The following is a 288,358-nucleotide window of genomic DNA, read 5'->3' as shown; positions in this document are numbered from 1 at the left end:
AAATACTACTGGGGTATTATTGAAATAAGAGGGCTTTTTTACTCTTTCTGGCCTTTCAGTGAAGTCACCAAAGGACCATATAGAAGTGGATTTAAGCACATTTTAAATCGAAAGATTGTCTAGGTAGGAGAGAGAGATGTTTGTGATCCAATGTGAGAGGAGGATCAATACTATAATCTGTGTGTTTCTAAATACGTTTCACTACTTATTATCAGTAATGATTTATAAAGGGCTGGGGACGGAATGAGCCACAAGTCAGTGATTATCTATTACACTGTTTCTTATGACACGTTAAAATTTCAAGAACACAGGTGATGGACAGCAGATTAAAAACTGAGTTTGGGAATTACGTTCTTTCGGATAGCGGTGAGCTAGTCAGAAGTAATTCCCTGTGCCTTATTGCATGAGTGCATGGGCTCTTCTACTTCTGTTTTAATGCTAAATTAATCTAGCATAACGCCGTGAAAATATTACGTGTAAGTTAAACTCATCTAGAATCTGTTTTGTTTTCACTGTCTTATGTTCCTTGAGTACTCTGTAGAGTATAGGCACCGTAAAAAAAAAAAAAAAAAAAAATCTGGTAAATAGCCTTGTGTTACAATTTAAATAACGTAAAATGCACTTTACTCAGAAACATTTATAATGATGATGAAAATAGATGGATTGACATGGTTGTGTAATTTGCAACATTCAACAGTGATTGAATAGGCTCTGAAGCCTTTTTAACACTGATATTTTAAGTTAAGATTAACATATATCATCAATGTTTTATTTATGGAAGCAGAATCAGTGAATTTTATTTATTTTATCTGGTATATCAGAATAATTCTCACTGTAAGGTGCTTTTGAATGTTGTCTTAGGCCAACCTGCTGATGAGAGCAAGGCTAACCTCAAAGTTAGAACTGGGTTGGTCAGAACTTTTTCAGGCGATCAAGTAGATCAAACTTTTATAATGGAAACAGATGTCATAGACATGGATATACTGCACTACACAACTCAGATGCAGATGATAAAAGTATGTTGCTAAGGAGAGTAAAGTCAGTATTTGGAGTAATTGTTCTGTTCATGAAATTCTGTTCTTATTGGTTGTTTCTACTGCGTGTTGTCTTATTTGAAGTCTGTGTGTTAGACGCTATCTTTCGAGCGCTGCTGTAGTGTCAAGTTCGGTTATCTTCCAGCTGAGTATGTGCTAACTGTGTGGCAACTGGCTAGTAGACTTTTTTTGGCAAAGATTATCCATCAAGCAGTGAGTCTTTCCAAAAGCGTATTTCCATGTGAAATCTCTTGTGAACTCCCCTTCTTTCTGGACAAGTTAGAAAGATATGTAACAGAAGGGATAGGATCTATTCAATTAGTAAAGTTTGAGAAATTAAAATAATTGTATAATTTAAAAAGGATTAGGCCAAATGTGCAGGGAGAGCACTGAAGTCTCTGTGTGCTCCTAGGAAATACTGGAAGCATCAGCAGGCTGAAGCTGTTTTAATGCAGCACCATGGGTAATTAGGAGGGGAGCAAGGAGCACCTGTAGCTCATTTTGGGCCAGTCAGCATAAATTCATGAAGACCATTCATGCAGTGTTGGCTTAGACAATGCTTTTATTGAGAGGAGAAACTGTAATACACAATGACACCAGACAAGATTATATAGTGATATAACGAAGTTTGCGATGTCAAAAGATAGGATGATTAAATACCATATGCTAGGCACACAGCCTTCCCACAGCTCCATCTTACGTTTCTGTGTTTCAATGAAAAATAAATTCCTTGAAAAAGTAAAAAGGAAGGGGAAGCTTAGCTGTAATTCTCATATTGGTGTCAGAGGAGAATTGATAAATATGCATGTATTCTAGCCTTCACGTTCTGCTCCTCTTCCTTCTGAGAATCACTACTTAAATCAGCACCTCTCTCATGTCATGTTGCAGACTTCGGTGGTCTTGTACCAGTTTATTCTGTCCTCCTTCTCTGATTTCCTCACATAGGTCCTTCTCTCGTTCCTTGGTGTTTTTCTCAATGGATTGAGCTACTCTACTTATTAGGACTTTTCCTCCATATTTCTTGTTCTCATTCCTTTGCATGTAGGTTAGTAATTGGATATTAGAGAAGATACTATCCACATTATCTCCTGTGTCACTTATTTCAGGTGTTGCGCCTCTGAGTATTGCTTAATTTACTCAGATGCTCTCTGTAATTCAACAGTCCCATCCTTTGTGTTAAATGGATCTAGGAAGACCCATGTGTTTTTTGGCTATTCCTAGCTCTACGTCCTTGCCTTGACTTACTCAACACTGTCCTAGATTACAAATAGTTACAAAGAGAAGCTGTCGTCCCTCTTGCTTTTGTGGACATCTAAGAACAGTAAGAGGGGTCTGTACCCAGTAACCACTCCAGGTTAGGAGGTAGAGTAGCCTTTATGGGACACCTACCGAGCCCACAGGAGTGTGCGGGAAGAGCTTTGAAGGGAACTCAGATAATTCAGCTGAAACAATTGTGTGGCATTAAAGGACCTTAGCAGGAGAATGAAACATGCTGACACAAGTCCTCTATGGCAGAAGGAAACAGAGACACAAGTCAAGTTCTGTTTTGTTTTTTCCACCTTGGACACTGAAGGCATGCAAGGTGTTATAGAACACTGTAATCTTGCGTGATGCTGAGTTTTCAAATTCAGCTGCTTTGAAATGATGAGTCAGTGATTCCTAAAGCTGACATATAAAAGAATCACACTAAAAAGGTGAAGTTTGTGTTTTTGTAGGGTGTTAGTGTGGTCATTAGCAATAATGAATTATAAGTAGGAAGGCGGCCCACCAGAGATGCCAGTATGAAACAATTTCATATACAAATTTGCTTTGCCACATTTGTGACTTAGTAGATAATGTTGCCCGTCCTGCCAGGGCATTCTTTTTTGTCTTTTGTAGAGGAAACCACGTCCTCAGTTTCTCCAGCTGTGCTGACTTTAGTGTCTGACTGGCAGAACAGTAGGAAAAGGTCAATCCGATCTGGAGTAAAACATTCTTTGTAGTTGATTTGCCCAGCGTCTTGATAGTAAAAGTTCAAGGATTTCTAGTTTGGTTTGTTTGATACAGATTCGCAGATTTCAGAGGCAGAATAAACCCATACAAACAGTGTAGGAAAAATTATTGCCTATTATTACAAAAAAGGTGAGGAGGAGTTGGATGCAATTATGTGCAAGACATGTTCTGTGGTGTTGAAGACATCAACACAAATAAATGTCTTCATTATATTGTGAAATACAGCGCAAATTACTTTTTCAAAAGCTATTGTTCCCTGGAATGCCTTCTGTGCCCAGCTACAACACCTTAAATATATTGTACCACATCTTGGCTGAATTACAAGATGAAAGGTCTCTGTGTTTTTCACCTTTGTGGCCTTGACTGTTAGAAAGGCTCTGTTAATTTTTTTTATCTCTCTTTTTGAAAAAAAAAAAAAAAAAAAAAAAGAGTTAGTAAGGAAGGATACTGCAATGAATTAATTTATATTTTAAAAATAAAAACAACTTGAAGGCTATTAGTTGTGGTAAAAATATCTAAGATAGTAGTGAAACTCTAGAGCTAGAATTATCTGCTGAGTGGAAGAATCCCTCCGAAAGAGCTGATGCAGAAGTTTGCTTTCAGGCATACTTTGGTAGCAAAGGTTTTCAGTGCAACTATCAAGTTGAGTCTAGTAGAACATAACCAGAAAACAGCAAGTGTAGCATCTAATTTCAAACCTGTGACCCAAAACCACTAGCCTGACTGCAGCAGTTTGCAAAAGTTTAGAACAAATCTTGAAGAAAGGGAAGTTGTGTAGTAAAATGTCTATGGGTTTGCTTTTTTTCATAGAAGAATGCATTAGATTAGTCAGAATTGAGTTAATGGGGAGCTGAGGATATAAAACATTGGCTAACTCAGCAGAGCCCACCTGCAAGGAGACCGCGTCATTCCCGAAGGCCCTGTTACCCTAGACCAGAGTCACGTCAGACCAGCAGATGCTGCTGCCTCCTCCTTGCTGGAGGGAGAAGAGATCTAAGTAAACCAAGAGAAAATGTTAGCACAAGAACAAGTGGGACTTGTTATGAACGCATTTAGCACAGAGGAATATGAATTCACCGTGAATACATTTAGTACAGATATTAGGCGAAGACTCCATGCTGGTGGAGCCCTATATGTATGATACAGCAATTGTTAGGTCAGCTCTTGTGCAAAGGGCCTAAATGTCTCTCTGGATTCTCTCAATTTCATGACTGAACTGCATATATCTACTGGAGTTACAGGAGTGAATTTTTTTATTTTTTTTTTTTTTAAGTGACCGTTAGAAATGTAGAAAATGAGAACTCATGACCTGCTCTGGAGACTTTGCTTTAAACAGGAAGTTTACATTTAAAGATCTTGAACTCCAAAGGCCTGGTTTTGCTTTAGCATAGCATGTACAATAACATGAAAGATGGAAGCATGGGTGAATAAACGTCAGCTTGCTGATGACCCGTAGATAAATAGCTCTGAAGATGCACATTTCTGCAAATACCCAGGGCAGGGGTCAGAGAGGGGAATGGGCTGGGGGTGAGAATGGTCCCTCAGCTGGCTACTGAGATGGATTATGGGTAGGAACGTGGTGGTGGCAGAAGTGTCTTGTACGGCAGAGCTGTGTGTCACCACTCGTACAGGCAGCACGCCAGGCACAGGGGACGAAGTGTAGGGGTAGGAGAGACACAAGTAGCTATCTCACATTCACAGAGACGGCTAGAAAAATGGCTCTGGGTTTGTACTTAAAGGGTTTCAATACCTACGTGCCTTCAGTTTTCTGTATAACAACACAACGTGATTTGCCATTTTGAATGTGAGAATTGTGTTGGTAGATGGAACTTCCACCCCAGTTCCCCCCTAGTATTTTTTGCCTTGATGAGTCATTACTGGATGTAATGATTGGTTTAAATAGCCAAAATATAACGTACTGGTTTGGCAGTGTGTCACTGCTGATAGTTACTTACCCAAACTCCTTCAGTATTGTCAGCAGGATTTTCAAACCTAAAGGCTTGAGGGAACAAGGAAACAAAGATTTCCAGCTACTTATGACTCCTGTTTTGTTGCCTAATTATCATTCATTTATCCTGCTATAAAAGTCGTTCTTTACCTGCTTTCTGATTGCTTTATGGCTGCTTTTACAGCCTTTGGGAATAAATTGAAATATATGTTCTGCATGTGCTATATCCTTAAAATAACTAATCCAGTCAACAATCTGTGTTTTATTACCCAAATGATCTAACAACCCCTGTATCATAAATGAAAAAATGGTTAAGTTAGAGAGTTCAACTATGCTTGCTGAACTCAGCAAAATACCACTTCTGCCTTCCTTTTTGCAGATTCCCTTGCAGTTTGAGACGTCCCTCCTTCTGAAGACGACTGGGAATTATTCATAGCTGATTTAAATACAAATACATAAATACGAAAATACAAAAAAAATACAAATGCAAAATATCAACAACTAAAATGAGTTTATTATGCTGTTGGTCTAATTTTTTTTTTTCCGTACTGCGCTTCCCAGTAATGCAGCTTTGTTTGTTTTTCCTACTAGCCACAAGTTTTGAATAGCAGGGACTGATGCTGTGGGTTGCCCTTTACTGTCTCTGACACTGATCTTTGGTGCATCTGGCAGTCAGTCCAAGGCGTGCTCCAATTTATAAAACTCCAGTAATGCAATAAAAGCTTGAGAACTGAGGGACTTGTTGCAAGTGTGGCTTAATATAAAGCAGGGTCTTTTGAGATTTGTCACGCAATAGATTGAGTTAATTTTAAAGACAGCTCAAGCCTTAACACTCGTATTTCTGAGAAAGTCTGTGATAAACTTTTGATGGTTCAAAGTTGGAACTGAAGTTACAAAGAATAAGCAGAAAACCAAAAATGCACATACTTAGAATATATCTGACTATTTCTCCTGTGCTGTGTAGGATTTCTTGGAGCCCTGGTTATAGAATTGAGAAGACTGTTCATTTTAATTCCCAGGCCTCCCAGAAGCAGTCTTTAAAGTTAACCAGCCTTGACGTGCCAGGCAGGTTGGCTCTCCCTCCATCCCTTCTCCGTCTTTTGTCCCTTTCCTGCCTCAGTTTCTTCAAAATTTATCCTCCCACAAAATGCAGTCTAAATAAACAGAACTTCTGTAGCATATGTAGCTGCTCACGGTCGCATTTCCCCTTCCTTGTTTGTCATATCTTGTTTCTTCCTTCTCCCCATTTAATGCAAGTGAATTGTGCTTTATGTGCCACTAAGAGCTATTCCTTGCAAAATAAACATTCGGGGGCTTACCTAGGAATGTAAGGAAGGCATTTTAATGTTTGGAGGCTTATGGTGCTGTATAAATTGTCTTTTATAAAGCATTCTGAATCCTTATGTGCTATAAGACCCACATTGTAGTTTGTTTTCAACTCATTAGAGATCACACTGGATTTAATAACAACATTGATGATGGGCTTCACATCTGAAGTATGTTTTCCCAAATCAGTCCCTACTGCCTCTTCCTACCAATTCCTAATTAGTCATGACAAATTTAATAAGCAACCCTAAGCATGTATTGAACCATGTGTAGTTTATGACGAGCTATGACAATACTGCTTCTTTAGTACGTGTTAAGAACGCTCTCCGGGTTTTCTAAATCTGGGTTGATCCTGAACCCAGACTCTCTTTTTAAAAGTGCCTGGTGGGCTAGGCAAGAGCCTGCAGTGTCTTTCCTTGTTTTGCTGGCATAGATGAAATTATTTTAAGACTTTGTAGAGCGTGGCCTCACAAATACAAGGTAGTCTGAAGCATCTCTTAGCTCTTTATATAGCTGCTGACACTATTATTTCTTGACATCTTCCTGTTCTAGTGGCATTTTGCCATCTGTTTCTAAGATGACATTATAATGCAAAGTAAAAATTTTAGTATATTCTTCTAAAGACTTTGCTTCTCTCGCTGCGCCATTCTAATTCTGTACAGTCCCTGTTGATGTATTCCTATTTATCTTGTCTGATAGCTGTTTTATTTTCCTATTATGTGCTCCTATTCAGCTTGCATAGAAAACATCAAGATGCCTTCTCAATTTAAATACTTGTCTTTTCTTCATTAATAGCAATGCCTCAGCTGCTACCCAGTCCTACGGGTTTTCTTTCACATTTTAGGTTTATAATTTGGTGAAGCCTGCAAAATCAGGAGATCTATTTACAACCTACTCTGTATAATTTTCCCTAGGATTGATTGCATATACAGGAAGGAGTGTGTGCAGACTGTCTTCTGTAAAAATAATTGATTTAGCTAGTTAAGTGTGTTTTGGTAATGAACCCACCGAAATAACCACACTGATCTGTCTTACAGGCCCGTACTGACTCGAATCTAGGTTTGCGTGCTGGCATATAAAGCCGAATTTCAGCTTTTCATTTTATAGTTTGAGCGGTTCTGTGTCCTTTTGCAGTACATCCTGACATTTAGGAAAAGACTTTGTAATTTTAAAAGAATAGGATAGAAGGGAGTATTCCTATTACAAATGTATGCAATTCATGGCTAGCCCTCATGCTGATTACTGTTTTGCATGAAAGAATCCACAGTTTGTTAAATTTATCACTGGCCCTAGTATAGTTAAAAAAAAAAAGCCAAATTAATGGAATAATTTTAAAAGTACACAGGCTTTTTTTTTCCCCCCTACTAAGGCTCATTTTTATTGGTATAATGTATACATGTTGTTTCATTTCCACACCAAGTTCCATAACTGAATGTTTTAAAATTTAAAGAGTTTTAATCTTGTTTTTCTTCAGTAAAAGACGCAGAGATGCATTAGCTTCAGTCTTGATTGGATTCTCCACGTATGGTTATATTATTTTTAATCTGATGTTACATTTATCAAAATTTGCCAGAGCAGACAAGCATTTCCATACTATAACAATAACTGTAATAGGATAGTGTCTTGGTATAGTACGCAGGCTGTGATGGCACAAAACTAATAGACATGGAATATCAGAGCTATCGCCTGAATTAAATGCCATCTTCTCAAACCTGAAGGCGGCAAAAAGTGAGACGAAACACGACCATCTGGGAAAATTGTTATCACCATCAATGACATCTGGCTTGGCATTTTGTGGTCTCCATATTATTAAATGCTTTGCTGTATCATGCATAGGATTCATTAGTCCAAATTAGGTTCTGTTCACATTACAGTAGGTAATCAATTATATTGGATACGAAATGTCTTCTCATAAATCTGAATTACGCTTTTCTTGAAGCGCGGTCCGGCGTTTGAGCTGGTGCAGACTGTCAAGACTTCAGGAGAGCTGAGAGGAGGCTGTCGTTTGGCACCAGGGGACAAGTTAGCCCTTCCTTCCCCCTGTGCGGGTTGTGCCAGGTGTATATCGGGTGCAGAATTAACTATAACAGTGCAGCCTTTGGCCACTGAGGGCTGGGAAGTTGACAGCAGTTACCCCAATAACAGCAGGAGTTTAGAAGTGACCCAGTTTGGGGATCTGGCTGGAATCTCTGCTTTATTCCAGGCTCTGATTGTCCTGTCGGTTGGTTGTTGCTTCACTGTTAACCAGAGGAGGTGACACAGGGACAGGGCTGTAAATCGCGTGGCAGACTGTATGGCGTGAGCTGTTCTGTGTCAGTGGCAGGCAGCAATGGACGTCATTAATAGTTGCATATATCTAGCTAAATGTAACCTGTTAGGCAGTTGGTGATCATTCTATCAGATAAATTGGAGTGAATGAACCTAAAATTTCCGTGTATTCATTCATTCTTTATGTGTGGAAACTTCTGAATTGAATCGAGTCAGGTTGAACTAATTGTGCCATAAGAAGTCAGGTGCTGCGGTTGAACTAGGTAGTCCTAATTTACCATAAATACAAACTTTTACCAAAAGTTTTATAAATTAGCAACTTTGTTGATAGGCCGAGCAAGGAAGCTAAGAAACGGGTTGCAGGGAATCTCTGATCCAGCACCTGGAGCACCTTCTCCCCCTTCTTCTTCCCTGCCCTTGGTGTCTGCAGAGTTGCTACTCCCAGGTATTCTCACTGCTCTCTCCAGCTGCAATTAGTGTTGCCCAGTTGGTTTTTTTCCCCACTTCTTAACTGTGTTATCCCAGAGGTGCTGCCACTGTTGCTGATGGGCTCGGCCTTGGCCAGTGGCAGGTCCCTCTTGGAGCCAGCTGGCATTGGCTCTATGGGACATGGGGGGAGCTTCTAGCAGCTTCTCAACAAAGCCACCCCACTACAAGAGCTTGTCATGCAAACCCAGTTAAGGGTTTGTTAAGAGTTGGGACTTTGGGCACTGGTAATTATTTGTGGGTTTCAACATTCTATTTTTTTTTTAACCTGCTCATAATTACTTTTAATTTCCTGTAGTTAATAAATGCTTCACCAGAAAGCACCATTTCTAATTAAAAATCCAGCATTACCTTATCATGATATATATAGATGGTACTGCTGCTATAAATATTTTAAAGCTTCTGTGCATTTTCTGCTCCGGTCTTTATGCTTGCATTGCATCTAGAGTACAGAGTATAATTACTTGCAGTGCAGTTCTGGGGAAACAATGCTTATGATAATTTGGTCTCGGTACCACACACTTTTTTAAAAGCCACTCCACAAACACTGATTTCGATGCCCAGCAGTTGGCGACGCTGCAGCTAATGGCAAGCTTCAGGTTATTTTTGACTCAGCCTTCAAGCTTCATGTACCTGAAGTCTCTGAGGTTTCTCATTACCATCTGAGACACAGAGCTTCTAAGTTGCAGCTTTAGTTCTGTCTCCTGCTGATCCTCAAGTTCCAATTCAAGTCTTTTTCCTTTCTGGGATTGATGACTGCAATTCTCTCTTTCCTTGCTTACCCATTTCTATTAGAAATAGACCTGAACTGGTGAGGAGACACGCTACAAAAGTGATTTCCAAACTTGAGTTTGTCAGCACGTTGCTCCTGCGTTTGCAGTGCTACAATGGCTTTGAGCTAACGGCTGTATTGATCTTAAGGTTTTGTTGCATCAGAAGTTTTTTTACAGTTGCATATCTGAATAGGTTGGTAAGATTTAGGAAATGGAGGTCATAAGGATTAGTTTATCCTAATGAATGTGTACCCATTTATTGACATTAATTACATGTTATTACAAATCTGGCATATTTGTTCATAGCAGACCTCATTATTGTATCTCGCTGCTTACTCGCATCTGTCCACAATATATTTTGAGGGACAAAAAGTAGTAAAATTTTGCTATAATTGAGAAATCTTCAAAAAGTGTGTTTATCTGTAGGGTAGAAGCTATCTCAACAGTTTCTTAGAATTATCCTATCAGTCCTTTATTTTTCCAAAATCTTCAATGAAACTTTGACATTAGAGGGCAGATATCAATCTCTCTTTTGAGTAAAGCTTTAGCAGCAGGTGCAGTTGACTTCCATATCAGATGGTGTCACTAAAATGGTGTTATTAAAAATGAATTCATAAAACCAACCTCATATACTCAACATATATATCCTAAAAGTACCAGCTTCTTTACATAGACTGAAGTGTACAAATACAATTTCACTGTTTGGGCCATCATCGAAAGGACAATTAATATGCCATTTCAGTTTTGCTATGAGTTGTCCGTAAATCAAGAGCTTAGATCACCTGTAGCTGTTTCAATTTTGCAGATAAAGAAGTTCAAAATAACGCTTTTTTTTTTTCTTCCTTTGTTTTCCTATAAATAAAATCTGTGATAGTTATTTAGACTTTTTTTTTTTCATCTGCAGTCAGGTTTTCATAGTCAGATGCTATCAAGCCAAACCAAGTATGAATGCAACGGGACAAACCATTTGTAGAAATAATTAAGGCTGGAAAACACTGGTAATGAGATATTGAACGTTTCTTCTGTAATGTGCGGTTTTGAGTCCAGACCAGCATGGCAACAGTCAAAAGTCCTTAAAAGTGTATAAAAAAAGTAGCAGTAAGTATGCTAGAGTAGGTTAAAGTATATTTCTTATAATAACTGTCCCTTTAATAAATAAAATAAAATACAATACCCCTATAATACTGGAGTTACGAGTTTAGAAAAAAATCTTACCTTGAGGAATTAATCCCTTTCATTTAAAATAAATATTTCAAGGTTTCCAAGTCTGTTCTATGAATCTTATTTACATTTTTATTAAGTGAAATATATTTACATAGCTCTTCCTGTAACGTTTCTTCTTATGCCTTCTTAAAAGAGGACAATATATAAGTCACTAGAACCTTGAATTTTTGAAATTACTTTTTAATGTGGTGGTCACAGGCATGAAAAACCTTGGCGAGCTATTTTTAAATACAGGTGGTATGTGATACTTTGAAAGGCAGCCTAGTCTTGCAGGCCTTCATTTGGAAGTGGTACGATGAAGATGAGAAGGGGTTTCCTCTAAGAAGGGAAATGTGCCCCATTTTGGGGCACAGGGCTCTGGGTTTAACTCCTGCCTCTGAAGCAGAACTGCCAGGGCATCGTGGGGAATGTATCCATCAATCCACTCATCACGGAATGGTTCAGGTTGGAAGGGACCTTGAAGATCATCTAGTTCTACCCCTCCTGCCCTGGGCAGACACACCTAGACCGGGCTGCCCAAAGCCCCGTCCAACCTGGCCTTGGACACCTCAGCTGGGACTGCAGCTTTGACCTTGCAGTTAGATGGGATGTGTACGATCTGGACACCAGCAGTCTGGAGGGGAAATTGTAGAGTTCCAAATGTTGTGCTGATCATGGCTTGTGCTTCTCTGAACTCCTGCTCCAACACCTGGTGTCCTTTTGCTCAACTGCTTCCAGCTAGGAAGTCTCTGGACCTAGTTTCAAGATCTTTTTAGAAAGGAATTGGCTGGAACCAGTCCTTGTTCATCTATATACAATAAAAGAAAAACAGTGCTTTGGTTATCACTTCACTTAAGGAATGGAGAGGGGGAAGAAGAGAGGAGTGTTTATGCTGCATTAAATATTTTCATCATGCATCAGATGTTGGGAAATTTCTGGTAGGCCTGAAGCATCTCTGGCATAACCAGTTGGAAAACAAACAAACCGAAAGCCATGTAGCACATGGCAAGCAGTGTGGTTTGTTTTCAGACTTAGAACTATATTTTGAATTGTGTATGAGATGCAACATAAATTTATCAGAGCTTTGGCACTGATCGATGCTCACAGGCACAACTGAGATTTAGGTAGCACTTGACTTCTAAAGGAAGCATATTAATTATTTTGTCATTTAGGCCTTCAAAAGTCTCTCTTACATAATTGAATGGTGTGAGCAGACAATGTTGGGCTTCGACAATATGGATGTGGACTCAGGGATTTTTCTTGTTGTTAACCTGTTGCGTTCAGAGTAATGTCGGTGGGTTTTGGGGTGGGTTTTTGTCTTTGTTTGGTGGGGTTTTTTTAATACAGTCATTTGAATTAGATGGTTAGCCACCCAACTTAGGGAAACAGCTGGAGATTTCCTATGCGTAAGTGTTATGTGTGAAGCTGTGGATGTTAAAAGGAGATGCTGTTTCTGAGACCCAACCTAAAGTTTGTCTTTGCAATGCTGAACCATCTTCTTACCATTTTTTTGGCTAATAGTGTGGAAAGTGCCAGCAATCTAAGTGGATTAAATTTTGCTTTCGTTATTACCTTATTTGATGACTGTCAAACCTGAGAATCTCCAAGTGCTTGGTCTGTATTTATCAGCCTGTCATAGGCTCATGTGGAATGCTGTAAATCTGCAAGGTAGATACTGACAAGCCTATAAACTTTAATTGCTACCTTAATTTTGCAGCATTCAGTTCTTACTCAAGGCTTTCTTCATCAAAGCTTCTTTCAGCTGCAGTGTTCTAATATTACAAGATCAACCCAAACAGCGTATTCATGTATTTGATGTCGTGGAATTGAGACTTCAGCAAAGCAATTTGATTTCAGTGTACATTTAGAGTTGAGTCATTCCTCTTCTAAACAGATGTGCAAGGGGAAGAGGAATCATAGGAGGCATGGTGCCATGGGTGAGCTCGCCGTAAGCCTATTATCTCTGTGAGGCACTCAGGGAAGGCTGGTGGTACCTGCTGCAGAATGCTCTTGGGAAGGGTGGAATGAGGGATGGTTTGTTTATTATCAGAGTTGTTCCCATGTCAAAGGTAAAACCAGTTAAATTTGGTTATTATTTTTCACATGTATGCTAAAATCGGTGACTTTGTTGGCTTCACTTTTTAAAGGACATAGCACCAGGAATCACCCAGGCCAGACTGTAGCATTCACAGTGGGGTGTTGGACTCAATGGTGGCTTCTCACAAAGTTTTGAAGCATTGGGAAGTTATCCTATCCCAGCACTTCTTTACCTTGTAAATTAGGGTAGGAGGAAGACAAATGTTATTGATGTTCAAATACGTAGTCTCCTTGAAGCACTCAACACATGCAAATTATATAAAGAACAATTCTGAATTCTTGCTACTGTCACAAATCTCCAAGCTTAGAATCACAGAATCTTCATGGTTGGAAAGGACCTTTGAGATCATCAAGTCCAACCAAACAACCTACAATCTCTGTCACTAGAGCGTGCCCTGAAGTGCCACATCTAGACGTTTCTTAAACACCTCCAGGGATGGTGACTCAACCACCTCCCTGGGCAGGCTGTTCCAGTGCCTGACCACTCTTTCAGTAAAGTAATTCTTCCTAATATCTAATCTAAACCTCCCCTGCCGCAACTTCAGACCATTTCCTCTGGTCCTGTCATTATTCGCCTGGGAGAAGAGGCCAACCCCCACCTCTCTACACCCTCCTTTCAGGTAGTTGTAGAGGGCAGGGAGGTCTCCCCTCAGCCTCCTCCTCTCCAAGCTAAACATGCCCAGCTCCCTCAGCCTCTCCTCATATGACCTGGTCTCCAGACCCCTCCCCAGCCTGGTAGCTCTCCTCTGGACACGCTCCAGCACTTCAATGTCCCTCTTGTACAGCGGGGCCCAGAACTGAACACAGTACTCGAGGTGAGGCCTCACCAGTGCCGAGTACAGAGGCACGATCACTTCCCTGCTCCTGCTGGCCATGCTATTCCCGATACAAGCCAGAATGCTGTTGGCCTTCTTGGCCACCTGGGCACACTGCTGGCTCCTGTTAAGCTGGCCATCCACCAGCACCCCCAGGTCCTTTTCTGCCGGGCAGCTTTCCAGCCACTCTTCCCCAAGCCTGTAGTGTTGCTTGGGGTTGTTGTGACCAAAATGCAGGACCTGGCGCTTGGCCTTATTAAACCTCATACAGTTGGCCTTGGCCCATCGATCCAGCCTGTCCAGGTCCCTCTGTAGAGCCTTCCTACCCTCAAGCAGATCAACACTCCCACCTAGTTTGGTGTCATCTGCAAACTTACTGAGGGTGCACTCAATCCCCTCATCCAGATCACTGATAAAGATATTAAACAAAACTGGCCTTAGAACTGATCCCTGAGGGACGCCACTGGTGACCGGCCGCCAAGAGGATTTCACCCCATTAATCACAACTCTCTGGGCACAGCCATCCAGCCAGTTTTTTACCCAGTGAAGAGTACACTTGTCGATGCCGTGATTCACCAGCTTCTCCAGGAGAATGCTATGGGGGACGGTGTCAAAGGCCTTACCAAAGTCCAGATAGACAATGTCCACAGCCTTCCCCGCATCCAGAAGGTGGGGTCACATGGTCATAGAAAGAGATCAGGTTGGTTAAGCAGGACCTCCCTTTCCTAAACCCATGGTGGCTGGCCCTGATGCCTTGGCTGCCCTGCACTTGCCGTGAGAGCTCACTCAAGATGATCCTCTCCATGATCTTTCCTGTTACTGAGGTCAGGCTGACAGGCCTGTGGTTTCCCGGATCCTCCTTCTGACCCTTCTTGTAGATGGGTGTCACATTAGCCACCCTCCAGTCATCTGGTAGCCAGTCTTCAGTCATCTGGTAAATATATAGATGTTGTTGTCACATTAGATGGGTTAAATGACTAATGATGGAAGTGTGTTCTTATTCATGCAAGCAGCTGCTGAAAAGTGTGTTGTCCTAAAATATACCTTCCTGTCTGTAGAGCTGACAACCATGAAATGATGGAATCAAGTTCCTGTCCTTCAGTGTTGCTTACAGTGAAAACTGTCACCCAGGCTTTAGAAAAGCCTGTCAAAGACAGAGCCATAGGTCTGATAGAACGTGGACAGCACACGCTTTGAAATGTCTTGTATTGTGGACAGTGCTAAATGCTGCTGCACCTTGGCACACTTTTACTTCCCTTTTCATTTTCCACCCTTCTTGATTATTTTTTTAACCTCTTGGCCATTAGAGGGCAATTTAAAAATAAATATTAATAATAAAAAAGTAATCAGTAAGCCCAGATGTTACAGTAATCTCTTTACTATCTTGCCCGTAGAATAAGCCCAAGGGTTAGAAAGAATTTTTTTTTTCTATTTTCCTTTTAAATAAAGTTGAAGTTTGGCAACTTTGTCAAGCTTGCCATCATGTGTATTTTGACCCTTCAACTTTATCTGTATTGTTTACATGAAGAGGCTGTGATGATATAAATTTCTGTCCTTGAGTACTGAACTTCAAGAGAAGTGTGTGAATGGCGAATGTGGCTAGACTGTAAAACTGGATTCCAGAAATAAAACAATACCTCTTACTGTGCTCCTGTCTTTACCCATGCAGCTCTTTTTCTCCTATACAACATGTTTATTTAAGAATTGATCCAGCAAAATATCTCTGGACTCCCTCTTGTGCTGATGCACTGCTTTGTCAAATACATTAAAAGTGAGTTGTGCAATGCTATTTAGAAACTATAGTTTTCTGAAAATATTGACATTATGCTGAGAACTGCTAACATAGCTGATGAGATAGTCTCTGTCCTGGTGAGTTTCCAATCTAGAGCTGACGTAGGTATAATGAGCCAATACCTAATTAAGGTAGCAGATAAAGAGGTTTTTTTAGCTGTATTCCATGTGTTGCAAACACAGAATTTAGTGATGAGAGGGGAAAAATAAACCAGTAAGAGTGTTCAATAATTTAATCATGGTTCATTGGAAGTATGTTAAAATAGCAGTGAGTAACAGCTACCAACGCATGGATGGGAGAGTTGGAAGAGACCTTAAACCTCATCCAGTGCCACCTCCTGCCCTGGACAGGGACACCTCCACCGTCCAACCTGGCCTTGAACACCTCCAGGGATGGGGCAGCCACAGCTTCTCTGGGCAACCTGGGCCAGGGGCTCACCACCCTCACAGCAAACAATTTCTTCCTAATATCTCATCTAAATCTCCCCTCTTTCAGTTTGAACTGTTATCCCTTGCCTAGTGCTGGTAGAGACAGAGGTGAAGGAAGTGTAGAGAACCTCTGCCTTTTCAGCATTGTTGGTGACTAATTCACCTCTCCCGTCTAACGGTGGGCTGGTATTTTCTTTCTGTTTCTGCTTGTTGTTTACATACCTGAAGAACCCTTTCTTGTAGTTTTTGACACCTCCGGCCAATTTCAATTTGCGTTGAGCTTTTGCTTGTCTAACTGCATCTCTGCACGCCCTGTCAATGCCCTTGTAGTTCTCACCAGGTATTCATCTGCTTTTCCATCTCTGATACGCTTCTCTTTTGGTTTTGAGCAGACTCAGAAGCTCGCTGTTAAGCCAAGGGGGTCTCTTGCTCCACCTACTTTCCTTATCTTTAAAGCGGATGAACTGGTTTTGTGCTTCCAGGAGAGCGTTCTTGAAAAACTCTCTAACTCCTTTATCCTTCATGGAAGCTTCCCATGGAATCCCTCCCAACTGAGCTCTGAGCGAGCTGAAGTTTGCTCTTCTGAAATCTAAAACGTTTGTCTTTGTGCTAACCTTCAGCGTGCTCAGCAGGATCCCAAATTCATAAATTACCATCTCAGAATGTATCTTTATAGCAAGCAAAGAAATGACAAAGGAATGTTTTTTCTTCCGCAGTGAAGATTTAACAGCACGGAGCAGAAAAGTAGAAATTTCGAAAGCAGCTTTTGCAATCTTTTGCTGTGCTGGGAAGGTTCCTTTGTGTAACTTGGAGCTCTCTGGTGGGGAGGAGGAACAGGAGTGGGACCTGAAAAATGGAGCCTTGTTAAAATGCAAAGTGCCAGGAGTTCCTGGACACCGAGGATTCCCCTGACATCAGCAGCCCTGGAAATGTGGCCCCCGTGTCTGTTCATTTTGCGGAATATCAGTTCAGTGCTTCAGCAGAGTTAACGCGTTTTGAAAGGTCACAGGCAAGACGTTCTGAGTTTGCACCTGCACAGGCAACGTACCAAACCGAATGAAAGACCTTTTAAACTCAACGCGCTCAGAAGTAGGATCTGAGAGCAATTAGCTAAAATTTGTGTTTGTACAGCACGTTAAAAAATGATAAAACAATAAAACCTTAATCTGGTTGCTTTCAAGTTGGCCCTGTGTCTATTACTAATAAATAACATGCAATCGTTTAATGTGTAATTGATTATGAATTTATCTTAAACAAATATCTGGATATTTATTTAGTTTATAAGTCAGATTTATGAAGCTATATTTATTTAGCTTCAGAGATGCCAGAAATTAGGTTACTCAATTAATTGGATTACTTAACAAATATTGATTAGCATTTTTTAGCAATTAACATTATAGACATGTAATATGGCACTGTCTTTTAAATTTCTAATCAACTGTTTAAACATTTCTTGGAATTTTGAAGTTGTTGAGATTATAATTACATTATTGCCTATGCAGTTTTGAGTTAATTATACTGCATTTCTATAGACTTGATAAACTGCAAAATGTATCCCCTTAACAATCAATTGATATTAAATTACTTTCAATTAGTTTTTATTAAAACCAAATTAGAGTCTCATTTCAGGCACAGTTAAAAGCAGTACAAAAGTCTCAGAGTTCAACCACGATTTCTGCCACACTTTATCGATTTCCGGATGTCTAGCGGGTCAGTTGCTGGATGACATGGTTTTAAAATTAACATAAGCCTGAGAAACATCAAAGCCATTTAGAGTGCTGGTCTTCAGAGACGCCGTGCCTGATACTGGTTCCGTATCTGTGTGGGTGATGGGGATAAGGCCCGAGCCTGGGATCCTTGGGTGTAAAGTGTTATAGTCCCGTTAATTGCAACAGCTTCCTACTCTGTAGTTGTGGGCGTTTCTCTAAACCCAAAGGCAGTTTTTGTATTTTATAGTGGTACAATATGGTGGTTGATGAGAATATACACTTGTTTACTCCACTGGAGTCAAAATTAATCTTGTAGGCTCAGGGCTTTAAAGAAGCTTTCTTTCAGCTAGTGATTCCCAGATTAGTTAGGGTTTAGATACTTAAAAGCTCTCATATTTGATAATAAAGTACATTTAATCTGGCATCAGAAAATACAACACACTGCTTTCTGTAGCATCTTTTTGCAATTTATGACCCTTTTTGTTTATCGTGTAGTCTTTACATTTTTTTAATTTTGCTTTCCAGCTCAACCTTCTTTAATTTTGTGTGTACTCTATTTCCTTTTCAGTGTTAGAGTAGATGTACTTCATATGCTGTCAAGTTTTATAAAATTGTATATTGAGTTTACTTAGACTTGTAGTAGTAGCACAATAATAACCCCCAAAAGAAGTCTTAAAAATGTAAACAAACCCTGCAAATAAAGTGATGATTAGCACACTAGGATGCTTGCTGGAGACCGTGGGATAGGATGAAGCAAGGGAGTGCCGTCTCATAGCGTTCAAACCACAGGTTCCTCTTCCCCCCCCCCCCAAAAACTTAAACTTGTTTGCTCAGGGAATACAAAGGTTTTGTTTAATTTAAATACTAGCAAAAGGACTCAGAACTCTAGAAAGCCAGGATTTGGTACAAAATATTTGTGGACTTGAGCAAAGATATTTTTACCGGAGCTGGCCGTAGCAGCTACTGTGAAGCGTGTGCCATCCGGAGAGAATGCCAGACTTTATGCATGTCCGTCAGGATTAATGAAAGCGGCAACTGAAGTGGGTAAATGGGGAAAGACAGCTGGAGACCGCTAAAGCCACCCTCCAAGATGGCTTTTGTAGGTGATGCTTCGTGTGGGCCACTGTGTCTGACCAAGAACTAAAATATCAGAGGACGCTTGGCAGAAAGAGAGGTAACTGGCTGAGAAGGTGGCTCTTGAAATTTGGATGCCATTAGGCATTTAGTTGTTTCTACTTGTATGTATAATCCTTGTAAGAAGCTAATGTCTGCGCCGGCAGCCTACAATGTGAATAACCGGCTTCGGCTCTCACGTATATTGGCCAGTGGCTCAGAACAAGGGACAGGAATAACACCCAAGGAGGGGGCCAGTCTCCTAAGGCTCTATTTAAGTTTCTGAATGTCCACTTTTAACTGGTGTTTACCAAAGTCCTGAGCAACCATCGATTCCATGAAAATTTATAGTGAAGGGACTTTTAGTGCTAGTCACATACACAAGATGGAAATAGGTGGAAGGTGGGATTTATTTTGGGTGCCGAGGCATTGGGCAGGTACCTGTCTAGATTGGAAATCAATTTGGCTTAGTGCCAGCCTCCTTTAAACACTCCCTTATGCCCCCGAGCACATCTCTGCATCCGTTGGCTCTAAAGTGCCTTTGAAAAAGTAAGCATGGCCAGTTAATTTGAAAAATCAAACCATTGGGGTGCAAGGGACACGTCTGCCTCTCGGTGAGCGGGTTCAGGGAGAACAAGCCCTGCAAAGAAGGGTGAGAGGCTGGGCTGGGCTGATGGCGGGACCGGGGCGGCTCCTTTGGTGACTGCTAGAAAGCTCTAATTGCGTTGGGAAACCAGACCTGTGGTTGATACCCTGAGGTGAGAGGTGTTTTCCTTGCGTTGCTTTGAAAGTGTAGAAAAATAACTGTATTTGTCCTTGCCTGTTTGTTTACCCTGAGGGGTGTGTGGGTATATATATATATATATGTATATATACACAGAGGCATCATAGTTGTTGAGGATTTCACTGCCTTCAGCACTGACCAAAATGGAAGTTCCTGTCTTTGTGCGGTTTAAAGTCTGGGTAACTTTTGTTAGAGTCTTCCTTTTATATTTGACGTGCTGGTTAGCATAGCAATGGACAAATCACATAATCTCTCCTTTACCTGAGTTTTGTGGCAATTACCTGCTTCACGAGATGTGAAATTTAATTTGCTACTTTTTCTTATCGTCTTTTGTCACAGGCATCGTAAAGTGGATTGTTTTATTGCTGCACTAAAACAATTCAAGGAACTAAATGTGTATTGTACAAATGGCTGGTGTTCTTTGTGTTTGTATTTGAAGGGATCTAACATTCCGCAGGTGACCGAGACTACATATTTAAAAATTAAAATCTGGTGACTCTGCAAAGATAACTTTAGTCTACAAGTTGTCTTCAAGAAGTATTAATAATGACAACGTTACATTGTAAGAGAGAGTAAACTAAAATGCCCCTATGGACACATTTCACTTCAGTCATTAAGAGGAAAATGACTATACTCTTTATTTAGAATAATGAGAGCTGATATTGGTTGTCATTAGAGTATGCTACAATAAAATGTTAATAAGAAGCAGCTTGAGAATACCACATGAATGCAACACGCTTTTAATCAAATTTTTGGAATTGATTGCCTATGGCAAAAGAAGCAAAATCTTTAATATGATATAATGATTTTTTATACCATCTCCAGGGAAAGATGTTAGTTCTGTCAACTTCATAACCTCTTCTTCAGATGCAAAGCACAACATATATTTTGTCACAATCATTAGAAGATTGTCTGCTGAACAGATACAGCCCTATGAAAAGTTTATTCGTATATATAGTCTATGATATTTTTCAAGCTAGAAAATTTGAGTAACTGTATGCTACTTTCTAAAATGTAACTGTAGTGATTAGTACTAATCTTAATTCTAAGATACAGTGAAAGAAAGATTATTTTCAGGTGTTGCCATGCATATTTATTCTGGGATTTCACACAGCGGTATCTGACACATACCATGTTATTCTCTTCTAATCAGAATATAAAACATAAATCCCACCTAGAAACAAATAAATATGGAAAAATTAATTTTGGGAGATGCACACAAGTTTCTCCTTTTACCTTTAGTTCCAGCTCCGAGACTGTTCATCAGTTTAATACTGCGCAGGAGGAATATTCATTGTAGCTCCTGGTTTTGATCTTACCTAAGTGCGTGTATGGGTGCAAAGATACAGATTCCTCTCATTTAACATTTATGCTTGCGAGGAAATATGAGTGTGAAATGAATTTTGTCTTTTTCACCAGCAGGAACACAAAACAGAATGGAAAGGAAGAAAAAACTCATTTCAATATGTACAGAGAGAGCATTTCTTATTTCTGCTGATGGCTGCCACATCTTTTCAGTGGGAACAGCTGGTATCTAAATGGCTTCCTCAGCTAAAACAATGTCTCTCTCGCTTTAAAATTTCAGCAGGAAGCTGCTGTTTCATCATTTAGTCGTGTCACATATTTATAGTGTTATCTTTGTGTGTAGTGTTTGAGAAACAAAAATGAAAGAAAATTGATGCACTGTATATCTTGACGCCAGTGAATATAAAGTTATGGTTAGTCATAAAACCCATAATCTATTGCAAAGGGGGGGAACCAAATTCTCAGTGCTGTGGTAAAACTTTTAGAAATAGAACAATTAAAAAGTCTAAAAGGAAATATGGCCCCTGCTCAGCAGTACCTTCCCGTTCATGCCTAAGTGTGAACATATTGGCCATCCTGTTGCAATCCTGCAACTTCTTTCCTAGTTAAGCACCCGCTCGAGTACGGGTGGCCTGATGTAGCCTAGGTGAGGACATGTGCTTCTCATCAACTCTCATTTAGCTGGCAAATTGTTTTTTCTTCCAGATTTCAATATAAAAATCAAATGTGGAAAATGGAAACAAAATGAGTTCTAAGAAAAGGATTAAAAATATATATACAAAATGAAGAATAAATCAAAAAAAGTGTCAATGTTTACCGACTATATGAATTCAACTGAGTTTCTTCAGTGCTCATTTTTCCTTGCCATAGTGTTTACGCCAGAGAAGCCAATAATATTGTTGAATAAGAGACAGTTCTCTGCTTTTGAAATGGAAAATAATTAAATAAATCTATTAATTCAGTCTGTGTAAAAGCTACAGTTTACCAAAATGGTGTGTAGTTTTCTCCATCAAAGCTTCACGTTCTTGTTACCATGGCATTAGTTGTACACATCTCATATGTTGTTTGGGCACACTAAGTTCAAAAAAGCTCTTACAGTAAACTAGGATTGGGAGACAGGGCAGGAGAAATACTGTTCTCTGCAATTCATTGAGTTGCTGCGTTATCTGTGCAACAGTATTCTTTACAGATCAATTAGGGATTCGGATTATTGCACACAGAAGTGAATCTATTTAAAAATAATAATTGTGCATACAAAACAAGGACAACAACAAGATGCCTAGAAAAGACATTCTGTGAAGGACAGATCATCCAGTCTGGTGACGTCCATTTCTTCTACCTTATTGTAAGTAGTAAACATTGGAGGAATGACCTGTGTAACCACATAATATAAAAAAGGAACAAACAAAAAACAACCAAAAAAACCCCAAACCTCTCAAAGTTTGTGATGTTGACAGGAATTAAGAAAGTGTCTGGTTTCCCAAAGTCCCCTCTTAGATGACCATTCTAAAATTATGAATAATGAGGTTTCCTCACCAGAGAAGCAGATGGTGTTTGCTGGCAGATGGAAAATTTCATGGCACCCAAACCAGGCAGAAGTTAGTGTCAAAGGTCCTTCCTGGCTTAGGCATATTGGTTTGTGCAAAACCTTGATATTGTACCTTCAGTATGTTGTATCCAAAGTGGAAGATACCAGCACCTCTGCTGCAGCAGGGGCATGTGATCTCCATCAGTTGTGAGAGGTTGCACCAGTTTGCTGCAAATCGTGGTTGAAATTACCAGTGCCTACATACTCACTGACCTTGCGAGCTCCGTTTTCCCTTTCCCAGCTGATCCTGACCTTTCTACGGTGACTTCTTCTGTCTAGAATTGCTTAAAAGTTGTATTTCACGGTCCAAGAGACTAAAATGTCCTGGGCCTCCTGGGAAAGACTCCTTAGAAGCAATCTTAACTTTTTGTTTTCTGTTCAAAAATATTTACTTAATTTTTTTTTAAACCAAACATGGAATCTCACTATAAAATCCTTGTTGGGGACAAAGGATAAATGTCTAGAGTTAACGAGTGCGGATCAGGCCCATTCCCTACTTTTCCTCTTTTCCTAAACAGGAGCTACTTTTACAGGATAAAAGCTGCAGTGGGAAAACACAACCTTTTTTGCGCTCGGGCTTCAGGGGTGGAGGAACAGGGAAAATTTAAGGGCTGCATTTGTAAATGACAAGGAACGTTGACTGAGCATCTGACAAGCATAAGGCAGCTCTTTAAAGCTGTTTTAGATTATTGTTGTTTCTTCATACCCATCAATGCCCCTGGTGAATTAAGGATGTGGCTTCAGCTGCAACTCAGGAATTGTGTGTCTGTGAGGAGCTAACCCAGTGTAATTACCGCATAGTTTGTGGTTTAGTTGTACGGAGGCATGGCTGGGAAGTTGGAGAGGACAGTAGATTGGTTTTGGTTTTAAGTCCTTTTATGATCTTGCCAGCCAGAGGTGGTTTCAGCGGCTGATGGAAGGGGGAGAGGTAATCTGGGAACTGCCACATCGAGAGGGAGGAAAACTTTCCTGTAGCGGAGAGCTGCAATTTCAAAGATTTTGCTGGCATCTAATTGTGAAAAAGTTCCTCTTTCGATCCAGAGCCAGAGAATATAGGCAGCCTAGGCACGTAACTGGTGGGACAGGGTGTCATCTCACAGGTCTTCTTTGGAGCACAGCATGAACAGGAACCAGAATGAATTTCTTTTCAGGTAGAATATTTTTCCAGAAAACTCTTTCAAAATATTTTTAACAGCATAAATGGATGGTCACTATTAATTTTAGGCATCTGATCATGGCAGTAACACTGTAAAATCCCAGTGATATTAACTAATCATACTTAGCTACCAATTGTACGTCCCCGATAAAGATGGTTCAAAGGTGACCTGGCAAGATGATGAGGGGGATGATGTGGAGGAGGTCGTTGTGTAGGAAGATGAATTCAGAAGTACAGCACTTGGCTCGATGCGCGTACATATGATGGTGATTATTTCTGAATATAAAGTCCAACTTAATAAATCTTTTTCCTCCTGCCTTTTCACTTCTTTGCTCGGTGAACTGGATAGAAACATTCTGCTTGGCCATTTTCACGAACCATTTGATTAAAAGTATTTCAGTCTGATACCTACTTAATGGCTAATGTGCAAGAAAAGAGTGACTTGCTAATTGAATAACCAGTGTATCAAATTTTGACATCAAGTAAAAATCATATATGTATTTTTGGAAGCACGTGAGGGGTGAGGAACCTAAAAACAATAGTAAGATTCCTACATAACTATTAGATTGTAGATTATTTGAATCTGGGAGACCCTGAAATGGAAAGGCTGTATTAAGCCTGAGATATTAAGTCTGAGGCTGTATTTTAAAAAAGTATTTTGGTTCTGCCTATGTCTGCCAGGAGGTTTTTAAACACGTCAACATTCTGGCAATATCTCCAACTAGGAATATGTGCAATGGTCTAGCTTTGAGAGGAGTTCCACAGAATGGAGCTGTGAGATCTCCCAGGTATAATTGGATCCAATTAACACCCCAGTGTCTTCTCTGTATAAGCTCTCGGAGGAGCTGAGATGCCATTGTATCCTCTTTCTCCTTCGTTATCCTTCAGGAACCACTGGCACATGGGATATATAAAGCAAGCTGCTAGTATTTCCGAGGAGACAGAGAATTATCTACATTTACTGACATTTGCATTTATTTAGGATATTGAACAAATACATGGATATTTATCGCACTGTTTGGAAAAAAGACTTGGCCTCAGGCTGCTGTTTGTCTACCTATCTACAGACATCTTGGAATTGCTAAGTTAAGCACTGTGTTCCCTTTTATCATAACCTGTTCTTATCAAGATTAATCTTATCTTCTCTCTCATGATTTGCCTGCTTGGCAGACTACTTGCTTCATCTTCTTTTACAAAAATTAGGTTTCGGTGGTAAACTTTTTAAGGAGGGAAATCATTTGTTAGGATGTGACTTCGTGTCCGGTAAATAGTGATTTTAATAACTGTAAGGTGATGATAAATTTTGATTATCCCAACACTGATGATAGCAAGGATGCGTTGGGAATTAGTGGCGTGCTCCAGGCCTCGTGAGCAATTTGAGTTCTGCCCGAGGAGGTCCCCAGTGGTAACTGCCTGGGAGTAGGTGGGTGTAGCTGGCAGCCTGTCAGATTCCGGTTAACCAAAATAAAGCTTAGATTTCTGTATTTAATCTACATCTTTGTTTTGTTGTCTGTGTGTGGGAGCAGTATGGAGTTCTTCACGTTGTCAAATACAAGTCCAGAGCCAGAAGCATGAAGTAGTTCAGCATTGAAGTCTTTGGGGGGAAAAATACATCCTGTTACTTTGTTGTGTGTTTCAAGATAGTTGGTGGCCAGTTATATATGCATAAATCACTTCTTGTTCCTGTCTAAAATCACACCAAAAACATAAACTTGGGATGTTGTAATAGTGACTATAGTTTTCCTCACTACAAATAATGACATAATGAATATTTAAACAAAAAAATAATTAAAATAGAGTTACTAACTACCATTAAGTAGCACCATGTGAGATTGTTATTCATATTAAACCAAGCTCGTTATTACTATAGTTAGTTATAGTTAACAGACTATAAATCATTTTAAAGTCTTTTTTATGAATAATTTCTATACTTGGGATAAACTAGTGGGTTAAGGCAGTGTGAACCACAGTGTTCATCTGACATTTTGCGCAAGGAAGGAGCCCCGGGATACACTGCCTGTTTTGCTTGACTGTTGTAATCAAGTTCTGAGCTATTTAACGCTGGAAATGTTTGAAGTACACTCAGCACCAGCTAGAAATCTGCTATTCCTGCGCATTTGTCAAACAGAAATGGTTTTGTTCCTTGATTAACTTTTTCTGATGAACTTAAGCAGGGGGAAAGTATTTTAATGAGATGGAGATTACCTTTTGGGAATGTATGTTTTTAATTTTACAGTTCTAGAATATTTTATGTTTGATTAGTATTTTTTTTCATGGTTATTCCATTTTGCTGGAACGGTTGACCACTCTTCATGATCGTTTCTATGTGGAAGAAAGACTGATAATGGCGCTTTCCTGATGAACCTTCATTTTCTTGTGTACGCTGTCCTGTTGCCTAAATTTGCATGCGCTGCTGCAGTCACTTCCTTCGGACTCCTCGTGGATGTGCTGCACAAATACATGCATATAGTGATTTCTGGGCTGTGACTGTTACAGGAGTCAGGGATGTTTGAAGGACATGGTCTGGTTGCATGAGCAGTAATATGCTATTACCATCCTTGTTAGAAACCCAAACTGCCTTGCTTCTGCGGTAACACAAGACTGCCATTTCCAAATGTCATTGATTCCTACAAAGCAGTAGAATCCCATAACAAGGACAAATTCAACACTGTGCGCAAAAATTACACTCTGCACAGTGCTGGACGTGAGGTCAGCTCCTGCCACCATTGTAATAACCAACAAAATCAATTTCCGACCCTTCTCAGTGCTCAAGGTGAGCTCTGCTGCTCTTGGTACAGTCGCGCTCCAGCAACACAGCAAAACCTGATCAGCAAAAAGAATGTGCAAAGTAGAACTGTTATTAGGGTAAATTGCTGCCCAAGGAATGATTTCCTGGTGGATATTATTTTCTGAGAACAACTGGGAGCAGGTGATATCCACACGAGATAAACAAAATCCTCAAACTGTGATGAACACTGTAAGGTTCTGAGGAGCTGGAGCTCAGGAAATTTCAAGACATCTTTATTTTAGCTCGAAGGTATCGAATAGCACAGAGTCGTATACACCTACTATTAACTCTGTAGTAGGCCAGGGTAACAGTTAATCTCCATTTCAAATCAGTGCAGTTCCCTACACTGTCTTCCGAACTTCTTCAGTCTTTCAGGGGAGGAGGTAAAGGCAGCATTAGAAATCCAGGGTGATATATAAATGGACTCCATCCTTTTTGTTGTTGTTGTTATCTGGTGTTCTCTTCTGGCTCAAGTTATGAACGGGGGAGTGTGGACCCATTTACGTGCAGACTGTGGTTTAGTTGTTACCTCTGCTATTTTGCTTCTATGGACACAATAGTTTAGAAGGGCCTTCAGCGTGAGTAATATTTGCTGTTCCTGAAAGAAGAGGAGAAAATTGCCTTTATTGCTGAAGGGATAGAATGGGTAGAAGTTTAATTGTAAACGGCGGTTGTTTTACCGTAGTCCATAGACCCTGAAAAATTCTTCCTGATGAGTGAGGTAGATAGTTTCTGAGAGCAGGTAACTAGTAACACGCGTGGGGAATCAACAGTTCATTAAAACCGTCTTTACTTTGTAATAAATAATGAAAATGTTCGTAGACTCTCTGCATTTCAACTTAACTTATAAATTACACTAATAATAAAACAGTAACTGTAGTAGATTACATTGTAATGCATGTGCAATTTTTTTGTTTTAATAGGAGTTTTATTAAGTTTGTTGTAGCTAAGATCGAAGAAAATCAATGAGAAAATTTTGGGAGGCAGTCGAAGATGACAATGATTTTAGTAAAAGATTGAACTAGCTTTTGTTATTCATAGTGACACTTTTTCGTTTTATCATTGAATGAAAACTCTGTTCCTCGTGCAATTTGAGCGATTATGATATTACACCTGCAAAGACAAAGCAACTTGCAACCTAAATTTTATTGTGGGAAATGGAGCTAGAGCATAGCACTGTGTATTCTTCCCGCATATCGCGGTTCTTTGCAGGGGGAATGCAGCTGTGTTTGAAGCCTGTGGTCTAGTGGACCGAGTATGGGAATTTTTGGCACTGGGATGTAGTTGAAACTCCTTCTTTTCAGACTGACATTTATGAAAGGTTAACAGATATAAGACCTGATGAAAGAACTAGCAGCATCAGGGGCCCAGCTTAATAGCTTATCTTCCCTACTGTTTATTTTCCAGTGAGATTTCCTTGAACGAGAAGCAAGAAGTGTTGCAATACTTGTCACGTTTAGGCCAAAGGTTTGAAAACTTTCAGACTTCCTTGGCTTCTGAAAACAGGCTAGATGCTACAGTTCACATGGTAACTCTCAGTAAATGTTATTGTGACAACTACTTTCTAACATGCTGTTTTGTTCAAAAATTATTTGTAAATTAGTCCACAAATGAATTTTTTCTCCAACTTTGCATCTCAATAATTTTTAAGCCCATCTTTGAAAGTAAATTAAAAGAAAAATCCAGCTAAATACCACATATTCCTTGAGTTAAATAAATTCAGAATCAATAATTTAGTACTCCTTGATGTTTCTAAACGTAACTGCTGATACAGCCTATACAATGGATTCTCAAAGTATTGCTTACGCTGCTCAAATTCAAGATAACTATTTTGGAAGGTCTGTGGATGTTTTAAAGGACCAACTTGAAAGGCAGAATTTAAATCATAAGTATCTAAAATAGGATCTGGCTATACTATCGCTCCTAGTTTACCTAGAAATTTTATTGCTTCTGTGTTTGAAGTTACAAAAGCGAGGGGCCTCTGGGGGCTGTTTGTAGCACATTTACAGCAGAACAGAGATTTCTGAGTCAGCTTGAAATTGGCTAACTTGGATATTGGTCATAGTCTAGTTGACCCAGCATGGAGATTAGCTTAGTTTAATTTGCTCAGTTCTTTTTGCAGCTTTCTTGATTGCACAGCACAGTTTTCTCTTTTAGGTATCTATGGCCAAATTACAAATCCTGAGCAGTTCTTTCCCTTGTGTGCCCTTTCAGCTGCTTTCTGAAGGAGTCTGTGGTTTTTTGCCAAGAAAGTTGTCTAGGTGTAAAAGCTCCGCTACTGTTCCTACCCAGCACTTCCAAAGTGTTGACAGAGTGACACGTAAGTGCCCAAGCCCCATTCAGAACCGCAAAATGAGCATCCCCTTGATTATCTGGTCTAGCAAACTTTCTCAGATTCTACTTAATGGATTGTTCCCACAGAAGATAGTGAGGACATATTTTTCTCTATTCCTGTGTGATGCCTTCGGCATCAGAAAAAAAAAAATAATCCCTGAAATAGCCTTGAAGTCATTGGAGAGCATAGCTGAGGATGCATTTGTTTCCTTGAGATTTACTGTTGCTATATTTACTGTGTCTGCAGAGGTATAATGAATGGCTTCTGCGGATTTCATTCTTAGATGCCTGTCTCCCTGTTGTTTGTGCAGCAGCCTCGCCATCTACCCAGATGCTGTGGAGTCGTTGGAGAATTGGGTGATGTAGTGCTTCGCGTTGTGATATTCCCTCTGAGGATGGAGCTCTTAATGCATTATGGCAGGTACATCGATTTCAGATACATAACACACAAAATTATGACAAGTTGCAAGTATAATTAAAAGAAGTTTATCTGGTGTATCCAGAACCATTCTTGAAGCCTTTACCTGACAGTGGTTTGTGATTTTGGTAGCCTTTCTTTTTTAAATAATGTGAAGTTATGTGCGTCTCTGCATGACTCATGTCATCATTGTCCCTTTTGGATGCAATGCGTAATTCACACAGGTGTTGCCTTCTCAGAGTGCAATTGGTGGCACTGAACACACCTAACGCTTCTAGAATATGGTAGAGGGAAAATACACTTCGGTCTATTAGAGAATGCATTTAATTATTCCAAATATCCATATACCTTTACTACTTATTTTCTTGCGAGAGCATGCCTAGAAGTCAGATGTGGCAAGTCCCGAAATTTTAAGCTGTTTCACGTCCAGTGTGTGTTTCTGCCCTTTTCCATTCAGTGACCTGTTGGGTCATTTGCATTTGCCATGTCCCCGTAGCCACTGGGGCCAAGAACCTCCCGCTCCAGCTTCACCAGGCGCATTATGGGTGCAGTGGTCACATTGCCCACGTGCCTCTTCCTCTGCGCCTGCACGGAACAGACAGAGCTGTTCAGGCACCCATGGTTTAACTGTGGTGACAACAGGCCTTTCCTTCCTCCAAAATATCACTGTCTAAAAAAAAAGAGAACTTCTACGCTGTCTTAAACATTTTGATTTATTTAGCTGAGGCAATGGAATTGTCAATGAGCGATTTGACTAGTTAAATTTATGTCAAGTCATACGATTTGACTGTTGGTAATTGAATGGGATGAGAGGAAATACAGGAAAATAACATAACCCAGCTCTTGCAAAGACTTTATTATACAGTACAATGAAAGGAGCTGAATAAACATACAGGCAGGGAAAAGTTAATCAAGGTGATGAAACATCTTAACATGGTCAAATCAAACAGCTATGTGCCATGAGCTGTAAGCTCAGTGACAGGGTTGTAGGCAGCTGTCCCCAAATTTAAGAAAATTACAAAATTACTGTAGTTCCAGCTGCTCTTAAAGTACTTGGGAAACACTGCAATCCTATGAAATCAGGTTCCATATGCCGACTGCGGTCGAGAGTTATTATCACCTGGCATTTCATGTAGATCAACCCTTAAGCATTCCTGACACACAGTCCCATTTGTAGATTGCTATCCTAATGTCCTTCAAGTGCTTCAGTCCTTCTCGGGAATATACAGCATACATCAAACTGCTGATAACTATATCTATTGCTGTAGGATTCAATGTGACATTTTTAATATATTCTGAGCTTACATTCCTGAAAGAAGCTTTTCATTTTTGAAATAAAGGAAGAACATTGGGGGAAATACTTTTTTTTTTTTTTTTTTTTTTAAAGAACAACTGCACACTTCTGGCAGAATAGAAAGGAGCAGGCACAAGAAGAATTCTGACATACCAAGTGCAAAGAGATCTATAGTTTATTCAGACTGATACTTACTAGCATTAATCAGCATGTGCTCACACAAAACCAAGTTTTCTGTGGCTACACTTGAATATGTGGATGTTAAAAGCCTGAACTTATTTTCTGACAGGTGTTGAGCAAGTGTATATGGAGCTTAGAAAAGTGATGCCTCAAAAACAGACAGCTTAGCAGTAATGCACAGAATCACCTTGAGATTTGTTATCACCAGTAAGAAAATACATTTTGTTCACCTTTCAGAGTTGCTTTATATTGAAAACTTTCATTTTACTATGCAAAATGCAATATCTTAAAGTAACATTAAATGAGAACTAATTTGGAAGTAGAAACATCCCTAAATAAATTCTGCTATTTCATCCATGTAGGAGATTTTCATTAGGGATAACATTCACCTCCATGTATAAGGACAGGGAAAAAGGCGTGAAGTAGCTGAGAACTAAGAGGGTCTGCTGTCAGAGCACAGCTCCCCTGCTGATCTCTGCAGGAGTTGAACCACCGTTGAAACATGTCTGGGTGTCTCTGGAGACAGTCGAGCTGCACGGTGGAGGCAGGCTCTCTCGAGTGCAGCTGTAATGTAGAAATATTGCTGCTGCAGCCCAGGGCAGCAACGGGGACCTGGCCAAGGAGCTGTTGCCACTTGCTCAACTGTAACCCATATGATGGGGCCCTGAATGCCCTTGGGATGGGTCCTCAGCGTATTGAGCTGGGACTACTACTCTGTCGTGTTTCTTCAGTGCCCTGTACCCTCTTGGTAATGGCAGATCATGGAGTGGTTTGGGTTGGAAGGGACCTTAAAGACTATCTAATTCCACCCCCTGCCCTGGGCAGGGACACCTCCCACCAGCCCAGGTTGCTCCAAGCCCCGTCCAACCCGGCCTTGAACACCTCCAGGGATGGGGCAGACACAACTAGGTTTTGGGAGCTTCTTGTCTTCAGATTTTCTATAAGCAGATCTGGTTTATGTAGAATTCATGAAGGGTGCAAGGATACGAGGTAAATTCATGCTCCAATCAAAATTGTACTGTTGATTTCCATTGGGCCATCAGTTCACTGCTGGCTCCTAATGAGTATACAACTGCTCTAATTCATCATCAGGCATATTTTTTTCTAATTAACAGATGAAAGGAATTTGTGTAACTACCTCTTCCTTGTATAGTACAGCTTAATTCATGATACCTCTCCTCTGAGCACAGCTTGAATGTCTCCTGAGTTTTCATAGAGGCTTGTCCAATAGCAGGATCTTCATTTTTGTAGTTGGAATGAAAATGAAAGCTGCAATGTAAGGCTCTTGTTCAATTTACAGAAAAAGATGAGACAGGGTAGTAGAGCATAAATTACAGAACAAAAGGTTAAAATGAATGGTTAAAAGCAGAGTGATTTTGTTGTGAGGTTTGAGAGCCCAATGAAAACATCACAGAGGTTGAAGACGAATAGTCTGGGACACTGAGTAGTATATATTGGTAAAGGAGATATTATTATATTAGAAATATTTTCTATTGAAAGTTTTTAGAAAGAGAACAGATTCTTTTGTTATGACTGTAACGGTAATGCATTAAATGCTTAAAGCTCCAATCTCTTTTTAAAGGATATTTTATATTCTATTAGCACGGAGTTGAATTATTAGAATGGAGAAAAAACACACTTGCAAAAAGTAGTTTAGGGGTTTTAGGGAGTGGGTTTTTTTTTTGGTTTAAAAAATCAAACCCAGAGGTAAGTGCAGATAAGGAGAAACACTCAGAACATTTAATCCATATGCGTCTCCCTCGTGCTTGCTGACCGTATTGATTTGTTATGAGGAACACCGCTGATTGACACGTCAGGGCTATAGTCTGGATCAGATTTAAGAATCTGATTCAAGGTTTGCTGGGTTCACTGTGCAGCCTCTTCCTTCATTCAGCAATATCCATAACTTGGTCGTCCTCCAAACAGGAAAAAAAGGTTTGCTGCCACGTAAGCAGAATTAGTCCTTCAGCCCTGCATGAGTTGATGTATGTGTATCAAACTTGTAGTGATTTGCATATACTCCTAATTATCTCCTCATCACTGAACTTTATTATGTATAATGAAAGCAGTGTATTTTTTTATGTTTCAATGCTTCAGGAGCTAAAATCAAGTTAATTCATCCATTTTTTTATTTATAAATATATATATTCTGATGTTTAGGAATATCTTATGCATGAAAATAATGAATCTGAAATAAAATGCAATTTTTTTAGTGTATTTCAAGTGTATATATTCTTGCTTTTGAGAACGTAAGATGAAATATGCATAGGTTTTCTGATATCGTAGAATATTAAAATAAGAGGAGAACTTTTGAAATCTAAACGTAGAATGAAATGGGTAACTTATATGTGAGAGGGCTTTTATCCATAGTAGCGATCAGGTGAGACCTCATGCTGCAGGCAAAGTGAGGTCCACAGTATTCCTGAATCCAAAGAATTCCTTTGGAAGATTATGAAGTAAATGGGTGTGTGTGGTTTTGTTTGTTTTTTTTTTTTTTTTTTTTTTCCATTTAAGTGAAAATTAATTCCTGCTTCTATTTTTTTGATTATTTTAGTTTAGGAGTATTAAAAATGGATAAAGAAGGGCTGAAGTCCTTCCATAAGGTATGTTTCACCTGAACTGTGCGATTGGAGAGTTCAAGAGACTGGCATGTTGTCTCTTGAAAGAAAACAACAAAAAGTCAAGTCCCCATTTCTCTTTTATTACAATGTGAATCAATATGTTTGGCTTGTGAAATGTTTTCCAGGATAAAGCAAAACGTCTCAGAAGCAGAATTTTTTTTCAGTACATCATAATCTAGGACTCAGCCAAGCATACGAGATCAATAGTACTGTGTCTTGTTAGGTAATCATGAAGCCGGAGGAATATATTAAGGGAGGATACCAGAAAATGAGCTTTTTAGGGAACTATTTCTTTGGGGGGTTTTAAAAGAAAAAGTAATTATTGTAAACCATAAAAAGCCATTATCAATTAATATATCAATATTCCTATGAATAGAAACTCTGAATTCATCGGACTTTTCCTGCATAGTTTCTTTGAGTGTGTGTATGTATTTTGTATATACTCGTGTCTGTGTGTGTATATGTGTATCAGTCAAATTATTCTTTATGACAACAGTTATCTTTATTTTCTGACTGTGACAAGACTGAAAGCTCTTGCTGCCCTTGCAATACAGTAAAAACTTCTGTAGCTTTGAAACAGCACTAAATGGAGCTGAAACATGTATATTGATTCCGTTTTGGACAATATTCACATCTGGTCATCACACATTTATAATAATTTTTAAATGGAAATAAAACTATTGGTAAAAGTTTTCAGTGAGGAGCAAAAACATAAGGTGGAATAAAAGTGATCTTTGTAGACCTGTTTTGAAATATATATATAATATTTTTTTTAGAATTGTCTTAAAATATTTTTATTCCACTGGCTGTCGTATTGTGCCCAGAATTCAGTTCTGGCATAACTTGCAAATTTGGCAAGTCATTTGGTAGAAATCACACAGTTCAGATTTCTTGGGAAGTTTTTTTGTATGCGATGCCTTGATCTGTGTGTCAGGTGAAGGTTTGGGGGAATGTAACTATCGGTTCCGACGCCCTCAGCTCCAAATTAAAATGGATCTATGTCAGCAATTGAGGTGAATAATTGAAAAAGTTACTTAAAATTGATGTTGGTGTTGGACAATATTGAGACTGACAAATTGCTCGTCTTCTGCTGATCATTAGAGCTTGGCAAAGAAAGCGTTCAGAACAGACCAAGTCATAGCCCAGTGGAAGCAACTGGATGGCTTGCAATACTCAACACCAGTCTGGGTTGGTTGTTTTTTGGGGTTTTGTTTTTGGTTGTTGGGTTTTTTTGACTGCTTTAGTTGCTCATAGACAGGACGCTGCCTGCACAGACCTTGTTTCATGATGCTCGATTGTGTATCTGCTGCATGACAAAGGCATCCTAAACACAGCACCCAAAGCCACCCGATTGCTTCAGTGAAACCCATCTAGTGAAACTCTAGCTGGCTGTTCCCAATTCAGCTGAATTCCCCACAATTTGCCAGTGCTGTCTCCCAGAATCCCTGCTCTGCTGCTGTCTCTGGGAGACATCCCCGAGCTCATCGAGCTGTGTGGCAGCTCAGGTGAGAGACCCTTGGAAGGAGATGAATGTGTCCCGAAATGGATTTGTTTTCTCTACCAATTTGGTTTGTCTGCTGGGCTCACGGCGATGCTTGGCTGCGGCTGTGCACTCCCTGAAATAAATGAGAATTGTAGTTCTGAGACAGAAAGCAGATTTCAGTCCTTTCTCTCTGCTCTGAAGCTGTTAACGGTTTAATTTAATGATTGTTTTATGTTTCCGTGATGAAAAATACTTTTGTAAAGCTAATCTGTTCTGAAGTGCTGTATGTTCCACTATGTTGCCATTTCCTGGCTCTTGGTGTTGTCATCTTTGGCAAATTCATGAGCAAAAGCTGTTTTGGGACGGAACATGCTATAAATAGTTTGAGAATATCCAGTTAGAATAAAAGGGTTATTTAAAAGCTCATTTTATTTCTTAAGGCTCAATCTGATGAAGAATAAATGTGGGATATCTTATAAATATCGTGTGTGTACGCATGGATATGTGTATGTATGTATTTCCATTTATATCTAAATGTAGACTTGCATCTCATGAACTCCACAGTTTTTTTTCAAAGAATCAGACAGCATTTTAAAATCTTTTTGTGTTATTTATTACAAATGTCCTAGATCATCTTGATCGTTAATTCCTTTCATAATTTAAGCATTCGTTTGCAAAATGGAGTAGAGAAACAAAATCTGCAGGACAGCTTTAACTCTCGGGACAACACAATGTGCAGCTAGCAAGGGAGCAACTTATGTTGGGATATAAACATATTAGTTTGGGGACTACTGCTTTCAAAGTAAGTATTAAGTTGTCAGAAGTTGAGGTATATATTAAGCGGCATCATTATTAGAATTTGGTTACTATTTGAGATCCATAAATCCGTCTGTTTTAATTTTTAAAAAGCAGAAGCACATGATTAATAAAACTTTTCAGTTCAGCAGAGCAATACGCAAAGTAAACATTAGCATCTTAGGCCCAATTTGAAACAGGGAATAGGTTTGAGTTGCAATGGAATTATTTTTTTAATGGAACATTTTATTTTCATATTTTTGTAATGCTTCTTTCATTTCCTAGCCTGAGGCTGATACGCTTGCTTTATCTTCTAAAAGTCTGAATAAATGGAGCTTGCTTGGCCACGTGGGAAAGTTAGGTCTAGGCGAAGATTCAGGCTTCCCAATTTATGTCTCAGGAAAAAGTAAAAAGGTCGTGGAGATTGTGTATGTCGGCTTAGGGGTCATGGAATTCCTAATGACCTGTTCAAAGAGCAGCACCAAAGCAGCCATGAAAGCGGAGCCGTTTGCTGGCCACGCTGGCGGGGGAGCAAATACTGAACTGGCATCTCGCGCTGCTGGGAGCTGCCTGACATCCTTTGTTTGAGGAGGCCACCAGTGGAGACTCTGGTCCCCTTCTCAGAAATCCATTAGAATTTGAGAAAAGGAAAAAAAAAAAAAAAAGAGGGAAAAGGAGGGAAAAAAAAAAGAAATAAAAAGGAAAAAGAGCAGCAACGATTTGAAAATGAGGCACTAAGTGATATATTTTACAGAGCACTCTCTCTTCCTCCACATTTTCAGGGGGTTGAAAGAGGCTAAACAAATTCTTTCCACCTAATTATGATTTCCTGGTTGGCTCCAAGTGGTACACCAAGGTCAGCGAGAGAGGACTGTCTGCTTCATGCAAAGGCAATAAAAGTTACCCTTTCTTATTAGTACAGCCACAGTCTTGGTTTATATATATCTTATTATCAAGTCCCGTGGTTTTCATCCAAAAGTCACATGCTTTTACCTCAGAAGAAACAATTACAAATAAAATATTTTTGACTAAAGAAGTGCTTTGAATTCGATGTGTGGTCTTCAGCGTGTTGGAGACTTCTGGAGACTTTAGTGGTGCCCAGCAACAGGACAAAGGGCAACAGGCACAAACTGGAACATGGGAAATTCTGTCTCAACACGAAGAAAAACTTGATTACTTTGAGGGTGGCAGAGCCCTGGCACAGACTGCCCAGAGAGGTGGTGGAGTCTCCTGCTCTGGAGACATTCCAAACCCGCCTGGACGCGTTCCTGTGCAACCTGCTCTGGGTGACCCTGCTCTGGCAGGGGGTTGGTGGAGATGATCTCCAGAGGTCCCTTCCAACCCCCACCATTCTGTGATTTGTGCCGGTGCCCCAGGGCTGAATATTTGAAGAACATGCAGAGTCAGCCAGAGAGGGCATCGCAGAGACACAAAGCGTAGGTGGCCGAGCAATAGCAGGAGTTCAGCTGCTGATCTAGTTGAATATTTGGAATAGTGGTCCTGACTCCCACCTTGGGTCCATGGGTCTCGCTCTCCTCCTGGGTGCTGTACGTCATCGGGGTGGGTGGATGCGTGGCTCTGTGCGCCCAGGCTCCCCTGGCACAGCTGGAGGGATTCCTGCAGAGCCTGGATTTGTATTTGAGTGTTGATGCTGATGACAAGGGGACAAGGGTGAGTGATGGTGCTGTTGAGTTGCAGGGTCCTTGAATCAACAATCGGGGCTGTAGCACAGGCTGAAAAAAAGCTGTAAGTAAGGTGGACTGATTTCAGACTCTGCTGATTTTTTTTTTTTCCCAGATCCACAAAACTAGTACCTCTTATTTAAGAACGCAGGAGACAAAGTCATTCTGAAAAACAAATAGACCTCAGGCGCATCTGTGTGTCTGAAAGTACATTACTAAACCCAAAAGAAAACAAATATTACTAGCAGGATTAACTTCCCTTTGAAAACCAGCAATATCCCTTAGAAATCCCTGCGACCATATTAGTAATTGTCCTAAGAAATAATTTTATTTTAAATTCTTTACCTTTTATGACCATTTCATTTCTCTGGCCATTAGAATGGTGCAGGTCATTAAGGCTTGTCATTGTGAATAATCAATAGAGAACACTAGTCTGCTACAGAATGCTTGCGATATGAAATCCAGTAAAGTGATCTATATGAGTCTTTACTTATCTAGTGCTGGGAATGTGATTTATGCTGTAAAGAAAACATTTATAAGGAGTGCAGTAGAAGGGGAAATTAATACTATAAACCTGTCATGAGGTATTTTAGTCAGAAATGGAACCAAGGCAAAGCTGAGCTCTTTGTGATGGCAAAATGAAGTTTTGGGGAAGTTGTAGCTATGAAACCTTGTACCTAACCTTCAACCTCTCAAGGGTGTAAAAAATGCCAGAACTTTGCTTGCTGTTTGCTGTAATAACATAATTGATTTTGAGGCTGCAGACTTGTACGGAGAAAAGAATTAGGGGTGGTTTGTTTTTTTCTTTTGTGATAGCATGAGTGTGTCTTTGTGGTCAGTGCTACAGAAAATACTGACTTTGATGTACTTGCACTATTGGATAGTTTAATTTGGCCTCATATACCCTCTGTCCCCATCCGTCCAAAGGGTGAACAGTCACTATTCACTGCTTAAACAGTCTGTTTTACAATACACTTATTTGTGTACTGTTTTTTAGGGCTATGCCCTTTTCTAATAAATTTGAATTAATCTGTATCCTTTGTTGGAGAGTTTGCTTAACCAGCTAATGCAGTATTCTCTGTCTGGTTGTACTCGTGTTCAGATGCATTAGGAAAGGTGTTGGTAAGCCTGTGTGTCTTTCAAATACACAATGATGTGCCTGGAGACGTCATGAGAGTCAGCTGAGGGCTATGCTCCATGTGATAACGCTGGTTAGCAAGAATATACTCCAAATATTACCTGTCTATACTTTATTATAATTAAATTCTTATGCTCAAATTATCTAAAGTTTCAAAAATCATACAATTTTCTGATATAGTATCAGTGTATATTTCATAAAGAAAACCTAACCAAGCTCCTTGATCGTTCAGCGGGCCGTTCCTTTGTAAAGAGAGATGGCTGAGTTTATGCATGTCTGAAATATACTGAAGGCTTGGAAAGTCACATTTATGCAAGGATGATGAGCTGCTGCCTAAGGAGAAGAACCACACATAATTTTTATTGAGTGAACCACCTTGTCCTTAAAAATATTCCAATACCCCATCGGGATTAAATCCTTAATCTGTTAGATCTGTTGCAGTTTTTTTCTCATAGCAAATAGGAAATGGAAGAATTGTGTAACTTCTAACGCTTTGCCATCCTAGAATGAAGTACTAAGATACAGGAAAAAAACCAAGACTTTCCCCCACCCCTTACAAACCTTAGAAACTACCATCTGGAGTCTGTGCTATTTCTTAATACTAAATAAATTAAAAGCTAATTAATTCCTTTATGTCAGGTTTTTCTCATTAGGGTAATAATAACCTTTCAAAGTTTGTCATTCACCAGTCAGCAATGTACCATATGCTTGATGTCACATGATAAAAAGTATTTTCAATTTGCCATGCTATAGAGTGCCTTATTGCTACTTAGCATATAATTTTTTTCTTCGGTGATGTCTCACTGACATATGCCACCAGATACATTAATTGTTTGCTAATACGTCCTCAACTGCATTATTGCATACTTTTGCCAGCAATAGGACTCTCATAAAAATATTTCTTCTTGCCTTCTTTCTCCACGAGCTCTATTTCCCACTTGATATTTATGCCTAAATCCCACAGGTGCCTTTTGGAGGAAGGTGCGTTAGGCCTGGTGACACTTAGAGGATGTTAATGTGGCTGGGATTGTTTTGTCCAGCCCTGTAGTTATGCTCAGATTCTTAAGAATCATATTTTATCTGTGTCAAAATGCATTAATAAGGATTTACATGTGCAAAATTAAATTATAATTTCTCAAACTCTGTATATCAGCATTTTAAAAAAACAACTTTGTGGTCATTCGTGTAACAGGTTAAAACTTCAGTGTCTGCAATGTGGGCAGGACTACAGTAAATACAAGGGCAGCTTCATCTTAAACATAAAAAAGATTTGGGAGTTCTTAATTCACATTGTACTGAAAAACAAATGCATAACAATTTCAAAACTGAAGATCAAAAGCTGAGCTGGTTCAGTTGATGTGGAGCTAGTTCAGCTGCCGTACTAACAGCATATTCGTAGAATCATGGAATGGTTTGGGTTGGAAGGGACCTTAAAGCCCATCCAGTGCCACCCCCTGCCCCGGGCAGGGACACCTCCCACCAGCCCAGGTTGCTCTAAGCCCCGTCCAACCTGGCCTTGAACACTTCCAGGGATGGGGCAGCCACAGCTTCTCTGGGCATCATAGGCCAGGGGCTCACCACCCTCACAGGAAAAGAATTTCTCCCTGATATTTCATCTAAATCTCCCCTCTTCCAGTTTAAAGCCATTCCCCCTCGTCCCATGGCTCCCCTCCCTGATCCAGAGTCCCTCCCCAGCTTTCCTGGAGCCCCTTTAGGGACTGGAAGAGGCTCTAAGGTCTCCGCGGAGCCTTCTCTTCACTGAATCTACTAAGAAAGTTCCCATTAAGTACTTTGCTTATGTTATTTTCTGGTATTGTAATTAGGTTATGTAAAATTAGTCATATCCTAAAGAGCTTTGTATTTAATTGCTCTGTCTTTATTCTCTTCAAACCAGTTCAGCTCTTTATTTTCTATTGCTCCATTCTATACAAGATCATTCACACTTAGCCACTTACTGTTATAACTCAACCATTTTGTGTTTTGATTCCTAATAGTGGAGCTGTGAATACACTGTCATGGCCGCTGTCCTGTGGGATAAGGTCTCATGATCTTGGGTCATGATTTGGATTGATGTAGAATAAGTTGTGAGCAGCAACTGTTGCCTTCATACTGTTTTCTTTGGTCCTACTTTCCTGAATGCCCTGAGATCAATGCCCTGTAACCTCCCGAGAGGAACTCACGGTAGTATATTCATAACCCTGCCCGGCAGAATTAAAATTGCAAGGGCAGGCTGTCGTTGAAAGTCTTAAAAGGCATAGCTTGCTTGCCGTAAAAGCCATGCAGTAATGGGCAGTCAGACCGGAGGGACGATATCCATATCAAAGCACCACCTTGTTCGCAGGGTTTCTTTTTATTACTAATATACCTTCAGAAATGACGAAACAAAATCCTGCCTGGCTATTTCTTACATACTACGGCCATCTCCACAGTGTTGCTTAAGTTTCAGTGTACTGAAATGTAGCATTCCCAAATTAAGAAGTGAGGTTGTTTCCACTGTGATTATCAAGAGTGGATTAAGACTTTATGGTCCTCCCGTTTTTGTTTAATTTCTGTTGCGTAAAGAATAAAACAAATGAAAAGAACTTTCATGAAGGTCACGTTTTCAGGTGGTTCAGAAAAATCAATGGTAACTTCTAAATGCTATGCAGTCTGCCATGCATTTCAGTCATTAGTTTTCAAATTTTTGATCAAAAATCCCCACAATGTGGCAAAAAAAGTGTTTCAGAAATTAGGTCAAACTAGAGGTTAATTCCTAGGAGTCAAAGTGGTTAACAGCAAAATGTTTGTTTGATGCAAGAACCGTTATTAAAAAAAAAATCTCAGGTTCCCATTTGTAGCATTGGGAATAAAGTGGGATCTTGCCAGCTCTCAGCCTTTTAGTCTCTGCCCTGCCGAGTGTTGGAGAGAAGAGAGGAGTGTTTTAAGTCTTCACGCATTGAAGTGAATCTGCAGTGCAGCAAAACTACACCAGCACAGCATATTGCTGTTGCACTCCTCTTCTCTCTCCTTCCCCTCCCACCTTCTTTTCCCAGTTTTTTTGTAGGCTTTGGCTCTGCGAAAGGAGCTGAAATCCCTTTGGATTGCGGCACTTCTCACGTAGCTGCGAAGAAACAAATTCTGCAGCTCGAGGGAGCTGCTGGAGTGCAAGTTCCCTCTGAAGCCTTGTCTGTACCACAGGCGTTTTGTCACGTGTTTCCCAATGTTCATCTTCCCTCTCCTTGACATATGTCCCTTCTATACGCACTGTATGCTAGATGGCCCTGAAGTAGCTGCACTGGCATAGCGATACGTTTCAAAAAGGAAAAATCATGTGGTTTGTCAATAAAAAGGTGAGAAGACTTGCTTGTTGCTTGTTTAGTGTTTAGGCTGGAAGATGGCAGATAGACAGTAATTTTTTCATAATAAAAGTGAATGAACTTCATTGCTCTGCATGTATCTGTCTTCTGAGTGCATGGCTAACTGTACTGTACGTGGGCTACCTCAGGCCGGAGAAGCAGTTTTGACCCAGCAGGATATCTGCCTGGGATAAGTTCTTAAGAAGGAATCCTTGGCCATCAGTGAATACCATGTCTGCTCAGACAAGTGCTGGATGGCTGCTGGTGAGGCTGATGGAGCCAGGTCTGAAACATGGCATAGACACGTATGGTCCTGATGGAGTTTCCTTACTGGCCCATGGACACATTGATTAGGTGTACAGTGGCCAATTTTAGGTCAATTGGTCAGGTATTTCTTGGGTGAGAGCCAATGGTAGGGCAAGAATAAACTGTCTAGTTGCAAAAGAAAAGCTGCGTACTCTGCTGCCAGTTTGAGGGGTATCATGAATGAAAAATGGTTCCCAAGGGTAGAGTGCTGAGAACAAATTTTATTCAACATCTTCATCAATGACGAGAAGGGACGTGTACCATCTGTGTCAAATCTTCACCTACAAAATACTAAGCTCTTTCAGGTAGTTAAATGTTATGCTGATGGTGAGGAACTCCAGGAAGATCTTGTAAAACTAACAGTGTCATGAACAAAAGTGTGGCGAAGAAGCTTTAGTGTAGGTGACCGTGCTATAGGGAAGAGTAATCCAAACTAGGATAATGTGAGGCTGAATTAGTAACCGACACTTACAGTTCAAGAAAGTGATCTTGGAGCCATTGGCAGTTTCCTTAAATCCTCAATTCAGTCTGCAGCAGTAGCCGAAAAAAGCCAACAAAACGTCGAACATCCTGAGAAAGGGAACTGTAAGAGCAAGACAGAGGGCATTATTTTTGTAGCATATAAGACTTTGGTGCACTCCCATTCCAAGTGCTCTGTGCTGTTCTAATCTCCACATCTTCAGAAGGATATAGTAGAGTTAGAGAAGGATAGAAAGCTTTTGCTATACACAGAGATGCTGGGAAGACTGGGGCTTCTCAGTTTCGAGGGAAGAAGGCTGAGGAGGGAAGAGTATGACTGAACTTCGTGAAGTCCCGAAAGCAGAAGTTAAGTTGAATAAAGAGCAGCTTCCACTGTAAGAGATCTGGGAGTACTTCAGGAAGCCATAGGAGGGAGATGATGATCTCCAAAGGTCCCTTCCAACCTCTACCATTCTGTGATTAACAGTAACATCAGTTTCAGAAAGAGATCAGGCAAACTCATGGACAAGATTCAAAGTGTAGATACTATCAGGAAGGAGCAGAATTGTTCCCCCCGACACCTTCATCCAGAGCTTGTGGGTGCTGGGGGAGTATGACCAAGTAACGGCCAAGTTTCTGTGCTCTCCCTAAACACCATTTCCCGTATCACTGGTGAAGACAGATTACTGGGCTGTATCGACTGTTGGCTTTGCACAGTGGGATATTTCTCGTTAGGTATGCAAAGCTGTATAATTACTGAAATGCATGCAAATATGTTAATTAGAAAAGGAATTAAAAATGCCACATTCAGCTTAGGTTACAGCTAGTAATTAGCGTAGGTAAAAGGCCACAGAGCCAGCTCCTAACAGCAGAGGAGACGGGAATATCGCTGTGTCTGTCCGAGGAAAGTTGACATGATGAGGTCTGGAAAGGTGTTTTCCCCTCTTTTTTTTGGAGAAAAGAGGTTATGGGAGGGCTGAAAAGCTAAACTGAATCCTACGGCTATTGTCAGTGCAATATAGTGTAAGCCATATATTAGATCTATTTGAAAAACAACGTGATACAGGAGCTTAGTGTATTGGGAACTTTTTAATTTCTGTATCTATTGTGAAGTTCAATACTGATAGCATTCAGTTATCTAAACTAGGGACTTCAGTGCAGGGTTAAGGGTTTAAATGCCCAATTGTATATAAACAAGCTCGTTCATGGCTGAATATAGGACAATCATCTGGAAAACCTTTTGGAATTTTGCTGAAAAAATGGATCTTGTGACAAATTCTAGTCACTTTTGCATTTAAAAGTGTAGCGTTATTTGGTAGGATTTTCTGGAAGTAGATCCCTCCTTACTTTTTTTTTTACATAGAAAACGCCCTTCAATTTTAATGTTATTTACACAAAGATGAATAAAGGAGCTTCGTATAAACAAATAAATATGGACTATAATTGATAGCAATATCATAGCAGTCTCTCTGAGTTTTCTCTGTGTACAGACTACAAAGCCCAAAATGGAATTCCATAGGATGAGCGAAGTTTTGAACCACAGGGCTTAAATGTTAAAAGGGAAGCTGTCAAAATATTATTGTTCATTTCTAAGCCAACCTTAATTTTGTTCTCTGCTTTTATTGTTCCTGGTTTGCAGGTTACAATTAGTTGATGCCATTTTGAGGTGTAAATGAATCTAGTTTTTCTACTGGGCTTATTTAAATCTCCTGGAGTTGAAAATATCTCTACGTTAGAAGTCTTCCAGCTGGACTAGTTTGGCTGTGCCATGAACAAAGGTTACAAGAGGGGATGCTGGGAGGATCCAGCGGTTAAAGGCAGTATTCTTAATGCTACTTCCACTTCTGCAGGACTGTTCACATCAAAAATTCATTACGTTATCTTTTACAGAGTTGGGTACCGTGGGAGCCTCCAGTGATACAGACCTGACAGCAGTCCTGATTAAAGGCCCATTTTGGCCTTGTCTACTCCAGCAGGTTTTTACTTGTTATTAGTAATGGCTGGAGATGCATCGGTGTTAACAATTGCTACGGTCTCTGCCAGCTAGAGGGATTTCACTGCCGTGTCATCAAACTCCTCTTTGAGTGGGGCTTTTAACACGGTGCAGGGAAGTCGTGACTCTGGTTTGTGCTGCGGTTCTCATTGTTGCAAACAGCAGTAGAACCACGCTTGTAGATAATGAGTAGTACGAGAATCTGCAAAAAACTTACTGGGCTGTGCAGCGCTGGCTTTTTTTTTTTTTCCTGTTGAGAATGAAGGCTCAGCACAAAGGACTAGATTTTCAATTGGTTGAGATGACTGTAGTTCTACTGAAGTCAACCAAGCTAAGCTGATTTACGCTAGCGGAGAGTCTGTCCAGAGGCTCTCTCAACTGATGGCATTTTAAAGCAGTGACATTTAAAATGAATCACTGCCACTGTGATGGCATTGCTCTCCATCAAGTCACTAGTACAACGGCTTCTCCTGGAAGGCCAGATTCTGATAAACCTCTTCCCGTTGAATCTTATATTATCTGGTGAATAGTTTTTTTTCTAATACAGAGTCAGTTTCTCAGCAAGTACTTATGCCAGTAGCCATAGATAATAATAATTAAATAAAAAAAAAAAGTTTGACCTTTTATGAGAATAGCTGTAAACTTTCATAATAAAAATATTGATTTTAGTGTATTTGAACAAAAAGGTTTTCAGAATCCGCCCTTAGTGTGAGAGAGAGAAGGCCAGAAGCTCAGACACAAACATTTGTAGGCAAAACCTGTGTACTTCAAGTGTTCTGAATTACTGTTCTGAATTACAGAAATATTTCCAAATATGGTTTTGAAACAAAAGATCAGCTGAGCGCAACTTAATTAATGTGGTTTTTAAGACATTCCAGAATGTTGAGGTTGTGGATTATAAAATATGAGCCGCCACTGAATAGCCAGGCAGTGGGGAGAGCAAAGCTGACCAACCTTGGGCCTGCCGCTGTTGGTGGAAGCACGTGTGTCTCCGGTTCCCGAGAGTGCTGAGTTCATAAAAGCTCTGGGAAGAGATGCTGAGGGAGAAGATGAAGGGTATCAGCTGAGTCCTGAAATCTGTTACACAACTGCAAGTGAAATCTACTGATACCACAAACATACTGGCTTACTCTAGGTCCTGAGCGGTAACAGTAAAAGGTAACTTTTATTTTAATAGAAATTTAATTCTCTGCAGCACAAGACTGAAACTTTAAAAGATATCAGCTAGATATGCGTGAACCTGCAAGTAATTTCCTATAAAATAAAGTTTCAGAGCTGTGGCTAGAGATCAGTATTGTTTTGCCTCCCCCCTCCCCCTTCTTTTTTTAATTCATGCTAACTAGTCTGCCCAGTACGTATCAGTAGTTTTTCCTGCCTTTTAACTTACAAGATATCTTTATCTGTGACAGTTTTGCATGGGTGCTTCTGTGTATGTAATCAAATAATTATCTCTTACATCTTCAGTAGATAAGGGAAGGAAAAATTAAATTAAAATGAAACAGTAACAGTTCTTCTAAAGATCAAAGTGTAATGATAACTACAAATTTTAACATGCAAAATTATGCGGTGTTGCATAAACAGTATGGATTTCATGTAGCTTTCCTGTGGTCCCATTGAGTATTTTGTATATGTCTTCATTTTGATTTATTTCCAGTGTAAAATGCCCAAAACTTTGGCAAGTGGAGAAAGTATATACAAGTGTAAGGGCTAATCCAGAGTGGCACTTATGCATTTGCATTAGTGTTTTGATTCATCAAGATAACACAGTTAACACATGAGCTAAAAAGATTTCAATCCACTGATAATTTGGTTGCCTAAAATCTAGTAAGGCAGTACTGTGACTAGGAGAGAGAAGGCTTATGTAGTAATCATTGCAGGAGGAAATGGGTGGTCAATAGAGAAAACATCTATCTTGGGATGCAGTTGGTTCTCTTGGCACATGACCGAAAAAATCACTGCTGCCATCAGTTGGAAGTTCAGTTTGAAACCAATATTGTTTATCGAAGGATAATGATCCAATTCTGGGTACCGTGCCTGTGTGTGTGTAGTGTTCCTCTATGCGAGACCTCCAATATTAAAACAAAGATGTCTCCAGTATATTGAAGTTTCAAGAATATTTGTCACCTTTACATATTTTTAAACTTCAGTTATGATAAGCGTAGCATTCGGCCTCAGTTCCTTTCTTCCACAGAAAGCCATTCAAATTTGGGTCGTGTACCAGAGATACGGCAGCTTTGTTATACCAGTCCTAAGTGTCTGCGAACATTATTAAACCTGATAAAGTCTTTGGCCTTTTAAGGGAAATTGAGTCTGTCTCGGGTGTGATTAATCATCAGCCCAGCACTGACATCATATCTGGCCAAGTTTCATGTGGCATCTCCAAGGCTGATCCCAATGTTCCTCCTATGTCCAACAGCTAACTTAATGGTTCTGGATGCACATCTGAAAGACAGAAGGAGATTCCTGCTGGTCTTTTTGGTGTATGGGAGAAAAAGACCCCTTTTTCCCCCTTTTTCTTGAACTACGGTATAGTTTTAAGTCTTGTCAAATGCATTCTTACAGGAATGTAAACTTGTAGGACTTTGACAAATCCACAAAGGGAGACAGGATTGCTATGTGAAAGAAGCAAAGGAGGTCTGAGTGCGTCTGCAGCGCTTTAGAGGGTCCTTTCCAGAGTGTTTGTTTAAAACAGACTCACTTGAAATTCTGCAGGAGAGGTATTGTTCTCTGCGTTGCCTAGTGATGCTTTTCTGATGAATGTGTGAAATTCAAAATCAAGCACGTTTTTCATATCAGAAAATGAGGATCTTGATGAAGATCCTTTTTTTTTCCTGATATATGTATTGCATACAGTAACAGCCATGACATTCTTACCTGCGATGTGTCTGCATTTAGTCTGCGATACAAACCTAGGAGTAAAGGAGCTGGACACTTTACTAGACTGTTACAAGATTTGGGGTTGACTTATGCAGCGCATCACAGAGATACTGAATAAATACCAGGGATTTTCTTGCAGAAGTTTAGCCCAAGTGCATAATAAGACATCTTCCTCACTGCTCAAGAACTACTGGGCAGAGACTAATTCCCTTCTTTTAACCTTTTGTTTTGTAACTCTGGAAGGCGGCAGCGTTTGCACAGTAGACTGTGCAATATTGAATAAAATATTCTCTCAGAAGCACGTACTCTGAGGCAGTTATTGTACCAACTGATTTTATCTTAACGCCAGGGCACTTCATCTGGCCCCTTTCTCTTTCTGTGCGAAGGTATTCTCTTTTGTAAAACTAAAGATGAAATTAAGGTCCTGATAACCTTTTGGAGGAGTGATAGCAAGGTCTCCTTTCTGAAAGATGGTGTCACAGAAAGATCTTCAAGGGAGCAATTCTTGTTTGATTGAATGATCAGATTTACAGCTGTCACTGTCCGACTCCTGTCTATTGTAAAGTTTTGCCCTTTCTAAAAAAAAAATAAAATCTATTATGCATTATGAATTAAGATAATCAGCTAGAATGGCATGTTTTGGAACTCACGTATCTTTCTACTGTACGAAACAAGAGGGTGTGCATAGAGGCAAAAATATGCAACGGACTTAGCTGAATATAATGGGCTTCTTTGCCTTTCCAATGGTCTTAAAGCTCAAAATGCAACCATCGCAAGCTGTGCCTACGTCAGGATTGTAGCTCACACCAGAAGTGTGATTTTTGAAGGAATCCCCTGAGAGTCATTTTTGAGATACTTCGGTTCACATAGTGGAGTCTAAGTGTCAAAGCTGGATACTTAGCACCAACTGATTTATTTCCTTGAGACATCTGCTCCCTTTGAGTCATACCACATCCTACTGCAGGCATGGCTTTCGGGAGGCTTTCAAGTTGGCTTCAACTGCTCATACCTTGAAATTGTAGGCAACTGTAGGAGTTGTCTTGCAATCCAGTTTCCTTTAGCTGTAAACTCATCCAAAGAAAAATAGTTAGTAGTGTTCAGAGGAGCACAGGTCAGTTCAGGGACAAGCTTTAACTTTTTTTCTTACTTATTCGGAGCTTGGAAAATCTTTGACATTGCTGTCTATTGCTTGAAGCATTGTGTTCTTTGATCTTTATGTTGTCTCATCTTTATCCTCTCTGTTACAATTTCTTTTGCTTTTATAGCTTCTGTATTTTTCCTTATGTTAAGTTTTGTAGCATTATAAAATGTCTTCAAGAATTACTTTATTGTTTCAAGCCCTCAAGACATTTGTCTTTATTCCACAATCTGTTATTACCTTCGGTATTATCCTGCCTCCTTTGCTGTCTCTTTTGCAATCTCTGTTGTTCTCTGTATTTCTACATTGTGGCTCCTCTCTCGCCCACACTGACAAATTAATTTTTAGTCCTTCCCTCTTTATATTTTCTTATTCATTACTTTCTTGCCTCCTTCATCCTAGTGTTCTTAGGCTAAAATGTGGAAAACCAGAGTCAGCTTCCCTGGAAAGAAACCACATTGTTGTTCCTACCTTGGATGGACTACTATGCTGGTATCTGAAACAAATTTTTTTAGAATTTTCTGAAGTTTTTCTCCACTGCCCTGCAGGATGCAATATGATCATCTATTAAATGAGATCAAGGTTTTGGTTCTTTTCAAGAGGCTGGACTAGCCGTGAGTGGTTAACATACAAAGCAATTCAACATCGAATTAATGAGCATGAATTGAAACCAACAACAGCGCTTTTGTCAGAGAAATGCTGAGTACAGCTTGTGCATGTTTTTCGCGCAGCGTCGTGCCAGGAGTTGTTAAATTATTCAGATTTTAGCAAGGTATATTGTGTGTTGAGGTGTATTTGGTGATGAAGGAAACGAAGGCAATCTGTGTCTGCGTCAGAGGGGTGACAGGAGAGGTGCTGGTGCTGTGTCTGTGTTGGTATGGAGAGGAGGAGGTGCCGTTTCAGCAGACAGTTGCAAACAGGCTCCGAAGGAATATTGCTCCGCTCGGCTAATAAAGGAATGCAGCGCTGTTTTTGCTGCTACAAACAGTAATCAGTTTTACTTGTTTGTGAATAGCAGATTTGTTTCAAGACCTGTCAGTAATACTCAAAATGCTGGTTAACATATGGGTATGGTGAACTAGAGCCCAGATTTTTCTAGAGATGAATTAATAGACTCCTAGATTTTAAGAGTTCAATATATCCCCTTTCAAAAGTGTATGACATCAGTATGCTGCGAATGCAGAGTGGATTTAAATCTTTATTTAGCTGGATCTTCTGGTTTGTTCAGGGGATTCTACAATGAAATATGTTGAATTTTTTCCATTAGTGTTTTGCAGATTGAAACACAGATGCTAGCTGTATACTGTGATCTAAATCTCTATCAGATGGTCTAATCTGGCTCTATACTTCACATAGACTTTCAAAAAACCCTTTAGCACTTACATTCTGATTGGGCCGCTTTAAGATTTGTTAAATAGGTTACAAAGCTCATGTACCCGGTTCTCACTTTTTTCGGATTAAAAGAGTAACCAATGGGGAAAAAAGCCACAGTTGTGTGCTGAATGGGGAGCAGGGAAGGAAAGTTTGAGACAGTCATAGCCAATGTGGTGGAAAAATCATAGCTATATCCTTACCTTGGCTGTAGCACCGGCTCAGCAAATAGCACTGCAGTTTTTCTGCACCACTGATATTGCAACTCTTTCTTGACAAATCCCTTTATATTCTGTATTGAAAACAGATTCAGAAATACGGCTCTTTTATGGGGAATGCAATATATTTCGTATAAGTCCCACTAAGTTATTAAAAATATTTGGGAGGTGTATACCAAGAATATTATTATTGTGCTGTAAATCTAGCATACCTTTTGATGAAAATTCTGGTATCTTCTTTAGAAAGGAAAATAAAAATAAATGTTAGTAGAGCAAACAAACTGTGGAATAGCATTAGGTTTATCATGTATGCTATTGCTGTTTCTGCAGATCTGACAGTGTGATAATTTTGGATGAGTGTTTCGTTAAGACCGAGAGTCTGAATATACTGTTCATTTATATTTAGGAATTGATTTGATATATTTTAAAAATAGACATGGTTAATATTCTGAAATAACAAAAAAGATGTAGAGTTCAAAGTATTCTGAACTGCAATTCAACGAGGATGCCTCTCTGAAAATTAGGGAGGATCAATGTGTGCATGTACTTTGTTATGTTAATGGCTGCTTATTGCCATACCACAAATTATTGGATGTCTAGCAGACTCTTGGGATTGCTTTGAGTATTTTCAATACTCTTCATCAATCTGTTCAGTTATTCCTCTCGGTTTCTGAGGGCAGCTTTCAATACTGCAAATTAGATATCCCGTTTTAAAAGGAATCATGCGTTTAAAAAGATAAAAATAAACCCAAAAACTCCTGACACAGATTTAAGATTAGTTTTTTCCTTCCTTTGCATTCCATCCTTGTCATTATTCTAACCTGCATCTGGGAATGCTGCTACAGATTTTTCAGCTTGGGGTATTGCTTGTTCTCATTCAGATGATGTATCTTTGGCTTGTACAGTGCTTTTATCTTTGAGTCACGCACGCTATAGACTCACGATTACACTAAAAAGCTGAGATTAATTCATCCGGTGCAGTAATCGTGGTATTTAAAGGCACTGTGCACCTTAATGATAAGCTATGATAAACGTAATTTTAATTAAATGTTAGCCAGAATTTTGTTCTGTGACATTGTTTAAACACTTCTCATATCTGTTGGCATGTTAGTTTAGACAAAGGAGGGAAGAGTGAGAAGAACAACATAAGATGTTCAATGATATGTGGCAGTGGTCTTACCAACTTTGAGTTTGGGCCAAAGACTGGGATGGCACATATTGCTGTCTCGACAGATTGCATTATTAGGTCACCTTGCAGAAAAGTAATTTGACTTGCTAATTAGTTGTAAGATGTTTCAGTCATCCTGGCGTATGGAAGCCTGGAGTCTGCCTGTTAACGTGTCTCCGCATTTGCTATTGCAACTTGAATTACCCAGAAGCAAGACGGACTTTTTGATGGTTTAAGACACTGTTGTAAAGGATTTATTTGTTTGGTAATTGGTCCCTTACCAACGAAGAGCAGAACAGAGGGGAGCACAATGGTGCAATCAGGGAGCCCGCTAGTGCTCAGCGCTGACAGTAATGATTTCCGTGGAGCTACTCTTTTAAGACACAGCAACGCCAAAGTTACAAGGCAAGGCTCCAGCACGTTGCTCAGGCCTGCAGAGGCATCAGCTGTTGTTTTAGGGCTTCCCTTGATCAAGGGTTATTGTGAAAAGCAAGGCAATGGACTGTAGTGACAACAGACCTTTAACTGGTATTCTACCAGAACATGTTATTTGTCATAAAAGCACCACTGCAGCACGGTAAACTTCCAGTGCAATGTGACGCAATACAAGTAACTGGATAAAGAAGTCTGTGAGTGATCTGTTTGTAGCTATAAATTAATTGATTTCACATGAACGTAGAGCTAACTACTTCAGTCGTCTCCCACAGCCCGTGTTGCCTGGAGAGAGCCGTACTGATACTCTGTCATGAGTAGCCTTTCAACAGCTACAAGACTATTTAAACCAGATATGTACTGGGTGCGTATGCTTTATCCTGGTGAAAACTGTTTAACTGCAGCACTCTAAGATCACTCAGGTCTGCATCATATTTATTCCAAATGCTCAGCAGTTATGCTCATTAAGGGGACAGGCTGCTTTCTGAACTGTCTATATATGTGTCTATATATCGCCTGTATATTATACATAGACTCAAAAGAATACATGCCGGTGTGCTCCTCGTTGCTCGATAGGAAGGAATGTAGAAAAGCGAGATCAATACGAAGAAATGAAGCAGTGAGCCTAAAATCAGGTTAGGCTTAGAACTAAATTAGGGCTTTGGAAAAATTGAATGGGAATGGGATGAAGCAGTGGCAGAACCAGTCTGGGTTTTCAGAAAAGGTAGTAGTAGTAGTTTCAGCGGTGTAGAACAGTAACCTCTGCCTTTACCTCTCAAGAAAATGAGATTAAAGAGCCCTCTTGGAACCTGTGTGATAATACTGTACAACAGTGCAGCTTTGGGCAAGATGGCCCAAGCCCTTGTGAATTCATAATAATGTAGCAGAATTGTACCGTTGCCAGTTTCTGTGAGTCTCTGAAGATGCTGATTTACATCTGTATGTCGTTGATACACTCTTAAAGGGCACAGTATGTAAGGGCAATGATGCTGAAATGGGTAAGAAGGCACCCAGCACCTCATATAAGAATGTTGTCCAACCCCTTCAGATAAAGTACTATTTTAGTAGTACTAAAATGATCTGTGCTACTTTTTCTTTTCTCCTTCTGAAGTTTGGATGGTGGATGATCTTTCTTGGTTTAATTCTTCACTTTTATTACCTATTTTGCAGAGTATCATTCTGTTCTGACAAATGATCTTCAGTAAAAGGAAACTCCTGCTTGTCATAAAGAGTCAGTTCCTGGGAAGGATGTGCCAAAGAGCTGAAGTTGAGTGGAGTGTTTATTTCCAAAAAGTGAAGCTTGAGGGGATGCTTTCAGTTACTCAGTTGGGATATGGGAAAGGTGTTTTTGAACACAAATTGATATGACAAAGGGATTTCTAGAACAATTTTGAGAAAGATATTTAACAGAATGTCTGGACAGTCACTGAACTTTAAAGATATGCTATATGCGTAATCTTTTAAAAGTAGTATTTGAGAGAGGAAGAGACAGAAAAGAGCAAATCTAGCATATGGTTGGGTGGTTAGCACTTCCTTAGTGCAAGGCGGTTTTTACTGTAATGTTCCTTACTGCAAGACTCCAAAATCTTAAGAGTAGTGAGGACTTTCTTAGAGCCTTTGAGGGCTATACACAGTCCATATGAAAGAAGTGGGAAGACAGCAAACTTTCTTGTTTTCACATAGCAATTAGAACCAATCAGTCTCTGGCAGGAATTTGTGCTGAATTTATTGTGTCATTGGCTGTGCTGTTCTTCCTTTCTTTACCCTACCTGAACCTGATCCAAACTATACTAAGGTCAAGGAGACGCTCGTTCCAAGGCCAGTGCTTTTCATCTGAGTTTGCCAGAACCTCAGTCTCACCCTCTCCGTTGTAGAGGGCCCACACTTGTTGTTCTGCCTGTGTGGAAACCCTCCCATGTAGCTGCTGAGCATGGGAAACAGGAGATTTCTATGATATTAAATCAGACAGGGATGAATTCTTCCTGCTTTTGACATTACTTTGGTTCACCTGTGATGCAGAGTGAAATGAAGGTATGTCACTTCTTGGTTCAGTAGTGTGACCATATTTCTTTATCTTGAGTGAATTAATGCAATTCAGAAACTCTCTTAGGGGTTGGTTGGTTGGGTTTATTTCCCCTGGTTTACATTAACGTACTGGAGGATGTAGTTTGCCCTATAGTCTAGCAGTTTTTCTTTGCTTCCAAAAAATGCTAAGTAGAGATCATTAGGTACCTTGGGTCTTCTGTGGTTGAGAACAATTATGAAAGAAAAAAATGACAGTTTCATGTAGCTGCTTCATTAAAGATAAGGAATCTTGTTGGGTAAGAAATGCGAGCAATAGACACACAGAACATGTATGACCTTAGCAGCAGCAAGCATTAAAGTGATGTCTCATTAAAACAGTATTTGTTAAATCATCTAACCTACCTGTTAACATTTTCGAAGAGTAAGGAATGGAACATAATCCGTCTGATCTCCTTATTGAAAATATTTCCAAAGGAAATATTCTGATCTTGCTGTCTTTTAAATTAATTTGTATCCGACTCAAAGTATGCTCCAAAACATGACCATGTTCTTGCCATTACACTTTAGATTAAAAGAAGCATGCTTGGTTTTAGTTTAGTGGTTACAATGGTGGGTGCTTATCCCTTTTGCAAGTCCCACAGATGTTGTCATATTGTACTGCAAAAACCATTAACGGTTCCTTTTTTTTTTCTCTGGGATGTACGCAGGCAATCTCACACATCTCTCCGACATGGTTTTCTGGCATTCGTCAGTCAGTTTAAGAGTAAAATTAAAGGACTTTGCCATTCTGAAAGAATTTTTTATTTGAGAAACAAGTGACGCTGAAGATTAGCCCAATTTTCAAAAAAGTAAAATGCCCAAGTGCATCTAATCTGTTTAAGTCTTTTAAGTAGGAAGGATATTTTTCTGTTAAGACAATATCTTTTTCCATTTTTAGATGTAATTGGTATTTTTAAAGCATTCCTGTACTAAATAGCTCATCTGTATATTTTTGATGACCTAAACTTAAGCATCCAGTTTTATTCTCAGATAGCTTGGATAAATTCTTCATCTGAATACTTTGAGCACATCTATTTATACTCTGATCCCACTGGATCACTTGGTGTGCAAATTCTGATGCTATACCGGTAACAATTTCAGTATGATTTTTACGTATACAAGCTGTGAAGGAGAAGTATGTATCCAGCGTATCACAGTTAAAAACAAGGAAATATGTATGATTAAGAATCTTGGAATTGATCTTAGAAAGGCAGGAGCGGGTATTGCTGCCGTTACGCTGGAACAGTCACTCAGGGAGTTCCCACCGTGCGTACAGGAGTGCTGTCTTTGAAAATTATTTGCCTGAAATCAGACATCTAGTTCCATCTCTTCTGCAGTTTTTGAAAAAAAAACAAAAAACAAAACAAACTACTGCAAAACTCGGAAGTGCAGAGATCAAATAGTTCTCCAGGCCTTTCGAAGACTGAGAGCAAAGAAAAACACTAAAACCCTGTTTGATTCCATGAGAACACATCTCTTGTTTCACTATTAAAACATACTCCTGTTTCCTACAGCAAAATGTGCTGTCACATGCTGGGGGAAAAAAAAAAAAGAAAAAAAAAAAAGAAAAATTATAGTCTTTGGGGAGGGAGGGGAAGACTGTAGAGCACATTTTTGAGATATCTTTGCAACCAAAACAGCCCTGCTTGGGGATAACAGAAACAGAAAGATACATTGCACTGTGTGAAATAAATACTGTCCCGTATTGCTAAATGTCCTGTAACTAGCCTGATATCGTTTGTACTAATCACATTATCGTGTCTGCTTGGAAGAGATGAATGTCTGAATGCAATGAATTAAACCAGTGATAAATTAATTTTGAATTGGGGTTTTTTTTTTGTTGTTGTGTTGTTCCTAACTGAGAGCACTTTCTCTGTCACTGGTTGTGAGCAAAAGTGATGGTTTTAGTGGGAACAAAAGACAACCAGCTTCCAAGTACGCACTCCTCTTTCCCCTGTTTCTACAGTTCTTGGGTTAGTTTGTGCTGCAGTACAACAGAAGAGGGTGCAGGAATGCGATGAAAGCATGGGAGAGCTGCTCGCATGCAATCCTCTCCTAAGTAGGAAAGTTGTGGGTTCCTCCATCTTCCTACAGACTTATACAAGGGACCTATTTTGGATTTTGTGTTGGAAAATGTTCCTTTCCTTTTCATTCTCTAACTGTTATTATTTGGTAGGACGTGGCATATGAAGGAATCTTGTCCTTTCCTTTATATTTAACACTTGTGAGTACAGTTTAAAATTTTTTTAGTATTTCCAAGATTAATTGCTGTGTCTTTGCTGCAGCCAGTTCAGAGACAGCGAGGAGGCCTTCACTGCAGGAAGTATTCTTACTTACTCATGGTATCTAATAGATAGCAAATACTCAGGTAAACGATTAAACTTTAAAAAGATAATTATCATTAATCATTATGAAAAGCAGCCTTATTAGGAATTTATACACTCAGAATAAATCTGTTCCAGTGACAATCCAAATTTTTCAATGTAACCAGTTCTCTGAGTGTTAGTGAGTTGATAGCAGGGAATGGCTTGAGAGCAGCCCTGAGGAGAAGGACTTGGGGGTGTCAGTGGATGAGAAGCTCAACATGAGCCAGCAACGTGCGCTGGCAGCCCAGAAACCCCCCACACCCTGGGCTGCATCCCCAGCAGCGTGGGAGCAGGGCCAGGGGGGGATTCTGCTCCGCTCTGGGGAGACCCCACCTGGAGGACTGTGTGCAGCGCTGGGGCCACCAACAGCAGAAGGACACGGACCTGCTGGAGCGGGGCCAGAGGAGAGCCGTGGAGATGCTGGGAGGGCTGGAGCCCCTCTGCTGTGAGGACAGGCTGAGAGAGCTGGGGGGGTTCAGCCTGGAGAAGAGAAGGCTCCAGGGAGACCTTAGAGCCTCTTCCAGTCCCTAAAGGGGCTCCAGGAAAGCTGGGGAGGGACTCTGGATCAGGGAGGGGAGCCATGGGATGAGGGGGAATGGCTTTAAACTGGAAGAGGGGAGATTTAGATGAAATATCAGGGAGAAATTCTTTTCCTGTGAGGGTGGTGAGACACTGGCCCAGGTTGCCCAGAGAAGCTGTGGCTGCCCCATCCCTGGAGGTGTTTAAGGCCAGGTTGGACGGGGCTTGGAGCAACCTGGGCTGGTGGGAGGTGTCCCTGCCCAGGGCAGGGGGTGGAACTAACTGATCTTCAAGGTCCCTTCCAACTCTAAGCATTCTATGACTCTATGAATTATTTTCCGAAGAATTAAAATTTTTTTCACACAAAATGTTGTATCTGGTTTTGTAACTAATTTACCAATAAGTTTGCTTACCAAAGGAATAATCACCCAGCATTATTTTATCAATATGTTATGTTTTATTGTAATGAAGAGAAAGATAAATCAAGTCCATTTAGTTTGGTTTTATGAAGTTTTAAAAATTAATACATAAATAAAAATTCCCTTGCAAGAAAGGAATAATAAAACATCCTTGCAAGATGTACTGGTATTGCATTTTCATTGGAGATGATCTCTGAAACGAGGGAGCTGCTGCTAACAAGTACCCGACTCGCATCGTGCATTCTTTGTGTGCTTCACAAAGCTGGGCGAGATCTGTACCGGCGCGCTCTTTGCACGCTGGCTGGAACGAGCATCCCCACGCTGCCAGCCCTGGGCCACTTTACCCAGTGCCCCCTCTCTTCAAGGGAGATGGATTAGGTTTGATGGTGGCTGCGAGAGCAAATATGAAGCAGACATTAGAGCTGAGCAAAATCCCAGCTTGCCAGCCTGTTTTAAAATATGTATATCAAATATAGCACTCTCATCAAGAAACAAGACACTGATTTTAAAGAAGCTGCTGAGATAACGAGCTGTATTTGAGGCTGTTGAGTGCAAAATGTTGGTGACTTGTCAACGGGCTGTGGGGTGGCTGGGCAGCGGCCCTGCTGCCGGCCCTGCGAGGATGTGCTGGGCAATTTCTCATCTGCGACAAAGTCCTCTCTCGGCAGGTCTCTGCGCTCCCTTGCTCTCTTTCTCTGTTGGTTTAGGCATTTAGAGGGCATGCTGTCATACGTTCTAATTGACTTTCCTGTTGGGAGGCTGCTAGAAGTGGTAGTAGGAGGTTCGGGCCTCTGTTGTCATCCACGTGCTGATGGTAGGCTTTGGAAAAGGATCCAATACCTTTTAGTTTTTTCTTTTTTTTTTATTTATTTTAAGTTCCTAGATTAAAACATTAATGTGCTGTAGCTACTGTTGCAGTCAGAGACTGGATATCATCAGGAACTAAAAGACAACATAAACACTTTTGCTGTTTCAACAAGGGAGCTATTTTATTACTGATAATCCAGAAATAATCCAGACTGGATATTTCCAGTTGTAATCAAAACCTCACGATGAACTTTCTATGGGCCTGGAGGAGTTCTTGTTTTTATGCTTACAGTGCTGTAAATATTTGTGGCACGCACATGCTGAATGATTAGCTGGACTTAAAATAACCAAAGATCTCCATATGAGAACTGTAAATTTCAAAGTGTTTAAGAATATAAAGAAAAGCATTTGCAGGAACTACTGCAGTGTCGGAACAAGTGGTAGGGAGCATCTAGAAGGACTTTCTCTTTGAACAAAAAGCTGAACAACGGCTTCCCTTCCTGCTAAATCAGATGCCCTTTTTACAAGTCTAAAAGCACACCTTGCATTTATTTAACCTCACCCTCCCCACGCCACCCCCCCAAAAAAACCCAAACCGGCAAACGTATGACCGTTTGACCATACGTATGTTGCGCGTATGAGAGACAACTTCTTTTTGCTTTTACTCTTGGTTCCCTAAATCACCTGCCTAAGTGTGTTTGAACCTAAGCTACGTGTTGGCACCTCAGCTGTATATTGTTCAGATCTGTAGTCCCACAGTAGAGTTATTTGGGTTGTAAAACTTCTCTAAGACGTTTTGAGTTTTCTAATTATCATACATTTTATAGTGTGAATTTCACAATCTCATTATCTGCTAGTAGCTAAATCTATCCAGACATTCACCATTTGGTGTTGTTTTCTCCCTTTCTCCCATTCATAATTTTAGCAAAATTTTTCCTTTCCTAAAGTGTATGTATGAAATACGTATCTACTCCATCCTTGTATCCTTCAGGTTGCTGAACTATGCGGACTGTTTTTTTTCAAGTACCTGTGAAATGGCATCATATTCAAATTTAGGGTTGCATTTTAAAAATGCAAAAGCAAAACCGCAACTCAAACCCCTTCGAATCCTCACCCACCTTTCAGTGCATAATTACTAGTGTAAAGTCTGCACCCAGCTGCGTGTCTAATTTGCACACGCAATTATTTCAACTGCCCAACAAGAAGCGGGTAACTGCACAAGCAGGTGAACGTAATTAGTCGTTTGCATTCGTAATTACCTCATTTGCACATGCAGTCATAGCAGCTCTGCATTCTAATTAGTTCTGAAATGTCTGGTGTAATGCTATTCCCTCGCTTTGTGCATTCAGATGACACTTCTGTGTGCTATAGTGATAAGAGAGCTTTGGAGAGCTGGCTGGTGGGTAGTGGGTCAGGGACAGGACGGTCCCGAATTGCATGATACCCGGGGAAGGAAGCAGGATCTCCTCTGAGGGAGATGTTTTCATAGAGTCATAGAATGGTTTGGGTTGGAAGGGGCCTTAAAGCTCATCTAGTCCCACCCCCCTGCCCTGGGCAGGGGCACCTCCCACCAGACCACGCTGCTCCAAGCCCCGTCCAACCTGGCCTTGAACACCTCCAGGGATGGGGCAGCCACAGCTTCTCTGGGCAACCTGGGCCAGGGGCTCACCACCCTCACAGCAAGAATTTCTCCCTGATATCTCATCTAAATCTCCCCTCTTCCAGTTTAAAGCCATTCCCCCTCGTCCCATGGCTCCCCTCCCTGATCCAGAGTCCCTCCCCAGCTTTCCTTGGAGCCCCTTTAGGGACTGGAAGAGGCTCTAAGGTCTCCCCGGAGTGTTCTCTTCTCCAGGCTGAACCCCCCCAGCTCTCTCAGCCTGTCCTCACAGCAGAGGGGCTCCAGCCCTCCCAGCATCTCCACGGCTCTCCTCTGGCCCCGCTCCAGCAGGTCCGTGTCCTTCTGCTGTTGGTGGCCCCAGCGCTGCACGCAGTACTCCAGGTGGGGTCTCCCCAGAGCAGAGCAGACGGGTAGAACCCCCTCCTGCGACCTGCTGCCCACACTTTTTCTCCTTGTTGAGGCTCCGAGGTGTTCCCAGCCTGTTGTGTGGCGGCTGCACAGGTTGTGCTCCTGTTGTGGAGGTGTGTTTGTGGTGAGCAGCAGCTCGGAGGCAGCACACGAGGGGTGGTATGATAATCTGTGTGCTGGTTCTTATCACACCTAGAACGTGCTCCCCTCACTGGGGGAGCCAGAGCACCTTCAGAGAATGGGCTGGTTTTCAGCCTGCTGTGGAGAGATGGGCCATCAGCTTAGCAAGGGTTCCTATTTCCTAAATATCAAATGTAGCGTTGCGGTTCCTGCTCGTTGTCACGGGCTGTCAGGGTTGGAAATCTTACCAGTTTCTGTCAGAGTGAAATAATCCAAAATCTAGGTCAAGTTCATTCTCTGTAAGTCTCTCGAGTGTTGTTTTTCTACAGGTTGAAATTATATTTGGGCTTTTCTACGTTAGGAAAATAGCATGATTAATGGGAATTTAAAATGCAAAATAGTAGCTTTACTAAATTTTCTAGGTCTTTCTCTGCGTATTATTGTCTGGAATCCCAAATCTTGCAGATAAAATACAATATAGTTTCAGAGATAGTAAATCAGCCAAGGGAAGGTGATCATTAAATACATTAAAATGCATGAAAATTACCTAAATGGAAACCATTAGATTAAATGAAGCAGCTACACTATAATATCCTGATGATCCTAGAAACTTTATTTAGATCATAACTGTACTGATGTTGTGCAAATCCCATGATTAAAGAGAACGTAACGTATCTTTCCTCCTTCTCCCTCTGCCTCCCTTTCTTTTAAGAATTTCCAATTTCAATTCCTCTACGGCTTAATAAACAGTTACCTCAGTAAAAGGCACTTTCCGACATTCTGCACCAATCTGCATTTTGATGTGGTACAGCATGAAACCTTATCTCAGTGTGGCATGTTTGCAGAAATAACAATGTTTAAATAATGACTGAAATGAAGCATAAAAATCTTTTGTAACTAAAATGGACATACTGAGAAATCTTAAGCCTCAGCTCCCATTACTACTTTGGTATTTCTTTTCTGAGGCTGACACTCATACATCTTACCCATCACAAAGCCGCGTTCCCAAAGCCCATGCATATTTTGAATTAGTTCTCTGTTTTATATTTCTTTTATCGTTCCACTGAATGGCAGTTTTTGGTCTTAATGCCAAGCTGTTTCATGAAGTTTCATTAAAAATATATATCATTCTATTTCTGTTGAAACCTCCTGGTGAATTATCATTTTCCTTCTCATGTCAGTGGCATCATATTTGCTGTATAATCTTGGGATTTTGAATGTCGTTGTGCTTCTTGTGCAGTCTATAGATTGTTCGCACAATTTTCTCAGAGAATTAAAAGGTCAAGTTTCCTGCACAAATTACTTGATCTTTCTTTTTATTGTAATGGATTGCTTCATTTGGGACTTTGCAGCCGTGTACCTCCTGATACTACTGAAAGAAGAATTTCAATTTTTGATTTTTCGCATTGCAAGCTACTGTCCATAAACACAGATGCCCATCATTGTATGTTAATTTAGTGTTTCTTCTGACTGCTGCTCTTTCGCATAGCCTTGCCCTATCTGCACGCGTACAGACACTGTATTAGGGCTTTTAGGGAATTAGAATGCAACAACGGCATGCAGTAATAGCTTCCTAATGGAGTAACTAATGGCTGTTATTCCATAACTCATCAGAATTTGGAAGGCTAATTCTGATTGATATTAAAATAATTAAATAATAATGGCCGGTCTTTTACCAATCCTTTTACCAATATTTGTAATTTATCATTACAATGTCACAATTTGTAATGGACAAGTGTTTAAAAAAACAAATTTTGCCAATTGGCATATGTAATCTGAATAACATTTCCATACGGACTTAGTGTGCCCTAAATGTGGAATGCACTGTGCAATTTGAGAAGGAAGATAGTACGGGAGGAAGAAGATTAGAGATCAGTGGCCCAAGGGTGCTTTTAGTTGTAGTGGACTAAATTGACTGCAAACTTGCAATTCCAGTTGACGTCAGTGGAAGCTGCTGGTGTCTAAGAAGTTCTCATCAGCTTAGCAGTGTTCATCTGAAGGCAAAATTAGAAATGTATTCCACATAGTGCCCTGGTGCGATCTGTGCTTTGCTGTGAGAGGAAGCGGATGTGGGAAATTCAGGAAGAGTTCAGAGAAACAAGATGTAAACCTTTTACAGAAACTTAAAGAGAATAGTCAAGAGGGCTTGGACCTACTGAGGCGCACAAATAAAAAGAGGCCGGAGGTTTCTCTGGAAAGAAAAGGGTTATCCTAACTCCTTTCATATGACACCACAGAATTAGCATTGTCCACTCTGATTTTGAATTAATAGATCTTTTATGGAGAAAGCAAGCTGACAGTCGTGGCCATTTGCTGAGCTACGTGAGAGCTTGGAGAATGCCATTAGCCAAGGACAAAAGCTTTAAAAATGTTTTATTTTCCCTGCCAGTCTGCAGGGAAAAGAGGCTGCACGTGACAAACCGTGCTCTTCCAGCAGGTCCGTGGGAAGGAGTAGGGTGGGCTTTGACACACAACAGAGTAGTAGAGAACCTGGTGTAATACCCACACACTGATCGGGCCCCTGATCTAATCCTTTGTCAGGGTCCTCTCCGATGCTGGCTGCTGGTGCTGAACAATTATACACTAACTCTTCATGCCCAAAAGTGGCTGTTAATGAAGTTTGGTATTTTTATCACTGATGAATGTCCAACCACGTTTCCACCAGCGTATAGAGACCATGCAGTACCATTGTGGATTTGCTTATCCCCTTCCGGCCCCACTTAGAAAAAAGTTAATTTCTTGTCTGTACAGTAAGTATGCCTAATAACTTCTATATTTGTTTATACTTTAGAATCACACCCATTAAACAATGCTGACAGAATAATTAAAGTCTCTTCTTATTAGGAGATGCTTATTTTTAGTGTTTTCTTTGCTGACATGGAGAAGACGTGGCATTGTGGCTGTTGGGGCGCTGCGAGCCCATCCTTGCCCCACGCAGCCACCGGCCCGGGGCACCCCCGGCCAGCACATGGGCATCCCTGGCCAACCTGCACCCAGCTTGTCACCTTCCTCATGTGGGACCTGCCCCGGGCTGCCAGGGGGACTGTTGCCCTCACGGGGCTGTTGGTACAGGTCTGGCCAGGCTGGGTCCTGCACAAAGGGAGGTGGAAGGATGAAGCTTTGACCTTTGGGGTCTGTCGGGGGGCAGAGGCAAGAAGATCAGCTTGTTTCACAGAAATGCAAATATTCCACCATTTCCACAGGTGGGATAAGCATACAGAAGCAAGTGGAAGTCTCTTCAGTAGAAAGAAATAGCTAAATCAAAGCTGAAAGCAGAAATTGCTGCTGCATTTGTTAGAAGAAACACAAAGATAACAGAAAGGCAGGGAAACTTTGACAGCACGGCCACTAGGTCTGCGCGGGATTTTGCTGACAGCACAGGAGAAGGTCTATGAGTCTCAGAAGAGCAACTTTTAGGGGACTTTTCAAGGAACTCAAAACTTCAGTTATGCTTCATCTGATTACTCCACCTAAAATCTGATGAAAAATTTTAGAAGCTCGATATTTTCTTCCCTATGGTTGGGAGAAACAAGTTGGATGCTGGCTGGTAAGGCTATCATTTTGATACCTAAAGAGTTGGTTCTGCAATGCCTGCTTCAGTTTAGTCTTTGGGAAGATGCGGACTGGGAGACAAGGGATTGTTTTCTTTTGCCTTTTTTTTGTTGTTGTTCTCTGACAGCTAAAGTTGGAAAACTTGCAGTAACACGCCAGCAGTCACACTGAAATTAATTTCTCGTTGCGCTGTATTTTAGACTTATACAAGAAGTATGTAAAGCGTAGTTTTTAGGGTTGTACTAGAAGTATGTAAAGCATTGTCACTCTGATTTGATTACTGCTGTAAATGGGCAAACTGGTGGAGGACGGAGGGGCCGGGCTTGGCCTGGGAGCGGTGCTGGCACAGAGCTGCCGGCTCCCAGCCCTTCCAGGGGATTAGAATAGATACTCAGCATCCTGCCGTCCCAGGCTGGACAAAGATCCCAGATGACTCTCGTGTTCAGCCTTATCTTACAATGCATAATGCACATTAAAGAGGATGTTTGTATAGTCTGAAAGGTTTTTAATATAGTTGGTGTTTGGATCCTTACAGAAAGGCGCCGGCTCCCTTCTTATTTCTGAGTGCGACAAGCAGCATCCCCCGGTGCATGCGGTAGCTACAGACTCTGCATTCCCAGCACATTGTTCAGGGATTTTTATTTCATACATCATTTCTTAGTCACAGCTGTATAATCATATATCACGTCTATAGAGCATAGCATGGCATTGAGGATGTATTCTGAATACACACTAAATATTGAAAAATCAACGCAGAGAAGACTATTTTTTACTGCAGCTTGCCAAAGCCAATTTCTCAATTCCTTACAAATCAACATGCTTTTCTAACAACTGCAGACCATTTGTCAAGCAAAAAATCTACCCGTATAGATTCAGTGTAGATTGGGTTTTCTTAGGCAATGATGTAGTATTGGGAGCTAATAAATAAATAGATAACCAGAAAAAAAGATTTCTGTAAACTATATAGAGAAATGTTACTGACACTGTAATGGTCCTTAGTTGGGGCAGTCGTATCTGGAACATCTCCTGTCATAGTGAGTAGTTTCATGCCTATGTGAAAATCCCTGTCATAAATCATTAGCAGGAGAAGAACGTAAGGCATGTAGGAACAAAAGCATGCATCTCAGCTACAACCACCTGAACAAGCAGCGCTATTTCTGATATCGATAGCAGTAATGGTTTTTTATCCTTTCTTTGCATAGGCTTCCAGAGAGAGAGATGGCATTTAACCAGCCGGTTACAAATGCCCTGGTTTTAGTGACTATGAGGTCTGCAATAATGCTGCTGATCTAATTATCATTTGAGCTTCAGCCAGCCTTATCTATTGTTCATTGGAATGGGTTCTTCTCGCAGGCCGGCAGCCGAAGCTGAGGTGCAGCACTGCCTTTCTGGTGGTCTTTCCCTGGGGACGAGCTCCCGCCGCGCTGTGCTCCATCACAGCAGCTCTTCCCTGGGCAGCTGCAAACGGGCTCGCTGGTGATGGCAGGAAAACCTACAAAACCTGCAGAACTGGTATGGGGAAGTCCAGGGCAGAACTTTAGGCGTGACTACTAATTTTCTCTGTAGGATTGCTTGTTGGCTTTATCCCTGAACGTGAGATTTTTTTATTCCAGGCCATTAGCCACAAAGACAGAGATAGGAGATTTGAAGTAATCTATAAGCAAGTGACATAGGTCATGACGTGTTTGGAGCGGGCAGCCTCAACCATCTGTATTATTTATCTCCTTCCTTTTTTTTAATCAGCTCTGGCTTTTTTGGCATTTGTGTGTATTTTTAAGTTGCAGAGTGTTCCTCAGAAAGAAGGGCCGGTCCCTATCCTGAAGAACTAAATGGGAATAAAAAGGTTTCTATGTAATTGTTCCATGGGTGGTAGGAGATTACACTTGCTTACTCAGGAAACCCCCTCTAGTCCTGTATTTCTTTCTATTTTGAAAAAGATAAATAAGGGAAAGACCATACAGTATAGCTACAGGAATGAGAAACAATTAAAGCAACAGGAATCGGCCCAATCCTACCTGTCCCAAGAAGCTTGCTCTGCATTTTGCAGTATATATAATCATGAATTAATTCAAAGACTTACGGACTTCTCTGGAGCTCTTCTGGTCATTTCACAAACTTTTGGATCTGATTCTGTGAGAACAGACAGGCGCAGCTTTTAGCGAAAGATTAGCCGGAGCTTGGGCAGTGTTAGTGCTTGCTTTCCCCCGTGCGCTTGCTGCGCTGTCGGTAAGACGCGGTATGCTGTAACGATACATGTGCAGTGTCAGCGCTCGGGGATCAAGACTGTGGATTAATGGGCTGCCCGGTGCGAAGGCAGCCAGCCGGTACTGCAGGGTGTCCCAAAACAAGCCAGATTAACCCCATTCCTGTGGTATGTGATGTGGTATTTGACTTTCCTGGCCTAGGCTGGCACTAGCTGGAGCATCTCTGTTCTGTGCAGTCAACAGGACCTTTCCTTTCCTGTTACACTCAGATGTTCTCATGCTGCATTCTCTTAAACTAATATACATCCTAATTTACATATGTTTTGTATTACTCATGCTTTTCTTTATCTGGTTATCCCATTCCCCTGGCTACTTTGAAATTTTACTGGACAGTATGCAATTCTAATGCCGTGCATTAAAAAATATTACATTGGTAATATCCCCAGCTCTTCGATGCTTCTGAGTTCAGCTGTAGAAAACCAGTGTCTCCGTAGCACAACACATCCTCCTTGCCTCCCGCATCATGCCCAGGAACGCTGCCCTGGAGACAACGCTCTGCACTTGTACATTAGCTCCCATCAAAACGAAATCACAACAGTTTTAATCTGATCAGTCTCAAATAGTGGCAGAAGTCTGTGCAAACGCTAGTCCTCGCTGTCTGACAATGTCAGTGAGGAAACACAGTTCATCCTCATCCAAGCTATCAGTTGTCACAGGGAGCTGACAGCACACAAAGGGCTGCAGCGCGTAGTGCCATCTCTACAGCTGGAGATGTTCCCTAACAGACCTTCTCCCCACACCCCCTCCCGGGAAAAAACAACCTTTACTTCAGGACGGTGAGGAAAAAAACAGTCCAAAACCTTATTCTGTACAAAGCATCTAAGAAACTCCCAACGTCCATTTAAAAATACGCCAAAATTGTGTTTTGCTGCTTATTTCTGTTTAGTACCTTTTTAAATTATGATATATATGTTAAACATTATTGTACGTACAAACTCTCTCCAAAGCTTGGGGGCAGACTGTTAGGATTTTTCCTAAAAATGGATATTTTAAGTATTTTAAGCATAGCTTCAGTTATCTCTCCTCTTGCACTACTTTGACCACTTCAAGGTCCGTTATTTGGGGTACTCAAAAATTAATCAGAAATAAAGTTTTTCTTAGATCCCAGTGACTTAGAGTGGTTATGGAGGTTCATGCTTGTGTGATGCTGATCAGTGACAAGGAACAGAACTGTTTATGCATCCCTGGAAGCAACCACTTTAAAAAAATACCTTTAAACCCCAATGAAAAAAAAGTCATTAAAACTTTATGCTCAGATGTGCTTTAAAACATGTGCTTTTAGGTGAAGTATAAGCTAAGCCAGGTTCTTCAAGCAAGGTAGCTATCCGGTTACCGTGACTGCATGCACAAATTGGGCATTTGTAAGTGGAAGTGGCCAATTCCCTTAATTGCCACATGCCGTTTTCAAACCAGGCATGCAAATGTGCTCATACTTCTTAGAGACAAGTGAGTGCTAAATCTGTTTGAAATCCAAAATGATGGGATATGGGATACTTTGTCCTCTTTTCTTACCAAGAGAGCCAAAGGGCTGATTCTGAGATCATCCCTCAAGAACCAGAATGGGAGGCTGAGTCAAACCAAGAGCACAAATGAACCAGAACCCCGTTTAAAAGAGTTATCTGCCCGAGGTCTGGCGTGACCTCTGACCTGGGAAAATCAGCCTGTTCAGATTTCACCCACAGTCAAAATTAGCTGTGCAGTTCCATAGCATAAAAAAAGAAAAAAAGGATGTGACTAATGGGCATAGCTTAACTGGAAGGGTTGTGAATCACAGATAAAGTTGTGTTATTTTGAACTGACCAATCTTCTTCCATCAGCAGAGCTACAAATGTCCATATTCTTTAAAAAAGAGCAATAACTTTGTAACTAGGATAATTTTTAGATTAAAAAGTCTTCACGTTGAAAGAAAAAGGAGAGCTGCTTGGATTTGTCCTAAAAAAATCTTAAAAGTAGCACAATGTCCAGTTAGGTACTTTAGAACTTTACCAAGAGCTTTTGATTTTTTTTTTTAGTACCTTCTTGTCTGGTATTTTTGAGAATAGGAGATCAGAACACAAGAGCTGGAATGCGACGAGGTGGAGCTGAAAGACGAGAAACAGGAACAACAGGGAACTGCAGGGACTGAGGAAGGGAGGATAAATGAAACAGCATGGAGATGAGAAAAACAAGAGCCAGGGAGGGGGTGGAGGTATCGGAGAGAGCTGAAGGGAACAGAAGAACAAGAAGAAACTTTAGCCTTTCTGATCTAGAAGACTATCTGTATTTTGCATTTGCTGTTAAATATAGATGGCAACACACATTCTTCAAGAGGGAAAATTGAAGGAGGCCAGAAAAAATAAATGCTGTGAATAAGGTTATTCTGAAAAGCATAAAAGACTTTCAAGTTACTGGTCTTTTGATTTATTATGATGTTACCAGGATGGAACGGCGTCTGTGCAGCTCTACATTTCAGATTTATGAATCTATGCAGTAAACATGATTTCAATTATCTTTGACGAACATTTTGATTTTATTCATAGGGAAGCCTGCTTTCATAAGGAGGGCGATATTTGCCCCGCTGTCCTAGTTAGTGTGACCTGCTTACCTGATCCTTGCCCCTCTGGTGGAATTTGTCTCCTCTCCCCTTTATTCTTCCTCATCTGGCAAAGCTGCCCTGCGCCGCGTCGGGACCGGCTGCATTGGGTTGTCAGACAAAATGTTTCCTGGGTGGAGATTGCTTGTGGGGTGTAGGATCTTTAGTTTAGATGCTAATTAAATCTAATGTACTAGCGCTTTTATTGCTATTAATGTGAGGATTTCTGCCCAGCTCCAATTAATGTTAATGTGAGGAAAAAGGGAGAAAAAGGCATTTTTGACAAGCCTAAAGAAAATTCTGTTCAAATGTCTTTGTGTTTCCTCTACTCATTATGTGTTGATATAAATGTAAATGTCTATGAGAAATGTGGAAAGGAAAATGTAAGGCAATACACACTTATTTTTGGCTGGGAATAGCAGTACTTATGAGTCAATTTAGGCTTTCTAGCCAAAAAGACTTGGCAACTATGTTACTGACAGCATTTGCACATGCTTTTATACATTTGCTGTTAGGGCTTGATCCTGCAGAATCCTGTAGTCTCAATTTACAGTAAAGTAAATCTAATGTAAGATTGAATGGAAGGCAATAAACTCACAGAAAGCAGGCAGCATGACCTGTTGCTTGATAGCTTTCTCACAGATGCGGACACCTGATTGCAATACGTCTCTGCTCCTCTACTAGGCATTCTGGTTTTGGCAGTCAGTTACACAGGTTGCAGTCAAGAATTGATGAAGAAAAAAAAATAAAATCTGAATTTCTCATTTTCTAATTTCACTTTTTTAAATTGGCTTTCAGATTGATAATTTCAGCCTATACAGAGGAAGGAAGATCTGTTACTTCAGAGTGTGCACCCTCAATGAATGTGGGTAGACTTTGTGTTCTCATAATTTTCCAAAATAGTTAGTACCGAAAGCTGATATTGCTGAAACAGAAAAGAATGACTGAAAGTGAAATATATGCTCTCTTTAAGAGCACAGCCCTAAATTAAAGCAGCCTAATTAAACTCAACCATTGTCTTTGCCAATGTAACACAGGTGGGGTTATGTGAAATCCACACTTAGGACTTTATGGCATTTTTGTAATAAAATAGGGCTTTCAACTAGACAGAGAATATTTTGGTGGCCGGGGTAGATGTCCATGTTACTGCACATCAGCCCACCAGAGAAAAATATGTTGTGGTGATGCTGGAGGAGAGGGAAGATAGGAGTTTCTTGAAAATAGCTAAGTAAAAACTAACCAGGTGCTCCGAGTTAGCACAAGGTTGGGGCATTTACAGCAGACTCAGTATCCAATCTCTTTCTTTTTCTCAGGACTGGTCCCTCTTTTCTGAGAGCAATCCGTGTGCTCTCAGAACATGCTGTAGGCTGCATTTTAGCTTGAGGCAATTATGAGTTCGTGATGGTCCAGTAATCCTTCCTTCCTTCCTTCTGTGTCTGGAGCTTCCTTTAATTTTCTCACCTTTCGGCCCAGTACCTTCCAATTCTGTTGAGAGTGTGGTTCTAGCTAGCGAAAGCGATCAGCCTTCTGGCTTAGCCCTTACCTTTTTCACTCCTGATTGTTATTAGCAGGGAATAAAATAACCCCAATATTGACATTCTAGTCCATGCAGCCACAGGTAGGGTTTTTGAGTGAACATGCCATTTTTGCAAAGAGTTTGGAGTCTGGTTCCCTGGCCAGGGCTCCATCACATGAACGGCAGCAGGTTTGCTCTTGGCCAGACTTTTGGTAACTCAGATCCCTGCCAGAGGGAAGGAAAAAGTATGTGCTGAGGTTTAAGTGTGTCCTGCCTAGAAAGACATGGCTTTGAGAAGTGTTCTACCCAGGGAGGGCTTCCTCAGCACTTCCCCTTGGCATTTGAAGGCATCTCATTTGCTTTTGGGCCCAAAGATTCTGGTGAACAATTTGGTCAAGAACTACGTACACCCTTGCAAATAGGCAGCAGTTCCGCAGTGTATACAGTAATACCTTTTAAACACTGGTTTGTGCAGTACACTGTGTACAGATCTGCAATGCTTCTCACTCTGACTCCAAGTGCTTAGTTCCATGAGAGTGTTTCTTCTGTGCTAGCTCTTGATAAAGGTCAGATTAATTGAAAAAATGAAATGCTTTCTCTTGGGTATTACAAGGTGAACGTAATTCACAGTGGGAATATATTTGCAATTGCAGAATGGTCTTTTGACTTTATTTTTCCCTAAAAGAAAACTCACCCAACTGTCATGTAACCTCTAGGGGTGAATATTCATCAGCTGTAAAATATAAATTGCTATTTTCCTGTATCACTGGCAAAATATTCCTTCCTCCTACTTCTGTTCCCAGTAAACATTCTGGCTGGCAATATAAATAAAATACAAATGATTCTTGCTTTGGAAATGATGTTCTATGCTAGCAGAGTGGAATTTAGTCAGCTTTTTGCTTTGCGTTGTCAGACTTTGAACCCCTTTCACACATTACCACAGTATGTGGAGTGGTGAAGCTCCAAATGAGTGATCAGCCCATAACCCAAAGATGAAGTACCTCAATGGTACGGATGATACTGGATGGCTGGTTCAAGTTTCCCTGAGAGCTGAAGGGGCAGTGGAGAACAGTCAGAAAGCTAAAGCAAGAATGGAAATAGTGTAAAATGAGTTACTGTTTTTTATAAATGGGAGGAACTGGGCACACTGCACGGTGCAATAGCAGCCAAGACCCTCAAAGAAAAACAGCAGAAGGCAAATGATAAACGCCAGATCCACCTGCATCGTCTCATTACTTTTCTTTCTCGCTTTATCTGTTTTCTGGTTTTCCGTATCTTTGTCATAGTGAATACATTTGTAATAGCTTAATGCTTCTGGGTACAGGGTGGTGATTGCCAGAGTTCCAAGATGAGCGATTCCTAAAGTTTGTTGTATTTTTTTCACTATTACTATGTCCAAGGCAAATGCATTACTTTGAAATGATCACATTACCTAGAAGAGACACCCAGTTGATACTGAAAGCCTGGGAGAAAATAGACGGGAGATGTTTAGGTTGGTCTTTAGATTGTAGTTAATATGTTATACCCAGGCTACCTACCTCATTGGTTTAAAAAAGTGTCGCAGCTTAAATATAGCAGCGGTTACTTAAAAAAATAAACGCAGCTGACCAGTCTTTATTCACACCACTTTCAGGATTATGAAAAGCCCATGAAGATTAAAAAGAGGCTGTTTTCAACTGGCAAATTAAAGCTCTGGGAGGTGGAAAGGCGGTTGGACCTTAGTATCATGCTCAGACATCACAGGTGTAGTTTGCCAGTATTAACTCGATTCCCATGCAAAGTGGAAACACAGATTAGCCCAGGCTTTATCCTTGCTCCAGCATTCTCGGAGACAGTGTGCTGGACTTCCAGAGACCAGCAACAGGGTTGGCATGTTGCTGGTTTATTTTCCCTATTGCTGGAATTGTGAGGTTAGTAATATTTTAATTATTGCAGATGGAATCAAATATTGAAAAAAAAAATCCAGTTCCTCATGCCATTTGAAGGCTGAAAGGGGGAAAGCTAGCTCCTCTTTGCTTTGAAGTACGTTAGGACAGGAGCTGCAGGCAGAGTTACTGCAGAGCAGCTGATGTCCTGCACTCTCGTACTGTTACTTCGTCTTAATGCGAGCAGGAGGCTGGTTTTGCGATCGCTTCCCTGACGAATACCCACTTCTCTGTGACCAGCTTTGATGTTTTGCTGATGCTGCCAAAATCAAAGGTATAACCAGTCACTAAGAGGAAAGCAAATGACTTCATTCAGCTGGATTTGGGTATTTTTAAATGGCTGGACTAGTAAGTGGAAAGTCCTGTTCAGTGTTTAAGGGAGACAAATGTGAAATAATCGATGTGTAGGCAATGAACCGAAGTAAGGAGTGTATATACAACGGAGCAGCTATGCAGCATAATGACAAGGAAAGGATTTAAAGGTTATTATAAAGAAATCCTTGAAGATATTAGCATGGCTATGTGCATGGAAAAAAAGCCAACATGAAATGGGGCTGCACAAATGAGCAGAATGCAAATGAAAACAAGAAATATTGATAGGGTACGAGGCTGGTTTATTGCTTTATTTGAAATAGTACAGTGAGTTCCATTTTTAAAAGTTGAGTATCGTGGTTATAAACCTGCTTTGTGGCTGAACAGTCATATTGGCATTTGGATTTCTAAAATGGGATTCTCATTTTTAAACCCTGGTTGCACAATATTTGCTCCTATAATTTCTATTAACTATCTGTATTTTAGAGAGCTTCTTCAGTGTACACATCACAGTAATTGTATGTACAAAAGACCAATTACATATTTAGTTGGCTTCTTGAGGGTACATTTACATTAAGTGGACCCACACAACTGGAATAATTGTTTATTCAAGTAATGGTTGAACACGCTTATGGAAATCTGGGACTTTTTTTCCTAAAGCCTGCTGCGGTGCTTTGGCATGGGCTTAATATACAATCTGTGAACGGTTTTCCTGTCTTTGCTTTTTTAGTTCAGAATTTGGTACCTCAGACGGTGAATTGTGGTTGAATGTTTCCATCCCGCATGCGGCACTGCCCCGCGGGAGCCAGCTTCACAAGTGAAGGAAAATGTTGACTAATCCTTTAGGCCGAACTAGTGTCACTATTGAATAAAACCTAGTATTTTCACAGCAGGTTTTTGGCTTATTAGAAAGTAATAGGTAGCGGGCATTTGTGATAGATGTTAGGACACGCACAGAGTGAGTTCCTTATGATGTGACAAATCAACAGCACTTTTCTGGTTGCCATAATGTCCTCGGAATCCTTTGGTTTGTGTGCAGGGTTCCTTTACTTAGCTCTTCCAATAGAGCATCTGACCAAGAGAGGAAGCAACTTTATTTAAACCCGGCATAACTGTACAGTGCATTAGGTCAGGTATCCACATTAAATCTGAGTCTGCCCTATAAGGGATAGTTGAAGAACTGCATCATTTTAATAGCTGCTGGGATCTTTTTCTCCACAGATAAAATTTAAGCGTTTATTAGTAGGCAGCCTATTCCTTTATTTTCTGCATGTGGGCATGTTGTCTTTGATACAAAGGTCTTAAAAACAACAGTTTTATTTTCTTAAACTATTTCTTTTAATGGCTATAGTCACAAAAATATCTCTGCCTGTGCAGCATATGCTTAATTTTTCATGTGCCCCATATGCAGTCTGGTCGACGCATTTAAGTCTTTTTTTTTTCTTTTCTTTTTTTTACTTCACCCTCTGCTACAGATGGTATCATATGATTTGCATAATTTTGTAGTACTGCCTTCATATGGATTTTACAGTGTCCTAGGATCAATATATCTGAACTGTAGCTGATTATGTCAAAATTAATAACGTATGTTGAATCCAATAATCTGATGGATATTGTGGCTTTTTTTTAATCAAATTCCTGAAGTAACACTGAGAGCATCTTCTTTGTAGAAAAAAATATTGCTAGTTAATCAAATTTAATTTTTAATTTAACAACCTAGTGTAAGATGAGAAAGTCTAAATAAACAGGTTTCTCCTTCATCTCAACGTGTCTGTGTAGCATGCTGAAGGCTGAAGAAATTGTAAGACCAAAGACGGCTGGACCGTCTATGACAGTTTGTATATGGCAGAAGTCCTGAATTTGAGCTGGAGGTCACAATTTGAGACATGCTGGTTTTGAATCTTTTTTTTTTTTTTCTGGTGACACACTATGGCTCTTGGTGAATTGTTCCAGTGGTTAACTACACATCCGTGATAAGTCATGTCTATTTCTTAATTTTAATTTCAAATGTTCTCACTACATACTTGCTGGAAGAACTGTCCTTTAGGCGTCTGCTGTTTTTCATGTGTGTGTGCTTATAGCTTCTGAGTAAATAGGGCTTTAGCTTTCCCTTTACAGTGTGTGCTCCTGGGTCATTTACAATAACTTATCTTTTAGCCATTTTCGCGCCTCTCCTCCTATGCCTCGTCATTTTCCTTAACGAGTTGCGGTTAGCAGAACTGGGCACCACGTATAAGCACCAAGGCGCCCCTAGTGAACATGATGAGCTAACCATGGAGCCATTTGCCCTGGCCTTGGCCTCAGTCAGACTTTTGGGGACAGCTGCTTTATTTCTGCAACTAAATTAAACACGACTTTGAACCTTTTATGTACACCTGCAAATGCTTACTGACATTGCCTGTAATAGCCTGGAAGAGCAGCCTCTACCTCTCGATCCCTCAAAATGAAGCAAGATAATCTGATTCAAGGAGGTAGATATGTGGTAGTTTCACGAGAAAATGTGAATAACTCAATAGCACTTGAAGAAGTAGCTTTTGTTTCTACAGCTTCTACCCCAGGAAGTGTTCACCCTTTTGCGGGTAAGTGAAGGAAGGAGATCGTTCTCCAGGGCTGAAAGCAAATACTCATTTGCTATAGTTTTAGTTAGAAAATATGTATTTTTGTTTTCAACCTCTAAAACTACATTATCTATGTACGTTAAATATAGCGTGTGCTAGCTTTGTTAATTTTCACACAAGAAAGAAAGATCAAGAACAGTAAATCACCCTGATATCTTTTAGCTGTACATTGAAAGAACCTATATTCTGAGAAGCTCAGCGCAATCTGAGCTTTTGCTCTCTTACATGCTGAGATAATTTTCATGTGTCTTTAAGATCACAGCGATTTGGGAGATTAGCATTTTTAAGTCCAATTAACACCAAATGTTATCAAAAACCTTTTGCAAATTGCAATTTGCTATTGCAAAGAGCAAGGAGGAAACTCAGCGCTTGGCTTCCTATTTGCAGCTATATTTCAGGGACAAAAAAAATATGGGTTTTGTGCTTTGCAGAAACTTTATCTCCAAAAACATACGGGAATGGATAAGCACAGGGGATTGGGTGAAACCACACCGATTTATAGTAATCACAAGCTTTCTTTCATTTTAGCTTCTAATTGGTTCTCTGTCTTTCATTCTTCATCAGAGAAAGTGTAGATACAGGTGTGATCCTGTTTCTGCCATCAGTTCATTTTCAGTGGTCTTCAACCAGTGATTTTCAACCAGAAAGGGTGAATTGCATGTCTGACAGGTTACTATTTAGTTGGCCTCATTCCTACCTGAAAGATAGCCTTTTCATTATTTTCTCCTAATGGAGTGATTTTCAAGGTGTTTAGATCATTTTAGGTCAGTGGGGAATTGAAGGAATTTTGCACTAAAAGCACTTTTTTTGTGTTGTCACCTATTTTATTGGGGTTTTTTTTTTTGATTACAAATGTACCTAGACATTCCTGAAAATTCCATGCAGAGGACAATTTTCTAAAATCCAAAATTGATTTAGGAATGTCCTTGAAACTGAAACTTGGCCAGTCGTAGGCCTCTCTTTTTTTTTTGGCTAAGTTGCATAAAGATTTTGGGCCAGAACTTGATGGCATCAAGTGTTGTACGGTGTCTTGGTAGTCCCAACACCAGAGAGTTCGTAGCCATAGCTGCTTTGAAAAGCCAATGGTGCCACGCAAGATGGAGATTCAAGGGCAGGTGATGGAATGCCAGTAAATGGAGAGACACCAAATCGCATAAGAAATGGTGATCTCTCAGGAGCAATCAGCTCCTTCCAAACCTGACGACTGTAAAGTAGGGAGTTGCATAAGGATGTTATCTTTAAAAGGGCAAAATAGGAGAAAACAAAAAAAGTATAACTGGAAATTTAGCGAAGGTTGGAAGGGGCTGGGCACAAGATGACAATCGGGGACATAGATTTCAATACCAGCTCAAAAACTATTTAGTAAGTCTGTTGTGCTGAATGGTCTGCTGTGAAAAGGGCATATATCAAGTCCAAAGATAAGGATAGTGTTGATGTGGGGAAGAGAGGTAGGGAATGGAGTGAATAACCCTATTTTCTGGTGGTTCTCTGACTGTAGCAAAGCTAAAAAAAAAGAAAAGGAAAAAAAAGTGTGTCTCACTATTTTTGGCCAGGGCTGAAATAAGTATCATAGATTCCAAATATCAGAATTTCAAGGAGGGAGAAAAAGGTGGGAAAGGGGTAAGGAAAGAAAAGAAGAAAAAGAAGAGGCAGACCACGACAGCTTACAGGAGTTCAGGTCTACCCCACCAGGAATTTTTGGATGATGATACATACAGTCTCCTGCCACTGTCCAGTTTAAACCATAATTTGTGATGGTGACAACCGTTATATACTCAGACAAGCAGAAATCAAAAGAAGTATGAAAATTTCTTAAGATGAAACTTTCAAAACACAGAGATTGAAATAACCTGCTTTTTCAGGCTGTTCTGAATCCATAGGACCTAACTTAGCTTATTTTTCAATCATCTTCCCACCTTTCACTTTAAGGTACCTTTATGCTAGTAAAAACTAATACCTAAATAGCCATAATCTCTTGAAGGATGCAATTTCAAACACTGATTTTTCCACATCAGCTACAGTTCAAAATAATTTCCCCGTGCATCAATCTCAAGAGTTTATTTTTAGAGGCTCCTCGGAGAATGAGGGGAGATCATTTAAACATGCTGTGGGATGCTTACCACGAATCAGTCTGCTCCTTCTAGTGGGATGAGGCGCTTGGCTCCCCAAAGGGCAGAGTCCCATGAAGGGACTGCAGAGGAGCCCATGTTTGAAATGGCGGAGAGAATGTCTCTGCAACCTGGGATCCCACCGTACGAAGAGTTGTACTGAGCGAGAACGTCTCAGGAGCAGGGGGATTACTCCTGAGATGGAAGTTCGCTCATGTGAATAAGGGGTTGTGAGAGACAATGCAATGTTGATAATTTTCAATAGGCAAGGCATGACCAGTTGAGATGTCAGCCAAGGTGATTAGTCTGAAATTCCTTTCTTGCAAATGTCCCCTGACTATCCTGTCTCCAGGGAGATCACAAAACCACTCTCGGTTCTTGGATCATCATCTCGCTCTGTCCTTCTGTCGTCTCTGTGCCCCTTTGAGGTTGCTGGCCTCCTTGTGCTGTAGTATTGCCCTGGTGTTCACTCGGCGAATGCAGTCCCGTCGTGGATATCTCTAAGTATTGGTCGGAAACGTCTTAAACCCAGAGAGAGAAGTGTTAGAACCTTGATAATGAATATCTTAATTTGCTGTTTCTCCTCCTTGCCATGGTTCTCAGCGATCTTTTTTTAGTATGTTCTAAAAGAAGTGTCACATAGTATGTGATATGAATTTTGTAGACCCATATAGCCTATAGTAGTGAGCTGAAAGTGTGCAAATTGAGGACCTGTAGGGAGTGATAAAGATTTCCATGTTGTGGATATTTTTTTCTCGTTTTCTTGCTCTTGCCTCCTCTTTTCTTTTCCCTGTGGTCTGTTTCTTGCCTAGTCTACAGAAATCTGGAAGTAACACTATTCTCAAGTGCCAGCTAGTGTTTCTCACCTCCTTTTAAAACATATGCAAAAATAAGGGTGCCACTTAATGAAGCTTTCATCCTATATCTACTGATAGCCATGTTCATTAAATAATTAATAGCTGTGTTGTGTTTTCTATTCAGAGCTATTTAATAAGGCTTGAAAACGGGCAGTACATGTCATCCAAAAGAGCGGTTGCTGAGCACCTTGCAGAATCTGACCCCAGGAAAGGACAGGAAAAGGGGAAATGGGGTCGTTTGAGTATTCAGCAGTTATTTCTGCCTTTCTCTCTGCATCATAGGACATTTCCTAATTCCCTTATCTGTGCACCTTTCAAGTAAAAATAAGCAGCAGCCCAGACCCTGCTGAATTTTCTTAATGGCGTCTCTTAGTTTTGAGTGCAAATGCTCTAGATAGATTTTTCTGATTTTATTTCTTTTAAATATTTTTGTTGTTGGGGACTGTTGTCTGTCCCTTAATATTTAAACTATGCACGTAAAAAAACCCAACATGAATCTCACTGTATTTTGAAGCTCAGAGCTGTTTGAAACAGCCATGTTACAACTTTTCTTCTAAAAGAATTGGCAGTAGATGCTTAATTGTACTCTTGCAATAGTTACAGTAACGATCTATTTAAACATATGCTATTAAGTATTTTAAATTTGTTTGTCGGCACTGCGTCAAGGTCATGCTGTTAGGAGCCAAAAGCAAACCCCATGAGAAAAAAAAATGTCAAAGATCATTTTGGTGCGTGCCAGATAACTGGGCGTGTTATAAATGACAACGAGCTTATATCTAAATCACACAGACCAAAGGCAAGGCAAACATGTGCAGGGAGCTCCGGGGAATTCAATGTCACCATCTAGGACATGATAAAGGAACTTCCTGCACTCGAACATATTAAGTAAACAACTGCATTATGTCTTTTCTTGCTTTGCCTTTCAGTTCAACTTAGACTTCAAATATACGTGAGGGGAAAGTGGTTCACTTGTCCTGGATAGTCCCTGGGGGGCTTTGGAATCAGACCCGGCTGAATCGGAATTTTGAGTGCGCAGGTTGTTCCCTGGCAGGAGTGTAGAGCTGTCCAAGAGAGAGTGTCCAAGATCTTCATGAAGTTGTAAAGGATGATAGGGGAGTGTTACACCCTTGTCACTGCATAATTAGGTTATAGAAAAAGAAGATATGTAAACTGCAGGTTGGGGCAGAGACTTGCGAGGTGCCTGAGGTGCTCAGAGGAACAAAGTTCCTCACTCCCATGTTATAACAATAAGGCCACGTTAACTCTTGGGTCGACCTGTGCTAAAATCCACTCTCTACTATGAGCATAAAAGGTGGGAGACAGCGAACACGGAGGCATCGCCAGCCCTTGTGTTGTCTGGTATTAACCAGTATCCCATCCAGTGGCCCTAGACGTAAGTCATGGGGAGCCTGAAAGCCCTGGCTAAATTACTGTTATCTGGCTTCCATGTGGGCAACCCCCCATTCCTGTTGAATTCTCCCCAGCTGAAGTTCCTGGGCCTAAAATAACATTCTTTATCTTCCCCATCACATCCAAAACTCATTTTGCTGTAAGCCACCCTCGCAGCCTGGCCCCGGAGTGATTGATGGAGTGATCTGCCAAAATCCCTCCCCACCCCCACCCCCCATCCTGGCTTCTTTAAATTCCCTGTTCCACTGAAGGGATGTAGAAATATTGAATAAAAGTCATGCTGCAGTAGGTAATTCAGCCCTGTGCCGTCGGCACGGGGGAACTGAAAACAACCTAATTGAGGAATGTAAAATCACCTGAGGTAATGTCTCCTGATAGTAGAATAAAAATGCGGTGATAAAATTGCTCTTCGTAAAGAAGAATAATATTAATAATTTTAAAGACTTCTACATCCAGTTTAAACTTAAATGAGCCCATTATTGCTCTCCTGCAAAGCGCAAGGCAAGGAGCACGCTCACTTCCAATAAACTCAGTGGTTTTAAAAAAGAGTGAATTTAGTCATGGACCTTTCATTATCGTTCCTGCAGTGAAAACGTGGAGGTAAGCAAAAGTGATTTTTTAATTTATTTACTTTTATTTAGAGCAACATACCTAGGTTAAAAATAGCCTTAGAACCATCACCTTTTTCTACTGAAAACCTCATATTCTCAATTATAAAAATACAGTGGAAAGGAGCCTGCTCTGTGTTAGGTAATTAGCGCGTATAGTAAAATGCAAGTGCTTCCTGAGAAGCCTGTAGCACTCCTCCAACCTTAGCCGAGCCCGAGCAGTCTGAAGCTGGCCATTTACTGTCTCCCTGTAAGCATTTGCTTGTAGAGGCAGCTCTGGTCTACATCAAAGGGCAGGAACTTCGGAATGTGCTAATAAATAAATAAATCAGCCCAAATGAGCGCTGATGGTGACTGGCTGGGATCCCCTTCTCTTGCCCCACAGTAGTTTAAGCAAAGCCATGGCTGTGGAGTCGGTGACAACACGCAGGAGCAGAAAAGGCTGCATCAACCTCACTTTTCCTTTCCCACTAAGGTTCGGAAACCCGATGTTTACTTTTGTTCTCCTCTTCCCGTTCTTTTCCTCCCATTTTTGTCACATGATATCAATGTTTTATTTTCACAGAGAACAGTTTTTCCTCTTTCTTGTAAAACTCATGTTTGATGATGATTATCCTTACATTAAAAGGCAATTTGGGGAATTTTTTTGGTTGGATTTTTTTTCCCCCTTAAAGAGAGTATTTTTTAATTTTGGTTAAAGTACTTCTCTCGGAGTAAGCTGCGTCCATCTGGTGTTTTGCGGGTTGGACGGCTGATTCCCGAGGAGAGTGTCTATCAAAGTGCCAAATTATTTTGGAGGTTTTCTTGGTAGACAATATGTACCCAACAACCAAACAGCAGAAGCTGCTGCTGTGTCCGTGGCATTCTAGAAATTGGATTGGCATGGGATCGTGGCTCTATACTAGGTCAAAATTAAAATCCTGACACCTTGGATATCAATTTAAAAAAAAACTTAATTAGCTTAACATGAGCCATGACTTCACTTTCTGTTGTTACAACCTGGTTACACTGTTCTTTTTCACCAAACCTGGGAAAAAAAAACAAACCTCTTCTCAGACATAGCTATGTGGTAAATCTTGGTGAATATTTATTATGTGCAGTAATGGAATTTGTCACTAGCAGAAATAAAATTGCTCATTTTTTCTAAAACTCTTCATTTTTAAAAGCACTGAAGAACACTGGATGCAATAAGTTTAGCGCTGTGAAGCTCAATTTGAAGGTAGGAAACCTGAGGAGAAAATTTTGATAAATAACTTACCAAGGAGGCATGGAAAATTCATGGTAAGAGAGGGATCACCACTTCTCGTGTCCAGGTCCTGAATGTAGCATTTGTTCCAGCAGAACACAGCCCCTGTAGCTCTGCCACAACCAGAAAAGACAATAAACTGGCCCTGTTGTAGCTTCCAGAGCACTCTGGGAGAAAAATAAAATAAAAATCATTCTTTAAATAAATGCCTCTAGCTCCTTATTGCTTGTCTCAACGTTCTAACAAAGAGACCGATAGTTCCAACTTTAAAAAGAAATCATAATAAACAAAACCTAACATAATGTCAGTTCACGGTGTTCCATACGACATGTCGTGCAGGCAGGATGATTGGTTGCTCTGATACCTAGACGGTTGTAAGGTCTTTAATCAAGACATTCTTCCAACTCATAATTCAACACCGCAGAATGAAATACAGTAGGTAATTGAAACTGATTGATAAAATATGGATTTCCACCCCTTAGAAAAAAGTTAAGCGTACTTAAGGGGAAAAAACCCAGAGCATTAGTAGTTCAAATGAAAAATATGCTGACATATTTCTTGCAGGAAAAAATAAATAAAGATAAAAGCTACAGGAAAGAGTAGGTGACAATAATTAGTTTGTTGTTTTAAATTAGGAGGTCTCTTGGGCCAGATGTTAGTTGTCAGGGAGTGATGCCCCCTCCTGAGACATGTAATGAAACCGAGATAGCCGGCGGCCTCGGAAAAAAAAACGGCTCTGTGCTTGGAGATGTCACTTTATTGCAGAGCTCTTGCCTTTTGCCTGGAGCGTCTTGTGACTGAGGAGGGGAGGAAAAGGGGAGAGAGAGCGCGCGAGCGGGGATTGATAGGAGGGATGTAGGCAGCATTTGTATTCACTCGCGGTCTGGTCAGCAGAGCATGCATGCTTCTCATTAGCATAAGGAGGAAGGCGAGAAACCTGCCTGTGCCACCAGGGACCCGGCAGCCAGGCGCCGTCCCCGGGCTGTCCGGGAGAGCTGCCACGGGTCTCTGCAGCTCGTTGCCATGCAGGTGACAGAATTTAGAGAAAGATATCAGCAGAATCAGCCTTATTTTCTCTGCCATTCCCTGTCTGCTCTTATTAAGCAAACAAAGTGTCACAGGTGCTTTCTGGGGTTCAGAGCACAACCTCTGCGAGCTCCAGCCCCACAAAACGCCCTCCGTGCCACGGTTTCCCCAGGCAGAGCATTCCAGCCGCGGGGCCATCGAGACCGGCCACCTCGGCAACCAGGACGCTGCTCAGGGCAGAGAGGGACGTTCATTTGAGGTTCCAAGGTGGCAGCTTCGCCTTCCTGGTGCCGGGGGGGACTCGGTGGCCCTGGGCGCCCTGGGAAAGCTGAGCGGGCTCCTGCGGGTCCCAGGTGCCCAACAGGGCAAACTGGTGGGAACAGCGCGTGGCCCAGCACGCTGCGGGGGCCAGACTCAGGCTGCCCTCTCCATCCATCGCCTGTTTGAAGGACATTCGTTATATTCTACGTGTTCTGGATCAACGTTCGACACTAATCCAGGTCAATGAGTACAAACAGCACTACAAAATTTGCTTCAAAGGTGACAGATTAGTTCGTGCTTTGTTACTTAGCTCCTACGGTACACACCAGCATAACTAAAATAGCCTAGATAAAACCATTTCAATTGCAGTAGATCAAAGCTTTAATTTTTGTCACCAGCCACACTTACACCATTTACATTTCGCTTTTATTCATGTCTCTGCGTTTTATTTCTGCAATAGAATAAGGACAAATATTAACCTGATTTCGAATGAGGAATAATGCATTTCCTAGCATCTGCGTGTAGTTGTGCTAGCCTATTAAAAATATTTTTATGCCTTGTGAGCTACAAATGTAAAGGCATATGATGGCTATAGAAAAATACAGAAGTTTTTCAAAAGTTCTGTCATTCAAAATTATTTTCCCAGACTTAAGTATTTCAGAGCCAATTAACTTGGAAACAGCATTTGCATTTACTTCATCTCAGTGGGGTGAAAGACTGAATTGTTTTTGATTTATTCTTGTTTATCGAATGATTGAAAAATAAATCTTTTTAAAAATGACTCATTTAAGGTGCCCACATGATGCGTATTTTAGTATCTGCTCTAAAAGGTGTGCCAGCAGCATTCTGCATTTTAACAGCTTCTAACTGGTTTAATAAAGTGCAGTTTACATTCCTGGCTTCCCAGCGTGAGCACTGTATTGTATCAGATGATGCAGCTGCTTACTTTTAATCAAATGACAATTTAAAAGACATAAAGACATACCTCCGTCTCATTCCCCGGTTAGAATTTCATCACGCAGGAGTTAAAGAAGGAATGTTACAGCAGATTATGGCACTTGTAATCTCTCAACTGGCTTCTGGTGGTGTTATGAGATCCTTTTCATAAACCCACCTGCTGTCCAAAAAGTCAAAGGATTTTTCCATTAATTATGTAAAATTACTTCAAATTTACCTAATGGTCTTCTGGGACTCTATCCTGACTACACTCAGAGTAGAAGATGCCTGGCGCTTTGCAGGTTTAATCCCTGGGTTTGCAGATTTCAAAGAATCAGAGAAGTTAATTAACTATTGCTCTTCCTATTTATTTGAAGGTAATACTTAAATATGAGGAGTCGGGGATTACCTTCCAGATATATTCCACGTAGTCAAGCCTCCCAGCTTGCAGTTCGCTAGGAGTATTCGGCAATGTTGATAACTGCTTTAATCTCTCAAACACACAGCTAATTGAATAAACTAAACCCGGGTTGTCATTTTGCGGGGGTGAGCCTATGGGCATTTTGGGGTTTTATTTAAGGTGAAGTTTATTTAGAGAATTTTTATGGAGAATTTAAAGTCAGAGTAATGTTTTAGGAAGTGCTCGCGTGATTGAAAAGCCTGTGTGTTGTTCTAAAAATGGACTTTGACGCTCCTAGAACTCCTTGAAAATCCAGACGATTTTGAAAGCATATATATATATATTAAATATATGTGGGAAATAAAAAGCTGTAGAATCCCTTTCAGCTGAAAGTTGTCAAGCAAGATGCAATCCATTAGAACAGATTGAAAAGCACAGTGACAAGCAGGACCGGGGTATTTTAAGCATTACCACATATTTTTTAGTACAGTATGTCACACAGGTTTAAGCAGGAGGTACGGCCTCAGACTTAACTATATAGTCCATTATCTTCTTCTAACGGTAGGAGCATCCCCCTAATTCCGTGGACCAGATTCATTGCCACTGTGGCAGCACTGCAGCAAAACATGGCTAAAGGCAGTGATGCCATGCCTTTTTCTTTTTTTTTTTTTTACTGTTTAATTTACATCTGGGAATGAAGAGTTTCTGCAGACATTCCTCTGGTTTTGGTGGTAGTACCGGTAGTGTCTGGAGGCTTTGATCTGCTCAGATACTGTGATAAGATGGGTACGCTCCTTCAGATAAATGAACTGTCTCCTTTTCGTCTTTCTCAATAGGAAATGTGTTAATTCCCCTGAAGACTGTAGTATGGGAGAACATACAGCTAATAGGAGCTGTTAGATATTCCCTTATGCAACACTGGGATTTTCCTGGTTAGCTTTTCTGTTGCGTACATTGTAAATATATAAAAGGCAATTAGGGTTTTTACATTTCTTGTACAGGAATGTCTCATCTCAGTCATGGTCTAATTGTTCTGCAATTTTTTTTTTCTTTTCTTTTTTGTTTCCCCACTTCTCCCTTCAGTGTTTATATCCAGACGAAAATCCTGTCTCATTATTCTGCTGCGATTTGACTTCATGCCCACACCACATCCGTCTCTTGCAGGGCTCGGTTCGCAGGCTGAAGTCAGCCTTCTTTCTCGGTTTGACTTCCGTTTTCCTCCTTTTATTTGCTCGCTCTCGACATGTGTCAGAGCAGAAGACAGACTGGAAGTTCTGGTTTATAGTTACAAGCAAATGCACACCATAAAATGCATGTTTATTCTTACTTGTTTTGTTTTACTGTGCTGTATTTTGTGAAAGTGCACCCTGCCTGATGAAACTTTTACATTCTTTTCAAGAGTTTGGGATTTTTAGCTGACTCTTCCTGTCCCTGTTCACTGAGCTGCAGTTGTTCTCAGCTTTTGCTTTTTTTTTTTTTTCCTTTTTGGTGTACTCCAAACCCTTTGGCTTAAATATCCCACCCCACCCACACAGACGGCAGCAGCCTCTGCAAATTCTTGAATGGCTTTCATGTAGACTCTGCCTATTCAGTCCTGATCCTGGCTTTATATACACATGATATTAAAAGGAGGAACAATGTTTATGTTTGAGGGAGCAGGATCAGCCTTTCCCAAAATCCAGAGCGACCAAAGGACATGGAGTTATGGTGCGTTTAGATGCAGTGCTGTAAATAAGCTACTGCTACGAGATGTTTTCCTTTACGCAGTTGAAAATGAGGGTCAGAGGTCTTTCAAAACTGCCTGGAATTCCTTATTCTCGTTTCCTTTTGGTGGGAGTTAGGTCCTTAGACCCTTCAAAGACCTGTCCCTCTGAGTGCTCTTTCCTTCTTTGCTGTTTCACGTCCTTATTTTTGGTCGGAGTTTGCTGATAACTGATCTAAACATTGTTATGCCATTTCTCGTGATGGATTCTCCGTGCTTCCGCTTGTACTGGAAGTGATAGAAGATTTGTTGGATAAAGGAGAGGGACTGTCTATGGGAAAGCAGGAATAAAATAAGGCAAAGAGGGAGAACAGCCTGCTGAGCCCACCTCAGTGGGCCCATTGGTTCTGGACCTCTTCAGAGGTCGCCAGAGACCTAACCAGCTCAGCACATCTCATGCAGCCTCTACCTAAAAACCTGCTCTTTGTGCGGTACCATGTGTCTCGTCCTTTCCCCTTGCTTTCCCCACTGTTCCACTCAAGTACTTGGTGCAGGGGAACCTCTCTGGGTGCCTCTTTACTCCTCAGCAGTTTGGTGTCTGCGTGAAAGTTTGTGACCAGTTACACCTACATTCAGGCCAGGTAGAAATAACGTTGGTATCTCGGGGAATGTCAAAAATCCTAGCGCCCTTTGAAAATACAGAGTGGGCCCACAGATGATACTGCATTGACGGGATTGTAGCTTTTTGGAATTCTGTTGCTAGATCCGTAATTAATACAAATCTGATGGAAATGGCTAGGAGCCATCCTGTCCGTTACAGATGTGGTCACAGTAAAACACAGCTTAACGGAGCTGTAGGCTGTACCACCTGGAGTGAATTTACCTGGGCATAAACTGTAAAGATCTAAAGAGGCTCAAAACTGGTTTGGTGACGTTCTCCCGAGCGGCTCAGCTTGGTGGGCACAGCACCCCGGTGCTTCGCTCAGGTGGCTCTCGGTGCCATCCTGCAGCCTCAGTCGTGCTGCAGATATCGCAGGCTATTCCAGGGGCTGCTTTCCGGCAGTGAGATGTACATCACCGTTCTGTTTTCTGATTGAAACAGGCCTCGGGGGGAGGGTGTGATACAGGGAGAAAGGCTCAGGGCCACCTTGTCCAGTACATGCGTGCTGGCACAGACCCAAGTGCAGGCTCACACCAGAGAGTTTGCGTTTGACAGTCGTTTGAAGGCTGTGTTTGAAAACCATTTGTACAGACTACCTATTTTGGTGTATTTGTCTCACAGTTCTTATGTTCCTTTGCCAGGAATATAAAAATGTTAACTAATTTTATTATTTTTTTTTTAACTTTGCAGAAGAACTTTTGTTCTATAGACCTAGTGAGAGCCATTATTCCACATGGATCTTATCTCCAGGCGCAGTACCCAATTCAGGAAACATACATCCCAGTGCACAGTATATTTTTTAAAGAGAAGTACCTTATTAAGTTGTTTCCTGAGGAGGGATGGAGTTAGGAATGTTTATAATTGCCTTTCTGAACCGGTGCCATAGAGCTTGGCGGGTGTACCACATTCCATAGTAAACCCTCCCATTTCTCAGCATCTCACTGCTTCACCCCCACCCTGTCTCATCGCCTTCTCCAGTTAGCTTTTTCTGACACAGGGCTTGGAAGGAGGAAAGAGAGGGAAGGAAAGGAAGCTATTTTTTTCATCTGCTGATTTTTGGGGACTGAGGGCCCTTGGCTCCCTGCAGCTCTTATTTTAGTGTTGACTCAAGAGGAAAATTGTTGACAGGTGGAAAGTTGTAGCAAAGGATAAAAATATGTGTCTGATACTGAAAATGCTGCCCCGTCTCCTTTCTTTGCTCTGATGGTGTTGTGATGACCATATTGATTGTTTCTAGGCTACAGAAGTCTAAAGCCTGATTTTTGCCTAGGATTCAAGCCATGTTCACGAGATGGAGGGGTGATGTGGCTACAGCCTGATTGCAGAGAAGCAGAACAGAGCTGAAAAAGCACTTGGACATGCTTGGCCTTGGCAAAGTGGGCACCAAGTTGAGAATCGGGGCTGCCGTAACTGTTCTCTGATAGCATTTAAAAGTTAGCAGTAAGGTGATCTTTTAAGCAGTAGGAAAGCATTTCGCACAGTGCAAAATAAAATAATAATAAAAAAAACCAAACAACAACCAACCAAACCTTTCTCATAAGTAGCTTGCCAAGAATTCACAGAGGATAAAAGCAACAGGTCAGACTGTAAATGTCTTTATTTGCTGAGCAGTCCCACTGGAAATTTCCCTACAGGTGGACTCTGATGCTATGAAGTATTTTCCTGTTTTTTGGAATAGCATGTAACTGTATAGAACAAAGCAGTGCAGTCCCTAGGTCAGCATCTGCATGTGTTCTGGAGTGGAAGGAGGAGGTTGAAATGAAGAGTTGTTTTTTATTCTGTCTTGTCTTTAATCCTGTGATTCAGATTGTCATTCTCTCTTGTGGCAGAATGGGACACTAGGAAATGCTCCAATAACCCAAAACATCACTAATTACCATGTGAGAAGTGAAGTGTGGAGAAACATTGTAGATTTAAGGAGAGAGTTTCCTCTTTGGTATATGCTTGCTTTGATGTTAAAATAGTATTCGCTTGCAGGCTGTAATGTCCAGGGTCTATTTAGCACAGATGTTATGATTTTGGAAACGTCAGCCCTCCCCATATTCTCTTAATCACGAGATGCTATAGTGTTCGTTCTGAAATTGTAATGCTGTTTTCCTGTGCTCAGGGACCAAATGCACCTCCCACATGGTGGGTACCAGGAAGGACATGGAGAAGTGGAAATCTACAAGCGGGACTTTAATGTTTGCAACTGCTCAAATTCCAGGACATTGCATTGATGCCGTGTCATTGTCTCATGAGATGTGGAGAAAAAAGATATTCTTACTTTTTCAGTGGTACAGTAGAGTGAAGAAAATGCTTACATCTCGGAGATAAGCATTAAAACGCAGAGCATGAAGGGCAGATCGTGCTCATCTGTAGGCTAGAGGTAGCTCGTCGAGCTCACTGGGCTGCAGCCTTTCCCATGCAGATCTCTCTCTCTGGTACCATGTGCTAGGAGCTGATGTTTGATGGTGCAGATCATGTCCCAGAACTGCATTTGTCCAAATGGAGAGCCTTCCAGAAGGTTTTCCTGATGGAGTGAAGTATACAGAGATCAGGCTGATTATACAGTACTCGTATTTTGTACTTCTTGTACCACTTGGAGCAAAAGAACACAAAGGATATAGGAGCAGAGAAGCAACACGCGTTTCAGAGTGGGCTCGTCCTACAACTTGTGATGAACGTCAGTGGAAACTTGATTTAGGATAGGATGAAGCGTGCAGGGAAGGATCAAGACGATAGAGTCAGGACCGAAATGTTCTGCATCTGTTCGTTGGTTCACTCGCCGTAAATTTGCCATCTCACATCCTCACCAGACCCTAATGAATATCACTTTGTGGGCTGATTGCAAGTGTTGTTAAAAAAGGGGGAGCAATGAGTATGTGGCAACAGGGAAGAATTGGTAAAGGGGTATTTCACATCAGAGTCGGACTGCACTAGAAATCATCTGCAATATTTATTTCCCAAGTATAAAGATTATCTCAGTGAAAATCATTTTCCAGTTTGACAATTTCATTTTAGTGTTACTTGATCTACTTTTTAGACACTTGGGAAATCAGTGTAACGTTTTACCTCTCCCCATGCCAAAATGTGAGCTTTTAGATGACTAATTTGCTCGGCATGCTTTTGAAGATGGGTTATGCTTAGTGCTTATTTAGAGTAGAATTTCTGCGTCACACAGTGGCCAAATCCTCTTTAATGCAGGTACCGGGATAATGCAAAGGAGGTATCTAGTGGAGGTTCTCAGTAATCACCTGCAATCTTTTTTCTGTGTTTTCATATCAGTGAGACTTTATTGTACCAAGTGAATATCTGTGATTCCATCTTAAAAGAAACAGAAAAGTGAACTTGTAAAACTCGTTTTCCAAAAATCAATATTCAGAAAGGCTCCGACACTGCTTATGACGTGACAGATTTTCACCTAAGTAGAATCAAGTGTGTTCTACTCTAGGGCAAAGTGGTGTCAGTAAAGACTTGCACTGACAGCACAAAGAGCAGCAAAAACCCCTGCACCCGCAAAATTCTTTTTGTAACATTCTCCAGGCTCATGACCTGATAAGTGATTAATTAAAGTCTCTAGAGATCATTAAAGGAAATAAAGTTTTGCAGGTGTGCCTTGATGGACTGTATGAAAAAACTTTTTATGGGATTTCTGGTTTGGGGGGTTTTCTTTGGGGGGAACGGGTGGTCCCTAGAGCCCCTAGCGTTTATTTAGCAGCCTAACTTGCAGCACACAAGGAAGCAGGAAAACCTTGAAAGCCGAGGATTACAATGAAATTACTAAGGAGCGCGTTCCCGGAGTTGTGATATTTAGGAGTATTGTAGTGCAAAAGGCTGCCCAGGGTGCTGCTGCAGTGAAGTGAATGAAGGGTCAGACAGATTTGGTCTGAGGCTGATGCTTTCAAGCTCAATAAATATGTTGGTTGGAGACCTCCCGATTATTGTTAAGCCCCAAAGTGCAGCTTTTTAAAGGGTTTACATCTAAACTGACACCTTAGCATTGATCAGAGCTGATCGACCAACACTGTGATGGACTTAGAGGAAAATGTAAATAAATAAAGGAAATACATTGCTGTTTCCCTCACCAAGGGGAGTGCTTGTGTGCTTATCACCCGGCAGTCATTTAAGTAACCTGCTGGACTTGGAACATGAATCAGGATGTAGAAGTGATGTGAGACTGGTTGAGGATCCCATCTCTAGTGATACAGCCGTATTTAACAGTCTTCAGCCCCGTGGTATTTTTTGCCTGTGAGAAGGATATTGCCACAAGCCTTGCTCCGTGGGGAAATTAAAAAAGAGGGTTTTCTAAACAAGGAGTTGGGTTAGAGTGGAATAAATAAAAGTTGTGTTTGTGCTGCTTTCATCTTTTGAAGTAGCACAACTGTACCCAGTTAAGCGTATTAGATAAACAGGTGGTTTTGCGGATATTGGCGCTGATGGTCACTTCTGGAGAAAAGATGGGAAAGGTAACAACTGCAGCGTGGGGCGGTTAAAGGGCTAAAGGCGTCGATAATAGTGAGCAAATGCTGGAATCTTTATCAAGAGACTAGGCTTTGCTTTACTACCATTGACTGCCGGCTGCAATGACTTCTTTTGAAATTTAATAGAACTCTTAATTCTCTCTAAAGACATAGAAAGTTAAATGCTTGCGATGGTATGTGTGCTATTAATTTGGCCTCATTCAGTATTGAGATCTACAGTTTCAAACCATATAGAGTTGTTTGACTTCTGTTTGTACTTCGTTCATTTAAAAAAACTAGGAAAAAATATTCAGGTATCCAAGTAGTAAACTGTTTCTACTGGACTTTAATAAGGAAAGTGCAGGTTACTGGAATTAAGAATCTTGTAATAATGTGTACAAACTGGAACCCGATTTAAAACCCAATTTTTGAAACAGATAAATATGTATGAGGCTGTATCTCTTTCCCCTAAAGTAGCTGTCAATGTCAGTTGTCAATGAGATGAAGATCCAACTCGTGTCCTTCTGCTGGTTTATTTCAGCATAGGAGAAACCACGTTAGTAATCTTTAAGTTTACAGAAGAACTTCCTTTTGTCTCTACTGGATATTTTCTCAGAGCATTTTCAAGCTCTGTCTCAAGTCCTCCCCGTGCCAGTATTGTTCCAGTCCTGACCTTCCCTTCCACGTTCTACGGGCTGTGCCCGCCCTTTTCTCCCAAACCTTTCTTTCCCTGGAACCGATTTCTTTGAAACACCTTTTCTCAGTAACCTCTCAACTCCCGCTTTTACCTCAATCTTGTTTATCTTTCTTCTGGCAGATAATGTATATTTCTTTGTGGTTTCTTAAAGAATTCGTAAAATTACAGCAGTGCGACACTGTTCAACAGCCGATGCTAATCGCACTGTTGCTGCCCCCCTTGCCACTGAGTTTTTCCCTCTTTATAGCTCTGAAGCTAGTAAGATTTTGTTTTTTAATTAAAATCAGGGCTTATATAAAAGCTCATTCATATGCATAAGTGTTTCACAATCAAATCATTACTGTTACTGCTTGACAAATAAGGGGGGGAAATTAGATTATAAGGTTTACTTTTAGGTGCTTACATAGGGATTGTGTATCCAGCCATGTGAAATGCTGGCCTCATTTAGGGGTTTCGTACTTCTGCTTGTTTTTAAAGTTGAGATTGTCGTGAGCATGTTGGATGATAAAGGAAGGTTAGTAACAAAATTGCAGAGGGAAAAATCAAAACACCATGGAAACTCTGTGTTCAAAGGTCTCTGGAAACTAATCAAGCATTCTAGATTTAGTCTCGGCTATATTTTGCCGCTGTAGCTGTTGTGCCCATAACCTTTGTTACCGGGCTAGTGAAAATCTGTACAAAAAGCGAGCATCTTAAGGAAAAGCAGTATCACAGCTAGTTAGGGACCATGATTCACATCTTGCCTTGTATTCAGCTGACAGGAGAGCAGCGATGATGAGAACAGGGAGGGTTCATACCACAGATCAAAGGGGTTTTGCCGTTCTCTGATCTGAACTCTGGGACCTTCCATAAAAGCGCTCCGTTTCTTTTTCATTAAATGTTTTTTTACTACTTCTGTTAGGACCTGGAGAGCATAGGAAGAGTAATTTAGTAGTAAGTTATGTGGGCTATTTGGAATGCAAATATTACAGAAATCTACACTTCTGCAGAAGCAGTTCCCCCTCCCCACGGCGTTGCTGCAGAGAGCTGCTCCCTTCCCTTCTATGCCGGTATGAACTTGATCGCAAATAGCAGCAGATCACTGCCGTATGTAAAAAAAACTCATTAGATCATCTCACAGACACACTTTCTGAAAAACTCATTGTGTTTTTTACCGTTGTTCTTGGAGGCATAAATGGATCGTTAGCGGAGATGGGGTGTACGATGCTGTACACAGCTTAAATTGCATCAGTTTTTGTTACATTGCTAGAATTCAGAGTCTTCACTCCCTGCTTTATGGTTTCTGACAAGAAAAATACCATGATACTGGTTCATACTTCGGCAGAGTCTAGTTGTCCTAATCCCTCCAGTAGCTGCAGTTCAGCTGTGTTTCTACTACTGTATTTTAACTTTCTTTCCTCTGGAAGCAATCCACTCTCTTTTCCCCCAGCTATGGTGGGGGCACTAAAGTGTTTCTTCTTTTCTGACAGGTTTTGGCAGTTTGTGGGAAATTCACTCTATGTGTAATGAGGATTACACTTGGACCTAGTTCTGACTGTCAAACCAGAAGGCAGGTTATGCCACCCCATTGCAAAGGGCTCTCAAAAACTGAGGAAATTTTACGCTCCTGTTTTCCTTACGGATGCGTGTTCTTAGGGATGTGCTAGACCTCAAATCAGAACTTGGCAGAACTTTTTCTATCTCAGATGTGTAGTTTTCATCACTGACAGCTGAGAGTCTGGTAAGTTTTTATTGTACATCTCCTTCCTACAGTATCCCTGAAAAATTGAAAAGGACTTTTACTCCCATTTTATAGCTATATTTTTGAAATGCAGAGGTAGTAAGTGCCATAGCCAAATTCAGCGAGGATGCCTGTGGACAAAGGATAGAACGGAGGTCTGGTCTCCCAAGTGTTACGTGACTCCCTGACATCAACCACATCACCAACGAGGAATGACAGCAGGACGCTGCGCCTGGCCCTTTTTAAAATACATCAGGTTTATCTTGAAAGTTGTTGTCAGTCTTGAGTTGACTTGAAATTATCTAAGAAAACTCAGATTTTATTCCCTTTATGTCAGGGAGAATACATTTCCATAATGAAAAATTAAAATATGACAATAAATTTCTTGGGATGTAAGAAGATTCCAATTGACTTGTGGTTAAATCTATCAGAGGAAGTTAGTTTTCTCAGCTCTGCTTGTACAGTATCCAAACACTTCAGTAACCAGAGCTCGCTTTCATTATTCCTTGCAAGACCACTGAAGAAAAAAGTCCTTGCTTTGTGCTAAATGCATGGAATATTCAGTTAAATCTGGGAAATTTCACTGGCTCTCATTCATCTTCCTGACTCGTCAGAACATAAGGTGCGCCAACGACGGAGTACTTGGTATTTTACCACTGTGTTCTTTCTGTCTCTTTTTTTGCCTTGGAAAACAATGGAAAGAAGGTGAGGATGAAGGACCATAAAGCTATTGAGAACTTTATATGTAATTTTTATGGAGTTAGTAGTCAGGTTTCACCCACAGACTCAGCCTGTGCCTTGATGGAAACAGTGAAAAGCTTTGCTGACACCGAAACCCTATGCTAGTCCTTTTAAATGCCTGGAATTCTGTACCTGTTGCATATGAAAACTGTATTACATGGCAGATAGTTGGTTAAAGCAAAATCAGGAACAGAAAGTGCAAAGAAATAGAACTTCATAATTACTTCCCATTGTTACCTTCCCGTCCTTCCTTTCCGAGCTGAGCACGCCCAACTGCTTTTTTCAGCGCTGTTGCAACAGAACACATTTTGCAATTCGAGGTGAATTTTCAGGTTTTGATGTTTTTGAATACTCACCTGCACAATGGTTAATCCCTACGGTCAAAATAATCCATCTGTCTCTTTCATTTCAAGCAGAAAAACGAAGTCGTTCTCAGAACATACGGCTCCATCAGGCCCTTCCGCCCAGTTGGCATCTCTGTATCCATCACATATGTTATACTCCTGCTGCACCAACCATTTCCCAACTCCTTATTCCGGTCCACCCATAAATTACTCTTTTTTTTTTTTTTTCTTTGCAGTCTATGAGCAGAAATCTCAGATAAAACCACGTTTCAGTGTCCTGTATGAATTACAAGTCACTAGAATAGATATTAGATGCTGGGACCCCTTTGGATAATTTATTTTTTAGAGGCCACGCTTGACAAAAATCAGACCTGCCTGATGCTTCCAACTGTAACTGAGGCCTTGACTTTGAGTCAATCATGTTTAGTGGAATATTAGACAACAAATTGGGAGCACGTGTTCAGATGTAAATGTGGTGGATTCACGTAGAGAAAATAGAAGGTAGCTGCTCTATTTCAGTTGTGACAATCCTAAAGAGATAATTCTGTGCCACAAAGGCAAATGGTACCTGATTTTAGTTGTGAACTATGCTATTGGGTATAACCAAACAGTTGCCTTCTCTATTCAGGTCTCATACTAGAAAAAGTTACTTGTGAACATTTGAAAAGAAACACTGATTTGATCCTCCTCATTTTCTACTTTGCACCCGTAGCTACTACAGCTGTTTAATTTTTTTGTTATGCAGTTAAAAAAGAGGAAACATCATCACTTTCCTTGTCATATCCTTTTTCCTTTTTTTTTGCTGCTTTGCGTAAAGCCTTTTTGATTTAACAGCACTTGTCTGTGCACTTTCATGTTATTTCTTTAGAATCACTCCCTGCAGTGTGAATAAATGTTATTTGTGTCAGCAGCTAATCTTACTCTAAAGCTCGTATTGTTATTAATATGTTTATTCAATACTGTTTATTCAAGCCCGAACTTACGTATTTTCTAGTCCTTTATTTATGTGTAGCCGGTGCCCATCAATTCTAGCCCTCCGTTGGGATTAGAAGGATGAAGGATTACCCGGGCAAAACATCTGTCACTGTGACTGCTGGAAGAGTTGCCTGACTGGGGACGGAGAGGGCCAGAGCCTGGATTAGCAGCTGAACCAAAGCTCGGTTCTTCTTCTCGCTGTGCTCATTACATATGCAGGGCTGCTCTGCACATTTTCACCACTACTTTTTCATGCTGGAACACATGACAAGCGTCTGTGTTCAGCACCGCTGCAGTCAATGAGAACCCTCCATACAGTGCCTCCAGTCGTTGTTTAAATAGGTAAAAATGCACAAAAAGTGATATTAAGTTGAGTGTAAAATGCTAATGGTTTAATGAGGGAGCTGGGGGCGTTCAGCCTGGAGAAAAGGAGGCTGAGGGGAGACCTTCTTGCTCTCTGCAACTCCCTGAAAGGAGGGGGTAGCCGGGGGGGTCGATCTCTTCTCCCAAGGAACAGGCGATGGGACAAGAGGAAATGGCCTCAGGTTGCACCAGGAAGGTTTAGTTTGGATATTAGGAAAAATCTCTTCACCAAAAGGGTTGTCAAACATTGGAAAAGGCTGCGCAAGGAAGTGGTAGAGTCACCATCCCTGGAGGTATTTTAAAGACAGGCAGACATGGTGCTGAGGGATGTGGTTTAGTGGTGGTTTTGGCAGCGTTGGGTTAATGATTGGATTCAATCATAGAAACATAGCGTTGCCTAGGTTGGAAGGGACCTTTCAGATCATCGAGCCCAACCATCAACTGAACACTGACATAAACCATCACTAAACCATATCACCGTTGATCTTAGAGAGGTCTCTTCCAACCTAGACCATTCTATGATTCTGTGAGCAAGTAACTTTGAATAATTATATTAATTTATTTCTAATATCATCTACGTTTAGAAAAGCATTTAATCCCCGGAGAATCTTTGCTTTGTGCCCCAGGGTGCAATTTCATAAAATTTGAATACACTGGAAAGGAAACAAGTGGCATTTCAAAGAGCTCACACTGAGCTCTGGGCAGCCCACCTGCAGGGCTGGAGGTTGGGATGTAGCCATCGAGCCACTTAAAAATCCTGCTTGCTGGTGTTGTGGTGACGCCTCGGAGTTTGTGGGAGAACAAATGGAAATTTTCCTTTTTACAAACCTTCATTCAAACTTCAAGTTAAGAAGCCTAAACCTGAACTCTTGATATTTGTTCCACATCAGATCTAAAACTGGACGAGGTACTTTTTTCCAGATCTTTGGTAGGCAGGCTTAAGACCTCGGAGCATCGACTTCTCCTGGAGCGTCAGCTTGTGACGTCAAAACTGACACCATGAGACTATTTAGCAGCATTTACTCCTTCTGCAGTGGAAGGTGGTAGAAAACTCGTCTTCCAGAGTTTTCTACAATTTGCCTGAAAGCTTCTGTAGGAAAGCCTGCGAGAAGCAGTGTTGTTACTTCTAAATCTTATGTGTGAATTAGCACAAACCTAATTTGGAATTGCACAGAGAATAATTTCTGGTTGTACTATTGTTATTATTTTAGAAATTTCTTCTCTTGGTTTTTGTGTTGTCTAGCTGTCACTGAAGTCAAAGCAATTCACATACATGGCACATAATTTAGCTAGTAAATATTACAGAGCACGTGTCATAATTTGGCTAGTTAAATATTACTTAGCTGCTTTATTTCTAAAGTCACTCGCTTCTCATGCTTGAGCTCCAGGTGTCTCAAAATGGACACTTGAAATTAAAGAGGTTTTCAAAAGTCTGGTTTGAATATCTGTTTTACGACAATTATGAAGCCTACTTGAGGCAACAAATAATAGCATGTATGTCCTCTGTAGTACGTGGAGAAATCCTAAACAGTAATTCATAAGTTATGTTTCTTTCCTTTCATTTGCCTCCCAGTTGTCACTGGCAGAGCTGTTCTAAACTTTTTGATTGGTGCATAATTAAGGAGGTATATGGGACAATAGCTTCCTATTTTAAAAAGCCATAAAGGTTTAATGAGAACATGGCTTCAGGGCCTTCCTCAATGAGAAGGGGAAAAAAAAAAAAGAAAAGAAAAAAGAGGAAGGCACATGTACTCTTGTTCCTAGAGAACCCTGCTGTAGTACAATGAGGTATTTCCAGACTGCTGAGGAACTGAAATACAAGCATCTTTTGAAGAGGCAGCTAACAACAGGAAGAGAAAAGGACGTAGACGATCAGAAAAAAGAGCGTGCTTTGCAAGGAAAAGGATGCAGGCAAAGCCAGGCCGGTGCTGGCCAAGTGCCTTTTGCCGATGGGCGAACCTTGATCTGTGAGATCTGCTGCCGCCCTTGTGCGTCACATCTGGCCGGTCTGGTTTATATTGTCACCACTCTATTGTAGAAACAGACCTTTGCTTTCTTGGTCTTTTTGTCTGCCTAATTATTTCTAATTTGTCTGTCACAACAGCATTTCTCTTTTAATTTTCAGTCTGGAAGTGTTTTCCTTTCTTTGCTGCTTTGTTCCCTAAGCACTGTTCTCACATCCCCCCTCTGTAGCCCTTTTAATGTATCTGAGAGGAAGGCAAACTGACGCATCGTCTAAAGCTTCTCTCTGTGCCACTCATCAGAGTGACTGTGAGATGAATTTGGAGGAGCGGAGGGATGAATACCTTCCAAAGGAAAAGTATAAAAACTTGATGGTGCTGAAGACAAAAGGTTCCAAGTTCGAACAACGCTGTCTTTTTAGATCCACTGGGGAGGGGAATGGAATTCTTAAGATCTTTAGCTGGCCCTTTGCAGCATAAAAGTGCCCTTTGTTTTACATGATCCTATAATGTAGAAAATTCCTTTCTGACAAAGTGCCCTACAGTAGCATTCGTCATCATATGGAAATACTGATGTTTTGGTAGGATGATGTGGAAAGAGGAAGCAGTATTTATAGAGCAGATGCTAAATTAATTGAACGCATTAACATGAAAGAGAGGACATATTTCCAACAACATCATTTGAAGTTGTTATATTTATTTATATTTAAGCAGGATGGAGTACATCTTGAAAGGTGCTATGGACTGTCAGTCCGTAGTGGCGGTTGACTGACTGACTTTTCAAAGGAGAGCAAGGCTCTTCCCGCCCCTGCGTAAGTGACAGCACGGCGGAAAGATATCGGATAACTACTAGGGGAATCATGATCAGAAGGGAGCCAAAACCGCAGAGTAAATGTGGAACCTAAACAGAAACAGATGGTGTCACCTTTTGCCCCAGGGTGTACAGCAAGAAAAAATAAATACAATAGCCTGGCACCTTCCGGGCAGGTTCTGTAGAGGAGGAGCGGAGCAGAGTGGGGCTGTACGTCGCGCTCTCTTTCACGCTGTTCTTCACTGGCCTCTAGCTATCCAAATATAGATGCCTGAATCTAGATTCATCTGATGCAACCCATTTCTGACCCTTTGAAAGTTCCGAATTTTTGCAAAGCTCATCCAGAGCTGCTGTAATCAGCGTAACCTTTCCATCCGCTATCATTGCTGGTGATGAAACCAGGTTTTGAGATCTCCACTTTGCAGCATAGGAAACAATTAACCTGTACTCCTTCTTCCCAGATTTATTGTAAAAATATCTTTTTCCTATGCTATCCCTCCTATCATGTGAATTAGCTTACAGTATGCATTTCCACGCATTCTTCTACAAATATTGTTTCTAAGATGGACTAATGTCCTTTCCAAAAAGTAGATCAAATTATTTCTATTGGACTATGTATAGCCATAGGAGGCTCCAAAGCTTTTTTGGAGCTTTTTACATTTTATGCTAAAGTATGTAGAAGTCTGTTATGTTTGATAAATACACAAACGATCTGTATTTTCAGAAGCCTTCCTTGTGCTTCAAAAATTGTTTCTTTTGTGGGCCTCTATTCAGCAAATTTCCTAGTGCTGGTCGTTCTAGTTACAATACTCTGCAGTATGATTTTTACTGTTGTTCTTAAAAGATTCTGATCCTTGTAATAGCGATAGGTAAGCAGCTAAATTTTGTTTGATACCTTGTCCATGTAGATGAATGGATGGATTCACGCACATGCATGCTCATATGGAAGAGACATCCCATTATTTATCCTTGGTTTCCTGCAGCAGATTCTGCACTGTAAGTCATTGTAAAAGCTTTAGTAGTCTTGTAGTGCTTGGTATCAGCTGTAGGATCATCCTTAGCCTCTAGAAACCCAAACACGATGAGTATTTTGACATGTCAAGCTCTAAAGCTCTCTAGGAGTCTGGAAATATTCCGTGACTGAATAAAGGATCTGTGGAGGGTTGGAATATAACTTAGAAAAAAGAGCTCCAACCTGTAAAAAAATAGCAGTTTTCTAGCCAAGGAAACATTGTGCTGCGAGAGAGTTGGATTTGACTTCTCTATTTTTATGTCTTTTTCAGCATGGCTAGAACAGCTTGCCTGTGTGACATGTTAATACCAGCGCCGCAGTTTATGTCCTGCGCCATTACGTGGGATGTTACCACTGCGGTTTGGTTTTTGGCTGGGAGGGGATGGGGTGCCTGCAGTTTGCTGTGGGTGTGCTGAGCAACGCTGGTACTCAGGGAGCTGCTTCTCTCTCGGTTGCCTTGTTAAGTTTGCACAGAATATTTTCGTTCTCTGCCTGCAAAACTAAGGCAGACCAGAGGACGTTCCTGGGATGCTGAGCCCTCCCAGCGCAGGCACGCGGAGCTCCTCCGCAGTAAAGGCTGTGTGGTTTATGGCGTGTGCAGAACCCCGAGTCCCCTCTCCCGCTCCTGGGAGCACGCCTTCCGTTCTTCCCGCCTGCATTCCTCCGTGAGCACAAACAGTTGTACCGCAGTTCCTGGTTTTCTTTGAAACATTATAGCGTGGTCATGGGTTCTTGTAGTCCTAATCTTTGTAGCGTTGAACCAGTGCAAAACTATAGTAGAAATTGGTTGTCTTTAAAGCGTATATATTTCTTGGGACATTGAGATCCACGGGTACGAAAAAGCGCACGTGTGTGATTTGGGAGTTCACATTTTAGAAGCTGTCCCAGTGGCACTGTTTGCTGGTAAAATCAAGTGATGCTTCCCATTAATAATTGGTTTTCGTTGCTTAAGATCTTTCTCAAAATTTTAACTGCACAGACTGAAAGTTTCCGTAGCGGGTGCTAAATACTGTACTGACAGGCACAGTGGAAGGCTCAAGAATAATTGTCTGCAGAGCGAGGTTTAAGCAGGGAGCAATAAATAAGATTTAGGTCATGCATCGAGCAGTGATGAGACAACAAAATATCCAATAGCTGTTCGTTAAGTAAGCGCTGCCTCTTGCACCGTGGCAATATGGCAGGGGTCTTGCAGGGAAAATATTGTGCGATCACATAACTGTACATTATATCTTTATGTGTTCTGTGTATGTATAGACACAATGGACAGGTATTCATGTTACATGGTAATCTTAACAGCATTTCCTAACTTTTAAGCATTTGCTGTTGCCACCTTAATAGTAAGCTCTTTGTGTATATTTATTGTGTGTGCTATTTCATTCTCTGATCAATTGTAATGAAATTAACTGTGTCATCAAGTCCTGAAAATGCATGTCAGTTAATACCAGTGTTTCTGAATACTTCAGAATTAGAGAGAAATAGCCAACTTGCTTGGTTTCCAATGTAAGCCTTTTATGTGACAGATCCAACAAGAAATGTATGCAAAGCCATTAGAATGAATGGCGTGATTGCAAACTGATTATTGCATGAGAGAGGACAGAATTGGTATTTAGCATAATATTCCTTTCCTTTATGTTTTGAAAACCTTAGTTCTAGGGAATACAGTAGAATTTCAATTTAAGCCTAATTGTTGGAATTTAGTGTTGTGCTGAAACGTCAATTTTCATTTCACAGCAAAACTGAAACTTTACAAACACCATGGGATTCCTTTGCCAACTTAGTGGAGAAACTGCTGAAACCTGCACAAACTCGCTAAAATGTGAAAACCTCTATTTAGCTGAACATACACAGATTATGCTCAGAGGCAAAGCGTGCGCTACTGCTCAGGTTGGTCCAGCGCAGCAAGAAAGCTCAATGTTTGGGATGGCTGTTGGTAAAACAGTTAAGGCCAGACGCTTCCCTGGGAGGCAGCTGAAATGACCCAAGCTTCCCTGAAGGAATCGTTCTTCACACGGACCTGGGAAGCAGAGGACATTCAGGGCAAGCTACAATAGTTTGAGATACGTTGAAAATGAATGTGATCACTGTTGTCAAGGGCTGCTGCATCAACCATCAAAAAATAATACGTAGCTAACAAAACAGTTCCATAGGAAGGACAGAGTTCGTGTCAAGAACTTGTACTGCCAGTCAGTTATATCACTTCTGTGTCATAAAACTGGTATTTAATACAGTAACAAAAAGTGGCCTTTAAATCCAAAGGAAACTATTTCGTGGCAGCGGTATACAAAGAATGCACGGTGACAAATTCCCAGAGCAGTTCTCTGCAATGCTGCTGTAGTGCTGTCAGCATATGGTACTGGCCTGCAGCCAGCTCTCCTCATTTTATTATTCTCTTAGGTGACTTTTACTGCTTGCAGTGTAAGGTGTGTTCTTTAAAACCCCAGGTCCTGGAGATGACGTTTGAAGAGAAAAGCACACGTCTTTGTGGTACAGATAGGGAGCAAAGTGTAAAGAACACATGCATCCTAAAAGCTGAAAACCCCGAGACCGTGTAACAGAATTGTGAATACTATCCATGGCAAAAGCAAGGGATGAGGCTTTTCTTCTCCCCAAATGTTTCCTGCGCCTGTGGCACAAGTCCAACCCTACATTAACTCTCCTTAGCACCTGCAGCAGCTCATTTTGTGCTATTCTGCCTTCTTGCTCCCCTCTGGCTCCAGGGGCTAACTGAGCCTGCTGAATTTTCTCTGTTCCTCCCTCCAGCATAGTACCGGGCTCTTCCTGTGGGAGCCCCATACACCTTCTGGTAGCAGAAGCGTGCGTTCATACCTGTTTGTCTCTGTGAAAACAGAGACACTGCTTGTACGTGCTTTCTTCTTTCCTCTTTTAACTTCTGCGTCTCCAGGTCCTGTTTCTTGAGTGTGCAGCATCCTCTGCTTAGCAAACCCCTTCCAGCTCAGAACTGCACACTTGGCACAGGCAGACTTTCATGTACCAGCACGGGCAAATCTCTGCACGCACAGTCCAGTCCTCGTTTATACCTCTGTCCTGATTCGTGCTTTGGAAGAGAAAACCCTTGGCTAGAATGAGTGCACTTCAGGGCAGCACAAGAGCTGCAGCGTAGGGCTGTTCCCTTCTCTTCCATGCTCCACCCGTGCCGTTTTATATGAGGATTGACTCTGGTATTAGAGAGATGCAAAAGCTAGGGTGGAGGATGGTTAAAATGTGACTGGAGAGCTGTACGAAACGTGGAAGGGCACGATGGCATTGTGGAAGGCAGAGGATCTTGCGTGGTCAGGAGCAGTGAGGCAGTGAAATATCTGTGCGTGCATGAGCTGTCTCCACGAACTGGAGACAATCTTTGTCACTCAAAAAACCCCAAAATCTGAAGAGTTTTGGGGAAGAAATGAACTGTATGTAGCCTGTTGATCAGAAGGGAGCATGACTGTAATACTTTGTAGCAGGCAGGAGAAAAGAGATTAAGATTTGAAGGTGGGAGTTAAAATGGCAAAAAATTATGGGGAGGCAGGATAGTATGCATCTATTGTTGGAGGAAACGGGGCTGAAGAGACATAGAGAGAAAGTGAAAAACAGTCCAAAAGTTCATAGTTGACATCGCCAAATTTTTTCAGTATATAATTAGAAGCTTTTTCAGAGGAATGGGAGAGAAATGGAATGAGAAAAGGCTGAGGATCATCCCACCTCTTATTCTGATTTTAATTATCCAATGGAGGAGCAAGTCATCTCTGCACAGCTGGGCCTCTTTCCTCACTCCATAAAGTGGCTTAACCCTAACCTAGCTGATGGGCTTGGTAATTGTAACCTTTACAGGTTGAAATGTGGCTGGAAATTATCAGCACATCTAGATGCAGAAGGCTGTAGCTATTTTAAGAAGCCAATTTTTTTATTCCGTTGTCTTTGTTCTGAGCCTGAAGACTCCATGTGGTTTAAACTGGGAATGAAAATCACGGTTAAGATTTTGCTGAAGCTCTGTATATCCAATTTAAACCACAATCAGTGTGAAAACGGGGTCATCATCTTCTTGATTGCAACAAGTGGGAATCAACCTTATAACGTAAGACTATTCCATCTTTCATTTATAGAAACGAGTTAAAAATGCAGCTTGGTATAAGGCAGAAAAGTAAAACTAACAGAGTGCTATAATGAACACAGTGATTTAAAAAATATAGAAGACTTCAAAAATGTGCTATTCAAGTGCCCTTCCTTCCAAGAGAAAATCTCCTGGCCCTGCAGGGTTTCAGCAATGTTCAAAGATTAAGCTTATTTACTAAAATATTGATTGGATTATAATATTATGATGTTAGAATGAATATTGTGCACTTGAGTGTCTGCGTTCTCTTTGGAAAGATATTTGATTCTGCAATGAGGAACGAATGTGCCAAGGGAGTTAACATGCTGATGTTGAGCTAACTACTCGTAGCGGCACAATGCTGAATTTGAAGGCCTGTTATTTTAGTCATGATGAAAATTCTTTTTTCCAGTGCTCTTAAGGTTTTGTTTTTAAAGAATTATACCCTCTGCTCCTCTGAGTGTTTCTATATGAAGGTCTCCCCTAACAGTTGCTTTTAGCTTGATTTCAGATGAACAAAGCAGTCGGCTCTTGCTAATTCTAAACCCAAGAGACTCCTCTTTCTGTACATTTCTTAATTACATGGGTTATTAAATAGGGGGCAGAAATGCAGCAAATTGTATGAAAGGGCTGTACACAATGAAATTAAAATCCTGCTAAAGACTGACCCACATCCGCATCATATACCCAGGCTTCTGAAGGTAGGAAGGAACAAACACAGACTACTGAAGGGCTTGGTACCTACTTATTAAAATCACTGTCAGATTTCTTAGCAGACTCCCTGGCACAGGAATTACAAGACAGCTGTGTGCCTAGAGACTGCAGACTTGATATATTGAGACTTGTAGTTCACACAGGGTATACAGATCCTGAAGAAAATGTCCCTAATATCTACATATACGCAAAAAACCCCCAACCCTTCTCCCCAAAGCACAATCCTACCCCTTACTTTGTATTTCAAAAATCACTTTCCTGTTTTCTCAGCACAGGAAAAATCCACAAAAGGAAGAACCAGTACCCCTATTTATCTATTCTGTCTTAATGCTTGGTTAAGTTTTCTCTGTTAGGTTTTATTCTTAGTGGTTTGGAGGTCTGGGAATTGATGAGTGCTTAGTCTGTTCTGTTGTGGAATTTCCTGCCATCTCCCCATGGTTGGAAAAATACAAAATTCAATAGTGGAATAGTTTTTGCTGAAACAGTGTTTTTTTTCTGCCTGTCCCCAAACTCATGTTCTCTCGGCACATGAGCAGGTGGCATCAGTATTGTCACGCAGTATCTATCTCCTCCTGGATTATGTGATGGATAATTCACAGCCTTCACGTTTCTTGAAGGTGCTTGCAATGGGGAAAGGAGGAAGCTGCTCTGTTCTTGATTAGGAAAAGAAGCGTTAGACATTTATGAACTGCAGCCCGGGAGAACTAGATTCGATGTTGGGAAAGACACCCAAATGGCAAAGAGGGTGAAGAACTGGAACGGATTGCCCTGGGCTTGGGGGACCTCCATCACTAGTGGTTTTCAGAGAGAATTAGGCAGATGTCTGCCAGGAATTATGTAGGTCTTGTTGATCCTGCCTGGGGCAGGAGGATGGACTGGCTGACCCATTGAGTTCCCTTCCAGCCCTATTTGTTAGGATTTTACGCTACAGAGAAGAAGCTGTGCTCAGAATTTCGCGGAGTACAGGATCTCTCACATTTGGGCTTGTAGGACTTCAAAGCTTTAGTCTCAAAAATCCACATGAGAGTAACTGGGAAATGTCTGTTCTACAGAGTTTTGTTTCTTAGTTTTATTATCATATTTTGTTTTAAATGCGTGTGTAAATCTAGCACAGGTTAGCAAGTAAGGCTGTAAGACAAAATTATCCAATAGGCCTGTTGTTTAGCTGCTGTGTTTGAATCAAAATGAATGCCTTATTCATAAACTCTAGTACTTCTTGACTTGATCACTGATTCTCTCTGCTCTTTCCCCAGACCCATGAAATTAATGACTCTCTCTTACAGGACTCTTTTCAGGGAACAGTTCACAGTTATCTAAACTGTTGTTTCCCTGCACTCCCTTCCCTTTAACTTTTTGACTCTCCTGACTCTGTGTGGGTTTTGTGTAATTTGAGAGGCCGCACGCAGCCCCTCTAAGGTCAGCTCAGTGTTTTTCTTGCCTGCAGTTCTGTGTTGTATAGCTTAATAGATGTGATAACAATCTGCAAAAATCTTAAGACCGTAAACACTGAAAAGAAGCAGGAATGGGGTCAAGGATGTGTGGGAAGAAGCTGACCAAAGAAGCATGTATATTGAATACTGTAAGTATCTTCACAGCTGGATCTATGAGAATGGAATATGCTTTCAAAAGATTTTCAGACCAGTTTAAATAAATGATGAAAACTGTTCTGCAGTGTCAGCTGTTGATGGTGCTGCGGCTCTCTTTCCACACTATCAGAGCACATATGCTCATTCCTTCCTCCAGAAAACTAGTTAAAGGGCACGAAAAACCTTTACTGCAGCTGCTACATATCATAAGAAGAAATTCCTTGGAGTTTTGTTGCTGATTTGAAAATTTAAAGGCTACTCGTGATCTTCAATATAGCTGAATGTCTCTGTAAAAAATTCAGCCCTCCCGCTTCCCCTGTTTGAGATTTCTGTGGGTCTCAGGTAGCAAATTCTGCTCCCTTCCTTGCAGGATCTATTATTATTTCCACTTCCCGGTATTCCAAACCCAGGCGGCTTTAATGAATTCTGTGTACTTTTCTGCTCCTTGCAAGCACTGTTTGCTAATGCAATGTGAAAATGCTAATGGCAGTAACACATTTGGTACATTTACTATCTTCTAAAACAAAACCTCACTGGGCTGGGTGATAAGAAGGTAACTCTGCATCTTTATGGGTTTGTCTTGCCTGTTGAGCTCTGAGAAGCTGGGCAGATGTGGAGCATGACGAGGCATGCGAAGGGGCGGCCTCCGCTGCAATTATAGGACTAACATCTTTGAGGCCACAGGGATCTGTGATTCAGCGGAAGGTCTCTTTACCCTGCCCTCTTCCAGGTGAGGCCTCCTCTTCAAGTGTGGTCTCGGGCAGCAGAGCAGTGGTCATCCCTCTGTATTATTTCCTATGAGACTGAGCAGAAAAACTGGTCTTTGTTGTGAGCGATGCTCTGGACAGTGTCCTCCTGCCCTTCTGCATGTATCTCCTGCAGATGGAGCCCATGGGAAATGGTGTTTCCTTCGTGTGCATTCCCAGTGGCTTTTCTACCTACTCCAGTCCAGAATCTGGAGGCAAATGTATCGCTAATGTTACAGCAGAGAAGCCGATAAGACTTCCAGTTTTTTCCACCTCACTTTAAAGCACCGCTATTGGTTTTCTGTCACTTGGCTTCAGGCCTGATTAATACTATGTAAAACTGAAGATTTCACAGCTATTCTTCAAAAGGATTTAAAGTCCCCTGATTTCCCATAGTGAAGTAAGCAATTGCATTATTTCAACGTGAAGGAGAGAAAATTGAGATCAATATCCCATCGTAAATACAGCGCTGCAATTCGTAATAACAACGGTGATTTAATTTTTTTGAAAGCCAGGGGACCAAATATGTGACAGTTACCGTATTCTTTCATAGCCACATATTTATGTGCTAAACTGCTCCAGTTAGTTTACTTGATGCCAGGGGGCTCGAGGAACACGGCTTCTGGATCTGGTCTGAAGAAAATAGCAAGTAACTTGTACAAAATTTGGGGGAAACATCGTCTGTCACCAGGTTCAGAAAAGGTAAAGGTGAATGATGACTGGTTTGAAGGACGACGTTTTCTTGCAGAGAAGCGGGAGGTTTCTCACGTTGTGGTGTTCTGCCATGGTGCTTCACCTCGGAGGCAGCAGCACAGAAAAAGTGGCAATTGGTTATTCGTTTAGAACTGATAAAGGTAGGGTGCTTTTAATTAAATCACGTGAGAAGAACTGAAACACAGTGGGCGTGCTCATGCAGCTGAAGAACAAGACCTTTACGTGTGAAGACGTTACTCCAAAAACAGAACGTTAAAGTCTGAACGCTAAACCCTAAGAGGCAGGGACAACTATTAATATTAATATGAAGCAGCAAACTCTCCTAGGGGCTTGTGGGAAGTGTAAGATGCAGAATAACTGTGCTTTCCGAGTAAGAATAGAAACAGAATAGGGTACATTAATTGTCTCAGCAAATTAAACATATAGATTACCATGTATTAAAACATGGTAACTCTCTGTTCTGCTGTTATTCCTGTTGACCTCAGTAGGGATTCTATAAATACCCGGATGCAGGGTGTGCACAGCCAGCCAGTTTAGATGCAGGGGTATCTCTGGTAACAAATTCATATTCCTGTCATCTGCATCCAGAAGGACTTTGGTTTCCAGGATTCCTTACGATGCTGAGAAATTGCTGAAAACTTTTCTTTTTTTTTTTTTTTTTGGAGATGAATTGGTTCGTTTTGTGTTTTCAGAGCCAGATGGGGAGGGTAATGAACTCTTTGGGGGATGGAGGGATTGAGCTGGTGAGGTGTTGGGTAGGAGTCGGAATTAATTTCAGATCCGGAGATATTTGCATGTTATAGTTTGTGATAACTCTGAAAGTCTGACTGTTGGACTAGATTTACTTGAAGAGAATCTATGCAAAGGGAGTGGGAAAAAGGTTAGATGCCTCTCACAGAGAGAGACCGGGGAGCTGCAGAATTTATGGATCCACCCTGTGGCTGAGATTAGATAGCCAGCAAAAGTAGCCTGGGGGGAAATGTACTGTAATTTGCATGCAGCTAGGTAATTACAAGTACCTCCATTAAATCTTTGCCTCTGCATATGGATCTATGGTTTAGTTGGGACAAGTCCAATTACCTTCCTGCACTCTACGTGGAAATCTACCTGAAGTTCACTGGATGCAAAATGAGGCTGCCAATATGTTTGGTGGTATTAGTTTGATGTGAATATACTGTACCAGCTGGAGAGCTGTGATGTGTTTCCATTTGCTTCCATGTATAATTCAGGATGTTCATAAAGAGCATGAACATCCCGGATATCTGAAGGATACTTTGTGGCCATCGTGGGAGTTCAACTGATTAGTTATCAGGGGAACAGTTGCAGAAAGTTTCACTCCAGCTAGTGAAATAATTTCACGCTTCCAGTTAGTGTAACATTCAATCTGTTTCTATAGCAGAGCGGGAGGAATAGATGCAGGTAATGGGACCCTGGATTTTTTATTGGAATCTTAGTTCTTTAATACAGCTTTGAATACTAATAGCAAGGTGTCATCGGTTTTGTACATGGGTTGTGCTCTTCCTCCAGCACGTATGCGTGAAAGCTGTGCTTCGTCCTGCCTGTCACGTTCTCTCTGACCTGCTCATCCTTCCAGCCAAGGAAGCTTTTAAACTAAACCATTTCTGCTTATTCTTTCACAAGATCTTTGTTAAGACAAGGTAAAAACAAGATTCATTTTCTGGCTAACCAGTCTGTTAAAGTTCAGTTTTGACAATAGTGTTTTTTTCATTGGGTCTGGGCTGCGTCCTTGTAACCTGTGCCCCACTGAGAAGGGGCTGATTCATTTTTCATGTTCCTCTGGTTGAGCGGTCCTGGGAGGGAGCAGCAGTCTGATGTCACGCTGCTGTCCAGTGAGGGCTGTAATGAAATGAATGACTACATTTCAGTCACTCCAGCTTATTTTTGACTCTGATATCTCAAAGATTAAGACTTTGCATTAAACTGCAAGATCTTGCTTTCTCTCCATCTCTTCTTCAGTCTCCCCTTGCTGATAAATAATAGATGCAGAAGAATGAATAAAGCACTAAACCTGTGCCCCTGGGACTGGAGTTTCCATCTAATCGGTGGTCCAGTCCAGTGTGAAATCTATTTGGTGGTTTAGGCTTGGTCCTTCTGGAACACTATTCTTCCTGTGAAGATATTAAATGTAAAAAAATGCAGTAGAGTGAAGCAATCGCAGTGTCTGCTTGAGAAAGGCCAAAGATTAAGTTAACATAGAAGCAGATTTACCTCCCACTCATACAGAAGTGTGTCTGCAGGTCAGCCTTTACTGGAGTCGGTATTGTGCCTGCTCACACTCTCTGTCTAGCTTCTGTTCAATAGAGAACTTCTGGGCTTCAGTGCTTGGGCTTGCAAGTAAAATGGTTTTTATATATTGCATTTATTTTTATGTATATATTCATAATTATAATTATATATGCATGTATATATGTGCATAAATATATATGTATATATGTGTGTGTATATACTTATATACATATAAAAAAAAAAAACCAAAAAATACTCCCCCCAATATTGGCTGACACAGGGGAAAACATCACCTGGCTATGACTGGGAGAGCAAATGTCTAATGTCACTCTAACATCACTGCAAGAACTTTCTGTTAATAAAAAAAAAAAAAAAAAGAAATCTACAGCTGATACCAATATGCTGTTTGGAAATCTTTGTAGTTTCCATGCATAAAATACACTGTTTTTTATTTTTTAGCTTAGTATATCCTTTGTGCGTTGAAAATTGAATAGAACTAGACATAAGTATCTCAGAGTTGGACATTTCATTTCATATTCTGTGCCTTTTGGATTCCTATGTAAAAGCACAGTTCTGTACAACCATTTGTCTTCCTTCAAATGAGTAATGATAATTTTATGTGAATTATCTTCACATGCCAGAATGACCTCAGAGTCCTAGCTAAGGCAGAAAAATGCTGAAAGAGGGAACATTTAAGCACCTTTACATGAATGCAGAGACAGTTCAATGGTTTCTAATGTATTCAAAAGTGACAGTGTCAGAGCTTTCTGAATGTAGTAATTGGTGCTGTGGTCTGAAATCACTTGTGTATTTTGTAGTTTGGGCTTGGTCAACGGGGTACTAACTACCAGAATGTTCATGGCAGTGCTGGTCCCTGAAAGTATCCCCTTGTGTTTAAAAATTCTTTTAGTTTTTCTTCTCATCTCCATAATCCCAAGAGTGGGTGGTGGTATATGGTGGTAAGAAAATTATTTTTGTGTTGGGAGTATTAGGAATGTTATGAATAGAGTAGTGCCTTCCCCAGACATCCACTGCCTAGGGCTTGGTAATTCCTAGGTCCTGTAATTCTGGAGATTAATCCAGTTGCATTACCCTTGTTCAGACACCTGAAGGAGTTTGCACGAAGCCAATTAAAGTTAGTGATGGATGAGATACAAAGTTTTGCAATCATTCTTTTATTTATAGATAACACACTGCATAAGAGATTACAAAATATGCCTTTACTGGTCACACCTCCGCCTGTTCTCTGTCTTTAAAAAGACTAATAACAAAAAGAAAGTCTCCCAACATTCTCTGTAAAACTTTGTTACATTGCAGAATAAAAAAAATCAAAGTGTGCTGAGGTCAATGGGATCTTTATGTTGGCTTCAGTGAATGTTGAAGCAGCTGTTAAATGAAATCTCACTGTGAACCCACACTGGTTGTATTTTCTTCTTGTTGGGAGAAGGCAGTAGATGGGAAAGGCGAGATACGTACAAAAGCTGTGCATTGTCATTTGCTGTGAAGTAAATTCTAATAAAGAGCTTTTAGAGGAAAGAAAACAGCAATAGTGTCTGATGGAAGAACTTCAAAACAAGCAGTAGCAACAGTGACGGTTTCCATCTTCCCACGATATCAGTGTGCCTCCCTCGACAGAAAGCCTTGCAGCCGGCGGTGCTGGCCGATACGAGAGGTCAAGGCCATGTCTCTGCTGCAGACTGGGATGGAGCCTGGGATGTCAAACCAGTGGCTCGAAGCAGAACTTCTGAGGGGTTTCAAAGGCAATCTGCTTCAAAAGCAGGTGGTATGATTTAGAAACCCTGTTTATCTTCATCCTTGAGAAATTCCTTCAATAACAAACTGGAGTATTAATAAATAGCAACTAAAATTTCTGACCAAAATATTGGATGTGCTAAATAAAAAGCTGTCTTATTGGATAGCTTGTGTGATATGTCCGGGGCACAAATTTCAGCAGGTTCCTGCTCATCACCATCTCCTCTCTTGAAGGAAATAAATAATATTGACCTTTGGAAACATGTGGCTCGGTAGTTTATCTTGGCTTTAGATCTTACCAGACCTCATGACTATGTTTGAGGGAATTGTTTCAGATATATCCATGTCAATAAGATCTTATGTGAGCTAAAATAACCAATTTAAGAGTGCAAGACTCAGTCATCTTGTTGACAAGCTGCCTTCACGCAAGATATATTTTCTATTATTGATGGTATTTTCAGCGGATCCCAGAACAATGCTAGGTGAGTTCTAAAATTAATATCGTTTTTCGTGGTTCATTAGTTTGGCTAGGTCTGGATAATAAATGGAGTTGCAAAAAACCAAACAAACAAAAAAACAAACAAGCAAACAAAACCCCACGTTTTGTCTCAGATACAATTCCAAAATTGAAGGTGTGAGGTTTTTTTAGAAAATTTGAACTTTGATTGAGGAATCTTTATGGAAATTCTAAAAATGGCATGCTCATTTTTCTTCTCACTTTCCTCTGCCTACCAAGTCCCAATCAGAGTGATAATTAAAATGCTAAAATGCAATGAAATAATCTGTCTGTGAAGTGTTTCTAACCAGAAACTGAGATCTCTTGCAAGATTTCCATCTCAGTTTTGCAGACCCAGAGGAGCTAGCTATTTCTGATAAGCCCAGATAAGCCTCTGGACTTCTGAATGCTTATCAGACCTGAACTCAAACTCTGAGCTTGGTGTGAAGTTCACTTGTCTCCAGCTTTAATATGGTTTTATCAGCTGTCATTTTGTAACTTTCCTTCCTCCTGTCCCCTTCAAACCCCCTCAAAATCCTACCTGGCATTTTAAACCCAAATCCCACTTAAATATTATTGGCTTCAATACGATAGTTATTAGATCAATATTTTTTTAATTGCAATCTAGAGACCCTGGTAGAGATCAAAAACCGTATTAAGCAGCAAGAGTGTTTAAAACGCTCACAGATTTAAAAATCTTTAGAATTTTGGACCACATAACTTCAATGCATAAATATTTAGTTGCTAAATAAGCAGTTCAATGTGAATTAATGTAGGTTTACACATATACTTGCCGCCTTATAAACACTAATTTCTATGAGTGTATTAAACACAGTCCTATGTTCTTTTAGTTTCCCCAAGACCTCAAAATATTAGGAATATTAGGAGTATTTTATAACCGCAATTTCATAGCAAGGTAAACCTGCTTGAATTGTTCTAATTATTTCCCAAATATAATATCTGTGATGTTCTTATTGTAATTAGGCAAAATTAATTACAATGGTAGAAATTTTTTTTAAGAGAATAATTTATGCTTGCTAGCCTGTATTCAACAATGCTCGTCACTTGAAATTTAGAAATGTTTAAAGGTAATTATGCATATCTTCAGCTGTAGTGAAAAAACACAGAATTACAAGTTTGCTTAAGGGCTGCACAACATTTGTGTTTTCTTTTTAAACTCTTCACGCTTCAAGATTTATAATTGTCCAGGACACTCACATGATTTGCCAAATTGACTTTGCTTCCCGAGTGATACTTGGTGATACATAAGCATAGCTCAGAAAAACGCATCCAGAGGTCACAACTGGAGCCTGATCCGGACTCCTGGAGTTCAAGGGAGCGCCTCTTATGTTAGCGATTTTTAGAACATGTGATTCCATACTAGAATTGGCATTTCATTATTAATATTTGATGCCGTAATTACTTGATATTTAACCTTCTTATCCCACTTGCGGAGGCGTTGAAAAATGATGATTTTCTATGGGACAAAACTTGCAAATTCCAATCAGTTTGACATAAAGTTGCTGCATTTTCAGATATGAAGTAATTTGGTTTAATTATTCTGTCGTTTAAAGTGCCCTTTTGCTTCAGTCCAATGTCATTTCCATTCCCTATTGAATTCCTGGGTACTTTTAAAGTTCTGCTCGACACTGGGAAGAAAACTCATATCAGGAAATGAGAACCTATGTGTTTCTACCCAGCAAGGTGCATGTGTAAGCTTTTGCGTTCTTAATTCAGCTTAAATAGGAACATGAAGTTTATGTAAGCAAACATAAAAAGCTGGCCTTTTAAGATACGACATCAGATGCTGAAGAAAATATAAAAGGAACGGGGTTATATAACATTGCAAATTCAAGATTTAGTGTGAAGAAATGCGCCTTGTCTAACAAATATTAGAAGGATGAGGTCGTGCCTGTTGCCAAGGGCTTCTGTGCCCGACAATGGTGACAGCAATGTAGCGCGATTGTGTGTCCGTGGTATTGTCTCCCTATGAGAACGTAAGTGAATAACTGCGTTCTTTTATTTGTGGAGAAATTCTACAGAAATTGATAACTAAGGGCAGTTCTGATAAATACTGTAAGACAAAGATTTATGCTCTGAGAAGTGGCAAAGGGAAATTTCTCGTCTGATTTTCATCTTCTGGTGGAAAGTGGAGGTGAATGTACTGTGCAGACAGCCAACTTGGGAGAGCCGCGGCTTTCCCCTCAAGCTGTGCATTTAAAGGTCCTTAGGAGATTATATAAAAGACATTGACAGTTTGTGAAACACAGGAACGCTGCAGATTCATCTGCCGAGGAGATGAATCTGTATTTCTAACAATTATAAAGTAATTATAGTCAGGCAAGCTTAAAAAGCTGTAGAGTTCTCACTTATTGTGTCTATTCAGCTGAAATTATTAATTGAAAACTTAAGTTTCTAGAACTCCCATCTCGGAAGACTTGAGGCAGCCGTTCAGACTCCTTGGTGAATGGTGTTGCTTTAAATACAGAACGAAAATATGTTGTAGCTGTAATATTATTGATTCTTTATTGCAGATATTAATCTTTCCTTTTAGCAGTAAATAACAAACATAGGGGCAGGGGGAATAGGATGTGCCTCCTGATGGAACAGTAAGGAATTAAATTTTGATCTGTAACTGGTGGATGTGGATATTGCATACAAGGACCCTGCTTTTATCATGGCTTTTTCTGCAAAATCGTATCTGCATTTTAGGTAGGAAAGGGTGAACTCTCTTTGTGTAGTTAGAAATTTTTACTCGACTTCATGGCTTTGGGCGGCTGACTCATGTTCATGTTCAGTTTCCACTATGGAGAGAATTGGCAAAGAGCAGGATGGAGACCAAAAAGAGAAGACTCCTTTTCTTGTGTATGAGTGTGAAAACAGATGAGAAGTAAAATACAAATATATAGGGCTGTAGGATTTTTGGCAAATTGCAGCCTCGGGTTAGATTCTTATACATATTTCGGCTGAAAAAAATGTTTGTCCTCATTTTCAAAATTGTTCAGCACTTTCTAAATTTGCTATGAGTGATTTGAGCTCTGCACTTCTTAAAACCTTAAGCGCTTATTTCACCTTAAATGTGGACAAGAGACCAATTATAGCCCTTTTATTTTAAGCTGGGCCTAAGTGTACTATATACCATCATAGCATATTCAGTGAATTTCTATCTAGTGGAAGATATTTTTCTATCCCTTAAGACATTTATAAAACCAATATAAAAACCTCAGCCTGGTAAAATGCTTTGAATTACCGAGAGGCAGAGCTTGCTCGGGCAGCTAAGTTTTGTGAGCCTAAAATAGCCTCTGAAAGGTGCGCACGTTATCCAGCCACTCCTCAGGTAAGCAGGCGTTTGGGTGACAAATGGCCAGGTTAGGCAAGGTGTGGAGCGTTTGGGACTCTTGAATTTTTAGTGGGAGTGAGGGTGTCTGGCATGTTCTGGACTGGGTACAAACTGGAAAGGTCTGCTGTAATTGAGGACAGGACTCTTAATCGAGTTGGTGTGTTTGGTAGATATCTAATGTGATCTAAAATACGTTAAGTGGAAGACAGAGACTGGCAAGTTTTTAAGAACCACAGCTGGAGAGATTTTCTTTATTATAATTGACAGATTAAGGATGCCTTTAACTTTTTGATAGCGCTGTTGCTAACGCTTTCAGTTGGTGACACAATTTCTGATAGTAATGACAGACAATTGGGTTTGTCTGCCTGTTTTAATGAAGTCTCATTGCAAAGGCCTTCTCCAAAGCAATCATTGTGCCACTAATCCTCCTAGTGCCTATGAAATTAAAGTGGGGGCTTTCTGCAAATGTTCATATTATTCCTTTTTTTGATTTTATTCTGTTTTCTAGTCAGAAAATTGTTTTTTCAGGATTGCTTTCTGCTGAAAACTTGGATTTGGGTCTTACAGACCCAGTTTAAGTTTATGGTCCATCCTGTCTCATCTCCATGGCCTGAGATTTTCCTCTCTAGCAGCTGAGCAAGACGGAAGCCTAGGACACATGTGGCTAAAGAAAGCTGATCTCATTGATCACTTGAGGAGAACAGAACAACTAGGTATATTAATAAGCTCTCAGTAGCTACTCCAGAGGTATTCTGGAATAAAATATTTTCTCCATCATCCTATGTCTCAAGAAATTTACATCTTCCAGTGGAAAAAACAGCCATCTTTAACTGGTCGTATTCAAATACAGATCTGTGGTTCCCGTGTGAATAATTGTATTTATTTGATGAATACAGTACAACATGGACGTTTACTTTTGATTAATTTATTCTGCGAACAGAATAGACGTGTGAGAGAGAAAGGGATGCAGTCTGCCAATCATCTGTTTAATGAGTAAGACAAAAACCAGGTTCCCCAGAGGAAGGCCATAGGAAAAGTAAAAAATGTGTGTTTTATGACAAAGCCCTGAGCAAAACCAACACAACAGTCACCTGCATCTTAAAAACCCTACTTTTATGAAGTTTAGTCACTTTATGCTTTTAGAAACATGCCAACATTTTACGCCTATTTCTGTGCCTTCTTCTCTGAAGGAAATAAAAGCATGTTAATTTATTTAGAAAAACAGAATGCTTTGCGGAAGAAATTTCCACATTCCTGTCCAGCTGATTTTTAATCCCTGAGTCAAGAACTGTTTAACAGAATACCAGGCCTGCATGCAATACAAATTAGGAAAGCCTGTGTTTTAAGCTTTTTGTACAGACAAAGCATAATAATACTGACTGTGGTAGTAGAACACATCATTTATTTTGCATGTTACACAGTGCGTTAATGTTAGCTGTCGCTGGTATTGACTAACGCAGTTTGAGTGAATGTACGATTTTCTGGATCGGATTCAGTGATTGTGCAACCCATACCCCAGAGAAACAGTTCATGCTAATTGTGCTGGTAAAATGCAAGGGGTCCTTGTGGACTGTGGTTTCTTTTTGCCCCACCCTTGCCCCAAACACGCTGCCTTGAGTGATGAGTTCTGGAGTGATTATTTTCAATAATCACCTATCTTTACAGGCAGCATTTTGAAGCTTGGCATACGGTAATGTTATGTTAAATTAGCTACAGAAACTTTGCCGATTTATATATTGTTTTTATTCTAGGGTGTTTTTTTCTCTCCATGCTCTCCCTTTTTAGGCTGAAATTCTGTAGCATGCATCAGTATGTAGGAGTTCTAAAAGCTCCTCTTAATGGAAGGCTTGATTATTAATGCGGGGATTGGGAGCTAAACACAGGTAACATTTGCCAAGAACGGGGGCAGAATATGACTATACCGCACTGCAGCCATTCAATATGGCAATTCACACCTGGGTTTTCATCCCACGGCAGGTAAATGTTCGCAAAACTCCCTGGGCATGTGAAGAATGGGCAGAATGGGGATTCAGCCCTTGGCCGTACCAGCCTGTAGTGCTATAAATCTAACTGTAAGTCTGAAAAAGGCCCAAAATTTTTAGATATTAGTATATTGTTTCCAAAATATAATTTGACTATTTGTTAGCAAATAGGTAGAAGTAGTAAATGGCTTTCATAGTTACCCAAGGTACATATAATGTATTTTAAAAATATATTAGCCATGGCTGAAACTAGCCAATACCTACATCAGTGTATTTGATCATTTAAGCAAATGGACTTGAAGTCAAATTAATCACTTATTTTGCTGTCATCTCTGCTCATTAGTGGGGAAAAAAGATAGAAATAAAGAAACAAAATTGTTCTAAAAATTAGTATTTATTCAAGTAAATGTGTGCTAGTTCATACTTAAGGCTATGCAAATAGGAGCTTTGTTGTGTTTGTGCAGAAACATAATCAAAATATTTCCCTCAAATTAATTTATCTTCCTTTAACAGAATATAATGTGTGAGGTATTAGAGGCCTCACATTTCCTCCCTCGGGTAGCACTAGACCTTTTTTACCTCTTGAGGCTTTTCACGGGTTTGGTTGACCTGAATTTTTTTTCGACCCTTTTAGGGAACACTGGGTTCTTATTTTTCTGAGATGGGATGAGCCTCATGTAATTGTACTAAACTTTATCCTCAATTTCAAAATGAGTTGTTATTGTTGTGGTGTAGAGGAAAAAAGAGGAGTAGGAGCAGGAAATTACTCTGTTTTTAAAATAGGCTTTTTACGAGTGCCTTCCAGGAGTGCATTAAGCAACATGACTTACATCTGTCTCGTGTGTTTTGTTCTCTGATTCTCTCCCTAAGGGAGAATGGTGTGTGCAGTGGAGCATTTTGGTAGGGTTTGTCATTTGATTTGTTTTATATACAAACTGCCTCTGTTTATGTTGGCCAGGAGTGTGCCTGGCATTTGGAGCACAGGTGGTGGAACCCGTGATGCCTCTTCGAACCTGAAGGAGTCATTGACGGAAACACCACGATGCCGACCCAGTGGCATCACTTCAAAGAGTGTCTTAACATGACAATTCTTGTTAAACATTTTGAAAACTCATTTATTCAAAGCATTTTGTGGGGACTTCTCTTGGTTTTGATATGAGGATTTGTTTTTTCTTAGTTGCATTGGCAATTTCTATGTCTCAGTGGAAAACTTCTGTATCCAGAGGGGATGCTGAGTTGTACCATTGCCCAAGTCCCACAAAATGAAGGAATTTCAACTTAGGAAATGTCAACCAGAGCTCCCCTCCTAAAGAATTGCAATACAAGCCAAACCTTTCATTTGCGAACAAAAACACTTCTTGATCTTCTCAGCGAAGGGCACAAGAAATTAATAGGAATAAAAGTTGATGGGAACAAGTATGGTTTGCTATTATTATTGTTCTTACTGGTTTTAGGCGGTGTCCAAAAAGACCAGTTATAATTAGACTCCTCTTGTGTTAGACCCTATATAAACCAGAATAAATTTTATGGCTTTTTCTCACCTGTATATTCTTTTTAAGTACATTGCACGGTGTAGGCAGACAGGCTGGACACCAAGCAATACAAAGGAGGCAGGAAAATGTGTGGCCTCCTTTACAATATATGTAACGATGTAATGCAGTATTTGTTCCTGCCGCTGTGTTCGCCTCTGTACAGCAGAGAAGTACATATCTATCTGGGCTGGGATTTTTCTGTGTCCCACTTTATCTGCTAGATAGCAACAGTAATTAGACTAAATTTAGAACGTACAGAGTGGTGAATTTAAGTTTTCAAAACAAACTTATGCTGGAGTCATGCACACAAGAATGCCTTAATTGAGCATTGAAAGAAAAAAGAAATGGACTAAATCACTTTTAATTTTCTGGGGAAAAAAAAGACCGTAAAATATGCTAAAGGATACAAATAGGCAGAAAAATTCCATTGTAAGCTGAGATTCGAATCTGATCTCATTTCTTGTCCAGCTGTAAGACAAGGAAGAAAAGAATTTTTATCAGATTGATACAGTCTTGTCTCTTGTATTGACTGTGTCACTGTGATGGTACCGCTGTAACAATGAGATCATTTCCTTTAGTCATCCAGCAGATGCAGAAAGGATGCGTATCCTTCTAAAAAGAGTCTAACATAATTATGTGCAATCTGCGGTGGGAATACAGCATTGCCTGTTCAAGTGGTATGAATATTTGAAAGTAAAGAGAGAAGCGCAGGCTGATCTAAAGATGTGTCCTAGAAGAGATGCTACTCTTTTTGTTGTTTTTGTTTTTATTTACTTACCATAAGGGGTCACAACAGATAAAAGTGTAGATCAGGAAATTTCATATTGGTATAATTTTGGTTCTGTTTACAATTCTGCCACTTTATTATACGGCAAATCCAGTCAGACATTTGAAGGGAACAGAAAATCTGGTTTGCTGCAATGGTATTTAATATTGGAAAAGTTAAGAAGAGTAAGGAAAACTCATACTTTTTATTTAAGATGCTTCGTGTTATAACTGAATCTGTATAAAAGGCCCATCTTCTTCCAGAACATGTAAGTAAAAAGCTACTCAGGGCCAGTGTATCTGTATGTAGAAGTCTGTATACATTTTTCTAACATTTGAAAATAACCTCTATAAATCATGCCATTAAGAAACTGTCTAAAACTAATAAAAATACCTTACATTCTTAAATCAGTCTTAGTTTTGGAATCAGCAGAAGTAATGGCCTCATGTTTCCTGCGTGAAAAGTAAACCCTAAAGAAATGAGTCATGTGGCTTTGGCTGGCGAAGCGATGCCAGGAGGGCTGCAGCCGAGTGCCAGGGAGCAGCAGGGTCATCTTCCCAACAGGCAGTTCCTTGCTATTTTCTATGCCAGCAGATACTAAATATTCTTTATTTTGCTAACCGTACCCATTTGGAAGTCATAAATTGCTTTATCCTAAGTAACTAAGGTAGTTTCAAGTAATAGGGATTGAAATTATTTATCCTTTTAGTCTGCTTTTTTTTTTTTTGGAGGCAGAGAGGGAGCATATTTTTATTTTACCTTTTTAGAGAAATAAAACTTACTTTGCTTGGGGAGCTGGGACTGTAAGAAAAACATGCAGTATGTCAAAATTTGCAGTAAAGTAATGAGCTCTCATTAACATTGTATTCCACCCAAAAGTTTCTTACTCTTCCTAATAGCTTTTCATACCAACACAGTTTCCCTCGGTACAATTAGAGACTATGTATAGTACCTAACTTTAAAATGACAGATACATTCAAAGACATGTTGCTGAGTTTTTTTACTTACCGATTAGCTAAAATAAATAACACATTTCCTTCTAATTTCCACGACCAGCAAAATAAAGGCGCACAACTGCATCTTGCTAGAATGTTAAGTTTTTCAGGTTTTCTTGGAACTTTTTCTAGTATACAGATTCAGCAGAATGTATATTGTATTTAAAGATAGAACGCTAACTGAATCCTTGCAATAGCTTTCTGCAGTATTTCCATGAAAAAAGCAAAAATTGAAAGAGCATTTAAATAAGGGCGGGGGGTTTATAGTTTTTTTGTTTTAGTAGAGTCATTCTATTTTTTTTGGTCCAATCCATCACCAAAACCCCACACAAATAGGATTTAAAATTATATTAGTATACACCAAGACACAGGGATTGGGTGCATATGTAGATGGCACTGGTCTGTTTATTGAAGTCTTAGAAAATAACCAAAATTGAGTTTGTAATGGAGGAGGTAGCGTGTGGGGGTGGAGGGTGGATGTGGAGTGCAAAAGAAAGTGGGTGACGGCTTGTTGTATTATAAATGTTTCAGCAGGAGGTATTTGGAATGGCTCCCTCACTTCCATGTTGTGAAATCATAAGGGAGTTATGCTGCATCCCAAATGAGTGCTAATGAAACCTTTATACCAAGAACCATCATGTATTCTGCATATGCTACATATGATGTGGGAAAACTCAAACTAAAATTGAGGGAGAGAGAGAATACGCTATGGAGTGGCATAAAGGTTTTATCAGCATGAGGTTGGGGGGAGGGGCCTTACTCACAAAAGCAAAGCTGAATTTATTAGCTCGCATTTTTTTCTCTCCCTCTGAGCCCTCAATCTTGGCATTCACTGTAGAACTTGGGCTTATGGGCAGAGGCTACAGAAGTAGTTTCAATAATCTATTTTAAAACTCCATTTTATCTTTCAGTAAATACTGTTTTGACAGAATATATGAGATGGTTCAGGGTACAAAAGTCTTACCAGCACTTGTTTTGAATGTTCTGCATTTCTCATTCCTAATTTTGCAGTCTGGAAATGTGTGCATGTGTGCATTTTAAAGGCTTTTAAACTCCCATACCTGAGCATCAGCTGTTAATCTAGCCATCTGAGCCAAAAACTTCCTCGTAAGCGGCAACATTTCTTCCTTCGCCATCCCTCTTCCTCTCCTCTGCCACAAAGTGCTTTTTTCCTTCTCCCTGGACGTGCCATTTGCTCATCCCTTCCAAACTCTGAGCACCTGGACGGTGTGCAGTTCTGGATTAGTGAGTTCGATGTTGTATCCCCAGAGTGGTCAAAAGTTGAAGCATGGGGGTGCGCTGCATGGGCTCTCCAAGGTGTTCCATCTCAGCGATGCGATGCTTATTACAGCTGTTGGAGGTAATTTTGTACCAATGTTAAAACTACGGCCTTCCCAAGGTGTCCTGGCCTGGGGGAGGGCAGGGCCAGCTTGCCTCTGTGAGGGGCCTGGGCTCAGCTCGTTGCCGTGGCAACCCGTGTCAGCTGACCCGGGTGTTTGCCCTGTGGGGAGGCACAGACAGGTCAGGTGACGCGAACTGACCAATCAGGTGTTCCATCCCATCCGCCATGTTCAGTATAAAAGCTGAGGGACCAGAGGGGTCAGGTTGGCTCTTCTTTGTCTCTTCTCCAACGGCTCTCTTCCTTCAGTGACTGATGTCTGAGGAGGACCCTGTCAGCTCATCGGCCTTTTGATCCCAGTCAGTGTGTTCCAGTTCCCACTTGTCCCTGAGTCCAGTCTGGAACTTCCCCAGGGCCTGCCAGTGACATCTCCTGGGGAGCTTGATACGGTTTTGTGTATATTGGTATATAATGTATCTATTTCATTATTTCTTTTTTATTATTATTATTCATATTTTATTGAAGAAATTTAGTTTTTTTCTAAACTCATAACTCTGTTTCTCTTCTTCCTCTCCTTGGAGCAAGGTGGCGGGGAAGAGCGTCTGTCATCTTGTCATTGGCCAACCTGGCCAAAACAGCGAGACAAGGCCAGTGCAGTTTTGAGTCATGCTGCCTTTACAAATCAATAAACATTTAAAATATATTTAAAAAAAAAAAAACAACAGACCTCTATAGTTATGCATCATTTGGCTTGCAGTAATGAGAGTCATATGTGCAAAATCAAGCTTTTCTAGGAAAGTAACCACTGTGAAGTACTTGTGCCATTAGGAAGTAGCTTCCTCTCTTCGCCTTTGGTTTCTGCAATATTATTACTGGTCTCTTGGTCTATTTCCATGCCGTTTTGTTTGACCTGTCCATGACTGTAGTTCCAGAAAAACCAGGAACAGCAGATTTTTTTAATACTATTAGCTGACTTTTGATTTTCAAACTAGAAATAGGCAGAAGCAGTCTTTAATAAAGATGACCTTTGCTTATACGGCAGGATAAGCACTGAAAGGGGGTGGGAGAGTATACTAAAGCATCAAGAGTTTGCGCTAGTTGTTAGTGACAAGAGAAAGCAGTGCAAGTCTTTTATTACTCATTAAGGTCAATTGGTTATTATGTTCTTGAATCTATTGACATTGAATCATAAAAAAAAAAAGCTTTCAGATTTTACAAGGGTTTAAGGTAGCATGGAGGAGGGTTTTTCCTCCCATGACTTGTCTTCTTTCTCACCTGATGCTTTCTCTCAGCAGGAGAAATTCCTCACCTCACTTTTTCCTGCTTGCCCCAAATGAGCACTCTAATAACTTCCCTCTCCCCCCAATTCTATATTATCTACAAAGAGAAAAATAAAAAAAAAAGCAGGTAAGAGGTCCAGAAGATTTGTTTCTACATCTGATAAAGTTTTAACTTTTTTTTTTGTGGTTACTCTACTTGAATATATTCACTCTGATATGTGGATAATAGGGAGAAAAAATCAAATCATGGAGAAAGAAATGGAAACTGTTCTTGCCGTAAATCTTCCCTTTTTCTCTATTGGAAATAGAGGATTGGCTAGGAGTTGAAATGCAGTGTGTATATGCGTGTGTGCATGCTTCTGAGCCTTTCTTACCAATGAAAGAAGTGACATTTTCCTAATTTCAGTTTATATAAAAAAGGCTTTGCATGACTTTGATTTTCATAACATGAAGGTCAAACAATTCAGAATGGAAACAATAATATTCTTCAGAAATTGACCCGTGAAAATGTATTTAAGTTGTTTCTGGAAAACTGCCCTTCAAAGCTCCTTCCCAAGTAAACTTGCAATGACATTTCAAAAACAGAACATGGATGCCAGTAACTATGGGGAATTTTTGGATTGTTTCTGCTAATTTGGTAACCACACACAAAATATCAGTTACACAAATCAAACTTCAGTAATTTACTATCCAGGTGCCTGATATTGTAACAGCCAACATGCTGAGAAAACATTTGAGGATATTCAGCTCAGTTTATATACGTTCTGTATTGCTTTTTCTATTACTTTGATTGCCCGTTTAACTTCCCAAGACCTTTAACATTGAGAGAAATAAAGCTGCTACCCTGTTAAGGCATGAGGAATTGAAATATCAGAGTAATTTGATGTCAAATGGGTCATTCAGTTAAGAATTAAGGTTTCATCATGGGTTTATATCATTTTTTTTGGTTCTTTTTCGTGAAGAAACAGAACGTGGTGTTGCCTAGCTGAGCTCAAGTGTTTGGGTAAGATAAATGTACTGACTGCATAGACGTAACACCTCCATGCCTTCAGCAATAACATGGACAGGAAGGATTGTAGAACTGGAAAATCGGAGGTCTGGGGTGTCCAGGGATCTGCATTACCTTCCCATCTCTGTCAGCCTTCATAAACGAAGCTTTGCAGCAGCTTTCAGGGGTAAGTACAGATCATCCTGCTTTTACAGAAGGGAAAACTGAACAACAGACTGATTCTTAGGAAATAAAAATTACCCGAAGACACAGATGTAGCCTGGCAGAGTTGGGAAGGTAGCTCAGAAGCCCTCCTGAGGTTTGGTACAGAGGGATTTGTGGGGCAAGTTCACCATCAATTTTCTTTTGAATGTAGAGAGTCAAGTTAGGAGAGTTGTAAAAGGGTGAGAAGGGGAAAGGGTTTTGATAGAAAATGTACAAGGAATAAGTCTTTATTTAACCTTCTGTGGATATTCTTTGACGTCTGTCTTGAGTGCTCTCTCCTTTGTTACAGAATATTACCCAATACTTAACTAGTGTATAAATATAAAGAATACTTTATGAATAAAAATATCTGGTGGAATGTTGTTTGAAATATATATATATCTTTTTAAAGACTAAGTGTAGCTGTGGATGAATATATGGGTCTATTGGCCCTACAACAACACACCCGTGAGAACAAATGTTGTGTCTTACCCATGTTTCATTTTTACCATTTTGGGCGTGATTACACCATGATTCTCTTCTATTTGTTGCCCTCTGATTTTAGTTATTTAAACTTACACCTGACCAAATTTTCTTTTTCTCTCTGCATTTTTACAGCAAGAAAAAAATATTTTCAGACTGAAAACCTTATGGCATGATTTCTAAAGGAAATACCATGTATTGATCCATAGTCACGTGGTCTGTTGTGGTTGGCATTGTTTTATTGCCTAGGTTTAATGTTTTTTATTGGTTAAAGCTTTTATTCTCAAGTCACAGCAGTTACAAGGGAGCATTGTGAATGTCTTGTGGATGTAAGTAGGGTATTAACCTGTCTTGTTTAACTGCTGGCTCATTCCTCTAGAGGCATCATGTTTGTCAGATCGTTTTTCAACTGTGCCACACAGGCCTGTGTGTGATATTTATTCTCCCTGTAACAAGTTCTTTAATTAATTTATAGATGGGGCACTTAAGAGCTCCATTTTGTTACCTGCTATTACTATCATTACTTTTAAAGTAAGTTTTGGATAAATCTTCATTTTGTCTGGGGTTTATTTTTTTATTAAGGGGCGCATTGTGCACTGAGTAATCTTGTTATGATGGTGCAGTAACTGAGAGTTATATGGTTCTGCTCTGGTTTAAGTATGAACACAACACGACCAGATGGATGGTAGCAGCCAGTGTAATTTCTTTTGCTGCTACTGAATTTCAGCGTGGTTTCCTGTAGACCTCCTCCAGGTACTGTCAAAAGCTTCTCAGAGGGGGCTGGAGCCCCCCAGGGTTATCACGTGGCTTGATTGAAGCTAGACTGCCAGGAGATCGCTTTTTGCCTCAAACCTTCCAAGTTCAGTTAATTTTACATCTGTTTACTCCAGAGACCCAGTTCCTCATTCCTGGCTGTGCCCCCTGAAACTGTGTACCCATTGCTCAGAAACAAACAACTAGGAACACAGCTGTGTTAGAAAATCATAGAATCATAGAATGGTTTAGGTTGAAAGGGACCTTCTGATGGACGAGCCCTGGCAGAAGCAAAGAGCAGTTTCTGTGTCTCAAAAGCATGTTCCTGAGGTGAAGACCAAGGAAGGCTTTCTTCATCTTGAAGTCGTTTGCAGCTTCCTTTTAGCTCCTGTCAGTCACCTCTATCTATCTCAGGTATTTATAAGGCACCTATCGCTTCAGGATCCAAACGGCACGGCCTCCCATGGAAGGCAGTTTAGATAAAATAATTATGTGGAATAACTAACTGACAGCCTACAGAGTCTCTTTGGATGTGAATTCACTTGGGAGAATGAATACATCCCACAACATTTAACTACTAATACATAAACAATTGTAAATATTTATATTCTACAGTATAACACAGAATTTTGGCACATTGTCCATAAAATCTTGATATTTTGAGACTAGTAGAATTTAATTTTCATATATTTCATGCATCTATATTTTTAATCAGTTTTCCACAGAACTGTATACTGAACTGCAGCAGGAGTAAAGTAAATATTAATGAAAATACATTTGATGTAAGTAAATATTAATGAAAATACCTTTGATGTAATCTTTTAATAATGAAGGTACACTGGGTAATATCAGATTATTATATAGGAAAAAAGACGGCTGAGGGGGACCTTATCAACACTTATAAATACTTAAAGGGTGGGTGTCAGGGGGATGGGGCCAGGCTCTTTTCCGTGGTGCCCGGGGACAGGACAAGAGGTAATGGGCACAAACTTGAGCATAGGAAGTTCCACTTAAACATGAGGAGGAACTTCTTTACCCTGAGGGTGGCAGAGCACTGGAACAGGCTGCCCAGAGAGGGGGTGGAGTCTCCGTCTCTGGAGACATTCCAAACCCGCCTGGACACGTTCCTGTGCAACCTGCTCTGGGTGACCCTGCTCTGGCAGGGGGGTTGGACTAGATGATCTCCAGAGGTCCCTTCCAACCCTATGATTCTATGATATACAAAGATACACTTGGCTAAATTCTGAAGTAATAGTGCAAGATGGGTTTCTAGAGCCTCAATTAGTAGATAACAAATGGAGGAATGATGGATTTGGGGCAGGATATGTTTTCCTGTAGGTACGAAGGATGATGGGTAGAAGCAGAATGTTGCTTGGGTATCAATGAAATGCTACTTTTCGGCAGCAGTAAAATTCAGCATCAGAATCTATTGCTCTTTTACACTTAGCTTGTATTACAGGGAGAAGTATTTCGATTTATCTCTAATAAAATATCTGATAATCATTTTAGTGGAAACCAGAACTATTCAGAAGATAGAGGTTACCATAAGAGGAATATGGTACGGGCAGAGGTAAATTAAAGAACACTTAACACATTCTAGTGAAAATGCTTAAAAACCATCTAAGTGTGTGTGTATTTTAACTAGAGGTTCTGGCTCACAGTTCTTAATTGTACCGAAAACCATTGTTCCCAGTAATGTTGAACTCCAGATTGATGTAACTGTAGTGACTATACAATGAAGAAATAGGTGCAATTTAGTTGTTTAAAAATCTAGAAATCAAGGGAAGGGAAAACAAGACAGAAATTACCTGCTGTTTTGCTGTTATTAGAAAAGCAAAAGTTGTGGGGGTTGGGGGAGGTTTTTTTGTTGTTTACACTGAGTCCATTTCATATGTTCAGGAGTTCTGCAGATAAAAATACTACCAGGCACTGAGAAGGCTTCAATTTATCCTGTCTCCTGAGCTCTAAATCTGAAAAGGTGACAAAAATGGCTCTTTCAGTGTGTTCTTTCACAGTGTCATGCTACACCTAAAACCCAGAGCATCTATAACACACGTGCCATGCTTTGAGCAAGTAGAATACATTTTCTGTTCCTAAATAAAGTTTAATATTTTTCATCTGGAGTTGGTTTTCTACTGTCAGCAAAAAAAGACCATGGATGCAGTTGTGTATTTATGAGCAAGTTTTATCTCTAAACAGATTTGTAACTAAAAACAGAAATATCTTTTTATGGGAGACAGCTGGTTGGGAGATTAAAGAAACCCAGCAAGGGAGGGGAGTTCAAATTAACAAACATTCCTAGACAAGGAATGCCTGTAAGCATTAGCAAGCTTTTAGCTTGCGACCTAAAAACATATCTAATCTCATCCATGGGTCTGTACTGATGGGTTTCACTTTGTTATTTGCTGATAAAGAAATCTTTGGAAAGCCCAGTGTGGAGCCATAACTCTTGTACATCTTTAGGTATCAGACAGACCCTATAAATATGTGTCGGCCTAAAAATTTCCAATTATGCCATGAGCTGGGGCTGAAATGGTGTCGAGCGGTGAAATCTAACAGACCTTGCGCTGGTGAAGTTTTCGTTGGGACAAACTGTTCTGAGCCTTTAGCACTTCAAGGTTCTTGTGTGATCTGGCAGAGACTTTTCACCAGAACGGAAGTTTTGTTCTGGGGAAAGCAAAATTTGCTCCCTGAAGAGGAAAATATCTGAAGATGGGCAGACAGGGATCAGCTTGTCCCCCTCAGTGTGTAAGTCAGGTCGTAACAGTACATCGTATCAGTCATTTGAAACCCTTTCTCTCACAAGAAACGGTGCAAGGAAATTTGCACAACGTTCCTGCCGCTATCAAGATGGTAGCACTCAGATGGCAGCTTCTAAGCCGATTTTGAATAACTACACAGAAAGTTGGCTCTCAAAAAGAGAGGCAATTGTTCTGTGCAGTGAGCATTTGAATAGCTAGACCTTGAGTTATTTGACAAATCTGGTTGAACTTTTCTCATAAAGTATACAGTAATATGTCATTTAAAAATAGTTGGAGTATGCCTGTGCATATTGTATTCTGGCTTTGCTTGTTTAAATATTATTATTGGGAATGCTGCCAATTTCTAACAGAACTATTGTTTGTTTTTAAATCAGTATAGTTACATTTGGAATTGTGTTCGTCCTTCATACTGTGTTCATTTTTGTATGATTTTTCAAGTTTGTCTTATAAGGGCACGTCTTCTGCTGGAGTAAACTAGCTCAGATTTACTGACTTTCCAATTGCAGCATAAGAGAATCTTATCTATGTTCTGAAAATTTCCAGAAATATTTGGGCCAAGGAGAGAAACGATGTATCGGCATTCTTAATACCAACTGCTTTGAATTCTTCTTAAGCTTTACCTGATGCGTGATTGTGGTTTTGTGCTATATCTCATACATATCCCCTAAAAAATTGAAGGGTAGAAAATCAATGTAGTCAGTTAAATCCAAGTTTCACAATATCCATATGTTCATCATATCTGCTTTACTTCTTAAAAAAAACCCATTTTGTTCTGAAAGTGTGAAGAAAAGAAGGGAGACTAAAATTATTTGTTCTGATAGCTAATAAATGCATGAAAGAGGGAGAAGGATGGCCAGTATGTGAATTTCTTTATGTTGCAGATAAGAACTTGAAGACGAGGAGGAAGTTTGTATGCTAGAAAGCATGTTCTTGCACATCTTTGTGACCCCAACTCCCCCAAGAAGCTTCTGACTACTGATATGCGGCCATAAAATTTGGCTTCATGAAGGGGATGTAGGTGAATATCAACACAAATTAGGTACTTTTACCTCTGTTCCCTGGTTTCTTGTCTTCTGTTTCACTTACGTGACGTTATTTCTCCTACTCCACTCAGGATTCCAGGTACTATGTGGAAGATAATTTATCCCCACCTATGTCTGACATCCATATTTCTCAATAGAGGTTTGTTTGAAAACTTGCAAAATCAAACCTTCCTAGAAAATAGCAGAGGTTATTTGGATGTTGTACCTAACACAAATACTAAGTCTATATGTGCTGGGAGATTTCTTGTTACTGGCTTTTAGAAGAACAACAAAATGCATGGTTGGTGAAAAACATGCCGATTAAATTTTCAAACGGAAGAATCGTAAGATCCTTAAATTATGCTTCTGTCAAATCATAGAGCCGATGGAGAGTTTTTGTGTGCCTGGTTTTTTGATGTTGGGGTGGGGTTTTTTTGTTTCTTTGTTGGTTTGTTTTTGTGTTTTTTTAAAGGAACATATTAAAAAAATATGTGTAGCCACTTAGATATATTCTAAGGGTGTGTTTTTTCTGCAGGATTGTGACTTTATTTTGGGGGCTAAATATGGAATTTTAGAACTGTTCTGTTTGCTTTTTAAAGTGGATTGAATGCAGGTGCTTGTAGCAATTTATGCTTTCACCTTCATAGTTGCAATTATGTATATACATTACAAAATCAGAATCCTATCTCTGAAAATCTGTTTCTTTCATTGCTTTGTGAGAGTATAATCAGTTTAGATCTTTCTCACACATGTTCATGATTATATCCTAATGAGGAAACATTTTTCAAATTCGTAAGTTAAAAAAAGGGGGAAACAATGTATCTGATCCTTCAACCCAAGACAGTAATGTGAGATTTGCTTTATTTTGACTGGAATTCTTTCTTCATTATGTGCAATTCTAATCCAGAACACATTTTTAGTTCCTTCAAATTGACATTCTTTCAACATGTGCTTGGATGGAGATCTACAAAAAGACTAAATGCATTGTGAAAGCCCAATTTTTTTATTTTTTTATTTTTTTTTTAACACAAAAGTAGTTTTGGTGAATATCTATCTTGTATCTTTATGCAGGGAATATTGCCCTTTTCATACTTCTTTCTGTCAGATTTCCAGTCACAAAAATTGAGACGTAAATTGTTTGATGTACTTGTCTGCTATACCAAGATATTGAGTAGATATTTCAAAATTAGATTTGTTGGTTTGGTGGTGGCTTTTTTGGTGCTTGTTTTTTTTCAAAATTATATAATTTGTGTTTTCCATTTCCATTTATGCCTTATTAACTAATCTTGGCAAGTCATATCTTAGATAATTTTGTAGATGGTACTTAAATCCTAGTTTTATTCGTTCTAAGAACATATCTTGAATGCATCCTGGTACAGTCTTTTGTTCAGAAAAAAAAATATTTTTTGGATTAAAAAAGTTAGTGGTATATTTTTCATAAATATAAAAAATGTTAACTTAGCTTTTCATTTAAGCAGGGTTCATTTCTTCAGTGTCAATAACCTTGGACTGCCTCATGCGTACTCTAGAACATTCACACCCTTTATTGGTGAGGAATGTTAATGTTGAAAATATCAGCCATAAAGCCATAAGGGAACTAGTTCTATAATCTGTATTTTAAAAAAAGACACAAACCAAAAAATTAATAGACCTTTTTTGCTTTCCTGTTTCTTCTCCATTTGGGGCGGGGGCGGGGGGGAATCAATGTGCAGAACAATAGCAACTGAGCAGTATGAAGGAAATTCCTTCTGTAGTACAGGCATTTATGAAGACATGGATGTGTATAGAGCTTAGAGAGCAAGTAATCAAAAAGCGTTTTTAATTTCAGAATTGGAAGGAACCATTAGATTATCTGGTTTGACCTTTAATATGCAATATGTCTTGCCCTTTTACTGTACCAGGCCCCATGGTGTGAATGAGGCAATAGCATTTTAACAAGAAAAGCATCTAGATGGGAAAAGATGAAGGCACCATCCTTCCTTAATTATTACTGTCTTCAATTATCCATTACAAATATATGCCCAGTTTGGATTTGTCTGATTTCGGCATGTTTTATGTCAGTTACGTTTAGGATTTCCCAGCTAAGTTTGCTGTCTGTTAAAATCACTGTATTTGCCAAAGAATTTAATACTGTTTTTCTGTAAAAAATAGCATTTGGTCTCGTGTGTCCTCCATTTGTCACTGAAAATTCCTGTTGTCACTGTGACATTACTCAGACAGAGTAACAGTTTGCTGGTGCAGTTCTAGCTACAAATCAAACTGTTAAATTCTGGTTTTGCTTATGGGCTTCAATGTCTTTGGCGGGGGTGGGGGGCTGGTTAGAATATTATTTTCTAAGTCATCTTTGTGCTGTCTCATCTTCTGGAGACCACACCAATTTTGGCATGAATAGTCAGGTTAAAAGAATTCCCTAGTAGTGTTTCTGTGAGTGAAACTCAAGTATTTCCATAACATTAAGAACCAGCAGAAATATTCTTATTTAATTTCACAGTTTCATTTATATGCACTGTTTGTTTTAAATGTTAATGTTAATATTTTTAATGCTTCACAACATTTTTGCTAGTACTTTCTTTGTAGCTATAATACTTATTAATTCTGTTAAGATGATGTTTATTCTCTGCAGAACTGAAATCATAAAAGTCCCTGGAAATAGGTAATATAATAGAATATCCAGAATTACAACAAAACTGAGAAGTAGGTATGTTATTTTTTTCTTTAAGCTTGTACTTCTTCCCCTTATTGCATCAGCACCAGTATTCTAGAACCTTACGGTCACCTTATCAGTAAGAATTCCAAGGACTTTTAAGTAATTCTTATTTAACTGTTGAAGGATACAATGGACTGAACAGTTGCTGTCATATGGAATCACAGAATTTTTTCAGAGTTGGAAGCGACTTCTAGAGATCATCTAGTCCAACTCCCCTGCCAAAGCAGGATTGCCTAGAGCACATTACTCAGGACTGCATCCAGGCGGGTCTTGAAAGTCTCCAGAGAAGGGGACTCCACAACCTCCCTGGCCAGCCTGTTCTAGTGCTTTGTCACCCTCACCATAAGAAGTTTTTTCTCATATTTGATCGGAACTTCCTATGTTCCAGCTTGTGCCCGTTACCCCTTATCCTGTTACTGGGAACCATTGAAAAGAGTCTGGCTCCATCCTCCTTAAACCCACCCTTTAGATACTTGTAAACATTAGTAAGGTCTCCCCTCAGCCTTCCCTTCTCCAGGCTAAAGAGTCCCTGCTCTCTCAGCCTTTCCTCATAAGGGAGATGCTTCAATCCCTCAATCGTCTTAGTTGCCCTACGCTGGACTCTCTCCAGTAGTTCCCTGTCTCTCTTGAACTGGGGAGCCCAGAGCTGGACACAGTATTCCAGTTGTGGTCTCACCAATGCAGAGTAGAGGGGGAGAATGACCTCCCTTGACCTGCTGGCCACACTCTTCCCTATGCAGCCCAGAATTCCGTTGGCCTTCTTGGCAACGAGGGCACATTGCTGGCTCATGGATAGCTTACTGTCTACCAAGACCCCCAGACCGTTTTCTTCAGAGCTGCTTTCCAGCAGGTCCACCCCTAACCTCTGTTGGTGCCTGACATTCTTCCTCACCAGGTGCAGGACCCTACACTTGTCCTTGTTGAACCTCATTATGTTCTTCTCTGCCCAGCTCTCCAGCCTGTCTAGGTCACCCTGGATGGCAGCATGGCCCTCCGGGGTGTCGGCCACCCCTCCCAGCTTGGTATCATCAGCAAACTTGCTGAGGATACACTCTGTCCCCTCGTCCAGGTGGTTGATGAATACGTTAAACAATGCTGGTCCAAGTACTGACCCCTGGGGGACACCACTGGTTACAGGCCTCCAACTCAACCCTGCTCCATTAGTCACAACCCTCTGAGTCCTGTCACACAGCCAGCTCTCAATCCACCTCACTGTCCCCTCGTCTAGTCCACGCTTCCTCAGTTTCCTAAGGAGGATGTTATGAGAGACAGTGTCAAAAGCCATGCTGAAATCAAGGTAGATGACATCTGCTGCTCTGCCCTCATGCAGACAACCAGTTATAACATCATAGAAGGCTATGAGGTTGGTTAAGCACGATTTACCGTTGGTAAATCCATGTTGACCACTTCCAATAACTTCCTGCTCCTAAACGTGCTTGGATATGACATCCAGAATGAATCGTTCCATTACCTTCCCAGGGACAGAGGTGAGACTAACCAGTCTGTAGTTTCCTGGGTCCTCCTTCCTGCCCTGTTTGAAGACTGGAGTGATATTGGCCTTCCTCCAGTCCTCAGGCACCTCTCCTGTCCTCCATGACCTTTCAAAGATGATGGAGAGTGGCCAGGCAATAACATCTGCCAGCTCTCTCAGCACTCACGGGTGCATCTCGTCAGGGCCCATGGACTTATGGATGTCCAGTTTGGCCAAGTGGTCTCTAACCTGATCTTCCTCTACTGGGGAAAACTCTTCCTCTCTCCAGACCTTCCCCCTTGCCTCCAGCGCCTGGGATTCATGAGGGACAGCTTTAGCAGTGAAGACTGAAGCAAAGAAGGCATTCAGTAGCTCTGCCTTCTCTGTGTCTTCCACCACTGGGGTGCCCATCTCATTCATTAGTGGGCCTACATTTTCCCTAGTCTTCCTTTTTCTATTCAACCAGGTCTAGAGTTTTGCACGGATACAAAATAAGTCATTGGCAGGAAGATGAAATTAGGCTAAGGATCTTAGTTCCTGTCACTGCAGCATTTTTCAAATTTTGGAAAACATTAAGTACAGTTGCAGTAACAATTGAAAGCACTGCAAGTAATAGAAAATACGTTCTTATCATACTGGAAACATTAAGAAACTGATGTTAAAAAGAAGAAAACCTCCTTACATTAATGCAAAAAGCAAGATTATATACCACAGTATTGATTTAATACAATTATTACTGCTGTTGAGTGGTTACTTAAATGGTTAGCTGAAGGTTAAATAAGAGTAGTAGTAAAGTAGAAAGAAAGAAGAAAAAGAAGCAGAGGAAGAGATGGAAAGATAGAGTGGAATTATTGATAGCCTGGATCAATTATTTTTGTCCCCAGGAGACTTTACAAGGTGTCCTATCATTGTCCATAATTATCTCCTGCTACTGCAATAGCTTTTTCTCTCTTGTAGCAGCCAGACAGTTATGCATCTACAATGTAGAATCCAATTTATTTTTATGTTGCGTTCTTCATTTAAGGCATACCAAAATGCTTTTTCAAATAGAGGCAGCGTTATATTTTTTTCATAAAATTTCCATTGCTGTTTTCCCCGGTGAATTTTCCCAGATGGAAGCACTGTTCCTATAGCAGGAGTCCAAGATGTCTAACGTATAAATGGGTTTGGATGGGATTAGTTGATACTGCTGTATTGTAGTGAGCAAGTCAATATAAACAGGTCACAGATGGAGTTAGACTAACAGGAGATTTTAATAAGAATGTCTAAACCAAACATTTCTTCACTGGATGTTTTGGTGTGTTCTGGTGGATATTTTAGTCTATATAAATCCCTTAGTGCTGTCAGAATTTGAGGACTTCTTTGGCATCCTCTAGGGAATCTGTAAATGTTAAGACTTTTCTGACTACAAACACTCAAGATGATATAAAAGGTTTTAATCATCACTTGTGGGGCATGTGCCATTTATTCTCATACTAATAAATGAGTAATTTTATACGAGAAAATTCAGCGTGGCCTGTAACAAAAAGATTGAGGAAAAATGAATTTTTTTTAACCCTGGAGAAGTGACTAAAGCTGGAATGGGTACTTCAGCTGAAATGGAATGGACGTTTCAAGGTGAAGACACATTCCTTCAGTATCCCTGAAACAGGAGGATTTTGTGTAGATCAGGTCACGAAAGGCAATTCAGAGTCTGGTGTACTCCACTTTTTGTGCAGTGGAGAGCACAAGTAGAGGTTAGAAACTAGAAGAGTAATGGCTTTATAAGAATCAAGAACAATCACCTTTTTATCCCAAAATCTGTGAAACACTGAGAAAAAAATTATACAAGGAGATCATGTTTATTTCTGCGTTACATACCATATTTTTTTTATCTACTTGGAGAAAACAGCATAGATGTGTGATTTAGGATTTACTAATTGTAGGTCATTAATTCTACTGTTCTTGATTTTTTTTGGAATGTTTTACTTTAAACATTATCTTAGTAGACATCTTACCCTATCTAAAGCATCAGTGGAGGAAAACAGGGCTTATTCTCCTGTCAGAAGACATTCAAGTGTATGAACCCTTGGAAAAGCACAGTTGGGTACAGGCACTCCTCCTCCATAGTGACGGGGCTGCAGTGTGGGGTCTCAGAAGTTCCCAAAAGGTTCCCCCAAGAGCTACTAAGAATGAACTCCAACTAGCGTTTGCTGAGAGTAAGCAATGATTTCAGCCACTCGAGGCTGTAAGTGTACAGAAAGAGCTCTGAGGATTCCATATGCTCCGTATTTTACAGCTGAAAGTGTATTTTCCTGCAAATTTCTATTAAGTGAACATGATACCCAAAAATCAAGAAGAAAGTGCGTTCTGATGTGTTTACTCTAACAGTAAACATAAGAGTTGGCTAAAAAGCAAATATTTTCTTTTTTAAAGTGACAGTTTAAGCAAACCTGTAACAGGCATTATAAAGGAACAAGCCCAGGGACTCCTAAAATAATATTTTATGTATCTCCAGATGGTTGTGCTAAATGATACAAATAATCATGTTAATCTACTCACTAAGACATTGCCGACAAAGGATGGTGTAATGATTGCAGACAGTGTACTAGGTTTACTTAGAATATTCTGGGGTGGGTTTTTTTCTTATATGGCTTTTTTTTTTTTCACTTTGTATTTGAAGTGTTCTACCTGAATTGTTATTCTTACATACTAACAGGAAGTGTATGGCTAGTTACAATGCTTTGGAAAATTGCATACTTTTAGGGTGAATGGCAATTAGCACCTTTTTATTTTAGGATTTTTGTAATATCTCTTTTCTTTCACCTTTGTACATTGCCTTGTAGCTATTATTCTCACTGGTTTATGCTGCATTTGATGTCTTACCTAAGTTGTTTCTGTCTCGCAATTCAAACATCAAATGTTTATGATTTTTGTAGGTCACTTCAATGTTATATTCATACTGGATTCTTTCAGGCAGTCTGTGCTTTGAACAGAAGCAGCAGTATGTAGTTTCCTTCTGTACCTTTCCCTTCGCTTTGTATCGATTTATTGGGCTTCCTAAACGGTGTTTCATATGTCTCTAAGTTTTATTGGAGGATCAACACTTTCTTTTTTATAATTGCATTGTGAACTGGAGAGGGACAAGGATCAACATATCAATAAAGAAACAGACTATTTCTCTTTGCCAGTGGCATAAATGTAAATGAGTTTAGTGGTGACTTGAAGAATAGCAGCGTAAGAAGAGAAATTGTATTCTGGATCAGAGGAATGATCCAAATAAGTAGTTGTGGAGAGCAAATGGTAGTTTAAGCAACATTAACTTCCCCGTGTAGTATGGTCTTGCCGTTAAAACCTGGTAGTCTGTAAGCCAAGAACTGCTGGTTCTGAGGCACTGCCAAGAAGATGGGAACTACACACAGTTTGGAGTTGGCACCTCAGTCCAGATCTTCCCGAGATTTCGGTGTTTTGGTCTCCTCTGCCTTCCGAGCCGTTGGATGCATCCTGTGTGTTCTGCCCTGGTCTTATAGATGGGGAATAGTGTTTTTCTGGCTGCAGAGCAGGGAGGTTTTACCTGTTCCCTTGTTTGTCCTGGTATGAGGAAGGGAGAGTGTAGATTGATTTTACAAGTTTTCAAATTTTTGTATTGTCTTTTGGAAATCACGTTTTAGAAAGCATTAGGCAGATACTGTTCTGTAACAAGGCACTTCAGCAAGCAAACAGGCCAAGGCCAGGTTGGGGGAGACAGATGTATGTCTCCGGTGTGATGTGGTACCAAACTACCCCAGGAACAAAACCCTGGACTTCCTCAGTCTGCAGGATTAGCACTCTGGTCATCGTTTAGCAGACCGGATTAGCACTATGCTAATCGTTCCTCAGAATGACAAGCATGTACGTCCAATTTGCTCTGACGGCTGGTCAGGGTCAGAGTGAATAGCAGTGTCATCTGCTCTTCACCCTTTGTACGTGGCATATGTGTCCTCTAATTACCCCAAACCACTCTGTGCTAGGAGCTGAGAATGCTGATAATTATTTTCCAAGCCGTCAGAAAAAGCAAAAGTAAAAGAAACTGCTCCCAAACTAATCTATCTATTATTCTATTAAAAGGAACAGGCATGTTAGTTTCCAGTGTACTCTAATGGAAACCTTTTCTGTATATCTGATAGGATGTTTCCACAAAGAATTACTGTTACCTTGAACATTATCAAGGCAAAATGAACCCATCATTCCTTAGAGGAATTTACATAAAAATGAAGCTATTCCACCCCCATATTGTAAGTAATACAGTAATCTACTCTTTATACTCCCTTGGCTTTTTAAGCCTTTTCTAAAGTGTTGTACAATACAATACACTTGATTTAAATAAACTGTTTCTTGATAAAAACAAGGAGTCTGGTAGAGCTTTTCTGTAATTGTATGATGTCAGAAATAATGGGCAGAATATTCTGTACGTGAAAACTGGAACAACTCCATTGACTTCAGAGTAGTTTGTGAATTAATACGAGAACTTAAGAGCCATAGGGGTAAGTTGTGACAGGCCCAATACATGAGGACTGGACAGCACTGCTGGAGCCGTAAACTGGTTTAGGTTTAACTGGGGAAAGCCAATGAGAGCTTGATCCTCCCCAGCCAGGAGCAAATTACTTCAGCTACAATCAGTAAACGTTACTTTTATCCAGGAGAGGTCCAAAATCTTTAATATACATACTTTGTCTCTGCCTCAGAACAGCAACAAACAAATGCAAAACAATTCAGGAGAGAAACAAAACAGAAAGGAGTCGTTAATTATGATTTATAAATGTATTAACTTGCTGAATATTCTCATGAACCAAAGCAGGAATTTAATTTCAGTGCTATTCAGCGGAGGAATGTTGCCAAAACCAGCACCTATGGAAAGAAAGTCATACCTGTCAGATCATGGTTGAAGATCAATGAAACATGTAACCTTTTAACTTTGATGCCATTTGCTTACTTTTAGATAAGTGAGTAAAAAGGACAGATTACCAGCATGGTATAGCTGTACCTTGTAAAGAATCGTTAATACTTAGTCAGTAGGAAACAAAAGCCACAATTCAGCCTGGCAAAGGGGGTCGTTAGAGCCCTGTTGCTCATGGGGAGCATCTGCGATGCTCCCACAAATTTGCCTGCGTACACAGATGCTGCTGGTGGCAATCCTGCTGCTGCGGTACCACCGTGGATGAGTTGGTGTTGAGATGCGGAACCAGAATCTCTCCTTCAACAGGGGTAGCACAGACCTGTTATTTTAACAATATAAATCTCAAAGTGAATCTGCATTGCTGCCTGGAACGGCAAAAAAATGATCAGTTTTCAGCTAATACTGAAGAAATTTTGGAGGAATTCCGTGTATTTGTAAAGTGAAACTACTTTGAGGAATTGTGGGGATGTCAAAATACAGAGGAAAGAGGTTATTTTTTCACAAATGCTATTTTCACTTTTTTGTTTTACGTCTCTCTCTCTATTTTTACTTTGGCACACTCTGTGCGCAATGCTCTTCAGAACAGCCCTTGCGTGAGCTGAAGGAGACAGTTCATGCGCGTGGTGTCCTGGAGGAGAGGTTGCTCCTGAGCTGCGGGTGCCGCTCACCGAGGTAGATGCTGAATTGACAGCCGGAGACTAAACGTGCCTGCACTCTGCTAGCTGTAATTCAGATGCAATTCTCTGTATAGCAATGACATCTTGGGGCTGGGAATGCAAGAAGATAGTCCTGATAGTTTCCCTGCATCCAGATTTAGTAACAGAAGCTTTACGTTGGAATAAGTGAGCTGTTAAAATCACAAATTAATTCATGTGTAGAAGTGCCCTTTCCTGCGGCACTTTGTTTGATGACAATGATAATACTACTTTGTATTATGATGATAGTACTTTGCATTTCTTCGGCATCTTTCATCTCAGGATTTCAAAGCGCTTCGCAAACGTAATGAATCATGCCTCACAACACCCTTGTGAAGGAGATGAATGACAAGTCTCATTATAATTGCTTTGTTACGGAGACAGATTTTTAGCATTTCTGTTTAATGGAGTTATGGTATTTTGTTTGTTGAGAAAGCAGTACATAAGTTTTTAATACATTGGCAAGTCCGTAGATTCTTTAGACGTTTCGTTTTAACTTAGTTATTCCTCCCTTTTCTTGGTGGTGGATCATCTTTCTGTAGACTGGTATGGTTAGGAATCTGATGAGATTTGCTGTTCTTGTTTTCTGTCCGCTTGCCACTGCTAGTATTTCCAAGTATTTCAAAAAAATACATTGGAAACACTCTTTATTTTGAACATAAGGTCTTCATCTGTTGTTTGTTTCAGTGGCTGGTCCAGCCCAAACCACGACGATCTTCAGAAATTCTTCTATGCACTGAGTTGAAGTTTCTGCCTGGTTCTTAGCCATCATCAGAAACTCTTCTGTTTTTTCCCCTGGTTTGAATTGGTAGCAGAAAACAACAGGTCACCAGGATATTTAATGCCTTTCCTGTGTTTTGCATAACTATTTCTGTAATTGGGGCAAAACTTCTATTTTTGACATATGGATCAAATATTTTTATTTTTTTCCCTGAGTGCGCCTTATAAAGATTACAAAACAATACAATGCCTTTGTTTTCTTTGGAGGAACGATGTTATGTAATTATAAGCAACATTTAATACACATATTTTCCTCTTGGGTTTGTGCATTTCCATGATTTTCTAGTTATATAACAGTTTATTACAATGGATTAGCCAATCTTCCCTCTTTGCCATTTGGATAGGTTTTCAAATATGTGCTTTCGAGGACTTTGATTGCAATACAATATTTTGATAGTCAATGAGGCTTACCTGTTAATTCCATCCAGAAAATGCATAATGGTGTGATAACCTCGTTATCTTGAACGTGGCGCTGCTTTTAATAGAACTTCACTTAACCATCTTCATCAGCCATCAGATATCATGTAACCTGCACCATGAATAAGTTGAAATTTGAGCTCAGACTTGATTATATCATTATAAGTGTTTGTTTTCACACATTTTAACTGCTGCCTTTTCACGTTTCATTGCCTTTTACATATCTAATATGTATGAAGATTGATAAAAATAGGTTGGTTTTTTTTTCTGGGAATATGTAAATTATAAAAAATATTTATACTGGATACATTATCATGAGAACCCATCCATAATCTCCTGGGGAACAAAGTCACAGAAGTACTTGATTATCAAACCAGTGAACTTCGTAATTTGAAAGTTCAGTGGAATATTTCTGTGCACATCATTATCTTAGTAATAGATACAAACACTCGTAGGTGATCTCATAAAACTTATTTAAACTGAGTAGAGAACTAATTTTTTCCATTTTGTTAGCTGAATGAAACAATTTAAACCTTTAGTTTTTCTCATTTAAATGTAAGTCAAAATAGTTTTATAGTTGCACTAAATGCTGTATTCTGTTCAAAGGAGGCATTGCAGGTAGGTTTTAACCATTTAGATTTGAAAATCTAATTTTAGCTACGTTTCATTTCGGTTTACATTTATAAGTCACATTTTCACACATTTTGGAGAGACAATGTTTTGCCCTTCTAAAATGTTTCCCTTTCCCTGCACGCTGGATTTAATGTCAATTTACCAGTAGTTTGTTGCTAAAACTTCAATTTAATATTTTGACAAATAACAAATAAAACTTCAAGTAAATTTATTATGGAAATGAACATTCTAAACTGTAGTTGATAAAAAGACATGCAAATTAAGGCCCACATTAAACAAGGCACTGAATATTTTGTGCTGAAAATAAATATTGTTTTTGTTAATTGGGATTTTAATTGGAGATTTGTAGAAGCTGAAGTGCCAAATGCTTTGGAAGGTGAGAGATTGAGTGCTACAAGGGCTATTTGATTTAGGACAGAGAGGTGAAATGCAGGGTGGCCGTGGATATAACTTTTAGAAGTTATATCACAGTCTAGAAATAGCACAGTCTAGAAATACTGTACTGCCAAAATAATTTTTATTTCATGGACTACTCAGGAATGTCATGTAGGACATGCTTCAGAACATGGCGTAGATTTTGACGTTTTTTTGATTGTAATGAATAAAAAAAATACCAGTATTATATTACCTAGTGACAACTTAATTTCTGGAAAACGAAGTTATATTGAAATTTGAATACTTTCTCTGGTCTTTTCTCTTGTCGCAGTGGTGCCCGGGGACAGGACAAGAGGTAATGGGCACAAACTTGAGCATGGGAGGTTCCATCTAAACATGAGGAGGAACTTCTTTACCCTGAGGGTGGCAGAGCACTGGCACAGGCTGCCCAGAGAGGGGGTGGAGTCTCCGTCTCTGGAGACATTCCAAACCCGCCTGGACACGTTCCTGTGCAACCTGCACTAGGTGACCCTGCTCTGGCAGGGGGGTTGGACTAGATGATCTCCAGAGGTCCCTTCCAACCTTATGATTTTTTTATATCGGGCTCTGCAGCCTCTATGTCTGATTTCAGGCTGTAATTGCTCTGAGCGGTAAAAGTAAACTATTTTACTCTGTATGTGCATTTCAGTTCCATTTTATTTCAGAAAATCTGAATCATTGTATGAAATGTGAACTAGAGCATTGTTGCATCGTATCATCCAAATAATAAAAAATCACTTCCGCATTAGAGAAGATGCTTCCTTTAAAGTTTTTCCTCAGACAAATTTAAGAGCAGTAGAATTTGGAGACTTCTTCAAATTAGCATGTTATATCATGTTTCATGTATAATATCTATGTGTAGTTTAGATTATTTAGAATTATTCTCTTGGTATCTTTAAAATCTGCATACTTCAGTTACCACAGCACATCCCCGAAGAGGGTGATTTACAGTGCTTGATTTTTCAGGGTTAAAGGTGCAAAAAAATGTGTGTGTCTACTTTGTGTGGGTTTTATTCAATACTTCGGTGTACAGAACCACTACAGTTGTACTCAGAAAGCATACATATATCTGCTCAACTTCATGGCTAGTCATTTTGTACATGCGTCCATAAATTTGCTTGAAAGGACACACAATACTCCAAATTGCACAAATGATTTGGGAATGTGGTATTAATCTCTTCTCAAAATCTCTTACCTGTAGATCTGCACCAAACCAGAAGTCGCTCTTTGTTAATTAGTTCTTTGGGATTCTTATTTATTCAGCAAAATTTATCAACTAAGCCTATGACTTTCAGAGTATCAGAGGATAGATATTGTGTCTTCTTATGCCAGATGAGAAATTAATTTGAATGAAATGAAAATTGTCATCTACCTCAAGAATTACAGATGAGATTGCTGCACTCATCTCGCTGATGCTCTTAGAGTACCCTGCAAATAACAGCTACAAAGACCTAAGAGCACAGGCCTCCACACAAAAATAAATTTTTCCATTAAATTCTGTAGGAATGCAGTTTAATGAATGAAGGAAAGAAGGATGAGGCATCATCACTGGAATCAATATTCAGACATGGAAGTGCTGAATATTAGTCTTGTGCCCAGGAAAAAGCAATATAACTCAGACCAAGGTATTGAAATGTCTTCTGAGTTGATTTCAGTATGAGTCTATCATGAGCAGGAATTAGGTAGCCGAACTTGGACCTTGATATCAGAATACAAATATCTGTGCTTTAAATCAATACTCCAAGTTTTACTGAATGAGTAGCTAGAAGAATGTCATAAACCTATCCAATAGGTGAAGTCAAATGAATCTAGTGATGTACGTATGCTCCCCTAAATGCCCTCGGAGTTCCCTTCCACTCGCTGGCAGCCTTGCTTGTTACGCTCTTCCACGATGTTCAGTTTCTCTGCCAACTTCCAGGTCCTTAAAACAGGTTCTTTTGGCAGCTGCAAATGCTCTTATCAGCAACTGCATTTGAAATTTATCCAACTCTCAGACAGTTGTAAAATCTTGCAAATTGAAAATCCTTGGATCTCCTGGGATATCGCTGTTTAAGATCATGTTTAATCTCCTTTTAATATCCTCTCAGCAGTTTGATCCTGATCTTAACAGTGATGTAAATTCAAAGTGACTCTCCTGGAGTCAGTGTAAAATCTAAGTAAGCCAATGGTGTTATTTTGGATTTATGGCATGAGAACAGAATCTGGCATAGCATCCTTATGTTTTAGCTCATTGAAATAGAAAGTGTAAAAGTTTCTGAATCATGTACTCTTCCTTCTTCATCTTTGCTAGCCAAAAGGTTTGCTTGCTTTGTTTGAGCTTGATCTGAAGACTAGTGACATTAATAATTAATCAATTATGTTCTCTAACTTCTATACCTCGACTGTTTGCCTCTTTATTTTGCAGTTCTCCTATAGAGTCTTTGTCTGTTAACTTTTCAACAGAACGCATAGTGAAATGGTACAGAACAGTATTAATTTAATTGCCTGAATGACTGCAGTAAAAGAAAAAACATCTCCTTTTTCTCTGCATGATCAGGAACTTCAAACATTTGGGCATATTTTTTAATCTTGGTTTTGTTGGACATTTGCGGCCATCACCACTATGAATTTTAGTATTACAATTGAAAGGCTAAAAGGTCCACGGATCCAGTCTTTTTAAAACGTGTGAGCATGTGTAGCTCTTGGGGATTTAAGTGTGTTATTTGTCAATACTGTTCTTAAATTCTCTGTTTCTGGTATTCTTGAATCAAAACTTTCAAGTACTGGGATCTAGCACAAGCAGTGCAATCTGATTAAAACTTCAAAACAATGCCAACCTCATTACCAAACTGAATAAGAAAACAGCTAGGCCTATAGTATAGTATAGTCCCATGTTCTAATGTTCTTTATGTGTGGCACCATAAAAATCAAGTTGTAAGAGGCAGGTCCATGACTTTATTTGTAGAAGGCTAGATGAGAATCCATTGAAATAATTGAGTTTTAAAATCCAGGGAATCTATTAACTGGCTTGTTTTAACCTCTTATGGGTATGCTCTTGAAATTTTAGACCAGTATCTTGGTCCATTCAGGACAGGTCTCGGTGCCTGGTGGGGAATACAGAGTAGGCAGCAGTGGAAGAGAATAGACACTTCTTTCCCAAATGCCGCAGAAGGCAGCCCCTTTCCGAGGAGATGCTTAGAAAAGCTGGGAGAGGCGGAGTAATAAATACATCCCTAAAAGCAGAAAGCAACTACAGAGAACCTCTTGGAGGTTACTACACGGGAGAGGGTAGCAGGTACTGCTTTCCATGGAAATGAGTTCATCTAGATGCTAAACAGTTTAGTGAGGGCTACTTGCACATTCCTAGACTGCAGCAGTGGAAAATGGAGAAAGAAGAGGCTTTCACTGAGTAGGTCTTATAGAAATGAAAGCATTTTCCATGGATTAAGGGCTCTGTAGATCCAGAACATATGTAATTTTCTCCAATACTCCTTGGGAAGAGCCATTCAGATGTGTTAAATTGCATGAAATGCTGATGCGAAGCATTTCTTTGTGTTGTGTAGCCTGAACATAGGCTGAAGAGGCCTAGTCCATGTGGAAATTCAGATTAGTTTCTTTTTTAAATATGCAATTTTTCTTCCTTTGATTAAATTAATGGCAATGGTGTATTGGATTTTCAGACGGAATATGTTTTTCTTCTAGTTGTAGTTGACAGTGTGGCAGCATAGTTTGAGCATGTTTTCCACTATTTGTTAGCACCCACAATATTTCACTCGGGGAAAAAACCTGACATTGTTTGATGCATTAAGCATCTGTGTTAATCTACGTTCTGATTTTGAAAAATGGAAGGCAAACAGTAACACATCTCAGCTATTGAATCAACAGAAGATTTGTGTGGGGTTGTTTTTTTCAAAATCTAAAAAACATCACCAAATATACAGAACAAATAACCAAAAGCATCAAATGACCAAGCAACAGAAATGCATTATAAAAAGATGCATTTCTCACTGGTGTCGTAAAATCAGCGGGGACGGAAATTGAATTTATTTTTTGTTTTAAATAGGGAAGTATCAAAAATTAAACTGGCATCCAAAATGTAAGTCACATAAGAATTGTTTACATTAGTTTACACTGCTGTTGCTGTGACGTGATTCCTGTAGCACGGGTAGTATATTTGCAGTGTCTGTTTGACTGTATGGATACGCAGTGGATCTGTGGGATGAGTTGAGCTGGGCAGTTGGAGACTGACCAGCCAACGTGTGTCTTCTCATGAGCGCTTACTGGTTGTTCAAAGGATAGAAGGAGCTCGTTCAGCCCTTTCCCATATGAGGATGCTGCTGAGCTACAGGAGTCTAACGCTCACAGAAGTCAATGCAAAGCCTTCCCCAACTTCTGTAGTCATTGGACGTGCCCCATTGAAATCTCCCATCTCGTGTTCCTTCAGACATAGAACCTTAATATTAGTACTGGTTTATAATAGATGCCCAAAGGACACCATTTTTTTCCTAGAAGCTTGTTAGATTATCTATCTGGACATGAATTAAAGATAAATATATAACTGAGCTTCCTGAAATAAAGCCTATCATTTTCAAGCATGTGTCTCATCACCTCTCTGAGTGCAATTTATAACCCTTGACCTACTTGTATGTGGAACTAAAAATGCTATGCAATATTGAGTTTATGTTGTTGGGAAATACAGAAAAAAATATCACCGGATTCTTTAAATCATTATCTGGACTCAAACGAAATGATACCTTATTATGCATAGGATTTAAAAACAAATCCTTTACTTAGTGATCAATGAAATTTTAAACCAAGTGGCAGATTTATAGTAAAGCAGTGCCATTTCATTTTTCAACAAGTTTAATAACTGAGATTGTTTTTGTGTTTTGTGATTGATTATTGTGTGAATCATCTAATGTTTTTAGTTATGACTCATCTGACAAACTCTAAAGTCTGTTATATTTTTATCTTCTGATAAAAGCAATATTAAAGAATTATAATCTTGTGGACTTTAAATAGTCAAGCAAACCTATATTTCTTTTTATAACTTTTTTACTCCAGCTCATTAGAGAAAAGTCACTTAGTGATTTTTTCAGTAGCAGATAGATGTTAATGCAGCGATAGCGTATCACTTGGTTCAGTATTACGTACAGCTTGAAGTAGAATTTATGGCTACAGGTTTATAACTTTGTCATTGTTTTGCTAGTCTATATACAACAGCTCAGTTTATAATTGTTTACCAAACTCTTGCAATCGTGATTGATGTCCTGGGTCTGTGCAACATGGTTATTCATACACTGATGCAAAAATGCCTTTGATTATGGCTTTGTATGGCTAGATAAGTAGCTACCGACTCATAGTACCCTGGAATAGCACGGGGACATACACAAAAATCACAAATAACAATCTGAAATACTTGAGGCGCATGCTGGGCAAGATTGACTATCTCAAGCTGCGGGCATTAGATGAAGAAAGATCTTTGTGCTAGATAGGCATGACTGCCTGGTGTTCATCAGTACAGAAGGGTTCGCAGCTGAGATTACAGACACATCGTTCTCCTTTAAATCTTCTTGGGCACAGTTTGGGCTATTTGCAAACTGATGTTAGATATACCCAACATACACGTAAAGAGTATTTGTAGCAGAGCAGAAGTACATTCTAACAAATCAAATGTGTATTCTTTAAACAAAACACGGGCAAATGGAAAAAAATGCAAACTTTTGAAAACAATGTATTTTTTTCTTATGTTTTGGAAGAAGCATAATCACTAATGGTACAGCACATCCTGCACAAAATAAGCAACACTCAGAAATGGAATTAAGAGAACTAATTATTACCAGCTATTTAGCTATGCTATATGTTACTATCAAATGATGCGCGTACAAGCCGTGCATGCTGTCTAGAAAGATGCAGTGATTTTTTTCAAACTTTTTTTCTAATAATATAAACTATATAAGCTATAAGTTGAATACATTAGAGGCATACATTTGGAGACCTCATCCTGCTGGACAGCCGGTGTGGACAGTGCCATACATGCAGGTGTGTGTGCATACACATATATATTAAAATGCATTTCTTTAATGCTTAGTGTCAGAAATAAATGAGTCTCAAGTTCCTAACTAAATAATACCTTGTCTAAATGAGAAATTTAATTTTCTGATCTGTATTTCTACAAACCCATTAGCAAAAGACATTGATACATTAAAAAGTTTATGAGGTCTGTCTGACTCACCATTTAGGCCTTTTTTCCCCCTGGAATTCTTTTGCACTGTAATTTTTGGACACTAGGTTGGCACTACAAATAGAGTTTACAGTTGCGAATTTACATTGGTCGGCAGACCCTTTGCATACAGCATTTTTCAGTTAATGTCCTTCTGAATACTATTCTCTGATAATCTACTTCAGTGTTGTAAAAACCACCCAGCCGGGGCTTGATCCTTGATTGGGTCAAATCTGTAACCCAAGGCAACCAAAAGGCTGTCCCAGTGCCTCTGGTGATTTCCCAGGCTTGAGAGAACCCTTCAGAACATAAAAGCTGACTGGTCCAGTCCGACCTGGTCTTCAGTGCATCCCAGTAGAGCTGAGGAAGTGGGATGGTGGCCAGAATGCTGCTGCAGCCTGATTTACCACAACAGTTTTTAAAACTGAATAAAGTAGTCCCAGAAGATTCGGAGGACTGTATCAGGGTAAGATGGTCCCAAAGCTCAGTGACAGAAGTGTCTAATTGTCCATACTCAGTACATGCCAAACCACTTCCTTAGATTTCATAAAGCAAGGTAGCTCCCCTCATCAAAATCTTAATAAAAACAGACCTAGCTTAAAAAAGGTCTCTGAAAACTGGAGAGAAATAGACTTCAGCCTAAATGAAACTGGACTCAATTCTGTTGTCTTTTATGGGTAGGAAGGTGCTTATTCTGTGGCCTGAGTCTGGCCACTTGGGTTTGACTGAAGATAAGGATTTTCATCTTCATCATGAAAGCGAGTTAAAATGTGAAATGCCATCAAGGCCAGACTCTACCAACAGCTTGATGAGAAGCGCTTTGCTTCACTCTGCTATAGGAATGAGACCTTTGTAGTGAACAGGGAAGGGAGACAACCAAGCCCAAAATACGGGCTCCTCCTTGGTGTACCAGGCACATCAGCCCTGTATTTGCAAGTACCAGACTGGGCACCACTTGGAATAGGCCATTCAAGCTGGTGATTTATCAGCGTAGCTCGTGCACTTAGAAGAAGGTCCATGTGCACATCTGGTATTTAAAAAACAGACCCCTGCACAGCATTGTTTATAAGATTGTCGTATTTCCGTAGTTTGGTTTGGTTTATACTGTAATCCTCATCCCACTTCAAAATTTCCTTTTCTCTCTGCGTGATTAATGCTTCAAGGATAACCCACTGGTACAGACGAAGTTTTTTGCCTTGCTAACTTTGCGGAGATAGTTTCTGTATCAGTTGCTTTGTGTAGAAATTTTTTAACCTCGGTCTTTTTGCCTTTTTTTTTTAAACCTTTCTCAAGTAAACACATGTTGTGATATTCTTACATTTCTGCAAGGAAGACATTTGTTATTGGGGAAAAAAACAGCTTTAGATGCCAGCTGCTTTGAGCTGTCCATTCTTCATTGTGTAAAACCTTGTTTCCTTGCTACAAGACACACAGTTCTCTTAAGTTATACTCTTCGTAAACACTTGTCTTCTCACTGTGCTGGTATTGTGGCTTCAATTAGTTTTCCTTGGTTTGGAGTCATTAAGAGCAATTTTCTTCTCTCCTCCAATCTTTTGCCCTTCACATTTTCACATAGGAATCAAATTTTGCTTTGTTTCATTAGCAAAATGACACTGAAATTGAAGGGCATTTTGGACAAAAACTTTGTTCAGACTATATGGAACATCCTTTATAATAAACCTCTTCTTCTCTTTCACTGTCTCTCTTGCTTCTTCCTAAAATCCCAGCTCCTGTGGATAGCAATATGCTGTTCATGTGCCTCTTAAATCTCTAATACTTTCCAGGTGAGAAGAAAAGTGAAGGAAATTGCAGGTCTGTTAAAGGTGGCTGAGAAGGAGGAGAGTCTGTTGGAAGCCATGTGGGGAAAGGGCCTGGAGAAAACAGGGTCAAAAGATGGGAAGAAGTTTCCTCTTTCATACTCACTGCGTAGATGTGCTCAAGCTATTGAGTAAATGGGACATAGATAAATTCCTTTTGATTATGAAAGGCTTTTTGGAGTCTGGTTTCCAAAGTTCACAGTTCAAGCTTTTTCATGTGCCCTAATAGAAATGTCCGGCTTAAACTTCTAATATACTTGCTTATGCTTATTTCATGAACTCCGCTGCAATGTTTCCTCGAACAATGACTCGATTAGCAGAAGTGCAGGTACGCCTTCAGATGCTTAGAAAACAAATCAGCCAGCTTATTTTCAAATGATAAATGGGTTAACTTGCCAAGCAATGAGCAGAATTTTAACAAACTTCAGATTCTGCAAGCCCACAGTAGATAAAGAAACCTTTTTTTAGGTTTCACAGATTTGTTATCACAGATGTTCTTAACCTAAATATATGGATATGCAAAAACAAATACTGTTTAAAATATGTATAAACTTCCTTTATTTATGTCTGACACTGATTTCATTCTGACCCCAGGTTTCAAGCAGCTGTAAATGCAAACTCCAGCCCTCGCTGTACTCCCCCGCTGCTCTGCCATGACTTCCAGGGCAGCTTTTTTGGTTTGCATCTGACATTTTGTGAAAATAGGTGTGGCAAATGTATTTAGAAAGATTTCTCACTTTCCCACTAGTTAATCTGATAGGGACCACATTGAATTTGCATTGGCTTCAACATGCCGTTTGTAAAGTTACAAGTTACCATCTAGCCTAAGGCTTCATAGGTGAAGAGTCACCAACCACTAGAAATAGCCTGCAAAGGTGGAAATTTGCAGTGCTGCTTCCTCTTCTCCTTGACTTTGCGTATGGTAGGAAATCAGTGGAGTAGTTCTGCAGATGTTCCAGGCTCCCCTTCCTCCCTGCACATTTCTGTGTGACCCAACGTCATTTCTTGTGCAACAACTCGGTGCAATAGTTCTTCTGAAATGATGGCAAGGTAGTTTGGAACTGCCATAACGTAAACTGTAATGACTAAAGGGAATATATCAAGTGTCATCATTTATCAGTATCACATAGTGATTTTGGTTGACCACCTCTCGTTTTCTGTATCTAACATAAAAAGTAGGACTCATGTCATCTGACTTGTAGATGGTTGTAGGTAGGTTTCTAGTCTGAGCAAGTTGTTAAGAACCGTTTGGCATCTCCAGCTAGTGGCCTGGCCCAGTTAGAGGAACTTCTTTTTATGGACATTAAATGAACTTTTACTATAGATAGCCTGTTAGATACCCAATTTTAAAATGGCTTAAGGAAGGTGAAAGTAATTCCACAGTGGTTATTAATGTAGTCAGACTTGGGACTTAGACAGAGGTGCAAACACATGGATTTCAGCAGGAGCTTTGCTTTAATTTTGTTTGCAGGTAAGGATTGTCTATCTATAGATCCTATAGGAAGATGAACAAATGAGAGAAAAATAATAGCAGAATCTGATTAGTTTACACCGAGATTTCAATGCAGAAAGGAGGAAGCAAGCCACTCACCAGATGAGATGTTACTTCATCCATTTGTTAACGTGCCTCCTTGAATGGAATTAATGAAACCTTTCATTATAGATCAATATGCTCTTTGACTAGAGAATATTATGGGTACCTATTGTATGTGCTTAATTAGATTGAAATTGCTTTCACATTTCCTTTATATTCAAAAAAATCTGATCTCAGCGGTTTAAAAAAGGGAATTACAAAAGTCATCCCCTCCACCGTGCTGCTAAAGCCAGCAAGAGACGGGAAAAAAGGAAAAAAACCCTCAGCCAACTGCCCAGCTCTGGGCTTCAGCTTAGTGGCAATTTTGGCAGAGCTGCACTAAGTAGTGCTCACTACCATGTATCCATAAAGAAAACAAATGGTAATTCCCATACTGTCATCACAGAAGACTGATGGTGTCCCTTAAAGGCAATAGGTTTGGACTGGGACTGTATGGAACTGTTTTGACACATATTTCCCTTCCTCTCATATTTTCTGTCCAAAACCAATTTCTTGGCAAAACTGTTCCAAATTAATGTGCATCACCCTCCTTCCTCCACTGCATCTCCCCAAAAATATTCTTGAGTGATCCTTTACATGTTTTATTTCTCAATGGCAATTTATTACTCCTTGAATTTTCTATCGAAAACCACTCCTAGAACTAGCTTTCCTAGCACCACAGCCCTGTTCCTATCAAAACAAAGCCCTTGGTACTTCAATACCAATTAATTAGCTGTCTTGTTACCTCGTGCTTTCAGCTCAGCCCAGGGCGTTTTGGGTTTGTTCACTGGTTTCTCCTGCTTGTCCCAAGCTCTGAGTTTCCCACCCTGGGGGCTGCTCCTCTCCACGCTCAGGCGGCCGGGCCCTCACCCTGCCACCACCTCTGCGCCCTTCCACCTCATGGTACATGTAGCATGTTTGTGAACCCCATTGTCAACTCTCAACATCTCTCTGCAGCAAATTTTAGCCTTAATTGTCCAAGGCTCTGCAGTCAGTAGGCTCCTGCTCTTTCCCTGGGGCTGACATCAGGCAGGACTTGCTGCTCCACCACTGTGCAAAGTTCAGTGTCCCCCAGCCTCCTTAGGATGCATTGTTTATCAGCTTTCCTCCTTCCAAATTCTTTGTTTGTACAGTGGCAGCTTTTGTGCCAATTTTTTTTTTTCCTTTCTTTCTTTGCCTGGAGTTATTGGCAGAGCTAATTAACCACAGAATATAAAAGCCTTGTTCTTTGGGACCGGGTGGCGTGGTCACAGAGCAGCGTGAGTGCTGCCTTGTGGCGCGGGGGATGGACGGGCGGCTGGGTTGCCTGAGGATGGGCAGATTATCTTCACAAAGAGGCACCTAGTCATTTCCAGCAGCGAATGCAATCCTTATTCTTGAGGGGCTGCGCGTTGCATCCTTCCTTGCTCTGCTCCGCAGCTACCCGGATGGCACCAACCGTGCTGCCACCCACCCCTGAGCACACGGGTCATGACCACCATGAGGAAAGCTGAGGGGTGAGAGGGGACTCGCAGGCTGAGGTGTGCCGGCGTGGGCAAGGCAGGAGGGCACTGCGTCCTGCCTCTGGTGGGTTCAGGTGGGTGCATCAACTCAGGGAGCTTCTCCCTGGGCTCATAGGGCTCAGCCCCACTTGTGGTTTTCTCTTTAGGTAATGAAAACAGAGAGAGAGAGCAGCAGCCCCTGGTTCAGGTGTGTTTGAGAAGGAAAGGGTCACACCGCCACCTCCATCTGCCTGGGCAGAGGGGCCTGTCCTCAGCCTCTGGCTGTGAGCTGCAGCAGACCAAGATTTTCCACATCCACGGCTGCTTGGGGAACTTTTCCATTATTTTTTTTCCTGGACAAATGTCTGCTCATGACAGGAAACATGACTGGATTCGGTATAAAATGTTCCTGCTGTGTGTCCGGCGCAGGCGGTTTCTCTGTGCTGTGGGGTAGGGGTAGCCCCCCGAGCAGGAGACCTCCAGCGGCGGTGGCCAGGGCTGGCCGTGCCGGGGGCTCTGGCGTGGGCTTCAGCCCACCCGCGCCGCCGCCGCCGTGGGGTGGTCCTGGGCTGCCTGCAGAGGGGTGGCGACAGGGAAGGGACAGGGCATCCCTCCCCGCGGAGGGTAGCTGTCCCGGTCCCACTCGCAGAGGTGCGTGTTGGGTGCCTGTGCGGGTGGGAGGGTGCAGAGCCCACCCGTGCGATGGGGACAGCGTTACCCTCCCCGACCCCCAGGCTGGCCGGGCAGGGGGAGAGAGTGCCCTGGGCTCCTCGCCCCCTCGCCTTGCCCTTCCAGCCCCCGCAGGCGTCAGAGGGCAGGCAGGACACGGCGCCCCGCGGGGTCTGCTCGCCCCCTGGGCTGGGGGAAGGGAGGAGAAAACAGAGAAGAAGCAACAGCCTCCAGCTTTTCCCTTCCTCTAATCTTGCTTCACTCCCCCTTGCTCCCTCTCCCTCCCTCTCCCCTTTCCTCTCCCCTTTCCCCTCCCTCCCTCTTTCTAATTCCTGCCACTAGCTCGGAGCCTCATTCAGCAGCCGCCGCCAGTGGAGTGTAATAGGCTGAAGATGCTGCCGTGTCTGCTCAGCGTCTACTTGTGAATGGGACTTGCCTCCTCTCCCTCCTCCGGAGGTGGCCAAGGGAAGCAGCCAGCCCCGCTGGACCCGCAGGTGAGCGGCGGCCGCAGCCGCGGGGCCGGAGTTGCCCGGGGGGACGAGCGGGGCGCGCTGCCGCGGGGCGAGGAGGCGGCTCGGCGGAGGGGAGAGGGAAGGAGCGGGGTGCCGGGGCCGGGGGGGGGGGCGGAATGGTGGTCTCCCGGAGCTCGGAGCGGGAGGATGCGTGTGTGTGCGCCAGAAACTTGACAGCAGCGGCGGGGCTGGGGGCAGCCAGGTGTCAGGAGCGGGGCTGCCGGGCGAGCGGAGCCGCTGCCGGGCGAGCGGGGCCGGGAGCGCCGGTCGAGGAGCGGGGCTCTGCCGCAGCCCCCGCGCCGAGGCGGCCGGCGGCTGCCCGAAGGGCTCCCCGAAGAAGGGGCGCAAGAGAGGAAAAACTGTGGCAAACGGTATTTTTTTTTTATATATATATTTTTTTTTTTTTTCCTGCAGCTCTTGCGCGGGGAGGGGGAGGGCGACCGTTTGGCCGTTTTAAAATGTTCCTCCAGATAAGCAGATATTGAAAGCCCCGAACTGAAAATCTTTTACTTGCGCTGTTGCCTCCAGGCATGAAATGGATATGCAGAAATTATGAGTGCATGAAATGAAGGATACTCTGTCCAGAATAAAAAAGGGAAATACTTTGATTTATATATTTTCTTTTTTTTTTTTTAATTTATTTTTCTTGCTGGCTTTCAAATGCATTACTATTCACAAGGTACCAAAATGGTATCTGTCTCTAATACGGGCTAGTCCAAAAAGCATTAGACTCTTGGGTGATATATGCATAAGCACATCCCTAAGAAAGGTAAAATAGATCAGGCTGCAGGTCCCCATAAATACCATTAACTTTTAGAATAAAAGTGCTTCCTGTGCAGTCCTTCGGGAGCACATATAGCAGTCTGACATCATGATACAAATGCCTTTACCTTCTATAGAAGTCCCTCTTTATTGTCTACTCTTTTAAATATTCATTTGGTGAGGCGAGAACCAGTATATGCTAGGGGATCTTCTTTGTACCATTGCTACAAAGAACAGTGCGGCTGTGTAACACAGTATTTACCTACCAAGATATCTGTGACAAAGGAACCTCTTTAGCAAATGAGGTCACTAATTCAGAAATTGGCCCTTTATAAGGAGAATGCTCATTTCTTCTTCACATTCCAGTGACTAGTAACTCCCTGGGAAAGACTTTCTTCCTGTTGATTTGTGACGGTGATACAATAAGAATTTCACAGACTCTGCACCCCTCTATGAAGAAATTAAATATTTTTAATTATTTATTAATGAGACTGTTGAATGAGAAAAGCACTAACAGATTCAGAAGCAGGGAAGCACGCACTCAGACGTTACTGAATGTCCATCTTTTTTCCTCCTCCCTTGCTCTTATGCTTGCTTCAGTGTTTCCAAAGTCTCTGTGATTCTCCAGGTAAATACTTTCTTCTCATTTTCTACACTGCCTAAGGTATACCAATAAATAAATTTGCGTTCAGCGTAGAAGTTCTGCAATAATTAATCTGATGTCCGCCTCAGTCAGGTCTGCCCACTGAGATTTGGAACACAAATCAATGACGGTATTTGATCCTTTGGATGATTTTATATGGAGAGGTATATAGAAGTATGTGGAAGTGGAATTGCAGATGTTTGCTTATGAGCAGCATTTTCAGGGCAGAGCGGCGCAATTCACGTTGCTGGGAGATGGGCAGTGAGAACAGTAGGGAGACTGAGAGCAGAAGGTCTGGTTTCAGCTTCATACCTTAATACACACAAAACATTCTTCTGGCATATTTCTTAGTCTACTACGCTCTAGAAAACAGAAGTTTCCGACTGTGCTTCTAAAGCAGTTCTCCTTCCTCTTGCAGGAGAAGAACAAAATAAAGTTACAGAACTAGGAAAAAGATCTTCAATAAAAGAACTGGAAATTCTTTAGGAAAATTACCTAAAAGACATCTTTCTTCTGCAGGCTCTTGTTCTTAGGCCCTAGAATAGGACTTTTTTATTTTATTTTTTTTGTCACTTCAGCCTTGCACCAGAGCATCAGAGAATGAGCATGGACAGAGGATGCTATTTATAAGCTTCTCTCCATCAGCTTTAACTTTGCTAAAATTTTAAGTGTTGCCTGTCCAAAAAAATCACTAGGAGCTAGATTACTTCATTACCAGAAATGCTGCTACAATAGGGTATGTCAAGAGATGAGATAAGTCATTGCGATTTATCGTCAGCAATTTCAGAAGGAAATATGTATGGAAATGGTCGGTTGAGAGACAGGACAGGTAAATTAATTTTTCTTTTGCATAACAGTATGGGGAAACTACAAAGATTAGAATGATTTCTGTGATTTATCTGATAAAATGCTTTAAAATAGATCATGTGATTTCAGCTTCAATTAATATGCTATTCTGACAACATTTGACATATTTAATTTAATTTAGTGTGAGAAACATATGTGAAGTTGAGAGTTCCAGTAGACTGAGACTAACATTTTTTGCTTTCTACAAATGCTGTAACGGAACAAAGCACAACTTGAGAAACAAATGTTTTATTGCTGAGATTTCCACAATAGAAGCTATTTCTAGCTCAAAAGTCATAGAAATTTAAAGTAATTTCAAACTTAAAACTAGTGTCTCCTCTTGTTGGTGAACCCCCTAAACCAATTTTGAATCCATTTTGTGAGCTGGATGTTTAGCAAAATATCTTCAGTGTGGGAGAAACAGAGGTCTCATCTGGAATCAATTAATTTGAAACAGTTTAGCGATGTACTTTCTAGACTTTTTTTGTGTCTGAGATTTTCTACTAGCATTTTAAGCTAAAAATCTGTGTATAATTGCCTATGCTGTACCCTTCCCCCCCACCACCTTTTTTTTTAATGGCCTTCAGTTTTCATTGTCCCTTTGTTGGGGCCAACCCAAAGCCTTAGGGAAATAAGTGGAAAGATGGCTTTTGATTTGGATCAGGCACTTTGACCATACGAATTAAGAGGACTTACTTTAAACTTAAGTATTGTCATTTTATGTCATATATATATATATATTACTAGTTAAGAAACACAGTAGTCATATACTCTTATATAGTCACATGCTAAAACTCTTTTATAAGAGAAGATAGTCCTGTGTTTGGGTTTTGGTACTGAAGACTGGGATACTCTTAGGCTGTGAAATTATTGATTCATTTAAGTGCAAGCCCTCATGTGCCGAATTATTAAACCCATTCATTTCCTTTTCCTGTGTAAGTAAGGACTTTAAAGTCATTTAAATATTACCGAAGGGTAGCAAATTTGCAGGCTATCCTCCCAGAGGAGAGCTGTGGCTCCAGGAGCCGGGATTTGTGGAAGCTCCCGGTGCTGAGCCTTGGCTCTCGCTCTGCCTCGCTCAACAGGTCGAATGGAACCGGCGGGGCTCGGCCGCGGGCTCTCGGCAGCCCGGGGCTGAAGGGGTGGATCAGTCCGGGGCTGGATGGATGGCTCAGCCCCGGGATGGATGTGTCAGCCCGGGACCGGCGGGCTCAGCCCCGGGATGGATGGGTGGCTCAGCCCGGGGCCAGCGGGCTCAGCCCCGGGATGGATGGGTGGCTCAGCCTAGGGATGGATGGGTGGCTCAGCCTGGGGATGGATGGGTGGCTCAGCCTGGGGCTGTCGGGATGGCTCAGCCCGGGGCTGGGTGGGTGGCTCAGTCCCGGGATGGGTGGGTGGCTCAGCCCAGGGCTGGATGGCTACCCGTGGCCCGCGGGCTCAGCCCTGAGCCGGGTGGGTGGCTCAGCCCGGGGCCGGTAGCTCAGCCCAGGGACGGATGGACGCACGGCTCATGCAGGGCCCGGTGTCCGCTCCCGGTGCCGGCGGGAGCGGCGGTCGGTCTGTCGGTCACTAGAGGGCACTGATGCTCTTCGCTGCCGCGGCCCCGCCGCTGTCGGGGCGCGATGAAAAGCCGTTTTGTTACCGCCGGCATCGCCGTCCCTCTCTGGGGAGACGGGATTCAATCTCGCTGCGGTCCGGGCTAATGCGCGGGCAGTTTGTCAGGATTAACATCTTCCCAGGCAGTGGATCGCGTTACCTGCGCCGTCGCACGACCCACCTTGGCGCTCGCTGCGAAGTTTTGGAATCGTGGAACTTCAGATGCTCTGAAGAGTGCCACAGCTGGAGCCTAGGTGTAAAATAAGCGGCTCAGTCCTCTCAGCGGCAGTGGTTTTTAAGGGGTTTGCTATCTCTTTCTTCCTTTTTCAAAGGCAGTGTCAGTTCCTGCTATGCCGAGAGAAAGGGTTTAAAGACAGAAAAAATGATATGGCGAAACAAAAAATATTTCTTTCAAAAATATTGTCACGCTTGAGAGATCTTATAAAGACAACCTTAATAGAAATGAGACATATTGGGCCAAATTGTTCTAATTTTACCCATATACATCTAGGTCAGTGGAGCTTACAACTGAAGAACTGAGAAAAGTAGGTTGGTCCAAATGATTTCCATGTATCCCTGTAGCACCTTGGCATATAAAAGAAATTGTTACAACCTATCATTGCAAATGCATTGTAAAGGACATAGATGACAGTATAGATTTTAAACGGTTGCAGGCTTGGAAGGACTCTCATTTCCACCTGCCCTGTTCTGATGTGCTTCCCTAGACAACCACTTTGGGGTATTGCTGAAGGCGGGATGCTGGGCTGCGCAGATTCTTGATTTGATTCATAGACCAATCAAATTCCTGTGTATAAAAAATATATAGTATAAGTAACAGAGTGCAGAACATTATAATGTTGTATTATATCCACTTGGGCAGATATGCAGCCAGAGAAGCTAATGTGTCTAATAGAAATTGTCTACAACTTTGATGCCAAAAATGGGCAACACAGTGCCATAATAATTGTACAGCTTTCTGTCAATCACCGGATTTAGGATATTAATGAAGAATTATCTTAGAGTAACAACTCTTGGTCAGAGAGTTAGGAACTACTGCACTGGAAAATGCGCACTGCTTTGCTGAGGACACCATGTCACAAAGAGCAGTCCGAGATCCGTTGACTGCCCATCTTCTGTGCTCCAAGGCAGGGAACATCCCTTAAGCTCTTCAATGAGCTCAAGGTGGGTGGAAAAGTTAGAGCTGCCAGTCATGTTCGAGGCCCTCCAGAGAACATTACGCATGGCTGGGACATTAGCAGTGCCTCACAAGCCAGCAGGAGCTCAGAGACAAATATCTGGAGCAGCCGGCCCCGCTGCTGAGCAGTGCCCTTGGGGAAGGTGACATTATGGTTAATTTTGCCTGACAAAGGCATAAGGCCTTCTTCCATAACTGCTTGGGTGGCGCGGTGGCTTTCAGGCATCCCAGTCCCACTGAGCTCTGCTGGCTCCATGAGCCATAACTTAGCTCTTCAATTTTAAAGTGCTGGCTTAAGCAAATTCTAAGGGGGTTTTGTGTGGGTTTTTTTTTCTCCAAAGTTTGGCAATGAGTAAGAGCCTTCTCCCTTCTGAATCAGCAAGAGTTCATCAGAATTCTTAATTGTAATGCAATGGCAGGCAGAGTTGGAGTAGTAGAAATCAATGTAAATGGATTAAAAGAAAAGGACCAAGTAACTGAATGTAAAAGAGGAGCCAGGATTTTCCAGACTGATTGGTGAACAATGCAGCAATAGGTTTCCAAATATAATTCACTATTATAATGAAGATTTAATAGTTCATCAACAGGTAGACTGCAGCCACATTATACATAAACTAACATAAAATGCAATTGTGGATTATAAAGTGTTGTAAAGTAGACAAAATTGAACAGAACTTTGATACACGAATGTAAGCTGTAGGAAGTACCTATCTAGACAGTAATTGCACTTAAGCTTTCATTTAATTGTGTTGGTAGGGTCTGACACTGTTCAGGTGAACTCCCAAGGATGCTGTGGAGACAGGAGCCCCATAGGCGAAGGCTGGAGTGATGAGCAGAAGGAATTATGTTCAATAACCCTTTAAAACACAATTCACAGCATTTCCACGTTTGAGCTTCACAGCACCGAGCGTTTAGCTCCCTTTTCTCTGTACGGTGCAACTAGTTGGGGTTTCCTTGCTTCCGTCCTCATGCTAGCAAGTGGGATAGAGATTAAATTTATGGTGTATCCACTTGCAGACACCATTTCTTTTCACATGAGCTCCTGATCACCCAGAGTCTACACTAGCTTGGTAAGCTAAAAAGTTCCTTGACTTGATGTTGCTCCCATTGAAGAGCTGCTTCTTCTGCACTGTGTTTTGGTACTTTTCATTTTATACAGTGCCATCACCAGATAGTCCATGTGAAAGTATTACATTTAAGGTTAAACTGGTGCTATAGAAACTCTGGTTCAACATAATTTTTATCCCAGTGAGGCTGCTGATATATATTTTTAAATAAAATAAAACCTCAGAAACATATTAATTGGTCTCAGTGGTTAAGTTAAATAGTTAAATACATGCATACATATCATTCTGCCAAGGACAAGTCATTAGTTCAGTATAAACCAGAAATGATAGCTCTATTTGAATCAGGAGACTAAACCCTATTTCCATTAATGCTAACTGTTTTATTAATACATGCATGTGTCGGCATTAAGTCATAAATTTAAATGGTCTGTCCCTTCTTGATTTAAAGTAATTATCTCAAAGATCTTGTCTGCTGAGTGAATAACTGTGTTACTCCTTTCATCTTTTATCAACTAATTTTTTTATATTTTTTTTTTGTATGTAGACAGTGTAAGGCAAACAAAAGAAATAGAGTTTGTGCAAAGTTGGCTGGCATTTGAACCAAAAATAAAAGTATTTTCATTACCAGAGCAGAATACTTGTGACTATTCCAGACCCCAGGCGAGGATTCTCAGACCATTTTAAGAGTCATATAACATTCTGTACCTGCCTGCATCTTATGTGCACTTTATGCACATTTATGTATATTTTCATTTATATAGTTAAGATTAATTTTTGTGCGTTACTGGGAAACGTTAATTGAAGCAACAGGTAAAAAATGCAACCTTTAAATTGTTTGAGAAAAATCGACATTCAAAAAGTTTTATACCTAATTTTTGACAATAATAGTTTAATTTTACCTGAGAGAAATCCTGTGGTAAATACAGGACTTCGAATAGCATTTACAAAATAAAAATCTTGTCTTATTAGCCCTAGAAGACACAGTTGAAATTTCAGGATTAAATCGTGTCCTCTTCAGAACAGTCCTTCCAACAGGCAGCGCTCCCTTTCAGCAGACTTGACCACCTCTTGATGTAGTTAGGTATTTCTAGGTATTTCTAAGTTTCAGATCACCATTCAAGACAAGGTTTTAGTGCTTTTCTTCATTCCAGGGTACTTTCTGGTCAGGACAGAAATGATTGTAAGCTTTTTCTGAGGAATGACCAAGATTAAAACAGTTGAGCGGTGCCAGGTAAATTCCGTATGTACAGCGCAGTGATCAAAACCTCCAGCTTCGTATTGCATGTAACCATCATTATTTAACCACAGAGATTACCAACCTGATGTAACTGAAGAATCACTCAAACATTTATCCAATGCACACAGTGAAGAGATATTTTTAAAGATAACGTCTCCTTTCCATTCTCTTTCAGCATATTTTTCTTGCAATTGAAATTGCCGTGAAGATCTTCAGTATTTCACATTAGTGGAAGTTACTGTTCATTCACAGTTTCAAACCCAATTTCTCCAGACATACGAGGTTCCAGAATTTTGAAAAGCAGTTGAATAATAATTTTACTTGGGGCTCTGATTCAAAGAGAAAACTTTGTCCACCACTGATTGTTGCCTTTTTATTTGTTACCGTTCCAGTTCTAGCTGGTATAGCTCAGAGAATACGGCTGATTAGTATGCATTTCAATTCTTTTTAGCATGGTGGCAATTTACATAGCATTTCTTTTTCTAAAGCAAGAAGAAAACATAGCAGGCATTGGCATTTACATACAATTTATCATTTACATACAAAAGGGCTGATTAGGTAGCAGCGCAAGTGACTGTAGGTCAGACTTAGGATGGTCATCGGAGTTCTTTCTGTCCTGAAAATTGTGAATTTTGCAATGTTTATATGAAAAAAAATATGTTCATGAACTATGAGTATGTAGTCATGTTTCAAGTACTAAACTTAATCCTCTTAGAGATCTCTAATATGTGGTTTTCTATGGTGCAGTCTTTGGCTATACCCTTGTAGTGAGGCTCATTTAAGTTGATCTCTTCTTCGATGACTCCCAGTCCTGTACTGAAGTCCACAGTCCACTGATTACAAATGAAGTTGATTTGGAGACTTAAGAGCTAATTTGGGTATCTGCATGATCCAGGTTGAAATAAAATGTACAACATTTAAAGTTACTGTCTATACGGCCTTGGTAAGATAGAGTCTGTGCTCCTAGGTGTAGTTCTTGATTCTCAGGTTCTTGCATCACCATCTTGAGTTCATTGAACTTGCTTATGATGTTTCCTGTGCCTTGCTTTATTAGCTTCTGCTCCCCCTCTACAGCAGAAGATGCAGTGAACTTTTCATCTTCAAAGTTTCACATTTTTGGATGCAAACTTTGCTCTGCCCTCCCATGACCTCCATTTTATCAGGTGTAGTGGACTCTTCTAGCCTTCCTTTTTATTTTTGTGTTCTGCTTTACTCAACCGTCCCCACTTATCCTCAAGTGTGGAGACATTCTTCTCTGGGTCAGGGTAATCCAACACTTGTCTTCTCCTTTGGCTATTACTTCTACCTGAATTAAACAAGGGCTTCCCATTCCTAGGCTGCAGTGCAGTCATGCCCCTCGCTACAATCTTGTAGTTAATAATGTTCTGTTCCCTTCTGCACACGTTACTTAGTTTTTTGGATCCATAAGCAGAAGTCTTACTTGCTTTGTGGCCTGGTTTCTATTTGGATAGTTATATGTCAAACTACTGGCAGCAGCTAGATGTGAGAAAAACTAATTCTTAGTATGTTCAATGACTTCATAACAAAAAAACCTTCACAATTAAATAAGGTGACATTGGTGTGATCTGAGAAATAAGTGATCTCCTGAAAAGGGAAATGGGAGTCAGCCTTACTGCCTCCCTAGACCGTTTATATACAATATGCGGGTGTCATACATGACTAGGACACGATAAACTCCATTGGAAAAGGAAACACAAAGATTTCCTCCATGCTGCAGTGATGTGCTGTGATTCTGTAGCACCACCAATTAGAAAGTGGCAGCTGGCCTGGGTTTTAAAGGAGCAGTCAAAACACATGATGAAAGTCAAAAGTCAAATTACAAAAGTCATAATTTTTTTTTGAATGGCATTGAGTTGACATTGAATGCCACCTTATTGTGACCTTCAGTGTGTATTTGTATGGTTAGAAGGCTAGGGAAATGTCCACCTTATTTAATATAAGCTCAGAATTTTGCTTTTGTTGGTAGCAGACTTTTTTTAATGACTTCTATGAGCAGACAAGTTTAAACTATTTATCTGATGTTTACACTTTACTAGGTAAGATTTTGTCTGGTCAACCGGATATAAACCAGAGAAACTGTATTGGAGCTCACGGGGTTATTCAGTTGACATTGGTGATATTGAACAATATCCTTGATACGGAAATTTTAAGTAGTTTTGGTAGTTATGTTAACTCATGTTTTTAAACAGAATTTACATGGAGATGTGCATTTCAGGGCTAAGCCAGCTTTTACAGGAACGCTAGTAGACACGCCGTCATATGTAAGAAATTGCATTAATATTTGTTTAATTATCCAATCAAATTGAACAAGAAATTAGTTTGGCCGAAACAACCAAGTCTATAGAGAAAGTGCCAGCTCTGATACTTACCAAGATTTGACAGTTGCTCGCTGTCGTGACCTTGGCTTTTTTTCTGATGAGCTAGAGGTCAGAAAGTATGCTAGCTGTAATTACTGCCTTCGTAAGATTCTGTAGGCCATCCTCTGCAGCAGACTTGGGCCAGATTGTCTACATGTACCAGATTACTGATGAACTGGGTGCAAATCTCTGTTTTGTTCTCAAAGCTGTTCAGTCCTGTTAGGATATTTCCCTTCAGAAATGAGTGACTAGCAAGTCATTTCTTGGAAGCCGCACATAATGTGAGAGCTACTGAAAAATGGGACTTTTAACTTTTATTTATATTTTGCAAAAGATTTGCAAAGAAAAGAAAGTAATGTAAATGATATTAATAATGTGTATAAAAGACTTTTCTGTTGGTATTAAATCATTTTGCGTACTGGAGGAGAGAAGAATGTTTTTGCCTAGGGGTATAGCCCATCTGGAAATTAAATCCATTTTTACTAGAAATGAAATCATTCAAAATAAACTGCAGAAAAGCTTGTGTTTTAACTGTTTCCATGTGCTTAAAAGTAGACCATATTTAACCCATAAATGCCTTGGGCAGTTTATTCCTTTGAGTTAATGAATGCTAATTGCTGCTTGAATTTGAGATTGGCAGCTCCTCCTTTCGCGCTTTTTAGTAATGTTACAAGGAGTATTTTGAGTCACTCAGATATGACGGTTTCCTGTTTCACGTGTTAGTTATATATGCAACCCCTGTGACTTAATGGAAAAAACATAAAATTGTATACACCTTAACTTCCTTTCTTATTCTTCCCAATTGATTATGCACATTTCCTCTTTGGGCTTTATAAAAGGCCCCGAGTTTTATTTTCCAACCAATTAGAAACATACCAAGTTTTTAATAAGGTGTCAAGTATTTTAAATGTAAAGACATGAATTTCTCTCCACATCCTCATGCCCCAAAATAATTTGTCTCTTATCTATAGTAAGCCAGGCATATTCATTATGCTTTCTTAAGCCTGTATCCTCACGAATTGAGATGTCAGGCTGAATGACACAAATCCTTTCCGCAGCTGTGCCTTGAAGGACAGATGCCTTTCTACCATGAATGATACCAGAAAAAGTCCTGTTGCGAAACTTGTTTTCCCACTTCTCAGCAGTCTGGTGAGGTCATTTCCATAATCCACGGAAGTGTTGCTAAAATTTAGGGGTGTATATATACGCATACATATATGGCTAAGTTGTCGAAGCTGTACAGGGAGCTGAGTAAGAGATCCCTTTACATTAATTATGCCTTCTAATTATGCCCTTTTAGTAACCTCCTCATTTCCCTAAAGAATCCTAGAACGAATGAAGAGGAGCATAATTCCCCAGTTATGGAGAGGAATTCTTTCAGTAATCGTATTCAAAATTGCAAACCAGCTGATAGGACAGCATCTGTATCGACTTCCAGTTTCTGTTCCATTTTCGGGCAGCGTGGCTAGGGCTTTGACTCGTTAATGGCACAGAGGACTACATCCAGGTGCTTGCGTTTGAGGAGAGGGAAGAATGAAAGGCTTAAACCTATCTATTTGTTTTTCCTATTTTAAGAGTGTTCTTTCACCTGACTAGATGAGTGTGTGTCCGCTCAAGTTTCTTTTGGTGGAAATAGTTGGAAAGCATGGAACGCGATGAAAACTCTTGTATTGCAAAAGCAAACCTTGCTTCTCAGAAGTATTTTTATGTGTCTCGATGGCCTGCCATCTAAAGACCCGCTTCCAAAGCATGATACCAAGGCAAGTTAACTTGACTGAAAAATAAGTTCAGTTTGTTTAGGAAGGGGGAGTTTCAGCCTTTCCATAAACATCCCATCGAGTCTGTGATATAAGGATTCTGTTGGACCTGCTGTACTCCTGGTGGAGCAGCATCCCCAAAAGATATTGTGGTGCGCACTTTGCAGTGCTGGAGCATTGCATAAAATCCGCTACTAGTGGCAAAAGGGTTAAAAACATATGGGCTAGTTATCTCCCTGGAGCTTCAAACAGCCACATTCTACATCAAAAAGGGACTGCAGCAACTCCTTGATCAAAGCTCAGGTAATTTAATTATTTGCCTTCATGAATCAAGGGGTCCTTGAACAAGCTCAGGATGTCTGGGTATTAGAATATGGGAAATTTATTGTTTCACTCCTTCTAATATTCCAACATCAAAGAGAGCTTTTTCCTATAAACAAAGCAGGCAGAAGTCAAAGAATTCAAGCAAAAGCTAGCATGGAGAGATTCGGTTTTCTAGGATCTTTGTGAGCTGGAAATGAAGCTGATTCCTTCCTGTGGGGTGAGATATTTACCACTGTGATTCTTTGTGTTTATTTTATATAACTGAACATCTGTACCAAATCTTGCAAACTGAAATGCTTAGCTCCTGCTCCTGTTCACTTACTCGACGTTGTTTTTCCTGTTTCCTGATCTGATGTGATTTTTTCATGTTCTGTTTTGCAAATCTCTGTTTGCCAAGCTCCAACTGGCTCTTTGACCACATCGTGCTTTGAGATTCTAATTAGCGCAGTGTAATGTAGACTGTGCACCCTAATGCGGAGGAGAGTTCTAGAGCTGATTTGTCCAGCAGACCCAGCCAAAAGTCAGAAGAAATGGAGGGTGGTGGCAGAAGCCCATGGTCTGAAGGACAGTGCTCAGTCCCAGGCACTCCCTGTGCTTCTCACCACTGGTGGCAGTCACGCTAGTTCAGGATTAACGAAGCAAAAATTGGTCGGCGTTTTTAAAACCCTAAACATTGCAGAGTTTTGCATGCTGATACAAGACTGGATTCTCAGCGTGCAGAAAATAAATGTCATTTTATTTCTAGGAAAGATTAATTCCTTTGTATCTTTCCCTTTTATTTTTATTTTTGCATTTTCTTTTGGTCTGCCAGATTTCCTTTAACAGCTGGGGCCTGACCCCGCTTTTTTCCATGTTCACGGACCAAACATAATGTACTAAAATTTCTTATGGTAAGTGCCAGTCTTAGTGTATGTGTTGTATGTTTATCTGCTATGTCATTCCTGCATAAAAGCTCTCTCATTGCCTGCGTTGTCCTGATTCTGTATGTGTTCTATTCACAACCTGCAACGATCCCGTGTGTCAAACTGCTCTTGAAGCCAGTGAGATGCCTCTGTGTAGAGCGCTTCCTTGTATCTTAGCAGGAACAGAAATAAATTAGTGGGAGATAAGTCAGTAGAGACAGGAAGCAAATGCAGTCACTACATGTGGTGACAAAGGTTTCCGAGAATCATATAGAAGTTATATAAATAGAAAGAAAATAAAACGAGTTTGCTCCTCCCACCTTCTCATATTTACCTGTGAAATAACAAGTGCCACAAATTTCTAATACTGCAGATCCTTTCGCAATTGAAATTTTTATAGAACAAAAGGACTGCGAGATGCAAAATTATGATAGATAATCTAATTAACTATCCCATAGAACACAATAAATAATTAGGACAAGGGAACAGTGCAGTATTCTGCAATTCATTGCCATGCTGGTGAGGAGCTCTGCAAAGTATTTTGTTTAAAATGGTGACGTGATGCTTGGAGAGATGCTCCTCTGCTTTGTGTGCAGAAGGTCTAACCTGCTTCACGGATCAGCTAACTGTGACACAGCTCCATCAGCTGTGTGCGCTATGGTTCCTTGCAATAAGGTTATGGAATGAAATCAACTATACTCAGTTGTAAAGATGTGCCTGATTCCTACCAGAGTTCCCAGGTAACTCTGTTATTGGAAGAAGACGTTGTTTGTGTCAAACTTTTGAAACCACTGAGTCTGATTTTTCAGTTTCTTCAATTTGCACAGAAAACTTCCTTTTAAGCTTGAAAGACCTTGCTTTTCAGTTCAATTAACTAAGCGTGTTCAAATTATTACCATGTGATAATCTCATTCTATATTTTCCAAGAGATCAGCCAGTAGAAAGGTGATTATTTCGCTCAAGGTGAAGTTACGTGGTTGGTATCACACTCAATCTACAGTAGCATTCAAGGCAGCAGCATTATAGTCAGCCAGGCGGTATTGCCAAGAAGTTTTACGTGTGTACATATAAATATATATATACACAAGCACACATGCATGTTGTGTGTGTATATATAAGGGAACACGCACCCTTCCTGAAGGTCTATAGTTTTCCTGTGAAATCTCTGATGTTAAGTAGGACCATCTACACGAGATTATGGAATCCTTAATTTCTGCCATAGAAACTCTGTGGTGGTGTGAGTGGTTGCGGTTAGATTTGCCAGTGAGTGATGTAGTGACAGTGCACATGCCTGTGCCATTACCAGAGGAGGAGGAATTGATTAGCAATAACACACTTCATTAACACTGCACTTTCTCAATCATTGTAATTGTGGCTCTTCCCCTAAAACATCAAGTGGAACAGGTTTCATTTCAACCAAATCAATCTAATGTGTTAAAATTTACATAATTTCCTCTCATTGCGTTTATAGAGCAGCAGGAATTTTAATTTGCATTGTCTGTATAGTCTATAATCAAAGTGTTAAGAGCACAAGGTTTATTCATTATGTATGGCATGTGGTGACAAATTTACATAATAGGCTGCATCTTGCTGAAATATTCCTTCTTTCCCCACCCCCACCTTTGCAATTTTGGCTATAACTTATATTCTATAAACCTGTTAATTCAATTACACAAGCCTTTGAGTTCCATAGAACATTTATTTAGGGAGAAGTGTCCTTATAAAAATAAATAAGTGGATAAAATGTCATACTGAAAGATGAGAATTGCAAAGGGAAAGCACTTGAAAACTGGACCATGTTTCCTGATTTCAGGAGAAAGCTGCTATAAACCCACTGCAGTGTGTCCTGTTGCTGCATACCGGAGGTAAACACTCACAGATTGAATGGAAAGGTACATTTTTGTTTGTTTCGTGGCCGTTTCTATATAGAGGCTATTCCATGAAAATTTTCAAAACTAAGTTAGGGAATAAAAAGCAATTAGGAAATTAAGATGCTGTCAATGCAAACCTCCATCATTGATTGTTGCCTGCTAAGGCCAACCTTTGCTTTGTGTAAATGAAAGTGCTAAACAAGATATTTTTGATAGAAGATTATTACCTTTTAGTAAATAGAGAAAAAATAGAGGATTTTGAAAACATTTCTAGCAGCTAAAAATATTATCTAAATGAGGAATGTAATGTGTCTATTGGATGAGATACATGGGTCCTCTACAGAGTGTCACAGAGCTACCGTAGCATAAGATTTATCATTTAGATCTTTGAACTACTGAGTTTTATATGTAGCATCGGTCAGATACCTCCCTTTTTCCCTTTTACTACCCAAGTAAGGGTATTCAGGCTAAAATGTAGGAATATGCATTTATTTTTGTTATGTCATATTATCTTATAGTGCAACGGTATAAATAAATACATTTTGTGTTCTATCATGTACAGAAACTCAGGTAGTACAAGATTTATCTGCCTTTGATCAAAGAAAATCTCTGTAGAACCTCTTAACAGAAGGGCAGAATATATTTAGCTGTTGACAGGTGTTTCAGACCTTTACTGAAACATTCATACAAATAGTTTTATTAATACATAATTAAATCCCGAATCTGATGTTAAGAGTTTAAAACCGTCACAGAGCATTGTATTTGAATTGTATTTTAGTCCATGCTAAGAAAAGGGTGTGTGGGTGTATTACATGCGTGATGACTTGTATTTTCAAGTTATATAAGTATGGGAGCAGACACAAATCTGACATTTGTGAATATTTCAATCTCTGTATGAAATTGGAGTGAAACTTTGGTTTATATAGCAACTGTTAACATCCAACGTGTGCCAAAATGCTTCTGAACGGTGTTATGTCAATGTAGATGCAACAGCTGCATACATTAAAATGAGGGTGACACTCTAAGTTTGCATTACTAAAGTTATAAAATTAATACTTAGATAACGCTCAGTAGGTTGAGAGAGGTGCAAAAGACAAACGTAAAGCTGGTTAACCTTTGAGAGCGAGAGAAAACCCAAGGGAAGGGGAGACCCGTTTTGCAACGGAACTCACCGATAAAAGGGCCTATTAAAGTGATTATGGAGCTGTAACACGGGCCACTTCTTTTTTCCCCAGCTTTTCCCAGAAGTTACTGCATGTGCTGCACAGTCCTCGGAAATGCCATCTCGTTCTGCTCTCCGGCTCCTCTGCCAAGGACTGTTTTGCCTGCCTTCCATCTTTTTTTTCTTCCTTCCCTGTTTTCCTACTGTTTCCCCACATCCATTGAATATTGTTTAAAAATCTGCAAGGAACTATCAAGAGGGGAAGGTTTATAGAGAGAGGCACGTACCCAGGGCAAGTAATGTAGTAATGGTGGTCATATTCCCAGAGGTAAATGATGTATATGCTCAATATTCATATTCCTGTAGCGGAACCCTTCCAATTGTATGTGCTGGAGCATAGCGGGCATGGGAATGGGCTACAGTTTTTAATTTTTCCTTTCTGTACCTGGTGCGTAAGAGCTGTATGAACCCCAAACTGGTTTTGTGAGCTTTGCAGAATATTCTTGTCACATTGAAACCTCGCTTGAGCTGCACCTGGGTTTGGACTCTGAGGTTTCCGAGCATCAGGACATCTTGCTGTCTATTAAGCATCAGCTGTAAGAATGCCAGCTGGAAATGTCACCAAAGCTCTCCTTTGTTTGAGCTCCGCTGGCCATCTGGGGGGAGCCTGTCTGCCTGCCTAGGTGAGAATGGATGTTCCCGAAAGCCCGGGAAGGAAAGGGGAAAGGTGGAAATAAAGAAGCGTTAGGTGCGATGCCAGTTCGTGCCATCTGAGGATGTGTCCTCTCCGGGGAATTGCACCCGGAGGTGGATTGAACCAGGTGAAGCTCTATGTTTACATCCCACACAGATGAGTTAAACCACCCAGTTCGGTGTGGGAAATTCCACTTTCTGCAGCGGCACTTGGAGTTGCCTTAGTCCTGCTGCCGCCAGCTTTCTAGGAGAGTAAGACCTGCTGAAGTCTCAGCAGAAGTACTCTCAATCTGCCACTGCCACGAGAATAAAATACAATAGTCAAAGCAATATATCTTAACCAGCTCCGCAGATGTGATGTTCAGCGATGCACCTCCTGTGGAAGGTACTATCGTTTATATCCTGCTTTGTTCAATTTGATATATAGTTTTTCTTGTCCGTGGCTTCAGCAGCTGTCATGTAGATCAGACTTCAGCTGAAATCTGTGTTTGTGGCACTCTCTATGAATAAGAAAAATGTGTTTTACAACTGAATACAAGAGATGAAAGAGAAATCAGATAAAGTCAAAATGTTTTAGAAGTTTAGGAAGTTGTCTCTTGAAATGGCTACAGAACTTGGCTAGCCAGTAAAATAAAATAAAATGTACATTAATCAGTTGAAATATCAGATTAAGATATTTATCGTAAATACTGTGGTGCCACAAATAAAGAGGAACACTTTTTTCTGCAAACCAAAATACAGTTTCACTATCAACTCAGTAACTTAGCTTTGTTTGAAAAGGCTATAGCTAATGCAGTTAGAGAAATATCTAAGACTATGGTAATTAAAAGACCGACAGCACTTTGTTTCTAACTTCCTGCAGGATAGTTTGGCATCCAGGCGGGAGAGCAAGGGAATGGTTCCCCTTTCTCTTAGATGTTATGGTTTGAGCAGGAGTTAGGCAGGGGCGGACCAGACTCGCTGTGGTTGTTTTTCAGTGTGTACTTTTCTTCTTCTGTGACATAGAATGTGATTATTTATTTTTTTTTTATAGTATCATCTGGGGCTTCTATATAACAAACATGTTCCTCTTCCAGGCCCTATGCCAGTGATGAAACCTTTGGATTTCTCAAGCTCTCTTCTTGTGGCACATTATACTTATAGGTTTTTGGTCTTGTATCGCATATCTTAAGTTTACTCTAGCGTGTATTGAACCCTACGTGCTGCGTACACCTGAGTGTGCTTTGCAGTGGGTGCACCTCTCTAAAGTACTGCTGCGTGGCCTGCCTGAGGAGGCTGGAGTCAGAGGCTAAAAACGTCTGCTGCTCCTCTTTTTTTATTTAGTGGTACAACACCATAGGCATAGAGCAATTTCTTTGCTTATTTGCATGATAACACAGAAGCGAGAGCAGAAACCCCTTGTTTTAAGTGCTAATACTTTAATGCTTTAAAAAGAGTTTAAAATGTTGACAGCTTTCAAAGGAAATAGATCAGCTTCAAATAGACAAAATATTCCACTGATTTAGTGGTTCTTTTCCTCCTTGGTCCTGTTTCAATTCAGGGACTGTACAAAAATTCAGTATTTAATAGGTTTTTGGAAACTTAGTTTTAAATCAGGGAAAGATCAGCAATATGACATTGCCAGCTCTACAGGAAAAATGAAATGTCATGTAACTGAAATAAGTGCTACAACTCTTTGTGAGGCAATTTCTGTATTTTTTTTCCTGCATGATTAGATTTTATAAATATCCTGCTGTGTACAGGTATGTTCTCATCTCCCCATCTACCAGTACAGGCTGATGGGCTGTCCTCCACTCTCAGATGACAAGCAGCCAGCAGCAGTTAATGACAGCATTGGAATTTTTGGCACCTTTTTTACACTGCACTGACTCCGTGCTCACAGGATAATTATCTCTCAGCTTTGCTTTATGTCACTGAGTACAGGACATGCATCAGTGCTCCTTCGAGAAATTTCCAAAGCATTTATCTGTGAAACTATGATTTCTAAGTGCTTGTGGGAAAGGGACCCTTGACACCAAATATGACTAACGCAGGGGTATTACCGACATCACTTGCTTGGTTTCTCTTTTCTGCAGTGCCATCGGTGAATTTTGGGCAGGGTATAGCATTGTGACAGGGGATGATAAGCAACTTTACATATTCTTGGATATCAAAGGAATCTTAGCACGTGTTTATGTGGAAGGTGACAATGCTTTTGAGAATGGATTAATATGCTTAAATATGGGCAAAGGGAAAGATCATGGTGGTGTTGTACTTGAAATTTCTGTTTCATGTTAAGTTTTATTCTTCAGCAAGCTATGTTTATAGGCTCCATCATGAGAGCTGAAATAAAAGATAGAGTAAGAAGCACCAGAGCTGGGAAGAACATGGATCTTCTTTGCTCCATATGCACTCTGTCAAATAAAATTTCTTTTTATTCCTCTTGCATTAAAGAAGACCGAGATAAAATGAATCCTTACTCTTGACTTTTCACCCCCATACCGCTTAGTCTTTCATCTTTTCGGTGCCTGGATCCTTCTTTTAACCTCTGTCTGTATTGCCTATTTTAAAATACACTAATACTACGGATTCCCTCTCCACATTCTTGAACTCCTTGAACTCAGTGAGATTTTTACTGCTGAACTTCCGTGGGTCAGGTCTAAGCGTTCAGAGTGCCACATACAGTGGGTTCCCAAACTCAAATTTTCAAATTTTCCAGCACACTTGCTACAGGGATCCCCCCCCTTTTTTTTCTTTTCCCCCTTTTTTTTTTTTTATAACTGTGATTCTAATTATTTCAAACGTAATTATGTACTTAAGAATTTGGGGAGTACGAAATGATCTGCAAAACAGTAAAACAGGCAGATCAGATGCATCTTGCCATCCTCAGAAGCAAATAGTAGTAGTAGTCTTTTGAAGAGGCCATAGATTGCTGCAAGGAAGCTAAGTGGATTGAATTACTTATGGCAGAATATTTACATGGCACTGAGCCTAAATGGTTGTCAGAAGAGTTTCTCCTGTTGAATGATCAAGATAAAGCTGCTCCAGCCCTTCCAAGTCATTCAGCTGTACAAGCTTTAATTACCTAAACCTGGACTGAACCCACTTAATCAGTCTGGTTCTTCTGAACTGCCATCATTAAATAACTTACCCCCAATATCATCCTAGTGTGAGTTGTCGCTTCTAAAGTCAGGTAGAAGAAACGCTACTGGAATAGGGATCTTTGAGCAAGGGAATGCCAAGACTTTTCATAAAAGCTTCTGATAATAAGTAAACAAAGAGTGAAATTTGAGTTATTTGTTACAATTATCCTTTTTAGATTTATTCGATGTCTTTCAGCTCAGAGAATGTGACCTCTGTTTTCAGGGTTTTTTCTGTATAAAGTAACTCTTGTGCTCTTTCAAATTAAGTATCACATACTTGTTACATTCTCACAGAGCCTGAGAAAACCAAGAAGCATATATTTGATTCATTGACCTGTACTGAAATCCATAGTCTTGTCCTTACCATTGAACAATAAATTTTGTGAAAATTCTTCACAGTATATCAGATCACAAAATGTTCCCCTTATTTCATCTTCTGTGTTCCAATTTTTTTTCCAAGAAGTTCAGTACCCAATTGAGTTCTGATTATTTTTTCCCTTAGATTTAAAATGGAGGAAATGTGAATATTTTATTTCTGCAGTTAACTGTTCCTCAAGAAGGTGATGAGAGCACCACAGAATGAGACAAAGTTCAGATAAATCTGGCTGTAATAGTCTCCCAAGGAACTGTTAAGGTTTTTAAAAGAAGGAGCATTAAATCAATGCAGGCTAATAATTTCTTCCCAGTATTTTCTCCAGATATGATTGTATAGAATTTCAATAGATGTTTTCCTTATTCTTGAACTCTTATTATTTTCTCCAGCTTCTTTTAGAATAATGTTACCAAATATCTGTTTCACTCATAGACCAAATAATGGCAATTCTTTATGCAGAAAAGAAAGGGCATTTACTACCTTGAAATTATAATTTCTCAGATGCTAAAATAGGCAAAAATCATAACGCAACAGACTTGCTGTGATTTTAGGTACTTCTTTCCTGGAATAAAAAAAAAAACCCCAAACTAGGATTTTTAATTCAGAGGAAAATTAATTCCATCCTTTAGTATTCTTAGCAAATGACTCATGTAAGAGTTTTCAAAGTCATTACCAAATCTTTCTTTTGCTAAGATGGAAGATTGAACTTAAGAGGAATTGCTGGCTCCCACGTCATGTCAGTTGGACTCAACTGAAACTGGCTTCCAAATTTATTTCTTTGTCTGCCTCTTGTTTCTGTATAGGACAGAATTTATGGGTATATTCGAAGCCATATGGATATATGGAAATATATGCACAGTTACTGGGGAAGTCTTCTGTTTTGTGTAACATCAGTCATAGCTGTTCCTGTTTAGCATGATGAGAACAGGGAAAATCCACTCGATTAGACCCATAGAACTACAAAATATAGAGGTGGCCTTTACAGGTAAGGTGTCTGAAATTGCTTCTTTTTTCATATTAGTATTTGTAGTTAGTTTTAGGTCAGGACAGTAGCAGGAAAAAAAATTTGCTTCAAAAGTAACAGATGTTACCTTTTAAAGAAATTTACTCTCTCCAAACCTTCTGCTCCAAGTTTAAAGTTTTTTGTAGTTCAAAATTTAAAAAAAGAAAACACGTCTAGTGAAGAAGATACATTTTTGGTCTTGTTCTGCAGCAGAAAGTGTTTGCTAATATAGTTATGCCAGGATATCTATATCAATAATGATCCTTATTTTAAGCACAGCATGTATTGGCAAAGAAACGCTTTTATCAGTTCATGAATTAAACCCATATAGCAGAAGTGACTTGTCTTTGCCAGCTGAAATACTTCTCAGTTTTTTGTCTTACACCGTTGTCAGTAAGGAGGGGCGGAAACCATACATCTCTGACTGCCGTAAGCCGGACCCATGTTTTCAGGGAGCCAGAGAAAGTGAGACATTGCTAACTTTAGACATCTCTAAAGTTTCTGCTATTTTTACAAAGAGAAAAATTCTAAAGTCACAATTTTAAAGAAACACTGATATCACCAACAGAAAAAGTGTCAGTGAAAAGGGATTTTGGGTCCTGTAAAAACCGATAAGAAAGATTGATTGATAGACTATATGGGCTAATGTCACATTTCCTAATCTAGAAGGATTTTAGTAAAAAATGTGGGCTCTTCGCCTACCTTTGTGGATTCTTCTAATGACTTGTTTTATGGCCTCTATCCAGGTCATTCGTCTCTTTACACCTTCCCAGATGGCTGTGCCCATCTCTTATAATATGTTTGCACATGGTTTCAGAAATCAAGAGCCTTTAGAGAAATAGGTCCTACAGTCAAACCAGGAATAATTTCCAATCTAAGTAATCTAAAATGTCTGAAGAGTTTTCTTACATAAAAGCCTTGTGGAGGAGACTAAAAACCCATGGATGTTACATAGCCTGAGTACAACTGAATATGGCCAACAGTGACCTTCAGAACCTGCAGGACCTACAGTTAACTGTACACATCAACATTAAATTAGCAAAATTAAGCACTTCTTAGCTTGGAAATGCCGCTAACAGATTGCTGGTGGAACACACGTGTCATTCATACACAGTGTGATACAATCCTTATTGCTTATGGTTAAGCACGATTTTCCATTCTTCTGTGTATAAGCTTTTAAGTGCAAAACATATTTCCTCCAGACCTGGGGTGGTTTTCTGCGTCTGAAGGTAACAATTGTTTAAGGAGAGGTTGGACAAAAAAATAAGTAAAAAAACCTCTCAAACGCCTTTGTTACAGCTGCGTCTTTGGATATGTCAATAGCAGTTACTCAGGGATAAAACCGCTAAATCGGGACAGCTCTCTTGCTTCTTGCCTACCAAGAAAGCTGATATTGGTGCAGCACACATGGTACACTGGCATTTTTCTGCTGCGCAAAAAGCGCTTCATTATTGCTGATGACTGAGAAACTATCGGTGCCAAGTTCTCGTTCTTTCAAATTCGGCTGGCTAATGTTTCTGTAGGTCAGTGATGGCTGTCTTGGGTTAAGATGTGCTAGAGCTCCTAAGCAGAAATGAGATGCTAAAGAAGATGTTCAAGCAGAGAAAAGACGCGAGTAACGTGAGATACAAACATTAGGAGCATTTTTTCCTTCTATGGAAGCCTTTGTGGGTTTATTTCCTCCTCACCATTGTTGGTTTATATGCAATGCATCTGTGAGTTTGTACCATGGGGATTTAGTACAAATTAAAATGAAATACAGAGAGTGAGAATCAGCTGATGATCTTTTCTTTGCCGGTAGGCTGAGAAAAGTGCTTGACAAACATATTCTTTCTGGTTGCATTGTCTTTTAGCATGAATTCCTGTCCATTTTTTTGGTTCTTCTTTCTCCAAAAATCGCGTTTCATGAAAATGGTGTGCAGATTTGGTTTCTTCTTTGTGTATACGTGAGAGAGAGTTCTCACTGAATTTTGTATGTTCCGTATTTTCATTACTGCTCTGTATTTAATAGCCTGCTTTGAATTTTATTAGTTTTGTAACCTTTTCTACATACCAAAATCCCGTGAATTAAGACAAACATGTTCTTTGCTTTTGGGATTTAGGAATAAGAAGGTGAGTTAGGCCAAAATAGGAGAAGAATGACCAATGCAGATGCTAGAAAGATACTTAAGGTTGTGAAAATGATAAATTAAAAGTATATGCACATTTTAAAGCGCACAAAACCAGCTTAGCTTGGGTTGAAAAGAGGGTGACATATTGGCACAGTGGCTGTACTGAAGAGATCTCAGCAATGGCATTTTGGCCATCCAGAGAAAGTTGTGATCTTCTTAAAGACATGATGAAGTTCATCTTGCCTTCCTTCCAGCTGGAGCTGGTTAATCCTTAGCTCTTGTTAAACAGATAGCAGTTACAAGATGTTTTATTTCCAGCCAAAAACTACCTGAGAAAAAGCTGAACTGAAACTGTTACTGAAAACATGCTGGCATTTCATGCAAGACAGTAAAAAGGTTAATATCAATTTACTGCATTAGAGTTCTTTCTTCCCAAGAGCAGGAAGAATTTGCTCTTGAACTGGATGCAATTTATTTGGGATTGTACTAAATGGTAATTGAAGGAGGATGAAGTGCTTGCTAAATACTGCAGAGATGCTCCTAACAAGAATACAGGCATCAAACTGATCTTCTGCCAGTATCTTGCCAGGATTGCAGCGTAGGACTGATAATACATCAGGGTGGCATGATCTCTTATGAACTCTAGTACTGAGGTAAACTTGTTCTTGGTTTACCTACTTTTTCCTAATTTTTTGGGATTAAATTTTGAGTAGAAGGCAGATGTCATCTGAGAAGCTGTCATCGTTTTTGTTGTTTCAGTGCAGCAAAGCCATTTATATTGTTAGATAATGAAAATAATAGTTGCTTGAGCTGATATATTTTATTAGACTTCATATCAATGGAAATCATCTTGACCAAATCTGTGTTTCAGCCCAAGTGGTGGGAATTACAAAACCTCACTTGTGATGGGTTTGATTGAGGCAGCCATCAAGTTTGCTAATTGTAGCTAATTATTGCTGAAAATTGGGTTGCAGTTTGTTTAGATTTGACAACATCCAGAAGCGTTGGGCATTCCACTGGACATAGATAATGAGAAATTCTAACTGTGATTATTACGGTTTATCCTAACAGATGCTCCTAACTTGCCATAAAATCATGGTCATGTATCCTCCTTTCCTCAGAGTTTATAAGTTAAAATTAAACAAATGGATGTAACATTCAGTCTCACATGCGATGGGGCTTTACATGTCTTTTATTGTGACATTTCTCAATAGCTGTCTATCTCCACAGTATCTGGCTCACAACATTTATCAGCCATGCTATGAAAGGTTGAAACAGAAGTTGGCACATATTGCGCCACCGAGAGTCTGTCGTAAAAAAAATCTTGGGATGTTTATTACAAATGGTTGAAATGAAAAGAGACAGCTAAGGAAGCTTTACAACAATCTAATATTAGCTAGGCCTTTTAATGTTTCATAACCCTTCATAGAAATGAAAGATATGACTAGATACAGTACAAAGCTTGCTGAGATTTTGTATTTGTCGTGGTTGTGTTTAACGATGATGGAGTATGGAAGCATGTTCAGCTGAACAGGTTATATTAAGAAAACAAAGCAATAAGAGCAAACGCTGCCCCAGAGGTGGCTTTGCTGGATGAGAATCTTTACAAGTAGCTGAAACACTGTCTCATGCCGAGCAGGCGAAGGAATACAAATATTGACCCAAGAATAATACAGAAGTGTAGGAGTTGAAAATGTGTTGCAATTATGAACTCGATAGTCAAAGTTTATTTGTCTACAAGTTTGCGCAGAAGGCGGTATGCATTTGGTGACTTTCAGAAACAGTTCCAGAGTTTTAAAAGTGAAAAAAATCATTAATAAATATTGATTTCATCAAAAGAATGGCTAATACGTTAAGGCACAAACAAGTAGCTGCCAAGAGCATTTATTTAACTGGCTTGCATCGATTTCAGCTGGAGGTACATCAGGTCTACAAAGAACAATATTAAACCACATCAACTTAATTTTCCGTTGTTTATTCTAGAATTGTACCTTTTAGTAAAGCATTATGAGTCCATTTAATGTACAGACATTTTGTGTATCTGTAGTTGAGGTATAGGAGGGTAGTTAATTTATAACAAAGAATTCATCTTTGGTCATCTTGCTTTTTCGTTTGCCGTATGTTCATGCAATAGTTACGTACTAATAGATTCATGGAAAATTTGTTAATTTCAGCAAAATATTCATCAAACACTTGTGTATGTCATCAGCTTTCCTCATCTCAGTAGACTGCTTGCACAAGGTCACTAACATGCATTGTTAGCAGAATCGTATTTTATTCTGGTAATTTTTGTGAGCCGTTTGATGCATTTTGAGCTGTGTTGATGGGATGTACAAGTAATGTGATAACCTTCAGTTTCCTAAATGGATAAGTGTAGTTCTTTGAGTTAGGTTTCTGACATGAATATTAGCAATTACAAGTTGAAAGTCTGCTATGAATAGTTACTTAAAACATGCTGTTTCAGCAAACACGCTTGATAATCTGAATTCAGGGAAATATTTGCAGAAATAGAATCTGAAAGTGTGTGAGTCTGATCAAAAAGATTTAATACGAAATGAATATTTATAGATACATTGGCAATATTTGCATAGCTTTTATAATTGCTCACGGGTGTATCAGAATATCTTATTTCTTATCATGTAAAAGGGGAATGAATTAGATAGGGGTAAGTAGCCAAATACAGCAACAAACTCTTCTCTGATTTTGGATAATCGGAATTAAGTTCTCCTCAATACAAAACTGATAGCTAAAGTTGTTTCCAAGAGTCCAAAGCACAACTGCTCTGAGAAAACCCATAGCATGCCACCAGCATCCTGCGAGAAACTCTCACTCCGGTAGGAACCCCCGCTCAACACAGCCTTGCTGTATCTGTTTGTGTTCTGTCCAGATCCAGAACCGAATCCGTCTTTTTCTTTTTTTTTTTCCTTGAAAAATGTCATTAATTTGTGGACTCAAGAATCTAACGTGCCTTTTTTTCTCACACTGGGGTACTTGAAATATTTCTATTGTTTGCCGTACTCAAAGATAAAAATGTACTTGTGTGTCTTGCCTTCCATCATAATGTTGGCAAGAATGTGAGTTTAATGCCAAATGCTTGTATAAGAATTTCACTGTACAAATTTCTTTGCAATTCCCAGCTTTAATTACTTTACAGCCTTGCCATTGAAGGCAATGAAAAGTTTTCTGTTAAGTCTTCCTGCCACTCTGAATACGTGAAACTTATTTTTAACCTTTTAGTTATTCTTACCAGCTGATGGCTTCAGCTCTCTGATGCCATTTTCTTGCTGACATTTGAGTGAGTCATACAGTCCCTTTTATTCATTGTTTTGTTATTTTTCCCGTGCTGCTGGTATCTCTTTTGATCCATCTGGCTCTCATATTCTTAAGCTTTAAATTCAGCTGCAAGGTTGGGCATGGCTGTGTTAGACTCTTTGTTTTCGACTACTAATTTTTATTTACTGCATCAAGTGTGCATTTGACTAAAATCTTTGCAGCTGATTTGCGCCGAGGACACTACTTTCTTCATACCGTGCAATGTGGCTTCTGTATAGTCAGGACCTTCCATCATGACCAAATTCAGCTTTTGAGCACAAATCTTCCCATCCCTGAGTCATCGGATTTGTTACATGGTGGCTAACAATCAGTCTTTGTTTGATTTATTGTTTCCTGTTTTTATTGTTTAAGTTACGGGTTCTTACTCATAGTAATCTTCACTTGCCTGGTTGTGATCATTGCTGATAACTGGATCCGGAAACTCAGTTTTACCTTCCCTTAGTATCAGAATGCTTCATGCAGTTTATTACTGAACAGTTAAGAATAAAAGGTAATTTCGGATAAAGGTTAGCTGTAGGTGGATAACTTTCAGGAAATGTCAAATTAATTTTAGCAAAACTATAAAAAGTTTATTTTTGCAAAGCTTTATGAGATGTAACATGCTCTGTTTCACAAGGACTTGCAAAGTCTGCAATGGTTTGGATAGTTATCTCTCTAACCAAATTTGGATGACAGTTTTGTTGAGAGTATGGAAGTTAGGTAAAAGTAACTTGACTTGAAATTTCATTCACATCATTTATATGTCCACACAATTGCAATGGCAAAATTTTGTCCTCTGACTCATTTTAGATTTCAGAATGTTTGATGCTTTTCCAGTGTATAATTGGAATAATATATTTTTGGAATTGTTGGAATAATCCACTGTATAATATGTATAACACACATAAGCAAAATTCATTCTCTGGCTACCCCCACGGCTAATGCACCTAATGCATTAGCCTAATGCTGGCTAATGCTGGCCTGCTGCCAGCTAACAAACTCCCAAGGAAGTGCATACAAAAAGTATACCACCTATAGCTTTTGAACTTCCTCAGCCGCAGGTTTCGTTTATTTGTGCAAATATACTTGTTAAAATTAGATAACTTTGCCTTTCCCTTATAATGTCCATAACACTTCTTTATCCATCTCAGTCATTGAGAAGTGGATTTCTTACACTTGTTTTCACTGCAATAACCATGGGTTCCTTTTTAGGCTTCAGAATGTTGTTCGAAACCACAGGGGTTTGCTCAACAGGAGCATGGTTTCAAAGTTCTGCAGCCTGCTTGCTTGCTCAGAAATCCTACCAAAATCCCTGGTCTCCTCCATCTTTCTGTTAGCTTTTAACGCGGTGTCCGCTAGGGCAGAGGCTTTGCCACCGCAGCGGCAGCAGCGGTGTCCCCCAGCAGCCCTCCCCTGCCATCCTGCCCTGGCTCTGCTCTGCCAGGTGGCGAGGGATGGCTGCAAGGACACACACGAGTCCTCCTCCTGCCTTGTAGCTGCTTGCAAGAACTGGTAGCTTGTTTGACAACGCCTGGTTCATATTAGCATCCCTGGAGGTGTTCCAGGCCAGGTTGGATGGGGCGTTGAGCAGCCTGGTCTAGTGGGAGGTGTCCCTGCCCAGCACAGGGGGTGGCACTGGAAGATCTTTAAGGTCCCTTCCAAGCCAAACCATTCTGTGAGTCTATGAATCTGTTAGATTAGATATTAGTTAAACCATTTTTAGGAAAAGCATAATTTGTGGATCAGGTCTACCTTTTAAAAGCCATGTCTGCTGTATAGTTCAGAAAAAAAAATATATTCTTTAGCAGAGAATGGCTCTTGCATCCTTGTTTTCCATGCAAGAACCCTCCATTTCAACTGCTTAAATTAGTGGTTTTAAATACTGGGCTATACAATTAGTAGACAAGATTGTGGCCTATTTAATATCATGCAAGTGAAAAAGGCAGCAGGAGCTCCTTTGTTAGTGTGCTGTAATATTGAAGGAAAAAGGCATTGAAGGAAAAAGGTCTGCACAGGGCTTTTACCTTGCCGTGTGGGGCAGGTTGCTCTGGCCCACACCTGATGCTGCAGCCCAGTCAGTACAGCTGTGCCAGGTGTGTTCCCGGGGGGGGTGAGTAAGTTTAACATTGCGCTGCCCTTTATTCATGGCTTGAGACAAACCTCTGCTCACATCTCTGTGTGCAATGTGATTTTTTTTTTTAACAGCAAGATATAAAGAATGCCAGTGAGTGAGCTATTGTGTGTTTACTAGTGAGTGACTTAGAACAATGTCATCTGAATAACAAGATAAAGCCTCAGAAATCCCATTTTGCTGCTTTGCAAACGCATACGTACTGCTTCTGAAACATGTTGAGAACCCAGTTCAGGTAATCTTGTAGTTCAAAATAGCAAGAGTTCTGTGTCCTTCGACAAGTTTGGGAAATAACCTTCATTTCAATAGTTATATTTTTTCCCCATTTCAAATGTAAACACGCATCAAATCTGTTTGATCTGGAACCGCCCAGATCAAGATATTTTTTGTGTGGAGGACAGCAGAAAATACTGTGAAATATTCATAATAACAGCTCAACTGATAGGCTGCTGTTGCTTTAAAAATATAATGTGAAAAAAATAATGAGACAAGTTTGGATTTTGGCCAAAAAAATTAAAACCTTTATGGTGGATTAAACTGTTTTGCAACTAAATACTGCTTTTCTCTGAAACAACCCATTCCCTCATGCAACTAAATACTGCCATATGTTTAAATTCTTGCAGGCCTCCTAAGGCTGACCCAGAAGAAATGTCAACAAATGTTTGTGAGTCCTTGTGGCCTTGTAACATTTTCTTTAAAAAGTGAAGAATGGAACAGCAGGAGCTGTAACACTCCCACAGAACAGACATATGAAGGCATATGGCTAACATGGGAGCCTGCTGGCTCTTCAAAGCTTGCTGGCTGCATTCTTAAGGCTCTCTTTTTTCTTCTTCTTTTTTTTTTTTTCTTGAGACAGCTAAACTTGTCTTTCTATTTCACAAGTTGCTCTGTTCTACTCAGTGCTGAGTTTAGGACACAACCCTGACATGCGGTGGGGAGTGGGTCACAGAATCATAGAATGGTTCGGGCTGGAAGGGACCTTGAAGATCATCCAGTCCCACCCCCCTGCCCTGGGCAGGGACACCTCCCACCAGCCCAGGTCGCTCCAAGTCCCGTCCAACCTGGCCTTGAACACCTCCAGGGATGGGGCAGCCACAGCTTCTCTGGGCAACCTGGGCCAGGGGCTCACCACCCTCACAGGAAAAGAATTTCTCCCTGATATCTCATCTAAATCTCCCCTCTTCCAGTTTAAAGCCATTCCCCCTCGTCCCATGGCTCCCCTCCCTGATCCAGAGTCCCTCCCCAGCTTTCCTGGAGCCCCTTTAGAGACTGGAAGGGGCTCTAAGGTCTCCCCGGAGCCTTCTCTTCTCCAGGCTGAACCCCCCCAGCTCTCTTAGCCTGTCCTCACAGCAGAGGGGCTCCAGCCCTCCCAGCATCTTCGTGGCCCTCCCCTGGACCTGTTCCAACAGGTCCGTGTCCTTCTTGTGGGGAGGACTCCAGAGCTGCACACAGTACTCCAGGTGGGGTCTCACCAGAGCAGAGTAGAAGGGGAGAATCCCATCCCTCACCTTGCTGGCCATAGTTCAGCATAGATGAACTATGAACATAGTTCATTCATAGATGCAGCCCAGGATGCGGTTGGCTTTCTGGGTCCTTCTGTTCCTGGAGGTGACAGATTGGTAAGTGCGAATATGGTGACATGTGGTGTCCCTTGGGGACCACTTTGCTCCCGTGGTGTCCCTGGGGACTGCTCCCCGGTCTGGCATAGCCCTGCAGTGTCCGTAGGCAGTCGCTGGCCCTGCACATAGGCCCTCAGCAAACAGTCTGCTCCCTACCTGGATAGTTTCTGGGAAAGTATACTCTTTACAGCATAAACCCAATGCTGGCTCTCATTTTGGATATGAAAATAAATGACGTTTGCTGAAAGGTACCGAACAGTTGCACTGAAGTTTCATTGCACACATGGGTTTATTACATTCAATTATGAGGTTTGAGTTTGCTGTTATGGGGGAAGATCTGCAAATGCACGAGATCGCAAGGTTTTTTCACAGTCAATGTGATTTAATCATATAAGAACTTCAGACTTCCAGTAGAATTTATGCTCCTAAATCACTTTGATACTTGGGATTATTTTTTTATTCCCTGTAAGTATCCTTTCCTGCAATTATTATTTTTAATTAGTTTGAATATTTCTGTGCTGGAATGAGGTAACTTTAGCACTGGAAACTCAGGGCACAAAGAAACCTGTAGGGAAAAAAAGTGGAGCTCAGCAGCTCCACTTCCAGCGGTCTGTGGTTCATATTTCTGATAACATGCGATTTTATTTCCTGTTCCTAAGGCGCTTATTAACATCTGCATAGCATAAGGTGCAGCTTTGTGGGTTTATGTGTTTCCAGGGGCTGTAAAAGCCGTGCCTGCACTGTGAAACCTTGGGTAAATGGGTGGATTATCGTACACCAAGACAAGGGTTGTGCCACATCTGTGGATGTGCCGTGTTTCAGACCGTGAAATCTTGACCTTTTGAGTTACAGCGTTGTGTATTTCTCAATACCACAAGATATTGCTTCACAAAGTATTTGGGAAGATAATTTATGAAACCACTCACAAAAATTGTGCTGTCTTGATGTGGGGGATCGTCAAATGTGGTCGGGAAAGTTCCTGCGCCCTGCAAAATAAAAGCATAAAACCAGCACATGAATAAAATACAAAAGAAAAAAATCCAACTTTCAGTGGAGTTTCTGTGGTTTATTCCTCATCTTCTCTCTTTCTCTGTGCACTACAGTTACAGTAATAAGTAAACAATAATGTAAAAACAGTGAACATTTTGCATGAGATTGACAGAATGAATAATTAGATTTCTTTTTAAAAAGGGAGTGAGGAAGCTTATTATTGTCATTTGAAACTTCTCAAATGAATTTTCTGAAGCGTTCAGCTGTAATTTAGCATGCAGAATGCTGTCCGTTAAAAAGGACTACATGACAATTACAATCGCTGTGAATACTGACTGGAGAATCAGCAAGGTGTTGAAGCAAAGTTGTCCACACTCAGGTGGTAAACTTATTAAGTGACTTGTTTCCATTGACGCTTTCAGAAAACAAAATACCAGGTCTCCTTAGGTATGTTGAGTTGTCAAATACTCCTAAGTCTCGTGAACCTGAAGAAAATACCAAAGACGTGAGTATCTATTCATATTACCCAAGTGTAGAGCTCACCAAAGTGAACGTTAAGTATGTATATAGCCTTATTTTGGCTCGGTTCCGTAGCATGCATGTGGAAAATGGTTTACTCCCTTAAGTAATAACTACACGGCTACATGATTGTAGTTTTAGAGCATGTTAACATTGATTGTGAGAGTAAATTAACTTGCCTTCACAATATCACTTCTCACATACAGGCGTTAATTATTATCTCCGGTTCAGTGATGGAGCTGAGGAGCAGAGGGCATGTCGACAAAGTCTATTGTTGGCAGATGGAATCTCAGCCCACCGGAGCTACACAAACATGTTTATCGCCGTGCCAAATCTGAATTAGCAGGTCTGATCTCAAACTCATATGCCTCGGCTCACAGTAGGACTTGGTGGGTTGGGCACGGTGCTGCGCTAACCGCATTTATTCAGCTTCAACTCAGCTTGGAATTTGGGTGGAAAAAGCTCGCATCTGCCAGCAATATAGTGTGTAGAAACTCCCAGCAAATCTGCCCAAGGCCACCCAGGAGACTTAAGTTATGGCCTGGAATATTCTTCCATCATTGTCCAATTCAGTTGAAACGGAAAAAAAGTTACTGCTGTATGAAAATTATTCCGCTTACGTGTTTTTAGATAAGCTTTTGGCAATTAGACCTTTCCATGCTTTTGCTGGGGAGTCACATTTCTGCACGGTTGGCAAAGCGACTTCTTTCATTATTATAAAGTTATCTTTGATTTTTATTAGGCATTAGGTTATTTCCATATGTAGTCTTCCATTTTGTCTAGATGTGTTAACATTGGGCACTCCTGTCTGAGTCCCAAAAGAAAGCAGCTGAAACTGAGAGAGTAGCTGCATTTCTGAAATCAGTTAAAATAGCGGAGATGATAGGTTCTCAGCTTTAACCAAGGAGGGGGAATTGGTTGGTTTGTTTGTTTTTAAGTTTTTTATTCTCCTCTTTATTTCATAAATATATCTTCGTTGGCTGAATGTGAGTTAACTATTTGATTGCTAGTGATATAGTACCCTGGAGCTGATTTATTGTTTTTTAAAGCAAATGCCTTTATAGCACCTAGGACTATTACTATCAGGCAAAACTCCCATCAATATCAGTAGTAATTCTTTCCTAATCATGCATTTCCTCCTGAATATGCAGAGCACTCACTCCGTTATTATTTGGTTGTGCATATTTCTATTTCACAATCATTGTTTTGAAGAAACCTCACAATGCACTTGCTTGTAGCTTATAATAATTACACTACAGAAAAATAAAGTCTCGATGGGATTTGGGAGGCATAATGAATAGCAGACAAATGTTAAATATTAATATTGTTGGATATTCCGGTTAATTCTGGCTGTGAACTTCAGTGTTACAAGCACTTCATTACATGATGCAGCTGAAATACAGATCTGCGTTTATGTTTCAACTCCGAAGAACAGCTAGGTAGGCATGTTACCAAATAGCAAAACATCTCCATGAAAAATAAAAGTATATAGTGATTTCTAGAGTGGAATATCCTGAAATGATAGGCGGTGGAAAATCATGTAATCCTTGCTATAAACATTGCTGAAATTCTGGAAAGCTGCATTAGTTGTGAGTAGAGACTGCACATCAGGCATAATGAACTGCTCTTAGTGCTTGCGCGTCTTCCAAGTTCTATACTTACTCATTGATATTTTGTGGTATCTTTAATTACCATTTCTTAAAAATCACGTACTGTTGAGGATCGCACCAAAATATCAGTTGGTCACTATTGTTCAGTCCTGAAAACTCAAATTGGTTTGGTTTTGGAATTGGTAATGTTTAGCTTGTCTGTCTTTTTAAGCTTTGTTTTGTCAACACTTAAAGACTGTTTCACAGACAAATTAATGTGTTTGACATTGCCTTGTCCTTGATTGAGAAGCCAACTGTGTAATGTCCTTTGAGACAACACAAAAGGAAATGAGGAAAAGACGGCTAGGAAAGACAGAGACAGAATGCCTTTTGGTTCACCTAAAATGAGTTTACTATCCATTTTCCCCTTTCTTCCACCCTCCCTAGATCTAGACAAGCTATGACCTGTGGGACTTAGGGAGGAGGATGGAGGAGAATGGGGAAAAGGGTGTATTCGGTCCAGAAATAAGACTGAATTCAACTTTTTAAAAAAGTCGTTGCCGGGTTTGCAATAGGCTTCCCAGAATGAATCCTGTATCTTTCTGGGATGACAGAGATATTCAGTGAGTTGAATGAGGCCCACAGAAATTCAGAAATGTCAGATCTCTGTGGTGACTTTGAACAACTCCCCTTTTCTTTATTTATTAATAAAAGGGAGAAGGTAGGAAAAAATGTCCCTAAGACCAAAGAACTCCATCTCTCTTGAGTCTCTTGGTCAAATTCTGAGCTATTCTCCTTTATGGTATCTCTGATGCCCCAGAATTATTCTTTCTTGGGTGTCTCCAGTGGACCTGGAACCAGCAGGATGATTTTGTAGAATGTTTATATAAAGATTTTTTGAAAGGTTAGTTGAATATTTTTTTTCTGTTCTGAGTGTCCCCTAGAGCTCGACTAATGGGGGCATTCAGCATATACTTCAGTGCCTCTCAATTTTTAGGTTTTCTTTTCAGGTCACTAGAAGAGATTGATAAAAGAGAGCAGAAGAAAGCCAGAGGAAAGAAATAGAGAAGAGCCTTCTGAAATTGGCAGCAGGGAAAGATAAGATAAATAGAGCTCCAAATGCTAGTGAAGACAGTCTTTGCTATAGCTTTGCTCTAAAGGAAGGATCTGACCATTTGTGGTTAGTGGAAGAAAAGCACCAAAAAATATGAATATGAAAATGGCAAGGGGAGGAAACAAACAACAACAACAACAAAATCTGCAGGGAAAATTTGCCATAAAAATATTTCAATGACGACAAGATCCCACTCTAGTAGTCTCTGACATCTGCTGCCGGCAGAAGCTGAGTTCCAGCATGGCTTAGAAGGCTTTAGGGCAATTCTGTATGCCTCTTGCAGTGCTAGTAACTGATTTCGTATGCTTTGTATGTATAATATGTTTATCCAAGAGACAATTTATAGGAGCATTTTACTGGTGGTGGTAAGTTTAAGTTTGTCTGTTAGACAGAAAATATAAAAAGTCAAGCTTTTAGAGGGCAAATGAAGACTTCTTCCAAATGCAGGGAGTTCAAATTATATACAATGTGGTACACAGAAATACTTGTTTATGCATGAGGAAGTTGTATAAAATATTTTTATTAAGATTTATTTATGAGTGTGTATATATATCTATATAGGCACGTTTGTATAAAAAGTATGTATCTGCTTGCTGTGGATCCTCTTCTTCCAAATTTAGGGTTTAGAAGTTGGAAGCATGGAAATGGAGGGCTCCATTTATGATATTTAAAATGACAGAACATACCTGCCTTCAGGCCTCCCAATCCACTTGTATTCTTAGTACCTGGATAGGATGGGACTGGAGCAGCATGAAGCTAATTAATACAGACTTTATCCTCAAGGGCCTATGGTCTACCTTCAGGCACTTGTGACCCAAAAGCAAGAAAAAAACTGAACAAGTCATATTGTATTGGGTGAGCACAGGGCCTGGGCGCTCGTGATCTGTAAAGAGGTTTGTTGAGGGCGGCTAACTTGTTCCCTGTGAGCCCACATGAACCTCTTCTCTTAGTGCTATTTAATTTGGCCTTGGACAGATGAGATTTGGGCTTTAGTCTGCAGTCTGTTAATATTCTGAAAAGCATTAAGGTGCATTTTTTGTCTCTCGTGAGAGCATGCAGCTATTCCGCTTTTTAGTTTGTTAATTTTTGCCATCGTTTGTGGCCTCCGCGTCTAACGGCTTAATATTCAGGACGGTTGACAGCTACTCAATGCCCACTGTTGGGAAGCAGTCAGGCTCGCCGGTTCCCGGCTTGCGGCATTGCGACCTGCGGAATGTTAGACGGCACTTAGAGGCATGGTGAAAGGATGGGAACACCAAGGGAAAATATTTTGGTAGAGGGTGTAATATAAAATCAGAACAGTACATGAGAAAGAGAAACAGGCTGTTTACCTGCTTTGAACAGAACCTCGTTTGTGTGAAACCTTCTCTTTTGTCCTTTTCTTGCATGCCCTCCCTTTCTGGCATGTCCTGCCTTGTGCAGGACATCCCCTTGGGTGGCAAGGTCCTTCTTTCCTTCTGCAGGAAGGTACGGGATGATACAACTGTTAGGTTCAAAATCGGTTTTCAAACCTCATTTTATGACAAGCCGCTTATGTGAGTCATGGGTTGAAAACTTAGCTGAACACACTGAACTCTGTGCTGTAAAATACAGATAGTCACACTTCCCTACCTCAGAACCAGCAGGTAATTAAACCAGTCTGAAGCGTTGAAGTATGGTGGTGGAGGAAGACAGTAAGAGAGGAAGCGTGTGCTCCTCTGTCACCGCTGCTGGGTGTGGGGTGCGCCTTAGGTCTGCTCTGGGTGCTTAGGAGCACACACGGAGTGCTGCAGACATCCCCCAGGACCCCAGATGCCATCAGTTGTCAAAGTCATTGGCCATGACCTGCCCATAGACCCTGTAATTGCGTAGGTATGTATTTACAAGGCAAATTATACAAGATTGCCTTTTTATTCTTCCTGATGCAATGCTTGCCCTTTGTTTTGTTCTGTTACTTTTCATGTGACCGTCTTTCAGCATAAGGCAGTAAGTCCTTAAAGCTTTCGTGTCCACACAGGGAGACCTTGGTCATGCTGCTAATTTCAGCTATTAACATTGACGAAGTGACAGCCTTAATTACCTAAAGTAACTTTGAAATTGGTGCTGCTTTCAGTAGTGGAGTTGGACCAGATGACCTCCAGAGGTCCCTTCCCACCTAAATCATTCTAGGATGCTATATTGGTGGCCGCACGTAGGGATTCACATTACTTGACTTAGCTGCCTGCAGTTAAGTGGAAAAAGATAGATTCTCCTGGAAGGTGATTCAGAGCATAAGCTTATTTAGATGCTAAGATAATAGCTTCCAAAAGCAATTTATACATAGCCAAGGACGCTGCCCTCCTAGTCAAGGCACCCAGATACATATTCTCTAGCAGGGTTAAATGCTGGGTTTGCACTAAGAGACTTAAACTTCAGTGCAGATCCATTTTTTTATACCTAAAGACACTGCTGACTAGATACGAACATGGTGTGGTTGTGTGTTGTCTGGTAGGGACTAGAATAAAACTATGAGAGTTGTCAGGAAACAGATTTTGTGGGAGACAAAATTCGTCCTGAATTACGAATTACGTAAATGATCAGAATAACTTTACGCAAATTATATTTATACAGAAGATGCAGCTTTGAGAGGAGGGGAGTTTCAGCATTGCATAGCATAGAATAGCAAAAATGGCAAAAATGGCATATGGGATGTCAGGTTTAAACTTTATGTCAAATCAATACATACACCTTTATCTTTAAAACAGTTAATTATTCATTGAGGAGTGAAGGTGAGGGAAAAAATGGTGAAGGTCTGCACCCAAACAGTAGAGATACTCAGCTGGCACATGGGAGGTTTGAATTCAGGCCCCTCGCCTCTGATTTTTATACATTTTTCGTAGGCAGAAGTCTTGATAGTGTGCCTTTGTTCACTTTTAGAAATGGCTCCGAGGTTAAGTGGTGTGTGGCAGGGTCAGATTGCAAATTCACCGTACAACTGTGGAAAGCTCACATATTCCTAAATCTTGGCTTCTGTCTTGTGATTGGGAGCTTAAACCTGTGTTATTTTTATTTTGAATGTTGTTAGGCTCTTTTTTTTGCTTTTTAAACAGTATTGTTGTTTATTGTATACATTCTGAATATTTAATTTTCCCACTTGCATATCTGTTTAAGCATAGAACCATAGAATCTTCATGGTTGGAAAGGACCTTTGAGATCATCGAGTCCAACCAAACCCCCTACAATCTCTGCCACTAGAGCGTGCCCTGAAGTGCCGCATCTACACGTTTCTTAAACACCTCCAGGGATGGTGACAGGTTAGAAATTCCTGTATGTTTTGTAGCCTTGTAATAATTAGACACGGGATAAAAAGCTATTCAGCCGCTCGGCCCATTTGCCTGGGCCGTGTGAAAACATTGTTTCCCTATTGGATTTGCATAAGTAGTTTATGATCAATAATTCAATCAAGAAGTTTCAGTTTCTTCGGGTTTTAGTTCAGCCGTACGGATTAGTCTGGCACTTGGAATATGTTTGCTTGAGCAATACTTTAGACTGGTGGGGTTTTTCCTTAGTAATTGTGAATGGTTTCCATAAGCACTTCTCAAGTAAATTGTAATCAGATAACTGTTTATGGGGAAACCTGATGCAATGGAATTCTGACTATGTTAGGAAAGCTTTTTGAAGTTGCATATATATATATATATTTGGAATATATTAGTCTCTCTCACTCGTTTCTATGACAGCTGCCAGAATTTTCATTGGGCTTGAAAAAAGTTGCAATAATCTGGCGACCATTTCATTTCAGAAACTGATCCCTAGTGCCTTTGCATCTCTCCGTAACAAGGAGCTAAACATATAGTTATAAATCGACTGTTTAAATCCTTTTATGATTGTAAGTGTTTTGTCTCTATTTCATTAAACTCTCAGCTATGTTCCCAAGTTTATTCCTGCAATTGCTCTTCCGGAAATATTTAACTTTACAAGCACATTGGATACAATATTGCTCCAATCTGAGATCTTTGCAGATTTCTGATATTTTTCATCTATTTAGTGTGTGTAATGTACCTAGGTCTTTTTTATAGAGACAAATGTGGAGTCAGTGTCGTTCCCTGCTATCAGGAAAAGGGAAAACGAAGAGAGGGCAATAAATAGAGGTTTGGGGTTGGTTTGAGTTTCCTCGATTTAAATCTCCTGCTTTGCATGCTCCTTGATTGTATTAGTTTATTCATTTTGCCAAACAGACCACAAAGCTGTGAATATTTATTTAGTTCTGTTCCTAATAGTTTTTCTAATGGAGAATTATTTTGGTACAATGAAAGACATTTGTAAATGAAGCAGATAAGCCCTTTGGCAGACAAGGAGTGTTTTGTTCGACACAAGAATTCTATTGTCCACTGCTTTAGTTGTCAAGTGCCTGGGGAGCCCAGGATTTATGATGATGTTACAATGGCCCTTTCAGAGCGAAGCCTAAGAAGCTGTGAGATTCCGTTCCTCTGCTTTTCAGACTTTCAAATCTTTTTATCATGCAAGGACAATGCAGGATTCAGCTGCTTCTTAGGCCACAGGACTGCCCATTTAACATCAGGCATTGTGAAATAATTACCATAGTGACAATGGGGTTTGGGGTGGGTTTTTTCTCCTCTAACTAGCAACATTTCAAAATTGTTGGAGTTGTCACTTTCTATAAACTGACTCTGAAGACATGGCTTATTCTACAAAAAAAAGAGAAATCTTGTTAGGAGATTTGATTTAAAGTGCCACTGTGTCAAATCTATTTGGAGCATTGGAACTGTTTAATGGGTGTTTCTTGGAGTTTTCTTGTAATTATAATTGGACTTTGAAACAGCCTTCTGTAAATACAGCAGTTGTTTTTCTTTTGGCTTTTCTCCCTTTTGTAAAGGTGTTAGAGTTAGTAGACCCTTACTGTTGAAGTCATATTCCGATAAAAACACAATATGCAGTAAAAGTAATATCTGATACCTGTGTATCAATTAATCAGCTAAGCTGTCTTGTGCTGTAGTAATGATGGAATTCATTCAGCTGTCTTAAATCATGGTTTTCAGGAAAATTGATATCTGGAGGAGTTTCCTTGCTTGCTCTTAATATGAAGATTTATTTGCTTTAAATAGTGATTAGTGCTACAAAAATATTGATTTGTAACCTCTCATGTCTGTTTAAATGCACCATAACTGGAAAATGGAGCCTTTACTTGACAGTTAAATTATTATGTACGTGGGCACTTGGCTGGCTGGTGGTCAGGTCCACGTACAGAAAAAAGCTCAATAGTGCAGCAGGTCAGGTTGAGGACTGGTCGTATCTATTATCAACTATTTGCTGCTTTTAAAAGCAAAAGCACATCTTGAAAAAATTAGACCATAGGGATGTGTAAGAGGATATTTTGAGAAATGCTTATCTAAGCAACTTCAGATGTCTTGGGGAAAAGGAATCTTGAGCTGCAAAGTCATCTGTAAAGACGTTGTCATCTGTAAAGATATTGGACAAATTATCAAAATGAGAAAGTTTATTCAGGTTTAGTCTTTGTTTTCGTTCATTCATATGAATTGGGAATTAGTTCAAAAGGGGTCCTCTATAAAAAAAAAATCATTTGCTTGCAAAATTACCATTTTTACAAAATTACTATTTTTTGCAAGTAAAACTTGCTTGCTTTAACAGGGGTGCAAAGTGGATATAAAATGGAGGATTGGTATAGATGAGACAGCTTTAACAGTCAAGTACTGCAGAAAATTACTGATTTGGATGTATTAACCCAAATTACAGAGGCTGTTTTGCAATAATTCTTCCTAGAAATTCTCAATTAATAAATTTGAAAGTACTGGTAATCTAGCCTGATTTCTTTGGCCGGAATGAATCCTGGTCCTAAGATTCATTTAGTCCCCATTTGAGAGTCTGTCAGGGTATGAAATGAGCGTCAGAAATACGATGTCTACATCAGTACATAACTATAAATCACACCGAGTATTTCTTTTGCGTTCAGTCCCATTAACAATATTTTTTACTTGTGTGGGAACATGTTGTGTGTAACACACGGGATGAGGAGGGACTGCTCTGTGGAACTCTGAGCGTTCTCACCTTACTGATTTCAATTCAAGAAAAGACTTGCCTCGCCTCATGAGAAATGATTCAGCTGGTTTCTTTTCATTTCTGCGCCCTTTATACAGACTGTCTCAACTCACTATCCCATTTATAAAGGAATTTTAACCATCGAAACAAGCATAGATGAACTTCTTCCAGGCAAAGGCGCCTCTTGCTCCTTTTCTCCTTTCAAATGCCTTATCCTAGATATCCTTTCCCTACTGTAGTGGTAGTTCTGCTTACTAAAATAATCTACTCCCTTCTCCATCATAATGGTAAAAATACTAATTTTCTAATATGCCTTTAGAGCACTTGGAAATGTTCAAAGCACATCTTGTTGGCTAATGACATCTGCAGCTGTTACTTTTTTCCCTACAGTGTGTCTTGTATTGGGTAATGTTCCCAGAACAGATTTTTCCATAGAACTCTGTTTTTTCAGGAGATAACGAAAAAGAAGTGAAGGAATTTTGATATGGCCTCCAGCATTTTAGTTATGGGAACATTCTTGCAATAGTAAGTCTGTTAAGGTAAAAGCTGTTTATCAATTTTCTCCTTGGAATTATAAGTGTTATTTAATTGCTAGTCTTTAAACTCTCTTTAGGCTACTGTGATAGTTTATAGGCTTAGACTTTAGTTTTCTTTTATTACGGTACCAACATTGCATTTGGATTTCAAATGAGCTTTTTCATTCTTTGCAGCCAGAGCTGAAGTACTGGATAAGTGGCAGCAGAAAGCTCACATCCGCATTGTCATCGTAGTCTCGTTAAAGGGGTATTTCCAATGTGTGGAATATGCTACAGAAATTGGCAACGAGTTTCCAGTGGGTGAAGGTAAGTGGTACATCCAAACGTATGATCTGAGCGATGTCAGATACGCATAGCTGGTCTCTTGTTTCTGTAGTGTCTGCAATATTTGTGCAATATCGGGAATATTTCTGCAATGACTAATCTCTCGCTTGATGTGTGCTGTCAGCCAGTTTTTCTCATGCACCGTAGAACTTACCGTGATTGTTGTGATTGTCACTCAGGAGATCTGCTGCTGTAGGACATGGCCTTATGGTTGAAACCCTCTAATGTGTTGTATAATTGTTCATTTTAGTTAAAACTGAGGGGTAGGGGGGTTGGTTTGTTTTGCTTTTTGCCCTAAGGATTGTCTAGGAGCATCCTTCCACATCTGTCAAGCAAGGTTTGATAAGGTGCATTTTTTGGATCACAAAATCTCTTTTTTAAAACAAAACAAAATTTCTTGTTTAAAGGATCAGCGAACCTCTGGAAAACCCACAATGATGTAGCACTGAAGAACAGAAGTGTAAGAAATGTTCTGATATTTTGGCTTCCAACTTGATTTTATCAGTCAAAAAGATTCATGCTTTTCTTATTCTAGGCCTACATTAGTAAGTGATTAATTCCATATTTGGTTTATTTCCCCAATATTTTGTAAAATACCACTGAGCTTAATATAACAGCTGAGACTTGGATTAGAAAAAGAATTTAGTGGTGACTCTTAGGCTTCAGAGGAGGCAACTGTGGAAAGTGTGGAAATAGAGCAGCATGGAAAACCTTAGACCTAAAAATAGTTATATCTGCTGCTCTGGTGCCTTTAATTTTTCATGTCTTCTTTGACTTTCCGTTGTGCTATTACTGAAACCGGTGATTCCACAGAGGTGAGAATTGTCCACTTACAGGAGCATCCACGCTTTTTTAAAATTAACACAGAAACAGATTAAATGTAATAGATAATAAATATGTAAATACTAGCATTTTCACAGAACCAAAGGCATGATCCCATGTGAATTGTCTAGGATAAGGAGTACAAAGCCAGGATATTAAAGCTCTTTGTCTCGCTGACTCATTCACAGTTTTTACATTCAGTGCACTCAAGTCCTGCTTGACAGATGCTTCATTTCTGGGGAAACGTCCTTGAATGATGATAATCTTATTTCTGGCAGCCAAATGGGCCGTATACTTAAACATCCTTGTGAGCAGCTATATAGGAGATGTGTTTATGGTGTCCGCCGACTTGTTAAGGTAGACTGCAGCAATTACTATCAGGCTGAGACAGAGTGTATTTGACAGTGATACCAACAGCATTCAAGTCAATTTAGGTGGGAAATGTGTGAGCTCCTTTGCTGCTTAGGAAAAGCTGTGGCTCTGCCTGTGAGATTCTTATCCTGGCTATCCACTACACACAAGGGCCAAATTTTGCAAACAATGCTCAGTTCTTGTCCGGATGCAGCTTTTCACTAGAACGAAGTTAAAGAGTGTTTGGTTTGGCTGAAGACTCCCTGACTAGGTTTCAAATTCATATATGGGTATCGAGAAGACATAGCAAAAATATCTTAAATTAGTTTTGTGTTTGGTTTCTCCGAGTCTCCCCTCCATGCCCAGTTGTGTGAAGTTGGTCACCGCTGTTTCAGTTTGCCTCTTCTGGCATTTTCTTATATCTCACGTCAAGGTTTAGTTCAGGCCTCTTTCTGCTCTTCTTGTTCTTGACTTCAGAGCCACACTTCCAAGTAGATTTATTTTTTACAAATTAAAGGACTGCGAGGAATAACCTTAAGGGAAAACTTGAAAGCCCATCACTCTCATTTGTATATGAGAGTGAATTTACCAAACTCCCGTTTTTTTCATGTCTTATCTGAGAAACCGCTGTGTCTATTTTTGTAGACTTTTTTACCTTTCAGAGTTCAAGCAAATCATTTCTGAAAGAAAGCTTCCTGCAGAGTGACTGTGGGATGTTCCCCCTGCTTGGGGTGTGAAGTGCCTCCCTGCCAAAGAGGAGGAACAAGCACCGCTTCTGTTGATTATCATGTAAACCTGGGCATCCATATGCTTCTTAAATTCTCTTCTCTTCTCTTTGAAGGATCTTTCTTTCTTAAATTGTTTCCAGCTGTGCCTGTTCAGGAATGCAAATTTCCTGTTACAGTATCTAGATAATCAAAGAGTTGGGAAGGTAAATATTCATGTTGAACCGTGTTTGAAGGCAGAAAGAGCAGGGCAGACAGAAAGGCACTGCTGGTCTCATTGGGAGCTATAAGTAGTCTTGGCCACTCAGTCACACCGGAAGGTGGCCAGTAGCTTCGTTAAGTGGGAATATCCTGACTAGCGATTTCCTTCCTGTACTGCTTGGATTTGCTATACTGAAATTCCAGAGGGAGTGAGAGGAGGCACAACAGATAAATTCCTTCTCAGTTCTGTTACGCTGAAAAGCATTATGTATGAATAATGGGTCCATGGGACCCCCAAAAAAGAATACTGCCATATTTAAAACAACCCTGTCATATATGATGAGAAACTTGGATTCACTTACTAGATATATAAATCACTTTTATATGAGGTATACCTTACCTCTTTCATATATAACATCCTTTTTATTGTTTGTTTTTAATTCTCACAAAGTAAGCCTAGACTGTAATAGGAAAACCATGGTATTCCTGACATAAAAAGTAGATCAGGAAGGAAATTGTGGTATAGTTTTTTTTCTGCACAAATGCCAGGTGGAAAGAAGATTAATTTTCAGTTACTTGTAATCACCAGGTCCTATTAGAGTGCTAGCACGTTTAATGAGGCCTACATATCTGAACAGGAGGTGTTACATCTCCAATTGCCTGCTTTAACCTGTGTTACACGTCTCACTTCACTTCTATACATGTAGCCATTTATCTAGCTGTTAAGACCTGAAATTTTGAATTCTCCACTTCAACCCACAGAACTACAACACACAACAAACACCTAGTATATCTGCAGGGTTAGCTTATTGGATATATTTTTGGATGATGTTGGTAGTCTAACTGAAATAGGCTCATATATGAGGGCAAAAGCTTTGCTTTTAGTAGGATGATGTTTCAAAGGACATGGAATCCTTAGGTTCTTCTTAAAGTAGGGCCTGAGAGCGAAATGTTAAGAAGAGCAATCTGCCCGTGTCACTCTCATTTCACATAGTCTGTGAAACGAGATGGAGCTTGAATTTGTTACCTCTGCTTTGCTGGTGTTCTTCAAGACTTGTTTGAACTCAAATGCCTTTGGAAGTACAGTTAGAATAGTTCTAAGACATATATTCTGGTCAAACAGATACCAAAGAAGAACGATTATTTTGTTATAAATTATAAAGCCTTCTAAAAGACATCAAGTGGGCAAAACATAGAATCATGGAATGGTTTGGGTTGTAAGGGACCTTAAAGATCATCTTGTTCCAACCCCCTGCCATGATGGGCATTTCACACCACCCTTTCTCTTATATGTTCACACTGCCCTATCTCTTATAGCCTCAGTACCTCCTGATATGGACATTTTAGATTTTCCTACCTGCTTTTTAATAGAAAATTATTTCTATGAATTTCTGTTGCCTTGAAAGAATCTTGACTTTGTTGAAATGCGTAGTTTGTTGTTGGAAAGAACTAACTCGTACCTGAACTCAAATTCAGGTCACAGTGACGAAAAGTTTGTTACGGCTCAAATGCTGAATCAACTGAGCCGTCAAACATTCCTCTCTGCATTTTCCCAGGCTTCTGGGCAATCCCAGCCCCATTTGGGCTGCAGTGTGCTCTGCCCCACGGAAGAAGCCACAAGGAACTCCCGATGTTCCCCAGGGCATGAGATTTACCTAAGCAAAGGAGAGACTGCACTGCACGGACTGCAGGGGGTGGCCATCAGAGGAGAAAAAGGCATTAAAAGATTGATACATTGACTAAAAAACTCACCAGAAATCTAATCGCTGGTGAGTCAAAACAACTTTAAATGGTTTGGGTTTAGCTGTGAAATATGCGTTCTGGTAAAATTAATTTCTGACGAAATTTCCATAGTTATTTTAAAGGTGAGAAGTGTGAACCAAAAGCTAAACCAAAGTCTTTCAGAAACGATTTTGATGGGGATTTATCGAGAAAACTGATGTCAGCTTTAACTATAAATGCTCTCTATAGCTGCTGTCTTTGGACTTTAATAATAATAACAGCCATAATAATAGCATTTATTAAAATATACACCATCGTGCCTCCAAGGACACATACATATTCAGGGCTGGGAAAATAAGTGTAAGAGAAAACTAAATTCTGTGTCTTGCACATATATATTAGATATAAAAAGATTACTGTGTGCTTACCCCTTCAAAGTTTCATATGCAACAAAAACTACTCGGAAGCTAGTTTAGAGTCTCAAACGTGCATATTCTGTATGCTATAACATAAACCAAAATTTAGTGTATTTAATTCTTTTGAGGTATTTAACCAAACCCATTACTGCATTGTTAGTTGAAGAAAAACTTCTCAGAAATGGCTTCAGTATCTTTCAGGAATAGTTGCTAATATAACCGTTCAAACATGTGCAATTTATGTGGCTTTACTAATCGGTGTAAACACTAATAAAGTCACACAAGTTGTGATTGGTAAAATCTAACGTAATGCAAAGGATTTTCCCACTTTATTCCTGACAGCCTGCATTTGCAACCATTCGGTTACTTTATTTTAAAATGGCTTTTCAATTACATTCTAGTGCTGTGGGGGAAAGCCTTTTGACAAAGGCATGACATAAACCATTTATATTGCAGCTCCATCATAGTTCCCATAGCTAAACTAGACTGGACAGTTCATTAAAAAGAAAAATTAATAGTACAAGGTTGCAGGGAAACAATAACAGATTATGACTGGCCTGTGGCAGCCCACTGAATTCACGTAGTGGAATAAAAATGACTCCCCTGTCTCATAAATGAAGGTTTGTTCCAAGGTTTTAGGCAAAGTCTATACTTCTGTTCCTTTACAGGAAAAAACTATACAGTTTCTTGTCTATAAAAGCAATACTTTGTAATTCCTGCAGAAGATTTATATGTACCCTTTTGGGATGGAAAGCACATATTTCAATATACTTTGAATGCAAAATAATAAACATAATATAAAAGGGAATAGAACAGAACACACTAAACAGCTACATCAAAGAATAACCTTCTCAGAGATGGGCAGAGGCGTGGAGGGACAAAGCGAGGGTGGAATCAAGACTCATTCTGTCTTTTCTCATCTAAGGTGGTAACTGCTCTGGACCAGTCTAAAACTGCTATACTTCTGTGTGGCAAAACCAAAGGATTTGTGACTCAATGGCATTTCTTTTGGGTCCATTACCACTACCTGTGTAGCATCATATGTGATTTATCTCTTGCTTAAGGTTGTTCTTAAAAGGTATCATAGAGTCATAGGGTTGGAAGGGACCTCTGGAGATCATCTAGTCCAACCCCCCTGCCAGAGCAGGGTCACCCAGAGCAGGTTGCACAGGAACGTGTCCAGGTGGGTTTTGAATGTCTCCAGAGTTGGAGACTCCACCCCCTCTCTGGGCAGCCTGTTCCGGTGCTCTGCCACCCTCAGGGTAAAGAAGTTCCTCCTCATGTTTAAGTGGAACTTCCTATGCTCAAGTTTGTGCCCATTACCTCTTGTCCTGTCCCCGGGCACCACTGAAAAGAGCCTGGCCCCATCCTCCTGACACCCACCCTTTAAGTATTTATAAGTGTTGATAAGGTCCCCCCTCAGCCGTCTTTTTTCCAGACTGAAGAGACCCAAATCCCTCAGCCTTTCTTCATAGGAGAGGTGTTCCAGTCCCCTAATCATCCTGGTAGCCCTTTGCTGCACCCTCTCCAGCAGTTCCCTGTCCTTCTTGAACCGGGGAGCCCAGAACTGGACACAGCACTCCAGGTGCGGCCTCACCAAGGCAGAGTAGAGGGGGAGGATGACCTCCCTCGACCTGCTGGCCACACTCCTCTTGATGCCGCCCAGGATGCCATTGGCCTTTTTGGCCACAAGGGCACATTGCTGGCTCATGGTCATCCTGTTGTCCACCAGGACTCCCAGGTCTCTTTCAGCTGAGCTGCTCTCCAGCAGGTCAGCCCCCAACCTGTCCTGGTGCATGGGGTTGTTCCTTCCCAGGTGCAGCACCCTACACTTGCCCTTATTGAATTTCATAAGGTTCCTCTTTGCCCAAATCTCCAACCTGTCTAGGTCTCTCTGGATGGCGGCACAGCCTTCCGGTGTGTCAGCCGCCCCCCCCAGCTTTGTGTCACCAGCGAACTTGCTGAGGGTGCACTCTATCCCCTCATCCAGGTCATTGATGAATATATTGAAGAGGACTGGACCCAGTACTGACCCCTGGGGAACACCACTCGTCACTGACCTCCAATTAGACTCTGTGCCCCTATTCACTACCCTCTGAGCTCTGTCTTTCAACCAGTTATCTGTCCACCTTACTGTCCATTCATCTAACCCACTCTTCCTAAGCTTCCCTATGAGGATGCTGTGAGAGACTGTGTCGAATAATCAAGTCCTAATGGCCTCTTTCTAGATGTTACTGCATATTTTCCGAATTTCCTCAGAGTTTCATGGTTCAGGTTTTCTGTATAATTCTGGTATGTGTGGCAAGTACGCAGACTTATACTTTAATGTTGAAATCTGAGTTTTATTGTAGCAATGCTATAAATTCCTGTCTCAGAAGATATTTCAAACAATACGGGCTCTGGGATGCATTAACCATTTCTTTTGGCCGGTGGCCACAACCTTCTAATGAATTCAACAGGATAACAGGAGAGGCCAGAAAAGGGGAAGTCTGAGCCAATATAACGTTTGGAACCAAATACAGGACTGACCCACTGGGGTATTCTCTGGTTCTGTTTATGAACACGATCTTCTTTTAGAAACAACAGCCTAAAATACTGAAAAGTCATGGTAGTGGGATCTGATCCCCTTGTACTTTTACGGGTTTATATCTACTTTTACAGGAGAACTTGGGTACTTGGCCCTCCCATTCGCCCTTCTCTTCTTCCAAAATAGAAAACCAGAATATGTAACCTCAGAAGTCTGGTCACTCAGAGAGGCCTCCTGGCTGTCTTGGCTTAGTTCCATGCTATAAGCTATATTTTGTGAACCGAGGCTCCACTGAAGCCAAAATAACCAACCAATCAAAAGACTCTCCCTCGACCTCCTGCACCGTTTTCATACTTCCACTGCGGGCGGCACGTGTAAGTTGCAGCATGTTGGAGAGAAGAATGTTTCTCTCGATTTTTAAAGGGAATGTGTTTGCACAAACATTTAGCGCTCCCTAACGAGCTGTTCATTTCAAGACCGGGTACTAACTGCAGACTTCGCTGCTATGCTCTTCTGTTGCCATGTCCAAAGGTACCAATTCCCTCTCCTCTGCCCCGCGTCAGGCACAGGAGAGAACAGCCCTGTCGCAGGGAACAGGCTTTCAGTGAATCACAATGACTCACTCCAAGGAAAGCTCGACAAAGACTGTGTTGTGCTGTGTCACAGTAAAGCTAGTGACCCCGTGGTTACTGCTACTTTGCTGCGTGCAGGATAAACACAATGATACAATAGTTGTGCATTCAAGAAACCTCGCATCAAACGGAATGACCTTTTTTCTCCTTGTAGATCTGTAGTGATGAAAAAGTGCTTTCATTTAACAAATATAAAGATCAATTAAATATTTAAGTGGGAAAACTTCCCAGCAAATAATAGAATGGTAATGGCTTTTTTAATAACTGTGAAACCCAACTCTCCTAAGCCGAGGTTGGTGTTCTGTTGGCCCCATTGTTATCCAGATTACTGCTGCTCCCCACGTCCTGCTGCTCCCCTCAGCCCAGGCTCCGTGTCCTTTAACGGGAGCTCACACATGGTTGACAAAGTTGTCTTCTGTTCGACTGAACCGCTTTGCCTGCGAGCAGTGACCGGTGTGTTGCATCCAGGTTTCAGACTGGGTTGCTTGAAGTCGCCTTAGTTTATTGTGCTCCAGCTTGTGCAGCTCACTCAGGCCAAAGGAAAAAAACTTATATGTAAAGCCAAGAATGTACTGTTAACCTAAAGTCTTAAAAGCCTAACGAAAGAATTATTAGTTGACCAGTGTTGAGCTCTTGTATGAGTTATACACGGTTAAAAGCGATGCACACGAGCTTTCTAGTATCTGGTGTCGCTCTTGCCATCAGCTGCCTCCCAGGCAGATGTCTTCAGGCAGGGATGGGGATGGAGGACCCCTGCATCCCAGAGCCATACAATGATGGTTTCTTCTTCCTCCTCACTCTAGAATCCACCTGGAGACAGTTTTATGTTTGCTAACGTGCTCTGCATGTCCACACCTTGCACTTTCTTCATTGGTCTGTAGTTCCACATCACATCCCGTTTTCCTCAGAATGGGTGTGATTTACATATATTGAATATTGTCCTTTGCTCTCCGTGTTATCTCTAAAACTGGTTTTGTGCAGCTTCCGAGATTGCATCCGTTCAGTGGCCGGTAGCTGACCCCTGCTGAGCAGTTTACAGCCCTGGGGCCTCTGCTATCATCTTGTACCTGGACTTTCAAATCTCCTCCTATCATGCCATGCCTGTCTCTGTGCTGCATTTTATGCAGGGGTCACAGATAGTGCGTTCCATACAGAATAGTGAATTGTTATCCATTCATTACAAATATATACACAAATCAACAGTATTACATGAGATATCAAGGAGGAACTCTTTGCTGTGAGGGCGGTGAGCCCCGGCCCAGGTTGCCCAGAGAAGCTGTGGCTGCCCCATCCCTGGAGGTGTTCAAGGCCAGGTTGGACGGGGCTTGGAGCAGCCTGGGCTGGTGGGAGGTGTCCCTGCCCAGGGCAGGGGGTGGCACTGGGTGTGCTTTAAGGTCCCTTCCAACCCAAACCATTCTATGATTCTATTACAACACACAGTCATCCAAAGCTAAACGAAAAGCCCAAACAAATTAAGCAATAGTCACCTGGTCCTTCGATAACCTGTTATAGCCGAATAAGCTAACCAAAACCAAGCCCCAGGCAGGCCAAAACAAGTCCTGGTAGGTCCCGAGGCCTGTGCTGTCAGCATCACACACAGCCTTTGGCATGTTGCAAGCGATGGTAACGCCGTTTTACTGACTTACAAAGCTCTGCAATTTTAACAAGTTCATGTTACACGTGGAAAATTATTTTTTTACACTATTTAATTAAACCCCATTATCGAACAAGCATTTAGTAAACATTCATATTAGCAGTCTTATTCTTACATAATCATTCATGTCATGTATTATCGTTGAGTTCAGTTATAGCTGTGCTTACAAATAGCAGAGCATAATAAAAGTGTCTGCGTATGACCTTCATAATGAGTACTTCCTGCTTATAATATATATTTATCATTCTTTGGGTCTGATTCTAAGCTCACTTACTGAAGCTTAAGCCAGAAGGGGTCTAGAAAATTTGCACAAAGAGTTTTAAAAAAAATCATGTTAAGTTTTTTAAGGCAATGTTTATCCTGCCAGCCATTACATCTGAACAAGAAATACGTCTGTCTGTTCAGAAAGATGTTCCCAGTTCTTGGATGAGTCCCCAGATCCAGTTTCTCCAGCTGGTGTCTGTCTGGTGCTTTATTCTCTCTGACCACTGGATTTCCAGGAAGCTATTTTTGATTGTAGGTGCAGTACAAATGGTACCAAACCGTTCCTTTTGCTCACTCTTGTGAGTTTTTGAGTTGAAAACACTGTTTTGTTCTTCAAAGTGGCAAGAAAATACAGGATTAGCATTGTAGAAGCGCATGATATCACTGTCCTTGGTGTGATATTGTAAAGACACCATAAGGAAATTCAAATACTAATCTATATAGGTTAGTCTTATGCAACCTTATATTATTTACCAAAGAGATTTAAAAGAAAAAGGAAGATGGGAGTGTTCATCCTTATGCACAAAGAAAAACATACCCACTGAGGTTTCCCATAGGCTTTTAAATTAAAAACTCCAGATTCTTTGTAAAGTGAGCAAAACCAGCAAGCATCAGTATTGCGTTTAAGTTCTGTGAAGTCTGAGATACCAGAATAGACCAGAGAACAAGGTAGGGGGTTATGTCAGTCTGTTCTGATGGTTAAATCAGTGGATGCTACAGGTTGCTTAGGAGTTGTATGTCAAATTTCCACAAATAACAGGGAAATCTTTAGCAAAGTTAAAAAAACCTAATCTGAAAAAAAAGACATAAACAAAACTCATGGTACGCTCAACACACTGCAACTAGCAATTTTAGCCTGACTTGTAAGCAAGAGGAAAAGTACAGATAAAAGAAAGTCATGTATTTAGAAATTACTTGAAACTGTGAAAGCCTCATTTCTCTGTATCGAAGATGATAAAATTCACAGAGATGAGAGGTATTAGATCTGATGAATTGCCGTACACAGAACCTTCTTTAACCCAGTCTCCAAAGCCTTATGCTCTTGCGAACGTGATGTATTTGCACTCACATGGAGAATGCTATTTTATACAATACGCTTGGTCATTAGTCTTGGGCTTTCAATCACCTTCATCTTGTCCACCAGCTACTTCCTTCTAACATGGTAATTTGAGCTTCTAGCTCACACTAGCTCTCTTGGGCTTAACGCATATGGTCTTTAAAAGCTTTCTATTGACACAACTTCCATTTTCTTTCTCTATGCACTCCCAGGACTGTCAGCAGTCATTTTAGTTTAATTCTTATTTCAACCGTCAAGTCGACATTTCCTTTACAAAAACTAAAAAGGTCCAAAGTTTCTAAGTATTCCATCCTTCTTCCAATAAGTCTAACAAGTACCAATGTATTTAGAAAGATTATGTTTGGTGACAGACTCTCTCAGCTCTCTTTACGCTAATAGTTCCTTTTCCAGAGAAAACATAATTACTCCAAGAGCAATTTATTTAATTACCATTATGGGAGACTTCAAAGGAAATTTGTTGGATTGAAATAGTGATATCACCCTGGCAACTTTTTGAGAAGAACATTTTGGTAGAAAATACGCTGAATGCAAGGGTATGTTTAATGTGAAAGAAATGCCTAATCCTATTCTTTAGACTGAAGCTTTCAGTCTTTAATATATAGGGGGGTGTATGTATATATACACACATGTACATTAATTATTTTTATTACTATTATTGGCCTCTATTTTTTCATCTATGAATATAAATTCTTTCTCCTGTAGTCTCCTCACATTAAGGTCATTCCATCCAAAACTTATACTGTTCTCAATCCAGCAGTTCTACCAAGTGGTACCAAGAGTCAGGTTCTTTTCCTCTTTCACAAGCTCATGTTTAAGTAACACTTTGCTGGTTTTCACTAGGGAGAAAACTATCTGCTATTGGTTTGGAAGCTAAAGCTTTACCTGACTGGACACACATTCATTCACGCTTGAGTACTTTTTTTACTGTCCCATTGGTTAAAAAAGACATTTGTGATGTAAGATGCAGAAATCTAAGACTGATGATCTAAGATGCAGATACATGCCACAAGTCCTGATTATTGCACTTTTAAGGTCAGGACTTGCCCTTGACGTCAGAGAAATCGTGGTAAAAGGTAGAGTATGTATATCTCCAAAACATATAACGCATTTCCAGAATACCAGCCTAATTTTAAAAAATGCCCTTTGTTGCTCATTTCCCATGACCAGCTTTCTGTGAAACATCGGTTTCTGAAACCAGGGCTTTTATGCTGGAGCAGCTATAGGTTCGAGGTATTTAAATTCTGCCTCTTCTGCATGATATCATGGCACCAAACATTATTCCAACCTTAGCAAGGCACTGCCTTAAAACTATTGTTGTTAATGGTTTCTATCAGAAGAATAGAAATGAAGTGTTTTGTCACAATCATCTGTAATTACAAGTCAGAAACAGTGCCAGTCCCTAATCTCGGGGATGTATTAGTGTTCCGTGTGATCGGTTAGAAATACGTAATGAGCAGGTTTAACTCAAAACGAATTATGTTCATGCAAAATATACTGAATCATTTGGCCTTTTTTGCATGAAAAACAAATTTTAATTGCAAGCTGACAAGTCTGTCTTTTTTGTGCTATTTATATGCTTAGCATCTAATTGTGTCACCTTAGCACCTCTCGTTGCATTTCTGGTTCTGTATCATAATATTTTGAATTGTGTCTTAGTCCTTATAGCTTTGGAACACTGAAAATACAGGTGGTTCCTCTGCTTTGTGCTCAGAGCAGGTCAGGCTGCACAGGAAGCCAAAGGGAAGGTTGTATCTAATGAAGGTGGTGTTTCCTTTGTGTTTGTGTGGGTTTTTTTGAGTTAAATGAAAATCTTCTATGGTGACTACTTACAGCAAGACATCTGAGAAGATACTCATGCAAATATTGTTTGAATTATAATCTTGGGATTTAATGGATTGTAAATAATAATTTAAATTTGCAGTTTTGCTTCTTTCAGCTGTAGCCTCCCATTAGGTACTTAAACAGTGATGCTCTCCTTTATTAGAGCTATTGCCGCTGTACAAGGAATGTGTTTGAATATTCTGATGTTGTTATCTCATGCTATTGAGCCAAAATAGGTCTCTTCACAGACAATCTCTGCCTATGAAAAAATTAATTTTTGATTCAATTGTTTATTCAAAAAAATCTCAAAGTGGGTTTTATGCTCTTTATGGAAGGAATTTGCACTAAACTGAAACAGTTGAGCAAACTATCAAAAAGAACTTTACATGTGCGTGGCTGAAGGATCTGACCTCTTCCCCCTGCAGCTTCAGGAAAGCTGAGAAAAGGAGAAGGCTCTTTGATTAGAAATTTAGCTCTCACCTTTCTTTCTCTAGCAAATGTATTAGAAAAAGAAAGAGACTCGTAGTAATTCACTAACTTGTCAAGTTTTCTAAAGATAAGTGTTACAGAGAATCTAATTTGTGAACCGCTCTAAACGAGAGTCACAATGGTTGCTGGACTTAGACAAACCGCTGTCGGGGTGGTTTGCGTGTGCTTCTGAAGTGGCAATCTTTTATCAGAAACTTTCCTGCTTGAGGGAGACCAAATTGAAGGACACCAGGGGATCGAGTAGTCTAGTAGAATTCTATTCAAAGTGGAAAAACGTTTTTTAGAGGAACACATTGGTGGTATAAAGACCTCACAAGATGCTGTAATAGTTTGGCATTCCAGCAGCACTGCTGAAGCTGCCTCTAGAAATGAAGCTGTAAGTACAATGCCACGGGTCCAGTTTAGATTTCTGATTGTGTGGGGGCTGTCAGCCCTTCAGCGGGAGATTGTAGATCAGAACAGAAATGGATTGCTTGTTGGAATGCCTTCTGGTTTGGTTTGGTAGCTGCAAAGGCCTGCCTGTAGTCATTAGTTTTTGATAGGTTTTCAGTTATCCCTCTTTAATCTTGACTTTCTGTCTCATTTTTGGCATAAACCAAAAAGACCATCACTCACAGCACAAGTGTTATTTAGCCATTCGTAAGTATAGATTCTTAGAGAAAAATAATATTCAGGGTTGGCTTAGCCTGTAAGTACAGCATTAGTAGTTGGAAGTAAGTTCACTTCAGTTGTCATTTATTTCCTCCTCGGGCTGTCATTTATAGCCACTTACATAATAGCAAACTATATTGAATCCAGCGGGGTCATAGGCTGCAGCTACCTTGGCCTTTGAGTATACAGGAAATTACGAGAATTCTGGTTTGTCTGAGATGCACAAGAACACAATTACTATTTAAAATAAACTCTACCAAGAGCTTAGTCATTACGTCAAATGACTCTATCAATCACCATGTTCTTTAATAAGACTACCTTTCTTATGCTAGTTGTTTTTCTGTAGAGTTTAAGCTTAAAAACAGACAGCCTCTGTCACATTTATCTTAAGTGGATCTCCCCAGGGCAGCAAGTAAATGTAAAACTCTGTTTACAGCCATTTTTCATTTCCCAAGCCTTTTAATATCACTCTCTCAGGCTTATTTCTATGTCATTCACTTCATAATGTACCAAGTTGTCTTCCTGCTTTCTACTGCTTTGTATGAGGTACACCAAATGGCAATTTCGCTCTTCTTGAATGAGTACAAATTAAATCAAAGCCTGATGAAAATACTTTCCATCCATGATGATTTCAGAGGTGGATATGAAGGATATATCACATCATATTAGTCGGGCGGTTATTTTTCTTCCTCTTTCCTGCAAAATTACTTCTATTTTCAAAGAGACATCATTTTATGGTTTTTTCTATGGTTTCCTAATACCGAGTCTCAAAGCTGCTACAGGAAAATATGGCTACATTTCAAAAACTGTTCTTTGGAGCAGCTGGGGATTATTGGCTTTAAACATCTCAGTAATCCAATACAGTGCTATAAAACATAATTTAAAAATGCAAAGGATTAAGATTTCCTTTCATAGGATTCTACAGAACTCAGAATAGGATTCTACAAAACTTACTTAGCATTTTTAAGGTAACTTCTCTTGCTAAAGATGAAAATCGCCAGTTCTGTAAGGATTTTAGTTATGTATTGAGTTCATTCAAATCTTGCCATGGCCTAGAATCCCTCTGTGGTGGGATATGTCTAGAATCTTGGTTGTTTGCACACCATTTATCATAGAGTCATAGAATGGTTTGGGTTGGAAGGGACCTTGAAGATCAGTTAGTTCCACCTCCTGCCCTGGGCAGGGACACCTCCCACCAGCCCAGGTTGCTCCAAGCCCCGTCCAACCTGGCCTTGGACACCTCCAGGGATGGGGCAGCCACAGCTTCTCTGGGCAACCTGGGCCAGGGGCTCACCGCCCTCACAGCAAAGAATTTCTCCCTGATATCTCATCTAAATCTCCCCTCTTCCAGTTTAAAACTATTACCCTTCGGCCTATGGCTCCCCTCCCTGATCCAGAGTCCCTCCCCAGCTTTCCTGGAGCCCCTTTAGGGACTGGAAGGGGCTCTAAGGTCTCCCCGGGGCGTTCTCTTCTCCAGGCTGAACCCCCCCAGCTCTCTCAGCCTGTCCTCACAGCAGAGGGGCTCCAGCCCTCCCAGCATCTCCACGGCTCTCCTCTGGCCCCGCTCCAACAGCTCCGTGTCCTTCTGCTGTTGGTCCTCCAGAGCTGGAGGCAGCACTGTAGGGGGGTCTCCCAGGAGCGGAGCAGAGGGGTCCAATCCCCCCCCTTGCCCTGCTCCCACGCTGCTGGGGATGCAGCCCAGGGTGTGGGGGGTTTCTGGGCTGCCAGTGCACATTGCCGGCTCATGTTGAGCTTCTCATCCACTGACACCCCCAAGTCCTTCTCCTCAGGGCTGCTCTCAAGCCATTCTCTGGCAACGCTGTAACCCCATCGTACAAGGCCACCAAATTTGTCAGACACAATTGCCCTTAGGCCATGTTGGCCTCCTTATTTTCCATGAGCCTTAGGTAGTTTCCAGGAGGGTCTGCTCGGTGATCTTGCCAGGCACAGAGGTGAGACTGATGTATATTATATTATATATATTCTTAGCTCTGCAGAACTGCAACCTCAGATTACAGTCCTTTACAATTGTGTCGTGTTCCTCTGCAAAACAGCAGAATATGAATTGGGGGAGTGCAAGGTTCTCATTATTCCGTGGAATAACTAAGAGAATTTTTTCCCCGAGTATCTTTAAATATGAAAAATTTCCTTTTCTGGACTAAATACTTTTGTCTCATAAGACTAATTATGTTTTGTGAATGACACAAAAGACTTTATATCAATTTGCATTCAGATGAGGGTTATTTGCTGTTCGCTCCAGTGAGACCCGAAATATGCTTCAACAAGAAGAGAGATTTCAGTGTTCCAGAGGGGCTCACAGGGAGTTGGTTGCTGGCGGTCTGTTTTAGAATTACACATTGGGAAAAATGAGATTTACCAGTTACATATACAGCATGAAAATCTTTTCCAGTATCAGAGATCAGAGCTCCTGTCATTTAAACAAAATGTTTTACATTAGACTACTGCATATTGGCCTTTAATGCTTGATTCCCAGTAGAGACGTATGGACATGATTAGTCTAATGGGTTTAGTCATATTCATAAGGTCAGTTTGCTGGGTACGGAGTCCTTTATTTTTTAATTTTCCTGTTTCCTGTGTGATGAGTGAGGGCCGTGGTCCTGGCATGAGGGGGAACTCTGCTGGTGTATGAACAGAGCTCTATGTCCCAGTGCTGCCCTGGGAGAAGGGGTTCATTTGAGGAAGCAAAAATCCATCCCCTAATGGGATGATTTTGTGGTCAGAAAGACATGTATAAAGCACTTAACGGCTGGGCTGCAGCTGAAAGTTAAAAAAGCTGGTATTGTCTCATCCTCCAGTTCAGCTCATTCCGTTTAAAGTAGAGCTTGCAAATGATGATACGCCAGTGTTGCACCTTTCTGAATTCTGCATATCATATACGCAGAATATTTTTCCTCTATCAAGGAAAAATCAGACATGCTCTAGTTCCAGTGGAAAAATGCAATAATCCTCATTTTAGTCTTTAATACCCAGATTTAGGGTACCTAGAATCTCACAGAAAGTTTGACATTTTTCAGGACTAAAGGATTTATTTTAAGAACTGGCTTTGCTATATGTGGAAGGCAAACTAGATATGCTGTATCACAGATCTTGATACGTTGCATAACATTAATTCATGTAAATAAAATGAAATGCCTTCTTTTCCACAAGCGTATTGTATAGTGAGTTTAAACTAAGAACTATTCAAACGTTGGTCTGATAATGCAGCACGGTTTACAATCAAAAAGTAATTAAGAGAATTAAGTTAAATGTGGAAGGCACTGATTCTCAGTATTTTATCTTGTTTCATAAATAAAAGGGACCAGGCTATTTGTTTACCTTTATGTGCAGTTTTCTCAAAATGAGTCAAGGAAGAGAACAAAGTTTTGTTAAACAGGAACAAAATCAATTAAAACCAGATGTCAGGTTATCAAGATGTGTGAAACTTACAGTGAGGGCTGAATAGCTTTCTGCAGCAAGAACTAGTATCCTTCAAAAATATTTTCATATTAATTTATATAAATTTCTTGAAAATACTTAGGCGTCAGGTATTTGAATACAGCAATCTGCAGAATTCAGAAGAAGACGCGCCAGACTGAACTCCTGCGTTCACCCTGCCATGCCATACCTTCATGAGTAATGAAACGGTTGTGCACAGAACTATTGCACATCCCTCAATTCATGTATTTTATTAAAAACTCCCAAAGTAGTTAAATTAATGATATGCCCTGAAGATTAACCACTATGGGCTCAGTGGGACTCGGCTGATTGTTTGATCTGGAAATCTTTTCCCTACCTTCTTTCCATGAGAACTGCTCGTTTTTCACGGCCCCGATTGCAGCATTCAAGGAAGAAAGTCCCTTAGCTACCCGTTTCCGTTAAACCACGGAGTGTGAGCCCTGAGGCTGCTCAGAACAGGCCTATCCCAAAAGCAGAGAAATGCCCAGTTCTCGTTAGCGTCGCTGTTCCTGATTGCGGGGAGGAGAGCCCCTGCTATGCCGGAGCGTTGCTTGGCCACGGCAGGGCTCTCCCTGCCCCTGTGGGCAGCCGGGGCTCAGCCCACAGCTCAGGCACTCTGAACTCCAGAACTAATACAATCCAATATTTATTCTGTCGTTAAAAAACTATTCATTTCCTTGTCTGATGATAAAATCATTGTAAAATAAATCATTCATCTTTTCAGCTAATTGTAATTACAGCTAAAATCTCATTTGGGCTGGGAGTTTGCTATATTTACTTGAGACTTTTGCAAAACATTTCAGAACATGATCATCCATTATTATATTGCTACACTGTGTTCTTGGCTGCTTTCTGCCAAGTGTATTCCTGAGAACAATTGCTATTTTAATGTATCATCCAGAAGTTATGGCCTAGACAAATCAGAAAAATTGTTTAGTCTATTATAATTTGGCATATGGTCATTTAATAGCGCACAGGAAGTCAGCATGAATATTTGGGATTATTTTTGCTATAAATATAATGAAAGAAATTTAAAATTGGCTAGACTTCACTTCCGCGACTGGTCTTGTCATTAAAATAATCTTTGCTGGCTCGTTGTTTTTGTCTGTTAGTCGTCTATAAACAATCCTTCAAATTGGTGTGTGAAGTCCTGTAGAGCGGCCTGACTTTTGGGACCAGCCCCTGGGAGCAGAGGTAACCCCTGACACCACCTCCCCACCTTGAGCCTCTGTCCTCGGCCGTCTCTCGGTGCACGGGGAGAGGGAATTGGTGAGTTGTGGAGTGGTCAAGACCCTGGCTCCGCTCCATGCCATACCCTTGTGAAGATGGTTTTTCAGGCTTATGATAGATGTGTTCTTAATTTAATAGCATATTTCCATTAGGAATATTGCAGGATTTTATCTTCTAATGGTAGAAGAACAGACTCTTCTTATGTTAAAATTGAAACTTCTTAGCTTTGCCTTTCCAGAACTACAAGTTCAAAACATAGACATATTACCCATGTAGCTAGAAGTGCCCTGAAGTCATGTCCTTGTTATTATTTAGGGGGGTCTTCTATGCCCTTGCAAACATTTTGTGTATACACCTCACCATGTATGTTGTTTTTCAGAGTGCGGACTAGATGTAGCTTAAATATTTCTCACTCCTGCATACCTCGACTGATTACATGGGCAGCGTTTGGGAATCTCATTGTATTCATGTGCCTCTCAGATGTGGTTTGGTCCTGTTCAGTGGCTGGTTAACTCTTGTTTTCCTTTTATTCCTGATAGAGTTGTTATTCGTTTCCAAAAATCGCCAAGATTTATTTGTATGCAGTTAAAATATATTAATGGAATTCTTCCCTTTGAGAAAAAGGTCCATCTTAGTTCAAACCTGGCATCCACAACGTGTAAGGAAGTGGGAAGCAGACTTTTTTACAGGTTTCTTAGGAAAACTTAGGATTTCAAAATTACATGTTGTGCAATTCTGGACAACAATGGAAAAAAATCAGGATGTTGCAGTTTGGTCAGCTGCCCAGTGAGCTTTGCTTTGCTGTAGTTGAGGAATATAATGTCTGTGCAGAAACAACAATAATCTCTAAGATTGTGATTTTTTTAAAAAGACGAGAAACACCCACAGCAGATGATTCTGACAGTTGACTGTCTGCGCCGTGTTGTGCAATGTCTGAGTAGAAATGCTGCACACGGGGAATTTGCGGACACTCTTTGGAGCAGCAGTCCAGCCAGCTGTGGCGATTGCCGTCCTCAGAGCTCTGTTCCGTGCTTACAGGATTATGAGGTATTTTTCCACAAGAGAAAAGGAGTTGCTTTATACATTGTTTAGCTGTTTTTCCATATTTTCTGCTTGAAGAAGTAGGAAACCGTAGGCTTACAGCAGCTCAGTTAATGTTAAAATGTTTGACACGTTTTAAGGAGATTGTTTTGGAAAAAAAAAAAAGGAAAAAGGAAAAAAAAAAGACTTCGTTCTTTTTAATAATACTGCTTTGGTTTTTGATGAAGTTTATTTTAGCTTTAAATTAAGAGCGTCTCATGCACTTTTCTTTTTAGGAAGAAAGCAGTTTATAAAAAGCCAAACTGTAGCTGGTTTGAATTCAAGTAATTTCGTAGGCTTCTGTGGAACCCTGTTGATTTATTCTATTAGCTTTTCTTCTGCCGATAGGAGTCAGAGGGCTTCCCGCTGTGGCAACCACTAGGTGACTGAGCAGAGCCTGAACTTGGGGCAGGGAGGAGGCGAGAGGGGCAGGAGGAGGCCAGGGGACCTCATTGCCTGCAGCTCTCGCTTTAATTGCAGCCCAGTAGCAGCAGGTCACTTCCTAAAGAGCCAACTTGGTATCACTTCCATCGAGTCCTTTCCCATTATAACTCAAGTCAGAAGCAAGTTCTATAAACAGCCTTAGTGATTATTTTTTTTATAGCCCAAGTAGTGGATGAGAGATAAAAGTTTATCTTGAAGACGTGTAGCCTTATTGCTTCCTCTCTATACACGTATCTGCAGAGGATAAAATGAAAGGTAGCAAACAATTCTTACTCTAAATCCTTATTAGGAAATTAAGCATGGATATGTGATGGATGTTTTGTTTCTAGCACTTTGCACTTGAATAGCTGATAATGAGCAGCGTATGTATTAGCTTGGCTCTTCCATTATTGTTAAGCATCTTTATAAAGTGTTTACTGATTTACATAACAGTATAGAGAAGTTTGGGAATAACGGTCATATTTGTTTACTTATTTTCATTCTTGAGATCATTATGTGATGTTAATGAAGAATAATTATCAGCGAGGTTAATTTTCAAATGCATCCAAAATCTACTAATGTAAGCAGTTTGCTTACTTTTGGTTTTTTCACAGCAGGTTTCAAAATGCCCAGCTGTCTAGGCGTACCTTCCTCTTTCATTTCTGCCTGGAGCACGTAGGCCCCGCTCAACAGTCCAAGAGCCCAAGCACCTCTCTCTGCTGCACACGAGTAACATCCTATAGATCCCTATAGCAAGTGTACTTGTCCAGCCTATTTAGCTATACTGGGCATTTGTTGGGGCTTCAATGTTATTTTTTCTATGCAAAACTTGTGGGGGGAAAGTGTCCTTTCCTTTTGGAATTAACTATTATCATAATAACTTGCGTTGAAAGGCTTTGCATATTTAAGCCATTTACAAAATAGGTTAAATCTCAATTTTCAGGTCCTTTAAGTCCTGCCTTATTTTTCCCCTCTCAACAAAATGGAGATACGAAATAAGCTGTAGAAGCGCAGACCTAATGCTCCACACTTCACCTACACGCATCTTGTGTCAGAATAAAAACATTTTTCTAACCAAAATAATAGAGATTGTGTTCTTTTTCATGTCTTCCATGCTGGTAGGAGTTACCTGTAATGCGACATCATATAACAATAGTACAAAATTAAATGAATACACCAAATGTTGTACATAATAAATATACTTAGGAAAGCCAGATTATGTTTGCATCTATGTGCGCGACTTTCATTTAATTCATTATGCTGGAGCCGTTGTGATGTTGTAATTGAGATTATTTCCATTTTCAGTAAAATAAAAATTAAAAATTAGCTTTTATCATTTAGGAAATAAAACCAAATATTTCATTCCTTATTTATAAACCCCTGTCTGTCAATGCTGGGTGTGTATTTTGATGTAAACTGTGCGAAGGGTGATGGACGGGAGGGCATGAGTGCTCAGGATTTTAGAAAAACATCTCAAGATGAGCGGGTTTGGTCCTACTGAGCTGGCTGTCTGCTGCTGGAGTTACAGGATGGTGATGTAGGTTCAAGCTTTTCCCTATAATCACATTTTGTCTGCTAAAATACTAGGTGTAAGATCTCCTTATTTCTTATTAAAAAAACCATTCTGTTTTAAAGAAGATAGTAGCATATATTTATACATATGCCTGTATGAATATAACATTGAGTGTTTTATTAGTATCTGGTAGAAGAGTGAAGCGTATTACACTGAAAGCTGAAATGAATATCGTAGGGACCTTGTAAAAATTGGCTGTTCTGTAAAGACTGAAGAAGAATGTATTGGAAACCCCAGGGATAAGTCAAAAGTGGACTTCATGATGGATTGTTAGCTGCTGGAGGTATAGACCTTAGTTTGGGTTTCACTGTATTATGCAATTTCTGCTTCAAATATTAATTCTGACCTAGCGTTTTAAGAATTATTAGAAAGTAAGAAATCAATATAATTCTGGTAATTTAAATCACAGGGAGAGTGGTAATAAATAGCCAAATCAATTGGTATATTATCAAAAGTGTCTGAATATGTTTTTATTGGTTTCTGGCATTAATTGTCACCAAAGCCAGCAGAATTGGCAATCAGTGCTGCTTCTCCGCTCTGATGACTGGATCCTCAGAGGGAGGTAGAAGGGCCACTTCAAGGGTCTAAATCGAGAATGCGAGACCTCAGAGTTCTGTCAGGCACTGCTCCTGCCTAGGAAATCGTACGTGGTTATTTTCAGCATGAAAATATGTCGGTCATGAAAAGTTCTTTTTCCAGGCATGTGTAGAAACAGTCCATTCTTGATAAGCAAATATCTTGGTATCTATCTTACATCTAAACCTATGGCTTAACAGCTTAAATCTAAGGCTTACATCTAAGCTCCAACGAGGGCTTAGATATAAATTAGATATTTCTACAGTTACCTTGCATCTTGGTCTAATTCCATTTGGAAGGATCGTGAGAGAGTATGATGCTTTATCTTTCAACTTCCAAACGAGTGCTCTAACCAGCAAGCCAGGAGATTTTACAAGGTGCAGTTACGTGTGACAAAACGCCAAATATGCTCAGTATTTCATAATTATTAATATATTTTAATCTTATTATCTTGAAATTTTCCGAGCTAGTCCTAGTTGCATTTTGCTTAATGAAAGAATCATTGCACCTTGAAGACCTAGAAGAACTGACAGTCTTCTCCATTTTACTTTCTTGCAGGAATTAAGTTGGGAAGCTGCAGAGCATTAAAGTGATGTGCTTAATGCGTAGTGGCATCCTATGTGCAGAACAGTTTATCTGAAACTTTTCAACAGCCCCAAACTCGTTGACTTCCAAGGTGGAAGGGGTAGATTCTCGGATACTCCCGTGCCTACAAAATAACCAAAAATGAAGGAGGACAATTGTTTACATGCCGCTCTTATCTGCCTGGGCATGCTGTATTACAGCCATGCCATAACTACAGAAAAACTGAACCACGCGAGGCCATCGCTTCATGGGCACCATGAAAAAGGAAAAGAAGGACAAGTTCTGCACCGCTCCAAAAGAGGCTGGGTGTGGAATCAGTTCTTTGTTATAGAAGAGTATACGGGACCAGATCCTGTACTAGTAGGAAGGGTAAGAAGGAATTTCTTTTTCATTCATTGATATTATTAATTTATATTATTACTTTGTGAATTGCTTTTTTTCTCGCCATTATTTTTCTGTTGTATTAGCTGCTGCTTCAGCAGCTACTTATTCACCTAGAATTAATCATTTTATTGAAGGTCAATTAAGGTGCTAAGCAAAACACTACCTAGGTGAATACAAATTTTTCCATTGACCTCAGCAGTCTTTGAATGAAGGTGTGTAAGCACAACAGCAAGAACCAGAGCAACCAATTGAGCGACAGTATGTCTCAAGAATATCTGGTATCATTCTTGGGTCTTTAAAAATAGTAATTAAAAATGTAATGTCTAACTCAGCAGCTCAGTAGAAGTGTACTGCTCAATAGGTATCTCCTCATCCTTTCGTTTTCAAGTTATCATGTGAGGGTTGTTTTATAGAGGGAGATACATATCTGTGTGCACATGTGTATGTACACACATCCCTGACTGATTTTTTTACTCTGTTACTGTTCAACACTAACAGAATGTAAATGCATAAATAAAACAGGGTATTTGGCACTTTATAAATGGTCAGCAGTGCTGTGCTGACTTAACCCCAGCACAAAAGGGTGGAGAACAGGCTCAATGACAGCAAATACCATTCTGGGTATTCTGGTTTAAAAAGGTGGTTAGTATTGTGTAATTTGAAGATGTCAATGTAAAATCAATACATCTGTAATTTGGCTCAATGTTTCCCTCATTCGTCAAACTGAAGTGTGCATTGGTTGTGAAAGTAAGAATGCTTAGTAAGCGTTTGTTACTTTTATATTAAAGAGGTTCTAATTAAAAACTAGTTGGCAATCACCGATTGGGTCATTTGTGACATCCCATCTGTCACTTAACAGCTTTTTGCATGCACCCCAGTAGAATACGATTAGTATGAAGCGTGCAAAATCTTTGTAAAAATGACTCTTCTGACTTCATTTGTATAAAGAACCTGTTATAACTATCTTCTTGTGTATTCTGTTCCTTAAATCTTAAAGCTCGGGTCTCAGTAGCACCCTAAGTGTGGTAGCATGCGAGTCCGTGCAGGCACCTCCTCCGAACGCGGGGCAGGTGTGCGTGCAGCGCGTGCCCCGGTGTGGATTAGTGCCTGGTGTCAGGCAAGATTTTTGAAAACTATGAAATGATAGTAATTTCATTAACTTCTTTGTTTCATAAACACATACGTGAAATATATACCATCTTGTTAAGTTCTGTCTATTTCTCATTTTGTAGCTTCATTCAGATATTGATTCTGGAGATGGAAACATTAAATACATTCTCTCAGGTGAAGGAGCAGGAATCATTTTTGTTATTGATGACAAATCAGGGAACATCCATGCAACAAAGACACTGGACCGGGAGGAGAGAGCTCAGTACACTCTCACGGCACAAGCTGTAGACAGGAACACAAACAGACCTTTGGAACCACCTTCTGAATTCATTGTTAAAGTTCAAGATATAAATGACAATCCGCCTGAGTTTCTTCATGAAAACTACCATGCCAATGTGCCAGAGAGATCAAATGTAGGTAAGTACTCATAAATGCACTTCAGTTGCTGGCCTTGTGGAAGATGTTGCATTGTCAGTACGTGTTGGCTTTGTTCAACTCCTGTCCTCTAGAATTTGGGAAGTAAAATTTACTTCATGCTCAGCCAGTGACTCAGTCAATTTATCTGATTTGCTGACCAAATCAAACCCTGCACAGCTACTAGCTGTCACGGTTGAAGTGTCTGTAGATGGTTTCTAGAACAGGAGTGTTTCCTCCTGGGAGGAACGTGAGGGTCCCCTGGAATTTATGGAGTGTGAATCCTCTGGGGTAAACATCAATATCATTCCTTTGGCAGAGCTGCGTAATAAAGCTAAGGAGTTACTGCCTCACTGTCTGTTCCATTTTCATGTCCTGAGCTTGTGTCTATCTCAGAGATTTCTACAGCAATGATTTCTCTGAAACTTACTGAGGAAAACGTAAAAAGAAAACTATTGTTTGGCTGTCTAACAACAAAAGCAATGTAATGCTTAAACTACTGAGGAAAAAAACCCGTAATGGTACAGAGTGGCTGCTGACTTTTATATCTTCACTGTTTAGAACATTAATCCACATCACAGCTGGTGACAAATCTTTTTGGATCGTATGAGTCTATTCTGTCGTATATAAATTGCCAAGTAAATTTTTTCATTTACCAAACCTGGAAATACGAAAGTTAAGAAATAGTTATGCCATACGACTGAAAGCATCTCTGCACGGTTCTTACAGACATGTTTGCTTCTGACTGTATTCCTTCTGTGTTTGCTTTCCATTTTTAGGTACATCAGTTATTCAGGTAACAGCTTCAGATGCTGATGATCCTACCTATGGGAACAGTGCCAAATTGGTTTACAGTATTCTTGAAGGTCAGCCGTACTTCTCGGTGGAAGCTCAAACAGGTATTATTGAGCAGTTTATTTGAGTAGGACCTCATAACTGGAATACATTAAAATGAAGAACTAAATCTATTGACTGAGGCAGTGCAGTTGGGTATATCTACTGATGTGTTTGAGCAAAGCTTCTTTCATTCTGTCTTGACTCTGGCTACGCGCTTTTGCAGGCTGGTCCCCCGGCATTTGGTAGAGCTTTTGGGTACACACTAGAAAGATGATACTATTTCTTTTGTGGTATGATACGGTATGATAGAAATGGCAGTTTCTGTGCTGAACTGTAGTTCTCCAGGGTAGTTCTGCGTTCAACTGTGTTGAACATGTGGGCAACTTGCCTTGCATAGCATGATGCACAGCGTAGGGAAAACAGAATCTGCGCCATCACTGCACATATTGCTGTATTTTAATGCAAACTAAAAATGCAGTATCCATTTTTTTTCCTGAAAATTAGTATGTGACATCTTTTCCTTTTATTTCTAGGAATTATCCGAACCGCCCTTCCAAATATGGACAGAGAAGCTAAGGAAGAGTATCATGTTGTAATACAGGCAAAAGATATGGGAGGACACATGGGAGGCCTCTCAGGGACAACCAAAGTGACAATTACACTTACAGATGTCAATGACAACCCACCAAAGTTCCCACAGAGTAAGTAACCATAAATTCCTTACTCACATTTACTATTAGTACCTGTATTTGTATAGTATCAGACATATCCAAAACTTCAAAAAGCAGTAAACAGTGGATTATCAGAGCACACAGGTGAATAGAGAAATATTATTTACATATTTTTGCTAGTAACATTCGTATCTTGGTTATTTACTTTGTGTTGCAAAGTGAGACGTTTTTTAAGGTCAAGATTATATTACAAAGATTCCTAGCCATACACTTCATTTTTGAAACTACTGGCCCATGCTATGTTAGAAATACACCTATGATATGATCAGGAGACATAGTCTGGACCTCTCTGTCAATGGAGAAAGAAGCCCCATTTCTTGAGGGCTCTCTTGTGTGTTAAACCACATCGGTCAAAAGTACTAGAAAATGTACCTTCCCTACAGAAGCGCAGGATAAGCTGGCTTACTTCCTTTCCCATTTTCATAATTATAGTGGGGATGTAAAAGACGCTTGAAAAAAGCAAACAGTGTTTAATACTCTGCTCAGATCACAAGAACTTTAAGAAATCATTGCGGGGAAATAGGAGGAAGTTAAAACAAAGATCCCCGTGTGTATTGCATAGGAACCGATTCTTCTGTGTCGGCAGAGTTGCAGTGTGCAGTAGTGACATAGCAAGTGTGCGGCAGTTAGGTTTATGGTGTTGGATAGAAGTCTCCAAGTGGCCTCCTGTCATGCCTTTCAGTACTCCTGAAGTTCATAGCGATTTGCAAGCACAGTTCTGATAGTCTTTTTCAATGAACAAATCCACTTTGGTTTTTGATAAGGGCGGACAAAGGAAAGGAGATCTACTTTATGTTCTTACAGCTGTGTTTCTCAGGCTTGAAGTCTCTTGCTTTTCTTGGCCCTTGATGAAAGCATTGCACAGTGTATTACCAGCTCCCAATTATGCCCTTTCAGGTCTTTGACAGACCTTCAAATGAGCGAGCATCATTTTTTATTTCACATAGCCTTTCATTTTGAGTGTTGATGCTTCATCCTTTACTCCTATAAACACTCTCAGTGAATGGTGAATGCCCACAAGGATAAAAGTTAAGACTGGATACTCCTCAAGACTTATATTTACCATTGCAATACAAACCAAATTTAGTACAATTACAGTTTTAAATTGATGGTTGAAGTGTATTACTGGTGGTCAAATAAAGTCATTTTTTATACCTGTGCTATTTACTTTTCACATATAAAATTAATCAGGGCTGACATTAACAGATTCAGTCTTCACAGTTGGGTGGAAGTACATTAATGGACCCACACATCTGTTCTGCATCTCATCTCCGTGTGGGTTTGGGGTTTTTGGAGTGCAGCGCAGGCACCGTCCCAGCCTACCCTGTTTCTCCTCTGAGCAGCCATTATGACACTGATACCTCCTGGACATGACCATCTCTCTAACAGCTCTTCCTCCATCCTCGCGGCTTCCTGGACCCTCATGCAAGAGCTTAACTGACGTAGCCAGTCCCTAAATGTAAAAATCTATGTCAATATTTTCTACCATTCCTAATAGGAGAGTATTAAATCCTAAAAATGTCGGGTTTTACATACCTCGCAAACATACCTTTTCACTTCAATTCGTAACCTGGGACCCCAGTACGTGGTATTTTGTTAAGTAACTTCATCACACAATGGATTTTTTTCTACAAATTCAAGCCACTTTGCTGAGTGTTTTGGGAGAATATTTAAAATTATCAGAAATGCCAAATAGCAGTTACTCTACTTCATCATTCACCCCCAATTTAAAACCATAATTTGCAATGCTTTTTAACTCAAAACCAGGACCCAACTTGTTTATATAAACATCTAAGTGGTTGGGGTTTTTATTCTTCTTCTCCTTTTTTGTTTTTTCTTTTTTATTCATTGCTCAAACCCTTAATGAGTTATGTGCTTAAATTTTGGGTTCTTTGTGACTGGAGTTAATGACCTATTTCAATGACATGTGCCAATTGTTTTTATGGGTAATGAGCCAAGTCCCTTCCTGGTGTAAGTCTCCTGATGTTCCTAGGGTGCTCATGTAGCAACGAAGAACAATTACGGAGAGGGAGACAAATTAGATTATTTTATTTTTTCATGCTTTTTCCCCCCAATTTATTAATGCTGATGAAGTGACAGAAAATGCTGACATAGGATTTGTACATTTAGGATCAGGGTATGTTATCTGAACTCTGGAGTGGGTTGGGAAGGTCCTGGAATCAATGCTGCCTAAAGGACAGCTGCTGGAGAGAGAGGTTTATCCAGGAGCAGTATTGCTCTCCTCTGCTGTCCCTGACTGTGCAAGGAGAAACCTGTATGGCAACGCATCTGTGGGATGTTTGGGGATGGTTTTCCTATTGGAGTTTGATGAGGGAAAGCCATTTTTTGTTTGCTATGGAATCCCGTACACATTGGTATGTATTCTCTGGCGTGTTAAATTTTCATAATCGTTACTACTATACGTTCACGCTCCAAATTAAAGCCATAGAAAGCCGCAGATTTATTCTTTAGGTCTTATCCAATTCATTGTATGTAATTTGTGGCTCCTGAATGAGTGGGCAGAAATGCTTCTGGACTCTACAGAGTTGAAGGTCGTACCATCAGTCATATGAAAGAGAATTTTCCTCCCATTTTTGTAATAACATTTCTGATATGAATGCTAACCTTGATGTCACAACAATTTCTGCATTCCGAATGATTGGTTGTCTTTTTAACCCCACCCCGAACAGAGAGATACACAGACGTTGTGTAAAACATCAGTGCGGAGGTAATTTTGTACAGATTAGTAATGTGGTTTAAGATTTCACAGATGACTTGCTTCTCGGAGCTGTATATAACATAACATTCCTTCAGGGGATTTGAAAATGTAAAAAAATTACTGTGTTTATTTGAAACTTACAAGTTAAACGAGTAAATATACAACTGGAGAGCAGACTGCATACTTAAGGCAAATGCCTTTTTTCCTTCCGCCAGGTGTGTACCAGATGTCGGTGTCGGAAGCGGCTGTCCCGGGAGAGGAAGTAGGAAGAGTGAAGGCCAAAGACCCAGACATTGGGGAGAATGGCTTAGTAGCTTACAGCATCATTGATGGAGATGGCATGGATATGTTCGAAATTACAACAGATTATGAGACTCAGGAAGGTGTTGTAAAGCTTAAGAAGGTGAGTTATACCTACTAGTGTGTGGCATTCTTTGCTGCTGACAGAATATTTGGTAATAATGGATTACCACCTAAGCTAAAGTATTAGTAAATGCAATTTCACTTGATTTGTTTCTAAAGCTGTGATTAACTCTTAATATTCCATTTCCCCATTAGCTGAATTGGAATGGAAGAAAATAACCAAGAAGAGTTACATAAATACTGTACAGTGGATTAATTGCACAAACTAAATGAATTCATAATAAAAAGTCACGGTAAAATACAATGCCATCAGCTTCATTGTTAATGAAGTTTTGCCTAGCGCTGATAAGTAGCAGACATTCACTGTTGCTTCATGTTCGGTCTGAACAGCCTCATGCCCTATAGTTTGAATTCTTCAGCTGTGCATTGTCCACAATATTGTTCTGAAGGAGTCACAGGCTATGCCAAAAGCAGCAAAAATACTGAGGTGATTTCATATACAATCTATCAGTGTGATCTTTAAAAGTGTTATTAAATTAATTTTAAATTACAGATTATAAATTGTAACTCTTACTCATTATTTAAGGGTTATTATTTTGCCCTTTTCTATCTTTATCGCTATTCATCTCTCTTGGAGATAAGCAAAACTCAAAGGAAAAGGCCTGGGCAACTTAACTTCAAAGTTGGCCCTACCCTGCACATCGGGGCAGCCTCTCAAGAGGAGACCGGTCTCCTCTGGTCAAAACTGTGCTGTGGTTCAATTACTCTGTCTGTTCTAGAGGTGGGAGTGTATTTTTGTGTATTCTGAAACGTGGGTGAACTGTCACACCGCTCAGCCTCTATGGTGTTACCATACTTTGTGAATGGTGGTTGGCACCTGCTTCTCGGATACTTAGAGACATGGTCATTGTGAGGCTACCAATGCTGCAACCCCACAGCCATTTCCCATTGACGACAGTGCAGATATGCTGTGACTTTGATCAGGCTGCCAAAAGGACCTACCCCATGGGGCGCTATTTCACCTCCCCTTTGTAAAGTGCAATGAAAGCACTGCAGACCATCTTCATATTTCCCCTACTGCTTAAATAATTTAACTTCCCATTGTCCTATCTCACGGAGCACCCAGTAGCAATTCAAGCCACATCCATACTTCTTGAGGAATGCCTGCCATCTTGGGATAGACCAAGCCTGGCATTTTGTGGAACCCTTCTCCTGTCTATCACCTGTTAGTGCTACCCGGAAGGCTGCATGAAGACATGGTTAATTTTCCCAGTAAAGATGATTTTCCGAGTGATACAGCAAGCAAAGAGCAAGGCAAGGACTCTGTCGTGATATTTTGAGTGCCTTCCTATGCTGCTCCATACATAGAATGTAGCTCCTTCCATTTGAGTCTTTATGTTTTTAAATACACACATTTCAGTCCGAGCTTGTTGAGAGATGCTCACATTTGTTTTACGTCATTGAATACTAGGGGACTGCTTACTGCTTTTACACTCTAGTTTTCCTAACTGTGGAATGCACTGTCTTGTTTCTCGCAGCTCTTAGATTTTGAAACCAAAAAGTCCTACAGTCTGAAGGTAGAGGCAGCCAATGTACATATTGATCCTAAGTTCATCAGCAATGGGCCGTTCAAGGACACAGTGACAGTGAAGATATCAGTGGAAGATGCTGATGAGCCACCTGTATTTTTAAAGCCAAGTTATATTTTTGAAGTACAAGAAAACGCAGCATCTGGTACTGTGGTTGGAAAAGTACATGCCAAAGACCCTGATGCCGCAAACAGTGCTATACGGTATGCTTGGTTAGAGCAGGCTGCTTCTTTCGAAGCATTAGCTTGTAGGATTGTTATGCAAGTTATTAAAATAGTGTGATAGATCCAGCATAGTAATGTTCTAAATTCAGCCAGAATATTAATAACTTTAACCATACAGAATTGTTTTTATGTCTTGTTTCGTAAGTTACTGGTTTCTCAAAGCCTGTATCACCAAGGAAGAAAACCATAGCTATGTCTACCTAAAATAGACAGCGGGTTTTTTCTCAAAAGATAGAAGTCCACGCAGTAGATTAGAGATTACGTTGGGTAATTGTTAAGTATTAATTGCTAATGACAAGCACATGCACACGTACTTTGTGCAGTTACGTTGGGTAGTCTTCTGTTCATTTATTTTTGTTTGTCATGTTTTCAGTGTAAATTAAATTATGAAACTCTGTTTTGTGGGTATAGTTAACATTTCAAAGAATTTCAAGGTAAAAATGTGAGAACCAGAGCTGTATAAAGCTGTACAAATGTGTAGATAATAGATAATATTTAATAATCTGGTATGATCAATTAACATTCTGAGTAATCTAGAGATCAGAAGGCTTAGAAGATCTTCTTGATTAACATGAAACAGAAGAACATAAAAATATCTCAGTAGATATTTTTATCATGTTTTATAAGAGAAGAAAATATGTTGAGAAGAATATTTTGGGGCCTTAATATAGAGACTTCAAAGACCAATAATTTTCACTTAGAACAAACATTGTGATGTAATATTTTTTCCAAAAGTAGCAACCGACCAGGTGAATCTCCTTTTAAAAGAACCACCTATCATTCCTTTAACAATGATGTTAAGGGTAACAGTAAGTGTACTACTTCCATTTATTTAAAAATAATAACGGTATAGAACAAATTTGGAGACATGAAAGTACCAAGTCCTTCTTTTATCTAATTACTGACTTTCAATCTTTAGGTATTCAATTGATCGTCACACTGACCTTGAAAGATATTTTATTATTAATGCAGAAGATGGCAATATCAAGACAACAAAAGCTTTGGATAGGGAAGAAATTGCTTGGCATAATATCTCTGTATTTGCAGTTGAAGTCCGTAAGTATTTCACTAAGATATTTTATAATCAATGGTATAAATTCTGTAGTCTTCTCATTGTCTTGGTTTGATAAGCTGCAGTAAATCCTAATACAAGTACTTTAGCCTATTTAATTTTTACCTGGACACAGCTGGGATTTTGTTTGTTTTGAGGGGTTTTCCTGCTTCTGGTTCATTTTGGTTTTGCTTCCTCCCATAGACAAACAACACCAGGAAGCCAAAGTTCCAGTTGCAATCAAGGTCGTCGATGTCAATGACAATGCTCCCAAATTTGCAGCAGCCTATGAAGCGTTCGTCTGCGAGAATGCTCGAAGCAACCAGGTACGCCTGTGCCCACCACCTTCCCTGCGCAGGGATTCCTTGCGTCAGGCTGTTAGCCCGGTTTGGGGTTGGCAGCTCAAATGAGGGGTAGTAAACGAGTATTTATTTTGAAATTCTAGCCAAAATGCCTAGAGCACACAGAAAGGCACTTTCCTGTTTGTTTGGTTTATTTTTGAACACTGTTTATTTTTATATTTATTATATTTATATTATTTATAATATAAATTTATATTTTATATATTAATAATATATATTAAATATATAATTTATATATTATTATATTTATATTATAAAATATAAAAAATATTTATATTTTGAACACATGTGTTTATTTTTCAACACATTGAATGTGACCGGTGTTGACTGTGGGTATCCACCATCACATGTCCAACGAAGCTGTTTGGGAGCAGCTCTCCCAGTTGGGAGCCTGTTCTGGATATTAGAGAAAAACCTCAGCATCTTACGGCAAGAATCACAGTACAGTGCTTGGAGGGTTTCGCCTCCAGATTTACCCCTGAACTATCTGTGAGGAAAAGGGGTTAGTATGATATAGAAATACTGCTCTACGCATTATCTGCACTTGTGGAGTTAGTGTAGCATTTTGGAAAGGACAGTGTGATAACAGCCTCTGAGCTGCTGAATTTTCTGCATAATTTTATTTAGTCTACTAAGTTATCATTTGTTTATAAGAATGTATATATAGCTGTACACTTTTCCATCTATAATTCTGTGTTAGTTAAATGTAATAGCAAATTAAGACTGCCTGTTCTAATTTTGAGGCTGTTTTGTGTTTATAATTGCATACATTTGTTGAGGTATTTGGGGGGTTTCTGCTATATCAAAATTCGTCGTGTTCAAGGGATTTCTCAGTGTGTTGTCTAGATGTGATGGAACCAGAGGAGGAGCTGTTTGTTTACAGACTACTTTTCTTTTACAGCAATTTACTACAATTAGTGCTGATGACAAGGATGACTCGGCCAATGGACCAAGATTTATCTTCAGTTTACCACCTGAAATCATTCATAATCCGAATTTTACACTCAGAGACAACAGAGGTTTGTGCAAAGATTCCCTCTATACTAGTGTCCAAAGAAATGACAAAGGAAAACTAATGGTCAACATAATGTCATGCCACAGCATTTTCATTAACTTGGACGGTGTCTGTTTTCCAGAGATTTAGGGGAGAAAAGCAGAAAAGATACAGCTTGAAATACAGGGATGTTCTTGAAATAATGTAATGTTTGTTAACTCACTTTCATTTTCTTGAATATATATTTTAAACTACATAATCATACCTTACATGAAAAACCCGCTGCCATTTTATCTCCCAGGAAGAGGGAAAAAACATTGACAAAAACTTGCGCTAAACGTAATTGGCAGATCTCCTTGATTTAGAGAAAACTTACTTGCTAAGCTAAAATTAGCTAAGGCAGGAAAATTGTTAAGTTGCTTGTATTTGTTCACCTTTCCGTGCTTGCTAGTTTTTTAAATTATGGATCACAAGAGACATGGACTAGATGCCTAATGGGATAAAATCCCTGCCACACGAACCTTTTGCAGGAAATACATCTGTGAATTTCTGTTGTGGAACATACCCAGATTGAGCGTATCTCAGGATAATGGGTATCCTGATCCCTTTGCCAAGTTTCTGTTCATGAAATAAAGTAGAGCCTTGCATTCAGATTGATGTTAAGATGCAAGAAATCTATAGGCAAAAAAACCCCAGGCATAGGTGAACATCAGATCTCATTTGATCATCTAATAGCGTCAGGGAACCTAACATGCCAGAGTTTGAGGAAACCAGAGAGGGTAAGCAGAAAAAAGACAGATTCAGTCATTAGAAATACTTATTCTATTTATTTAATGATAATCTATGTCATGTTCTCATTCAACGTTCATTTGTTATTTTCCTGTACAGGGAAAAAACTGTTTCAACTTCTAAGAAATTGGTTTTAATTAGCAGGCTTTAATGTTTGAAGGAAAACTTGACTGTTTTCTGAAACATAGAACTCTGTTGAATCGGTTTAAATAATGAATCCAAAGGACTTCTTCCAGATTGCCAGAAGTGCAAAAGGCAACATAATCCAGATCCGTGATTTCAGTAACAACTTCTTGCTCTCGAGTGTTGTGTTGTGGTGTGCTTTATATCTCTATCACATCTGAAGTGAGGGTAATTATCATCAGAGTTCCCAAACAAAATTTCTGTTATTCTTGAAGGATCAAAGTAATGCTGTTGCCTGGTGCTTGACTCGTGTACGTACATAAGCAATTCATAGAGGACCCAGTGGAGGGGGGATATATTTATTCTCTTCCAAGTAGCAAAACACAATTTTTTAAAAAATTGATGAATGTATTTTTAGAGAGAAGTAAATAAAAATGTATTCTTTGCTTGAGACCCTGAGGCCAAGTTTCTCTTTAAAAGCTATTTTGTGGTCACCATATCAAACTGAAAATGGATTAGATTATAAAATCTAACAGAGGAAGCATAGGTCAGAATTGAGATGCTGTGATACAGCTGCAGGCAAATGGTGTTATGGTTCCTGACTCCAGCCGGTTGCATTAATCCTTCATTTCCATATGCACCAAATTCATTCTTTTTTTTACATGACAAATTATACCCAGATAAAAATGTTTCGTAATGGAAACGGTGACGTCAGCTGAATGTAGTGACTGTAGCTGACAATACTGCAAAAGGTTATTTCAACAAGACAGTATTTAAGGATTGAATCGTCCTGTATAATTTCGTGTTTAGGAGATGAATAGTGTAATGAAATGCATCCATTTCCATCCTGGCTTTCCCTCATATTTTTCGTACAATCCTCAGTGCAGTGATGATGTTAATTTAACTATTTCTGTGTTTGTTTTTTAAATAAGTTATACTACAGAGCAAAGTAGAACGGTTAAAATTCGATGTACTTCCATATAAAGAAACTTCTCCGAGTGAGTGTGTTACCATTTGCAAGTCAAATAATTTACATGATCATTTAAAATTTCTTTTTTCATTTGTAAATCTGAGTAGTCTATATACCATGCTACCACTTTCAGAGGGAATTGCTAGTTTTAAAGAAAAATGGCTTTATTAACTGCGGAGAACAGTTAATGAAAACTGCAATGTTTGGGTCTATTACAGAACTTTAAAGTGAATACAGTCCTATAATTATCATTTAATAGAGTTTCTTTCTACCAACTCCTAAAAGTAATCACATACTGCAGTAATCCAAAAAAACGTAATCACATTCTACATCCTATTAATAGCCTACTGTGTTACCACGTTTTTCAGCTGAGTCTATCTTCCATAGAAAACATGAGATAATGGCTTATCGCATGCTGTGATAAAACACTGAATTACTTTTGCGCTGTTTACTTACATTATACCACGTAAATAAACAGCGCTGTGTTTGCCCAGGCTCTGTTCAGTTTTACTCCCACTGAAGTCAGAGCAGGAGAGGCTCATGACACTTTGCAGGAGAGAGAGACGGGTTTTTAGCAAACGGATTTCCTGCTTTTAATCCTAAACTGCAATGGCCTTTCCTTGGGCTCCTTCCCGCGGGCGGAGGCCTGGCACACACCCAGCGCTGTGGGGAGGGTTGCCACCGCCCCGATTTACTGCGAATTACACCGTGATGGTAAAAGCGAGGCGTAGCAATTCTCTCAGCTACACAAATTAGTGCTTTACAAAGGCTGGAATTAAATTTGTGAGTCCGCTAAAAATCAGTGACTAAAATCCGCTTTTTTCAGAGAAGCGTGTCCTCTGGCTCTCAGTTTCAGGCCTTTTAATGAAGGAAATTTGAAACATATGAACAATAAAGTTATGGGATTTTGCCATGGGTTATCCACAACAATTGCCACTCCTGGTAATGAATTTGGACAGACGGACCCCTGAACTTGTTTAGGTTTCTTACTGAATCAGCACTCACATTCTGATGTAGAACCATAGAATGCTTTGGGTTGGAAGGGACCTTAAAGATCATCTAGTGCCAACCCCCTGCCACGGGCAGGGACACCTTCCACACGCCGTGGTCAGCTTCTTTAATCTAGAAGCCTCCTGACACAATACATATGTTAACAGGCCCCCAAAAACTAAGCTGCATTTGCCTGTATATAGAGGAAAAACTGGAAAAGCATCAATAAGATCACCGAGAAAAAGACGAAAATCAAAGGCCAGGAAGATCACTCTAAAGATCACCATAAAGTAATTGTGAAGATTTCATGGAGAGTGTAGGTAATCTTCACTTACAACGCTTTTGGATATTGGATATCCCAGACAATAATAGCTGGAAAAATGAGAGTGTGCGTATTTTTCTGGTAGTGTTGAGATGGTTATTTGCTTCCTTCTGTCTTGTGTTAACCCCCATTGTGTTCATTAAGACTGTCAGTCAAGTAGCTCCCATATGTGTTAAGTGATAGTTTTAAGCTGGTGTTGACATTTAACTTCTGTTTCTGGGCTTAAAAAATGCCATTATACCTGGATTATAGTTATACTCCTGGGACTTGAAAATAATGAAAAAGCAAGGATGAGAATATTAGCTAGGATTATATGTTATCTTTTATCTAGGTAAAAGAGGTTTTTTCCACTTATGGATATTATGTTTCTTCTAAATACGAGAAATGAACATAAACGGGAAAAAAAGTTTAAAAAAGTGACCTTTTAGATTGATGTATGGTAGTCCTTTATAAACTTTAGCCAGACATGTTGATTGGATTTTTCCTTTTATTTAAAAAAAAAAATTAAACTAGAAATCACTTCAAGTTAAACCAGATAAATCAACCGTTGGATCAAATTCAGCCTTAGTGTAATGTAATTGAGTGCAGCGGAATTGGCCAGTCTGTGTAAGGACTGAATAATTTGCCATCCTCTTCCTATTTCTAGTTAGGAATACTATTTAAGCTGCCAAAATTCAAGAAAAATACAATGTGATACAATATAATATAATATAATAAAAAATGCCTAGCCAGCAGACTAAATATACTAATATATGATATTGCCTGTGTTTCCTGCCGTGTTGCCTTTGCAGCCTCTAGGCAGTTGTAGCTCAGCCCACTATTAATGTTCATATTTTTTGCCACAAGAATAATCTGTCCTGTTGTGATCTTTCATTTAATAGAGCAGATCTTTGTTCTCATATTGAGGAAATGAATTATTAAATGCATTTTAGAGAACCCTGTGGAATAGTTTTATTCTATATCAATATATATTAGTTCAAGTATTAGTTGATAGGTTAATAGATATTAGATGTTACATTTCTATTTATACCAAATTGTTGCGAGCCCATTAATTTAAAGTCCTAAAACAAGATTCCTATCACACAGACACTGATATCACTAAGGTCCTTTAAAAAATTGTGCTACAAAGCCTAGCTGGGCAAATACGGCGTATCAACATGTAGGAGGTTAGAAAGACTCTGAAAAGAGACAAAGGGCACCTCGAAAATCCACAAGCGATAAATAACCAGATCTTTATCAGCTTCTCTGTCCTTAGCAAATATGACCATCATGTAAAGGAGAAGTTAACAAGCTGTTTTCTATTCAGACGTTATTTTTGTGAGACTTCAGTGTCAGAAAGACTACAGTTCTGTCATGCCGAGGTGACCACGCTGGGCATCAGGTGTGGTGGGCCTGGCAGGAGAGGCCTACGTATGGGGAGATGAATTAATTTGGCGTGTCACAAACAGATACTATCTAAGACAGTCCTAAAAAAATTTCACCCTTTCTGGTGTAATTTGCAGAAGTTCCTAGTGGGAGAGTTGGATAAGCAGGGCCCCAGTGCAGGCATCCTTCTCATCCCATAAACTGACTCGTGTCCAGCAAATTTGGGGACGGTTTCAGATCTTGTCCTACATCAGGGGTACTGCCTGCAAGGGTGGTTAACATAAGGCACAATACTTCTCTTTTGGTATAATTTATTCACAAACTTTCATGGAAAGTGTAGTGATTAGATCATTAGAAAGGTTTTATGATTTGCATTATTAAATGCTGGAATTTATGCTGACTCTTCAACAGGAAGATGATTAATCTTCTGCAGTACCCTGAGGCAATAGTAAAATGTGTACCGTTGGAGGTGAATACCCCTCCCTTCGTAGATGAAAGAACCATTCCCTTCTTTTCTTCCTTTACATTCTGTAGTGAAAAATAAAGAACATGGCAAAACGGAACAGGTTGTGTGAAGTAAATCCTCATCCTAAACAAGTTTTTGAAGGTCTGAAAACGACGGATGTGATCGTTTCATTTTATTTACTTCAGGGTGTGTACAATTTTATAAACTTTGGTTCAGTCTGTGAGCCGAGAAACAAGGAGCACAACAAAGAAACGCTGCTGGTGTTTCCTCGCCTTTGTCCGGTGTGGCTGGGAGCAGGAAGCGCTGGCCATCTCATCCCAGCGTTTCACGTCCCACGCTTCCCCTTCTACTGCCTTTGCCGCAGGAAGTGTGCAGGACTCTCCAAAATGACCTTCTGTGCTGAGATGGCAGCTGGGTATCCACCCCCTGCACCAGGAGGCCCATGGCCGGCAACCGCTCAGTGAGAACGATGGGAAATAGCGCTAGAACAATGCTTTTAACTCTTCCTTGTGGCCACGTAATTCAAAACGTGCCCACACTGTGCATGTATGGTCAAGCTTTCTGAATTCTGGTCTTGGGTGTTTGGGTGAAAAACAGGTTCTGACAGAATACTGTTAACTTTGGTGCTTCTTACTGAAACAGATCAACAGTGAACGGGGAACAGGGGTTGTTTAGCCTGGAGAAAAAGAGGCTCAGGGGAGACCTTATTGCGAGGTGGGGGTCGGTCTCTTCTCCCAAGTAAAAGGCAACAGGACAAGAGGAAATGGCTTCAAGTTGTGTTAGGAGAGGTTTAGGATGGATATTAGGAAAAAATTCTTCACTGAAAGGGTTGTCAAACATCGGAACAGGCTGTCCAGGGAAGTGGTGGAGTCACCATCCCTGGGGGTATATAAGAAACACATAGACATGGTGCTGAGGGACATGGGTTAGCGGTGACTTGGCAGAGCTGAGTTAATGGTTGGCCTGGATGATCTTTAAGGTGTCTTCCAACCCAAACGATTCTATGATTCTATGTTGGCTTTTCATTTTGGTGGGAGTCTCATTAACACAGGCCATTTTGGTGCAGGTTTCTGCCTTCCATTCCTGTAGGCCTGACACCAAGAACAATAAATGAGGAGGATTTGGTTTTTCCCCTCCACTGAAGGCTTTAATTCTGGAAAGGGACTAGAACCAGCTCAGAGAGCAATGTCAAGGCCCAATCATTCTGGTAGTCGATGAAGTATTTTGAGTGTCTCAGAAAGGTCATGGGGTGCTAAAAGGAGGTACTAACAGAGATATTTTTTGTGTTCCTTGTGTTACCCTCATCACCCTAAAATAATTAATATTGAGTGTGGTACTGTATGAATGAAACACAATACTGTAATTGTTCTTGGGTCATTAGGAAGGCGATACATGTACTGGTTTATTGTACAAATTATGCTGAAGCATCTGAAAATTCAGAGCCATTGTAGCAAGATGTATTTTCCCAATATTTACTAAGAGGGTGACTTTGTGGAAAAAAATAATGATGACTGTCTCTCTTCTTTAAACAGATAACACAGCAAGTGTTCTTGTTAGACGTGAAGGATTTAGTCGCCAAAAGCAAGATTTATACCTTCTTCCTATTGTAATAAGCGATGGTGGCCTCCCCCCTATGAGCAGCACCAACACCCTCACCATTCGGGTCTGCGGCTGTGACAGCAACGGCTCCTTGCTCTCCTGCAATGCCGAAGCCTACATCCTCAACGCTGGGCTAAGCACTGGAGCTTTAATTGCCATTCTTGCTTGCATTGTGATTTTGTTAGGTAAAAAAGTTCTTATTACTCTACTACACTTCTTTGCATTAAAAAATTACCCTTGCCTTCAGCTCCAAGGTGGATAAATGAATCTTAATTTCTTAGCTTTTATTTTTATAGGAGGTACTAATTTGCCTGGCTGAAATGCAATATATGATAAGTGCAGTAGCAAACACCAGTGAATTTGTGTAGGTGCGCTCAGAGAATGTCCTTTTGCGGCCTAATATCCGTTAATCGGGGACACTGTTTAAAGGAGGTCATGGCATACAGCTTGAAGTTTTGTGATCTTCCCCGGTTGACAGGTTCCTTATTGAGGTCAGCCAGGATTAATGGCTCCTGCCAGCTATTTCCCTCCAACTCCTCTTGTAGTGAAGACAAACCAATGGCTCAGAAGACCCGCTTTTAAGACAGTGCTGTAAAGCATTTCCTGATGATTTGAAAACACTTATATAAAATGTTTTAATTTGCCCATAGTAATTTATAGTCTTTTTTATGGATTTTAGAGTTACTTTATAGAAATTTGTAGTGAGAAGGAAGAAAACAACAAAAGCATGTGTTTTGAGGCGTCGCTTAAGAAAAATTCTGTTTTCGTGGAAATGAAATATGGAATTAGAGTTCAGCTTTGGGCATACAGGAGAGAGTAAAGATTCATTGTTGGTTTATTGCAGACATAGGTGTGTTTGGGCTGCTCAAAGGCAGCACCACAGCCCTCACACAGCACCGGCGGCCCACAAATGATTTAGTCTTGGGGTAATGAACAATTAGTAAGAGCAGTGGCATTCAGCCCAAACAGAAAACCTCAGATCAGCATGTTCAATTCTGTGTACAAACATCAATGCTTTTACGGAGCTAGGTATGCTAAAATTGCAGATGTTAGCAAAAATACATGATGAACTGCAGCACAAAAGCTGAGATTTCAGTGAAGGCAATAATCTATTGATAAAGCAGCCGCTGTTTAAGAGTGCAGTCTAACTTGCTTTTTTTTCTTTAGTCATTGTAGTGTTGTTTGTAACACTGAAAAGGCAGAAAAAAGAACCTCTGATTGTTTTCGAAGAAGAAGATGTCCGAGAGAACATTATTACTTATGACGATGAAGGTGGAGGAGAGGAAGACACCGAAGCTTTTGACATAGCTACTTTGCAGAACCCCGATGGCATCAATGGATTTATTCCTCGCAAAGACATAAAACCCGAGTATCAGTACATGCCGAGACCAGGGCTCCGGCCGGCTCCTAATAGCGTTGATGTTGATGATTTCATCAACACGAGAATACAAGAGGCCGATAACGATCCCACTGCTCCTCCTTATGACTCTATTCAGATCTATGGCTACGAGGGAAGAGGCTCGGTGGCTGGTTCACTTAGCTCCTTGGAGTCAGCGACAACAGATTCTGATTTGGACTACGACTATCTACAAAATTGGGGACCTCGATTTAAGAAACTTGCAGACTTGTATGGCTCCAAAGACACTTTCGATGACGATTCTTAACAATAAAGTTTAAGATTTGGCCTTAAGAACTGTGTCCGATGTTCTGAAGAATCCAGAAGAAATGTAAGCAGGTATTTTTTTAAAAATCAAGAAAAATGTCATTTAAACATTTAAGTTTGACAGAGAGGATTCCTTTGATAAAAAAGGACATAAAAGTGGTAAATACTGTGAAGTACCTTTTCCTACAAAAGGCAAATATAGAAGTTGGCTGCCAACTTCACTAGAGGAAAAAACCCACTTAAGAAATACAAAATATTTAAATGAAGGAAAATGCTAAAAGCGAACCTACAAGTAAGGGAAATCTTTTATGTATTATGAACATCTAAATCTTTTATGTCAAAGAAGCTTCCACAAATTAGAAAAGATAACAGTTCTGAGCTGTAATTTCGCCTTAAACTATGGACACTCTGTATGGTAGTGCATTTTTAAACTTGAAATATATAATATTCAGCCAGCTTAAACCCATATGATGTATGTACAGTACAATGTACAATTATTATGTCTCTTGAGCATCAAACTTGTTACTGCTGATTCTTGTAAATCTTTTTGCTTATACTTTCATCTTGAACTAATACGTGCCAGATATAAAAACTCTGTCTTGTTGCAGTGGGAGGCGCCCTATTTCTATGTCATTTTTAATGTATCTATTTGTACAATTTTAAAATTCTTATTTTAGTATACATACAAATATCAGTATTCTGACATGTAAGAAATGTTACAGCATCACACTTATATTTTATGAACATTGTACTGTTGCTTTAATATGTGCTTCAATATAAGAAGCAGACTTTGAAATAAACTGATTCTTTTTTAATTCTTGTTCTGGTTATTAAGCATATAAGGAAAAACATAGTGTTTCTAATGTCCCATTTATAGTTCTGACTAATTTACTACAATTGTGACCTTTTAATAGCCTTATTTATTATGTGTTTGTAGTTGGTTTGTTGCCTTGTTAAGTGATTATTTAAAAATCAAGTACATTTTACAAATGTTTTTTAGATTAAAAAAAATGTAACGTCTGGTGAACATTTTGTACCCTCTCTATCTACAGCTTGTGGCTGCTCCCAGAACACAGGAATACCCTTCATATAATACTACTGTGTTTTCTGGATTAAATTAAGTGTAATACTTTTCAATATTTCCCATGTAATATGCATTTATCTTATATCTTAGAAATTCCAGAGGTTTCAGAAATGACTTTAGAAGTGGACAGGAGTACTCTGTGCTTACAATTTACTCCAGGCTTGTGAATTTCCGTATCTGTGCTAAGCTTCTGCGGGTTCTAGAGACTTGAATCTGACCCACTTTAGATTCCCTAAAGACTGTTCTACCTGACAATTACCTTACCTGAGTAGTAATTAAGATTCTGGCACTTACTTCTTTTCTTTTTTCTTCTGATTTCCCCCCCCCCGTTCACTGCAGTAGAATAGCATCGTCTACTGATAGGAAGACATTTTAATTTGTGATGACAGAAATACAGAGTGCTTTCAGAGTTGGTCTTTGTAATGTATGTTTTTAATCGAAAAATGATCTATAACTTTTTTTATATTAGTTCAGAATGAGCAAGGGATTGGAATATGTTCCGCGCATCAACATTTTCCGCATCTGCGTACAGCTGTACTTCTGCTAAATTTAATATAGTTTGCTGTTTAGGGTCAGAGATCAGCAGCTGCAATATGGGAAGAGGCAATAAATAGAAACGATATACGTTTTTCTACCATTCATTTTACAGACCCCGTCCTTCATTTGCAGTCGGGTTCCAAACTGCTTGATCTGAGAGGAAATCTGATGTATCGCTTTTCTGAAGACCCCCATATATGTAGTTAGATTAAAATTTAACGCGTTAAAATTATGAACGATGTTTCAGCTCTTATATTTTTAACATATTCACTCGTCCCATTATATCCCTATGTTTTATAAGGCAGAGTTTGCTAAATCAGCAGATTTGCTTTACAATGTTTATTGTAATATTTCACTTTATTATAGCTGTATGCATTCTATATGATTCTATAGTTTATTATTAACTCGGTTCAAATTTCTTTGGTTGTTGATTTTTCTCTGTTTATAATCCAAAGAATATTTTGCTAGATTTGCACATTTCTCCATTATAAATTTAAATAAACATAAAAAAAAAAAATGAAATGAGTATCAATTTACAAATTAACAAATGGAAATAAAGTAAAAAAAAAAAAAAGTCATTTGTAGGACTCCATCCTCATTGATGCTATCTGGGTTTATTTCAGTATTGAGCAAGTTTTAGAGTTAATAACTGCATTTTCTACATTTTTATGTTTAATTTTTAAGAAGGACATTGTCAACTACATTTTTTTAATAGTTTTAAATGCTTTGAGTTTTAGTCTCTATTGTTTGTAGCACTCTCGTAGATGCTTGGAAATAAATTTTCTTTCCCTGCTGGTTTTGTCCTTTTTCATTTGATTATTTTTCCCGTTCCCAGCGAATATGCAATTACCCTAGTGCTTTATGAAGTTAGTCTCGCTGATCGCAGCCAACACCACCTCTGAAATGCTGGGAATTGTACTCATTACGTATCATCTGCAGCACCCCCAGCGAACGGCGTGTTTTGGCACAACAACAGAACGTTTATTCCTGTTCAAACTTCACCGCGGCAGCCGCTGGAGTCTCGGGTTTGTAATCTGAGGGAGCGAAACCCAGCCCGGGGTGAGTCCCCGACACGAAGCGGAGAAGGCTGTGGGCTGGGGTCGGAGCTTCTCGCGGTGCTCCCAAGGATCTCGGCACCCTGGGAAGGGATTTGCTTGCAGGAGTTATTTTAGCGCCGGGAAGTCTCGCTTCCCGACGGAGCTGGGGGAAGGACTGAGCCTCGCAGCTGGGGAAGGCAACTGAAAGATTTATTATGACTTCAGCGGGTTTGAAGACAAACCCTAATTAAAAGGAGGATCACCACAGCTGAGCCAGGTAAGGCAAGGGACAGCAGCAAGCGCAGGTGATGTTTTTGGCCTCTTCTAAGTCCTGCCTGAGACACCATTTGGAGGGGGGACACGGCAAACCCCTTCCAAATGCCCTCAGTAACTGGCAGCGTGACATTGGCCAGGAGCGATGTTTATTTCGTGAGCTGAGCGCGTGTATATGCTCCTCTTGGCAAAAATACGCAGCTCCTCGTCTGGCTGCTGATGGCCAGAAGAACGTGCCTCTGAGCGCGGTCGCCCTGCCTCCCTCCTGCCTCATGTGTATCCACCCTGCTTTTGGACACGGTTTCTCTCATCAGTGCAGAGAAGCAATTAGGTATGCAAGTTCAGTGCCGGTTGCTAAGGGAACTCTCAAAACTTGCACTGATATGGAAGGGGAGGGTTTGTTTGGGATTTTTTAGGTTGCCTCTGTCGTGTTCTTGCCATGATGATGCAGTTTCTGATACTGTGTCAAGGGGAACAAGCTTGCCGCCAACGTTTACGTGATCTTGTGCAGGATCACGCCTCAGAAGCTGATACGACCACAGATGAGAAAAGCTTTTAAATGATTTGCATGTTTTCTTGGCTCCATGTTGTTGACTGACCGACAAAATAAAATGCTAAATTTTACCGCGTTGGTGCTGATAAGATTACAGAAGTAGTGAAGAATGTGAATTTAAATCAGGCTCACAAAGAGGCAACCTTAGCTTTCCAGGACCCAAAAGCCTGCAATTCTTTTATGACTTTCCCATCCAGCAGAAGTCTCAGAATTCCATGCTTTTATTGAAAGGGTCAGTAAAAAAAATAATCTAGGTGGGCCCTGTGCAGATTTCCACTTTGGTGACTGACTGAAATGCTGAGCTGTAACCAAAGCTGAACAGCCAGCACCAGAAGCACATTTTACAGTAAAAAAAAACCAAACATACAATAAAAAGGAATGTCTTGTGTAAGGGGATGAGTGAGCTTGTCAGAATTAGTTAGATGCAGGTCTCTGGAGCTTTGCTATTGTTTTCATTAATTTGGGCTGAGACTGGGGATGAACCAGTTTGACCCAGTTCCGTGCCCAGGCATGCCAGTGAACGAGCTTTCTATTATTCAGTATCACTAATCTCAGCGTTTGATAAGGAAGGCTGTTTCAAATCCTTGGCTGACCGAGCTGGGCTGGCTACGGATACCCAAGTCAGAAGAAGAACAACTTTAACCAACTCCGACCTCTTCTCAATTGGGATTTATAGATTCAGTCGCTTGAAAAACACGCCTCTCGTAGCTCTGCACAAAGTCCAGGGCCTTGCCCACTCACCGGCTTGAGCTGGTATTTGTTACTCCCTCCCTTGGTAACTGCAAGCCCTGCTTCCAAAATCAGGCCCTGGACCGAGGTGGTGGGTCGTACACGCCAGGGGCAGCGCTTACCCATGGGGGGTTCTGCAGAGATACTAGAAAGAGAAAACAACCCACTTACACCATAGCTGTTTTAAAGCGAGTCCCTGAATTTTATGACATGCCTAGCATTTTTGTTGGTTAGTGAAAGAAACTTAGACTTTGTGGCTGCTTTGGACTGAGGTTACTGATTGCTTTGTGGGGTTTTTTTTTAAAAACAAGTGAAAAACATGTTTATTTTAATTGACCAAATCCATATGCTGTTCTCCAGGCCTTCCTGCAAGTGAAGGCTTCATTTTGTTGTTGTTGTCTTCTTCTTTTCCGATGTAAATCATTCCATGAGTCCGTGACTCACCACTTTGGCTGCCGAGGCACATTTCCTGCAGCTCTGTCACCAGCAGGCCTTGCGGACGCACCGCTCCTCAGACAGGGCTGCTGTATGAGTACGAAGTGCTTCTGTACTGTTCTTTGCACTATATGGAGGTCTTAAGAGGGCGGGGGAGGCAGATTTTTTTTATTTTTATTTTGGAGCTATGATGCTTTCACTTCCACGACTACAAAACTGGCTTTCTGTGTTCGCCTGCTGTGCTCAGTGCCCTGTCTCTGGGCGGTAAGGAGCAATTTTTCAGGGAGTAATAAACTCCCTCGTGCTTGGCAGGGCGTCTTCAGAAAGCCCCATTGTTCCCCCGCCGCCAAAGATGGCCTTCCGTCCAGGAGACTACTCTCCCTGCTGCAGCCCCAGCTCGCATTTTCCTTCTTCTTATTAGCGTTCTGAAGAAAGTCATCATTAATCAAACGCAAGCACATTTAGCAAAGTTCAACGTGTATGAAAAATTTATGTCAACCTTTAGGCTCTATGACAGCCCCAAGGCTTCACTTAATAAGTTCTATAATGACTTACTGTTAATGGCCGATTCACATTATCTCTTTGAGGTCTATTGGGCCTTTCAGTAACATTTTCTATTATTGATTGTGGAGCTGTTGTACGCTACCCAGCCACAGGAGCAAAACTCTTGTTTGTGTTCTTTGCTTTCTAAAGTTGGATGCACTGAACTATAACAACTTGCACACCATACTTTTCTCTCGTGTTAATTTCGGTGGCTCTAATATGGCGCAGTAGTGAATGGACGAGTAGCTACTTGGGGGGGGCGCTGGCAGAAGCGCTTGAAAATTACTAGAAATTTGACAGATCTTGTCCATTGATTTAGCAGAAATCTACACTTCAAAACCCATCATCCAACTATCTATCACCCTCGCTAACAGCCTCAGAAGAGGTCAAAGACAGAACGGCTGACTGCCCAAGGTTCTGCAGTTTTGGCCGCTAATGAATCACATTTAATCTCAGACATTTAATTTCTTTCAGAATTTTTATCGGGGGGTGGGGGGGGGGAAGAAATTGAAAAGGGAAAGGTTTCTGACAACTGAGCGCTGCCTGTTTCTGCGGCTTTACACAATGCTCCAGCAAATGCTTCTCACTAAACACGATCTCTCAAGATTGTTCAGTACTCGTAATTGTGGTATTATTTTTCTAAAGCCTAGATCCTGTATACACTCACTATTTAGCACAATGTTTACTACTGTGAATAAATGGTAGTACTCATAATAGTAAGTATAATGAGGTAACAGTGCTGTAATCTAAGTGCTCCCACACTACTGGAAGCTAATATCGCGCACTGTGTTGAAACGTCGTTAAATGAAAGAATACAAACACTTTATGTGCCTACACACACTGCCACTGCGCTGCAGACGACGCTGAAGTGCCCGGTGTCATGTAAAATGTCTTTCATGGAGAAAAATTCCTCCAATAACACCTAAGCATCTCACTAAGAACTGCTCAAATGGCATACTTTTTTTGTCCCGGCCACCCAAAGAGGACTGATTGTATGTTTCATTCATGTAAGCAACAATATGCAACCGTAGTAAAGGGGAAAAAATAGAAGAGAAAACCAAATAAAGCCACAGTGTCTGCTTTAAAACATTTTGAAAAAGCCAGAAGAAAGCAGCAGGAATTCATTGTATTGATAGACACTGTAAATCATCGGCAAGGTCAGCACCTGCTCTGGAGCCACGATAACATGTAGACCAAAGCAGAACAAGTTGTTCTTTCCTGCTGCCCCTCCTCCCCTTCCCCATCACACTCCCAAAACTAAACTTGCTCCGATGGCAGAGCTGCGAGGTCAGAACCCTGGTCCTGGGCGCGCAGACACACCAGCTCCTAAGACATGGACACGAGGCCTTTTTTTTTTTTTTAACATCCATTGTAAAGCCACCTCATGCTCACTGGCTCGCTCTGTAAATACAGGGCATTTTGCATTACCGGCTTCACCTTTCTGATGCCGGACCAGCCCAAGGGCACTCCGAAATCTGCTGGCTGCTTGCCAAGTGAGTCCACAGCATAAACAAGCTATTTACCACCAAACTCTTTAAAGAATTAAAAGCTGTGCATAACCCCGAATATTCCAAGGAGACTATTGCTGGTAAACTGCTCTCAGCCATAGAGGATGATCAGAAACTTTAGCAGCAAGCTTTGCTATCAGCTCTGCTTCGAAGTAAAAAGGGCATCTGTACTTGACTGTAATAAAAAACTAGTGCAAAACGTCTGCATGATAATAACAGAGACCACAGTTTTAATGAGAGTTGGGGAAAAAGAAAGACTAGCATGTCTGAATGTTTATTTGCCCTCGGTGGATTATGAGCTAATATTAAAGTCCCTGCTTTTTTTAGCATGGAGGTCAGCATGGAGCTGTGCTAATAAAAGCGCATGAGGCTCCCACTGCACCTATAAAATTTGGAACCTAAACGAACCCTTCCAGTGCGGTGCATGAAGCCGCACGCCAGCGATTCAGTGCAGAACCGGCCCCTTCCCATTGCAGGTACAAGAGGGGAGGCAAATCCCAGCAACAGGCCGCGGCACCGTTTGGCACCGCGGAGGTTACTGTAATTATCTCTCCCCGAGAGCCTGGACTGTGTCCTTTCTTCTGACCCCCCGCGAAAGCCTCCGGCGTTAGCGTTCTTTGCTACCAATTTGTGTTGGCTGCAGAGTCTAAGGGCAAAATTTACGGGATATTCCCGCGAGTCACGAGCTGGAATAGCCACTGACGGCCGAGAGATTGAGGTCTCCCAGCCCGGCGCAGGGGACACCCAGGCTGTCCTGGGAGTGGTGTAGGTGTGTGTCTGCCAAGGGAACAATGTGCTGTGACCAAACTACCAAAAAACAACCACCCCCTCTGGCCAGAAAAACGCTTTCCAGGTTGGGGAGTCAGGCCACTGATGAAGAGCAGCATTTCTAGCAAGGCCACCAGGCAACAGGAGAGGTGCCGAAGCAAAGGCAGCAGGGGAAGGAGGAGAAGGAGGAGTAGCTCACCTTAAACCATCCCCTTCTCCCTATGCTCGCTTTCATATTTGTCTTGAAAGCTGTTTCAGGAAAGAGTGGGAAGATAGAAGGTTCAGGTAAACTATTTTGTGGTTGATGATTGGTACAATGTCTTATAGGGAGAGAAATAGTAGTCTACAGTACAACCATGATAATCTGGGCATGTATGATGGTGTCAAGGGGACTTGGTTCTCAATGCTCGCCTTGGCCCCCTGCCCCGGTTCACCAGCCACCACTTTGGTTGTGTTGCCACGATGGAGACGCGACACCAAAGCACAGACAGGGGAGACAAATCAAGGTGGGGAAAAAGCTTTGCTTTATGCTAGAAGAAAGAAGGCAGCTCTGAGGCCCTGCAGACAGGAACCTCTCTGTGCAGGAGGCCCTGCAGATCTGCTGAGGGTGCGACATTTTAAAGAGTCAAGACTCCTGCTGACTTCAAATGTCACCTTGCAGCTCTTAAAAATCCCTTTCTCTCATAATCCCATGGAGCTTTAAGAATAGGAACAGACCCCTAGAGAACTTTCATCCGTTCTCTGCCGGGTCCCTCTCCAGTCGTGTCGTGCTCCGGGACCCCCTGTTGGTTTGGTGCATCTCTGCTGTCACAGCAGTGGGGGTCAGGTCAGAGCAGCGCTATAAAGCATGACAGGGCTCACAAAAGCATCCTCGCTCCTCACAGCTGAGTGGCAGTAAAGTGGGATGTCCAGCAGGTAAAGGACTGTTGCACTTAATGGGCCAAATTAAGAGTTATTTCTCTGCCAAAGAGTTTCCATCTCTCTCTTTTTCTCAGAACCTTCAGAATTAGTCATTTTCTGTCATCTTGAACCCTGTCATCATTTAAACTCAGGCACCTTCATTGTTTGTGTTGCTTTATTAGACCTGATTTCTGACACATGGACTCCTCGCCTCTTTGAGGTTCTGCAGGCAGCGGTCGGCACGCTTTTTAAACTCTATTCGTGCTACTCACAAGAAAGGGCACATGCTCGATTTGGTCTCTGGGTCGTTGTCGTCATCGTTTTTCCTGAAAGATGCTATTTTATTTCTGGCTCTCTTTTAGATTACATTTAAAATGCTTTCTGCTTGCCATCATGAGTACGCCATTAATATCCTTGCCACAAGCATCCAGAACTCAGTGTATTACGCTCTGTTAAGAAAATTTACCGTCCAGGTTTAATTTGTTTCAGTTAAAGAAAGATCAGCATTGTCATGGAGGAGCATAATATCACTCTCAGCAGTTTAATGAATAAATAAGAGAAAAACTAAAGCATTGCTCACTTCTACAGGTCCTTCTGGTTCACTTGCAGAAGCTACAAGGAGCACCGAGATTGCCTAAGGAATGAGGGCTAAGTCTGTAAAGTTTAGGGCCCATATTAATCAGAACTAAGGCCAGAGGGATCACTAGAGTTACGCTAGGGAGAAAGGTGGCCATATGCAAATTTAATGCAGAATAGTCTCACCCTGCCAAAGAAAAGGAAAAGAAAAACAGAGAGGGTTCTAGGGACTGCCAGTGCATATTATTCAACTTCCATTAACTCTCCTAAGAACAAGCCAGAGAATTGAATTTGGATTCTTGCTGCAATGCTAAACTGCAGCCCATCTGTTTTCCATCCCCGACAATCGATAGGCCAAAATTTAAGCAAAAAAAAAAAATTTGCTCTAGGATTTGAAGGTTTAAATAGCAGTTACCTTAAACTCTGGTGCATCTCCCCTCTTTCAGAGATGCGTTTCGTAAGAGCATTTTGTGTTCAGGCTTCTTACGCCTGTGTTTGAACACTGCTTGAAATGATTCAGGAGTTTTGCTTGACAAACGGTTGCTGTGATCCAAGGCCCATATGGCTTGTTTTGGAGTGTGTAAAGGTCATTGCTTCTGTTAATACAACTAGTACAAATACTTCCCTGCCATCTGACGACGTTCCTCCTTATTCAGATTGGCAGCCATTTCCCCCCCCACAATCTGGAATTTCCTTTCAACGTGGGTTGTTGAAGTGGAGATGATAACAGTTTTAAAATCAAAGGTTGAATGCTTCTGTTGAGTTATACTTGGAACCGACCATGTTCTGTACAGTGAGAACATCCCATATGGAAAGGACATATGTGTTGGATACAATAACACATAAATAGTGGATACAATTTTATATAACCCTTATATTCTTATAGCTGCTACATATACTTCTGTAATGAGACAGGTGAAATAGATGACTTTGATACTGATATTTAAGTCCATATGTTGAAAGCTTACACAATAAATAGGGAGGTTTAAAGACAGATTTAGTTTTTCACTATTTTTCAAACATTTGCATTGACACAAGGCACCCTTGAAAACGCTGTTGAAATGTCCTTACACAGGAACACCGCAGACAGCACGGTAATGTCACATTACGAGAGCCACCTTGGGCAGACACGCACGTGTGCGCGCGCGCACGCACACAGAGATATTCGTAAATTCTCAAATATAAACCATTTAACATTTTTTCCCTGTGTTAGTTTAAAAAAAAGTTAAGTTTTTGGAGGAACAGAGTAGGTGAAAAGTTTCAGTGAAAAATGTGAGCCGAGATTAAAAGACTCCTGACAAGCGCTTTTGTTATGAAGTTCCAACATTGCTTTGGAGCAGGGCTGTGGAACCTGGCAGGAGGAGAACCGTGTCGTCACTCATCTACACTCAGCTCTCCCTAAGAAAAAATCCGTCCAAATGTAGAAAACGTAAAAGCTTTGGGGGCGGGGGGGAATACAACCAAACACAAAAACCAACCCCATCCTCTCCGCGTGCAGCTGCTCAGCGAAGACCTGTTAGTACTCGGCAGCTAAATTCTCTAAAGCGTCTGGGCAGCAAATTCTCGGATCCTCTCCTTGAGCCCCCCCCAGGCTGAGCATCAGCCCCCACGGAGGAGCCTGAGCCCTGAGCTGCCTCTAGGGAGAGTTAGAACAGGAGGGGGGAGGGGTCAATGTAATGACACTGCTCTTTATTTTAAAGGCAAGTTTTCTTTTATTAAGAAATTACAGTCATTTTATGACCCTGTGTTACTCAGTTTCAGAAGTCAGGGAGCAGCAACGATACGTTTCATGCTCACGGTAAGTTAGCTGCACTGATTTTTCTCCCCCCCCTCATGACCCCTGTATTACTTTACGGTATTAATTTACAGAACTTTCCAGAAATTGCGGGAATCTTTGTCTTCCCCCTAGTGCCCAAAAGCACTAGAACTCGTTTTGGTGGAATAATTTTTTAAACCTTATTCTTCTAATTTTTCACCTCTTTTTTTTCATTTTCCTGCCCGTAAATATAAAGCGTTGACATTGCTTTGCAAGAACCCTTTCTTAGGCTTACTTTTTGGGGAGGAGGTCTGGAGGAAAAAATGTTATTCTCTTAACATCTGTTCCCTGGAAATGAATCACCTACTGGATGAAGAACCTAATGGTTTGTAGCCATGCAGTTATTAGAGAGACATTAAGTACCAAAATGTAGCTGCCTTTTTTCAGCAGTACTCCAATAACCAAGAAGCCTTATAAAAGCAATCCACATGCTTATGCTACGCTTTTTCATATATCTGATTAAAAACTGAGCTGTGTGCCCATTTTGTACAAAAGAAGCATTTAAAAGACTTCACAGCTCTGTTGGTGCCTAGTGCCGGCTTCAAAACAACCCTAAATCTGAAGTGTCCTTTTTTTTTCAAAGCGTTTCCCAAGACCCTCATGTAAAAGGATCTGTGCTTCATGAACCTATCTGACAGTTCCCATCCTCTTGTGGAACTAAGCGATTTTTTGTTTGCTTGTTTGTTTGTTTTCTATCTAAGTAATTGAAAATGCTGTGAATCAAACTGGGTGGGAAAAAAAAAATCCTGCAGTGCGTTTCAGTGGCCAGAGCCAGGCTATTAAAGACCAGATTAACACTGCAGAACGGGAATATTTTAACCAGCACAACGACTGCAAACTGAAATCTACCTCGCCGCAGTCCACCCAGGAACACGAGTGCGACTTCACGCCCAACAAGTCACTCTTTAATCAACAAATTCGCAGCTTGGCAGCCCTAAGAAACAAAACCCCTGACTACTTCATAAGCGCTTACAGGTTGAGTTACCTAGAAAAGACTTCATTTATTTTTTTATAACAAACAACCTAATTATAGCGATTATTGACATGCTTAGGCCTTTACACTAGGTTAGTGGGGATTTTCACACCCACCAAAAATTAAAGAGGAAATTTCCGTAGGTTCCTTCTACAAACCACTAGGGAAGTTATGGGGGGAGCTGCAAAGAGCCTCTTGCACCCTCCTGCTGCCTCCCCCGCTCTCAGGGTACCATCTCTCGTGCTCATCCAACCTACCTCTGTGCCATTTAACTGGCAGAATATCCTTTTTTCTTTTTTTTTTAATTCTCTCTGGTTTAATGGACTGAAATGATAAAGCAATAAGAAATCTAACTAAATAACAACATTTCCTGGAAGCCACCCAAATTGGATGCAACGTTTTACTCACTGTGACGATGACCCTTCACTCTTACCAAGTCTTCTGATCGCTGCGGAGAGGTGCTATCACTTACTGACGCAAAAAATCCCTGCAGTCCTGTTGAGCAGCGCACGGCTGATTCTGCAAGTCATCCTGCGCGTTATCTTTTCCATCTTTTCCTTTACAAATATTCAGAGATACTGTGAAGATTGTTCCACAAGTCATTTCCAAGTAAAAATGTGTTTCTACTATTATTTTTTTGGTGTACATATCATTCATTGACTCACACTGACACATGTGCATATAACTTCAGAGTTCCAAGAGTTACTGTATATTTTGGCAGCCTTCAGTTATTGCTGTTAAATTACTTGTGTTTTTCTAGGACTGAGTAATTGTATTGATAGCCCTTAAACATTGCTCCTATAGCAACTGCTGAATTTTGAAGTACTTCATGTAACCAGAAATTTAAACAGCAACACTGAGACTTAACCCATTATTAAAAAACTAATAACTAGTGGAGTGAAGGAAGGAAGGAAGGAAGGAAGGACGGATTTACCAAAAAATATTGGGGTATAACCCCCATATTTATATTCCTTGAGGCTGCAGAGGAATGGAAATCAGGCTCTAAAGGCTCAAAAGACCTCAGAAAAGACCCTCTGTTTATTATTTTTTAAATCTCAGGGTTTTCAGCTCATCAGTTTAGTAGGCCTGGCTCACTGCTTTTGATCTCTTAGAGTTGGCAGTTTGGGAAGCAGATTTCACTACAATAAAAGAACAGGTGTCATTCATATTCTTAACTCTTTTTTTTTTTTATATAAGTATCACTGCATAATATACATCTGTCTTACCACTACAACACAAAACAGAAGCCCTGGGCACTATTTACCGATCATTCCACGCCATTTTATTTAAGAGCAGGACTGTTCCCCTGTTCTGGTCAAACTCTAATTAACAGAGCGATAGCATCACTGTAAAATTGTGCAAGTCCTATTTTAAATAATGTTTAGAGTGTACTGCTGCCCTTTTCTGTCAAAGTATTACTGTGTGCTTTGGCACAAAGATATCTGCATTTCTGTATCTTCCACCAATTTTACAAAGGTTTTATAAGGCTTAATGAATGGAAAACGCTTTGAAAAGCTGCAGATAAAAGGCAATTTTGAAGGCAGTCATTAGTAGTAAATACCCTCATCAAAATTTCTCTTGCTAATCCTTTATCCTCTAGCCGTGCAGGCTGTGCTGACAGCACAAAACCACCACTCCTCCAAGGTTATTCTAATACTAACTTACAGACGGCAACTATGAGAGTCACTTATATTTATAACTTTGCTGGCATGAAAGTCACCCTCTTACCAACTTTGATCAGCTGAAAGTGTGCCACCTTAACACTAGAGAACAATAGCAAAGAGAAATTCATAGACTTTCTAATAGTCTCACCATTAAAACTAATATTGTGTAACTGGAAATCAACTGCTTCAATTAATGGGAATATATGGCTTCATTTTGTAGGCACAACCTTTACATTTGAAAGTTCGGTGACATATGGGTTCCCACTGGTGCTATAATTACGCCATGCCTAAAAGTCATCATTAGTTTAAAATGTGGAGGTACTATTTTTTTATAATGAACAATCTTGTGCTGGTTAGGAGCGCGTGAGGCTTTTCTCTTAGCACCGGTTTCAATGGAACTCATTCACTGATTTCACAGTTCCTCCGGTGGCTGCCGCATACCCCTTGGCGTCAGCGTGGGATTGCCAGGCTGGCAGCCCGACCCGTGAATTGCAGACTTACAATGGGCCGCTTTAAAATGGTCTATAACTGTAAGACAATGGCGTATTGTTTTTCGTGTGGTCAAGCCCAACAGTCCTCTCCCCCCAAGAAGGTAACAGGAACAAGAATGTTTAACACAGGTGGGAGGCAAACTGAGTCTAATTGAGACAGGCCCTAAATGACTTCAAAAAATGTATGAGGCTGGTGGTAATGTGGGGAGAGCAGCCATCAGAGAAGCAAGAGAGAGAAAGGCTCCCTGAATGCCTGACTGCAGCTGTTGATCACCAAAATTTGCAATATGAAGGTCATTTTTAACACTTGTTCTGTTAGATGTCCATATAACATTGTGGCGCCATGAGCATCTGGCTGTGTTTGATCAGGACGCTGCCCATGTTGCCTCCAAATTAAGTGGTTGGCTGTTTTTTTTTTTTTAATTGAAAAAAATATTAGATTTGTCAGTACGATGTTTTTAAAGCTTGGGGGGGGACAGGAATAGATTAGAAACTTACCAGAGAATGAAAGCATTTACTTTGATCTGCAATGAACACTTCATTTTGGATTTCAGTATTTTAAGAACACCTTTGTATGATTCAGAGGGAAAGTTTACATAAACTTGAAATAAACTTTCAAATGAAAACTGATGCAAATGGAAACAGGAGATATGTTTAAAATCTGTCAAAACTAAACGTTTTGATTTTTACAAAATTTTGTGGGGCTTTTCTGGGGGCATGAACATTTCAATTAAAGCAATATGTGATTTGAAAATGCACATCAGTGCCAAGTGTCTGCATTTTTCACACAGTTCTAGCAATAAACTGTCTTTTGGTGGTGCATCTTGAGAGCTGTGGGTCTTGCAGACCCTCTAACCATTCTGTTACCTCAGACGCCATTCTGAATAAAAAAACCCCAGACCCAGTCACATTTCCAAAGAAGCAGTAAAGAGGCACTCTCTCTACGGAAAAACTGTTTTGTCTCCTATTATGTACTAAATGATTTGTACCACACAGTTTTATATCTTCTCTCTCCCTCATCAGGCATCTACCATTTGGTCCACAAAGCACTTGGGCTACTGTTTCCTTGTAGCAGAAATGAGGATGATCAGCACGATACTGCTTGTGAAGGCCAAGGCTTGGACGTAGCCTGAAATGTTGAATGTCCAGGTGGAAAGCTGCACGAGGGCCATGCCAGGATTTTTGCTCATGCTGTCTGTCTTTCAAAAGTGTATGGTGCTATTCCCAAGGGGGCTTGAAGTAGCTCAGTCTCTGCTTCTTTTCTATCCTCTTTGCTGTTAACCATTTCTTGTGTCCACTTGGCTATTATTCCGATGGACCGGTTGGAACGGATCCATCAGAGGGCCATGAAGATGCTGGGAGGGCTGGAGCCCCTCTGCTGTGAGGACAGGCTGAGAGAGCTGGGGGGGTTCAGCCTGGAGAAGAGAAGGCTCCGGGGAGACCTTAGAGCCCCTTCCAGTCCCTAAAGGGGCTCCAGGAAAGCTGGGGAGGGACTCTGGATCAGGGAGGGGAGCCATGGGACGAGGGGGAACGGTTTTAAACTGAAAGAGGGGAGATTTAGGGGAGATCAGAAAGAAAGTCTTTGCTGTGAGGGTGGTGAGCCCCTGGCCCAGGTTTCCCAGAGAAGCTGTGGCTGCCCCATCCCTGGAGGTGTTCAAGGCCAGGTTGGACGGGGCTTGGAGCAGCCTGGGCTGGTGGGAGGTGTCCCTGCCCAGGGCAGGGGGGTTGGAACTAACTGATCTTCAAGGTCCCTTCCAACCCAAACCATTCCATGATTCTGCGATTCTGTATGTGTCATAGAGAGGACTGAACAACCAGGATGAAGGAAGAAGGTGTTCCTTCAGTGAGACAAGGGCAGGTAGGGAAACGCTGTGCTGCAGGAGAACGTTGTGCAGTTGGGCACAACCACTAGCACAGACTCTGCGTGGGATCCCACAGGATCTTGTCTGAGCTTATCCTGCAAGAAGCTATAGGAAGGGAAATGATCATGACTCATTATTACTGTCTGAAATATTTACGTGCACAGTCTGCGCACCTCTGGTTAACGCAGTCTGTAAGAAGTGCCCCCAGCTATTTGAGCCACACAAATACTCCCTCTCTATTTCCCAGAGATTCCTTTTCAATTAAGAAATGCTGCCGTTTGCTTTGATGCACAGATCTCTAACTACTTACAGTCTTCCCCAACACCCCCCTTGCGAGTTCAGGAGCGGTTCCCCAGCCCACACACCCTCCCCAGGGCACTGGCGTTGGCCCCGTCTCCCGGCCTTCCAGCACACTAACCCACATTCCCCCCGCTCCCCGCCTCCCACGCACATCCCTGCTCGCATGCCCGCTCCACTCGAGAGGAGCAGAATAGTTACCCGCTTCTACCAGATTTCACCTGCTATATCCAAGCAAAACCCTGAGGACAGTCATTAGGCAATGTTAATTATGGCAATCAGCCTACCCAGCCTGACCTAATTATAAATAATTAGCTTACCCCTTTATTTCCAAACCCCTCTCCCTAGTGAGACTGTACTTTTAAGATTTTTAGACTAGCAAAACTCCCCGCACAGATTTGCTTTTCAGTTGTACCAGCCACGGCATGAAAGGCCTAAGTCCATCAGAGAGGTCTGGGCAACATCTCAGACCTGGGGAAGAGGAGGGGGCCCTTCAAAACCTAAGGAATTACATGTGGTATATCTTAAGCTATTTCACTGGTGTAGGGTATCTAGGGGATTTTTCAAAATAGTTCTATTCAACAAAATTGCACCAGATGCCCATTTACCTAAAAAAAAAATTAAAAAATATGTCTTAAGACTTTTTAAAAATCTTGTGCTTTTGGATTATAGTGATGGCTCTCAGAGCCATTGGAGCAAAGAAAGTAAACATGGCACAAACGGACGTTGTTTGCAGTTATGCCATGCAGCGAATAAGACCTTTGCTTATAGCACCCTCTGGCCATTCTGTCTGATTATAGTAATGACAATAACACTAAATAAATTCATTTATTTTCTTTTAGTGAAAGAAGGCAATATTTTTATTTTCGCTGCTTCATGCAGCAAAGATTTGTCTGTAAAATGACATTTAGTAATGCTCAACTGGTGTTGAAAGCCCAACTCCATATGAAACTGTGCTTTTTTCTCAGTCTCTGTTTTGCTGCTTTTGTTGCATTTTGAAAATGAGCGCCGCACATGTGGGTTGTGCGCAATCTCTTATGGATAATACACTTGACGTAACTGAAAGATCTATCTTTGTAATCTCAAACCAGCTCTCCAAATGACTCTTAAGATAAAAGCTCTTTGAGGAGCTTTCTAAACCCTCCTTCTTGGCCCGAAGAAGCACTTTTTCTTGAGTTCCTGGAGGAGATTTTTGCTTACGTACATACCCCCCCATGCCAAGCAATATATACCTGACATTTCGATTTCGCCTTTTTCACCCACAGCTCTCTCTCCAAGGCCAACAGTTAATAAAGTTTACTTCTAATAACTGTTTCTAGGCTTCGCCCACCCACGTCTGGGAGAAGCCATACAGGTTTGTCCTTGTCAGACTCCATGCCGAGCACAAGTTTACATTGTCATGCACCAATGGACCGTCCCCCCCTTACCTTTCCTGCTGAAAAGGACGCGATTAAACCCAGTCGGTGATGTCAATAATTTTGAAATAATTCCCATTCCAAGGATTTGTGCTCCTGGTTCATTTGTGCTGATGCAAAGTACTCCCAAATGCATCAAAATTTCCAAGTTTGAATGGTAAGTCAAAGCTCATGAAAGCCAAATTACTTTTTCCCTCCAATGACTCCCAGGTTCTCTGAATCAAACCCTATTTACAGAATTCTCCCAAGGCTGTCTTGTGCCTTTCTGTGCAAACGACATTTGCAAAGTTTAAAGCCACCTTTATTTCTATGCACGGCATTTACTAATAGTTAGATCTGTAAATAACAAAGCTCTCTGCTTGGTCAGAAATGCAACCGGTGCCATGACATTTTACTTAAGAAAAATATCCCAATGACTTCAGGTGGAAACTGATTACAAGAAGACCACTTGCTTTGTACCATGAATTCTAAGCACAGTCTGGGGAAAAGATAAAGTTAACCTAAAATACATTTTTTTTCCATTTTCTTGTTAAGCATGTGATTCTGGACACTTCCAAAGGCACGGTGCTGGGATAAATGGATGACTGAGCATTGCAAATTCCTGCGTTCTGTTTGATTTTACACGGAAGAAATGCTAGCGATGTTCTTGGGTCATGGAAACTGCCTTGCTGCAGTAGATGCTTTGTGCCAATTATCACAAATAACACGCATTTGCAGATCAAACTACTCTGACCAATCTATCTGAATTTTCCTTGCACCACTGTAACGTGAGCATTATTTTAAATAAATATGGTCTGTACTGTTACGTGTATTGGTGATACTCCTTCCACAATGGAGAATTGCACTTTGTTTAGCGTGGCAAATTATGATATGAAAGAATGAATAAACAAAACCCTCATGACAAAAGCCCTCTGTTATGGATGATAAATTAAACTATGCTTCAAAAAAAAAACCCCAACAACCCAAACTTGACATGCTTTAAGCCTCATTTCTCTGTGGATTCTTATTCTTGCTTTTATTCTAACCCTTTAACATCATCTGTCTTGTCTCTTGTTTTCACTTGAGCGCTACAAAACGCTCCTCCACTCTATTACTCCCCTTTGCAGACCATTATCCTGCCCCAGAGGAAGCTGCGTATCTCACCGCTCTTGCAGGAATTCCTCCGTGCTGCTAACCTTTGCCTCGCCTGTAGACAGCACCGCTCTCGGGCAGACTCCGGCTGTCTCTTATCTCTCTGATCCAGGCAGAGGTGTCAGAGTGTCCCAGGGAGCCATTAATCAATGGCCCCCCCTGTGCCATCGGCTCCTTAGAAGGTCTCTGTGAACCTGGAGTGTTTTCAGAGGTCTAGAGAAAACAGCGCAAGAAGCTTTTACCACCAATATCTTTCATAGATCATCTAACCTGATTGATGATAATACTGAGAATTAAATATTTATGGTTTAGAAGCACGGGAAAGTTTTTAAACACATATTTTACATTTATATGAAAGGAGTAATGTCAACGCATGCAAGATGCTTTCCATACTGCGTTGGAAAAGGAGTTCTATCCTGCTGCAAATGCTGTCTTCATTCTTGCGTCATATTATTTCATAAAAAGTGCACATTCGTGAAGTTAAAAAAAAGAAAGAGAAAAAACACAAAAAGGTGAAACAGAAGAAAGAAGCTGTCTCAGTCTTTTTGTCTATTTAACCATTAGAAACAAAGAAACAACCTGTCATGTTTCATGTTGCTGAAGTACCACTTACGGCAGATGCTATATATACATCACAGTAATAAATAATTTACCATGACCATATCATCTAGGGCTATGATCTCACTCTCTCCTCCTCTTCCCACAAGAACTATAAGTACCCACAGTGTCTGATAGCTTATGGGTAGAAGACCCATAGATACAGAAGCAGAAGAAATGGAGAAACTTCTATTCGCAAACCAATCCTGCTCTCGCCCATCAAAAGGCAACTGTCGAACATGCTGGAGGAAGCATTAGCCTCGTACCTTTTAAAAAATCCCATGAGCTCTTCATAGCATTTGGGATGCTAATAATACTTGAAGGACTTTCAACTAAATAGGCCAATTTCAATTTTATGATGAACTGCATTTTGGTACAGAAACTGCCAGCCATCCTAAGCAGGCAAAATACTACTATTATTATTCATTCTATTTACCTTAATGATAGAAAAGCGGTACTTCTGCAAGGTTAAAGTATCTTTTATTACTCCAGAAGAATAGTGACATTTCTATAATCTTAAAATGTGAAGTCCTACATATCCTAGATATGAAACCTGACGGCATAATCTTTTATTCCCATTCTAAGCAACAATTTGCACGAGTGAGCGTTCTCAGGATTAGTTGCATAGTTCAAAAATGTCCAGGGCTTGTTTAGGATTAACAGACTGAAGAAACAAGACATTTTTAAATTAAACTGCTGGGGTTTTAAGGCATGTTTCCTTAATGGGTCATCACAACCTTTTTTTTCCTAACTGAATGGATTTTTCTAAACCACATTGTACTGAGAAAGTCTTTTCATGTCAGCTAAAAATACAAAGTATTTGGCTACATGATCTACATAAACCAAACAAAGAAACACTATTGAATATAAGAAAATTTCGCCTGTGCAGGCCAGCATAAAGTGTATGCCCTACATGAATGTTCTGGGCAGCCGTTCAGATTTCACCTAGAATTATGAAATTAGACACTAAAAACCAAGTGTATGAATTAATTGCTTCCATCGGTACCATTAATTTTCTTGCCTACCCCTTTCTTCATCTCTATTAAACTTCAAAAAGTGAACCCAGGAAATAAAAAACTCCGAGGTGAGGTCTGGAAGCATCCCATGGCTTTCCGGGATCTCTGAAAATGAGATGTACATTTAAGCCATAAACTAAGGCACCCTCAGTTGAGCGCGTCATAGCTTTGAACGTAGCACGCTCCCTTCTATTTTGGTTCAAATTGCAATTCCCTCCATAGTATTTGATCTTAATTATAAGAGGAATCTGAACAGGCTTTCTGCATAACCAAGAAATACTTTTATAGTTCTGAGGGAGTTCTCCAGCTCCAACAGCCCGGCAGCGCCTGCTGGGTCTCATTCCCAGTCAATGTGGAGCTCTCCTTTCCAGCATTCCAGACATTATTTTGGCAGAAGGCTTCCAGCACCCACTTATCTACAGAGAAAGATCTGCCCATCTGGCATCAACAACAGCTCCTTGTGAGATCCGTATCTTTGAAGGAATGGCAAATGGTGGGATCAGCTTAGATTGTGGCAAGTAAAGCAGAGAATTATCTGTGTTTTTGCTGACTTTGGTGAGCTTGTGTTTTAACTTCAACATTCCACCAGGGAAGTCTGGTTTTAATATAGGCAGATAGACAGCATGATAAACTTAACAATGTTATAACAAGGAGTGCAGGCCCAGTTTTATCTTCATGGGAACATAGTAGGTTATATATTTAGTCTTTCAGCAAAGCATTTAAAACTGGAATTTAAGTAAGCGTCACGTCTAACTCTTTTATGGTCTGGGTCTTGGGCGACAAGAGAATGCTGAGCCACCATCCCCCAGGAAAACTAATGCCAGGAGTCGGACAGCCCTCTTTGTGTCAGATCAACAAAGGAACTGGCTTTCAGCGCTGGACCAGAGTAAAATGCATACAAGAGGAAACGCAGGACGTTGGCTGGGTTAGGAATAACAAGATCCAAAGAGATGTGCATAAGATCACACATCATCAGGTGACAAGGACAGGACAAAAAACTTGGGCTTCTGCATCCTACTATTCTAGCTCTGCGTATAAGTTCTATAATAATATTAATTCAGGTTGCACCTACCGGTAATGCTCCTGCCTGTCAGGTCATGTCAGTATCTGTGTTGAGGCCCATAGATCTCAGCATTTTTGAATTAATGTTTCAAGATGGTCAGCATGTGTCCACCTTATGCATCTAGGCCTTTCAAAGATGTTATTGTTGCAGTTTCATGCAATTGCAAAGAGGTGGAAGAGCAGGGCGGAGGAAAATAATATGGAAAATCCTTTTTAGTCTGTTTATCAGGGATTTCTAACAATTTTGTGTGCGGAATGACAACGGAACAAGATACTCTCTAGGAAGCATCCGACACAAGGCAGTGATACAAAGAAGCCAGGCAAATCTCTCTGTTAACACTGCAAGCGCCGTAGAAACATATTAACATAATGAGAAAAAAGGCTAAAATGTGGTGCTAGGATGTTAATACCAAAATCTAATTAGGTCTTACAAATAAAGGAATACATTGCTAACTGCAGAATTTCTTGAATCAGAAATGTTAAATATGCTTACCTGGTGTGATTAAAGGTTTGAGTAGGACATCTGATGTCACACTAATTGAGAAAAAAACCCCTCATCTAAAAGTTTCTCCATGTTAAAATATACAAATAAAATACTTAATTCTTACACAATATTATCATTATTAAAATATTTAGATATTTACTCCAATATTCATAAATTCAGATAGGTGCCTCGCATTACAGCTACTAGAAAATTCTGGTATTCTGTATGCTAAAGGTTTCCTATAAAACCTAAAGAGAGATTAGATTAAGCGTATTTCAATAAAGTCTGCAGCTGATTTTCAACCAGTCAGTATCAGGATTTTAGTCAGAAGCAGCGACTCTCATTGCTGACTGGTGACTTAAATCAAGCAGGTTTAAAGCAGTGGGAATTCTGGATTTAGGCCCACACGTTTGCTAAGAATATCAAGCTTTTAGTTGGGAGTTTTGATCCTCACTGTGCATCATAAATCAGAAACTGGGTGGTTCAGTCCAGAGAGGCAAGTGGTGTGGTCCCATCAGGAATCCAGAGCAACACCAAGTGATCCAAGTCTTCAGGACTTGCAGCCTCTGAAAGAAGACAAAGAGATGAAATGCAGCTTTAACTCTGTGCTATCAGCTTTGACTTCCAATATAATTATGGATAACTCAGGGTTAATAATCAGATCTATTTCTAAATGGATTTTCCTCAGTTCATTTTTATATTACGGTTCTGTCACCTCTGTTACATGAAGTCTATGGAGTTAGAGTTGTACAGAGAGTAATACAATCAAGCGTGGAATGAGTTCTCTTCAATTCTATATCACAATGTGACTAAAACCAGACTGTGCATGCACACAAAACTTACTGGATTCTACAAAGTTTGGAAGAAAATCCTACAATTTTGGCCAACATAGTCAAAAAACATCATTGCTTCTTAGCTGTTGCTATTACGTAATGCCAAATTATTATTATTACTTTTTTAGGTTCAGAGAAAGTGCGGATACTTTATTGGAAAACAACAAAGTGCACTTTTTTTTCCCATAAATATATAGTATGTCACTTCGACTTACTGAAAAACCCAAGAGGAAAAGTACAGCAACACTGTGGCTGTAGCGTTTGTTATGACTTAATGTTAACTTTGTTGAGTTTCTATATCTATCTGCTTTAAAAAAACATGACACACGTTTTGTTTGCATATACTGTAACATTATTTGGATTTCTGTTGATTGGAGAGAAGTGCCTAAGCAATCCTCAATAGAGGTACAAAGCTGATAAACATTTCCCACAAATTACATTCCCTCAGCATTTCCCTTTCTTTTAATTGCACTATTTCTTTTTATTGCACTGATATTTTCCATTAGTTTTTAAATGGAGCAGATGTTTTTCCATCAGTTTGGGATTTTTCCTACCAAAATATTAACTTGTCTTTTCAGTCTTGTATATAATGCTTATGGCTGGTAAAACTTTATGAAAGAGCTTTTCCTTCCTCCTGGCGCCGATGTTCTTCCAGACTGATACTTGTGTCATTCCTAGAAAAAAAATCTGTCACAGTAGAATTCCAAAGTAATTTGATAGTTAAAGAAAGTATAAACTGGTTATCTTTCAAAAAACCTATGATTTCCGTGTTTTAGACCTTAAGTGATATAAATCAGTATAGCTCGACTGATTTCAAGAGAGAGATGTTAATACTTGCAAAGGCTTTACCTTCTTCAGGTTTTTCTTGAAAATGCTTTTGTTGTAAGCAGCAGGAGATGAATATTCATGATACCGACATTTAAAATTGGTTAAGAGCATCTTATACACATCTTTTCATGGACAAATATCAAATATTCATCCAACCAACATTTCTCTTTACCTCCCTAAAATCCAACCCCAAATCAAACATCAGATTTTTCTAACTCTGTTCTCTTCTCCATTTATTTAGGGGAACTGTACTAGACATATCCTTCATCAGCTATTGACAGCCAAAAAAAAAAAAAAATTCTAAGGAATTACTCCATGATAAATTATTCTTTTGCTTGAGTCAGAGTCAAGCCTTAAATCTGCAATAGAAAAGTAGAACTGTAGTGTACTTAAGACCACTCAGTCTCATTTAAAATCGAGCATGCATTCTCTTTTCAAAGGATTTCTTTCTAAAGGACCATTCTGAATACACTTCTAGTTGCTTTGAGGACCTATTTTTCCTTTAAAATTCACAAGTAATTTTAAAATGAAATATTAAAAATACACCATTTAAAAAAAATGTATCTACATAATAAAAGAAAGACTATTAGAATAGAGCAAGACCAGATCCAAATGAAATTATCAGTGTTCTCTATGCAAGATAACGAGGAGATGATTTTGTAAATGTTCTCAGCATTCCCACAAATCACTGTGGTATTGATGGTTTGTATTCTGGATAGAGACACTTAAAACTTCAGAGGCTTAAAATACTTTATTTTCTTTCTTGAGTCTTTAACATTCCTATTACATGTCTCTACGTTATGTTAATCAGAACTGCTTTTGTACATTATAATTTTCAATTATGCTTCAATTTTCTAAATGCATAAATAGTTATGGTATAATGTAAAACTCCAAACGTGTGTGAAAATGCTGGATCAGAAAATTGTATCATAATTAATTGTTTTATAAAATACCTTATTTTTCATTATAGATATTAAGCATCTAAATACTTGAGGTGAACAGTAGGTCAGGTCATGAAAAACTGCTGAAAACAGTCTTTTTAAAAGTCAATGCATTCTAATAAGTGATGATGAGAATTCAAGAGTATTCCAAGCTGCTATTCACACTTTGCTAAACCAGAGAGATAAAGTTCCTACGTTTTATCTAATGTTGCCAATGACTCATTAAGCATATGAAGAAAAAAATCAAAGGCAGAGATGAGAAGAGGTACAACAGCTTCCTTAAGATTTTTAATGTTCTAAATATATTATCAACAGGCACAACGATGAACAGTATTTCCATTTTCTTAGAAACATGAACTTAATTTCTTCCAAATGCATAAAGTCTTCTCCAGTGAATCTTTTGTGGATTGCTTTTCCTGTAGTCTCCATTTTATGTAGTCTCCATTTTATCAACTTTATATCTGGCTTTCTTTGATTTTTATGTACTAAACTTAAGCCTCTGACAACTCTAAAGAGTTAAATATTTTTATACATGTAGAGAAAAGTTAATGCAAGTGTGATTTTAAATATTTGTCTACATTAAAAACACATAAATATGGTCGTTTTGAATGAAAGGCTTATCATAAAGGTTCTATTTATTACGGCAAAAGTTATCAACATGAACTGTATAAATTGTTCATGAAAAATACTTTGTTTATGTATGTTCAGAAAACTCTAATAATTTAAGTAGAATAGATGGCTATCTTGAGCTCGCCTCAACAAATCTTGATGGAGATCAAGGTCTGTAAGAGCACCTTGTGGTTTAAATTGAGAGGGAAGGCAACAAAGGAGGAACTTGGCAAAGAATGCAGAAAAGAGGTGTTTAACAGCCAATCTGGATGGATCATCAGCCAAGATAATCTTCTTAGTATTCAAACGTTATAAAGCAGCCAGATGTTTGGGCAGAAAAAGAAGCTGAGGACTCTAGATGCAGAGAGATGTACAGGGTTTTTTTCCTCCCAGTACTATAAGGACTTAACAATGCATATAGTTAATATTCTCTTGTATTCTCAATAGTAAAACCTCGGTCTCAACTGTGTTATTTCAGGAGAGGATGGAGTTTAAGCGGTACCAAAGATACAGTTTCTTCAAAAAAGAGCATCCACATAATGGATTATGTTGCCAAAACCGTATCTGTATGAGTAGTGATTTCTAAGCACATCAGGGATATTCAGTACCAACAAAGCTCAGTACAGGAATAACAAGTAATTCATTTGATTTCCTAGGATGATGTCCTGGTTTCAGCTGGGAAAGAGTTAATTTTCTTTCAAATGACTGCTGTGAAAGGAATGTCAATAATGCATATTGATTTAGTTGTTGCCAGGCAATGTTTATACTTTTCAAGGACTCTCTTCAGCTTCCCACAGAAGCTGAGAAGGAGCACAGACAGACCAAAAGAATGGCCAATGGAATATTCTGTACCATAGACATCGTGCTCCGTATGGAAATGGGGTTAGCCAGGGATGGGAAATCTGCAATCACTGCGTGGGATGGTGCCAGGCAGAGAGTGACTTGTGTCATTGTTATTGTTGTTATTATTATTATTATTGTAATTTTCCTTTTCTGTTGTTGTTCTATTAAACTGTCTTTATCTCAGCCCACAAGGTTTTTTTCCTTTCCCCTTCCCCTCCGTTTCTCCCTCTTCTCCTTGCCCTTCTGGGGGGAAGGGAGAGAACTGCGTGAGCCACTGCTGGGTCCTGGCTGCTGGCTGGGGTTAAACCACGACAGATAATAAGCTGATTCACTCCTTAAATTTTGGGAGATAATAATTAGACAAACGTATCTGACTCCTGTAATGTGAGGATGCGCGCGATGAAATCCCAACCTTGGCAGAAGAGCTCAGGCATTTTTCCTTGATCCCTTCTCCTTAAAAATCTCTTCTTTAGACATCCAGAGCCAAAGGATTTGCTGGACTCCAGTACTTGTGTTCTGCATATAAACTTCCATAACAAATCTCTTGAGCTGAAAGCTGTCCCCAGTACTCTTAAGACTGTCTGTGCACTAATACTTTCCATACTCACATTTCTTTCAAGATGAGTGGCTCGAAGTGAATAAAACCTTGGAATTATGTGAGCAGCTCTATTTGAGAAAGAAGTAAAGATACGAGAAGAATCTGGAACAGGAAGTATTTTTATTACAATTGCAAATTTGTCCTAAGCACACTGCGCTTGATATAGATATATACTGTTTATCATAGTTACATTATTGATACATTTATCTTTCTTTTCTCTTGCCAATATTATGTTACTCTATTGATTTAAATGAATACTATATCTTGTTGATTAGTCTGTGCTGTGCACCTAGATAAATCAATAAACCTCCCATTTGCAAAACTTAATAAGACAATGGGAAGAATTAATGTTAGCTGAGGTCTTTTGACTAATAAGTTTTTATCATTAAGCATTGCCACAAAAATCTCCATCTTTGAGCAAACAATCTTGATTCCATATTGGGCAAGACTTTCTACCAACTATAATTATATGTAGGCCAACCAATTTTATGTATGTAGGACAACCAAAAGGAAGGCTGGTTGTAGACACTTAATTTGAAGAGTATTATTTTTAGTCCCACTAAGGACTGGTGGCATGAAAACAATTAGGATCTTTTGTCAAGTTAATTAAATTTTACTAAGTGTAGTGATCTCAGTGGGTTTAGTACACCAGAGGAAATGCTAATTAAAACTTAAATTCTTCCTGGTATAATAAGGAGCTCTAACTCTAGTAGCAAATGAATGTTTTGCATACTGATAGATATTCAAACACTGATTTTTAACTAGATGAGGGTGAACCCTTAAATGGTTCAGATCTGCTGAAGGCTCGCTTGAGAACACCAGTAAGTATGTTACATCTTGGCAAAATCCACCTAAGGAATATTAAACAATCTGGAAAACTTGCTTCTTTCTCAATAGAAATGGTGTCAACTTTGCAGCAGGGTCCAAACATAACACAATCCAAATGCAAAAGAAATTTAAATATTTAAAAATATGGGGTAAAAGAAAGAAAAGACTGCTACCAATTATCTTTCCTCTTTACTTTTGCTGGTGCTTGCTAAGCAACAGAGATTTAATGAGATGTGTTGATCTGTGGCAGGTACAAGAAGACGGACTGTGCATATTTTTTTGATCATGCCATTTGATTTTCAATGCCCAATCATTATTTGATATTTTTTGCACCATCATCTTCACCATTGTCTAAGGGTTAAAAAAAACTTATGCAATAGTAAAACTTTTGTCTTAGTTTTATGCTTCTCTCTTACTTTTTAATTTACTGAGCAAATTCAGACATGCAAAAGACATGCCTTCAGAATGACAGTCACCAACCTGCAAAATCCTTTGTCTTGAAATTTTAACTTCATTCAAAAAGGCAAGCAAATTAGAATGGTAGTTAACCACTGTCTACACCCTTACCAAGGTTGGGCTGTATCTCAGCATGTACATCCTTACCCTGAGACATGGTGTGCAGCGGTGTGCAGAGTCCTCTCTTCTAGAAGTGTGTGCACACTCATCTTTGCCAGAATAAGATCAGTATCACATCGCATATCTGCTCTGTTGCACTCTAAGTGCTGTGAATATTGATGAAAATCTCTTTGTCGGATGGCTCACTGCTTAAATTCATCTGATGTTCTTAGCTTGTAGTCATTTGGGCAATCAATGTTCATCTTGCAACCATTCAAAGAAAGGGTCAAACCTGGGACAGAGGGATCTGTAAATTACAGGAGCTCTGCCTGACCGGGACACAAAGCTCTTCCCTGGGAAAAAAGGGGCTGCGAGAGAGCATGCACATCGCTCTGCCCTCGCCACCCTCATCTATGGCTGATGCTGCTCCTCAGATCCTGTGTCTCTTATCCTTATGCCCCTGGGACAGGGGAATAAAGGTCTGTTGTTTCTCAGCGTGGAACCACTGTCATGGATCACCTGTGAGCCTTGTCAGGGAAAAGCAGACTACTCAGTTTTGGGAGGAAAAAAAAAAGAAAAAGAGAGAGCTTGCAGTACATGTTGTTTGTCTACTTGATGATGAAACAGAATGGTTTCCATAGCCTGGAAATACATGGAGCACCCTTGGAGTGTGAGAGACAGAAAGCAGCTGAGACCACCTTTGTAGCTGCTCATGCAGCTAATGCTCTGTAGTCACTCTAAGCTCCGTCTGCTACACCATTACTGGGGCAAGCGCGTAAGTCAGAGGGTGACCAGTGACCTTTTGATCCCTCTGCTTTTTCCTTCTGTGCCTAATCCTGCATCTTAGTCAGATGTGAGCAAGGAGGAGATCTACCAAAACCATACCACGTCCCCACGACACGCTGGTTTCCTGTGGTCTTCACTAGTGAGGAGGGTAACATCTACTGAGATGGTCATTAGAATGATTTCCCTCTCCTGTAATAATATAAGGGAAAATAAGAGTTAAAATCAATTCTTATTGACTTAAAAGCAGAAACAGGTATGCTGGGTATAGTACTGGGCACTGCAGAAATGCAAATAGAGTTGTGGCAATTTCCACAAATTCCTGGAAGCAGGAATTTCATTCGTGCACTCTTTATCCCTCAAAAATAATGCCTAAAAACACGCCTTCTGAAATTTCTCCCCTCATTCCTTTCACAGCCGTCTAGACCGAACTGCTGATTTTGCAGCGGTGTGTGTCTACCTACCGATTTGACAGACGTATCAATCACCTTTGACTCACAGAAGATAACTTTTATGTACAGAACTGCCACACATCCCCCTTGAAATTTCCTTAACAAAGTGCTTTTGTTGGAATTCACGCAAAAAAAAAAAAAAAAAAAAAAAGAGGCAGAGCTGCGGAGAACTTTTTCTGGAAGCATTCTCCAACATCAGCCAGATTAAACAGCCCAGGGAGAGCACTCGCTGCCACACACGCCCTTTTGCCTGTTCCCAGGTGCTTCCAGCCAGCAGGAAAAAAACAATGGGATCTACGGTAACCATAGAAAAATAACGAACATTTTAGTCTCTCTATTAGTGTGCCGTTCAGCATAAGTGAACACTGACAAATTCACCAAATCTTTGGACCATGAAAGTTTGAGGCAACTTTCCTTTAGAAATGGAAATACCTTTTAGATCTGTTTGGCAGACTGGCGGTGGATTAGCAAATTCAATATATAAGGGAAACGCACAACAGCATATATACCCATCTCCCAGCCTGACAAGCGAAGTTTAAATTATTGATAACAGACTTGTAAACATACGCTTGTGTCTTGAAAACCCAACTTATTTTTTGAGGTTTTCTGATGGCTCTGTTATTGAGTCTTGTCTTCTGAGAAGCTGAAAGAAGGCAATGTATATTTTTGCAATATCAAAGTGTAATATCAGTTAGTTTCATTGGTGATGAACTATCAATAAGGAAAGAAAAGCTTTTATAAAACTATAATTCTTCTGTTCCTGACATGCAGTACACAGTCTTTTCTGCTTCACAGCCAACAGCTCCTGTCCATACCCTAACACAATAATTAAATCAATAAAAGAAATACACTTGCTATTGAACTTCATTTTAAAAAGCAAAACCAACAGCAAACCTAAAGTATTAAATGAATCAAAAGCAAACCACAGGGCAAATAATGAATTAGAAAATATGTCACCTTGTACTGTTTAGAAAGCCATCTACCAGGAGTACCATACACACCCATCGCGGAATAGAAACATTATTCAAACACATTGAGAGAGAGACAGATCTCATTTTTTTTCCTGCATGACAAGCTATGGCAGGACACCACCTTAATTCCTAACACAAGAAAAATAACATCAAATATCCGAGAAGGAAAAACCACCACCAAAGTTTAATGTTCATTTGTGGAGAAGGGTTTACTTTTGGTTCTACTTCAATACGTACTTTATGAATAGGGATGGGATTATTTGTGTCGTTAATTTTAAACAAAAATTCAAGTGTTTTTCCGCTTTGGCATCTCAGGCACACTGTATGTGTTGCGATAATTGTGCCACTTTAGCAGCCTCCAACGCAGCCCAGCCGATTACTGTGACACTGTAAAAATGTGCTGTGGAAGAACAGAAAACTTTCTCTTCCCGTGCCCCCAGCCTGTACTTAACCCCGGAGAAAACACAGAAGATAATGAGGATCTGAACAAAGAGCACATTCATTTAAAGCACACACGCACTATATGCTGCGATGCCGCCGTGACTCAGCTTCAGCTCCGAGTCCAGGACAGGCTGGCAGGAATGCGTCACTACCAGAGCTCATCCCCATTTGCAGAGTGGTTTCCAATACACTCCGGTTTTCGGGCAGTAATACAGATCATATGGCACCGGCCAGTGCAAACAAGATTTTGATACAAACAGTTTCTTGGTCAACAACTGTCTATACTTGTTTCACCTCTAATTTATATTTTCTGAGAGATGGAGTCTTGTTTCTTTCTCAGAATTGTCATTCCAGAGTATAAATCTGAAAGGGTTGTCTATATGTTGAATGACATTTTCTTCAATTTCTCTGTTGCTTCCAAGGTATCTGCAATACTCTACTATTCTTAATGTGAAGTATTCTTTTCAGACTCCAAATTCAATTTTATGCCCTTCAGATCTCTCCTCCCCCATTCTTAATTTCCCAGTTCATTATAGCATTATTTTAAACATTTATGATGGCTGTGCTGTTTCTCAGATAAATGTAGACCAAGAAGAAGGTTTGTCCTTCAGCTGCTAAAAATGAAGCCTTGGAGAGAAGAAAGTAACCCTGATGACTCAATCTTTTTTTATATTCTAGAGCACATACAACTTTATTGCAACGAATGGTATGAGCCTTGAATTTCAGCAACAAACTAGAAGTTCGCAGTCTACTCTCCTGTCTTTTGAAAAGTTCTGTATGTAAGTATAAAACCTATTTGAGTGGCATCAGATCAGCTCAAACTACAGCTTCTGAAGTTTCTGAAGATGTGTGTTGTTATTATTAGTATTATTACATTTTTGTTGTTTTCTCTTTGCTGTTTTCTGGGATTCATATATTTAGAAACCAAATAGCAATACCAGCGTTTAATGGACAATATGGGAAGGCACAGGAACTGGTATGTCTCTAGGAAGTTTCTCTACTGTCTTTTGGTACCAGCCACTCGTGTGGAATGGAGTGACAATGCCTGTGGAAACACACCAGGTGATTTTACTCTTTAAAGATAGGGTATGTCCTGCCGTCTTACCATTTGACGGTGAACAAGATTTTCATTCTTCCTGACAGATACAGAAAAAAGTGGTTTGTGTGTGCAGCTGGCAGTTACGCAAATTTTCGAACTGGAGATTCTGTATTTCCCTACTATTTTTTACAGGTCTCTACGTTGCACACTCAAATTCACAAAGGTCACGTTAACGCCTCATTATTCCACATTATTGCAGTCACCACCAATTCCGTGCAGAAATCAAGCAATGGGTGTATTGGTATCACTGCACTGACAATTCCTCTTTTTTTTTTTTAACTCTCCCTACCTAGATAGAAATCAAGAGCTCATTTTCTTATAAAAGTGATTCATAATAGCAGCAAGACGAGGAGAACTGTGCTGATGACTGATCATCTTAATATATTAAGTGTTTGCAAGGATACTGAGCTGTCTAATGTACTTAGTTGTAATCAGATGATAACTACTGTGTTTAAGTACTTTAATTTACCTTGGACTACATTTCATTCATTCTAGCTCCATGATACGATTGCTTTCAGGAAAAAGAAATTTCAATAATAAATCAACATGAGCACACCTATAAATTCACCAGAACAGAGAGATTAGAGAACCTTGGTATCAGTTCAATTTTCCAGACATATTCAACTACATGTTTTCTACCGGGAATCGTGGAAGGGATCTAGAGAATGGTTTCATTAACAAGCTGTGTTTATGTACTTAAATAGTAGTGTTTTTCTGAAGCTACGGTCCAACAGTGGAGTCTAGCCAGTAATCATTTGTTAAAACTATTCAAGGGTTTGAGAGCAGCAATCATTTACCTGAGTGAAGATTGCAAGATGCATTTTTATACTTCCTCAGCTCCTAATGGTGTGGAAATTGAAATTTTCATTTTTGCTCCAGCAAATGTATATAATATCATTAATGATCACCTTCATTGCCTCGTTACATCTACTTCTACCAGCGCTCAACTAATACCTCCTGGCCAAGAACCAGCAATTCCCATTCAAAGTGGATTTACTAAGATGTTTTCAGTATCAGACTCACATGGAAGGCATATTTTAGCTCCATTTATAAAATATTCAAAAACGAAACCACAATATCTGCATCTGCTGAAGTCTCAGCAAGATACTGCACGGAAATATTTGCATGATAACACCAAGAAAAAGTTCATGACTGAGAGGATGGTTGCAGGGATAGATGCTGCCAGATGGAAATTAACTGTATATTAAAGGACTGTGATTCCCCAGATAATAAAACCAGTTATGTTAGAAATTCTCAGAGCATAGCAGAAATCATCAAACCTGAAGTCTGTTAAAGAAATATGCTTGGAAAACAAAAATTAAAAAGATTTTTAAACTAGCAAGGGCTCATCTTTAGGATAATTTTTTATATTCTTAAAGCCTAAAACACGTACATCCTCTGTTTATACATACATGGCTAAAACTTTTATCTATATTTATCTGCTGGTTGTGCAAGTTACTTCTCGTAAATTAGGCAGCCAAGCAATCATGCTATTAGCTAACTTATGCATTTTGAAAAACTAACTAAATAAATATTTTTAGTGATGTGAATGAAAAACAGTGTTGCATGATGGTTCCGTAAGAAGGGGGAGATGAAGTTGTGGTGTCTCGATGAAAACAGCCACTGATCTAAGCTAGCACCATTGGCAATGCAGGGATGTGGCACCTTGGGCCAAAAATGGAAAGCTCTGCTTCCATGCTTAGATTTTTTATATGCAACTAACACATTTCCGCAGGAGCTAAAATTCCACTTTATCATATGTCATAAACCCTGTTCTCATAATTCCTACATCTGTGATATCTCATCTATTTTTGTAAAGACTTAACTGAGTGCATTTAAAGGTCAAGGAATTTTCACCTCTAAGTGAGATATGGATTCTTGTGTGGTAAATGAGAAAAACAGTCTAATGAGAAAAAAAACTGGCTAAGTGAGCTAGAATAAAAACCTCATTCTCTTCTGAATTAGATTAATTGATGAGATTACATTTGCAGAGGTAAGTACTGAGGCTAGGACCTGTTCTTTAATCTTCTAGAAGAATGTGATGAGTGGGTGTTAATTACCATTCTACATGCTCTCTTCTGCTTGTAAGAGCTTGATAAGTAGAATGTTAACATTTGTTTCCCACTTACATTTTATTGTCTGCCTAGTTTCTGTATTATTCATTCTGTTATTTTTTGAACAGACATATTTTTAGTGAAGAGAAATACGAGTGTGTTTTTCTTGTTGATGGACAGCGGCTTAGATCAAGGCCAATATTTATTTCAACATCACTTTATCTTATGTAATGAAATGTAACTGTACTAATAAATATATTTTAAATTAAAATATTTTATATATTAAATATTATATATTATATATTTTAATATTTAATGTCAACACCAAGACCAGGTTGGATGGGGCTTTGAGTAACTGTCTAGTGGGAGGTGTCCCTGCCCATGGCAGGAGGGTTGGAACCAGATCATCTTTAAGGTCCTTTCCAACCTAAACCATTCTATGATTCCATGATTTCGCCTTTCAGAATTAAAATGCCTTTGGTTCATATATAGTGTCAATTTTTGTCACAAATAAAACCAGACTGAATAAGAGAGTATACAGACAGCACAGTTTACAGCTAAGCAAGAGACAAACCTCAGCTTCATAGTTTGGACCTGTCGCTAATCATCAGTGAAGAAGGAGAAAAAAGGCTGTTTCGCCAAGACAGTGGCACTTTACCAACATAAGAATAAAGCACGCACATGTATGCATGTGTGTGTGCATGCACACACATATACTTGCCGAATTAGCTGCTGTTTTTAAAATCTTTCAAATGTGGATAAAATAATTAATGCCAAAGTTCACTACCAGTTCCAAAAGATTTTTACCATCTTTTAACTAATTCCATTTCCAAACGTTTATACTTAGTGAAGTGCAGGGGCAAAATAATAAAATACAATCAAATGCAAAATAGATGTAATGTCTAGATGGTTTACTGATGTAGAAAATTATTTTGCATTATAAACTCTTTGATTTTTATATTGCCTAGAAAGAACAAAGAAAGCCAGGATTCATAGCGAGAATTAGTTTTGCTCAAGGAGTGATTTCAACAGACAAAGTTGGAAGCGGAAACTATTATGGACAATATAGATTAAGGATTTCAATAGTAGACTTTTAAAGGTAAATAAGACACCTAATGATATGTGCTTGAAGTTTTTAAATTGTCTACTCTCACTGCCTTAAATAAAAATGAAGCATTTAAACGAGCATCAGATGTGTAGGATTTGATTCACAGAACAATTTGTGCATCACCAAAGCAGAATGGGATCCAGTCCGACAATAAGTGTGGCTGGCAGCACAGAAGGACTCCCTGACAGGGATATTCTGCTTCTCCCTGCCCTTATCTCCATCCTGCAATTGGGAGTCCTCTCCTACATCCACCCCAGGGTGAGTAAAATCATGTTGATATAAAGGAAAATTAACCCGCTCCCCACAAAACCAAACCCAAAGAATACGTTGGGGGTTTGTAGCTGTACGGGTCACTAGAGGAGAAGGGGAGGGACAGAGCTGAGGTTAAATGAAACAGGGAAGGAAGGGAATAAACCTTCTCCTTTCAGCCTGAAATCATATCCGCAAGTGTGGCCCTCTCGCCCCCTTCCCAGCAGTACTCAGCCCCGGCTGCGCTCAGCATGGCAGCAGGAGCATGGAGCAGGTGATGGATGGGGCAGCACAGAGTCGTCTGAGCTGGCTCGCGCTGCTCCGGGGGGGCAGTTGCTGTACAACAGGGCCAAACATCTGCAACGTCATCCCACGGGGAGCAGCTCGAGCAGAGGGGTAGCTCTGATTCACCTTCCATCTGAGCAACCTGGTCTAATGGGAGGTGTCCCTGCCCATGGCAGGGGGGTTGGAACTAGGTGATCTTTAAGGTCCCTTCTAACCCAAACCATTTTATAATCTAATATTTCTTCTGGGATATGAACTACCCCATTCACACACCTACCAGGGCTTCTGCGGTACAGTGTCTTGGGCAGGGGAGGTATGAACTGTGCCATTCCCACGGCGCTCCTGCTCCACGGTGGGTGCCTCGTGGCAGCTCCCGTTTTTAGGAAGATCTCGGAGAGGCTTTTCTGAAAAGGGCTGGAGTGGAGTCAAAATGAATAATAGCTTGTGCAGCCTGAGAGCACTGCTGGAGCCACTAAGTATTAACAAACAGAATTAACATTTACAGGTTAAAGATCTGTTTGGTTGGTGGTTATTTTTCAGCATTAAATATAATTTACAGCTGGCTGATTTATGGGCACGGAGTCATTTAAGATATTAAACAGTACCTAGTAGCTGCTTCATAGCTGCTGAGCAGCTTCAAGTCTTCCGCTCAGCTCCCTGTGTCATCCCTCTTAAACAAAGGGACCATTAATAAACCGCTCTGTGCAGAACAAGAAAGGACTGAGTGCTGCAGCCTCATTTCAGAGGTAATAGACTTAATAATGAACAAATGACACTGGAATAGTTTTAGGCTATTATTTTTAGTAATGTATGCGCCTTGCTCTAGCTCTGTATGTGGTAAGCCCAGCTCAAGAAAAAACATTCCACGGTTATTCACATCACAGTCTATTTTGTGATCCTTTCTGCAAAGAGAGCCAGACAAAAGCTTCCAAAGGACTACGTGCCAAGGTCAGAGCCAGTTATTACTTAAGAAAATATTGTTGAAATAGATGAGAACTGGTGTAGGAGGGGGAGGAGAAACTGGGGCAGTAGTCTCTTAGGGTTTCACTCCACATCTGTCTTTAAAATAAAGATATAACTCGCACTGACTCTTAGCTCTTTGTGTATTGTTTGAACAGAACGATTTGGGGGTGGAGATATGGAGAGGGGGAGACATATGTTTGTATCAGGATTTCTTATAAACCTAAGATTTTGGCAGATGGTACAGAAAACTTCGAAATTACCAAATATTCCAAGGGACCTTGGGGTAAGTAGAGTGAACTTCAAAGCACCTCCTGGGATCTGCATAAGGATTTATGGTAGCTATTTGAAACCAAACTAAATATAGAGATTTCACATAGTTCCAACCCCAAGTCAGACTATGCTGGCAGTTCAAGCTGGGTTTTCCTTTGAACTTTCAATTTTGTTTGAATCTGGAACTCTAAGCAAAACTCAGGAGATGCAAACATATGCAGACAGTTTCCCCCTGAAGTGCTAACTGACTTGTGAACCAAAACCCAATTGAACTCCAGTCTATTTAAAATCCGTCAGGCAAACACTTAACTCAGAACAATTCTTTATTCACTTACACACATAAAAGGAAGATAAAATGGTAGTACAGCATCCAACCCCACAAAAATATACTTGGAGAACAATGCGAAAGTCTCTGTGCTCCATACAAGACACTTCAACAGAGGCTGTCCATAATCTCCTTGAACATCTCTACAAGCTGTGATTTCATCCGTGGGCTGCCTCTGGAAACCAGAATATACCCAGAATCACTGCACTGCCCACCTCCATTCCTTATACTTCTCTAAGAGGACTCAGTTTAAAGAAATCTTGGGTAAGGGGCATAATGACCATCTTCCTCCTGCTCTTGGCTGCCAGACCCATGAACTCTGTGGTAATACCTCAGCTATAAGCACAGCCAAAAATGTGCTTAACGCTGCCAAAGTCCTCCTTAGAAAACAAAAATGTTTAGAATGAAAGTCTTTCATAGGAAAGCAGAAAGAGGTGACTTGAAACTAGGAGGTTTCATTGTGACTTGCCCATTATACATAGCCTCATAAGCCGAAGACACACCAGCCACATGCATGCAGAAGCTAATGAGAGTAAACACGTAGGTGGCACTAAAACTGTACAAGACACTGCTCCTGTTGGCAAGAAGGAGAGGACCATCAGTTAAGAGCCTGTGTCTCACACCAAAGAGGACATCTGGACAGTGACTGTTCAGTTCAGGCAAATTAACAGGTGGATGTGTGAATCACCAGTGTGATTAAACACCTACAGGCCATTTTTTGCTGTAGCTGTAGTGAATATCCACAAACTAACAATGATTCCTGGTGTCCTTTGTTCTGTGCCCCATGGTCCTCCTGATCCCATGAAGGGAGCTTGTAACAAAGGTTGCACATCACCCAAAAGTACTCAGAGGCATTAAACTGCCAAAAAATGTTCATTTTGTGACGTAAACAGCTGCAGCTGTAGAAATAGGCAATCCTCACAAACCCCCAGAAAGCGAGGAAAGAGCACAGGAAAGAGTGAAGATAACGGCACTCTCTGCAAGAGAAATCCCGAAGTCTGCGCCAGGATGAACTTCCCGAAGAAAAAGGAATACTGGCTCTGCAGAGGGAAGCAGCAGTGCAACGACCATATCAAGAGACAGAACAGAGATGCCCAGTGTGGGACTGCTGAAAAATGGGCTCAGCCTTAAGGCTGACCTGTGTTCCTGTCACTGCTTGGCAAGCCGTGGAACCGAGAGGATCATGCTACGGAAACCACCTTGTCCTCCACTACCAGCTCTCGGACGGAATCTGTCTTCAGGGCCATGGTTTGAGCTACACTTCTGATGGAGGGTCTGCAACCTTAAGAACTGTTACAAAGCACAATTCATTACCATCATAATTACCATTCCTACGTTAACAGATGGGCAGCTGAGATTATGAGAGCGTTATTTGTTCAAGGTCACACAGGAAATCTATGGCAGAACCCTGGTTCGAACACAAGTCTCCAGAGCCCAAACCAAATGCTTCAACCGCAACGCTATTCTTTTTTGCTCCAATAGCCCAGCTGGCACTTCCCTTGCTGAGTGCAGCAGGTAGGGGCTGACATTCCAAGTCCTTTCAATCGATATTATTAGCACATAGCAACAAAGACATGTGCAGTGGAGTATTGGCAGCCAAAGGGATAAGTGATGATTGTAAGATAAAGTGTTTGTGTTTCTAGCCATCTGTTTGCAAATAATCCAAATTATTATTTTTAGGATTGCTGATTCTGTTATAGCTATATTTCTGGTGTAGGGTAGCTCTCTTCTAGTACTGGATGGCTGAGAAAAAGCATTTGCTCCTGGTAGAAAACAGAAACACAGAACTTCATACACTTCTAATGCATCCTGCTGATAAAATAAAAGAGCTTTACATTCACAAGTTTCCCATTAAACATAACCACAAAATCTGGATAACAAAAAATAACACCGTGCATTAAGAAAACAAAGGTGCGGATTACATATATATATAGGATCTTAGTAGGCAGAAGCTTTTGCTTTCTAAGTTTTAAATATCTCCCACTGGAATTACTGTGAAAGAAAAACGGCTTTCAGACGCAGTATCCCTTTCCCTCCACATGAAAGGTACCTTGCACTGCCTTGCTTTCTCTAACACTCTCAAAAACAACAATTTAATTCCTACCAAAACAAAATGCCTGAGTGTCCAAGCAGCGTAACAGATACTAGTCATGTCTCCTCGTGTGCTACGGGAAAACAACAATAGCTGCAGGAGAAGACCAGACTAGAGCCAGGAGGGGCTGGCAGCTCAGAGGACAGCACAAGGCAGAGGGAGGAAGTCTCTGTTTCCGGGCACACAGAGCATCCCTCTCGCTTGCAGAACAAAGGCCAAGCAGCAGACAGTTCCTCCCCACCCAAAGGAGCAAGTCAGCGAATGAGGACAACCTGTGGGTGAGGCCCAAGGCAGGGGGAAGAAGGGACGTCCAGAGCCACTGAGATTTGTTAGGAACTTCTTGTAAAACAAAACTCAAAGACTGACTTTTTCTTTGAATCTCAGAGGTGTCTCCGCAGAAGTTAGCATTCCCTCGCAGTTACTTGAACTCTGTGCGACTGTTTCATTCGACTAGACTACGATACCCTCTACATGTTATAAATCTATAAAGTTATGGCAAAATAAGTTATACATTCTGATTTATTATCTGCTTTGGCGCAAACCAACAGGACTATACATTAAGGGGGAAAAAAAAAGCCCATGCTGCCTCTATATTTATAACCTTGTCATTTAAACATTTGGCAGCCTTTCAGCTGCTCCATATGTTCACTGTATTAAGCTTTACCATAAAAGGAACTAAGAAGCAAAGTCGAAAGAAAGCTGATATTGTATGGTTTAAAAGTCTGGCAGTAAAAATAATAATCAAGGAAAATTTTCAATAACAGCCATTTGTGGTACCTCTGCTACTTCAAAGGCCTTGTAATGAAACACCGTCATCCTTAAACATTGCTGGCAGACTATTCTTCAGACACAATGACTTAGAATACACACATCAAAGCTACTGTTAAGCCTTGTGCTTAACACAAATAGAAAAACTTTTTTCAGAAGGTGACATCGGAAGGATACAGAATTTAGAAATTGGGAAAATTCTACACTATTTGAGGGGTAGTGTAAAACAGTAAAGAAATACACACTTTTGGAAGAAAGTTTGGAACGGATAGCAACGGATCTTCCACAATCCTAATGTTATAATTTACACTTACTGATGTTATAATTTACACTTACTGGAGTATTATAATATGTCTAAAGGCAAGCTAAGTTTAACAAATTCACATCATAAATAGATTGTTAAGTATATTTCCATACACATGTGCCTAATTGATACATCAGCACCTGTCTGCAGATGGGATACCTCTTCTCCCCAAACCGCTTTCTTTAGGCAGAATTCATAGCAAATGCCCTGCTAAGAAAAATAACAAGAAAAAAAATACTCAGGCTGAAGTTTAATCTCCCATCCTTCAGATTTGTATCAGCAGGTTTAGAAGTTTGCAGTTGTTACTCAAGAGTTGAATCTTTGTGCTTCTGCTTTGAGATGCAAAATACTTCTTTACCATCAGCTAATTCTACTTTTTTAGTTTCACAAGGATTCCTTTTGAAATACACCCCAACTACGGACAAGAGGCAGCTGAAACAACTCCCAGTCCTACGCCAGCCTCTCCCCAAAGGCCCATGGCGCTTCCTGAGAACTGGGGCCCTCCATCCGTGGAGAACAAATCAGGATTGTTTCCTCTATCAACCTTTCTACTTTAAGACTGGAATCGTAACATAGTCGCCATTAAACATCATCTGTGACCACATGGAACATAAATAATCATTAGTAGGGAAAGTTGCTAATCTTGCACGATAATTCCTTTCTGCCTTTAGAGAAACTGAGCCTGCAGCATGATCCCAACACCGCACAGATGGAAAAAAAAAGAGTTTTGTACAGTGACTTCGACTGGGGGTGGATGGAGAGGAGGTATAATTAATAAAAGGAAATTCCAGAATTCTTTTGAACTCAGAATTTTTTCCTCACTGTGAACTCCCCAAAATGTTTCCCATCAATTTTCTATTATTGCCCACAGCGTAAGCAAAGAGTTGAAATATTGAGTTGCCCCACCATCCTGGACAAGAGCGATCCAAATTCTTATATTTAATATCCAATCATTTCCCACCTCATTGTCCTCTTGCTTGTGCCACTTGATGTGCTTTCCTCTGCGCAGATTGTCCCACATGGCCTCACTGAAAGCGCATAAGGTAACCAAGCAAGTTTCCCAAATAAGACTTGCTGTGGTCGTATTTAAACAACATGACCATGAAACAGAGGCAATCAACCGCCACTCACTGTCAGAAGAAAATCCACATTTTACATTAATAATAATAAATTCCTGAAGTTTAATGCCTGTAACAGTGGATGGTGAATCAATAAAACTTTTGGCACGTTGCAAAATTCTGCAACCTAAGACATGCAGAAATGGCTAAATACCTATTAAGTGACTCAAACAAATTCCAGTTGCCTTGCTATCTACTGACTTATCCTATGCTTTTCAATATTCATTTTCTTGTGTGAAATGCCTAATTATCCTTCACTATAATCTGTGCTGTTCTTTTGGCTCACTCAGCAGCTTGTTAAGTGGAGTGATCTTCCGTGAGAAACTTCTGAATTATTGTCTTAAGTGACTTAGATGCAAAAGAGAAAAAAAAAAAAGCACCTCATTTTCAACTCTCCCCAATGGAATTCTATTTGGGGTTTCTATCTGGTTTCTATTAATCAAAGAATTCATAATTTTGTTGACATTTACACATATTTTTTCAGTCTGATTATGGGATAGCATTCAATGAACAAACTGTATTTGATTAGAAAATCGTCACCATCATCTCCTGATCATGAAATACATCAGGCAGAAGCATGGCATGGGAACACTGTGCTGATTTAGGACCTACATTAACACTGCACAGCACATTTGCAGCCTTTTCTCTTAATGGATCTGAAAATCTGCCATTGTCTATTAAGGTATCATTAGGTAAGTATCACTGCAAGACTTTATTATGTGATGTGTTACAGAATCATGGAATGGTTTGGGTTAGGAGAGGCCTCCAAAGATCATCTGGTCCAACCTCGCTGCCATGAGCAGGGACATCTTCAACCAGACCAGGTTGCTCACAGTATTACCTTTGCTCACAGCATGTGGATAGGTATTGGTACACATGGATGTGATTCATTACGTCAAAGGAAATACTTAAAAACTAAACCAAAAGCAATCTATCCCAACTTAAATCACCAGAGCAGCAAATAAAGCAGAACTGACAGATCAGTACTTACACACGATTCATTTTTCTTTGGCATGCCAAAACACTTTGGAGTAAATTGTTGTTTTAAATACTTGTATATTATGAAATTCAAAGTAACTTGTCAATGAAACATGAAATTTGTCAGTACTCTCATTACCTCTATGCTCGAAAAATTCATAAATAAATAAATACACCTTCTTGATGTTAAATGTTTATCAGTCTTGCTTTTTTTTTGAGAGAGAGAATGATTTGATAGTACATTAGTAATGAAAGGTGGAAAAATAATCAGAATCTAAGTAAAAATGCTTAATTCATGAGACAAATACACAAAACAGTTTTAGTAATTAATAGAAATTCAATGTCTTATCATATTATCACTGTGAGTCACTGTCTGTCTCAGCTGGATCCAGGAAATATTCAAAAGAGATAACACACAAAATAATTCATGAGTTTGTACTTTTTATGAAGGCTTAAGAATGTCGCTGCACTTTTAAACTGTCTGCCATTTGTTCCGTGTAATTCATATGAATACTTTCCAAAAGTTGCTGGTTTTCAAACCAATGCCCTATTGTTCATTTTAAAAAATAATACTGAGCTGCATCAGGGACAACTTGCGTATACATCCCTTTGTTCAGCTTGTATGTGTACACATTTGTATTTCATTTATAAAACAAGTAAAAACCCAAAATGTATCCAGCTGCCGCCTAAATTTTATTAGAAGACTTTTTGTGTGTGGACAATTACTGATTGATGTGTTTGACAAAACTGAATAGGAATTCAACTGTTACTGCAAAAAGAATAAACTACATAGCACTGAGGAGCTTTCATAGTGCTCTTTGCACTAAAATTACTGCTGTAAAATCAATTTACAGGGCACAATTTCGGTCATGGAGGAACTCTAAATGAGACATAGAATTTATTATTGAAGTAGGACGCAAAGCATGTTTTCCTTTTCCAAATACTATCTTAAAGTACCAGAGAAGTGGCATCTACATACAAGTATTCATATCTCCAAAAGATCAGAAGTAATCTTTAAAATAACATAACAAATTGTACCAGCCAGGCAAAGTTCTACACTCAGAAAAGCACAAAATCTTACTACTTCTGCTCATGTGAATTACTGTTTTGGGGTGGGAGAACTCAAGCTAATTAAATAAGCTGATTATGACCACAAAGACAGCATTACTGGCATAAAAGCTCCCTTTTAATGTGCTTAATAGTCAAAAACAGTGCTGTCATATAATAACACGCATATATGAGAGGTGGCATACGCATTGGAATGGGACGTGCCTGGGGAGTTTCTGTGTGTGCCCACAGATCCCTGGACACACCCGCGTTCACATACTGCCCTTTCCATCCAGGCAATCCCACATTTCATCCCCAGGCCCCTTTGTTTATTTTTTAACAACTTCCAAACAGTAATAATGCCTCATGCACCAGTCCTGTAGTTGTGAAATACCATGAGGTTATAAAATAGAAAGGCTGCGAGAGTTTGCTTTCAGAAATAGTAATGATAGAGACTATGTTTGATTCTTAATGGAAATAAGCATTGAAAAATGCATACCTTCATTAAAAGACAATTATAAGCTTAACATGCTGTATACAACTATTTAGAAAATGCAAATCTCTCTATATTGACAGAACAGCAGAAGGTTTTAGATGACTCTCTGCAAGTAGAAGTAAGCATTTAAAAGTGCGTAAGACTTTCCCACTATGCAATCGACAAAAATAGATTTTCCCCTGAGTTATGTACTTACTAGCATGGAATTGCAAATACAGATTGCTAGAATTGGGAGACAATATTTCACCACTGTTTTAACAGCACAGCGTTGCCTTCTGTAAACAGAGATCCAGGGTCTCCCTACTCAATTATGCTATACAGTACTTGCTAAACATCTGCAAACCTTACACAAAGAAAACGCCTAAATTCGAAACTGATACAGTTTAATGAGTAACACAAAGTCTGACGAGTGCAGATCATTATTGTACATCAACTCCAGAATGATGAATGTATATTACCATAAATAAAACATAAATGAGTGATAAACAGGCTGAAAGACTTTGAAAAAGCATTTGGTGGGGTGGGGTGGGCATTCTATTTTTTTCCGACAGTACTCGAAGCATGAGTATTATTCATTCAGATGTCAAAAGCTGAGGACCACACTCTGATTTGAATTTGGGTGGTAAAATGGGAAAATACTGGATAGTCACACTGCTGTAATTGATACCACAGGCAGAGCAGAGCAGATGGTAGGCAACTATTGTCTTCACGATACCTCCACCAGTGCCTACGATCAGTTTCTACAAAATGGGTGAATCTCTTCTAACTCTCTCCTCCTCCTCAAATTGTATTCACAGCAATGGCACCTGTTACTATCTATTGTAAAACTAACCTTATTTCTTATTTCTTGTACGGTTCCTTGAAGATAATTTGAATTGCCTATACCCATGGGCTCTTAAATGTAATCAATATCTACTAACACCATGGACTACTAATCGAAGGGGGTGGCATATTCTTATTTGACCTTTATAAGCAAAACCTCTTAGTGGTGACACTTTACTGCTTAACATCACCATCTTGTTCCAACATTATTTGTCTTTGGAGAAACTACAAGCCCATGGAAATCAATGGCATAAAGGACAGAATTTCATCCTTGAAGTATGGATTCAAGATTACGTGATACCAGGCTGCAACACCTGCAGGTTTATAAGCAGTGAAACTACATTTATGTTTTAACCAACAAATACATTAATATCCAAGCAGCTATTTCTGATCATCCATTTTTGACTGACCCTCATGCCTATGACATCAGTGTATTTCTTAGGGGCTCTCATGATTTTTATACACTTTCCACACACCAATAGAAAGTAAAAAAGTATGGACATCCAAGAGCAGAATTTGACCGTGTTTTACACAGTCTTTACATACGAAAAAAATTGTCTGTGCCTTTTATAAACACAACAACAAAATTGCGAAGTGTCTAATTGTACAATTTAAGTAGAAGAATTTCTTTACGGAAACAACATTTGTCTAACTTAAAAATCATGTAATTTCAATGTATAAGTCTCTTGTAGATTTAGGGGCAAATTATTCCTGAAACTGTGTGCATTTGGGCAGTTGGGGCACATTGCTCTGCAAAGATAGAGAATAAAGAAGAAATGTTTTCTTCCCTATGTATAAAAGCCATCATAGCTAGTTTTTTACTTTACTTGATGACTTAAATAGAACTTATACAAGCTGTTAAGCCAATATACACCAGTTGACAGAGCTCCTTTGTTTTGTTTCTTTGATATAACAGGTCTAAACAACCTCTTAAAGCTAAAGATATATTACCTTGAATTACACTTAACAGCTTAGTACAACGCAATACATTACATCTTGCCCTATATAATGGACAATGTTTATATTCCATTAAAGTCTGTTCTTTAATTTTTATAGTGTTTCTGAACTGCGATACTTCTGCCTATGCAAAACTGTTTTTACCTGAAGTCCATGAATGAAGTCCGAGCATCAGATTCCCACTTGGCTATGTTCTGCTGGAGACTTATGCACTGAAAAAGAATAAAATAGTCAAATTCATGAAAGAATCATACATACTGTTTACAATGAATATAGCCTAAATCACACAAATCCACAACTACATTATACCAAATTTTACAGTGATTCATACACTAGGCAAACTTGCAGGGGTACAAATTTAATGTATTTCACTTGCAGAGTATAACTAGAATCACTCTTTCCGTGCATCAATTTGCTTCAAACATTTTTCGTAACTTCTCAGTTCTTAAGAAATTTGGACCTCATTGTGAGCTTTTCTACTTACAAACAGTTAATTCCACCCATTTCATGTCTTCATTGGAAGAGCAAAAAAGTCAATAGTGCCATATTTGTACCACAACAGAGCAATTAATATTCGTGTGATAATGACATACCCTGTTGTTGACACAAAGCCTTTTGCAAAGCGTGCAACACCTGACGGGTTCCAGGAGCAAACACTATGGCTAGGAATGCTCCGCATGGCAACAGATGGGAGAGAAAAGGCTAAACTGAGGAAATTCAAACCTCCGTTGATTCCTTGCAGACATCTGCAAGAGTGCTGCGGCACGGGGGGAAGAGCGCTCTGCTGGACCGGCACCGGGACCAGTTCACTCTGCCTGCGGAGGCATTTGCAGCAGTTATTCATCTCTTACTACCCTGTGGGCCCAGCCACAGACTGCATCAAACACATTCGTGAGCAGCTCAAATACTCGTCCTTTGGCCAAGATACTATTTATTAAAATACATCAATTAAACTACCTGATGGCCAATACAATGCGAATTTTACAGCGGTATCTCATATTATTCTATGAGTTCTCCTTATTTCCACATTGAAAATCTCAAGGTAATCACAGGAAGAAAAATAACCAACCATATAAACAAATATTATCTTTTATAACCACAAATAGATCACATCCCTAAAGGTGAATTACTGTGCCTCTTATTCTGGATTATTTTGGGCAATTACTACTTTGATTACCAGTGTGATAATGTTGAGATGAGTTTTTCAACCTTTCAAAATTAGACCTTTATACACAAATATGTTTTGGAGAATAGTAAATGATTTAATAGTCCATACATAATAGTAGCAGTAAAAATTGTAGCAGTCCTATAATTGAGCTAATGGAGAATCTGATGGAAAGACGAGATAACAAAGGAGAAATGATGCAGGAAAAATTGCTTCGCTTTGAGTCCAAATGGTAAAAGTAGCTTGAGAAGCCTAGGATTTCATGTGCAGTTAGTTTCAAAAATGAAAGATTCGAATATAATAAAAAGACATTATGTAACACATGGCTAAAAAGAAATGAAAAAAGAGAGGAATATTCCACCTATACTGTCATTCTTTAAAATTACTACTATCAGGAGGCTTTCACAATTTCGGAAAACTTGCCTGAGAAGTTGTTCTTCTCCACATAAGAAAAGTGTCTTAAAGGGCATGACATTCTTTATCTAGTAAGAGTAATTTGAAAGGTTATTGAGCATGCAAAAAGTATAAAATAAAGATGCCTGATTACAGATGACAAATTGGATGCTAGATAGCAGTAATGAAAGATACTGTAGACAATATTCAGCAGAATAAAATGTCTCCTGTATGAGTTTCATATTAAAAGGTAAAAACTCCTCCCACTATAACTTGTCTTAAAATTTCCAATTCTCTTTATCCTTTTTATACAGTGGATCAAAGTTTTATGGCACCGGGGGTGAAAATCTTTCTTTTTATAAATAATGCCATTACTTTGAAGAGACATTAGCAAGCAAATACACCACAGATTAGCCAATACATAGGCTGGGTTTGGATATTGCTTCTTTGTTCCTCTGCTGAAGAGTCTGAAGTCAGTTTTTGCTACCAACAAACCTTTCAGAGGTTTGACTTCAATTTGCAAACCATATAATTGCTGCTGAAAAAATAATCGTCTGTGCGCTTGCTTGGAGGGGCAGAGGACAATGGAGGGAATGAGAGGCATTTGCCAGAGACGGTGTCAATATCAATGGTTCGCAGTCAAACCATTCATCCACCTCCTCAATAACATTAGCCTCCCCTAAATAAAAAGAAAATTTTGTGCACATAGGAGACGATGCGCGCATTGGCAGTGCAGTTTTCTGTGCCGCCTCCTGAGCATACAGATGAGGTGCTGTTCTGATCCCGCTGCCGTGAGAGGGCTGCAGCAACACTCTCTCCGCAGGTAACCACCGACTATTTAGCTATGCGCTTGCTGCCATAGTAACTCCGGCTGGGACCTCTGTAATTGAATATGTTGTTCCTCTTTCAAGATGGACATGCCCTGTTCAGTGGACACCTTTACACAGAGACGCTCTGCTCTTGCTGTTCTTGACGCGTAGCGTAGGCTTCGTTTCCCCAGTTCCAGGAACAGCGTGCAGTTACTACTATGTGTAATGACAGCAAAAAGCGCTTTCAGGTTAATACTCCTCTAACCTTCTATAACAAGAATTAATGTACGGTGCGAGCTGTTCCATGGACTTTGGGTCTCGTATGGCATAAAAATGTCAGAAGGCACTACCTCTGCAGCAAAAGGTATGCAATAATCTTGCTCTGTCACCTGCTTCAGCTTGGAAAATGTGCTGTGTTTCTTGGGAGCTGCTCTTTGCGCTCACCTGCAGGCAGCAGAGCCAGCCCCCGGCCCCCAGTTTCACCGGTGCTTAGAAATACGGCGTGGGGCTCCTCTCCGTACAGCACGGCCCTCGTGTTCCACGGGTGACATGTCACTGAGTGTGACAAACAACGGAGGGTGACACAATACCATCTGATGTGACTTCAGCTTTAAAGAAATGGGTCGTTTTGATAACAGCAGGTAGAAGTAAGAAATTACCCATAAACCACCGCTATTTGCTGCTACCTGAAGGCTGAAGCCCTGGGTGCAACAGGGAGTAGTTTGCCAGAAGCACCCCTCGTTAAACACCACAGAAATTACTGGAGTACTTCTGAAACCACACTGAGGATCTGAACTCCAAAAAACCTCCACCCACATATATCAATTCAAATGTCTGGCTTTTCTTCGGATATTTATTTAAACAGGCACGAAAAGGGAAAATACACAAGTCCATGCTACTACCACTCAAAATAAATGCATTGTCTGAAATTTAAAAGTAAAGAACTCTTTGTGCCTTTAAGTTAATTCTATTGAATAGCTACGCTCTTTAGCTAATATACCAGGACACACCACACTGAAGAGCTGTTTTATGGATATTCATTATCACTGAGGCAAAATTTTGCCAGACAAAGAAGCCAAGATTATAATGTTGAACATTTTTTGTGAATGAATTCAAAGCAAAGACTTGCACACATAAACTTCATGTGCTGGTGCACGTTATAACTGCACTATCTCATGTACCAGGTAACTTTATTCTGCTATTGATGGACCCAAAATATTACTAAAGTGCTGGGTGGAGTGACACCACTCATTATCTCACCCATTTTTAGTAGAATGGGAGCAAAATAATGAAAAGCAAGTAGAAAAAAATTAGGCAACATGTAAAGAAAAAGAAAGCTGATATTTTATTCTCTTTTCCTTTACTGCTCTATTAAAATCACTGAACTATGGTACAGCGTGCGCAACACTTCAGTCCATCTTGACCACAGCTGCAGCAATCTGGCACCTGGGTGTTTGTGTCTGCTGGCTGAGCAGCCACATCCCTTTTGGAGAGATTATCCTCAGCTGCTTCATCCTGAAGCGTTTTCATGCCCACTGGCACAAGCGACCAAAATAAATCCTCTTCCAAAGAGGATCACTGACAGCAGCAGAGGCACCACTGGCACATCCATCCCCCAGATGAAGCAATAAGAAAGTTTGCGTTCCCAAAAGGACTGGAGCGGCAGCTTGTTTGGGCCAGAGCTGCACGAGCAATAAACACAATATCTGCTAATGCAGCAAGTGAGAGAGTTCCACAGCTCCTGGTGTAGAGGAGACGCTGAGGAGAGAAAGGCTTCTTAAAATTCTGTGTCACAATTAGTCTCCTCACCAAATCATGTCAAACTGTAGCAAAATATTGCCTTCATTCAGGTGTATTATATGACAAGACGTTGATTAGAAACGAAGTACTTACTACTTGGATGATTTTTCAAATTGCAGTATAAAGCTGCCTAGAGCTGCAGTGATCCCAGTAGCCATTTCCGCTTGCATTCTTCAAGCATTTCCAGAGATACGGGGCAACCTTTAAAGCAGTTAAGAATTTAGGGATGCACTTCATTGATTTACAGGTAATGATTAAGCATCTGAAAAGCACCCTGATCCCACCACAAGTGTTTCATCATTGCTACAAATGATGGACAGGGAAACAACATTAATGGTGCTAACGGGATTTCATTATATCTGCAGGTTGTTTGCTAAACCATATCAAGCAAATGAACCCGCATAAAAGTCTCTGAAATCTATTATAGGATTGTATGGTCGTTATGTAAAACTTTTATATAAAATTTTAATAGGAAGATTCTTTGCCTTAATTACATTATTTCAAAAAGCATCAACAAAATGGATGGCGTTTTGCATGTTAGCACCATATAGTTCTAGAGTATAAAATACCTTTTTGTCTTTTTTTTTTTTACTTATGCAGAATTCCAAAGAACACGAATGCCCCACAGTCTTACTTTGATTTAATACCTTGAAACAAGGGAACTGGCCAATAGCATTCAATAAGTTAAATGGCCGTGAGTCACCAAGGGACGTCAGTTGTAGATTTTTCTGGTCTAGCACACACAAGTCAATGAAGAAACCTAACAAATCAGTTAAAGAGGTGGCTGGGTTTTTTCACAGCTGAATTAAATACCTCTAAATTCCAGATTTTGCTCAGTTTAGTTTGTGGTTTAGTTTCTTTCTTCCATATACTCAGATAACAAATAGAATGTCCAGGAATAATATTTTGACTTTATAACTTATCATTGAAAAGATAGCTTTTCACTACAAGCAGCATTCAGTAGTCAAAGAGGTCTGGCACTTAAATCCATGAGAGCTCTTTGTGATTAACATTTCAGTGTACGGACCATTTACACTGGTTCCCTAAATATGGATCCGACCACAGAAGTCAGGGACACACATGAAGTTTTGAAAAGAAACTTATGTTTTCTCTGAACTGGAAACCCACACTGCAAATACTGCCATCATACTGTGAAGCCATTTATAACCACTACTTCAACAGCTGCAAAATATTGAGCTTAATTTTACTAACGTTGTAACAGGTATAAAACATGCAAAGGGCATCCCAAAGACTACAGCAATTAAATCAGATAGTTTGCATAATATCATGATGGTTTTTAAAATAGATTTTTAAAAATACTAAGAAGGAAGAGCTCATAAATGTGTTCATTATTCTAACTTGAAACAAAATTTCCTCAAAAAAATTTTAAAAATTAATTATTAATTGCTCATAATTAATCAGCAGAAAGATACGCTAAAATCGTCGAGCAAAATAATAAGCAATTAAACAAAACAAGCATTTATTCTATGTGTTACTGCCATAGAGGATAAACTTACAAACTTTACTTCAGCTTCAATGCTGGTTGTCTTTCAAATCCAGTTAATTCAGGTAAACAACACTGTCTACTTTGGTTTATGTTTTGGACACCTCTGTTTTCTCCTTCTGAAATAAATATTACAAAAAATAAGTTTGTTTTTACTGTTAGGATTTGCCCCTGTGGAATACTGGAGTATAAGACTCCGTTTACCATTTCATGTTCACCTGAATGACTGTGACTTACTGTTTTTCAATAAAAATGGTCTGAACGTCCATGGTACCATGACAATGTATCCACGATTTCTCACGAAGATGTCAGAAGGACAAGTTTCCACTAGAAACGAAAGAGCCTGCAGGGAAATAAAAGGGAATAGAACCGAATTTTAGACTAAGCCATTCTTGCTTTATCTCGTTTTCCCCTTCATATTCAGAGGTGATCACGCAACCTTGCCATTAGATTGATCTCTGCTGCATGTTGTATGTTTAAAATCCTTAGAATTTTGATACAGAATTACTGCACAGATGCCGGGCTGTGATGGAGGTTAATAAAAAAAGAAAACACTGGCTGAAAACAGATGTTTGGATTTTGAAGCACAAATATAGCCGACGCTCGGCAGATAAGCCCAGATTTCACCAAGTCTAAGGGATAAGAGACAAACATTCCTCCTTTAATCTGATTTGCTTTACTCACTAGTATTCAGATAAGATAAAAGCATAAAAGATCAAGGTCCTATCTTTTGAACGATTAGTCGGTGGCTTTTTGTTTTCTCCTACAGTAGTTGGAGCATTTGTGTATCCAATAGAAGGCAAGTCTCATCTATAATAGGGATTCTAGGATTTACTACCAATTGCTTGTTTAAAAAATACGGTGGTTGGCAACAGTTATGCCTAGAGTTGAGTTTTAATGACTTTTCATGAAAATCATACCACCTAATTAAAACCCACTAGTACATAAATTCATCTCCAAAGTTTTGAAGATGACATGGCTAATAGACAAGTTGTCTAATGGGCTACAACTGCCAAGATGATGTCTTGTTTCAAGCAGTCACTACATTTCCAGGATACCAGAGAAAAGTAACCTGAAAAAGTGAATAATTACCAATTACAATTATAATTAATAAACACTGTGTCCATGTTCTTATCAGTCCCCTTCACATAGAACATTTTTGCCACGAGCTAAAGCAGAAAAGCAACTGACAGCAATTATGGGATATGCAAGTGATCGTCTCATGATGTCAATACGAAAAAGTTTTCAAGATCATCAGCAGTGACCTTAAAAATAAGTAAAGAGACACTATGACCATCCATGATTAACACAACTCTGTCCAAACGAAATGAGATTTGGGCAACATGCTGGAAAACCAACTCACTGAAGGGGCATCAGCAATGGTTTGTGTGCAGGATGGCTGAAACAAAAGTGAGTTTCTAAAATGCTCATAATGTGAGAACATTAAACTAGGTTTCAGCTGATGAGGGAGGAGAACCTGATTT

General features: G+C 40.1%; 1 protein-coding gene across 4 annotated transcripts; it reads left to right on the top strand.

Annotated features, from left to right (window-relative positions):
- Nucleotides 1–152,719: 152,719 nt before the first annotated feature.
- Nucleotides 152,720–238,250, top strand: CDH11 (cadherin 11). 4 transcript variants are annotated; one of them, XM_074582883.1, is made up of 14 exons: nucleotides 152,720–152,752; nucleotides 153,113–153,264; nucleotides 194,345–194,476; nucleotides 216,744–217,139; nucleotides 218,387–218,681; nucleotides 219,458–219,577; nucleotides 220,049–220,216; nucleotides 223,181–223,368; nucleotides 224,867–225,120; nucleotides 226,061–226,197; nucleotides 226,397–226,518; nucleotides 227,456–227,573; nucleotides 234,106–234,357; nucleotides 235,340–238,250. In XM_074582883.1, the coding sequence occupies exons 4-14, from the start codon at nucleotides 216,912–216,914 to the stop codon at nucleotides 235,834–235,836; spliced, it is 2,379 nt and encodes a 792-aa protein (XP_074438984.1). In that variant the 5' UTR covers nucleotides 152,720–152,752; nucleotides 153,113–153,264; nucleotides 194,345–194,476; nucleotides 216,744–216,911; the 3' UTR covers nucleotides 235,837–238,250. The 4 variants fall into 4 exon arrangements, with proteins under 4 accessions (XP_074438984.1, XP_074438985.1, XP_074438986.1 ...); XM_074582885.1 differs by lacking the exon at nucleotides 152,720–152,752 and adding an exon at nucleotides 167,803–167,881; XM_074582884.1 differs by lacking the exon at nucleotides 152,720–152,752 and having other exon boundaries at nucleotides 153,094–153,264.
- Nucleotides 238,251–288,358: the final 50,108 nt, after the last annotated feature.

Source organism: Larus michahellis, chromosome 4 (assembly GCF_964199755.1).
Source record: "Larus michahellis chromosome 4, bLarMic1.1, whole genome shotgun sequence".
NCBI classification, from domain to species: Eukaryota; Metazoa; Chordata; class Aves; order Charadriiformes; family Laridae; genus Larus; species Larus michahellis.
The sequence above is the reverse complement of the archived record's forward strand: the minus strand, read 5'-3'. Positions and strand labels throughout refer to the sequence as shown.

Bases quoted from the DNA above. Each gene is read 5' to 3' on its own strand.
- CDH11 (XM_074582883.1), top strand. From the start codon at position 216,912: ATGAAGGAGGACAATTGTTTACATGCCGCTCTTATCTGCCTGGGCATG. The intron at 219,578-220,048 runs GTATTATTGAGC...TTTTATTTCTAG, and splicing joins CTCGGTGGAAGCTCAAACAG to GAATTATCCGAACCGCCCTT. The intron at 234,358-235,339 runs GTAAAAAAGTTC...TTTTTTCTTTAG, and splicing joins TTGCATTGTGATTTTGTTAG to TCATTGTAGTGTTGTTTGTA.